This window comes from Pipra filicauda, unplaced genomic scaffold (assembly GCF_003945595.2).
Source record: "Pipra filicauda isolate LSUMZ 115617 unplaced genomic scaffold, ASM394559v2 scaffold43_size3849885_pilon, whole genome shotgun sequence".
NCBI classification, from domain to species: Eukaryota; Metazoa; Chordata; class Aves; order Passeriformes; family Pipridae; genus Pipra; species Pipra filicauda.
Window position 1 is genome coordinate 2,673,469 of NW_024104576.1, and position 288,358 is coordinate 2,961,826.

General features: G+C 39.2%; 3 protein-coding genes and 1 long non-coding RNA gene across 14 annotated transcripts; 3 read left to right on the forward strand and 1 right to left on the reverse strand.

The window, feature by feature from the left end:
* Window positions 1-9,952: 9,952 nt before the first annotated feature.
* PPP2R2C (protein phosphatase 2 regulatory subunit Bgamma) lies at window positions 9,953-204,132 on the reverse strand. 9 transcript variants are annotated; one of them, XM_027736236.2, is made up of 11 exons: window positions 204,093-204,132; window positions 203,446-203,526; window positions 128,305-128,391; window positions 66,604-66,701; window positions 65,835-66,000; window positions 61,552-61,664; window positions 60,115-60,292; window positions 39,924-40,088; window positions 26,883-27,052; window positions 22,127-22,218; window positions 9,953-12,832 (listed from the first exon to the last, which is right to left on the reverse strand). In XM_027736236.2, exons 3-11 carry the CDS (start codon window positions 128,369-128,371, stop codon window positions 12,541-12,543), a joined length of 1,341 nt encoding a protein of 446 aa, XP_027592037.2. In that variant the 5' UTR covers window positions 128,372-128,391; window positions 203,446-203,526; window positions 204,093-204,132; the 3' UTR covers window positions 9,953-12,540. The 9 variants fall into 9 exon arrangements, with proteins under 9 accessions (XP_027592037.2, XP_027592039.1, XP_027592040.1 ...); XM_027736238.2 differs by lacking the exon at window positions 204,093-204,132 and adding an exon at window positions 203,716-203,823; XM_039385827.1 differs by lacking the exons at window positions 9,953-12,832; window positions 204,093-204,132 and adding exons at window positions 19,454-20,952; window positions 203,716-203,829.
* On the forward strand, window positions 29,001-29,462 carry LOC120324151. The gene is made up of 2 exons (XR_005565197.1): window positions 29,001-29,100; window positions 29,389-29,462. It is a non-coding gene; the product is annotated as an uncharacterized LOC120324151 (long non-coding RNA).
* A 3,000-nt stretch (window positions 204,133-207,132) lies between the features above and the next one.
* On the forward strand, window positions 207,133-237,377 carry MAN2B2 (mannosidase alpha class 2B member 2). Of its 3 annotated transcripts, none has more exons than XM_039385831.1 (19): window positions 207,133-207,292; window positions 210,804-210,950; window positions 214,499-214,604; window positions 217,052-217,224; window positions 218,466-218,581; window positions 219,404-219,581; window positions 222,733-222,931; window positions 226,174-226,364; window positions 227,211-227,415; window positions 228,328-228,461; window positions 230,578-230,834; window positions 232,761-232,952; window positions 233,212-233,464; window positions 233,570-233,680; window positions 233,798-233,990; window positions 234,630-234,782; window positions 235,145-235,257; window positions 236,147-236,264; window positions 237,145-237,377. In XM_039385831.1, the coding sequence occupies exons 1-19, from the start codon at window positions 207,155-207,157 to the stop codon at window positions 237,237-237,239; spliced, it is 3,072 nt and encodes a 1,023-aa protein (XP_039241765.1). In that variant the 5' UTR covers window positions 207,133-207,154; the 3' UTR covers window positions 237,240-237,377. The 3 variants fall into 3 exon arrangements, with proteins under 3 accessions (XP_039241765.1, XP_039241766.1, XP_027592049.1); XM_039385832.1 differs by having other exon boundaries at window positions 234,633-234,782; XM_027736248.2 differs by having other exon boundaries at window positions 227,229-227,415.
* A 21,861-nt stretch (window positions 237,378-259,238) lies between these two features.
* LOC113995800 (S100 calcium binding protein P) lies at window positions 259,239-262,983 on the forward strand. Its single transcript, XM_027736260.2, has 2 exons — window positions 259,239-259,381; window positions 262,731-262,983. The coding sequence occupies exons 1-2, from the start codon at window positions 259,244-259,246 to the stop codon at window positions 262,878-262,880; spliced, it is 288 nt and encodes a 95-aa protein (XP_027592061.2). The 5' UTR covers window positions 259,239-259,243; the 3' UTR covers window positions 262,881-262,983.
* Window positions 262,984-288,358: the final 25,375 nt, after the last annotated feature.

Sequence of the window (288,358 nt, forward strand, 5' to 3'; positions counted from 1 at the left end):
ATTTCCTCTGTTAGCTGTCTATCCCCAGTCTCTGCCATCTGGTAGTCTCCTTTAGTCCTAATTCCCCTCTCCCCGTTTCCCAGGTGACCTGTTGGTTGGGATGAATTTCTCCTTCACTATCTCACACTGCAAAAGGAAAATAAAGCAGTGAAACTTCTGACACGTTCTCACTACTCCCGAAGGACAAGCAGGTTTTCCTACAGTTGTGTGCATACAGTGGGCCACTATCTTCAAACTCAAAAAAAATGAAGATCTGCTCCCAGGGCAGTGACAATACCAATAATTCATGACTTGGCAGCAAAGACATTGGTGGCCTGCCCTAGGTTGCAGGTGAGTGCAGACCTGGAGACTGGTGGCACTACCTGACTGAAGACGGCTCGCTTCACTTCACACAAGCTGCAGCAGAAACATGCCCTGTGCTGCATCTGGCTGGATCCTCTGCCCCAACACATCTACAGCCTGCTGCATCTTCCTCCCTTCTGCAGATCCCCATTACAGAGAGAAAAGAGTCCTACCTAAAGGTTTGTGGATGCTTCAGTGGGATGGGGATGGATTTATGAAGGGAGGCTGCATTCCATCAGTTTTGAACTTTCCTGTGTGTCACCAGTAACAGAAATCAGGCCAAGTCACGTGCAGAGGTGCCCACTCCAGTGCCACGGGGTGCTGATGTCTCTTATCCTGGGTCCATTGCCAACAGGAGCTCTTTGTTGTCTGGAGCAGAAGCTGTTGTCCCTTCGCTGTGGCTGTACACGATGCCTTTTCAGCACTGAGACTCAACTTCACAGCAGCAATCCCACTCCTTCCGTGCCATCAAAAGACATATCATGTCCCAGCAAAGTGCTTTAGTGGTGCTGGGTTTCCCGGGGGATCACCGACTCCCGGGCTGGGCTGTATTGTACCACCTGGAGATCTTTGACTCTAATTGTCCTGTGTGCAGAAGATGGGGATCTACATGGGCCATTTCTGGTCCCAGGCAGTGCAGGGGTCTCAATTCTGGCAAAACTTTTCTGTTACAACTTTTGTTCTAATCACATCATCTTTTTTAAGGTGCTGGTATCTTCCTGGTACTCTCTAGATAATGTGCATCAGGTTGTTTTTCTTTTCAGGGGCCATTTGGAGAGGAAACTCTGAGATGGCTTGAGTTTCCCCAACACAGCCTGGCTTGTTCCACATGCAGTATAGATGGAGTGTCAATTTAGGATTGTTCTGCAGTGTCTGAGGTTATACTCCCCTCAGTACTTACCTTTATTGCTTGAGCAGTATAAATGTTGTAGATTTGTGACATAGAAGCATCCATGCCTCCAAAACTGTTTAGTCCATGCACAACACAGAAAGAAGCTAGAAAGAGTGTGGCTGAAAAACAAACACACACTTTGCAATCGGAGAAATATAATATGAAAGCAGAGAGAATGATGTGGTGGGTTGCCCTTGGGAAGTTCCTATTTCGCAGTGACACTAGTGTCATGTAGGATTTTTTGCAGCTTTTAGGTGCATCTGCTTATGAGGTCAGACTGCAAAGTCCACTTGACTTGGACAGGTGGGGAACTTAAACGATTACACTTTACAAAGAATAACTGAAAGTAGATTTGCACATAAGTTGTGTGGGTATATGGTAGTCAGAATGTTGTCATCTTAAAATCTGGTATCCTGTGTCCTAATGTAAGTGTGAAGTAGAGATTTTAACCTTTGTGATGACATAATTCACCTATTTGTAAAATTTCTGTGTTGGCATTAGATTGCGCATCTATTGCTGTTCCAAGGATAAATATAAAGCAGCCTCTGCCTCTAGACCAGTTCTACCTCAGGCAGCATGAGGCTCACAGCACCACAGCCAGGGAGAAAGGCTTTTGTTTGAGTTCTGGCAAACAAAGGCTTTTGTTTGAGTTCTTTGCTCCACATGGAGATGTAGATCCCACTGTGAGCTCTTGCTGTGCCAGCTCTGGAGTCTGGGGGGTGTACTCTATCTTCCACCACAAAACACTTCCCTTGGATCCTGTGTAGCTCTGGCCAAAGCACAGGGCGGCAGCTCCACAGCTCATGCTACAGCTGCTGTATTTCCAGCTGAGTTCCTGTGATGTTGCCACTGCATCTGATTTTATTCCCACTCATATGACAGGTGATATTTCTCTTAACCCTGTTCTCGAATCCTGTAATTACATGTTAGTGTACATTCTAGAAAAAAAAAACAAATTAAGTTTTAAGAAAAAGTGCTCTTTATGGGCTAAAAACTAACCTTCACTTAAAATCCCTTCATTTCATAGCCAAGTTTGTAGCTTCATTTTGGTTGGCATTTTGTTTGTTATGAGACTGGATTAGTCAGTGTTGGTGACATCTGCCTTGGCTTTACAGAGACGTCAGTGAATGATGTACAAAGGTAATTAACAATTCATTAAGACATTTCCAGTCTTAATTATTGGCAGAGATTTTGTTCTTATCTGCAGTTTGTTGTTGGATGTCAAAAGCATTGCAGTACATCACCCAACTGTTGATGAGTTATACTTCTTCAATATGTTCTTTAAAAAGTCGGAAAATCCAGTGCTGGGGTGTCCAGCAGATCGTGTCCTCACACAGGGGCCCTGCCTGGCAATTAGACAGGGCTCGTTAACCTCCAGAGAGAGCACATTTGTGTCTGGAGCCTCTCTGTCCTTGTTTCCTTTATCTATTCAGTACTTTTTGCAAGAAAACCGTCCGTTCTCCATTTTGGCAGGGGGTAGGTGTCCCCTGTCTGGCAGAGACCTCACCTGCGCGCTTTGCTTCTGTGCCATGAGATGGCACTCCAGGCTCACTCTGCGCTTCCTTCCCTCTGCTGCTGTCTCCAGAGGGCATTGCCAAGGAACAAAAGAATCAGGGTCTGGTTTTACTCATTTTCGGAGAGGAAATGTAGATAGAAAAAAACCTTTTATGAAAAATAGATAACCATTTGTAAAGCCAATTCCCTGCCAGTTACAAGAAACGTTACACAAATGTCAAGAAAAGACATCACTGTGGAGTGTGTCTACAATCCAAGAATATGAAAAGGGAGGAGGGAAAAATCTATTTTTCCCTGTGATGAAATACTGCACAATGATAAATGAACAGCATATGAAACATGGGAAAGTTGTAAAAAGTGCAGTCCGGCTACTTTGCAACTCAGCAGATTTTAAGAGGGTTCCTGTCTCTAAGATCTTATACAATAAACCTGTCAGTGACAATCTGCATTGTCTGATTCTGTAGTAATGTGAGCGGTGACAACACACAGTCCGGATGGTCCTGATGGTGGAAACCCTATTTTCTCCTGTGTCTTCATCTCTTAGATGCAAAAAATAATAATAATAATAATCAGAGCTTAATATAGCTTTAACCTTTTTATTAACTCTCTGTTATCTGAACAATAAAAGAACAGAGAAAATAACAGAGAAAATCCATGGCAGAGTTTAATTAAAACTTAGGCAGAAGCCATACTGCTTTAAGGGAAATTCTAACTGCAACTCTTGCTTGAGATAACCATGCACTATGATTAACAAGTATTTGGAGAACGCAAAAAGGTTGTGGCAAGATCACGCACCAGGTAAAGGCCAATAAGGGAAACCCTGAAATACTGATTTTTCATCTTTTACAAATCAAATAGAAAAATGGCAGCCGGTTGTTAGAGAGTTTTTGTTCTACTTTTGAAGATGGCAGGATTTTTCTGCAATAATAGCAAGTTTGGCATCAGAAAGAGACCTGCAAATGTTGCTGTTAACCACGGGAGACAGCAGTGCTTGACAGCAGAAGCTGTGTCACACTAAATCAGAAAGGGCTTGAACCAAGCCCACAGACCCCATAATATCCCAGGAATCATTGTGTGTTAGTCTCAGCATGGCCTGTCTTTATCTGAAATAATTTCTTCACTTTAAAGAGTGAGGCATTTCAACAAAGCATCTCTTCTGTAGTTTCTCTCCTGTTCCTCCCTCCCTATTCATCGCTGGTGACAGCAGAGATGTTTCCACGACAACAAGCCATGCTGTTGCCTCAGGTGACAAACTATAACTTCAATAAATAATCACTGAAAATAGCTTCAAACAATTAATTAGGTAATGGAAATGTTATTTTAATAGGGCTTAGATGCTTTGGAAGTAGTCTACAAACCAAATTCTGATCAAGAATTTGTCTACAATCAAAGCCAAAGCTGCCATCTGAAGGTCAGGATGGATATCACTGTCTGAATACTCTAAGAACCCTCTTTTTTATGAGAAACCCTTCAAGATCAAAACATATTTAATCCAAACGATGCAATGCAAAACAAGTTGATGGTGTTTTGTTTTGGGGTTTTTTGTGCTAAATTTTGTTCAAAGCACATAGTGGCAGGAATTTACCAACTTCCTCACCAAAGGCAGCCCGTGGTGCAGACAGATGATGAGCCCCGCAAATGGATTTGCAATAAATGGATTTTGCAGTTTTCTCTTTAGAGAAGATGCTTTCCTAGAGTTATAAATGGATGATTCATAAATCTCTCCTAATGCTGCTTCTAGTTCAATTGATCTTTAATCGTTGTTTAAAAAGTGAATCTCCATGGAGTGTTTCAACCCTATAGCCTGAAGTTTCTCTAGCTCAGGGCAGTAATTCTGTCTTGCAGCTTAGACATACATAGTCTTTAAGTGAAGATGGATACACTGAGTACATGCATGTGCCTTATATCACAGTCCTCATACAGCATGGGCACTCTTTGGGACTGGTAGTTGTCCTGGCATGATTTCTTTCTGGTTTTATTTATCAAATTAAGTTTCTCCAGAATAGTGCATCTATGAAGCAAAAGCAAGAAAGACGAGGGCTGCCAGCTTTCCTGTCCCGTTAAGTTTGTGGGTTGTACAAACACCTGCCTTTGCAGTGCCAGATGTTCTCCTTCTCCCCTCAGAGGCTGGTTATGGATTGTGGTTATGGGTTATGTTGCCTGTGTATTTTGGTGCTGAAAAAAATCTCCGGAGCAGTTAATTAGGGGTGAGATAAGAACGGGTTTATTTGCCAAGGCAGTAGGTGATATACGACGCGCGCGCTGGGCCGTGCCTGAGAGGTTACATTTTATAACACTATCCATCCAATCCCAGATGTGTCCACCCTTTGGCCTTTCCTCTGGACCGCCCCGGGTCCACCCCCTGAGAAATGGGTCTGGGGGCTTTTACTTCATCATCTTCACCATCTTCAGAACACAAAGGGTACATAGTTACCTAATTTTTGACCGTATTCTGTGATTTAGGCCCTGATATGCTGTTCTGTCAACTGATTAGGCCTTTGCCTTGACAAAAGACTAAACACTCTGCTGTATTCAGAAGCAGGATTGATATGGAAAGCATAGAATGGGGTAAGAGGGTTAGGGAATATATAAACAAGGCTGCTGGAAAGTGGGAAATGAACAAGGGATAAAGAAAGAAGGGGTTTCTGCTTTTAAAACCTACCTATAAAACTTACAAGTCTTACAAATATTAGAAAAATAAAAAACCATTAGGGGCTTAAGGCATCAGTTAAGTCCTACCCTTCTGTGCAGAAAACTTCCAACCTCTGGATGAAGGACTCTGCACTGCTTCTACTGTGTGTTCCTCTCAGGCAGCTCCCTTTGGAGGGACTAACAACAGCCCTTGTAGCTCCATTTGCAGTACAATGGGGTTTGTCCTGCTGTTGCCAGGTGCAATCACACAACTTGGATCAGGTCATTGAGAACAATGTAGAATGGAATACAATGTGCACTAAATACTGGCAAGACACAAAGTTTTTGAGACAGAAAATGGTGATTTCTCTAAACTAACTTTTACAGAAGCCCTATTGTTTTTGTTGTAACTTTGTCAGGTCAAGGATGAAATCCAGGTTTGCTGCAGTCATGGTAAGAAAACCTCCCAACATCTGTTGTGTGTGGTGTCCACATAAAGCAGAGAGAGGCCTGGCTCCAGTCTGTACCTGGCACAAATCTTTGGAATAAGAGAACTAAGGGAAAGGTGTATCTGAAGATTGATAATTAAGGTGCTATGCTGTAAGGAAAAAGATGGGAATACTAAGCTGTACAAATCAGGGAATAGATACATAATGCCACCTCATGTCAAGTGATCACAGCCCTACTTCCTGATCACAGTGCCTATTTCACTCCGGGTTTTCATTGTGGAACCTCTTTATTTCCCTGGGAAACTCCTGAAGATCTCGCTTTGGTCCCATGGGGATGAGACCAATATACAAACCCTCAGGGTTTCTCTGCAAAAAGATGTCTTTTCTCCACTTCACTTCCCGCAAGAGAGTAAACAATATGGGTGTGGGCCATGACAGCACCCTCTTGTGTATGCTAGAACGGGAGAAAGTTAACTCTGGGTGCCTTTGGCAGGTGGATGTGCATAAGGCAGCCACGTCCCCGGAATCACGGGAAGGGCTTTGTGTCCTGTACATGACAGTTACCTCTTTGTACTGGATTTTATAATTGAAGGTTTAAACAGTTAAACTGCTTTCTTAATGCATTGGTGGTTGCTAAGAAACAATCTCTCCAATTCTGTGGATCTTCCACTTGAAATATAGTATATTGGCAAATAGAGCTTTCCTCTCTGACAGCTCAGGAGAGAGGGAGGTGACAGGGCCCTTAACCTTGTGCCGATGAGAAACTGCTCCTGTGGCCAGCTGAGGTGGCTGTGCTTGGCCCAGTGGTGGGAGTCACTGGGGGTTTTACCAGATTCTGGACACTGGGTGTGGCCCAAGAAAGAGTCTGAAGGGAAAACATGGAAAGTGATAGGATGTGGTGGAAGGAAAGGCAGAACAACAGGCTAGGGGTGGGGTGTGGAATAAGACTTTGTAGAGGAAGCAAGGGAAATCTTTCTGTCCCCTGCCTTGGATAGCTTCAGGCTTCAATTGTCCTTCCCAAGAAAGAATCATCTCTGCTCTTTTGTAATGAAGATTGGATCTCAGGAGAATCTAGTTTTGGGACAGGTTTGACAGCACCTTGGGTTTAAGCTGTGCAAGGAAGAGATTTCTTGCAGCTCTACAAAGTGATTAGGAGATACAGATTTAAAAGTAGCACTAGATTCCTCAACATTCATTAGCAATATTACAATAGCAGCTCAAAATAGCCAAATATTTTAAAAGGAAGCCTTACAAAATGTGTGGAGGAAGATGGTATAAAATAGCGCAGCTTATCTCTCATTTCATTCTAAAATAAGTCTTTACCTGCAAAGGTTGAAGAGAATATTTTGAACATGTTGACAGAGTGCAATTGATGCAGCAACATCTACCTGGGTTTGCAGATCAATAGCTGTGAGAAACAGAGAGTGCAGCTGTTCATCTCAGAGAGGTGTTAGCAGAGATGTCAGGGGACGATAACTGAACGAACAATGTTCTCCTCCCCATCTCTTCCACAAGACAGTCAAAGATGTGCATAAATTTACTGTGATCATTGTTTTCTGTATTGCAAACAGACTGCAATGCCAGCATCTCTCCTATCTGAGGGAAACCTCTGCTTCTTTCTGCATCTTCCCACTAAAGTGAGAAGGAGTCTGGTCTAGAGCACCTGGCAGGACTGTTGGGGGTGTTCAAGCCTTGCCAAGGAGAAATGAAAGCAAGAACCTGCTAAGGCTGAGGTGCTGGCTCAAGTTATCGACAGTTGGGTCTCACTCTGGTGTCTTGCTTGGGTAGCATTTATGTTACAGGTAAAGAATGAAGAAATATCAAACTCCTTTTCTCCCAATCTGACACCTTAATTCCAATTTCAATTACTTACTTTGTATAATTCGTAGTGAGTGTTTTTCCCCCAGGAGTTATTCTGTTCCTCCTATTCAATAAATGATGATGAAGCCACAGAAAGTGATGGGCTTTCTGGAGTTCTCTAAGTGCTCCTCTCCCTAGAGCACATTGCCATATTCATGTAACCTAGTGCCAGCTGAAGAACTTGGCCCTATATTTAATCTGCTTGAAAACCCGTTGAAACATCTTGGACCAGGCTTTTGCATGAGACACACATGTATGATTAGTACTAGTTTTAAACCAAGAAGTGGCTGTCCAGAAAACCACCCTGCATACTTTGATAGAGTCACTGTTGTAGAGTTTATTCATTTTAGCAGCCATGTCATAAAAAGAATGTATAGCTTCACTGTGATAATTAAAATAATTGCTTAATGGAATTGTTGGTTTAAGGATCTTGTCCTGCTCATTGAGGGTCTCCACTTGGCAAATAGCAAGAGAAGTAATAAGTGAACCTCGCCTGGCCGATCCATATTCACGGCAGCTTATATAGCTGAGGGAACTGAGCTAAAAGTTTACTCAGTAAACATGCTTTGTATCATGGGCCAGATTCAGGATCTACAACTGCCTAAAGAGTTGTGCTCACTTTTACATGAGTAAAAGTTTGATCCTCATCCAAAGACAGTGAGAAGGAAAAGAAAGTTTCATTTCTAAGAAATGCTTTTTTCATGGTGATCTCTGAGAGTAAACCTTTCCAGAATGCAGAGTGAACTGGCCTCTACAGAATATCCAGACTATTCCATGGCTTCACAAAGCCTAAGAAACACTCTCTGTCCCTACAAAATTAGGCCCACTCCAGTAATCCTGATTCTGCTACATGAGCAAGGTAAGCGAATTCATGCTCTAATTTTAAATGTAATACAATTTGCTGAGAAGACTGCAAATGCAAAAGAGTTCCTATTGGGAGTGGGAGAAAATTGATGATAATAAGGTTACTAAAAATTGGATATAAGGGCAAACAATCCTTATACTTGTCCTCTCATCAGGGTCAACCAAAGGCTCCAGCTGAAGGCTCCAAAGGACTTAACTCTGCCTGAAAGCAAGATGACGTGCTGGCTGCAAACCAGAGCAGGTGGCTCGTGCCAGTATCTCCCCCCAGACCACAGAGGGTTAAACTGCTGTATGCAGCTACTAAGTATGCGTGTGAAAATTTCAAAAGCATGAGAGTCAGCCATCTGGCTTCTGGTCCTACTGGGTATTTGGGGATGAAAAGGGAACCTGGAAAAGTAAATAGTGTATTGCTTGATGTGTTGATTTTCATCTCAGATTTCTCTTTTCAGTGCCTAGTCATATTTGTCCATCTAAATGAGTGGGATTGACTGTGTCTTCCCAAAAAAGGGCAAAAAAATTATCATCTAAGCTCTGGGAGAGCTGTGCAAAGCCACACACTTGCCTCATGTAACAGCTGAGGCAAATTTATTCTGGTCTGCATCCAGAAAATGGCCTCAGCCTCTCAGTGTCTAACTCATGTGTACTGATGGTGAGCGGGTTTACACTCCCAGAGCACCGTGCAGGACAGGCAGGCAGGGTCAGCTGCCTTGGACTGAGAGTCCAGAGAGCTGCCCCAGACCTGGGGCAAGCATCATGACCACCAGGGAGGCTCAGGCATCAGCTTGGGCCGGGAAGGGAATGCTTTCTTAGCTTTAGGTGTGTGTGCCAAGCCAGCATTTGTCTTTTAATTATTTTGTTTTATTTTACCCTGTGCAAAGAGTGGGGGGGGAAAGTGGGATGCTGCTCTGCTGGTAGTAGTCTGGTTTGTCACCTGGGCCAGTATCTGTCTCATCTGGGAGGCCAGGCCTCGACACACCCCAGACCTGCCCCCACAATCCGCTGTGCTGGAAGGTCTCCAATCTGGCCAGTGATGACATTAATGCCAATTTCTTACCCTGTGATTTTGTGTGTCAATCCACATTGCACACGTGTCTTATTCCATCTGTAGGAGACTGAGACTCAAGTCTCCTAAACTCTAGCTTGGGCTATGAGCAGAAGAAGCAGCTGGCCCAAGGACTGAGCCCAGAGTGTTATCTCCAGCTGTGCACACTCTCCATCGCGCTACACCCCTGATCCAACTCCTGGCACTGTGTTTACTTCTCTACCTGCCACAACATTTGAAGTTCCCATAGTAGCTTGTCCTCTAAGTGCCAATCCCCAACTCTTCCTTCTTCATAAAAGGAGCTAAACAACTCATTCTTGCCTAGCTTAAAAATAAGCTGTGCCTTGAAGTCATCTATTTATGCCTTTTTTTGGTTGTAGTTTTATTGAAAAAGCTGGTATTAACATATTTATATTTTTATTCAACAACAATTAGCTAATTTGTGCAACACAAAAAATGCAGCCATGAACAACAGCTTTCAAAACAATCAGATTTACCAACTTTACCATCACTTACTCTACGCCACTGAAAGCTCAAACTAAAAAGAGAAAGAAAGTTGGAAACGTTCACAATGACGATGTTAACTCTCCATACATTCAAGAAACCAGGAAACCGATCTGTAGCAGTGATGTCAAAGACAGGAACGGAATACTGGTCTTTGAAAGGTTTCTATTTATTTCCTCTATAATCACTTCATGGTATTTTGGTTGGGTATTTAATTAGTTTTATAAAGCTCCAAAGATATATTTCTTTATTTAATTTTAACATGTTCTTTTTGGTACCCAAAGCTGTAACAGAGTAAGGTACTTCAAATGAAAAACAAAAAATCGTTGCATTAAGATCTGCTTTATAATAAGTTATCTATAGACTCTTACTTCAGACTGTTAAAAGCTAAATATATGTTTTACAGTATCTCTAGCTGTAAATGCCAATATGAGCTGACAGCAATTTTTTTTCTTTTTGAGCTGCAAAGGTTAATGGAGGGGGCCAAAAGTCAAAGAAATTGTATGACACCCTTGAAGCAGTAGTTTGGCATTAACAAGTTTTCTATACAATTTACCACATTCTTAAACCTTTTTACAAGGAGAAAAAAAAAAAGGAAAAGGCAATTTTGTTAAATTTCATTAGAATAAGTATGTACATATACTGTCCATGCCCACTACAGCACACAGTATTTTATAAACAAACATTCTTTGTTCCCTTCAGAATTACCCTACACATTTCATACCATATGTGTTTAGTGTGGCTGGAAACTGGTGCACATGCGTTTGTGCTTCTACACACAAAATATACAGCATTGATGTAGAAAACTTCAAACAGACAGATTTCAGGTGTTGTGTTGAGATGTCATATAAAAGCTGTAGAGTTTGGTTTTTTATTTCTTGTAAGCGGATTTTCACCCACCCTTCCCCCCAAACTGAAATATAAAAGCATGCAGATCCCTTCATCAGTACATTCTCCACTTACCAAGAAATCAGTGCATAATGGCTTAAAGACTTTTTTTTTTTTCTGAGGAGTTTTAATATGGGCAGATTAACAGGCCATGTGAGTTGTGCTCTTTTATTCACGGTTTGAGTGGAAATCCTTTGGGATCCTGAATTTTCTGCCAGAGCTATTGGGGGTGCAGCAGAACTTTCTTTTCCTGTATTAGAAGGGCTTCCAGCCCACTGCACCATCCCTGTATCATTCATGCATGCACTACATTGTGTGTACTTTCCTTTTCCACTTACATCACTAATCATTTTATAACTGAGACAGATCTAACAGTATTTATGTGGGAGAAGGTTTTGTTTGGTTTGGATTTTTTGATTTTTCATGTTTCTCCAGGAATAATTTTGTCTCCCAACAATGGACTCATTTAAAAGCATTAAAATTCACCGAGCAGTGCTGCCTCTCACAGTATCATTCTTTTCACAGTTAACAGATACCAGGCACTGCCTGTAACCCCCAAAGGCCAGGATTAACATAACCATTCTGCAATCAACAAATAAGGGACTTTACCCAGTTACAGTGATGTAACTTTGTTCCCACTCAAGGTGGTTGTTGCCTTCATAGCACTTCTAGCCAAGGTTTCCAGAACTCCAACCCCCAAATGGTAGGATGGGTTTGTGTGTTAACTGCCAGGCTCTGTCTGACCAGACGGTCCCTCTGGAGTGGCAATGCCAAGTTTTTTAACAGTCCTCCACACAATTAAGACACTACTTACTGTTTTAAACAGAGCAAAGAGATCTATGGAGAATAAACTTCCTAACATAAACTGGCTGAGTAACTATACCAGTCTGTAACTTACTCACTTGGGAAGGTGAAGCACAAAGTAATGTGATAAATAAATAAATAAATAAGAGGGCATTGTAAAGAAGGGAATGGGATGGGTGAGATGGGGCAGCTTTTCACCAGCAGGGATTCTGCTTCCAGCTATAACTGTCATGAGGCCCCTCCAATGTGCCACATGCTCTAAAGGGATGTGGCTATTCATTCTCTCAAACAGGCTCAGCTTAGTTGACAGACAGGAAAACAGTACTGGAAAAAAAAAAACAATCAAGAGATCGAGGCAAAAAGCTCTAACAATGTGGTAAATGCTGTGGCTGCAAAAGCAGGCAGGGCACCAGAACAGCACAGTCCTGCAAACCACTGAGACCCTTGAAAGGATGGACGGGAGTTGAGGAGCCTCAGCTCTCCTCAGGAACGTTCCCAAAGTGAATAAATATCCCAGTTTGTTTAGAGGGATCGATACAGACCATAGTACTGGATTTGCAGCCGTGCCTTTTACTCATACTGTTGCAGTGATGGAAAATAGTTGGCTTGCCACCAATAATGATACAGGCTGAGGGATGAAAGGATGCAACCTACAAATCCCACCACAGAAGCCACAATTTTTGTGAAGATCACATCCTTCTACAACTCTCAAAAGGCTGGTTTGTAAATATAGAGGGATATTGATAAATCTAGTGCATTTCTGAGTTCACTTTATCCTGAAATATGTACAGATTGTTTGTCGCTGCTATAGCAATGATGTTCTCAGTTGGGTGCCATGCTGTGTGCAAGATCTTCTTAGTAAAGTCCAAACTATCAACACTGATGTCATCTTTCCTCCGTTTGCCTCCAACGCAGACTCTCCGGGGCTTAAGAATAGCTCGTGGTTTGCTGCTCTCTCGGGAAGCCTCCAAGGTAACATCCCGCTTTGTATTTCGGTCAAACATTCGAAAAAAGTTGTTATAAGCACCTGTCATTATCACACTGGAGAGAGAAAGAAACAGAGCGAAAACAAAGACAGTTAAACAGAAGCTGGTGGGAAGCCTGCTAACGTGACTGGATCAGGACAGTTGTCTTCTGGTTTCAGATGGGAAAGAATAATAAAAAAGGGAGGTTCCTCAGTATGTCCCAAAATGGTTTTCTTCTACCAATGTCTTCCCCTTTCAGTTTATTACAGTTACAGTTACCCCAAAACATGCATCCTGAAGCATGCACAAATGTAAGGACCCTGACGTCAAGAGACTGTCTTCACAAGATAATAAAAGCAATATGCTTTTACTTATGCTATTTTTAATTACCCTACAGCTTTTTATGAGCACTTAAGGATCATATACTTCAGGCTTTTTTCTTTCTCCAGAGCTATACCTTCAATGACAGCTGAGTTTTACTGTAATTCCAGAAACAGTCTAAAAAATTTTTCCAAGTATTTCAAACCTTTTCAAACAACAGTAAGATTTAGTACATAATTCTATACTCTAACAAATATTTTGAAGAAAGGTGTTTTGTAAGGTTCTGAAAAATCATACCAAATTCTTTCCGGAATAAACCCTTTTCCTTTCTGAAGCCACAGACCCTGCAAGTCCAGACACCATTAAAATTTGTATCTACAATGCTTCATAGAAATAAACACATTAATAAACAGGATTCTGTCATCTCTTGTATGAAGTTTGAATGAAACATCAAGTCAGGATATATTTCTGGGTCTGGGAAAAAGAGACAGAAAACATACCTCGATCTGTATAAAAATTACCCCATTAATCAGCTTGTAGTTTGAAATAATGGATTGCCAGTTGCTTCATTCCCCTAGTCCCTAGGGGAGGATATTTTGTCACTAACTTTAATGAATTCAGGATTTCATCCACGGCCCTCAGGTTATTGGATTAGCATAATCATGGGTTTCAGAGCCTTGTTCGAAAGCTCATCCCCTGTGAACTTTTTCCATATGAGAAGCCAGGGCCGTGCTCTACTCTTCTGTCTCAGCCCCAAATAGGATGTTTTTCTTCTGAATTTCCTTTCTGAAAGAGGGAATCCACTCCAAATGGTCAGGTCTCCACAGGAAAAGCTGTACAGTTTTAAGACTCAGGTAATCAGGAATTATTTGCCTTTCTAGTTGAGTCCAACAGAACATATTTCACATGCTTCGCTTTAATAAACTAACCTCCATCTCAAATGACAGCTGCTTTAGCACTTTGCTGTTGGAGGGAATCTGTATGGAGCAGCAGACTAGCCAGGGAACCATGGCACATGGGAGAATATGGAATTTAAAGGCATAAACCACACTCTCCACCACACAGACACTCATTGGCTGATTAGATTATACACTCCTGGATTCAGGAGCTGTCTTACTCTGTGAGCACAGCCTCAAGCCAGTGCTGCCTTGATCTCATTTGGGGCCATTAGGAGTGACTGTAATACAAATGAGTAATACACAGGGAAAGGCACAAATGTGAGCTGTGCATCTCACTGCTCCTGCACTGCAGCTGGTGACTGACAGCAGCTCAGAGCACTGCAGGGTAACAAGAGCAGGTGAGCTGGGTGTGGATGCTGTGAATCACTAGCAGAGCTGCCAGCTCCAGCCTGTTTCCACATTTGGTGATGGCACACTGGAGTTTGATGACAGCTGATACCACAATGAGCTTTGTGCAGCTGCTGAAGCGCCAAAGGAAACTGCTGCAAATTAGATGGGGTAGCAGAGACCCAGCACATGCTGCCCTCAACAACAGCTCACCTACGGCCTTGGTCCTGTGGAGAGGGGCTGTTCTCCTGAGGTCTGCAGGCAGCACAGTGTCAGCTGCTCTGCTGCTGAGACTGGGGATGCAGAGACACTTGTCCATACACAGCAGCATCCAGCCCTGGCAGAGAGCTCCTCACTACTCTCCCGGAGTAGTACCCACCCCAGGGTTGCCTGCAGAAAGGTTTCCCTTACCTTCCCCACCCACAATGGCCTGGCACAATCCTGCTTAGCAAGGCGCAAGTTAACCTCACAGGCTAAAAAACAAGAGTCAGCGTGACAGATTGATAAAATGTATCCCAGAAGCTGCAGAAAGCCTATTGATCAAGATTAGTGCCTATTTCAGAAATTGAATCAACAGCAGTAAATCAAATGTTTCACTCCTTCCAAATCACTGTGTCTTGTCATTACAGCTCCCACTGTAATGGTTATTTCATATCTCAGCACTCACATACACCATTTGTGATGCAAACAGCCCAGCTGTATATTTTCCCCTAGGCAAAATTTTGAAACAGGTTCATAGTGCTGGGGCACCCTTGTGCCACAGGCTGCAGAGCTGTGGCTCCCAGGGGGATGAGGAGCGCCCCTCCTGATGAATGCAGGAACTGTCAGGGAAACAGTTTTCATGCTGGCAGAGTACCAGTGCACCAAATGCAGAGAGAGGTGTTTGTTAAGGGGCTTATTTTTAGGAGGTTTAACTTGCAGTAAAACTGCTTTTACAGTCCATTTGCTTTTTAATTTCTTGAACTCTCGCATGTTTTTAAAAAGCTGTTTTTTTCAGTTGGATTTACTGCAGTTATTTTTTTAACATATGTAGATGACTACTTTTCATGCTGGCCCTGTTTTTCTGCAGTTTAATGGCTCAGTAAAAAACAGCATTATGTAAATGAGAAAGTGCCCATTCTTGTTCAAGGTCACAAACACAGATGGATTATAACCTTACCTGCTGCTTAAAATAACAATAAGAGAGTGAGAACTAGATGTAAGCCTGCAATTTATTCTCATTCAAGAAGATACAATGTACAATAATGCGGCATGGAGATTTTTTTTATAAATATTAGAATATAAATTGTAGCTCAATATAGGAAGAGTCTGTTCTGTATTTCCAGACTCTGCTCTGCACAGCAGTTTAATGACAAAGGTTTGCACAAAACCCTTGCAAGAGAGGCTGGTCCAAGAAACCAAAGCGAGCCCCTCACTCAAAAAACTCCATATCACTTCACAGGTGTGTAAGGGAGCAGCCCTGAAAAGCTCTGCCTAACTACTTTTAATCTTACTTAGAAAGCAGGCTTACAAGTTCTGCTATACCTGCTCAGAGTACCATCACCTCAGACACGCACAGACTTCAGACACAGATCATGCTCCAGTGCACCCTGAGTGTACTTATAACTCAGGTTGGAACAAAACTCCAGCCTGACTACTGCACCCTGCTCAAATCACCACAGCTACAGGCAGCACGATTACAAAAAAAAAAAGGGGGGGGGCAAAAAAAGCGCAAAAAAGCAGGGAAAAAACCCAGTGGTTGCAGTATGACTACCTACACTACCTACCACTACCTACCTTTCACCCACTGGCAGCCCAGCCAGTGATCTGGAAGGAGAGACAACACCCCATACCTGCAGAGCCTTGAATGCATCCACACTGCCTCACACTAACACTCCTGTGTTGCCCCATGAGGGGAACACGTCTTCCTCTCTACTTCTGGAAGTCTCACTGCTCACCCTTTCTTTCATGGTGATCTTCTGCTACCTCCAGTCTCACACACAACTTGCTCGGCTCTCAAGGTTTTTGGACTTGCATCCTTGCCTTCTTTGGGCTAAAGGCTGGAGAAATAGCTGGTGGGTGTGTCTCCTCTCTCATCACATACAAATGACTGGTTCTTGTGCCCCTGAATCCAGCAAGAATTTGGTAGTGCAGGTTGTGACACCACAGATGTCAGGATGCTGGGAGATCACAGGTCTAGGCTGGTCATCTACCAGCTTACCATGGGATGCAGGGAAAAAAGCATTGCTGGGTGTCTATTCTGCAGGAATTTTTATTCTTGACAAGAGCTGTAAGAAAGAGCTTTGCAAACAACCAGGTGTGCAATCTGCTTTTCAGCTGGGCAATAACAACACAGACTTTGATGAGCTTTCAGCAAATCCCCAGGAACTAAAGCCCATTTGGGCTGGAGAGGTAGTTTCAAAATTAGCAGAACATTAACTGTACAACTCCCATTCAGTTCAGGCTTCTTCACCCTGTGCCATGCTGATCTGGTAGCCAGCAAAAATTCAGGTAAGGTTGTTTCTTCTAAAAGTCAATTTTTAATCTGTAAAATTGTCTGGAGCAAAGGATTTGAGAAGAAAATTAGTATCATTTGTACTACACTACAATGAGATCTTCCACAGTATTTTTTAGGCAACAAGATTTCATCAAACATGCCAGTCACTAAGAACTGGCATAGCTCTGTCTTTCTCAGATCTGTTATTCTCATACTTCAAGCCAACCTCTTAAATGTCATCCATGTTGCAGCCATCCTTGCAAACAACAGTCTTTGTCAAAACTGCTCTATTCAGCTGGATTGTCAGCGTTTGTCCTGAAGCTCTGGGGACATCAGCTGGAATTAAGACTTGCTTAAACACCAAACCATTACTTGTTTCACCTTGTTTTGTGTTAGTTTTCTTATTTAGCTTTTTTTTTTTTTTTTTAAGACTCTTTGATAACAACTTTTGGGCTCCAGATTAGTCTTTCTAGATGCATAGAAATTTTTATTCTACACACATTTTTACTGGTTGGAGAAATTCAGCTCCTGTCATAGTTCCCCTTCTTCACCCTTGTTCAAGAGACCATGGACAGAGGGTGTGATAGGACTAAGGCTGGGCAGGGCTTCAAGGACCAGCACACACCAGGCTTAAGGATGACAGAAAAACTAAAAGAGTCCAGCTAACCTGCCCCTCACTGCAGATGTGGCAGCAGGACATCATTCCCTGAGGCAGGAGAGGCAAGGCTTGGACTTCAAGCAGGTGTGAGGGGAGGAGACTCAGAGCAGCAAGAGTCCCTCAAAGCATCCAGCATGAAAAGGGACCATTTCTTTGACCTGAAACTGTCTCCCAATTATATTTTTAGCCCCTAAATTTGCAAGATTTCACTACCATGTGTACCAGTGCAGAACAGCACATCTGCAACCTCCTAGGACTGACATGCAAGGTCCACCATATCTGGTTTCACAACAAGCTGACCTAACAAGAAAAACAGATTGGTTGCAGGAAAACTCTTCAAAAACATTCTTCACAGAAATAAAAAATAATATTTATTATAACAAAGGGAAAGGAGGAAGCACTGTTCTAAGCAATCAGGACCTGCTGACATATTGGGGAATTTTCCTTTATGCTGTGCTGTGTGAAGCCACTGACTCCCCATCACAAAGAAGGAACTTATTTAAACCTCCTGGGGAGTATGCAGACGGAAAAACTCGAGACACCAGATTCAGGGTTGTGGCACTCTGGTACAGCTGGCTAGCATAAGACTGGGAATAAGAATAAGGGATCCCCAAGTACTTCCAAGTTAATATTTGACATGTTGAGCCTTGAGAACAAAATGATGTCTTCTAGCTCTCCAGCATGGACTGTGCTGCCAGACAGGAATAGACTTTCAAAAACTCATCCAATGGGATCTGCCAATTCTGCCTGATTAGAGTGAAGGCTGACGGATATTCAGGGGAATGAATGACAGTTCAATAGGAAAGGACTGACTGAACAGTTGTATGTGACTTCACTCATTTGCTTACAGCATATCACTTATCATGACGGTATTCAGAAGTCTGCCTGGAAGGGTCCCATACACCCATTCATTTGAAATCTTAAAAAAAATATAATAGTAACTAAGGTATTTACTTACTACCACGTAGAATTACTATTTTTTTGCCTTTCCTGGTTTCTTTACCTCACAAACAGCTACAAAAGGGAGCTAATTTTTAAGGTAAAACTGAAAACTGTTGACAGTGGGAAGAAAACAGTGTCTTGGGGGTCGTTATTAAAAGACTTGGCTTTAGACGTGAATGGAAAACATAAATTAAATTGCTGTATAAATAGAGCTCACATATTCTAAATAATCATGTAATGGTATATACAACAAAGATAGCATGATTTTAATGTAATATACTCAACTACAGATAATATGTGCTCATCTGGTTGAATTAGTGTACGACCCCTGCTTGGCTCCCTCCCCTGACCACCATTGTAGCCAAAGTACACAGTGATTAATGTGCCCTTCAGCAAATGAGATCGGCTCTGTCTGATTGTATTAGTTCCTGTTCATTGGAGTAACTGAGCATCAATCACGTTCTAATCAGAGCTCACATATGTTGATTTTTTTTGAGAACGGCCTCACCACCAGGTTCTATCATAGCCCAGATTAACTCCTTAGTAATGACAAAAATGAATAAAAAGTATTTTCACCGAAATAATAAACACTCTTTCATTTTTACCTGAACAATCCTGTCACTTTAAGTTGTTGCTGTAGCTTTAAAGATAAAAATAACATGTTTATAAGAATAATAACTGCAGTTATTGCTGTTATGTAGATGGATTAATAATATAAATACTGCAGCATCTCTTAAAAGTACCACTGTTACTACATATTGCTTATCTTTAGCAGTAGCCCTTTTTAAAAAAATACATACCAAAAGGATCAAATTAAGTGACCTTAGTATTCAAATAAACTGTCCTTTAAGAGGTACTGGTACCTAAATTTTATTTAAATGATGATCCACCAAGAAGAAATTATCCTTGTAGCATGCAGTAATACAACACTTGTCATACACAGAAGCAAGGAGCTCAGAAGAGTGCATGTTCATCAAAAGATGGACATCAGTTCTGATACATTTGACTCTTAAAAAGAAACAACTAAATTAAAGGGAACCCTTATCTTTTGTCAAATGTTGCCAGCTTCTGTACTCAAGAGTTTCTTATAATCAAGGGCAGCACATTGTGTTTAGTGACGGATTTGGTAATTGTGCATGACTAATAATGCCTCAGTGTCCAGGCAGTAGAATAAATGAAGCCCTCACAATCTAATGTTCCCACTTAATAAATACTTTCTGCATTGATCTTTCTGATCTGTCAAGTAGGAATGAAAATATTAAGCTCACTTTAAATCCTGATATTGAATAAGAATTCTATTATTATCAGGCAACTATCCAGAGAGTGGTCTTACTGCAGTAATGAGGATGGCAGCACTTCATTTGACCAGAGGAGAAAGACTGGGCCTGGGAACCAGTGGCTGTCCATCCTATACAATGCACTCAGAATTCCCATCAAGGATAAGCAAAATGGTTTGAAAAGACCTGAAAAGTCCTGGATCTCTGTCAAAGTTTCACAGTATCTACATGATTTGATTGCACTGTTGTTCTGTGCCAGATTTAGGCAGGGATCAGCACTATCTGTATTTCCAAGAAATGCTTTAAATTTTGTATTTCTAGTAGGACCAAACTCATGCAGTAACCAGGCTACTGAAAAAACCCTCTGCTAAACATCCATTCATGCGTGGGTTTGGGAGTTTCAGAGAAAAGCCTCAAAACCTGGATCTTCCTCTAAAACTTCTGTGAATCATTCCCACTTCCTGACCATCCCAAAGCCATTTTCACAACAGCTGGTGCTGAAATTGTAGTGAGAGCAATTTGGGAAGTATTTTGCTCAGTGTGGTCCACCTTCGTAATTTTAAATGGCCAGCATTTTGTATCACAGGGGGAACTCAATGTCAGAAAACACATTAGTCTGGCATGCAGACAACAGAGATAATGGAATAATATTTTTTCATTTGCATAATAAATGATACAAGGTAAAAGTTTCATTTCTTAACAAAGACAGAATCTTTCCATTGGGCAGGCACAGGAACTGAGCAAAAGAGAGTAGTCTAAAGATGTCCCTTGTTCAGTGTATGGCATAACACTTTATCTGCATTCTTGGAACACAGGACTGGAAGAGACCTTGTTCTGTACTTCCAAGTTCAGACACTTGTAATTTTAACCAAAGTCACATATAACTGCTTTCACAAATTTCCTGAGCACCATCATCAAAACCATTGGCTTTCTCATATCTCCACCACTCAGGATGGGAAGACAGCTCCACACTGTCACTTTTTGGACAGGTATGAACTACCTCTAATTTCCAGGTTATAATTACCCTCTTGACACTCAAAACCTATTTGCTGTTCTGTCATTGTCATTCTCATTTTGCTTAGCTAGATCCTCCTTCCTCCCTATGTATACCTCCCTGATATACTTACTAGAAGCAAGTATAATCTTGGCTTCTCTTTTGCTAAGCTGATAAAAACCAAAGTCCTGGCCTCTCCTCTCTTTGGAGCAGCTGTCCATTTGCTCAATTATTTCATCCACCTTGGAGACAAGGGACAGGAAATGTGTAAATGGAGTCCAAAGGTCTTTGAATAAGAGCCCAACATAATGTTACCACTACTTCTTTCTCTGCTGGATATCCCAGTCTTGCCCATTCAAGGATCATATTTGCTTTTTTCACAGCTGCCCCACACTCTGTTTCACAGTCCTTGCCCAGTCCAGGGGGGGCAGGCCTGCTTCAATACAATGAGACAGACTGTTTTTCCCAAATGAGAGGCTAAGTGAGCTGAAGGAGCAGCTCCAGGCCCAGTGCCAAACTTCTGCCTCTTGGCTCCTAGCTCTGCTGAACCAGGAGCCACTGTGTGTCATTCAGCACTGGCTCCTGTGCTCTCTTTCACATGCATTTTGTAGACTGCTAATCCCTTCCACAGTCACCTAGCATATATGAATGTCCCTGGGAGTTGTTTCCAACTGATAAGATGAAGGCTTGTGTTCTTTTTTATACTCTTTTCATTTATACTCTTGGATTTTATCCATTTTTATTAACCCAGTCCTCTCAGCTAGCTATTCTTGCACAATATTCCTACTCCACAAACTACTGTTACCATTTGCTAATATTATGGCATTAGCCCATTCCACCCTCACTCACACTCGCTGACTTGTGACCATATTTCTCATTAAAATATTCAACAAGATATTATGTCCAAGATAAAAGCACAGTGCATAAGGAAAGAGGCTGCTCTGATGGAGGGAGGTATCAGAAGTGCCATTTGGCAGCAGTTTGCAGAGAATTAGTGGGTGCCTGTGACTGCCTTTCCTCACTCCCTGTTTCCAGTAAATGAACTCAATTCTGAGGCAGCTCATGTGCAAATACAGGATCACACAAGTTTCCTTAGTGTGTTGGTGGGGTTGTGAGAGTTGGCATAATTCTTTTTAACTTCTGCAGCCTACTTATGATTTTGGTGAAAATGGACATAATTTGAAGATTTTCTTCCCCTAAGGCATGAGCCAAGGGTATTAAGGCATACATCATGTCTAAGGAGGTCAGAACACAACTGCACAAATATCCAAACATCTTTTGTCAACCTGAACACTGGTGTGTGATTCTGTATACTGATGTGGAAAATAACCATGTGTAACTATTTTTGGTTTGTTCCCCATCATATGGGAGCTCTTTTGCTAAGTGAAGACAGTGATGGACAGAAAGATGCATTACCTGTCTGATCCATTCCATGCACATTCAAACTTGTCAAAGATGCAGTCATTTTCATAGAGGGAACATAACTTGCTTCTAAGGTAATCATGGACCTGTTTCAAAGAAAATAACTGTTATTCTTGAAATCAAAGAAAATACAAAACTTTACAACCAGCCCTCCACTTTCTGCTTTGTCTCTCACGTTCACTTTTAAAATATGCTGCACAAACTGGTAGCACTGCAGAAGATACTGTGTTTAAACTCTAAAGAAGCTATCTGTACTTTTCCACAGCCCAATTACCCAGGTGATGCAGAATTACTGTTGCAGGAAGGCACGAAGTCTGCTTCCCTCAGCAGGCTGCACACCACCCGTCTTCAACATATTTGTTTCCTGCTTGGGTGATTTTCTCAGTGGAACCTAATTCCCAGAGACATTTCACCAGCTGATACCCTCGATGTGCTAATTAATGTGCACGAAATCTAATTTAAATAGTAACAAAAAGGTCATATTCCAAGATAAGTGGACTCTCACTTGTGGCAGAAGGAACTTGGCTCTATTAAAAGAATCTGTAGTATATGGTATTACATATATTTGTGTAAAGTATTTCAAAAGCCAAATACAGCACAAGGCTGCAGTTGTACAGGCTGCAAATCAGAACACTAATTCAGCCCAAGGATACCTCCTCTTTGTCTGAGACTTAAAAACAACATTGTAAATTCTCACTTACTTGAAAAGTGGGACTAACCAGCAGAAGAACTTTCTCCTCTGGGCTCTGAGGAACAAGGGTTCTCATAGAGATCTCATGCAAACTGTTTCAGTCCTTTGCTGAACTGGATTAGTTTTCCCTCTGGATAATTGGTTTCATTCCACAAGGAAATAATAAGCTCAAAAATCCCTGCCTAGACGAATTTACTAATGCATTTCCACTCGTAATGTTTTCCTCTAGCTATTGCAGAAACTGTAAAACAAAGGTGCATGGGTGGCCTCTCTTGGAGTTGACACACCAACCCAATATCCCAGGGACATAATTTAGCTCTGGCGTACTAAAGTTACTGGTTCTTGCAAGTTCGGTGAAACTGTTCCTGCTTGTGGTTGCTCAGCATTCTTCCCTGTCCTGAGGGCACAAACATTTCTTCTGGTAAAATATTTTCTATCAAGACCAGCTGAAGAACAATGACCTTTCACTTATATTTTCTTTAAACTAACCCATTTTCAATCGTCAAATTATACAGTAGCCAAAGAATATTTGTAACATAAGGTTATTAGGGATGATAAATTTTAGTTATGGATCAATTTTCATTGATAAATTAATGAACACTGAACTGTGCATTAAAAGATAACACCTTATACAGCAAATAATTGCCAAATGTCAGATGCAGGTAGAGCATTTCACAATTAAATGCATTTATCTTCATGGTGAGCAATAGGTCAGAACAATTTTAGTATCGATGCAGTTTCCTGCACCTCCTGTAATTAAATCCTTTAATTTTCTCTTTACTTAAGCCTTTTTATGTTAGCACTGTAATGTTTTACAGAACTAGAGTTCTTTCCTTTATCATCTTTTTGAGCTCCCAGCACTTGGAAGAAATAGGCTAGGTAAGGCAGAAGGGAGGAGATCATTTGCCTCATTGACTGTCATTTCTAGGTCTTTCTCTTGTTACCATTTCCAGCAGCCATCTGTCATGACCACTGCCATGTACACACCCTTTGCAAAGTGTGCCCAACTCCACAGCTTGGAGCCGTGCCTTTCTATCAGCTCTGTCAAAAAGCATTTTGCAATTCCTCTCTCAGATGTCCTACCACTCCAAGGTCTCAGTTCCTTTTTGTTGACTGTCAAGTCAAGACTGTCAGACTTGCACTACTACCTTGTACAACCACCTTGCTCCTTATGTGGCCCTTTTGTTACCACATTTGAACACACTTGGACCCTTGAAGTGACTATGAAAAACTAACTGGAAGAAACACTTCATTTTAACCCTGTTTATATGTTCATCTGCCACTACCAACTGAAGGTAAAATCAGATTTGCCTTGTCTGTTACATATTGGTCTTATCACATAAGAATAGTATTTGAATCCAAACCAAATTAATTTCTAACTAATTACCAAAGACATTCACCTTTTCTTCACTGCAATGTTTTAGGTCAGACCCTCACAGAATTATCTTGCAATTCTGTGCTCCAGACTACATATCTGCACAGGGAGCTATTTTGCTGGGACTGAATAGACACAATCAGGAATCGCACTGGTGACACATTACTCCAAATCCCTATGCTACAGACCCTGCCAAAAGTGGATCAAGCCATTATGAGTGTTCACCTTGCTGCTGCTGAGGCTTCTGCTGGGTTAATTCACCTGGCAGCATCAGAAGAGTAAGCTATTAGGCAGGGCTGCCTTGCAACATTCAAGCATTGGCCACTCAGCTGTATGGCTCTCTTAGTGCTGTCCAGTGACCATACTCTGCCCCTTTTTCTATTGTGAAGCATGAACAGGAGAAAATCATGTTGGAACAGTCAGCAGATGTGTTCAGCAGGACTGCAACAGCTGCTCTATGCAACAGCATTCTTTGAGCCACAGCACTGATATGAAAAAGGACCAGCATGAGTCATTCATTTTTGTTTGCTGTTTTTTTTAATACTAAAATTGTAACCTGATAATGAAGCAGTACAGTTATAGACTTTGCTCTTTCTTACAGCTCTGTGTGAAGTCTCCTGTTGTGACCCTCTTCATGAGTCTCACACCTAGGTAATATCTAAGTGGCTACCATGCAGTGGATGAAATGAGAAATACAATCTTTTAATGAGCACCTTTTAATCTTTTAATGATATATTTGTCATCATAATTATGTGGGTACATAACTGAAAATGTTAGGTTTATTTGTTGCCTTCAGGTGATCTACCACAAAAAAACCTTTTGAGAGATTTCCAAGTTTATATATGAGATTTAGGTATGTGAGAGAGAGATATCTGTAAGACAAATTATTTAAGAGTGTCATTTAAACCACTTTTTCTTAGAACAGAATCTTTCTACTCTCTGCAGTTAAAAAACATGAAAGGTTGCTCAGAGCAGCTGAACTATGTGAATCCTCCGGAGTCCTGTGTTATTGGCTTCCCAAGGCTCCCCAGATTCCAGATTCTCTTTTAGTCCACTGCAACGCTCAGCAACACATCTGTATATTCTTTACAAGGCACTGGACAAATATTCGAAAACAAAAGGCAATCCAAAGGTTAAAGTAAGGCAGTAAGAACACTGTTATATTTATAGGGGTTTTGTTGTTGCGGGTCTTGTCTTTTTTTTCTATAAGCTTCTGACTGTAATTATCAGTACTGAAAATTTTACATTATACTAATTTTTCCCATCTCAGCATGAAGAAATATGACTTTTTAATTGGCCCTACTGTTGGGTGTCAGACTAATTTAAGGGTTGCCAGCTTGTTTCACAGCTACGTACACGAGGAAATAAAAGCAGGTGTCAAGACAAACAGGTTGGCTTGACCAGCTATTCCTCTCCAGGGACAAGGCTGCCTACTAAATTAGCATAGGTATAAAATAATGTTTTACCTAAGTTGCCAAAATCTGAGATATGATTCTGTTATATAAAACACAGTCTCGCCCTTACCCTCCCACTCCATTTTCACAGCATATCAACATTTCTAACACATTTAGCATTACAAGTACTGTCATTTTAAGTGCAAAACCAGTTCTGTAGCCTTAAAGGTACATAGGCTCAGACTTTCCAGTACTAATAGGAGACACACTGGAGAGTATCTGCTGAAATGTAATAGGTGCATTGAAAAACACCGGGGCCCACTCTGTCTACCAAACACTACCTAACAAATAGTGGAAAATTTTGGTTGTTTTGACAAGACACACTACCAAACTCTCATCACATGTTATTTTAAAACCAATCTTAATTATAGTTACTGTGAACTACTGTACCCCACCTGCCATTATACACACACAGAAAACAAGGGACTGGTCTAGGACTGTCACAGGACTGTCTCTCAGTAAGCAACACGAGCCAGATGAATGACATTTTTCCTACTTTGAATACTCTTCTGTAGGTAACTTGACAGTTTTTCCTTACTGCATTTTTGTAACAAGGAGTTTCTGTGTCACAGACATATTTTCTTTCTTCAAGCCAGAGTAAAAAAATGTAAGCTCAGCTCTCTATTGCCAAACACAACAGATGTCAGAGTACAAACTTAGCACTGGCTGAAGCCACTGGCATTTTGTCTGGATAATATCGCAATGAATTCAGGCAACCAGATGTATCTGTCTGGCATTTGTGAACTGCTGTGTCAGTGGTGATGCCAGGGTTTAACACTGATCACTTCTAGAACTAGGTACAAGGGAGAAATACAGAGATGAAGTTTTAAAAAGCAGTCCTGAAATGACAAAGGTGTAAATTCTAAGCAGTCCTCGCAGGAGCAGAGGGTTAAGCAACACACAAAATCTTCCCTCAGTAACTTTAAATGTTAATAGTGAGATGTATCATTTGAAAGCAGATGCCAGAGTGCAGAGATGATTTCCCTTGTTAGAAGAATAATTTCTTTCAAGAGTTCAACCCACAGGGAGTGTTATCTTGACTCCCCAGGTTCCTTACTAACGCTGAAATTGCTCTTTTCTACCTACAAGGACACAACTGTGAGGATTTCGGCCACCTTGATGAGTTCCCGAGCTTGCTGCTTCTCAGATGAGAACTTTACAAAAACATTCCGTTTTTGAATGGTGAGATGCTTTTATATTGTTGCATTTTAAGACACAGGAGATTCCTACCTGGTATGTTTCTACGGGCTTTGTTTCCATGTTCAGATCCCAAACCTTGACAGTGAGGTAATCTCTTGTTAGCATGTATCTACCGCTGTGACTGAATTTGACATCTGACACTGAAGATATAATTTCTGAAAAAAATGATCTGTTGCTGGGGTCTTCTGGTTCTTCGTAAACTGTTCAAAGAAACAGAAGCAAGAGACAAATTAGAATTATATGAAAAAATGCTCTGTTGTACAACCTGAAGTGTGCATTTCTTGTGAAACACGTAATTCAATCTACCAAGGAACACGATACAGAACTAATTATATGCCCAGCACTTAATTTATTCTTTTACTTTATATAAAAATACAAACTGTAAGCTTTAAATACTATATTAATTAATGTTATAGCTATGGACTCAAAGCATCACTTTGGGAAATTATGTAAATACACCAGTCAGTTGACTACAGATACCTATAGCAAGGCAGTTCATCTATGGTTATCCTTTCTAGGATCCGCACATCCTGTTTCTTGATATTACCAAAATTCAGGCATCCCTGTCACATGAGAGGTGTACTTATGGTCCCACAACAGTCCTGGCATCCCTGGTAAGGTTGGTTACTCAAAGCCTGCCCTAGTTGCCAGAACCAGCTGGCCAGGCTGCAAAATACTCATCGGTCATATCTGAAGGCGCCTGAGACTAAACATGAGAATTTTAGAAAGCAATTGCAAAGTGCAATTACCTCTTCCTGGGAGGTGAGCAGAAAATAGACAGAGATTTACCACACAGATGCAGGAACTGTGTAATTGATGTGCAATTGCTGACAGTTCTGGAAAGCACTAAACTCCCTGACTGTTTGTGGTTCTTTGTGATGCAACAAGGAAGGAGATCGTGGAACACTGCTTATAGTACTGCCATACATGAAAATCCAGCTCTTGTAAGCTAGGAGATTGGTCATCCCTGTTCAACTGCACATGAAAATGATACTGGATGACTCTAACCCTGCCTACCAGGTTCCCAGAGTTCTGTTGTCTTTCTGCAGGCATCTGTGGCCCTGTGATTCAAACGACCTTATATGGGGAACTTTAGTAGAAAGTCAGACCTTCAGGGCCTTAGTTCTCAACCAAATCAGTAGGTTTTTGGGACCTATGCCTAAAATATTCTTTGAAAACTGTGATGGGACACAAAGCCACCTGAAAGTAGAACACTTTTTTACTGTCAGTCAGAATAAAGTTTTTTGTATAGTCCACTGGAACATTCCTCTCTCAATTAATTTATCTCTGACTATGATTCAGACTGTTGGAAGCAATGAGGTTAGTTTCCATCAGGGGAAATAATGTTCTGCTGAAAGCTAAGGGTGAGTACGTGGGTGAAGTATGTGGGGTAATGCAAAAAATTATGGGCAATTTTCTTTGGGGGTGGGCAGTGGAATGCAGCCAGGCATGCACATGGGAAGAAAGTCTATATTTAAACATGCACCACACATCTCAACTGTAATTAACTACCTCAAAAAGAGGGGAAAAAACTTTTCTTTTCAGACAGATTGTAAACGAACAACTTTAAATAGCTCTTTAAAAATTTGCCTAGACATTCTGCAAAGGCAGGTATTTTGTAATTATCCTGTCAGATTTTCAATAGAAGTCTGATGAGCAGAAAGCAATTATCATTTCTCATACCTCTTCCCTTTAATCTGTCCAAACTATGTACTTGGCTGGCAGGAATTTCATCCTCCTAATTATGATGTGAAGCTGCTATTAAAATCAGGAAAGAAAAAAACAAAACCCACACTAACTGAACTACACCTTCATTTATAGCTTAGATATATTTTCTTGGCTCTATGTGGCTTATCCAACTCCCAGTGATAAGAAGAGGAGTAATATTTGTACCTGGATACTCTATATTTTGTTAATTAATGAGATTAAACCATTTATTTCATCCTTTATCTGCCCTGTTTACTGCTTTTCTATCCTTACCATATTAAGTATTAGAAAGACTTAGATTAATTAACTGTGGAAACTAACAGAGGCATGAAAGCCTCATATCACTACAGAAAGAAAGATAGCAGTAAAAATGTTAGTGGCAGTAATTCTTTGCAGATAGTTCCTATAAGTGAGCATAACCAACACAGGAAAATTGCTACAGGAAATTAAGGAGCAGCTCCCAGTAAAAGGAGAGAAAGATTAGCAACTACCAACATCTGCCTGAGCAACAAGAACAAGGCATTAACCTCAGGAAATGAAGGTGAGAGATAGTGTTCATGGGACTTGGCTATTTCTGGTTTAGCATCAACATAAAGTTATGCACACACTGCAAAACAGCAGTCTTCATTCAGTTTGGCTAATATGAGCTGAATAATTGGAGACAGAACAGCAGTGACAGCCATGTGACTTGGACTTCAGTTAAGGAAAGCAATTCAAATTCAACCTTGGCCTCTCCAAGCTGATAGGAATAAAACAGGGATCTATCCCACTGTTTGCAAAAACAGGTTTTGACAGCCTGCACTGAAAACATATTTTCCATTCATTACAGTTCAGACCTATCTTTTGGAGGCCGCTCTTATGCCAGGGAGCAATCAGTGCCCAAAACACGAGACTTCAAACCTAGCTTGTTTTTCTGTAGCAAAATAAATCTTGCTAGACCAGGACTTGGAATCTGAACTTTACTGAGATACAACTACAGATTTGATTATACTCTTTGATCAATTTCTTCATTAATTTTAAATAACTAAAATTTGTCATTAAAAAGGGTATTTAACTTTCGTTAATATTGTTCTTGATAATGGTCACAGTGCTAATTATGTGAAAGATAAAGTTACTTGTCTAGCTACCTAATGAACACAGAAACCACAAATGGTGCGATGCGCTGAGCTTTCACATGACACTTGCTCAGACTTACATGTGACCTTGATGACAGGCCTCTAGAACAGAGAAACATCATGGGATTACAGAGAGAAGTGGAACATATTTCTGAGTACAGCCAATGTTTAAAGAGGAACCTCCAAGGAAGACACTGTTCCTGCCCCTTACCCTACTAGCAGATACACGGGTAAACTGAGAAGTCTGCCTATGGAAGTAAAAATTTTCCTTTCTGCATGGCTTCCTGCTCACAAGTTGAAAACTCCAGTAGCTTTTCACAGAAGTCCAGATTTTGTAGAGAAGGATGGGTTGGTTGAAGGATACTTGCCAGAGCACTGTTTTCCTGAATCCTGAAGAAAATCTGCAGCATAAAAATATGTTGCGTCCTTCTCAAAAGAAACTGCCATCTGCTGAGAAGCAAACTCTTATCTCTCATAAAGAACACTGTTTCCTTGTGTGTTCCTGGAATTTCTCTGATCTAAGGTACGCATGGAGACTTTCCTTAGAATCAATGGATAGGAAAGACATCTCTAATGTGTGCATTTATCATGCAGAAATAGATGCAGATATCTGAAGTTAAAAAAAAAAAAAGGCCAGGAACAGCAAGAGTGGGTGGGAAGGTCCATCTCACTCAGCTTCACTGGCCAAAAGAATGGAGATGCCTTGGGCAGTAGCTAAAAGAAGTGTGGTGCACACACTACTAATACCCTTGTGGTTCTCATTGAGCTGCACTCTGGGGGTCACAGGTGCTGCCACTGCAATATCCTATTAATATTGGCCTGATTCCACACACTTAAAAGTGATACACTTTGGACAAGATACATCCAATAAAGAAAACAAAAAACCAACCCCAAGTAATTTTCAAGTTCAATTCTAAACAAGTAGCTGGGCAGAGCTTTAATCATTGCAGGGTGTAAATTCTGGCATATGTGAACTTTAAAAAATATTAAAAATAATGCTAAAAATGTCTTATATGGTGGGTGCAGTCTCACAATCTGATATAGCATACAAAATCCTGCATTCCTCCCAAAATCATCACAAGACGGAGTATGCACGATTTTCTACATTACAGTATATGACCTTGGGTAATGCATTGGCTGAATTTTGAATATTCCTTCTGCTTCTCCTTTTTCTCTTACCTTCACTCTTTTGCCTGGATGAAATAAAAACACAAGCACTCACAGCACTGTCACAACACAGATGGTTCCAAAATACTAATACAAATAAAGTTTTTAATAAAAACACAAAGAAGAATTATCTATTTAAAGGGAAAGCAATACAGTATCTGAAATAAATGGGGCAGGAGTTAGGAAACCTACCTTTCTAATGCAGTGAAAGTTTATTTAGAGCTGCTTCTTATTATTGATCTGAATTTATAAGTATATAATGGATTGATGGGATGGAGGACATGCCAACTGTGTGCAGATACACAAAACTCTCACTGATTTTAAAAGACAGAAACGTAGGGTCTAAGCTTTGGCAAATTTTTTTATCATGGCCTGAGCATCTGGTCATGCAGATAACTGTATTTACTATGAATTATCAGTAAAAACTAAGAGAAACAAAGAACTAGTGAGGGAGAAGACAATGATAATGTTGTGTACTCCTTAAGGCATAAAGATATGAACCTTGGAAATTTCTGCTACTGATGACTAAAAGCAGAACTACAGATCAAACCAACTTTTTGCTACTACAAAGCTGAATATATTTAAAAAGGAAAAATAAGTTATGTTTATACATATTGCACATGTGATTATCTGGGGGGAAAAAACAAAGCAAGGCAAAACTTGAAGATGAATGTTTAACAGCTCCACAGATCTGGTGAGAAATACCATCAGTCACAGGATAAAATTATAGACAGCCTTAAAAAGTCATTCCCTCTACCTGAAAAAACCCTCCTATTTTCTTTCTACTTATGAACAAGTAATAACTTATTAAAGCATTTTTTTTTCCTAAAGGACAATGTTCATATTTTGTATCCTGTCCTCAGAACTTCTGTTTTTATAGTATTTAAGTGTTGTTACTTAGATTTAAATCCTTGGCAATTCTGCACCATGAAATTACTCTCTCTCCCTCAAAAGATAGCTAATGAATATACAAAATCATCCAGTTCCTGTTCAAGGGTCACAGCTAAAAATGGGTGAAGACAGTTTTGGTAACAGTGGAACAAGAGGCAGTGGGGTTAGTGAGGAGGGAGAGGACCATAGAAGCCAGGGCCAACAAAGATGCTGGAACAAGAGGGGGAGAATAATTTTCATTTTTATTATATAAGCAAGCAAACAGTCTGCAGCTAGGCTGAATTAAGAACTTATTACAGATTACACAAGTATACAAACAACAGGTGGAAATACTGATGGTGGATCGGGTAATCCTTCAGTGGGCTTTAAGGTTCATAAACACAGAAAAGAGCTGCAGTCCCAGGCCAACCAATTTATGCTTTAAACTAAGTCCCTATTTAATTCCAGATCCCGAATGCAAATGGCTGCAATTCCCAATTAAAATGTACTGGAAAACAGTACTTTGAAATGGAATTGGACCCATCTTGACTAGCCACAGTTACTTGCAAAAGGAACAAGAACCAATATAAAAGAACTTGATACATAAAAAATTTTAACCATTCTTTTTTTTCTGGAATACATGGTTATTCTACTTCAATGTTTCACACAAAACATGATCCTAAGCTAAAACTCTTACAAATTATTTAACTATAATATTTTTAGATGGCAAATTAGTACCATTCTCAGATCAGCTGTGATTTGCTCCATCACATATATTTCATCAAATTTAGTATAAAAAAGCTGAACTAAATTTCACTTGAACGCATATAAAAATACTAATCTTATTCTTTTTTTTAAAGCATATGACACTTGTTGCTATCCTTCAACACAGAAAGCCTTTTTTTGGTGCCAATTAATTCAGGATATGCTTACATCTTGAGCTAAGCGTAGTTCTGGACTTATCTCTAATGTGACAGAGATCTCAAGAAGACACAAAAATGGGCAATAAAAACGACCAGAAGTACAAAATTCCTTCCTTGCAGGGAATGACTAAATAGACTGGGGTCTCTCAGCCTAGGAAAGACTGAGGGGTTTGCAATAAAGAGTGGCATGGAAAGGATGAATAGGGAATGACAGTTCACTTTGTACACTGTCTCTTCCAATCGACAAGTAGGGGTCACCACATGAAACCAGGAAAGGGTAAGGAGAGAGCAGATGGTTCTTCATACCACGCCTAATTAAGCTACTAAAGACTTTATTGAAAGATATTGTGAATGGTAAAAAATATACTCAGATTTAAAGGTAACTGTAGAAATTAAAAAAAAACCCAAACCTGAACATCCATTTCAGTATTGTTAAACTCAGTAAATTCATTCTCACTAAAGTCCATGAAGCTCAAGTTTCCAACTGCATATTGCAGAGGCTAAAGATTATATATACACTTGCTCTGTTCATGTATTTTCTGTTGATGTTGCTACTGCCCACTACCAGAGCCAGAACAACTGGGCCAGAAGGACCAGGTTTAGTCACTAACATGCACTGTTTAAAATCTATTTTAGGATTTCATGCAAAAGAGTTCCTGAGTTCATTCTAAGTGAATAAATCCCAACTGCAAGTTCCCTTTGAAATTCATGGTCTCTTTATGCCTTTTAGCTTCATTATTCATGATAATAATTTGATTTACCAGCATTATTTACTCTATCTTTCACTAACTCCAAATGTTTTATTGTTTTCTATTAAGCCAATGCACTCATATATTCATCTCCTTCAGAAATTCTCTTTCAATAACAGAATTATCTGCTAATATGACAATCTTGTCTTCTTGGTCTACACTGATTAATATGATTATACACATGTGGGAATTTTTGAATGCACTTTCATAAGCAATGTAAAACACAATTACTTTGTAAGACACCTTTATTTAAAAATTTATATTACTGTAGCCTGTGGTTGCTTATCCTGTTTTAAACTGAAAAAGCAGAACCTTTTTACATTTCAATTTTCTGTTTGTTTTTATATAATTCATAGGGCACCTCTCTGTGCCCCGGTCACTTACACATCATTTTTCTTCTTTTACTCAGAGCAAATTTCTGAAGCTACCTCCTCACCACAAGACTGAAATTCCACCTACCACAAAGCATTCCTTTATCCAGTGACCCAATATTAAAACTAGGCTTCTCATCAATACCTCTAGAGAGCATGGCTTTTAAAAGTGGAGCCTCAAATCAATATTTAAGAATCTGTTTTACCATCTGCAGTGAGTTGCTGCAGCTTGTCGCAAACCACAAGGGACAGTGCATTAGTGCTGAAAGGCAAAGCCAGATCAATAGCTAAAGATCAGTGGGTGGGAGCTTCACTACAGAGTTGCTTAGATTAATGTAACTTTGCCAGTGAGTTTGTTAATAAAGAGAAATGGTGCTAAAGAGAGCAAGAAAGTGAAAAAAACCACAAGCACAATCTAGAAGATCAAGGCTCTTTAAACCTCGGTCTCACAAAGACTTACGTGCATATTTAATGTCACGTATTGTGAGCAATCCCGTGGAATTAATGGGACATAAAACTACTACTCCTCTACAGCCAAATTCATGCGTAAGCCTTCCTGATCTTGATATGTAAGATTAATGGTGAGTTTTTTCTCCCCCAGTGAAACAAAATCTTGAACGTTGGTTTCATGAGACATTGAAAAGCAGTATTTGTTGCTATTAAAAAAATTAAGCAAACAAGACAGGAATTTTAATAGACTGAATAATTAAATCAATCTTGGAGTAGTTATTTGCTTTATCTGTGTGTAGCTGGGGGAGAGGGGTTAAAGAAACACCTTTTCAATCATAAATCATTTACCATTGCTTCAGGCTTTTCTCTTTCCTCCTTCTATTTGATAGCTAGAAGTATACAAATCAGCTTTTTTTCTTCCTCTGATTTAACATACTTTGCACAACTGAAGGAAATACTACATAGACATAACTGCATTTCTGTAGAAACATTTTTGAATTTACATTAGCCATGTTTTAAATGTCTTTATTATCCAAACATTCATCCAAACTGAGCAGAATGGAAGGTTTGGAGTCCATGCTAACGGCACAATGGATTCCTGCACAAGGAAGGATCTGTTCCAGGATCTAGTTTACCGTGCATGAAATTGTAGTAACAGATCTTTAGTGACACTCATAATTAAAGAATTATCAGGATACGGGCACATTTTTTCACTGGGGATACAAAATCAGCAATGAATATATGCCTTTGTAGTGCATATGTATGCCTTTAAAAATAAATCCAGAATTAGGATAGGAAGAACAAGACTTCATCAAAGCACAGGGTCAAATAATTTTGGAAGCTCGGGTAAATTTCACTCCTGTCACATGGAACCTTGCTGATTCTGCCTGAAGTGGACATCACTTGGACAGTGGCCTCTCAGTGTACAAAGGGAGAATGGTGATTGTCCCTCTCTCAGATGATAAGTCGACATGAGACCAGACGCAGAAATAAAAAGCGTATTTTAGATGTGAAGCTCACATAGAAGAAAAACAAGTTGTCCCTTTTTCAGTCAGACAATAAGCATCATTCATTTGGAAAGGTCAATATTAATTAGCAAATCCAGCAGGGATAGTCTGTCACAGACTTTTTTGTGCATCTGGTTGTTCTCTGTTGCAAACGAAAGATAATCCATATTCAGTCAGAGGTCTGAAAGTTGTCTTGTCCCTGAAATTCCAATCTGCTTTAAGCAACCAGTAAATATAATTAATTTGATTTTAAAAATTCAGGATGTTCAAGTAGATTATCCTTGATTTCTGTCTTGGCTGCTTCCACAGTTCTGAATTCTTTAAAATTAAAGGTAATCTCAAAAAAGCCTAGCAGCTAACCCAATTGAGTTACATGCCAGACTAACAGGACAGTGGCATTTATCCTTGGGGAAGGGCTGGCATTTATTTCATGCCTGGATTTCAAACAAAAATGTGGAAGAGGACTCTGAATGAAAAAACCACTACCATTATCTTCGGGTGGCATCTCTGAGTGACAAACCAACCCCAAAATTCACTCTGCATTGCTCCCAAGACCATTTTATACTTTCAAGATACTGGATCCCATGGAATTGGGATGCACCAGGTGGGATGCTTTGCTCCTTTCAGGGAGAGGCGAGAGAAGACAGCTGTTAGGACTGTCACCTATAAAATAAACACTTCTTTGGTCAAAGCGAGGGGGGCTCTAAATGGTTTCTCTTACAGACCCCAATTTCAGGAGCTTGTGAAGTCTGTCTGGAGGACAAAAAGCATGAATGGTGACAGAGGCTAATGCTGTATAACCCCAAAATCTGCATTTTAAAGGTCACCACGGCACACAGAGCAATCAACTTGAAACTGCAGCTCCTCTTTCCTTGAAGTATGTTGTTGTAAATTTTGCACATGGGTAATGGATAATTAGAAACAGGGTTTTAGTCTACAAATACATATTAAGAAATGAATAATAAAAAACCCTTAAAGCAACATATAGCATTTAAATAGATTACTACTTCTGAAGTATGCAATGACTTTAAGATACTAAGGCTATTACATGAAATATCAACAGGAGTTATACTCTTGAGTGACTTAAATTTCCATATCGCATAACTATACACTTCATATTTACCACTTAATAATGTTTTTAATAATTCTGATGAACTACTGAAAAAGCTCTTCATTGTTTTTCTGACTTCACATGTTCAAGCACAGTTTTCTTTAGCTGACTGCTTTATTATATGATTTGTTGAAACAGCCATATGTACCCATCTAGCCTACAAGCTGTTTGGAAGAATGATATTAACTCCGAACACATTTATAAGGGCATCTGAACATAATATTAGCAAGAAAAACTCAAAACCAAATTAGCAACTATTTCTTAATCGAACAATTGCATATTATATTGCTGTAATGCAACAGGATCCTTATGCTTGTCTTCTGTGTCATCTGAATCCCTTGCATGAGAATTTATGGAATTTGTGGTGGGTAATTCTTTTATTTTCGATGTTCCCAGCTGACTGCTCTAAAAATGATACTTTTGCTGCTGCCACAGATTTCCCTATACTGCCTTTTTTCTACACTGCATTACCATGAGTGTTGCCTGAACAATGTCTTAAAGGCAATCTCTGGGTTTTTGGGCAAGTACACATATTTAGGTGAAATGTTCCATATTATTTAAATTAATCCTTATTTCTTGCTGATTGAGTCTGACTTTTGTATCTGTTTTAAATCTTTACCTCTAATGCTGTAGACTGCTTCCTTATTCCCATCCCTCTAACATTCTAAATAAGCAGGGATATGCATCCCTCTTGGCACCTCCTCTCCTGAACATTTTTGATGGCATCCTCTCCCACTACTTGCCAAGTGTGATAATAACACAGAACAGTACTTACTATGTGTGTACCTGCCCTGTGGTTACAGGCTGGGCTTTCTCCAATATACATTTGCTATGGCCACACAAGACTTTCTTCTGATACTTGCTCAGCATTGCATGATCTATTACAGAGCTGTTATAAGAAGCAGTTTACGGTAGTCTATTAAAAACACAACACATTTCATCACACCTTATCAGTATCTCAATGACCATTTCAAATTCAACTACTGACCTGATATTTTTTCAATACTTTATGAATAATTTGGTGGTCTGAGATAATTTTTCTAAGGGACAGAGATCCCCACTACATCTCATCACACGAATTGGTTGCTTGCTAATAAATCTCAGCATAGGCATCAAGGATGAGTACATGCTTGTCTCATCCAGGTCAGAGCCAGGAGGATTTATAAGGGAAACCTTGCAAGGCTCCTGTCACTAATGCTGAAAAGAGAGATTTTGCCACTGAGTTCAGCAAACCAGAAATCTTCAAGACACTGCAATTTATTAACATCCCATGTCAGTTCACTTACACCACAGATATTAGTACATAATTTATTTTTACAGTATGGCACAGTAATTATTCATGGCACTCTGTAAGCTTGTACAAATGGAAGGGCCCTTTCCCCGAGGGCTGCAATGGGCTTTATCACAGCTATAGAGATCTGAATAAAACCTAGAAGTTCACAACATATGCTCATCATCCAGGTATTTTTCTAAGTTTTACACTGGATCTTTTATCCTTAAAAATACGTACATCTATTATGTTCTCAGAACAGTAACTGAAACGCAACACACAGTGATACCAAACAGAGCTGAGGAGGTAAGGATGCATGGCAGAACACAAGGGTTTACAGTGACTCCAGTTGTAGTGTTTTGGTTTAGAAGTGAAGTCAGTTATGGGGAAAGACTGAAAGACAAGCCGAGCTTGGAGAGCAGGGTACTCATCATGCATATGGACCATATGTAAATTTAGCTACTGTAAAGAAGAATCAGACACACAGTGAAGGTACTAGAGAGACAATCATGTAAATAACTTGATTTTGCAGACTGATTGGGTTTTATGGTATATCCTTCTGGGCTACTGTGGGCTTTAAAAAATTAGCTTTGCTTGCCTCTGAGAGCTACACTCAAAACTCCAATCAGCAGGACATGGGCCTACTCTTTTAACACTTTGGAAGTTCTACCATTGCTTATCAATTTTATGCTGTACACGCTCAGCTTCTCAATGAGCTTGACTTGAGTTCAGTGCAGCAATGCTACATTAAATGGCTATTTTCTAACTCATAGATCTGGAAAATGGGGTTTAATCAATGACCATTAGACCTTGCGCTCTCTTCTGGCATAAAACGCCTTCTTCCATCCAGGGTTACTGTATTGTGGCTTTAATAAGTTGTGATTGGCATTTGGCAATGAGTTACAGGGGCATGGAGGCCTTATTAACAGAAAGAAATGAAAGTAGTACAGAACAAAACAATTAAGTGGGACAGGATAACCCGCAGCATTGTGTCACTGTGTCACGCTTATATTTCACTTCATGGTATTGAAGTCCCCCTACAAGTACAACGAGATACAGCTAACAAAGGCAGAACACTTCTCTGCTTAGGAAATTGTCCTTGAAGGTTATTTTCTATAATTGGGGACCACATCCTAAGAGGTTCTGAGCATGCGCACTTTTCCTTACAGCCAAAAGGCCTAGTCATAGGCTCTTTACTACATTCACTTCAGTTTAAAAAATAGCTTCTGTGCTAAATCTGTGCCCCACTTCTGTCTCATTTAAATATTCAAAGCTTTTCCCTCCCTTTCTGCCCCTACTAATAAGATCTGCCTCTCTCATAAAGGTTCAAGTAGGCACTGAGTGACATTAAAACTCTTATGTGCTCTTGCACCAAGAGAATTTCTCCTGAATTTCCTTCCAGTGTTTCAAATCGGAGCCCCAGTCCTGAAGGTGACTAAAGCAGAGCCACCACAGTTGACTCCTTAAGTTCTCAGCTCCTCAAAGGAACCAGCCACACAATATGATGCCTTTGTCTCAGCATTTATCATTTGCAAAAAGTGAAGTGCCCAGGCTTCCAGATTACTGATGAACCATAGTCTGTCTTCCCTAGAACATAAAGAGCTGATAGTAAGACATTATGAACATGCATTTTCCTTCAAACTTTACTTTGAGAAAAAAATTTAACATTTCGCTTCCTTATTCTTATGTAGGTTTCAGATTTGAACTGTCATGAACTGGTGGTTCATATCAAAGTTTCACAGACTACATAAAATCACTTAGGACAGATGACACCTTCTATACCAAAACAGTAACTTTTTCTTCTCTTTTTTTCCCCTTCAATATTACTTACTGCATTTCCTCTGAATCTGTTCAGGCACACTATTGAAAAAATACATATTAGGGAATGCAGGACTACATTTTTAGGTAGGACACTAATATTTCTTAATCCATGAAAATGGATTCAAAATTTTGAAGGCAGTTTACCAATCAAAATTTACTTGCTGCAATACTCAGAACAGTAGTTGTGTATTCAAAACACTATGCTCACCTACTTAAATATTGCCCCCACCCTCTTTGATTTGTTAGGAATCCTCTCTCTTTTGCTAGAGAGTTCTGGGTTCTTCACTGATCCCTGCAATAAGAACTATAAAGACAACCAGTCACAGATATGACTCTTATCAAGTTCACAGCTAAGACCTGTACAGATAAAAAAAAAAATTCTTCCTTTCGCTGTTTTCCAATGTGCCTGCAAAGGAAAAACTAATACAGCGGGGTTTGCACATGTCTACATGCTGTCCGTGAATAATAAGACTTTAATGACATCTGGGGCTCAATGAAGCAAGGACTTACGCTTGGAATGTTTGTCACAGAGAGCCGATGCCCTCATGTCGCAGAGTCTCAGGGATCCTTTGCTGCTGCTGTAGACAAAGAGATTGCAGTGGTGGGGATGGAACTCAGAGGCTGTGATCACTTCTGTCAGGTCCTCCATATTGGCTGGCTTTATATCTACAATGTCTGAATGGAAGTTTCATCAAGGAAAATGCAGTTGTCTGCAGCTAAACCACAACTCTTACTGCCTCCTCAAAGGAAGCACTTAAATGTGCACACAAGAAACACTTTTAGGTAAAAATACACTCATTTGTTTGGCAGTGGTGCATTTTTAAATTTCCGTACCTGCCCCACTTACACCAAACTCAAAGACCAACATCAAACTCAAAGTCTGCATGGTTTTACAGCAGATGCCATTAGCAGGTCAACATTTGCCCATGCTGTGCAAGGACATCAAAGAAACAGTATTCCAGGGATACAGAATTCTCACCTTCATTGAAACTAACAGAGCATGTAGCTGTATCTGCTGCATTTGCTAATGAAATCACTGCTCTATCCCAGATAACACTGACTGATAGGGAACAATGCACAGCTCAGGCCTGTTCATTCCAGTGAAGGTTCACTGGCTATTATGATCAAGCAACTTAAGCTAAAAAAATCCATGTAGTTTAAGTTAAAAGCCTCAAAAAGGTACTTTTTTTGGAAAGGCTCGTGGAAAACACAGAAGCATTTATGGAAATGGTTTTGGGTGAATACATACTAATACAATTTGTTCAAAACCAAACTGCACAGTATTAGGTTTACCATTTATATACTTACAAAAGAAGTATATGAAATGGTCTTAGGTTTTTATGTAAATGATGCTCATTACTGAAATCAATACGAATTTCTGTGACTGAGAATTGTACATTTGAATCATTTAAGTGAACATTACTGGGACCAAAAATATATCAAAGATCAACTTTCTCAAGAACAAACCTGTCAGTTAGATCACCAAAGAACATCCACATGAAGTACAGCTCACATGGTGCTTCTCCAACACTTGTGTCTCTGTGGCAGGTATATATTACCTGCCTTGGTGAGCTTAAAAAGCAGGACCTGATTAGCATGTATTTGGAGGAGAAGGTCAGCCTGTGGAAGACTGCTTATAAAGAAAAGAATGAAAGAGTCCCATGAGGGGGCTGTAAGAGAGCAGTAGATACAGAAGCATAAAATGAAAGAATATATATGTAAAGTACTACATTTAAATAAGACTGTACATTTTCACATGGCCCTCAGCAATCTGCTGTAGATAAGCCATCCAAATGTTAACAAATCCTTCGAACAAGAAGAAGAGTAACATTACCCTATTTTACTGATGAGGCTGTGAGAGAAGCAATACAGGATTTGCATAAGATCACACGGGAAATGCATGACAGAACAAACCCAGATCTACTGAATCCCAGTTCAGTGCCCTAAACACAAATCATCTCAGTGCTTGGATTCCCTGAACATAAAATTTGAATCAGCTGACATTCAAAATTTAAGCACCTCAGAGGATAAGATAAATGAGAAAATCTGTTTTATTGATGGCAAGAGAAATCATATATTGTGGTATTAAGCCTGTTTCTGTTCCCACTGTGCCCACTTCTGAAATGGAAGACCTTTGATTGATTTCTGTGGGAATGGGGCACAGTCTATCACCACCTTTACACTCTATACTTTGATCTTTCTCAAAAATGCAGGTCCAAGACACTATACTGAAATAATATAAAATGTTCAGAGATAAATATCTTGATGACTTTGCATCACACTGTTGTGCCTTTTTTTTTTTTACACCAAGGAAAATATCAGCAAAACTATTAATATCTTATGACATTTAATAACAACTGGGAATGAATTAATGTTGCATTTTAACTGCATTCCTACTTGTACTATCATGCTTGCATTCATCTCCAAGAATCCATCATAATTTATATTAGTGCAATAAATGTTAAGATAGAAAAACATTGATTTACCACCTTTATAAAGCATCACTAAACATTCTTGAAAATCAACAGAAAAAAAAATGTTTATTCAGTTATTTGTATTTGGTGAATTTGTCTCAAGAAATATCTTTAAGTAAAAGCAATTGCTTTCAGAGACTGAATTGCTTTCTGGGGTTCAGAGAAATTACAGTAACTCAATAAAAGAATTTCACCTCTCAGTAGAGAGATGAATAACTGCTGAGTGATGAAAAAGATATAAAATATAAATAGAGTATGTGAAACAGTCATGGCAAGTATCATTTTTCTGGATGTTGAAGACACTATTGATGAATTTCCCTTCATTGCATAAAATGAATAAACCTATGTTGAATAATGAAATTAAATATTCCATTCTCCTGCCAGAAAAGCAGAAAATACTTGAAACAGACTGCATTTCCAGATGTGATTTAAATCTCCACTGAGAAAGAACCTCATTGCCTACTGAGGATCACAGCAAAAATGCACCACTGAAAATTCATCATTCCGTTAGATTTAGAAAAATTAAAACAGTAACACTGTATTGAAGCAAACAATCAAGGGAATGGAGAGTTGCAGAAGAGATTTACCCCAAATGCATTTGTAATAATAGATGGAAGAACAGCCTTTGTTTTGACAGCTACAGAACCCAATATATCAAAAGAATAATATGTCATACAAAGGAACATTTTCCTCCTCTCATGATTTTTGCCATCTATTTGAAAACAATCAAGTACATGTGATGTGTGGAAACTGTATTTAAACTAGCATGACATGGTAAGGGCAAGTATCTCCCATGAGACACTTCTCATTTCTACTTTTCTATCTTCCCTTTGTGTCTTTTTCTTCCTTTTAAGCACAATGTTGCATGGCAGGAAAAAAAAATAAATAATAAAAAAAATTGGATCAGACAGTGTGCTTCAGAAACAAGCCCTTTGGTGAACTTGAAAAGCTCAAAGCAGAGGGAATCTGGCAGAAACTGATTAAACTAAAATTCCATTGCTACAGAGAAAAGTATTCTAATGGCATAAATCTGTAGAGTTGTCTCCTACACTATTGTCTTCCTTTGCAATTGTATCTCATGGAAGGACGTCTTGAGTGGGGCACGGTCCCTCTCTCTCAGTTCACTCACCTCCAAAATACCAGTCACATCTGACTCCTGTTGTAAATCTGGTTAATTTTCAGAGTATGGACAAAACACCTAAGACCAAAGCTATCTAAGACAAAAAGAACAGAGAGTTCAGTTCACCATTGGCAGTGTACTAGGATATAATTCTGTTGTCCTGCAAAACTTGGTGTTCCTGTGCCTGAACAGGGTAGGAATTTCCCCTAAGAAAATGAAAAAGATTTTCATGCTGCTTTGACTCTCACACATGCTTGTCAAGAATGAGGCATATTAATCCTTGATAGATACTTGCACTAAGGGAAGGTTGAACTGACACCTTGCCAGTGATGGGCTGGCATGCACTGGAAGTTTTTTAATTCATTAACATTAAAACAGAGAACAGAAAATATCTTCTTGCTCACAAAAAACAGAACAGGTCTGTCCCCCCTCAGTATTTGCTGTCTGACATACCAGGTCTCTCCTCCATTGCTTGGCTCAGTGAAACAGGATAAAGCTATGAAGATTTTCTATAGGAAATCTACATAGAAGACTTGCTGTTCACAGCAAAATGGAAATGAAAGGACTAGTACACTTGGCGACCACAATGGTGAGAGATGATGGTCTTACAGATGGGTTAGTAAAGCTAAAAGACCAGGAAGTTAATTCTGGGAAAGGCAACAAAGCCACTCTAAGGCAATGTAACCTTAACTTGGCTGAGTGTCTATGTTGCTTTCCCCAAACTATTCAAGAACAGAGGTATAACATAGGAGAGAAAGGAGGCAGGACAAGGCCTGACTGCAAGGAGGCTTTAGGGAAAGATCTCAAAGAGGGGAGAGGGGGAAGAAAAACAGTGTCAGAGGAAGGAGGAAAGAGTGTAAGGAAAGGCACGATTAACGACCTGCAGTGATATGCAGTGTGAGGGATGTGATCCGAGTGCACGATTCAGTTATATGGTATGTTTAGTTCTAATCCAGTATTTTGTGCTGCTGTCGTGCAGCTGATAGCAAAATAAGGCTAACAGGAGGAAGAAAATTTGTTCCACTGCCTCTGGGCCACCGATTTAACACAAATATACCCCTCTGGGAGAAGTCACTCCAGAAAGTTCCTTTTATTGCAGGTTGCCAACTTGACCCTCACCGTGATCCAAAACTCACATTAATCAGACTTTTCCTCTTGATCAGCTAGAATTTAAATGAGCATGCCTGCTTTATGCTCATGCCAAAATATGTATAATGAGAATGTGGAAAATACACAGGATTCCTGCTGAGCGAAAAACGTCCCAGAATAAGTTTTCTTGTATGATAATGGAAACATAGCAGCCTCCTGAAAATAGATTAAATTCCCTTTGAAGTGAACAGTATGCATAAAGAAATAGCTGCTTCCTCTTCCCGAAACCATCAAGGAATTCTACAAGAAACCAAATTTTGTAGAGAACAAATTTGCAACTCACAAGCTATGGTATATAAAGGACTGAATCTTCTATCATTGTTTTGGAATAATTTTTATATGACTTGTGGGTTAACTGCAAGAAGGAAATAATTTTTATGGTCAGAAGAAGGCTACAAAAAAATATTACTTGTCCCCTCCCTCTTTTATTCAACTGCAATGGAGGAGGAGAAAAGCTTTCTTTAGAAAGCCAGACAAAATTTTCCATAGTAACTTCACAAGATAACCAAAATTCTCATCTTTCTTTTTTCAATATATGCTGATATGACACTTCATTTTTATCCCTGCGTGGGACTTAAGTTTTTGCAATTTTTAGGCATTTTCAAAAAATAACCTTCAGCATAACATATCTTACCGAACCTGGATGTTCCCTGTGTTTTCCACTGAGGTTTGTTCAGGCTCCTTATTTTGTCTGTATCTCACACCTACATTTCAGCCTAGTCCTAGAAAGACTCACTGACTAGTAGCTGAAATCAATAGCAATTCATAGAAGCTGCCAGGGCTTCAGTTTAGAGTAATTGATTACTGTGGCCCTGCTAAGGCTCTACACTTTTAATATAAGCATTTCTCTGAGTGGTTTCCTCTGTTAGTCATTTAGTGCAAACTATTTTCATTACAAGGAGGGAACTGTGATGCTTACAAATCAAGCTCTACCAGCTTTACACTTCCTACATGATGGTTATATCATTCCTATACCACGTGCTAGCTGAGAAAATTGATTCCAAATGGCTCCAGTTTTCTTCCAGGTTGTGTACATGAGGGGGACCAGGGACAGAATTAGGCCTCAGTGTGCCTGATAACATCATAATGTGATTACATCGATCTTATTATCACTGAAAGAAGCAAGTCCTAACCTTTAAATAACCATCAACTTATTTGTTTCTTCTCATTTCTTATAGTTACACTGTATGTTTTCACCGTTGAATGACAGTTCTACAACAGGCATATCTTGAGAGTAAGGAAAGCATTGGATAGGCTCCAGCTTCTGAATCTCTATTTCAGACCTGTTGTCCAAGAGTCAAGGGTTTCTGGAATGAATTGTCAATAGGTTAATGGATTTGGCCTTTTCTTCAAATTCCAGTGTTTTACCTTAGGCAAAGAGATGACCCAGTATTTATATTCTAAGTACTCCCAGTAACCAGTGTCAATGCCTTCCCTCGCACAGCATTTGCCCACTGCTCCACTAAAAGCATGTACTGTATGGGTTTTATTATAAGCTCAGAGAGTTGCAATTACATTTTCTGTACCACTTGACTCTTGTGAACCATAAAAGCAGAAACTGCTGCATAACTGTGTGCTCCTTCCAGCTGAACCTAGTATCTGTTAATACAAGGTATTGATCCATACCTGAAAATTACTTAGCAGGACAATGTCAGCCCAATTCCATTTTTAATTCCATGGTCATTATAACAATGACTCTACTGAGCAGTGGAAGAATTTTGATTCTTCAGACATCATACTGGAGTTGACAATTGGCAACAGCCTCATGCTGGTGGTGATTTGCTGAACATACCAATTTCAATGGCTTGATTTTGATTGGCAACAAAATGTCTTCATCAAAAAGGCATTTAAACAGTGCTATTATAACAATACAAAGGTTTCTGTATTTTTCCTCATATCAGGATTATAAGACACTGAAAAAGTAAAACCCATTATGGGGCCTGTTAGCTCTATGTGGAAGGCCAAACCATAGACAATTAGGTTAGGTGCTGTGCAAACAAAAAGTAAAGGGATTGCCCATGACAGAAAGAATACATATGGAGTGCATTCAAAGAAGAGAATAAGTAATGTTAACACAGTTCTGTGGACTTCTGAGGTTTCTTACGTCAAGGATTACAGCCTAAGTTGGATGAAAAAGAGCTGTTAGTGGAAGAAGAAAAGACATGGTCATAGTTAACAGGCTGCAGTAGCAATAAACTTTCCAGCTATTCAGGTAGGAATAGGTTACTGGTTTAACTGGCAGCTGAAAGAAACCACAGTCCCTCAAGACCAAGGCTGAACAGGAAGCCAGGAACAGAATCGAAATATCAAACTTCTGAACCAAAACTGCAACTCCCGGACTTCGCATCTGAAGTTTCATTTGGAATTGGAGATACTTGACAAGAAATTAAAAGTAGTATTAAAAACTTTTTCCATTCATTAAGTTTAAAGCAAAGGAGAGTTAGCATCAGTGTTAATGTTTTACAGAGAATGAAACTGAGGCATGAAGTGGTAAAGGTTTGGCAAAGGTCAGTTTAAGGGCCAGCAAGAGCAATAGCTCTGGATTCTAATCTATTGGTCTCTCTCTTACCTATCCATAGTAGTCCAGCTACGTGAGTATTCGCTCAGTTCTCTTCTTGGTTAGTTGGTTTTGAGAGGTTATTATTCTCACTATTACATTTGTCTTTTTGGAACTTCCTCCCCCGCAGGGGGGAGAATAGTCTAAAGACTCATTCTGAATTTGAGAGATCTCATTCTGATCTTTGCAATATCAGAACTACTTCACATTCCTATTATCTTAGGAGAATAAAAAGAGATAGCAGCAAGAAAGCCTCAAACCTTGATTACATAAATATTACTTTAAAAAAGAATCAACATATTTTAAATGTACTTTGTCAAATTTCAGGAAATTGCTTTTACTGCCATACATGCAGTAAACATCACAGACTTTGCTGTATGCAAGTTGAAGAAAAACATACCTCCTTATATCTCCTAATATATAAGGAGAAACTGTCTATGGACTAGGTGCAACATTTGAATAAGTGTTAAAAGTAAGAACTGTAGAGTAGCAATTGCTAGCAACTGCTAGGAAAAAGAGTATTTAAAATGGTGCAAAATGGTGCAAGTCACATCCAAATTTTGTCATAGATAGGCCTGTTTATACATACTGCAACCAGTGACTTACTTAGAGAATAATGAATTTAGAATTTGATACTGGAAAATTTTAATTTATTTAGGAATGGAATTTTTGGCTTTTTTTTTGAACAGAACGCCCGCATTTTCATCTGTAGACACAGTCATGTGCCTGCTTTAGCAACAACCACATGCAGATTCAAATTTTCAAGAGCAAAGAAATCATTATCTGCACACAGCTAAAAGGAAAATTAAGTGGATGAATCAACAGACGAAGCCCTGCCTTCATAAATGCACATCTGCATTTCTCTGTGTAAGGTACTCAATCACTGAAAGGTTCCAAAGTCATATTTAGTTAACACATTTGCATATGAATTGTCTGAAAAAATTGTCTGTTGTGGGACGTTGAATGTCCCACATTTGGAATATAAATACCAGAAGAATCTCAGGTACATATAAATTATTAATAGAAGAGCCCTACTAAGTCTCCCAGCTTAACTTCTCTTCAGCAGTTCTGTTCTACATAGGATAGTAAATGGCAACACGTACTACATGCTAGCAAGGGTTCCAAGAAAAGAGTGCAACTTTCAACATTAATAAGGCAAGGACAATTTATAAGCAACAGCAGTATAATCTCAGCATTCACAAACCTGCTTTTCTGAAATCCATTAGACATTTAACAGAAAACTTGGAGGGATCTACTTAGTTTGCTGAATAGAGTTCCTGGTACTACAGAGAAATACAATATATATATAACTTCCCAAATCCCATCTTAAAAATAGCCAGGGATTGTTTCCCACATAACTTGGAAATATGAGATAAAATGTCTCTTTTCTTCCTTTTTTTTTTTTTTTTTTTTTTTTAAAATGATTAACCCATGCACTAACAGGTAATCCCATCAAGAAACTTCTTCTTGATTATTATTAAAATGCCATGCAGGTCAGGAAGATCTGTCTCTTAAAAAGCAGACACAGAACTTCCAGCTGGCGGGTATAGACTCCTCAGAGCATTTTGGTGGGGATTTTTCTTTCCCAATAGGCAACTTATTTCTTCATATACCTTCCAGAAAACCCCAATACAGTAATATTTGCAACCTAAGAGAGCAGAATAATTCTGTATTTTAACTGATGTTGCAACTCAAGTCACAAAGGATGCAACTTTTGCTAAATTTAGCTAGCCAGAAGTGCTTTTTAGAACATAAAGCTCTTCCTCTTCCCTGTATGCTTGTTATGGCAGTAGTGAAATAAAACTATCTTCAAAAATAGGCAGACACTTCTAAAAAATAGCTGCTATAAAAATCCTAATAAAAGCTTACATTCAAATTGTTTATATTACATTACATAAGACGCCTGATCAAAACCTTGGGGCAGGACTTATATCCTAGTTGCTTAATTTATTTGAAAAGATTTACAAAAACACCCATCAGCTTGGTCTCAAGGCACTGCAGAGAAATTCCATTCTGGGAGTTTGAACCCCCACGATTATTTTCCAAAGCAAAGAAGGGTTAAATATTCACAGTTTTTTGTCTGTTTGCTTGATGTGCTTTCAGAACACTGATTCCAAACAAGTCAGGTAACTTCTAGTCAGTAGCAAAACAGTCGTTTTAGACTTGTTCTTAACTCTGCTGGTGTAACTTCATGAAAGTTAATATGGCCTTTATTTACAGAGCATTTCTGTTCCAAAGGCCCAAAAAGTGACCTACCTTAACTACTACAATTTCACATGCAGTCCTCACCAGTTTCTATTACAACAACAGAAAAGAAAGCAATGTCTGCATTAATGAGAAGTGCTCTGGCTACTTCAATAGTGAGAAAAGATTCCAAGACCTCAGGTTTTGATGACTCACGTAGAACACAGACTTCAAGTTCTATAATACCTAAGATGACCATGTGAGTGTTTTATGACATCTCTGCTCTTATATGGAACACTCTTCAAGATATTTTAGCTAATGAGCAAAGCAAGTTATATTTTCCTCTTCTTTATGGTAATACTCTGCAAAAGATTGTGCTTTGCAAGGTTAATTTCAAGTCCAAACTCACATGGGAACAAGAATAATTAGACTCATTTAAGAGAATTCTTCCCTCTGGCAGACATGATTAAATTATTTATACATTATCTTTTCGTATAATTGTACCTAGAACTGTGTAAATGGTTTTTTTGTCTAACTTTCAATAAATTCATAATACATGTTTTTCAAGTTGGATACACCACCTGCACCTGTGACAACAGAGAATGGCTCATTCTCAAAATGCTTCAGTGAGAAATTAATCCAGAGGGAAACAGAAGTAGGCAATTTAAAAGCTTCCACAACGACACCATACTGATTAAAACTCATCAACTGAAGAAATAAAATTAGTAAGACAATAAATCTTGGACTGAATCCTGTTACCCATTTCCAGAGGAATAACTTCATTGACTGCAGTCACATTACACTAAAAATGTGAGTGCTACTAAGATGAGTATCGGTTCCATGACATGACCCTTTATCTGTAATTTAATATGCCTTGTCATAGTTCCCAAGTCCCTCTCTGCTAAGGATTGCAGATTCTGGATAAAACCTGAAAATTCTATTTCATGCTAACATTCATTTCAGCTTTACTGTGCTCTTTCTCTCTTTGATAGCAATAAACTTGAGAAAGTTTGAGATAATGGCATTTTAAAAGGCATTCCTGCTACAAAAGAGTAACTTGTTTGCTACAGTCCCAATTAATCTCTGTGGAGATCTGTGAAAAGAAATGTTTGCACCTATTCTAAAATTTCTAAGTATCTCCAGTAGTTGCATTGCCTGGATCACTCTACAAACACATGAATTCAGTGCAATCCCAGTTGTGCTCTTTAATGTACTATTAAAGAATGCTGAAATGGTTTTTACAGGCTCATGATTTCACACTATTCTTTATCATTTGCAGTAACTCCAGTCCATTTTGTTTTTCCTTTTTGCAATTCACTATACATTTTTAAAAAGCAACAGTATTCTAATGCCTCTGGCTATGTTTTTCCTTACCTCTGCAGAAACTAAATAATAGATATAGGTCTCTATTTGGGGACAACTGCATTAGAGAAGACAGAGGACCAGATAAAGAAATCCATTAAAAGAATAACGTAATCACATATGTATTCATTCAAGTTGTGTATGGACAGGAGTGATAAGTAAGAAAATTATGTATTCTGATTCACAAATTAATTTTTTTATTAAACAATAAATCTGCAGTGCCGCAATTATCCCAAGGCTACAGCTACGCTCAAATCACCTTAAATTAACTTCTTTAAAAGCAACTCCAAAAAAAGGAAGAGACTGGTTGTTGCCAAGAACATAAAGGCCTCAGCTGTAATTATTTTTTCACAGCCAGACTCAAATCTTCCAATTTATTTATTTTAGAGGATGGCTAGATAGGGAATATTTCCATAGCACTATCCCATGTCCTGACGACATTGATACCATACGCTCCAGCCACGCACTGTTTGCTTTTGTTGCAATGTACATTTCAGCTGTATGGCAGGAAGGTCTCAGACAGGGATTCAGTGCTAAAATACTGCTTAACTAGCTCTGATACTGCTCCTTTGGCTGTGAGTCACACTCTGTCATCCAGTTCTCTCTGACTGGCTGACAGTCAAATTCCTGAGATAGGAGTCATTTTAAGGTGGCAAGAATAGTTAAAAGCAATTGTTTCTGACAAGGATAAAAGAGTGTCCTCTAGCAAAACCAAACAAAAGTCCTGAAAGTATTGAAGGACCACTTTTGCAAATTTATTCAGTTTTCAGAGCTCCCTAAATCTGGACTTAGAGATGCTTAGAGGTCTTCCTAACGGATGTTGAGACTTCTCTGTATTTCGTGAAAACAATCTGTAAGGTCCTTACAGACCCCACTCACACAGCCTTACTGCTATAATTATTATCTATTATTTGAATTACACAGCTAGTTGTAACGACTGCAATCTGCACAAGATTATATATAAACATACAACTGTTCCTACTCTGAAGAGTTTAAAAGCTGTACTCAATTAAGATATTCTACAACAGATGATGAACAGATCAGAAATAATACTGTAACTGAACTGGACGTACTCTTACCTTAACAGAAGCCGAAGAACCAAGTCAGTGCCTGTTGTAGAAGCTAACAAGCATCTATGTTAGTGTCTACAAGACAAAGCCATTTAAGTGATGCTAAAAATGCAGTTCTCTCTTGGCACTTTACACTTGGGATATGCAGAATTTTTCTTACAAATGAGTCTGTTGAGAGTTCATGAAAGGCTCCATTTACTATCAGGATTCTATGCAGTTCAGAGAAGATGACAACTTAGGTTAAAAGAGAGTAGGTTTAGATCAGATATTTGGAAAAAAATCTTTACTGTGAGTGTGGTGAGGCACTGGAACAAGTTGCCCAGAGAAGTTTGATGCTCCATCCCTGGAAGTGTTCAAGGCCAGGCCAGAAGGAGTTCTGAGCAACCTGGTCTAGTGGAAGGTGTCCCTGCCCATGGCAGGGGGATTGGAACTAGATGACCTTTAAGGTCCCTTCCAACCCAGGCCATTTTATGATTCTGTGATTCTATGAGTCTCCCAGCTACCACATTTCTAAAATCCTTATTCTGATGGTCGTAGAATCATAGGATGGTTTTGGTTAGAAGGGTCACAAGAGTTATTTTGTTTAAAACTGAAAATTCTTTACTTTAGGCCACATTTGACTACAGAGGTTACAAAGAACAAGTGCCTGATGCATTGTTTAATTACTCACAGAGCCAGTGTGGTCCCCTGTCTAGCAGTCAGAGAATTCTTTCCTCTTTTTATTCTCCTCTTAATTATTATTTATCAAGTACTATGTATCCAATTAGGATGGACAAGTACAGCATCTCTAACAGTTCAAAGAAAAATCAGGCTTTATGTGATCACTGATATACAGGAATGCTGCTTATCAGCTCTATTCAAATGATGATTGGGGTTTATTCTGTTAAGAGCTGTCTTTCTTCAATTTAATGTATAGTAAAATATGCTTTTCTAGTGCATATGCAATTTTAACATTGGAAGTCTGCCTAGCTTGCTTATACATGTGAGCAAGGTGGGGTATGAAGTTAGTATTTTAACTTACAGAAGTGGTTACTGTGCTTTGTTTAAGCCATCAGTTTAAGGCTTAATGTTACAAACATCATATAAAGTAAGTGCAAAGTGATGCATGAAAAAAATATAAAAGAGGCTAAAATGCATTTCAGTATACTTTTCTCTCCAAAAATATTGATTAAATTTACTTTAACTCTAATATTCACTAACAAAGATTCAGTACCCTCCCTAGTTCTTGGATCTCATCCTCGGATGATGTGTAAATGTGATATTTGGGAATTCAAATACCTGACTACAAATCTGTGTCTTGATTTTCAGTTGGGTTTATTTTGGGTACCACTATTTGTGACCTTCTCAGTACAATCAGGAAGTCCTTCCAAAAACTAAAGAAAACACAAAATGTTTTCTACTTTCATGCAATCAATGATTGCATGAAATAAGCCTACCAAGAGGAAAATAAAAGAAGACTATCAGAATTTTTGCAGGTCAGTACTTTAGACAAGAAATAATGTATATGTACCTCACTTTGGCAGTAGCAAAACATCTTTCTCTTCAATAACTACTATAGTTAGATCAAACGGTATAGTCATACTTGCTTTCTCAGGTCCACAATACTAACTGAAAAAGCCCAAAATACTGTATGGAAGAGCCTAAATTAGGTAACCATTTAAAAACTTGATGCATTAGTTAAGCTTTAAGTCAGTATGGATAACACATGAAAACTTTAGACAGATATGAAAGACATCTCAGGCCTCCCTACAAACTAGAACTTCATTCTCTAGTTTTCTGGGACATCTGAAAAAGACCACAGAAGAAGATTGTATGAATTGTTCATACTTTCTGCTTACTTAATGCAAAGAATCTTTCCAGAAATGAGGGGTTATTTTTTATGATTTCAATAATTCTCTTAAGTACCCAGAAGCACCATCACAACTATACAGGACAGCACTTTGTTTTGATCCCGTCAGCAGCACTTTATGAGCTTTATGCTGGAGTTTGTTCCTATCCTGAGCCTCGGTATATGACCTGTGATCTGCTGCCACTCATACACATCTTTGCTGACATAAAAATAATAAGCATTGGGAATAAAAACTATAGAAGAATATAGTACCTGCTGCCAACCTATTAATTATATCTTAGCAAAACTAATTACTGAAGTAAACCAGTGTAAATGATCCTCAAGTTACCAGGTGATTTCGTATCTCCAGTTGCATAGGTAATTCCTAAATAATTTATTTTCAATGCACAACTACTCTAAGCTGGAAGATCTGAAACCCAAAAGTTAAAAGACAAAGTCAACGAAAACTGCCATTTTGCAGAGCTTTGAGAGTCAGATCACTTTAAAACAACCTGAAATAAATCGCAAATTGTTGCTAAATAGATAACAATGAATTTCCATCTACTACAGTCATTTTTGAAATGAAGAAGCTTTCCTTTTCTTTTTTGCTTCAGATAAGAGTAACATAAATTGAAAATTCTTGGGAGAGACAAGGAGGCTTAGGGGCTACAACTCTTTTCCTAAATTCATCATCAAATGGCTAAATGCTAAGCATCGGCAAGGTAAAGATTCATCTCTCTAGACAACCAAGTTTTTGCTTCTTACTACCTTCTGCAAGCTTAGAATTGTCATGTATTTTTGAAAAACAGTAAATTATTTTTCTCTGTCCATTAAAACAAGTGATCCCTAACAGAAAACCTCTGTTGGTACTCAGTGAAATTCCATCTCATTACATTCTGGAAGTTAAGAAATCTCTATAGAGTATTGATTTGTATTTCTCAGAAAGAAAACCACTTTCCTAGCATTTCTTCACCTGTTACCATTTTTCCAGGATTTTTCTCTCCTGAAAAGTCTGTCACCTCACCTAATGCAGAATTAGAGTACGGATGGAAGTAATGGAAAGCGCGATCTCACTGGGCAACAGTCAGATTCTGAGTTAAAATCCAGCAAGCCTATTTGGCTCTCACAGTCTTTGTTTAACTGTGTATAAAGTGGTGCTAAGACTAACCTCAAAATTCTATTACAATTATTTTAAAATACTTTTATTTCAAAGCATTTAGTTGTGTGAAGTACGTCAAGCACTTCAGTAATACCGAGGATCTCTATCATGACCAGTTTACAATGTAAAGATAAGCAGATGAGAAATGGCAATGCAGCAAAGAATATAACAGTTAAGCATTGATATTTGGTGTGGACTTCATGTATTCACAAGTTTCATGCAGTAGAACTTAATCTTTTTTATTTTTTATTCTATTTCCTCTACATATTGCTCTTCCCCATGGCTTTGCAAGATGGGGCACTGGAGCCCTCAGACAGCATTTCCAGTAGTTTACCTCAGAGCACAATTCAAAATTTATCAAAATGTTTATCACATAAAACCTGCAGTTGACAGTACTCAGGTGTGAGCTACATGTCAAAATCTTTGTTACTGTCAATTCTAATTTGTAGTAGAAGGCCGCTATTCTCCTGCTGAAAAAAGTGTGCATCACATCAACCCTAAGTCCAATCAGCTTGTTGAAACAGTTTTCTCCCCTCAGTTGTTCCCCTAGGAGTGTTTTAATTAGAAGGGCAAGGCAATCATTTCTCAATAGTCAGACTAAAAGAGCTCACCAAACCATGAGATAGACCAGTATACCTAGTACCTCTGCAATCCCTTACTTCTAACTTACAGACCTGATTTTAGCTTTGCAGACATCTGCATTCTCCCTTAAAGGAGAGAGAGATAGACAGTGCATGTGGGAGAAGGAGAGACTCTAGAAAGTAAAGAATAAAAGAAAAACAAAAATTTGAGGAAAAGCTACTCAAATATTGCTAGTAGCAACTCAGCTGGAATATGACTCCGTGGTATAACATACACCTTTTAAATACATGATACAGATTGACAGACTTTTCTTGATAGAATAGGAAGTGCTAATATGTATTACACAGAGCTCTCAAAAGAGAAATGATGTCTGCCATCTCCCAAACAGAAAGTCTATTCTGCAGGAAAACAGTGCTGTGGGTGGGGGTGGCAGCAGGTTCTCACACAGTACAAACATTTTTTGAGAGCACAGAAAAAGCATCCTTGTGCACACAGCTTGTGCACAGTCATCCTGGCTGAGGCATTTTTATAGAAACAGCCTTATCTTACTCAAGGGTATAAATTTGCTCCACAAATGCCAAGAGAATACTGCAGATCTGCTTTCAGTTTAGCATTCAAATACCAAGCACTGAGGCAGGTAACAGGGATTTTGCAAGGCTGATTATCTTCCCCAGCCTAGGGGCTGCTCCCAGACCTCATATATGCCCTATATATGCACTACATTCAGGTGCACAGCGCCTGCCACAGATTTGGTCTCCATCAGTGTACCATGTTATCTTGTTTTTCCTAATTCTTTTCCTGTTGTTGTTTACTTCTTAAGTAAATTCATTTTCCCAAGATGTGGTGCCTAACAATCTGCCTATCCATGATATGCTTCAAATACCAGAATATATTAGACTATAAGAAGCCCTATGGTGATTTGCTAATTAGCTTAACCCTTTTGGGACATAAAAGAAGGAATTTTTTATTAAAACAGGATAACCCTGGACTATATTGATCTGACTGAGAAATGAGTATTTTAGTCAGGATGAGTCTCAAGATGAGCACATGCTGGAAACTGCGATGTTGTTTCCATAGCAATGCCATGACAGCCTCTAGAGTGAAATAGTGTGCTACCAGGAAATGAAGGGAGTTCAAGTGCTATGAGCTACATAGTTCTGTGAGCAATCCAAATACATTCTCATAAAGAATATTTAGTGCAGCTAGATAGTCCAAAGATTGCTGCTGATGGCAAGAAAGCCTTATCAGTATGCTCCCAGCAGTCCTTTTTTCTTGTTCACTACACCCAAGATGACTTATCTAACAGCTTAAGCTATGGGCAACACTGCTAAGCCATTTCAGACCAAACATTAACAAATACAGGAACCTGAACCTTACTTCTTTTCCAGTGCAGAATATCATCCATAATTAAGGACACTGACTCTCAGTCTCCATAACACAGCGAAATACATTAAAGTTTTTGATGAAGAAAATCCTAATACATGCAATTATTTACCAGTTGATCTTCCCCCTTCCTTTTCTCTCACCTCCTCCTCTCTCCTGCCTCCTCCTGCCCAAATGATACTGAGCAAATCTGCTTGCAAGTGGGAAGCAATGTACAGAAGTCTTGCATATTCCTCATTAAAATTTACCAGGTGTAGCATCAACTCAGTTGTCTGCTTTTTAACCCAGTTAGTGTTTATGCTAATACAAAAGCAAACCAGAAAAGCACTGTTTGTATTTTATTTGCCTAAGGCAAACATTCCGGTCAAATTCTGCAAAGCTGATCTAAAATATTTTCCAAAGACGATAGAAAGAGAATTCACTTAAGATCTCCATTGCTCTCTCTCTTTTCAAAGAAATGAACAACTCTGAGAGATTTGTAAAACTGCTAAAATAATGGTTAGAACCCAACTGTTCTCAAATAAAATTCTACAAGACAAAGTACTTTACTTTCTCCAGTGTTTCCCATGCAATTTGTAAAGGTGTTCAGACATGAGCTGAATGTCCAGAAACTCTACCACTGTATTTGTTGTTTGTGTCATTGTCACAAACAGCCTCTTGGGTAAACAGATTGTAGGTCATTATACGTAGCAGTGCTGCCTCTGAGGGAAAGTAGAAAGACAAACACACATCCCTGCCAGATCCCTTAATAACAAATGCCACTTCAAACCAAAATGTTTTCTATTTATTGTTTTGAACATGTATTTCAAGGAATCAAGCCTTGACTGTAAAACAGCAAGATGCTTCATTTCCCTTTTGCATCTAGTAAAAAGATGTGAAGCAAGCATTTTTAAAACTACCACAGCCTCCTCCTGCCTAAATGTGTAACAGAAGGCATCAAGCCCAGCAACATTCATTTATAATTTAAACTGTTTGCTTGGCAGAATTTTTTCACCTTAATATGTCTAGCCCTAATTGCAACTGGCACACCCAATGTTTTTACCAGAAACTCAACGACTTCCAGAAGATTTCTATGTAACTTGGTTTTCTATGGACAGAAACGCAGTTTCAGGGACAGATGTTCTTATCCAGGGGAAAACATGTCTCTGCAATTTTACAAGGACTTAGAGGACTCTATATGGACAGAATGATACCTGTGAAAAGACTGATGCAAGTTTAACTTACTCAACCCCTTCTTCAGGTTATCACGGTCTCCCAGTTAATTTCCCAGTATGAGTAATATTCTGTAACTATCTCACCCTCTTTGGAACATTTATGTCAACTTTTCTGTTTATCAAAAAATTCAGTAAAAGTAATCTGCCTGATGATCTGGTTTTGACAACTGAGTACAGAAACAGAACTGGATAGAGTCTATTTGACTCAGTCTGCTCTCTTGAATACACACTGGTATCCAGCTACAAAAGCCAATCTGCTACCACCATGGCCAGCTTAGCAAGAACATTTTGCCCCTAGCAAAATGTTACCTAGTGTTCTCTCCTATCACTGCCTAAACTCTCTCATCACAATCCTCATGTTCATTCAAGCGTATCTAAAAGAAGCAGCAATATCTGCATCCAAATCCAAGACAGAAATCCAGTTATCCCAAAGTCATCCACGTAAGTATCTCAAAGCCACTGTCTCAGATACAGCAAAAGTTTCCTATCCTAAAGTTCAGAAATACATTCTTAATTTCCCTCTCATCATCACTCTTAAGATCACACTCAGAAATGGAATCTATTACTATAAATTGTATCATGTTTTAAGAGTTAAATCAATGAATCAATCAGAAACCTTAAAACACATTTTATCAGTCAATATTCAACAACAGGAGTGTTAATGCTTGAAACAGAGTCCATGCAGCTGTCACCAAATGTGGCAGTTTGAACACACAGGAGTAGAAGCCATAAGATCCTAAACAGTTATTTAATCTCAAATAATTTTGCTATCCACACTCTTCCAGACTTAGCCTGTTTTCCAGCTCTTTCCCAGGATATTGCTAGAATTTGAAACATCATGGGAGGCCAAGTGCTTCTGAAGCCTGCATACAAGTGTTTTCACACAAAGGGCAAATGAGATGTTGTTAATCAGGGCTAGGAAATGTAGTTCTCATAAACAATTTCTTTTGTTTTTCTGCCTCAGTTTCCTCATCCACAAAATAGTAGACACATTTATCTATCTACTAGTCTGTTAATCTTTTGTAAGGATAAACTGATCAATGTATATAAAGGACATGAAGATAAAAAGCTTTGCAGAAATGCTAAGAATTATTTTACACTAGCATATTCACAAGCTTTTGTTCTGATTGTATCAATACTCCATAGCAAGCCTCTGATTTTCAAGGATTTACCCACATTTGGCACTTAAAAATTCATTTGGGGCTGATATTTCTGTCAGTAAGCTCTTACTGTGGGAAATGACAGAGAGGTTGCTGTGCTTGGTCTGACCCACTGCTCTGCCTTAGAAGAAAGAGGAGGATAAACAGGAGAGGAGAACACACAGTAAAAGCATCCAGGACAGAGACTGGAGCTACTGTGAAGACACTGTCAGGAGTCACACTGCTACTCCACACAGGCATGATGGCAAATAACTTTCCCACTCCGTTCTTACTAAAGAATGGAAGCACAGTTGCCTGTATATTGAGTCAGACACAGCTGGACTTTGAAGAATCACACATAAATTTTTCCTTTATGGACAGTCATATTAAAGAGGGTACCATTAAGCTTGCTTAATCTAGACAGGCGAAAGACAGAAAAACAATGTGAGTTTGGAAACAAATTGAGGAGGTATTCACTACAATCTCCAGGGTAAAGACGCCTGTCACTTGATCTGGCAAAGGTCATTTTTTAAGGACATTAAGAGCTGTTTGATTTAAAGAACATGTTTCCTGTGACATTCACAAAGCATGGGTTAAGTTTCACAGATGACTTGGCCCACAAAGGAAGAAATACAATCACTAGAGACAAGGAGAACACCCCATCACATTGGTGCTCTCTTTTAGGAAATCTCCCCTAGCAGGACAACTTCACTTTGACATCTAATAGTCCCTCAGATAAATCCATGGAGAAATATTCCTCTAACTCCTTTTGATCCACTCAAAAAGAAATCATCAAAGGAATACAATATTCTGAGCTGGCCCCATAACCTATTTCTCTTCTCACCAGTGTATTTATGTTCTGCAAAACACAGAGAATCACTTTTCTTGGCTACATTTCCTTTTGCTCCCACTCCAAGCCACCCTGTTGCAGTGTGAGGGGCAGCCTCACAGATGGCTGGAATGATTCCACAGCACAGCTTTCAGGATAACATCAGCACTTGATACAGCAATGACTGCATTAATCACAGACACAACTCACATAAAGCAGCTGAGCCTTACCCCCAAACTGAGCACATCTCTGGCATTAGAGTTCAGGGAAGCAGGATGATGGGGAATTGGGGGCAGGGGCAGGGTAAAGACTGACCTTGCGGCAAAACAAGGTGACGTAGCTCAGTGGGAAATGTCTACACTAGCACAGAGTATTCTAGTCAGGTGGACAGTTACCATTCAGCTGGCATTAGTTTCCTATTTGCTTGTCATTAACCAACTCCAAGACTGTTATTTTTCATATAAAATTCCCTGACTTTCGTAATCTCTTAGCTGTGTCTTACGATATCTGAGCATTTTCTGTTACAAATACTCCAGGGATTCTGGTAAGTAAAGGTATATTTTAAAAATTGCAGAAAAAATATTTTAAAACAGCTCTCTTAAGCCCTACTAATAACATCAACACTGAGCAAGGAATCACAATAAAGGATACTGAAGCTCCTATCTGTGATAGCTAAATGCCAGAGGTTAATCCTGAGATCATCCGCTGACATGTATGTCTCACAGTCACTGTTGACGGATATTGAGTTGACATGATAGGTGTGACCATTAGCAAAGATTCTCCGGGGAGTGACTTCTACCATCAAATCCATAGGTTTCAATACAGGCACCTGCCAAAAAAACCAAAACACAAACCAGAAAGGGAGTAAGATTTTAAATAATCTTTTGCTAAGATGATGAGAATTTCAGTGGAGAGAAAGCATTCAAAGACTATGGTATTATAAAACTTCTTGACAGTGTGCACAAGCTGAATTTCCCCATGAATGAATTGCTGGACAAAGCCTTCCTTGCCAAGGAGGAAAGGAGAGACATAAGAGCCATGGAGAGCCAGGCAGAACCTAGACTATGGGAAAGGAAGGACTGGCAGCTGCCACACAACAGGCCAGTCCCACAACAGAAGCTACTGTCTCACATATGTAGGAGGGTCTGGCAAGCAGTGAAGTACTAGTATTTTGCTAAAGAGTTTGCCATTAGTTGTAAATCACTTAACAGTATTTGCTTTGCTACTTGATGTCTCTCTTTCAAAAAAGTCAAGTGGTGAGAAGGTTATAATCTCAGAAAACATAATAAACAGAGTCTTGGAAAACAAACCCAACATGTGTATTGACATATTGTACATACTGACATATCCCTGAAAAGCCAATAGCACAGATTATCACTCATCAATGTGCCCTCTTTATTTCCCTGTGTCACTTCAATGTCATGCTTCAAAAAGCAGACACTCAATTTATTCCCTATCAATAAAGCATTAAACAATGTAAGGCTGTGGTCCATGACTGGGACTATTCAATGTTGTTGAACGTGCATTAGAAGTAATCTATCCTACATCAATCCACAAGGTAGTTTAAAGAGGAATATGGAGCAGTTAAATACTTGAGTTTAGCTTTCTACTAAAGGAACAAAACAAGGGTTCACCCAAACTTTGAATTCTCAGACTATAAGCAATCTGGAATGGTTTTGTTTGCCTAATCATACTGAATAGATAAATATCCCATTACCGTAGTCATTTTTACACTTTGGAGGCTTTTTTCACAATAGATAATACTGGCTTGTTTTGGAGATGGAGGTTGTTTTCAATAATAAAGAAATAGTATTGCTTATACAACATAACCTCCCAGTTCTAACCTTTAGCTACTTCCTTTGCCAAAGCCCCTGGAGTGAATTCAGCCAATAAAATTTGAGAGCAAAAATCTAGTATGTTAACGTCTGGATGTTGGTCTCCTCTCCCAAGAAACAAGTGACACGGCAAAAGAAAATGGGATCCAGTTGCACTGGGGAAGTTTAGACTGGATATTCAAATTTTTTACTGAGTTAGAACTCCCTTCTTCTTACAGAAACAACTGGATTGTGGACATGGACAGCAGCTTACCTGCAGTGATGTTACTGTAGAAAGATCTTTAAGTTTTCCTTCTTCATCTTTTAAGTTGTACCCCTCTGGTCTCTTATCTCTTTCAGTAATTTTCCATAACTTGATTGTTTTATCTTTAAAAGAAAAGACAAACAACTATCAGCATAGGAATGTGGTTACTCACCTTTCACAATATATTCCTTAAAGAAACTTTTACACCTTGGTTTAGACAAGTCCTGTGCTGAAACACTGTCACGGTCACTGGGTCACTTCATTCTGCACATCCAGAAAATGTTGCCAACAGAAAAAATACCTCCAAACCGAGACAGAGGTTCCTGGCAGCTGACAGACCATGTAGAGCATGTAGAGCACATGCTGCTCATGTATCCAGCCTGGCAGTTTGCAAGTGGAACAAACCCAAACCACTCAATGCTCACTGCCGAAGCTCAGTTTGACAACTTGACTCTGCAAGGAAATAATCTTGATGCTAAAACCAGTTTGATATTAAAGTCAGTTTGATAGGTTACTTATAAACAGCACAAGAAGAGCATAGAGTAGAGAGACAGGTCAAAGATTCCTGCCTGGTCCATTGTGGAAACAGGCAGTGGTGTACTGGTGTAACATCAGGAGCTCCAGCAAATGAAAGGCTGTGTGAAAAATGAGACATTTCTTCCTCCTAAGGGAAAGCAACTGAGGAAGAACTGAGGGAAAAAAAAAAACCCTAAGAGAACTGTGTTGTAATGCAAAGAGAGAAGTGGGGAGAAAAATATATTAATCTTGCATTGAATGGAATAAAACCTACTCTCCTTTTTTCATGATGGGAGAAGCATATGATGATAGAATAATGATGCCTCTCAAAGAGCCTCTGGAGCCAAAAAACATATTTTAAACATCTCACATCGCATAGTAGCTGAAGTTGAAGATTTCCTTGACACTGACTGTCCACTCCTACTCTGGCTGTGCTTCCAACCTGCCAACCCTAACAGTTCCTAGACTGAAAAATCAATGCCAATTCTTCTCCTGCAAAAAACATCTGTCCTTGAGATTCCAACAGTTGTTTCGCTCATCTGCTTGTGGAGCAGCCAAAGTCCTTCCAAAGTTTCTGTCCTTCAGCTGCCACTACAGCTTTTATTAACCTCAGTTCCTACACCATTTCTGATTTCAGCCCACTCTCTTCCTTTCCCCCTCTGTCCCCAAGTACACAGCAGAGCATAACTATTTCTGCAGTGTGGTGATCCAAATATTCTTTCAAATGCTAGTACAAATCATTTTAAAGGTGGAATATATGAATACGTGAATTGATTTGCATTTCTATAGCAACTACAACTTTGAACTTTTTTCTTTCCAAAATCAATCCCTCCATTACTCAGGTTTTTTTACTATTATGCATCTCCTAATAATATTGATATACTAATTTACAAGCAAAAAAGAAATTACAACTGATCAATCTACAGAACAAGAAGTTACTTCAATCTGCCACTAAAAAGGTTCATTTAAATATTCAATAAATTTCATTTGTATTGTATATCACATTAATTAATTACTAAAAATACATATAGGCCATGTCATCCACTTGGATTTTTATTACACATAAACAGTGCATTTCTGCTTATCTAGACAAAAATTTATAAATACAGCAATTGTAAAAGGAATTATAAGAAAAAATACAAAGGATTTTCCATTGTTGGACTTGACTGCTATTAATCTATCCCTTTCCAAATGAAAACTATTTTAGTAGCAGTTAAGGTTATCACATGTTGGTTTTCTTCTTCTTCATCCACCTCTGGACTTTAAATATTCCTTAGAAATTTTAAGTATGCTTATATTTTGCAAAATAGAAAAAATAGAAACATCTCTGTGAGGTTAAGCATTCAGTCTCAAGGGTGTTATGAAGTCAAAATTAATTAATGTCTGGTAAGTAGTCTGAAATCCTCAGATGAAAGGACCTGTATGGGCCAAATTCTGATCTACCCTATGTAGCTCACATTGAAAATGGCCCAAATTCATTCTGGTACAGAAGATACCAATGAATCATAATAATTTATTATTATAGTACAAAATCATTTCAGTTTACAGTGCAAACTACAAAACTGCCAACTGCAAGCACTGCAAATCCACAGAAAGATTTGAAAGCCTTGGTGGTTTCCTTCTGTCTCCATTAATTAAGATGCTGCAATCAAAGCTAAGCTGATAACCTGTTGATAACACGTGAACTGGAAAGGAACCAAGATCCCCTCTGAGAGAGGTGACCTGTGCAGGAACAGGTTCAGACAAAAGTCCTCCTTAGAATGACAGAAACAGATCTGAGCAGGTGCAGTCCTGCCAAGTCTCACATATTGAGGGTTAGATTTAGACCAGCTCTGCCCTCATGTTCCCAAACAGCAGGATGCTCCTTCCAGCAAATTCAATAGGCACTATCCACCTGTGCCCATGGAAAGCAAGGATGTTGTATCACAGTTCTCATTTTTCTGACCAAAACTGTGCTTTAGATCCTAAACTACAAGAGAGCAAAATATCAAAAATTGCATTCAAATATCAGGCTCAGAAATTAGGAAACAAAACCAGTATTGAAGATATTTCTACAACCTACCCAATATGAGCATGTATAACAGGTAATGCCTTGGTTCCCTACAAGTTAGGAAACATACTATTATCTCTTTTAAAAGGCATAGAATTGATATACGTTGTCAAAGACTCCTCACAGGTAATCTGTGAGAGAGTGAGTAATCCATCACGGGTCGTCTGTATCCTAAAGTTAAAACCATCTTTAAGGATATGCCAAGAGGTGAATCTTCAGACTTCAACCCTGGGTGCCAGGAAGCTAGGAATCCTCCTTGGCACACACATATGTTTTGCAATTCAAAGCCAAAATCCAAAGCCTATGCCAGTGGAACCATTTCTGTTCTCCTCACAACAAAGAAGTCTGCTGGTATGCTCCAGAATTAAGAAGGGGGAAAAACAGAGGCCAAAGTATTTTGCCAGGTCCTAGGCTTGCTCAGTGTTGGTTGAAACTGGATTGACCCACAGCAGCACTGATTATTTCTTCCTTTCTCCCCTCTCATCACGGTATGAACCAGAAGACTCATATAAAGGTCTACTAGGCCAAGTGTAAAAGAAGCATATCTGAGGACTTGGCTGTATTCCTCTGTGTTTCTAAAAACGAGCTTTAAAATGGAAAGGGAGAGATTTACTTTTAATAATCTGGTTTTGTATCATGGACTTGGAAGAAGCCGTTCTTAGTTATCTGAAGAAAGAAGGGATATTTTGATGATGGGAGAAGAGCAGAAGTAAACTCCCAAACTTCATAATAAGCTGACTAATCATTAAATTAGCACAAATCACCTATCTGTAACAGATACTTTTCATTCCAAATAAGCAACAGTGCCCCCAGAAAGTCAAAGACAACCTTAAGGAAAACAAACTACAAAACATTAAAAAACTGCTATCTGTGAATTATTGTAAATATTATTTAATGCTATAAACTTTAGTTAACAGTAATCACTTTGCACTAAAGTATCAATTCCCAGAGGTCAGATTACACTATATTTTTATCAGCAATTCCTAATTATGCTCAAACTTCTACAAGAAAAAATATTTTCTTATTACAATGAGATCTAAGATTTAAAATCAGGTATTTTGTCTCATGCATCATCTTCAGTAATAAAGGCTGAGGGTGTCCAAATGCTTCCTAAATGACACCTGTGTATGTTAGTTACATTCAGTTTCTTCCCCCTATTTCACATTCTCATACCCCCCCCTCTTAGGAATAATACTGCCTTTATAAATCAATAGTTAAACATTTTAGAAATATGAGTCAGTATTAATATCCTATTATTATTCCTCCTGCCTTCCAAAGATTTGTGTAACTCTTTAAAACTTAAATAAACCATTCTGATGATAATGAATGAAAAAAAAAAGAAATTCATCTCTCTCACCTACCTTCATTTACACATCTATAAATAATAAAGGTTATGACAAATACAGCAGACAAAATTCCAAATTCCCAGTGAAACACAAGCTGCTGAGTGTGGTGATGCCTTTGTCACAAGACCTATTTCAGGATAGCACTTCACAGAAAAATGGATAGCTCTCTAAATGTCAGTGGATAATCAATAGGAAAAAGGTTATGATTCTATGGGTAAAATACATAAATAACAGATATCAGAGTCAGCATGACAGTCTTGGTAAACTCTGAAAGAGGAAATTTCTAAAACAGTAGATTAACATGAACAAACATATACCACCAGCACTAAAACACAGTACAGCAAATACTGATATGTCCTGCACACTCTCATCTATCTTACCATTTGTTGATAGGAGTGAGTGAGCTGCATTTTGCTGTGGTAACCACTTGATCTTGTTTATTTTTTCTTCTATCTCCAAGCTCTTCAAATAATCAAATTCAGGTTCATGGCTCTGGAAAGTGCTGTAAACATTGTACTCCCCCTGATTGTAAGGCTCATTTTTACTCTATGGAGAATAAGAACAACAAAAAAATGCGGTTTATGAGAGTAATATTTCTTCATCTCTTAGGAAAGGTGTATAGGTAGTCTTATAAATATAAAAATATTGGAAGTTAATTTAATTTCTCATTTAAAACATGATATTGACAGACTTGTTTCAACAGGAATGAAATTTCCTGTAAGTATTGAAACAGCATTTAATAATAGACAGAATTTTTGAAGGAATGTCAATTATTCAGGAAAGATTTCTAAAAAAGACATTGCAGATGGATGGAATTTACAAGTGAAACATAAAGGTACCACAGAGAAGGTATTGTTTCAAATGGAATGGTTCCATCATCAGGCAAAAGCTATTAAAACAATGCAGAAGTAAAACAAAAATAACTTCCTTTTTTCTTATTTGGAATTTTGCAGCTTTGAAGCATTTTTGTTTGGGACAGCAAACTTACAAGGAAAAGATCCCTCTTTCACTTTGTTTCTAAACAGGTGATATTCTGTTTTACTTAATCTTGAGACTATAAACAAGTTTTTTAATTCAATTCAATTAAAGTATTAAAATTCAATTCAGGTTTTATCAAACTATTAAGGACTACATTGGTAACTCACATACCTCAGGTTCCCTTTGGAATATAACAACTCGACCCCCCTTGTCACCAGTAGCCAGTAGTTCTCCAGTGTGGTTGAACTCAACTGTAGAAATAATATCAGCTGGAGGAAGGAAAAGAAAAAAGGAAAACTTTAGACTGCTACTACAACACAAAGCCACTAAAAATATGAGGCACTTCACAAAAAATGCAACAAATGAGGGATTTGAAGGGATACAGATGAATTCAACAGCAAGTCACTGATGCAAACAGGCTGCATGCCATTAGAATCTGAGGGTGCTACACAATGAAACAAGTGCAAACATTAATGAGGCAAATTTGTGTTTCCAGCACATCTGCAGTTTGGGACTGGAGCAGCTCTCTGGAGAGGCTGTGCTTCAAGAATAGCCATCTCAGTACTGGCAATAGCAACAAAAGTGGCCTCCTGCTATTTCCTGTAACAAGGACAATGTAACATCTCACTCCCGTTGCACGTATTATTTATTCTGCAACCTTTATGAGGGTTTTAACATAAGCCCCTAGCACTGGTTTTCTCAAATATGTGTTTGAGTCAAGAGTGCAAAAGCAAAGTACATGTACACTGTCCTACCACTGAGGAATGAAGGCAAAACCAGAGCTGTTCACTGTGCAGTGCTGGCAAGAGCCCATTCAAATCACTGCTTTCAGAAAATCATTTCAGCACTGTAAAAATGTGTCATCAGACGACAAGGAAGTTCACTCTTTCTAGTTTTCAACAACTGCCTTTCTGCAAGCAACTGTATCAGCTTGAACAAGAAACCTCATCAAAACCGGAGGCCAGTCTTGAGCACAAATTACTACAAGTGAGGATGAGAGGGAGAGAGAGACTGGAGGAGCAAAAGAACTGGTGCTTGTGTTTGAATGACAGTACATGCTGGAATCATAATCCGCAGTTAATCCTACACTATTAGCATAATTTAAATTAAAATGCCTAGTGCAATAGTAAATTAAGAAACCATCATATATACAATCACAGGCAAATGCAGGGTATTGCTCAGAGATTGCATGTCTGAATCCTCTATAACGATCAGTATTCACTCATCAGAAACATGGGCCAGATTTCAGAAGCGTCAGTAGTTAGGAGCTCCCCTTTAGGCACAAAAAGCTACAGTTTCCAAACATGTTCATCATCCATCAGTTTATACTGAGAACAATGAAGTGACAGTGGCTAAGCTCTTTTGAAAACCTAGCCCCAAATGAGTTCACAAAAATTCAAAGGAATTGAAATAACAAGTGGATGTACCATTTACTTGATACATTTTATGAATTGAAAACATCTGTTCCCATTATTCTTTTAATAAACTAGCAGTTCAGTGTTAGAAAGCTTCTACTGCCAGTAGCTCTCATCAGCAACACAGCCACCCAAAAGCCAGATTCTTACTCAAATATTATAAACAATTTATCATTTAAAAAAGGAAAACTTTACTCCAATCACAGTAAAGAAAAATATCTTATTTTTTTAAGAAATCTTCACCATAAAGTCCTTCTAAATCAAACCAATCCTCCTCCCTTTTTCCTTCCCTACTACCTATATAAAGGAAGAAAGGGGAATCCTAAAGCATGTAATTTTCTTGTGTGTTGAATAAAATCTATGGATGTGTAGACTTTGAGAAAAATTGAACATGAAGACTTAAAATATTTTGGGCCTGAACCCAAAGCTTCCCAAAAGTAACAGCATTTGATTTTAATGTGCACTTCCACAGACTGCATAATTCATAGGTAATAACCACAATAGCTCTAAACTTACTAGAGTACAGAAGAGTAGAGAGACTCTAGTTATGGTTGGTGATGCTCTGGGGTTTGGGATGGGTTGAGTTTGAAAAAAAATTGCCTTTTTTATTTCATCTAAAAGTCTAATTAACTTTTCTGGTGTGTAAAGTTCATTCATACTGCTTCCAATGGAAGAACACTTCCTGGCTGTTTTGTTCTTATCCTGCAGAATTCACACCAATAATAGGTGCGGTCTCCTGCTTATAAAATGATACCTGCATGATTTTACTCATTTAAAGCTGTATCTTACCCAATCATACAGGCAGAACTGCAGCCACCCCGCTGGAGAGCCAAATGCAGACAGAAGAATGTAGAATCTATTAAAATACATGTGTGTGTGTGCATGAGTCATGCACATGAGATGTTCTCAACAGGTCACAGAAGAATCAGATAAAATAACTGTGCAAAAGGAATGAATGGCATTTGAACATATTTCATATTGAATACATTTGCTATCGGCCTGAAATACACCCACAACATCATGACATATTCCTCTCTGTGGTCACGATGGTCATAAAATATAACACCACACTTTACAGAGGGCATCAGTCAATGCCCAGTAAAGTCCACAGGAGTACTTGCACAGATTTCAATAGTAACTGAAACTGGATTGTAATAAGACAGCTCTGCATTTTATTATATTGCATTTGTCATTAAAACATCATACACAATTAAATCATTATTGTTTAAGGAGCCAATACATTAAGTATCTGTGGGCACCGTACAGGGATGTTGTTCTGAGGCAAAATTCTCATCCCCCCCCCCCCCAAGGTGTTTCTTCCAGATACATCTCTCCTTTCTATTAGAAAAACTAATTCCGAACTGGAAACTACCTATCATTTTTAAATTAACTTGTTCTGAAAAAGAGCAGATCCAATATTATGACCTTACAGACATGTAGCATGTTGGTAAAAAATTATCCTTGAATTGGAAAATCACTTTTATTGATCCTGTAAATAACAGCTGAAAACAACAGCTGAAATCAACAGGTGTCCCCCACCCCCCCAGAATAAAATTATCCAGCATATCTGTTCAGCACGTGAACATTAGTCATGCTGTTTTCATACAAAAGATTAGCCAGGCTGGCTCTTCCTAAGACAGAGGAGGTAGGAACAGAATCAATCAACAAAGCTCTTCATACCCTTCTGCAGAACACTCCCCTATGTATTTATTAATGCTGTAGCAACATCAGCCACTGTGGTCCCAATCCTACAGATTCTTCCATTGCAGAATGGTCCCCTGAGCAAACAGAGCAATTAACTACCAGATTTCACCCTCTCCAGGATATATAAATGCACCACAATGGAAAAGCTGATGAATTTGCATGTACAGTAAGCCCTTGGCAAGGGATGGCAGAGATGAAAGACTCCTTCCAGCCTTCTTCTGCACTACACTTTCCATATCTCTGCTGGCAGTGCCAAGCTTTGCACTAACAATTAGGATTATCAGAGACAGAGATAATTTACCTATTAAGAATAATTATGGGTAACCTCAATGCCAACAGCTGAGCATTTCCAATCAAATCATAAATCCCAACTTTTATCCAACATTAATCTTCCTCCTCCATTTTGCCTATGCAGAAATATATATAAACTTGGATTTGAAAGTCATAATGCTCAATATTTTCACTTAAAATACAGATGCTGACTGAAAAAAGCAAACACAAAACTTTCAGAAGATGAAAATACTCCAGGGGTCAAACTCCTGGTTATCTGGTCCACATCCAGCCACAGCAAACTGTTCCAGCAGGTACAATGCATTACAGACTTGAACTCACAGATTAATTTTACATGTTCACTGGAAGATGTCATATTACTCTACAGCTTAAACTGACAGGAAGCTTTTCCTGATCCAGTCTGAAGTATTTAATTCTCTGACTCCCAGTACCGCTGCCCTTTCACACGTCACTAATTCCTCTGCAGCTTCACAATTCACACTCCTTACATTTTCTTAATGGCTACGTTTTACCCGACAGCTGCTGCTTAGCTAGATACATTCTGGTTTTGTGATAGATCTAAGTCCATCAATGTACATCTGTGCACACCAAGGTGTATGTAGCTGCTCTTCCCTCAACTTAATGAGCATTGCTCCAGCACAACCTCAGGCAAATGAACTCAGCAGCAGCCACCCCACCCCTCAAGCTCAGCGGGGAGATGAAACAAAGGTTGGTACATGTAGCTCAAGTCAATTTTGGCCATTATATATTTCTTCAATATTCACTTTCTAGCCTCCTACAGGTTTGTTTTGAGGAATAAGCAATTAAAAACTGGTCTAAATACCTCTACAATAATTAGAAAAGCCTTATCTATATAATCAATCTTCCCATCATTTTGGGGTACTCACATAATTGCAGATTATTTTCCACCTAATATGGACTCAGGGAAGAAAAATCTGAACGTACTTACATATCTTCATACAGTCTTTTGGTCAGAAACCTCAAGTAAATCTAAGAAAAGCTCAACTATAATTTTCAGTATGTTATTTTTACTAAAAATTTCTACCTTTTTGGAACCTTTCATCTGAAGACCCTGGTATACTTTATTTTGCTTCAGAAGATCAGGAAAGCAAAGAAAATGACAGGACTATTTCACCCAGTATAGCAAGTTTTGAGGGTAAACATCACGCAACAGTAGAGGGAAAAGAAGATCAGAGAATATAATCTTCAGCTGAATTCCAGTGTAATCCTGATTGAGAATTAAAGGATTTGGAATGGGCCAGAACACAGGAATTAACATCAGTACTTTTCTCAAACAAAAGCTGGGAAATCCTACCAGCCAGAACAGGTCAGAACTACTTCTTAATATCACACCCACCGAAGTCAGCACAGCAACACTGTTGGCCTGAGCTGACTGAATCAGCAACTGGGTCAGGTTTTTGTTGTGTGTGTTCCCAGTGGTTAGCAGGCAATCTTGTAGTCTACGTTATTTCAACCAAGTTCTGACCTGGCCTAACCTTGGTTTGTGAAATCCAATAAGATCATAGCACAATCTGGCATGGCTGCAAGCAATGTTCAGTCATACTGATACAAAAGTCCCTGAGGGGCATAATCTGGAAGAAACAACAAAGAAGCTTGCAACAAAGAGAGCCATAAAACAAAAAGACAAATGGCAAATAAAAGAGGAGCAGTATTACAGCATCTTGAAGGGAAGGCCATTACAAAGAGCTGTGCTGTCAGAATTTAGTCTAGATTTGGACACAAAAAAAAAAAAGGGAAAGAAAAGAATGGAGGGAAAGAAAAAATTAATGGAAAGAAAAAGCCTGTTACCTTTTTTAAAGTGGAAGTTTCAAAGATTTCCTCAAACAGCAAGAAAACAAGGTATGCAAAATCTCAAAAGGTCAAATGAATCCTTCTTTTCTGAAATAGCTGGCAGAGAAATCCCTGACAACAGAAAAATTTCCTACTTGAAGTAGTGGTCTCGGTAACGCACATCTATTTTGGTTCACAGCAATGTTATTCACCATCTTGGATCCAGGGCTTGTATGACATCAGAAATCATTCCTCAAAATTCAAGTAAGCACAATGCAAACTCTCACATATCACACTGTCCACCTTGACTCAGTCAGATAATGCTAATAACCTGCACACCAGAAAGCCAGCTCCACTCTCTGGGCAGACAAGACGTGGAGTCATAGAATCAGAATCGCCAAGGTTGGAAAAGCCCTTTCAGATCATCAAGTCCAACTGTCAACCCAGCACTCCCACTGTAACCCCTAAACCACTAAACCATATCACCCAGACAGAAGTTCATTGACCTACACACAAACTGCCTGATCACCTCTCCAAGGCACCAAAACGACGTAGGATATGAGCAGACAGTTGGGTGGCCCGGTGAGGACAACACATGAGAGAAAATGAGAACACAAGGATGCATGAGATGGAAAGAGGAAGAGAGAGCATACAAACATGTTAAAAAGAGCAAAAGCATGATGAAGGGCACAAAAGAGGGACTATATGCACACATGAGAGCTTAAGAAAGCATGAAAGAGTACAAAGAAATGCTACAACAGAAAATAAGCAGTTTGAAATGAAGGATCTATCTGCCCCTTTGCTCCTGGGATTATCTGTCACCCTGGTAAAGCTTTCACTTTGCTTTTTTTCCTCCTTTATTATATCTTTTAAGTCTGGTGGAGTTAGGGCTGAAAAATGGCAAATGTTTGTTCCATGTTAGATGCAGGGGCAATGCAAAACACAACAGGAAACCAGTTTTGGTCAAAGCAAACTTTGAACATAGATGCTAACAGTGGAAGTGCTTCAGGGATCAGTGAAACAAGGTGATCAATCAGTAACAGAATGAAGTCCAGAGATGTGTCTCCACTACACTTCATGTAGTTGTTTTGCTAAGTGACACCTTCCCTGGCTTCATTGCTAGCAAGGGAAAATATATCAAGGGCAAAAACCAAGCAGTCCCATTTAATCTTGTCAAACAAGAACAAGGAGGTTTATCAGGCTAAATATCACGTTTCTTCCTGAGGACAACAATCTCTTCCTGATATGAAATCCAAAACCACAGGGTCAAACCCTGAACAGGGTCAAACCCTGAGTCTTGAAAGGCTCCTTGAAATATGACCACTTCAGCTAGGGATGGTAGTAAAAAAAGTAATAAATAAATAAATAATGGAAGCAACAAATTTCTGAACTTCAAATCCTTGCAGGCACTGAGATAATTTCCCCCTTTTTTTTTTTTATCTTTAAACTCCAACTTTTGGATTTTAGAAATGCTACACATGCACACCTTGGTGGCCTGCATCAGTCTAGGTGATCATGAGAACAGCATGACACTGCTGAGTTTCACAGATCCATGCATCCTTATATCCTCGGGGACCGAGGAAAACACCTTCCCATTCAGAACATCTGAACATATGTTCAGTGCTCATTCAAAGAAAGAATTTACTTGAATCAGAATCTAAAAAACCAAACCCAAAACTTGCACCCCCTCTATGAACACCTATGAACACTGTGATTTCCTCTTTCTAGCATGGAGCTTTAATAGAATTGGGTTTTTCCTCAACTATTTTTGTATGTATTTATTTTAAGAGTTTAGAAAAATTATTTCAACAGCTTTTTAATCATATGCTAATTTCTAGCTGTATTTCTCAAATTAGAAATGTCAGGAAATTACACCCAATTATTGGAGCACAGTCAATGTGGAAAAAAAATTGCTTATGGGACAAATATGTAAAATAGATTATCTGGGTTCAGTGTTCTGTGCTTAAAACAGCACTTTCTACTGAATGCAAGTTACTGAGATTCAGTTTTTCATAAACTGACCCCCCTACATATATGTATTCCTAATTTAAAAGCTAGAAGCCCTTATTTCAGGAGTTCTGGCACCCATCTCCCTCCTGCAGAGTACAAGGCCTCCAGGAAAAGAGGTTCAAGAGACATGACGTTCCGCCCACTGAGGCAAATGGAAAGTTTCCCACTGCTTCAGTAGGAAATAAGGTCAAGCAACATTTGTCAGACGTGGTGTAGCTGAAAATTAGGACATATTTCTCAGAAATTTGGCTACGGTTTACATGCACTTTAGTGTCTTCTTGTTCAAGGTGACCCGGTTGGATCAACTGCAAAGCTTCAGTGGTTGGTTCTGCAGAATGCTTAATTAACGTTACCATTATCCTTGCTGAAGTCTCTAAGAGCACTGCTTTATGTCTTCTTAATCTGAGACACTCAGTGGACTGATAAAAAGTTTGCTACCACTCCTTTTAATAGCTATTCAGGGGCTCCCCAATAGCGGCCCTGCATCCCCTGCAGTAACTGAGCAGCCTCTCTGTGCTGTGAGACTGGCACTGCTCCCTGGGCAGTAATAGGCAGTGCCGGGGATGACTCCAGCCCTGCTTCCCGCGGGTGCCTCCGCCACTGGGGATGTCCAAAGAGGTGAAGCCTGGGAAGTGCTGATCCCTCCATCCTGTTCATCCTGAACAAACTGAAAAAACTCACTAGAAAGCCTTTCGCCTTCACTAAAATCTAAGCTATTTGATAACAATGCTTGTATCTGTTCTTACAAACAATGTTTAAAATTAAGGAAACGCTGCAGATCAATCTCTATTTTAGCAAAGCTAAAAGGTTAGAAGGCTTCTAACCTTCACATTCCCTCAAATCTCCTTCACAACTTACACTGTGTAACACATGCTAGTCACTTACTCTTCTGAGATTTCGGGGAGGAGCAGAAAAAAGAAAAAGAAAAAATACAGCTGGATGTTTCTTTCTTTTTTCTTTCTTTCTTTGCTGACAGATGAGACCCTCATGCAAGCTAAGGACTCAGTAACAGGCTTGGAACACTCCACCTGATAAACATGAGCACATTTAGAAAATGTGCCAGTCCACTACTCTTACCAACCAATACTGAAGGACAAAAGAGAAAAAAATTGCTATGGATTTACAATTTCAAGCGGAGTTTAAACTGGTAACCACAGAAGGAAGCCTGCCTGAGCTGGGAGCTGCTGCTCAGCTCCATGTTACTTCCCACTGAGGAGCTGCACAGCCTGGCTGCCAGCTACAGACAGATTAGAAATGGTGCTGCCAAGTGTTAGAAATGCTAGGCAACCGGGTTTTATTGAGAGCAGAGAGACATTGAACCTCATGCCTCATTTTGGAGCAAATAAAAGCCAAATATGGAAAGCATACAAATTATTAAAATATACTAATTTTACTTTCATTGTCAGAAGTGATTATGCTTGTGCACAATAACTGCAATGATCTACAATAAGCAAACATCAAGTTTTGCTAAAAGCCTATTATAAAAAAAGGGAAAAAAATCCCATCCATATTTAGAATTTTAAAGGAAAATCATTAATTTAAAATATATCAAAGAATAATGAAAGGTCATTGAAAATTTAAAAAAAAAATCCTCAATAACCAGATTCAATATGAATGTTATTTCCATATATTACATATATTACAAATAAACTTCAATAGAATTTCACTGCCAGCTGGTTCTGAACTTTTTTTCCCCCCTCCTTAACTAAGCAATTAAATTCCAGAAGCAAAGCTCTCAGTAATTCTGTCACAGCAGTTCTCACGTTCAAAGCACTTTCCGGGCATTAAACTCCACAGCAATCCAAGGAAGTCAGTAAGGAAATGTCAGCATTCCCATTTCACACAAAGGAAAAAATGAAACAGATCCTCCAGAGTTTTTATCCAAGATCAGAGAAGCAGTTTTGATTATACACATACTAAGGGACAGATAATCCAGGATGTGGTTCAGAAAACACTTCTATTCAATAAAGCTCTTAATCACTTGTTTAGAGACTTAAATGTTCCTGTATTCAGCTCAAATGAGTATGCATGTTGTTAAATGAATATACTGATGGAGCCCCAACAAACAAAGCATCTCAATAGCATCCACCGAGGGAGGAAAAAGCCCAGTGAGCAGGCTTTTGGGTGAAGCGAGGGGGATATAATCTTAAAAGTCATGGAGCTAGAAGCTGGAATAGAGCCAGAGTCTTTAAGCACAGTGATGTCAAAGAAAGGCAGAGACACAACAGCCCTTTCTGCGGTGGCAAATGAGGAAGAGCTCCAGGACATTCTTGGGCTTTGTAGTGCTATGATTCATACTGTTAAATTGCTAAAGAGAGGACCTTGACAGGCTCTTGGCTATGATAAATGGCTTTCCTCCGAACACCACTTCAGCACAGCTCAGAGGCTGCTAGGCAGGGACACTTCCCAACAGGTAGCACGCACCTGGCCACCATGTTCTGGAAGCTGCGGAATGTCACCCTCACAGGCATGAGCCCCTCTGTGCCAGCTGGTCCCAGTGCACCCAAACATCCCGTTTACCCAGGCACAGGTACTTCTTGATCACAACTCAGAGGAACCCGTGTGGCACTGTGGCCTCAACCCATGACAGGCACACAGAAGAGTAACGCACTCTGCTACGTCAGGTTATTTTCTACTGCAACTGGCAGAGGCTGGGGGTTCCCAGCATACAGGGGGCTCTGGAGCCTGTAGAACCAGTGCAGGGAAAACAAACCGTGATAACTTTTCTCAGTTGTAACACATGAGGGTAGATAGCAGTGTTTAAATCTACTCATCAGACACTTTGAGTACAGGATGCAAATAAACTATATCCGAATACCGTGAGCAACATACAGCTCTAACTTGCACATCACTAGATATCTCCTCTGTGATTCCCAGTGGTGGACCAGCAAGATAAGGTCACGCACAGGGCTTGTTGCCTGTCATGGGAGCTCCATGCCAAGCCATGTAGCTACTCATCTAACATTAGCATCTGTTTGCTTGGCAGGCTCCAAAGGCAATTCAGCTGACAACTCTGAATTTGCCTCTGGGTCTGTCACAAGATCATAAAACTGTGGGACTTCTGGGAGTGCCTAATACTTCTTTGATGAAGATCATGCACATCATAATATATTAGATCCATTCTAAGCATCCTTTGAAATTCATGTTTGTGACCTCTAAGAATTATTCAGGTAGTATGGCTGGTTTAAGTGTGTAAACTAAAGCCAAGCTCAAAGATCATGCAATTAGCTCTTCTTGTTTGCAATCACGATCGCTTCAGCAAGTTTACATAATGATCCCATGAAGAGGAAAATCAGATTTTTTAGTGTTAACATGGGTTGCTGTTACTGATGGAACATTAGAGACTGCTCCCAAGCTTGTCTAGAAACGAACAGGATAACTGTATCAGCTTCATATCATCCTACTGCTTTAAGGTTTCATATGAGTGTGAAAGTGATATAAAAAAGATAATGGTTTACACAACTTTACATTGGTCTAAAAGCTCATTTCATAAGATTCAGTTCATGAAAGGCCAAAGTCTTCATTTTTTTACCTATATATATACACACACACACATATGTATCCAACTAAAAAATGTGAGGAAAGATGGGATTGTTCATGTGCTTAAAATTCAGAGCATGCTAAATTGTCCTATTATGTCAGGAAATAGAAGAACTCCTGGCTCTGAAACATTGAATTCTAGATAGCTGGAGTGTGCAAAACTCAACGTTAAATTTGCCCGCAAGTTTAAATGCATTGTATTTCTATAATTACTCATTAAAAAAATTACTTAAAGAGCAAAAGACATTAAAAATCAATGCACCTTTCCCCAGTCTGTGCCTGATAAAGAAACATCAAACAACTGTTAACGGCCTTGGGAAATAAACATCCCTGTTTTAGGATATTCCCAATGGACATCAATTACATAACAGGACTAGATCAGCATATATTACAAATGCTATGGACGATGCCTAAAACAGGAACTGCTTGCTGATCAGGCAGTTTCCAATTTTTTTCCTGCTTCAGAATGTAGCAGCATGCAGGGAACCCAATCATCCTGTAAACAGTCCCAAAAGCTCTTTCCAGTCTAATAACACAGTATTGCAAGTGGGAAATCAGACCATTTCCACTCTGTTTACAACTATGGAACATGGATTTTAAGGCTTCAAACCTATCATGTTTTAACACTAAGTACCATCAATCCTTCTTTATCAAAAAGTTAAATGCAAAATATAGCTTTTGCCAGCCTACTGCTAAAACTGAAAAGTTGAAAAAAAAAATAATCTGGAAAAACAAACATCAGTAGGTCAGATTTCTTTCTCCTCTACTAAGACAGAACTAAAGGAATTTTCTTAGGAGCCTCCCCAGATCAGGGGGGCTTCAAAGCATATGGTGATGGCTCACAAATCTGCAGGCACCTTCCCCAAGGCCATGCCTCCTGAAGCCATATAGTTTGAGAGCCGCTAATTTGCAGCCCACATAGATAACATTTAGACATCTAAACCCTTGATAGAAGCTCAAGGTTTCCAACCTCCCCCAACATCCTTGAAGCTGCGCCTCGCAATCATCGCTGGTTGTTAAAACGCAGTCCACAGTAATTACTGCTGTGCTCTCAAAGCAGAGCAGCCTTTGCTGCAGTACAGCAGCTCTGAGGCCAACTGAAGTCTATTTTAATCCCACTATAATTATAAATTATGGATATGTAGTTGAGATGCTTTTGAATTTTTGTTTGCATAAGGGTGTATTTATGCACTGCAGAAGAGCACTGCAGAGGAGTATCTGAGCTTGAACTGACTGAACTGGCATCAGATCCAATATAACAACAGCACGACACTGTGCCCAAGACATCGCTGCTGTCAGGACACACTGCCATGTTCAGAGCTAACAACAAAACATACCTTTTCACCATCCTCCATTAAGCAATGTTGACATATCCATTAAATACAGAGTGAAGAGAAAAGGTGTTGACAGGTTTCTCCCGGGCAAAACAGTGGAGAAACACACTGGTTAGTTGTTCAAAGGACCGTGATAAGGGAAAAGTATTACCCAAGCCAGAACCACAGAATAGATGCTGGAAAATTTGCCAAAGACTGGTTGAATGGAGAGAGGTATTGTGTTCTCCACGCCTGGACCAGCTTGCAGTTGCCATCAGGCCTCATGCTGCAGTGAAGAGGACAGCTGCAGTCTCTGGCACTATTTCCTAACCCTGGAAGAAGCTAGCTCTCTACAACAATATTTTTATTTTACATTGCTATCCCTTAGTGATGCAATATTTATCAGTAAAGTAACAAATAAACTCTTTTTACTTCAGAAAGCAATGCATCACTGTACTTTGCTTAGAACACCACCTCAGATCAAATATCTGCTGTTTTTAGTTTAATAGCCTCCTACGCATTTGTACAATCAGCAACTACTTCACTGGAGAAAGAGGTCTGCTTTGACACATGCTTTGCACTAACTGGAGGGTCCACTGTAAAGCAGTACCATAGTAAGTAGAATGTAGATACTAAGTATACTTTCCACTGCAACCAGTAAGGAGGATTTCTGTAATTGGCCTTGCAGAAGGACCTAGACAGACTGGAGCACCGGGCTATGATGAATGGGATGGAATTTAAAAAGTCAAAATGTCAGATTCCACACCTAGGACTGAGTAACACCAGGCACAAGTACAAATGGGGAGAAGAGTAGCTGGAGAGCAGCCCTGCAGAAAGGATCTGGGGGTGCTGGCCGACAGCAGCTCAGGGTGAGCCAGCAGCGGCCCCGGCAGCCCAACCCCATCCTAGAGTGCATCCAACAAAGCATCAGCAGTCAGTCAAAAAAGGTGACTGTGCTGCTGTGTTCAGTGCTGGTGTGGCCTCACCTGGAATGCTGTGTGCTGTGCTGGGCCCCATGAATTAAGAAGGATGTTCAGGTCTCTGAATGCATCCAGAGGAAGGCAACAAAGATGGTGTAAGGGATGGAAAGAATGCTCTAGAAGTTGCAGCTGAGGACTCCAGGTTTGTCTAGTTTGGAGAAAAGGAGGTTGAGGGGTGAGCTCATTGCTCTCTGCAGCTTTCTGAGGAGGGAAAGCAGAGTGGGAGGTGTCGATCACTTCTTCCTGGTATCCAGTGACAGGACATGCGGGAATGGATCAAAGCTGCATCAGGGCAGGTTCAGACTGGACAACAGGATTTCTTTAGCATTCCTTTACTGAGAGGGTGGTCAAACACTGGAACAGGCTTCCCAGAGAGGTGGTCAAATCCTGAAGCCTGTCACTGTTTAAGAGGCATTCTGACAACGCCCTTAACAATATTCTTTAACTTTTGGTCATCCTTGAACCGATCAGGCAGTTGGACTAGCTGGTCGTTGCAGGTCCCTTCCAACTGAAATAGTCTATTCTATTTTAATTATTTACACTATGCTCTTCTTCAGAATATAGCTGTCATGTATTATTTTCTTCCCAAACACTAAAAAGAACATAGACATGAAGGAAGAGATGTATAGCATTATCATTTCGCTTCAAGACAGAAACAAAGATGGGAGAAAGAACATTATTTCCTGGGGATGCTGTCATTCGGAGAGGATCAAATCAACCTCCCAAATCTCAGTCTGATGCTTTAGAATATACAACAAATTACTTCCTGTTAACTGTTCATGAGGGTGTTCTTAAACTTCCTTGATCTTCAAGCAAAATGTAGACCTTATATTATTAGAGTGACCTTCAACTGGAATCAACAGGAAATCATTTAAAGAATGCATCATGACAAATTTTTTATGTGCTTTCTGAATATTCAGACAAGGTGTTCATTGCATGCAAGGGAGAAATATAAATATTAAAAAAAAATCATCATGGGTCCTGCCTCAGAGTCTTATCACAAGAGAACTAGCTCTTCATGCTTAGAATGAAGGTCTGAAGAAAGTAGCCAGGGCCTGCAAATTCCGTACTTCCATCTATCTTCTACAGTCCTATAAACTCCCAGATTATTTAAGGCAAAAAGAACTTGCAGAAACATGAGGAAATACAGGGACACTACTTTGGGCTAAATTTACCTACAAGAGGGATGTACCTACCAGAGTTTTGAAGGCACAATCCAACCCTCATTAAGGACCACTGAACTTGACCTGTACCCCAGTACACTCACACAGGGAAGCTGAAACAGGCAGCAAATCTTCTTTTCCAAGTAATTTTGTACATAATTTTGAGCTCCTTTCAATAGAAGAAACTCTTCTATCTGCCCAGTTCCATCCCACTGTTGTTTTTTCTGAGTATACCCTGGCAAACTGTGTGCCATAAACGTTCAACTATCAAGCAGCCACTAAAACATTCCTTTTTCAGACAAAAGACAAATGAGAATCATTATCATACAGGCCCTTTTATGAGAAAAGAAATTTATTGTTGTACTAATGTTTCTCCTGCTGATGTGAGATAGAGTCTTTCAAAAGATGTCAGAGTAGTACCTGGCCCATGGAAGCTAAAAGCATATTGATAGCTTTAGAAAGTCAGAATCAAATCATACAAAAATATGTATTTTTTAGTAAAGGAAAGCAGGTCACCATGAACCACAGAGAAGAATTTCTAACTTTTCATCTGCTGTTTTTTTTTTTTTCAGTGACTGACAAGATTTACTAGCCAGTTGGTAAAATAATGAAGGAAAGAGGCCAGTAAAACTATACAAAGCCAAGAGAAACTGTCTAGTACTAATTAGAAACAATGTGCTGCCTGATGACACTTTATAGACTCCAATTACCATACTCGGCAGGAAGGAGCTTTCAAACATCTGTATGATGATTATTCTCCACTGGGATGTCATTTACAGTGCAAAGTATTAAAAACAGGGCCAAAAAATCAATTATAATCTTTGTAAATGAGCATATTCTTTATCTAAGGGATTTGAACATGTGTGTGGAAATTGGCTTTGAAAGGAGAGACATTTCATTTGACAATGAAAAACAGGCAAAAACCTCCCCTACCCCGCATATCTGATTTGCACAAGATTAAACTTAAGGATCATTAAGATAATGATTTGTATGTAAAGTGCAAGAACAAAGTATTAGTAGAAGTTAGGCCTAACAAAGCAATGACTAACCACATGTCAGATTCAAGGATTATTTAAGTTTTTAGGTGAATATCCAGAAGTACAGTCCATCCACCAAGACTACTTGGATGATTAAAGATATTTACACACCAAGCAGGAATAAAAAAAATCATACCTTTTATTGTACTAAGTTGTTCTAAACAATTATTTTCATATTTACATAGAAAACCACAAACATGGAAAAGTAATAGGAAGAGTAAGAAGCAATCAATAGCAATGCTATTTCAACTGGTCCCTATTTAATACATTAGAGTTGTGAATTAAGGATCTTAGCCTGTAATCAAAGGAAACCAAAATAATGTGGAAAAACACAAATTACCAGAGAAAAAATATATAATTATAAAAATGTAAAATTTACCACTGTAAAATAAAAAAAAAAAGCCAAACCCACAAACAAATAAAAAAGGTTATTTGAGTGCATTGAAGGATTTCTTCTCTCATCTACTGATTTTCAGACATGTCTGTTATCTCAGAAGCCCAAAGGTATATGAAAGTAATGCTGAGTTTTATTCAAGAGCAAATGGGAACAGCAATGGTTAACTGCAGAAAATGGATAGAAAATTTGCCAGTCATTGCCTTAATTACAGTAGAATATCTGGCAGCTTTAGCCTGACTTTGCAGATGACTTATATGACCAAGCACCGTGAGTATTTTGAACAGAAAGTGAGATGAATATAACTTTATTCTCTTGGAGGCAAAACTTACTTGCCTTTGTAAGAGCAGATTAATGACCTACTAATATACTGTTGTACTTCAAGACTATTTGAAATTATGAACTAATGGAGAGTGTAGACACTTGCTGAGTAATGCCAAAAGCATGCTATTCCTGTGTTATAAAGGTTGTCTCCTACTAATTAAGGAGGTACTAACCTAAGGTCTTCAGTTTGACCTTTAAAGTCCTAAGCAATCTGGTAATCTAGCCCAGAGACCAGGCTTTCTGTGCACTTTACCCCTCTTCCTTTTTTTCTCTAGTTTTTACAAAAATGATTAGAGAGAAGCTGTCAGTCCCCCTCAGGCATTGTGTCATTTGGTCAGACAGGACATGGACCTATTAAAACTCTCATTCAAACTTCACAGCTCATTTCTCCTGGTGGATACTTGAGAAGAAACTAAGAAGATATCCTGGCAGAGTTGTTTTATGAAGCTGCCACTCAGTTTTGTAGTAGGTTACTTGGCAGATGAGCAATTTTAAAATGATAGCGGGATTTTTATGGTTAAGGCAGCCCAGAACAGGATGTGATCCCAATCAGCTGTGTATAATAAAAGACAGAGGATGGAGGATGCTTTCAAAATGCCGTGGCCTCTTCATTGTCATGGAACATCATGGCTGTTACTGGTGTTCTGGAAAAAGGAACCGCACAATGTATTTAATATCATGTACTCTGCAGAATTAAAATAAATTCTGAATTTCACATGAAAATTCAATATAACTAGGTTAATGCAGGATGTCTGCAGCAGAATTTCAGCTGCACAGCAGTCTCAAGCTATTTTGAGCAGTAGCAACTACTTAAGTAGAATCAGCGAGAGACCACATTCCCCATTGTTTGGGAATAACAAAGCTGGAACACCTCTAACAGGCTACCTAGGGATTACTTCAACTAAATGCAGCTTTGTTATCAAAAGAGAAAAGGATTTTTTTCAGCCTGACAGCACCATAAAAACTCTTGTTCATAGTGAATGACACATGAACAGAGACTGGTGTTTATAATTTTCTGCTGGTTAAAGACTCATTCTTGCTCCCATTGAACTAAATGAGGTAAAACTGCCATTGATTTCAATCAGATTGTCAGTAGACCTTAAAGATACTAACCATCAGCACTTATTAATATGGAATTATCAGCAGAAAACATATTGACTACTTGATCTAAATACTTTATCTTCATTCATCAAAACACTTAATCCAAATGAACAAAGACAGAAAACTGAACCTAGACCAAAGGTCAGGCTGAACTTACAAATTGCAATGACTGCTGATACACGTTACCAGCAGCAGCAGTATAATGTGTATTGTACCCAATCAAACCAGTGAACAGAATATTAAATTGGAAACGCACAGCACGCACACACCCCCACACCCCTTGGTTCCGCAGCAGTTCAAATTCTGCTTCAACCACAATCCTCTACCTTTTCACATAAAACATGAAAAATCCATTTAAAAAATCATAAAACTCGCTACTTATTTGCTGAAGCTTTTAATAATAAAAGCCAAAATCAACTTTTCTTACCACAAATGCTACAACTCTCATAAAAAGTTCTTAAACTCCACTGGTATTATTTTTAACTTCAGAGAAGTAATTGATGTACTATAAACGAGAAAAAGAGTGGTAAAAATTTCTGAATTTAATTATATGAATGGTATTCTGTACACACTTAATTGCATAGCAGTAACACAACCACTTTCATTACTCTTTATAGCTTCAGATGCCCATTAGCACAATCCCCAAGGTTCCTTATGAATAATTAGATTAGAAAAGGGGGACTGTGATGAAATGCAATAGGATGTGATGCTTATGAAACAGCACATCTTGAATCCAGATGCTGACATGACAACATCATGAAGAGCTAATTTGCACATCCAAATTAATACCATCATGATGATAATACAAAAGAAAGATATGCATATAAAATGAGCTACAGAAAATAATGTCAAAAAGAATTGAGGTACTTATACTACAAAAATACATCTTTTTGACATTTTAACCCAGTTGAAAAGGTGTAAATAGACTAAATGTCATATTCATGAGCATAGAGATACTTAAGCAGACTTACTAGAATTTAATTCACTATCTGGCAACACATGGGCAAGCTGTTTAATAGTTATACCCATCAAACATGCACAGCACTCACATAAACAGGTGAATAAATTTCATTACATTCTATTATGCATCTGTTTCTATTTGAAACACTGAATATTTTTGTATTGTTTGGTGCTTCTTAGGCATACACCATCAACAAAATCTTCAGTAAGGTATTTTTGAAGGATCTCTACACGGGGCCAAAAAGAACAAACAATTAGGGTTTAAAATACTTTAAAGAGTCAGGTATTTCTGCAGCTGTCCTGAGTTGTCTGTCTGCATATTTTCATGTCTGAATAGTTAAGGAAGATCTTTCTCAAATACACTTAACAGAAAATAATGGCATTACCAAAGAAAGGCAGAAATAGTTTCCTTTCACTTCTGTGTCTCTCCTTCATGTAAAGCTTAAAACCCAAATACACACATTACAAGGCAGACTCTACCTTTGCTACTCAGACACTGATGTCAAAGAAGATGGCTCCTTTCTCCACATTTTACAGCTTGTAACGTACATGGATCCTTTTTGCCCTATGCATTTGAGAATGTGTTTTGTCAAGGCTAGAACACTAGTTGTGTTCTAGTGTGAACATGTAAAGGATGTTCAACTTTTAAAAAAAAAAATCTACATTCACATCAAGCTGATGGGATCCCTTTAGAGTGAAGAAACATACGTAAAGTCAGCTGAAATTATAACACTACTGAAAAGGATATGGCAGGAACAGAAGGATAAAAGTGAATTCATGGGACACAAGCAAGAGGCATAATACCGGAAATAAAGTATTATAGACATTTTGAAACGTAATGAGTGAAGATTTTTTTATCATGCAAGGGTAAGGAAAACCTCATTAAATTAAAAACCCCATACTTAAAGCTAATAGCAACAGTGTTCTTCACCAAGCATTTTGGAATCTACTACAAAATATCACTGAGACAAGGAGATCAGTAGGATTCAAGCAAGAAGTACAGCTATGCACCTATCCACATCACTAATTATGACAAAATTTTACTAACTGGAACAGAAAGATGTATTAAAAAAATAAAAAAAACTACAAAGCCAGAATAATTCCATACCTTCAAAACAATCACCTCAACACTGTGGAAAAGTAAACATATTTCTGGACAAACGATGCACACTTAGAAGCGGGACAGCAACAGGGGAAGAACATCAAATGTTCCCACTTTGTATTTGGCTAGTTATGAGGAAGCATGCAGCATTTTTGTACATAATATTACACCTACTACGTGAACAACAAAAATGCTTCATTATTCATTCTAACAAAACGCTTCCTTTTAGAAGAAGTTTCAAGTGCCAGCTTCTTCATTACCACATCCCAACAGTCTTTGCTTACTGAGATTGATCCCACACTGTTTAAATCACTAGGAGTTCCTTCCAGGGACTTCAAGGGAAACAGTATCAGGACCAAAGTCTATGAGTAGAATACGTTAACGAAACCAAAAATCAAATAACCAGCAAGACATACAGGCAACATGCAGTGAGGAAACATATGTGAGGCATAAGTGAAAGCTTTTATTGGTATATGAAAGCATTTTCATGAGCTTTTGCCACCGTAACCCTCATGCTTCCTGTACTTATCTGCCTTTTTTTTGTCACCTCTTGCTGTGCACTGTCTAAGTTATAAGATTCTGGTGGCATGTTCATTTTAATCACCTATGAGGCATCATACACTCTTGTGGCACTGAAGGGAATAAATAACACGACGTCTTTTATTTTGAGAAGTCACAACTAACTGCTCTTAGTCATGATGTACGTTCTACTCACCCAAATAACAGACAGCCTCAAATCAATGTAGTTCTTCACTTCAAAGGTGAAATATTAAAAAATACATTTATTTTTAAAGATCCTATGCATCATCCTAAAGCTTTTGACAATCTCCAAGTGCATAAATTCACAAAACACCATGCCTAAAACCTGGCATGCTGTTTTGTTCTCTAGCTGGCATGCAAGTTTGTCCTCCTCACAGTCAGCCTGCCACGCAGTTTGTGCTTTGCAGCAGCACTGAGACCCATTTCTGAACTTACATGGAGCAAATGGATGACATCTTAGTTCCCCTATTCCCTGCCTTCATTATCTGCACAAAGGCTGGAAGTTCTGCCTCAGAATATGCTGCTCCTGAAACACTGTCAGATGATTTAGGGTAGGTTTGGCAGACAATGGTTTCTGAAGTTACATCAGCCTAGGTCTGTGCAGTAATTTATATACTGCTAAGATCTAATTAAGTCCATGTATTATTTCATACATGTTTTATTGCTAGCTTTTCTTGTGGAATGATCTTACATGAAATGTATGATACAATACCAGAACTCACTAAAATCAGAAGATAGACATGATCTATCAAAAACCTAAAGAATACTTAGGATACTAATTTCGGATGTCATTTCAGAACACTAATTCCTGGCATGAGAAAATTTAGGCAGGAAGCTTCTGTGAAATATTTTAATATTTTCTTTACTAGATATCAAAAATTTATAAGAGGTAACAAAGGGTAAAACAGTTCTGGAACAGGCCCTAAGCTTTCCAGTGTTTTCAGACTACAGGCAGAGGACTGATGACAGATCACTATCACTCTGGCACCCGTCACTGTTTGGCAGAGCTGTGATGCCACATGGCATAGATATAACATGCACTGTATAGTAGTTCTAAACATAAATGTTTTAAAGATATTTAAAGATATTAGTAGGACAACAAGAGGACAACAGAAGGCTGGTCTTACTACTACCTCTGCTACATCCCTGCTGTATTCTCTTCTTACATCAGTCTAGCAAATTTGCACAAGAACAGTTATGCACGGGTTTTTAATATAAAGAAATTATGTACAGATAAGGTTTGCAATAAAGCTCATCATTCATTCCTCCTTGCTAGTCTCTTTATTACCCTCATTAATATTGCTTTTCTGTCTACAGACCTGTGCCTCCAAGTGCTTCCTCAATTTCTCTCACCTGAATAGGACCATGGGACTTATCTCAAGGGTAATATTAAGTATGTTCACATATTTCCTGGATTTTTATGTATGGATCTATTCTCTGACTTGCAGAGATCATAACTGGAGCTTTAACTGTCCTTCTCTGGGAATCAAAGAAACGCATCATTTGACTGGACCGGTGATAACACTTCAGCCTATTTAAGAGCATTCACAGTGCTTGGTAGCAGAAGTTTTATTAAAAGACGCTCTTGGGAATCCATACAGTTAAAATTCCACTGAAGCCACCATATCTGAACAGCCCCCTAGATCTTATAAACACCATGCACATTAAAGAGAGATGTGTATTAAAGACTGCATCTTTAGGGTGTCATAATATCCTGAAATAAGAACAAACGAACTCTTAGCTAAGAAACTACCCAGACAAAAAATGAACTACTAGCAGTGGGGAAAGATAATTATTGTTTCCATCTGTTTAAAGAAAAAAAAAAACAACAAGAGAAAAATCATACAAGAAGAGCCATTTCACAACTATTTAGCTAGATCTGGAATTTGAGAAATAAAAAAGTGTCAGTTGATGAATTACAAGCTTAATTACATCTGGGATAAGACATTTTAGAACCCATAGGAAAATGATTTTCTCAATGTCAGCATGCTCAGATGCCCACCAGCGAGCAGTCCCTCCTCTATTCCAGGGTTTCAGTGAAGACAACATACATGTCAACCACAGTAGAAGAAACACAAACTAATGAAACTGTGCGTAAGCTATAATTACACTGTCTCAGTGAATGGCACTTGGGGTATTGTGAACAGATTGTACACGTTACTTCACACAGGGCTTAATGAAGCATTCTCTGTTCTACAAACTTCACCTCTTGATTTAATTAACCTTCATACCTATACATGCACTACCTACCAGTCATAAACGCTGGAAAACCCTTAAATCAACTACAATGCTTTTGAACTACATTAGAAAAGTAAAAGAGGTTTGGTTTGTGTTCAGTTTGGCAGTTCATATGTGAACAGCAAGCAAACTGTAAGGTTCTTAGATGACAAAGACTCACATGGCGAATTTGGCCCTAAATCAGCTCTCCCAAATATAACATCTAATCCTTTAAATGAAATTGTAACAAAGCAGAATGGATTCATTCACAACAATAAAAACCGACTAAGATTTTACTAGAAGAGAAATAAACACGAAAATAATTTAGGAGGGCTACCTATTACAAGACTTATGGAAATTAAAACATTCTGTTTTGCAGAACAAATTAGATGTCTAGCTCAACATCTCAAGTTTGTAGGCATGGTTTTGCACAATACAAATATATAAAACTGCATCATTTTCACCGGCTCTTAAAAATGGAAAGGACACTTATCATTGTTGTCTCAAATGTAAAAATCATCATCTCACAGAGCACAGCCGTTAATCTTTTACAAGTTTAGGACAGAGCAGGCTGCTTACAGCCACTCTGTATATCTCCTGTTAGCCTGCATCTTCTTGTTCTCCTGTACCACTTCATAATTTCCTCCTGTATGAGTATGAATTTTTGCTCAGACTCTAGCACTCAACAACAAATGCAAAGGGAAACTGTCTACTGTCCTGCTGGAAGCAAACCGAAGAGGCAGGGAAACAGTAAACCCCCATTTCACAGTTCTCTGCTAATGAAGGCTGCCCCCGTACTTTGAAGGAACAAAGAAAAAGAACTGCACCGTAGAAAGGCACCTCAATGGCACAGGAGCTATGGGGGCTACTCCTGGCAGGTAGGGTTCAGCTGAATTTCTTTAATGAAGATTCAGTAGCTGTGTAAACGGCAAAGCAAAATTGACACACTTTCTATGCTTCCCTTCCCCCAAGATTAAAGTTTGCATAACATACTTAATATTTTATTTCATTAAAAAATCAAGTTGAAATTACTTAATGCTCAAATTAGAAAAACACTCAGGATTGATTTAGAGAATACAAGCTGCATTGGAGAAATATTAGTAAATTCCACACAACAACAAAGAGCAAGTGAAAGCTGCAGAGATAATTTATGTGAATCTCTGAAGTCATTTTAATAGTATCTCTCATAAAAAATTAATCTGTAAAAGTTAGCAAGCATGACACAGAGGAGGAGAACCGGTGGACTGGATAGAAGTTGGCTGAGGGATAAAAGGGAAAGTTTGCCAGGCACAGAAAATGAGGACTCTGTTTGCATTTTAAAATTTTTCATCCAGCTCTAAAGACTTACATTACAAGCAAAAAGAAGTACAAAGGCCTCCCTACAAGCCTATGAAGCAACACGATTGTTACTTTAAAAAGAACAAAACCAAACCCACATAGAATAAAGCAGAAAAAAAAAAATCAACAAAACGTAACATCATTTATGGTTACATTTGTCACTCCAGAAGAGAGATTTCAAGGAGGAAGCAGAAACCTGTGTAATAGAGGCCATAAAGCAGGATTTTAAATTAACTGAGAATTCAGCCAACCTTGACAACTTAAACAGAAGGTACCAGATCTGTCCTTTTCCTTCACTGGAGCTACGCTATTCAGTTTACATGAGAATCTCAACCAATGTCAATGTCATTTTGGCATAAAGGATAATAATAATTGCATTTATGATATATCCCTCCAAGGCAGCATGCGAGATCACTCAAGCAAGTTAAAATATGCCATAATACATGAAAACGTTTAATATATTTTTAATCTGTACTTAATATTTTTCACTTCAGTAGAAAATGTGCAGCTCCTGTAAAGCAATATAGTGTTTTGTCTCATACCACTCTATTGGATAGCTAAAAAAACCCAACTATGTTGCTCAATAACGTAACAAGAGGAGTAGCTAAGCATGTTTGCTTACCTCACTACACTGCTGTTAGCTACTGAAGGGCCAGGTTTCACCTTTGTTATTCTCTCCCTAACTTAGTTCTTGGGGTCTGGCTGCATGGTAGTAATTTGAACTTCAAGATACCAAGACAGAAAGAAATACTGTGATCCCACAAAGTGCCACACTCCAGTGAGACCAGGGACACAGAGCATGACAAATGACAGTTCAACTGGTGCTGAACAGTAGGGAGAGAATTTGGTATGGGATATGCTTAGAGCTGCTGTGTTGGTACCACAGATCCTATCGGCAGATTGTCCATCACTACCCAGGCTGGGGGCTCCGCCAACAGGGATGCTCACCTTCAGCAGGGATGCTGAAGGTCCCAGTTGAGCTTTTCCTCTCACCTGGTAGAAAGCAAAATCGGAACCAGTGCCTTCCAACTCCCCTGGGCTAAGCCTGAAACTAAAGTCTCTCAGTTTCCAAAGTGCCTCAACACAGGTAGGGTGCCCACCTGCCTCCTGCCATTTTCTCCTCCTCTTCTACAGCATTACCAAACAAGATGGACACACACAAGTCATCTCCACACAGAGCTCAGCATAAGCTCAGGGAATTCACTGAGAATCTGAAAAAATATAAAGCTCAGGATGTCCCATAGATACAGTCGGACTTTGAGTCCATTTCCACCAGAATTAAGTCAGAATTGGGTGACTTTAGGCCAAGGCACTTATGACTTGCATACTTAAGTGCTCTGGGATCTTGTGTTTCAAAACAGAAGCAGTACCACATTTTTTTTGAAACATCTACATGTTATGTGGTACAGGCATCCCGTTCTTTCAGATTTAGACAGCAGCACAGACCCATTAACTGGGTATGAACCGAAGAGGACTAAAAAGCGATACATTATTGAGAACTTAGCAATTCTGGAAGCCACATGGCATCAGCTGATCTTCTGGGGATGTGTCCTTGTACTCTCTTATCCTCCTTACACAATGACTCACAAACTCCCCTCACAATACTTCACATGAAGTTTGTGTGAAGGTCACTGCTACCCAAGGGAGAAGGCAAGGCTGCTGCTACCACCTTACACTCCAAGACTCTTCACCAGATATTCCCAACTCAAAGGGCAGTACGAGCAGCCAGGCTGCCATAGCAGGGACCTGGCTGTGTGGCACAGTTTGCCACAATATCCTTCAATGCTGTAGCCTGTACACTAACACAACTAAGAATAGTCCTGGAAGATCTAAAAAATCAAGGAAATGGTCAAAACATAGTGAAAAGCACTCTTCAAACTATTATTTACAGACTTGAGAAAGTAGCTATAGATTTTATAAACATGAGCATGAAGATGTAGTTTCCTTAGGGTGACCGCTATCTTGAGTGCCTGAAGTTCCTATATTGTCTGGAACAGTGATAGAATAATACAAAGGGTATAATCCTGGATTTATAAGAATTTTGAACTGAATAGGTAGAGAATTAGGTTCATGGCAATTTTAACATCCTCAGATACTGGTAGTGCAAGGAACTGTCCTGTGCAGCACACTGGGTTTGTTAATGTAAAGACAGTGTAAATTTTTAACAGTCAGGACAGTGGCCTCTCTTATTTCTTACAAAATAAAACTCTAGATGAACAGCATGCCAGAATTCACATACCCTAGAAAACACCATGGTCTTCTGGGTTTATAATCAGACTGCTCTTCAAAGTCCAAAGCTGTAAACTAATTGATGGCCCCAGTTCACTTGTACTTGCTACTATAGCAAACCTTAAAGCCAGTGAGGCTGATACCTGACTTCACAGTAAGGGCTTTCCACAGCCCTGACTAAAGCCTTTTTTCACCCTTACTGGTACTATTATAGATTTTATTCAGTAATTAAACCTAGGTTTCCCCTTCTTGCTGTTGTTGACAACAATGAGAGGTGACAGAAACACCAGGTGTTTTGTTTTTCCTGGGACTCTGAAAAATTAGAGGTTGGTGAATGAAAGAGTCCTCTATTTGCTTGTGTACCATAACAATAAATAAACCTCGATCTGCAAAAGCCAAATCTGTATTATATGCATTGTTTCAGAGTGCAACTGACTGGAAACATTTTTACTCTGGTCTGCAATTTGAGAATACAGCGCAGAGCGGAATAAAGCCATAGACTTGGAAAAGCTATTTATACTGCATATGCCCGAAGGAGATATAGCTAATAACTAATTCATTTCACATCACACATTTGAATGCAATATGAAAACTTCCCAGTTTCTTATCAGCACAGGAGAAAAGCCCCCACTGTGGCTTTCTTTAAAATAATTAAGGATTCTTTACCAAAATATTTTAATCAAACTAAGTCTCCACAGTAGTATTTTCTTTCCCTGCCTCATATCTATTTCCTGAAGAGGTCCATACCTATTACTTGATAAAAGCATTTCACAACATAGCAGTTTCCCAAGCTATTAAGAATGCTGCTCATTTTCCTAGATAACACATTTTTTATCAAATAGTTTTCTACAAGCTGGATTAAAATCCAATATATTATTGGTCGTATCAGTAGGGAAAAAATGGGAAAATCTGCTAAAAAATTCGGTGAGCAATGCAACTGTAATATCTGCATATGATAGGTTTTGAGTTCACTTAGTTTTTTGTTGTAGGAAAAACAGATCAGCTAAGTATTATTCCATGGAGTAAATTGCTGAATATTTTATTACAAATGATTAAGAATTAAATAGCAGATAAGAAAGATAAGGATTTGTAGTCCTTGAGAGACATCAATAAGCACATTGAGCTTCCATTCTGCTGCAGATACAAAGCAGCAAGCTGGCACAATGCTCAGTGCAGTGATAGACTTCTCGTTTGTCCACACCAACAATTTCTGTTTTCCTTCGCTTTTCTTCCACACGCTGACACCAGGTGTTATAACAGCTTGACTCAAGGAGAGTGTCCTAAGAACAGTGTGGTTTCAGCCAATACTGGTGCCAAGGCAGCATCATAAATAAGCTGGTAGGGGAGGCTGTGAGGAGCCCCAGCTGGTACTCCCCAGGAGCTACTATTGCCATGGGACTCTGTTAACTCTGACAGAAGAATAAGGGCCCTTGTGGACAAAAAAAAGAAGAAAAAAAGTCCAAAAAAACCCCCACCAATTACCCTATGGTTCAAAGACTTAGCAAACAATGACCCACTATTTAATCTGGGGCTTCTGTTACTTCTTAATTAAAAGGCAAGTTTTTGTTAACAGGTTTTATGCTTAAATTGGAATTAATTTCTATATGAAACAATGTGAATGAACTCCGCCAATTTGTAATTCATAGCCCCTAGGGCCCCTAGTTTTTACTGAGTAGCATGACAATATCCTAATTTTACTTCTACCACAGCAGAAGCAGCATGAAAATTATTTATAACACATGTTAAACATAAACTACAACTAGATATTGTGAGCGTACACCCAAATAAGCATAGTCTGAATCTCTAACTAAATTTAACGGAAAGAATGCAGATCTCCTTCAATAACTCTTTTAGGGTTTGGGGTTTTTCCCCTTTAGCAGAATATTCTGATAGCATTAGGAAGCACAGCTCAGTGACTGGTGAACATCCATTTCCAGAATCAGACCTTTTATAGAGTGTAAAAGGATACACTACTTTGTGTGTGTGCATTGATTTTGTTCAGGAAATGGAGAGAAGCTGACCTGAGGTTTGCTCAGTTTCAGGTTGACGGAAGGCTTCTGGTTTGTTGTGGGGTTTTTTTATTCTGTTCTCACTTTTGCTGTTTATTCATTTAATTTCATTATATTTACTTTATTCTGTGTTCATTAACCATGTGCTTTAGTTTGAATCACTGTATTATTCAGAAAAGAAATATGTCCCCATTGCAGAGTAATCGAGCAACAATATGTTAACTACTAAGATTACCAAAGTAAGCTATCCAAATTATAAAATAGCAGATAACAAAATGTTGCAAAGTGTAGTTATAAAAGGGTTTAAAAATAACTACTCTGCAAAATAGCATCAGCTGCTCACTTTTTCAGATTTTACTGTGAGCTAGAGCATGTCCAGACTACAGGCAACAAAAGAACATGCAAAGACTCTACACAACTTCTGAAGACAGAAATGAGTGTAGCTGTTTAGATTTCCAAATATATTAATACAAGGATACAACACCAGCTCTTGAAAGTCATTGCTGCTTTTTAATTTTTGCTCACACAGTATTTGAAACTTTGAAGAGCAAATGTGCTACCTCATCATAATATTAACTCTTCAATCATGACTTTTCCCATCAACTACGTGGAAGATAACTTTATGCTAATATTTAAAATAATCTTTATTAATTGCTGCCCCAATGTAAATGGCTTCATTACATACATAAGTAAAGAAATAAAACCCAAACAGAAAAGAGGAAAACACTAAAATGAAATAAGTAATACTATACTGGATATAAGCCTTTCTGTGTTTTGTTAAAAGGTCAGAATTATCTATTTCCCCAAGGAAACTCCAAGTATTTCACTTTTAACTTTTATAACAGAGACAGTGCAAAGTGTGTAAGTTACCAGAAATGTAAATTCACTAGTCCATTTTAATGGTAAATAACATAGCACTGCATAATCAAAGACATGTGACAGCACATCAGGTTTTTGGACTCTTTGAATATATACTATGACACTGCTTGAGTCAGCACCATCTCCATAACACGGAAAAGTGAAAATGCCTTTTACAAGAGCAAGAACAGAAGGCAAAGAAGTGATCTCCTTCTGAGGTTTATTTATAACCACTCCCTGCAAGGCAACACGGATACTGATCATCCTGTCTCTCGATGATGTACCAATACAGGATGCTGATGTACCAGTACATCAACTTGTCAGGAGCAGCCAGAGCAGCATTAAATAGCAGCAAGGGTTCAGTGATGTTACAGTGCTGAGTACACATAAAAGTTCCCATCAGTTTGCTGGTGCTGAAGAACGAGCGCTTCAGCTGCTATCCATGTTTGTTGTGTTTTCAGATGGGCATGCGGGGAGGTAACAAAAGCAAACACCATGGAACACTGAATCATATTCATTCCTTTTATAGAGCAGGGCAGAATAACACCAAAAAGCTTTTCTCTCCTCCACTCTTCCCTCGTTTTAAGGTCTGTCTCACTGTGTGTGTACTACATTGGTACAACCAGTCCACTCCCAAACCAACTTAGAGATTTCTTCTACTGAGCATTTGAAATCTGCATCCTCTCCTACTTGCTTTCCATGATATTCATCCTCAGCACTTTGTGCTGAAGAATTGGTGCTGATAGAATGGTCTGTATATCATCATGTTCTAAGTCTAGCTAGATTCTACCTGGAGCATCTGGAGCTTCATTTTAAAAGGTTTAGTTATATATGATGACCTTTCAAATAAAGCAAGAGCTTTTGGGTCAAGCTCTCAAAAACAATGATAGGAGAAACTCATTTGCTGTTACTATTTTTCAAGATACCTTTCTATACATTTAATTGATTCACTGAGTGACTACCAAGCTAAAGTAAAATCAGCTTGTGATTATACACCTGAATACAAAAACAGATTACAGATTCCAACTTTTCATTACTTGACTTCAGTAAACACATTTTTCATTTAACATTAGAAATGTCTCTGGGTCTGATACTTCTAAATTCTCTGATTATGAAATTCCTTTCATATATTATCTGGATTTTAAAACCATCTCTAGCATTTTACTACTGTTGTAATACTATCTATGCTAACAGAATTCTGTCATGCTCTAGTCTTGTTGCAATGAGGGGTTAAGGTGAGCATTTATCAGGGGTTGGAGGATACCCTGTCCACATCCTGCACTTCCACAGCAGGCATTAAACTCCAGAGCCTTATTCCAAAGCATATAGTTAGATTTAATTTTCTTTGCCAGCTCCCAGATATTTCCAATGTGGTGTCCACTTTTTCTCTTGAGAAGGAATCTTTCTCAAGGCCTTTTCTGTTCAGAAATTATTTTGTTGGCAGTCAGATCATAAAGACAGAAACACAATATTTTATAACCTAAAACTACCATTAAACACCATCAGAATTTTGTAGAACAAAAAGAATGCATTTATCTCACCCACCTTCTAGGGGGGTTGGAACTAGATGATCTTTATGGTTCCTTCCAACCCAAACCTTTCCATGATTCTATGATTCAAATGCTTTGACCTGCCCAGATGCAGACTAGACAGATATACAACAGATATAAAGACTAATCACAAAACCCTGGCAGTGGACAAGAAAGGGAAGCATTTGACACAGACCACTATAGTATCACCAGTATGTCATCATAGACAGCATCACAAAAAAGATCTACTCATCTTCCCGTTCCACTAATGATACACACAGAAAATTACCAATTATCTGTTTGCCAAAGGTATGACCTGTCAATTGAAAAGATAGACATACCTTAAATTATTTGCACAAATTAAACAGGAGCATTATGGGAACCTTTCATTAACCTCTTAGCAAGAACATATATTTTAAAACAACTACATTCAAAAGGAAAATCATCTAAAGACCAATTTTGCAAGGCTGAACATCAGTGGCATCTATTCTCTAAATCTAATATTCTTTTGCCAGACAACAGAAAACAGATGCTATGTAGATACTTCAAAGCCACATGTAACTCACAAATTGCACGTGACCTACAGAATTCTTTGTCGTGATCATCAGCTGATGGTTTAGACCATGGTTGGTACAGGATCTCCCTTAGCAAGACCTGGACATTCACTGGGGGCCAAATGTGCCAGCCAATATGAGCTTGCAACCATTCACTGCAGAACCCAGATGCTCTCCCAAGTCCTTAGTGCACTAGGGAGAAGCCACTGGAAGGGGTTGTCTCTGGGCACAACACCAAAGTAAGGATAAAGCTCAGCATCTGAAGGTGGAGGCAGCGAACAGCTGCAGCCCACCAGGTACCACGAAGGAACTGCATGCAGAAAGTATTCCCCCCATCTCTGGGCAAGACAAGACAGCTTCAGAAGACTTTCAACTCAATATCTAAATGATGTAAAAATCAAAATTGTAATAGTCTTTGTGCAATTGGATTAATATTCAACCACTGTCATGCTCATATAAGACAATTTAAAAATCCTGCCTAATCAGTCTTAATTTTTAGATGTTATGGATGATCCAAGCAGAGCAATATATCCTATTGGATATCAAAGTCTTTTAAAATGTGAACCAACAGCACCACTTCAAAAACATCTTGAAACTCGTAAAATTCTGTATTTTTAAAGTTATGTCCCTTATAGTTCAGAAAAGACACAGGCAGGAGACAGAAGATATTCCCATCTAAAACAAAAAAGCAAAGAGAAGTTCTGACCTCAAAAAGCAGCCAGTTGACACCGAGATTGCTTGCTCATTCCAACAGCTAGCTGAGATACCAGAGCAGATATAAAGAAACCTCATTATTAGCTATCATTTATTGATCCATTTTTTCTTTTGATAATAGAGTTATTTTATAGTCAAAATCTATGCTTTGTTAGAACACAGTCTATTTTCATTTTATGACTGCTGAGCATAAAAAGTAAAATGAAAGTATGTGTAAAAAAAGAAGTAGAGTTTTGGTTTAGGTTTTCACTTTTTTTTTCTTTTCCACAAGTAGTTAAACCAAATAAAGTTAAGCTGCCAACAGTCCCACTGTCTACCTGCCACTGAAGGCAAGTTTGTGAATCTCAGGAGAGGGTGAGTTTCCCACCAAGCTGCAGACTCGTAAGGAGATGTCAACATCAAATGCCAGAGTCAGGCCAGAAGTCTCTTTTCAATTAATTTTTTTTTGAGAGTACTGATGAAAAGATAGTCCACAAGAATGAGGACAAATCGTACTGTCACAACTACCCAAAAAGCAACAGAATCAAGAGTCAAATGAGATCAAAAATGGTTAGTATACATGACTGTACCTTGGTCTATCATTTGGAAGATATAATTTATCAGTGCAAGCAGTGCAGCTTGTCTACTATATATAGGGCTAAACCCAGATGGATTCAGTCAAGGAAATGTGAGGATTCTAGATGCCACCAGAGTCGCCTTGCGCACAAGCTTCCTTATAGCTTTCCCTAAAAAACAAAGAAATTCAAGACAAAAATGGTGAAAACTTTCCTCATCTAAGGATAATTTTTCAAGCAGGAACAAAACTGCTGACCCTGTAAGCAAGCAAGCACCTTGTTCTCCCAATCACTTTCAATAACAGAAAAATACTCCCTCAGTGGACATTCCCAGACTTACAGGAGTGTAAGTCACAAGCTGCAGCCCAGATATTTCCAGCTTCTATATTCACTTACATCAGTGTAATTAGTTGAGGCTCAGGAGAGTTTCCTCCCTCATACTGCTAACCCCAAAGAAGTAGATACTAACTTTAGAATTACCAGCCCTGATCTAAGTCACTGAAATAATTAAGTACCTTGAATATTCCTTAATGTGAAACCTATTGTATCACTGTTAAAGGGATTCAACTCAGATTAATCAATTTACCTTCCATCAACAACAGTTCAATCGAATGTTTGTTGAAGCAGAGTTTGAAGAAGTACTAACTTCTTCAGTTAATAAAATTTAAAATGGAGCCCAGAAAATCAGTCTACAGGATCTAGAGAACAGGTGCTCTTTCCCTTTAAAAGGTATGATCTTCCTAGTGAAAAAGGCAAAAATTATAGGAAAAAAAAATCACACAAGTATATTTATTTCAGAGAAATTAACTGTATTTCTGTCATCAGAACATAAGGAGATGAAATTCAGGAACCACATTTTATATTAATATTGGTATTCAAACCAAAGCAGCCCAAACTACCAGCCTCATTCTGTATAGCATCAAAGAGAAAAACCTCATGGATCCATGCAGAAATATATTCTTCATTTTAATTTACATCTTTCACTTTTCAAAAGCCTTTCTTTTCTAGGAGTTACATAGGAAAGCAAATACATGCAAGCACTGAATATGAAAAAAGGAAATCTATTATATGTTCCAGGGTGATTTCAATGCTTATTTACACATGCTTACATTTAAATTTGCAGAGCTTTGAAATTCAGAAAGATGAAGTGCTGTATCAAAGCAGTTCTTTTTATTAAGGCATTTGTCATTGTGTGAATCTAGTCCAGACAGCAGCAATCCATTCCAGTTAGTTACTCAGGTCTGTATTTGTGTGCATCATGCACTCTCATGAGAGAGTTTTCTTTCTACTTATGCTTGCACTATTTAAAGCAGTACTTTTAATAAACAGTGAATCTGAATCAAGCCCACGGTACTCTTTTGGTGGAAATGGGGCAAGTCCTCTGGGTATGTAGATCATCATATCTCTATTACATAATTTCCAAAAGCAGTGGAGGTACAATACTTACACCAGAAGAGGGACTGCTGCACATCACTACTTCAAAGATTCAGTATAAGCAATGAAGAACTATCAGTATGTGTATACAACATGTGAATGGTAAATAAAGTGACATGTAGCAAGCCATGCCTTTGAACAACCCATCAGTGCAGAGAATACTCTTTATATAACCAAATTTAAGTACACTTCCCATCCCTTACATTGCAATTTCCTTAAAAAGGCAGAGCCCTACGAAGTGAAATCCCATTCCTTACAACTTGCCTTGCAAGCTGGGTGGCAAGTAGACATCAGCAATCACCAGCCAAAGGCAATTTTTAGGTGAAGTAATATAGGAATAAACATGTACTTGAGATGTGACCCAAAAAATTACTAAAATTAATATCTTGTATAAACGTTCATAAAAATTATTAAAATGCAAGGGTCACTGCAGAACAATCTTTCGAGAGCTTGAATATTCTTGCCCGCTTTCTGCCTTAACAATTTTAGATGCTCAACACTTTTTAAATGATATGATCAATGACTCTTTGCTCAACAAAGAACAAATTAAGCTATCTCTAGATCATCTATGTCAGCACTGGAAGACCTCATCAAAGCATTTCTTTTCAGAGAACAACTATACAAGAGCTCTGACAAGTCTCATTTCCATCATTTCTCTACGAGCCATTTGTTGGGGTTTTCCTCTTTTACATTTCAAACCATCATCCCTTAATGAACTCTCCACATCCCCATCATCAAGTGAAACTCCACATCAGGGACAATAACTGTCACTTAAATACTGGCAATGTGTTTATGAACATTTTGATTTCGTAATCACTTTCAGGATGCCTTCCACGGTATTTTAATATCCACAATGGTCACAAATTAGCATTATTTTTCACAAGTGCCCTCCACACATTTTAAATGCATGCCATAAAAAGGCTATGTCCAAGAAGAACAAACTCTCATTCTTTGCTTTCCATCCTGTATTTATTTATAGTTGAAAAATCAATATAAAATATCCCATATTAATTATAATGCAAAACTATCTGCCATACTCTAATGCTATAATGCCATAATGACTGCTAGTCATTTGTATGTATCTTGCAACTTAGTATATAGTTCTCTTTTAAAATAAGTTAAAGAATACTAATAAACAATAAAAAGCTCATCTAATAATAAAATGCTCAACTGAAAACATCAGAAGATAAAACATCTGTGAACTGTGTTATTAAAATCGCACCTGTAAAAAGGGGGCACGCTTAAAAACCATCTCCTGGATATCTGTTTTTTATGTACTTACACATCAGTGGCAACAAACAAATGTGAAATACCACATGTATTAAATTTGGCAAACCAAACCCAGAAACTCTAAAAATATTTCTTGATTCATCCAGATTTTTCTAGGGTTTTCATTTCACTGAAAAATGTGGGAGATTGTCCCACGAGTGTATGTTTAAAGCATAGATTTGACATAAATAAAAATTAATAATTGACCTAAAAAGACTTTAGTCTGTTTAGCTAAATAGTCAATGGGGAACACTCCATGTACTACTTATTAGGGTACAGGAATCCCAGTGTAATAAATTAAGACTTGCTCTTTATTATAAGCAAGGAAGAGTTTTACGCTTCCTTTTAGTTTGCTATGACACGTATGGTTTTGCTCTGCTGGTTTTGGGTCTGGTTTTTTTTCTTGGTACTATCTTGGCAGGTGGATTTTTGATTCTCTTTGATGAGCTGATGCACATCTTCATCTTGATCTCTTGCAAACTCACGTACCACATGCGTTCAGGACCTGTATTTCCTGAACATCACAGCTGACTGCTCTACTAGCCTGGTGGCACATATGCAGCACACTGGATGTCCAGTAACAATGAGGAATTCAACCACTGAAACTGAGCTATTTCGGAGGGGGGAAAGCTCACCATCTCTACCAGCACCATTTAAAGCCTCTCCAGGATTCAACTTCATCACTTTGTTGCTATTCTTAGTCAAACCCCTGATAACTGGGAGGTGGTTTTGCTCATAGTGAGAGTAGAGATATCATTATTCACTGCCAGCATTTTTGTCCATGGTGGGACATTATTACCTGCATACAGAAAAAGAAGGGATAGCACATAAAGCTCTGGGACAGCAAACAAAAGCTCTCATGACACTTCTGGAAGCAATAAGTAAAGGCTTTTTCAGAAGATCCTGTTATCCATAGGGAAAGGACTGTGACACTGTATTGTATAGGGCATGTAGAAAAAAGCATTCCAAGCAGAAATCTTTACCTTTTTTGTCCAGTTATTTCCATATTCAAATATGTGTTTCTACATACTTATTGTTATCAGGTATACTGTCTAGATTTTGATGGACTTCTAGTATGTAGCACTGTCTTCTATAAGAGTAATTTCTAAATTGAAATTTAAAAGTTTTACTTTTGACATAGCCATGAGTTCAGCAGTAAGTTGCTTTCTGTAAAAGAAGCTATGTTTTTTATTTGTCCTGCTGATACAGTTGCAGGCTGGGTGGGTAGAAAAACCACCTTGCCTCAAAGCCAAGAAGCTCCATAAAACCTGCAGAAGACTCGCAAAAGTCTGTCCCTCCTTTCGTCCTCGCCTATCAGAATATACCTCTCTCTAACTATCTAATTTTTCTTTTATCCTTGTATCACTGCAGCTACATATCAGCACCATCAGAACTTCTAAATCCTTCTACATTATCTAGCAGTCTTCCAGAATTTTCTGATTAGTCAAACAGCAACACTAAAATTGGGCAGACAACCAGCAGTCCGTTGATTTTCTATGAGCAAATAATATCCTGTCAGAAACATTCTACCTTTTAGTAACACAATGAAAAACAATCAAAAGTGGATACAGAATAAGAACACCAGATAATGTTTTAGTTAGAAATTACTGATACCTTTTGGGTGATAAAACAATATAGAGAAATTAGTCCAGTTATTCAATTTTTAACATAATCCTGAAAAAGAACGAGTGCTGTTACCACCATTACTAGCATTTAGTTACACATTAGAATATATATCACAGGCATAGACTGTGATATTTTCTCGAAACTCAAATTCTGCCGTTCTCCCAACCTCCTTAGATTCTTCAAGTCAACAATACCTGCTCTTTTGATACAGCTCTAGCCTTTGTGACCAGTTTCTTATTCTGGGCTGAATCATCACAAAAGCCACTTGATTGGCTAAAAATAATAAAAAAACTGCTGAATACCATAGCAACTGCCTTGCAGCCTTGCTAACATGCAGGAAGGATTTTTTACTTGAACAAGAGCTACAAGTGAAAACAGCAGGCCGAAAGCAGATCTGGCATAATATCAACAACGCCACAAAAACACAAAAATTGCTTAACCCCTCCCCAATCTCTTCCCTGTAAAACCTTTTGGGCAGCAATGAATCTTCAGGTTCTTATTAAAATACAGTTCAGAGAACAAGGAAAAATGTGTCCTATAGTACTGATTCTATGTATATATCTAGTAAGGATTAAATTTTGAAAAATCAAGTCATGGAAGCAGAGCAGTAATAGAGCCTGACCTTCAGTTTTAATTAATAATCATATCACTTGATAAATAAAAGGATTAAAAGTTTCTAAAGAAACATTTCCAAATATACTTAACTCCACATTGCCCATTTTAGTGATCACTTTTAGGAACATACCAAAGCAGTCAAGATACTGATAATAAAAAACAATCACTTAACGACAAAACCCGCTAAGAATTGCATATGGCCTATAAGGAATACATTTGAAAGAGTATTGCTGTGGAATTACGGTAAGAGTCTGCGTTCAGTTTATAGGGCAACGTTTTGGCAGAGGGTGGGCTCTGTGACGAGCAACCAGAAGCTGCCCCATGTTGGACAGAGGCAGTTCCAAGACAAATCCACCGCTTGTCCAAGTCGAACCCACAAGTCATGCGGGTGGTACCTCCGTAATAACATATTTAATAAAGGCTAAAATACCTCTGCAGCAGCACCTGTGAGAGAGAAATGAGAAAACATGAGAGAAACTACCCTGCAGATGCCAAGGTCAGTGAAGGAGGATGAGGAGGAAGTTGTTCTGCAGGCACCAGAGCAGAAATTCCATTGCAGCCAATGGAGAAGACGATGGCAATGCAGATTGTCCTCCTGTACCTGATGGAGGACCACAGTGGAGCACAGATCCACCCTGCAGCACATGGAGAACCCCATATCAGAGCATGTGGAAATGCTCTGAAGGAAACTGCAGCCCATGGAGAGCCCAGGCTGGAGTAGGATCCTGACAGGAGCCGTGGCCCACACAGAGAAGCCCACCCAGGAGCAGGTCTTCTGGCAAGAACTGTAGCCTGTGGGGGACCCATGCTGGAGCAGCACATTCCTGATGACTGTACCCTGTGCAAAGCATCCATACTGCAGCAGTGGAGAAGGTCACACGTTGGAAAAGTTTATGAAGGACTATCAGAACTATCCCTGAGTGGGACCTCATGTTGGAGCATGGGAAGAGCAGGAGGAAAAGGAGCAGCAGAGATGAAGTGTTGTATACTGACAGTAACTCATTCCCCATTGCACCTGTGCTGCTCAGGGGTGGCAGGAAGTGGCAGAAAAGTTAGGAAGTTAGGAGTAAGTTGAGTCTGGGAGGAAAGGGGGTGACAGGAAGGTGGTTTGAGTTTTGAGGGGTTTTTTGTCACTAACCTGCTATATTTTTAATTAGCAATAAATTAATCTTTCTCAAGTCAAGCCTTTTTAGCTTGTGACAGTAACTGGTGAGTGATGTTTGTCCTCATTTTTCTTTCATCTTATTTTTTTCCCCTGTCCTGCTGAAGAGTGGGACAGAGCAGCTTGGTGGGCACCTGGGACCCGGCCAAGGTCACCCCACCATGGAGTACTTGTGTTTGAGGAAAGCATAAATTTCTCCTAGGCAACTGAAGCTATGTAGTCTTTGCTCTGAAGTAAAGGTACCCATCTGTTCTAGGTGAGCTATAATATGTCTTCACTGCACAGTAAAGAATCACAGTCCCCTCTCTTCTCCACCACATTTGGGGTGGCTTTAATCTGACGACTCTATTTGCCTGCATAAAAAGGACCAAGACTGAGCTTGGCTTTACAGGCCAGGAAAATTTCAGCTTTGCTCCTCCTTGTGCATCATTTAAGAGGAATTCAAAGGTCCTATGAAGTATTATCCAGTCAAGAAGGCAAGATACAATACCCACAGCACAGCCACTGAAACTGCTTTTCACATTAGGGCTAATTTTTAAACCAAAGAAGTCAAGAGTTAAGTCCATAACTGTACAGCATCAAATTAATTTACTTGATCTATCAGCATAATTTCTGAGCTTTTACTGACATTAAGGAGTGTTATAAACCACACACACCTATGAATATCCATGCACTTTCTTGCAATTAAAATGAGGGATAGAGCCTTACTCTGGGTCCCTAAAAATAGTGGCCTGGTTTTCCATTAAGGAAATAATTAACTATAAGGTGATATTTTTGGTAGTATGTTTTTTGTATCTGATAATAAATGGCCACAAAATTCTTAAGGTCTTGACCTTCAAACTTATGCAGTCTTACAGGGAGTTTATGGTCTCCAGAAACTCTTCCATCAGAGACCACAGACCCTGAATCAACGAAACATACTTTGGGTTTTGGAGGTGATTCCATCATATCAGTAAATTGTTTGACATGTTCTGTACATGTATGCTGGAAATGGGCACCTTTCTGTTTTGTCTCAGATCTCTGATATATCATAAAGACATGAAATCAGCCTAATTTTAACCATATGTCTGTGCTTGATATGTACATACCTCAAGGTATGTCTGTATTTATAATATATATATAGCATGTATACAGAATTTGTTAAACACTACTGAGAACTATGTACCTACTCAGAAAGCATGCATGCCATTTTTCTTCCAAGAGATACTTACTTTATTTCAACGTCACAAATTCATTTACTTCACATACCATAAAAGAGAGAAAAATTTACTAATCTGGCTCCACAAACAGTAGATATCAAAAGTATAAATAAAGGAAAATCAGGACAAAGAGAATCCAAGAAACTTAGCAAAGCTACATTCAAAGTTTTAGTTGCCCTTGATTTTAAAACATGTGAGTATCCAACACTTTTCTTCCTCATCAGGTAAGAATGCTTGATGGGCTGATCATCACAGAGTGCTCACTCTTACCCATTCCTCATACTTCAGACTTGGATTTTATGGTTAGCTTGTTTTGAAAAACCTTTGTTTTGTTTATAAAGGATGAAGCAAGGAATCTTTTTTTTTTCACTTGAACAGCTATCCAGGAAGAGCATACAATGTGAAATAGTACTCTGTGGTTAGTATTACTCAGGTAAGCACACTTTGTCCAAAAAAACACAATACATAATATGTATACTGGAGATGCTGACTGGAAGTACGACCCTATGATGTGCAAGACCAGATTTTGTTCTCATGATACTAATTCTACTCAACTTACGGCAATTACAATATATTCTGCTCCCCAAAATGTTAAATTTGCTCTGAAGAGCTTACAATCTTAAGTCAGAATCCAAAGAAAAGAGAGGAGGACAAGCCAGAAAAATGGTTACCCATTCTGCATACTTAAAAACACACTCACTCTTGCCTGTATAAATTAGAAAAATGTGGATCAAGGACAGAAACTTATTACAACAACAAAGGTCAGACCTCAGGGAGGGTTGGAATACAAAACTGTCATTGACCAGAGTTCTGAAACAATTTTTCCATACTCAAAGTGCCATGAAATAATTGACAAAGCTGCAGTACTGCAGGAGACATCCAGTGACTGAAGTTTTGGTAATGCCAAAACTAGTGCTTGAAAGTAACTGCCATAACCATGGTTCCAGCTGTTTCCAAAACTTTGGGAGAGGGCAACAGAACAACAGAATGTCCGAGAATCCTGTTATTCTATTATCCTTCATTCACCTAGCAGAAAGGCATTATCTGAGCACAAATACTTATATTGTTCTTATGACAAAATTTGCTATGACAAAATTATTATTATAACAAAATAATTATCTCATAAGACAGTATTATCAGGAATTTTAAAAGTAATTTGAACCATCATTTTTTTTGTCAAAAAAAATGAACTGTTTAAGAATATATATCTGCATGTTAGCCCAACTGATGAGTGTCTGGAAGCAACTTATCCATGAGAAGGAAACTCTGTGGCAAGACTGCTGGAACTGTTCCTCCTACTTAACAGTACTGTTGATACCTCTAGGGCCCAAGAAAAGAATTACAGAAATCTTAAACACAGAAGAGGGCATCTTAGCACAAGCACAGTACACTCAGACAAAAAACAATCTGCCTGATTACCGTCCAGTCACAGGAAAACATCTAAACCATTAAACAGATGTGCAGCACACCCAGTCTTATGTTATTACAACCTTTTACTGTAGAACTTCATTATTTCCCATAATATTCAGATTTCTGAGTTCAAACGAGAGTTGACCTAGGCAGTTCAAGGTGTTCTGCAAACTAAAGATGTTTGACTGGTTAGTCTCAGAAGAAGCTGTGTTAAACCACAAATTTAAAACAGACAGATCTATCCAAACACCCTGTCAAAGATCCCCTGCATTATACACAAAACCAGCAGGGGATATAATATTATTGTCTCTGAGAAGTTTTTCACCCCATTATGAAAATGATAAACCACTGCAATGATGTTATCTAACTCGCCAAAGGACACTTGTAGAATTAGTAGCTAAGTAAGAACAAAAATTCTTTATTTTAGGTCATTGAAAAGTCTCCATCTACACATGGGTCAGTAGCATAAAAGGGTCAGTACCATTTCATTCCATCATCTGCAGTCCAGTTAAAAAAATACAAACAAAACAGTGTGTGCAGTACAGTTACTTAGTGTGTGAGACATAGAAAAAGCAGAAACAAAGAAAGAGAAATTGCTTTACTTTTATTGTAAGTCTTTAGGGTTTGCATTATTTTTGGGACATCTCAGATTCTAAATAACAACATTCAGAACATGCACTGTCTAGGTGGGCCACTTCCTCTAGGACACAGTTGTTTTGAAAAATTTTTATTCCCTGTTTGTAAAGTAACAAAAATACAATCAGTGAACTGTAGATGCTTTTATCACATTTGCTTTTTGTCGGTTCCAAGGTCCATAGTCATAAGGAATCCCTGTAACCAGCATCTGGGATGGAAACAAAGTAAGTGACAGGCATCCCTACCTCCAAGTCCATCTCCAGAATCAACCTCATAGATGCTCTCCCCTTCCATGTTGTCTTAGGATGCAGCAGAAAGCAAGATCTTCATCAAATGATTTGCTCAGGCTCCAGAAGGAAGCTGAATCCACCCACTCTGCAGCCAGCAGGGAATATCTTTCAAACAAAAACATAAAAACAAAGCCATTGATCCACTTCTGCTATACAACAGAGAGGTCATTTAATTTCTCCCTCAAGTCCTCACCTTTTCAAGACTGTGTGTCAGTTAGATCTACATCCAATATTGCAGCTCTTTCTATCAATACAGTCTTTTCAGTAGGTATCTGAGCTCCTTTTCCCTTGTAAACTCAACTGTGATTCACAGTACAAACTCCCCACCCAATATGAAGAGGTTACATCAGTCCAAATTACAAGACTGTATTAAGGGGGAAGCCTCAGCACAAGCTCGGGCTCATTCATATGGCCTGACAGGACTAGGAATGGGCAATATGGGCAATATACTACTCATCCACAGGATTAGCTCTTCTCTGGCACACTGAGAGTACTGTGAAACCAAATTACATTCAGTTTGCAAACAACAAATACAGACTGAAAGCACACAGATTATGTGGGTTCACGTTCTTAAGACTACTCTTAGGGTTACTTTAAGTTTAGGTAGAGAAAGCATCTCAGTTTAGCAATGAAGTGTAAAGATGTGTGTGGACAAAAGAATAAAACCACCTCTTCGTTTATTTCAAAGAAGGACAGTAAAGGAGCAAAGTCTTTTCCTTAAATTGAGTCTGAATAGCTGGTTGTTTCTCTATTACTGTCCAGTGTAACTAGTTTTTACCAGCACCTTCTCTTTCTGAATAAAAGAGAAATAACTGTTATTGAATTAAAAAAAAAACTTACGAATGAGTCAGGAAACATGCACACAAAAAGCAATCAGAACAGTATGGAGTTAGTAGAGTAGTTTTGCAGCAAGCAGAGAACTGTCATGTCAGATGCTCATGATCCAGACAGCAGAGCAAGGATGAGCTCCAACACTCATCCCCCATGTAAGATTTGCAATATGATTGTTTTTAAAATAAAGGAAATCGGAAACCAAAAGGCATCCAAAAAGAGCACATAGGTTTCTGTCTGCCAGAAATGAACTCGGACAGGCCAAGAACAGAAAACATGATGAGAGAATGATGATCAAGTACATGAATGATGTGATACATAAAAACTGTTCAGGTACCATTAGTAACTCAGAGCTAGTCATGGAGCAATGTATTGGTTGATTCCTTGCCAGTTTCAAATGAGCAAATAACAATTTTTATTTTGCAAATCTGTGGCCTTCTCTTTTGTTTTTCCATGTCATTAGGAGAGCATCCAAATTGTCCCATGCCACTGCATTTTATTGAGAGGGTGGAAAAGGGGAAAAAAATTCTGTATTAACATGAACTGCCCTTTATGTTTTGATCAACTCCCTTTTTCAACTCCCTATCAACAAGAAAGCAATAAATATTATAAGCAAATCCGTATTCAGACATCAAGTAAAAGAAAATCAATAGTTCAAGCACTATGTCATTTTGTTGATAAAAAGAAGGGCATACCTAGAATTCTCACACCAGAGGACTCTACTTCTTCAGCTTCTCCAAGCATCTCTCTCAGCATCTGCATGCTTTTGTCGGTTTTCTGCTGGGTGAGCCAGTATAGGTGTATGCCACGTAACAGAGCATGCATGGCACTGCAAAACACTGAGCACGCTTCCAGTGGAGTGAAAACTGTAGTACAGCCATCTTATGCTGCTGATGCCTCTTCTTAAACTTCCATCAGCAATTCAAGGTGTTCTTCTAAATCCACATTCATGTTTTTCAGAAGGTATGGTACTACAGTTTGCAAAAGACTGAGAAAGGATCCACGATAATGCTGATTTTTAGTGATGAAGCATCCAATGCAAAAATTTTACTTTGGTAAAAAAGAAAATCCATTCATTTTATTTTAAAAATATGAAAATACTTACCAAACAAATAAATGGGACACAACAGCTATAGTATCAAGCTCTGGCTGTGTATTCACACCTGAAGTATGTATGCTCCAAATGCTGATTTAGGATTAATGTTCTCACAAGAACATTAACAAACAGAGTTATTGTTTAGAAAAGTAAATGCTCTCAAGCAATGAATACTGGATTCCCATGATCAAAGAAGTTCTACTGTGTCTATCACGGGATTTAGTAGTATTTTTTCTGAACAAATGGGACAGATGAGCAAATAACCATCATTTAAGAAAGTCAGCCACAACCCTTCAAATGTAAGAACTTTTATTGCAAGTTTTCTTTTGAAAAGGTCATCTTATTCTGCTCAGATGTGGGGTTTTATGATGAATGCTACAGTCCTCCTGCACAGCAATACAGAAACATGTTTGTATAATAAAGTAACTGCCGAAAAAAGGACACTGTACTCTGTCTAGAAACTAAACATTATATTTTTATCTGGGCCTTCTGCCTGCATTTGGGGAGAAAAAGTAACTTGTGCCCAGCATAAACACCAACTTCTACATCTACTTAGACACAGCTGTTGCACAGCTTAATGTGTTCATCTATCTGTAAACAAAAATGTGTGTCCTTATGAAAAATCCATCGTCTCATTTTGTCTTATAGTGATGCATTAAATTAAGTCTGCATGCCTTTATCAAAACCTCTAAGTGTAGAAAGTACTAAATTTCATGACAGTCAGTGCATAAGGGTTGATTGCTAAAATTAGGAATCAGTATTGAAAAATACTAGCATTTCAGTGCAAGGCTACTGAGACATTAAGTGGAACTGAAGTCTTTGCTGCCTAGTTAAAAATTATTATTACACTTCTTATGGAGAACTGAGATTAAAAGCAGAGAAACGGAAGAAAACCTGTTTTAAAATAGTTTATTATTTTACATACATTTCATTGTGAAACAAATGCATTGTTCTTTATTATATGCTTGCTGTCTCTTCCCATTTGGCATCTGTACCAATGTTGTTTTTAATGGCATTTCACTCACAGTTGAACCTTTTTAGGGGGAGGAGGGGCTGTTAATGGATAGAAAACCCCCTATTGTTCTGTTTTCTGGCTATGAAAACTTCTTAATTAAAAAATGAAAGCAAAATGATGCACCAGGTACTGAAATCTAGTGCTGCTCAAATGAAATCACAGCAATGGAGTAACCACAGAGATAGAATCCTTAGTGCAGAACTGCTTCATGCTTGGCTATGTGTTTACCCCTTACACAGGGGAGAGAAAAACCTGAAATGTTTCAAGTCAGCCCTATCAAGAAACAAAAATTCCACAGCAGAGCAGCAGTGAAGAATGAGGTATGATTAAAGCTGTTTTAAAACAGAATGAAGTAATAAGCTTGATCCTTCTTAAATTATAGAGCATTTGGAACCTACATTATAGGACTCCTTTGGTCCCACAGTTTCATTTTTTGGCAGCTTCTTGCTCATCCAGATCCTTCCCCCAGTTAACATCAAGGTCCCATTTTCCACCATCACAACAGAGAATAAAGCCACATGGGACCAAACACCATCATTTGGTGCTGGCATCTGGTCCTTGACAAAAATGCTATCATGAGGGGAAAAAAACCCAATGAACACGTCTACTTGAGTTTTGTAATCTTAACTCTTTGTCAGCTATTGGAAAGATGTTTCTGGTGTTTAGGCTACAGGACATAGAAGGAGGCTCAGAAGAGTCTCAGCAAGACCAGTTGTTCACACCTTCTGCCTGAGTGTAGTTCACAGAACCACCCATGTCAGAGCAAGGCAGCAGGTGGCAGAAAGATGAAGCTGGGAATGCATAACTAGGTACTACTTGCATGATTTGTATTTTTTCCCTCAGAGTGGTCAAAGAAGCCTCACTGCTGTTTTAACTCATGCCAAGGAGTTACGTTCCCAAGCAGATGTGCAGACAAAAGAGCAACAGATAATTCCTGTTATTAGTTGCCTTCTTCAGACCAGTGCCTGGCTCCAAGTGCTGTACAGTGGGGTGCACAGAAGTTGCATATGCATCCGAGTAAGCCCAATCAAATGTAAATGACTGCAGTCCCCTGAAATGATGTGGTTAGCCCTCTGCCTGCAGATATTGGATTCTGCAGCATTAATCCCCACTAATGTAACAGAATACTACCGGTGGAGTATACATACATTCTGATAGCAATATGGGAAAAAGCAAAAATTGTGTTACAAAAATGCCAGTATGATAAGAGTATTTACATTTACACACTTTAAACCTTCAGGGAACTTGACAGGTTTAATTTTCCAATTAAAGCCAGAAAGATCACAGAGTTTTCTAGATTTCACATCAAGTTCTGAGATAACAAACATGTCAGAATTAAAATGTAAAGGAAAGACTGAAGTCTTAGAATCATAGAATGGTTTGGACTGGAAGGGACCTTAAAGGTCATCTAGTTCCAACCCCCTGCCACGGGAAGGAACACCTTCCACTAGATCAGGCTGCTCAGGGCCCTATCCAATGTGTCCTTGAACACTTCCAGAGATGGGCCATCCACAGTTTCTAGGGGCAACCTGTTTCAGTGTCTCACCACTCCCACAGAAAATAATTTCTTCCTAATACTCAATCTACACCTGCCCTCTTTCAGTTTAAGGTCATTACCCCTTGTCCTGTCCCTATATGCCCATGTAAAAAGTCCCTTTCCAGCTCTCTTTCAGCCCCCCTTTAGATACTGAAAGACCACAACAAGGTCACTGTGGAGCCTTCTCTTCTCCAGGTTGAACAATCTCAATTTTCTCAACCTTTTCTCATAGGAGAAGTGCGCCAGCCTGCTGATCACCTTTGGGGCCCTAAGTCACCACAGCAGCACACTTCTCTGCTAACTCAAAAACCCCAGCAGTCCCAAATACATGTTGTAGGTGCACGTTTCCAAATAGCATTTTTCACAACACATTCCTACATAAAACCAAACTTCTAGGCTGTAGCTAGACAGACCTTCCTCAAATATACACTGTAGACTCCTTCCCGTAAATCTCAGAGGGTCTTTTTCAGGTAGTTTATACAACAGATGGTTCACCTCCCTTCACCTCCCTCCATTCTTTTCTCTCTGTGGGGCACATTGCAGAGGGCACAACAGGCAGGACTCCTTCCCTCTCCCTGCTCACCAGCCTTTTGTGTTCTGTTTGCTGGAAACACTGTTTTTTTAATGGTTTGCACTGTTACTAGAGAATGGATCTATGCTGAGAACATACTGGGCATGAGAATTAGGTGACTGGAGAGACTGGCTTTGTAGCTTCTAGGAAAACATCTAATGTCAAGAAGGACCCAAAGGTAGAGTACCAGATCTGTAGCACTACTATATACCAACCTCATCATAGGAGCAGAATAAAACTGATCAGCAGTTCTTCCAACTGGTTCCCCTGCCTTGGGGCAGGACAGGAGAAAAGAAAAAAATCTGAAAATCTGTACCACTACATCAATACAGAGGAGGCTGGTGCCATATCTGCTTCAGGAAAGGTTCTGTTTCTCAAAGTTTACCAGCAGGTGGATCTACAACGAATTATCAGTGATCTATCTGTACTAGTCCTGTGTGTCTGCAGGCAGCCAACCTCACATAAAGAGTCCCGCTCAACTATATATTTTTGCTTTCTCTTCATGTCCCTCATTTGTCACAGGAATTTATTCAAAGTTAATGAATCAGTCCAAAATTCTTCATACATATTTCAGTGTTTTTCAAAAAAAGAAATCTACATTTAGAAATGAGCATAAATCTTTTATTCAGTCAGGCATAACCATGCTTGAGTTGTCCTGCAGTAATACACTAACAACAAGCCTTCCTGACTACCAGACTTGATAATCGTAATTCCTTCCTAACAAGGCTTTCAGTGAGACTGTTTTATTATTCCGAGAAAGTCTGAGTTGAACAGATTCACCGCATTTCACCACAAAGCTGAATTTTTTTGAGATATCTCCATATGGAAATCTCAAGGAAGTCAAAAGGAATTTTGCTATGGACATGGGCATTTTCAATACTGAGAAAATCCTCAGTTTTCAAAACACCAAAATAAGCCTGCCACTCAAGATTTTGCAAAATAAGGTCAAGTGCTAACAAACTGGTTTGCTAGAAACACCCATGAAAGAAGGTCCATGTATTCTAATCCTGCAGAAATACAGTTCAGGGATGGGATAAGAATCACTACCAATAGATGAATTTCACAACTTCTCCAAAACATCCATCTGAATTGAGGAGTAATTTCTGTGTCTGAGGTACTTCATTTCCACACACATTTTTTCCTTAATGAAGTTTATATTTTAAATCCCTATCTGTTTTAGTCACCAAACTATTTCACCACTCTCATCACACAACACTTTGCTTTCCAACTGCTTTTCTTTACATACATAATGTGACTTCTGTAAAGAAAAGGGTTGGCAATTCAGCCTCTGATTTAGTAGAACAGAGTACCACAAAACATTTGACGCACTACTGTCTTCCTTACAGGCCAGTGCTATAAGGTACAGTGTGGACTGTGCCCTGCAAACCAAGAATTCCCATCAAGCCAAGACAATACTCTCTGTTACCTTAGAAAAATAATTTTACAATTTATTTCCTCTGCTAATAGCAGAAACACTAACTATGACATGTGCAGAACAGTAGTGTCCAAGCTAATACTTTTTAAAGCCACCTGATGATGTTGATTGTGATCTGAAAACGCACCACAAATTATGGTTTCCGCTCTAGGCATACTAATCCAAAACCAGAGGGCAAGATATTATACCAGAAATATTTTCTTTAAAGATGCATCTAAGAAGCCAATTTCCGCGACTTAAGATTTATCATGTAGTTACCAGGAATCTGTGTATTGTGGCAAAGATTCATCAGAGTGAATTTACGTTGAAACAAATTGATTGCTGCACACGGTTTAGCTCTACTACTGTGACCAACACAAAGCACACCTTAAAAGTAAAACCCAACATCAAAATGCACAAAGAACACTTTAAGAACATGTGCAGAACGTACTTCCTTGGTCCAGCGAATTTTCAGTTTGCAGTCTAAATACAGTTTAAAAGATGATGTGTTTCACATTATAGACAATGCTAACAAAACACTAGGATTTTCTATTTCTAGTAGGATTGTCTGTTTCCAAAAGAAAGAAACTATATTCCATTTTGAAAGCCCTGTTGTAATTAGAAATTACTCTGGGAGCATATAGCAGAAACAAAGGACTAAGCAAGATATCGATCAAAATATGATTTGACAGAAACTATCCAGAAAATCTGAATAAAAAAATAATAGTCATAACAAAAAAAACCCAAGTGAAATAAAAACCTTATTACTAGCACAGTTTTACTTAGTATTTTGCAGAATAAAATCAATTTGCTTTCCTTAAGTTTTAGCTGAAAATCTAAATGAAGCACACAACACACACAGAGTATTTTCTCATTTGCTTTAACATTCATTTTCAAGACAATGTTGAAAAGCGGAATTTATGCCCAGCTGTAGTTTTTATAACCAACCAAGAGAAATTTAGTTTGTATGCTAGAGCAACTGTGGAAATCAATTCTTAATCTATGACCTTGCTTACCACAGCTTGAAGCCTTGCAATAAATAAATGCCTTGAGCCACACATAAGAAACATTTTGTGAATCCGAGACAAATAACACAAATCTATATGTGTATATATAGTATTAGAAAGGTCATATAAAATACAATATTGGCTCTTTTCTTGATCTAACATAATAATGTTTGAAAAGCAGGACCCTGTAATTGCCTGCATTAATACCTAGGTGGTGAACAGTCACGAGTACCTATTTTCTTTTCAAATTACAATGTTCATCCTTTTAGGAGACTTCTTGTAGTCTGCCTTTTTTTTTTAGTGTGGAAAATGCTAGAATGCTTAGAAATAAAGAATTTCTGAAAAATACCTATTTTATTTGTCCTAGCATACGCAAAGTCTTTCTCTAAAGCACACTTAAGCTTCCTTGTGAAAATTGTGCGGTTTCATCACTAACAATCGAGAAAATAGATGTCAGAGCTCATGTGTTAACCTGCACTTAGTCACAATTACCCTCTTTTATATGCTGAATATCTCAAACCCTCATCCTATATGTTATTACTTATTTATCACTGGAGTATAAGCTAAAAGAAAGAAGAACATATAGTAATGTCTCCTTATTAATATTTTTCAATTGTAGTTCACAAAAAAAAGCCTGTAAACAAAACTTTACCTCCTTAAAACACACCTCCCATTCTTGATGTAATTGCTTGACTGTAGATTTTAAAATAATACAAAATAGCGCTAGTTCAGCTCATTTCCCTCTCTTGATTGTCTCCTTCCTGAAATACTGAAATTCAAATGTGACTGTGACTGACACTCCTTTGGAGATTAGCATGGCATTATTAGTTTGCACAGCAGGTCACCAAAGTAACTGCTGGAAAGGTTTCACTTATTTTAACCCCAAAGGACGTAATCTAATATGAAAAGAAAGAATTTGGAGATTCACAATTACACTTGAATTGGAATTGTACATAAAAATCAAATCAGAAAAGAGACTTGTTTTATTTATATAGAAGTTGTAGTCAAAGTAGATCACTAGGTCCTTTCTAATGCTACATTTTCACAGATCTTCTACCACTTGATCATCAGAGGAAAAGCTAGACTTACACTCAAATTACTAGGCTCATCCTACTTAGTTCTACCTATGAGCACAGGTATACCCAACTAATATCCAAAAACAGCTCAGGAGACTTCTGAACATCTGTTCTCCAAGGAAGCATCACCTTTTGTCCTCAATGTATGCATTTATTCCAGTCTAAGGGCAACTCTTAAAAAATGATGCCAAGTGCTTACTGGTCAGAACTGATGCATGGAAATACAGAAACTATCCCACTCCAGATGCACACAATATTTGCATACTGAAAAATAAGCTGTTTTTGAGCCTACCCCAGAACAGACTGACCTTACCAACAGCTAAAACAGAGCAGGAGGAAGTCTGATTTCGTGCATGCTTTTCCATGGCTCAAAACCAGGAATTTTAGCTTGGCAACGACCTGTGTTTTACACCTGGCTGGAGAGAACTCATATTCCAAAGTGAAGCCCCTCAGGTAACAACAGTTGGGGTTTTTTTGCAGATATAAAAGCATATGCAGTTCTCAAATTTCCAAAGATTTTGAGAATCACATTAGCCAGACCTCTCCACAGTGCTTTGTGGGAATGGGCAGCTCTAAGCACAGCTGCTGCAGAAGTGGGGCAGCCCGCACAGCCTTCCTGAGAGGTAGCCAGCTGCACACCCTGCAGCACCCCCACTAACCTTGAGACCTTCTCCTCAGCACTAAGAGTTACTACCAACTCCCTGCCTCACTCCACCTATGTCCTATCTGACACTGCAAATTAGTTTTTGTGTTAAAATCTTCAAGGCAGTTTGTTCTAACTGCAGGAGAGTTGCTTGGTTTACTAATTTGCATTGGTAGAAACTACTTCCCCACCAACAAAACAACAAATTTACATTACAATGTGCAGCTGCTTATAACCAATGACCCTTACAAAACAAGTTAAGATTCAATATTTGTGAAACAAAGCGAAGTATTCACTGTTGACTTTGTATCAGCATAAATGACTAATTACTTTAATCAGGAAGCTCAAAAGATAATGAACTTGATTTATTATAAACACAGGGGCTTGCCCTCTTATAAAAATTACCTGCTCTGCAGTTCAGGACACATTGATTTATGGAACCACTTGTAATTCTCTTATTTTTTATTTTAACATTTAATAATGGCTGAAAAATGAATGAAAAGTAAACTGGAGCAAGACATATTCCCAATACATTTTTACTCAATTTCACAGCAATACTTATACATTATCTATATCCTAGTACTTCACTAATAATAAAATTACAAAATTATTTTGAAAAACACACAGTGAACAAAAGATTCATTTGGTCAAGATTACACAAAGTGTGTAATATTCTTGCCTTTCTCTTGCATGACCCCCCATTATTCAGTGATATCTGACATCTGTTGCTGAGACCAGCTGAACACAATTCAAATCCGGTTTAGCTAGGAATATCTGAGGTCATAAAAAATCTCTGAGGATAGATTATGAATCAATCACAGCCTAGAATTCCATCAAAGAGAGAGAGAGAGAGAGACTGAATTTGCCTGGAGTCTGGTAGTAAACAAGAAAATATCTTAACATCTTTGAAGAAAAGCCACTTCGGAGAGCACTTGCTCTGTCCTGACCCCTGCCCCACCAGTCCTTTACCTCACTGAAGGGCCACTTGTGGGCACATAATGCACTTAAGGCATGTCAGGTCCCCATGAGAAGGCTTATAGATTTATTGCACCACATTCAAACTACACAATATGGTGACAAATTTTTACAGTACAGGTCTTTTAAATACACACAAAAACATCCATGTCACATCTACTTACACTGAGATTCCAGTGGCTCGGCACTGGAACAGGCTCCCCAGAGAAGGGTTCACAGCACCAAACCTGAGAGATCTCAAGAAGCATTTGACAACGCTCTCAGAGACATGGTGAGATTCTTGGGGTGTCCTGCACAGGGCCAAGAGTTGGACTCGATGATCCTGATGGGTCCCTTCCAACTCAGCATATTCTGTGATTCTATGGTTAAATTGCTTAAGACTCTCATCCACGTGAAGTCCTCTAGGTTTGTCCAACAACATGATGACTGCCATTGATTTTCTCTTTCTAATATTTAAGTTGTGGATTTTTGAGGAAACCTCAGGTACATTTCTATGTATTTTGCTGCATGGATTAAAGAAGAACCAGTATGTCAGAGACCAGAGGAAATGCTTCTCATAGTTCACTGGTAACCAGCAAAGTTCTCCGAGTTAGGTTTTTTGGAGTAACCACTGGAGTCCCTGGGTGTGCAAGAAGACTGTCACACAACTGAGTATAAGTACAGATGCCAAGTTAGTTATTATAGTGTTAATAATTATTACTGCATCGTGATTTGCAGAAAATAGTGATGAAGGGCAACGTGAGAATATTTTCAATGTGAAGAATGTTTTCAGAGACTGGATGATCAGCTTGATCTAACTTCAGCTCTGAGTTCAGCTAAAACAAACCATATTCCTCAGGGCACTGCAACAAACGGATTATCATAAAATAAAGACACTTGGCAGCCAGGTTCATATTACAGCTGCTTCTTGTGCTGATCTGTCACCATGACCCTGTGTTGCCCCATACACCCTCACATTGTCGCTTGCTTGTCTTATACTTAACACTAACATTCCTCTGGGCAGAGACCACCTCCTTCTTGTGTGTTTACAGAACGAGCTGTGCCCAGTGACTCAGTGCTATCACAGTATAAACAACAAGAAAGATACGCATCTGATCCTGATTTAGGGCAGAGTTGAACCATTCAATTAAATCTCTGCATTACTGAAGTCAATGGAAATTTTTATTCTGGAGACTAGGGTTTTTCATATTGTATCATCAGAGTTGGTATCTTCTTGCTACAAACCTTCTTTCACATAAGAAAATCATTTTTAGTCACCTGTCAATTCTGATACTTTGCAATTATTACCACAACCACATATAATGTGAGTAAGAGTAATATTTTCACCAGCACTTTTGTCAAATACTCTCATTCCATCCACCATTTCTTCCAAGCCCAGTGGCACACAGAGAATGTCTCAGGATGCAGACTGGAATTCTGCAGTTTGGAAGATATTCATCATAAGATTACTAAAAGACAGCTTTGGTCCATTAGGGGCACACATGGGATTGACCTCTCCTATATTCTATAACCACTCACTGACGACCAGACACCAAACCCCACTTCTGCACAGCTGCAGAAAACCACCTGCTATTACAGCAGATATCAGAAAGTATGGGATACCTACCAATAGAAGAGAGACTTCTAAGACATTCCATCAGACTCAGATAGCTCTCTGATAGCCTGTGAGAAGTCTGGGAGATATTTATTCAATGTCATACTACAACTCATGATTGTCTGAAACTGCATACACAATTTTTAAGGACCACTGCTTAAGACTGTTTACTTTCTTTGTTGGATTTTTAACTAGTGTAAATGCCTTTCAAATCAAGGTGCCCTCATTCTATGAAGTGAACCATCTGGAGTTCTGCTTTTTTTTTTTTTTTTAATCCACAGTATTAGAGGCCAAGCAGAGAACAAGTGTTCAGGGGAGGATTTGGAACAACTAAAAAAGAAAGAGAAACAGGAATTCAAACAGAATCTAATACAAAAAGAGGAATTCTCATCCACAAATGAAGTTCCACTATTTTACACAAAAAGAAACCATTAATTATTAAATACATATTCATTGATTAAATCTGGGTTAAGGTGCTGTTTTTGGCTGGGGTAGAGTTAATTTTCTTCACAGTAGCTAGTATGGGGCTGTGTTTTGGATCTGTGCTGAACACAGTGTTGATAATACAGAGACGTTTCTGTTATTGCTGAGCAGGGCTTACACAGAGCCAAGGCCTTTTCTGCTTTTCATATTGCCACACTGGCAAGGAAGTTGGGGGTACATGGGAAGCTGGGAGGGGACACAGCCAGGAGAGGTGACCCCAACTGACCAAAGGGATATTCCAGACCGTATGACATCATACTCAGTATATAAAGTGGGGGGAAGAAGGAGCAACGGGGGAATATTTGGAGTGATGGCATTTGTCTTCCCGAGTCACTGCCAGGATTATGGGGCCCTGCTCTCCTGGAGATGGCTGAACACCTGCCTGCACTTGGGAAACAGTGAATTAATTCCTTGCATTGCTTTGCTTGTGTGTGCAGCTTTTGCTTTCCCTATTAAAGTATCTTCACCTCAACACACGTTTTCTGACTTTTACCCTTCCGATTCTCTCCCTGATCCTGATGGTGGGGCAGTGAGTGAGCAGTTTCTGGGGCTTGTTTGCTGGCTGGGGTTAAACCACAACATTTATATACAGAACTATCATGGCAGTGAAAGTAGTGCTACAGAGCAGCATTTACTGGCATCCTGAAAATTATTCCAACATGTAAAACCCTCTTAACTGAGCTTATGTTTCAGAAGGAATACTTATTTTGAACAAAAAAAAAATATGTTAAAGCTTATATTTTAAAAGGTACCTCTGTTGTTGCAGCATTAAGACTGAAAGCTTACTCTTCCAGGCATTTATTTTGTAACAATCATTTAATTTCATATTTGGTTATGTTTGACAACTCTCATGGGGAGCTAAACACTCTGCTCTGCAACTACTGTGATTACTGAGAGAAAAAAATAAAATAACTTCGAAAATGATAGATCAGGCTCACTGGCAGGCTGGTTCCGCTGAGCTCAGCAAGAAGGAAAAGCTGCCTGATATCTGTAGCAGTGCAGTCAATCCTAGAGGCTATTCTGACTTGCACTTGCTGGCAAAAGTCCCTAAAGGACCTTCTGCCAGCAAGAACAGTGAGGGAAAAATATCATTCATGTGCACACTTAGGTAATGCCAAATCCTTCCCAATTCTCAAAAACTTCAAATAGTAGAAGCTACCACAAGCAAGATTTAGGATGTCAGTATGCCAGCTTTACCTTCTGTGGAGTCCTCAATATAGAAGCACTTCACTAGAAGAGACAAAGAGAGGCTACACAGAAAAAGGAGGAGGGGAAAACTGAACAGATAAAATAATTTATCTTTTACATTCAGAATATTATGGTTATGGTCACAGAACCATGGTCAACATTACCAAGCACTGCAGGCTAACTATACTGAAGATAGACCTTGAAAGGCTCATTGGAAAGGCGGGGAAGGAGAAGGGCAGGCGGGGAGGCATCGAATATACACAACAAATGTGTGCACTCTAAGCTTGTACCTTCAAAATTGCTGCTACAGGTCTATTTATTTAACTTATTACTACAGAAACACATAACAGTCCTAAAGCATTCAAAATAGAAAATGCATAGCAGAGCAGCTTATGTTTCAATAACAGAGCATGCTGTTTCCCTCAATCAGATTTGAAAGAGGCAGATCAAAGAGAAAACATTTAAATTACATGCAAGATTTTACTCTGATTTGAAAAAAGAAAACGAAGTCTATATATTGCAAAGTATATATATAGGTTAGATATTAGGAAGAAATTCTTTACAGAGAGGGTAATCAGGCATTGGAATGGGCTGCCCAGGGAAGTGGTGGATTCTCCATCCCTGGAGGTTTTTAAAATGAGACTGGACATGGCACTTAGTGCTACTGGTCCAGTAACCACGGCAGTGTTGGATCAAGGGTTGGACTTGATGATCTCGGAGGTCCCTTCCAACCCAGGTGATTCTATGATTCTATGAAATGCACAGAGATATATATATACACACACACACATACACGTATTGCAAAGTTAGAGATTCATTGGCTTAGCCTGTCCTGTTATGTGTACCCACTCCCACACTTACAGTTTCATTTTTCTGTAAATGAACCCTTGAAGGCATCAGCTTGTACAGGAGGGCAACAGCTGCTCAGCTCCCGGCATGATTAGGAGTTTCTGCCTCTGGTATTGGACGAGGAGCAAGGTGATCTTAAATGAGTGCACCCTACAGTTTTACAATTACACTCCCGTCTTCCTTCCCCTTCCCACTATACACCTCTGTCTCCATCTCACTATTCATCTCATATTTTTAAGAGACAAATAACATTTAGATTATACTCAGTCTTAGACACAGGCCATGGAAATCTTCGCTTTGCTGAAATTAGTAACGCTGACTTCAGTGAAATGTTTGGTTTCATACCACAGGGCTCTCCTCCCTCTAGCACAGCACTGGATCTTGTAAAGAGTGACCAACAACAGAGAATTTTCCCGATCATCAAACATTCAGTTTAGATTTTATGTTTACTTTGCTCACGGAAAGAAAGAAAAAGACATATTTTGTTGTCCAGATGAAGCACAGTGTAACTGGTGACACACTGTAGACGATGCAAAACAAGATCTCCTGCTGTACAAGGAAAATTCTAAGCTAAACTGTTAAGTCCAAGTCAGGTCAGAACTAGAACTGCTTGCTGGCCCTGTTTATAAATCTTTCCAGGATGGGAGAGGTTTTGTTTTTGTTTTACAGTGGCTTCTGTAAATTTGTTGATATCAACCACTCCTCCACTCCCATTTCCATGTAATTCTACAGCCAGGTGCCTGAAAGAAGCAGTTCAGCTGGGTTTTTTTGCACACTGATGCTACAAAACTGATCCTGTGAACAGAGAAGACTTTTTCTGTATCTAACATTAAAACCGCAGCATTTTCTTCATTCATGTCCTGTTCCTGTGAAGGGAAGTCAACAGCCAGGTCAATGAGTGGAACAGATCTCTACAACACAGACTCACCTCTAAGCAGAGCTTCAGCACACAGACTCTATGTAGACAAGCTAACAGCACAAGCAAAAGAGCATAAATATTTGGAAGAAAAATACCATCATGAGGAAAATACTAAAAAATAATTATCTCTATCAGTGTGAAACCAGAAGCACCATGGATTAAAAAGTTTTAGTACTTCCAGGCTCAACTCCATGTGTCTCCCAGCTTCCTTTACCTTGTGTTCCTCAGAAGTGCTCAGCTCAAAACAGCATGACGTCTGCTCAGAACTTGTGTCAGATTCCCGGTACAAGTTATAAGAAAACACACACTTGCAGCATTCCCAGCAATGGAGATTATTCCAAACAAGAAATCCCTATACATTTATGAGGAGGTTCAAGGGTACAGGCAGCAAATTCACAATGCACTTGGCACAGTCACTGCACTGTCAGCTGTTAAAACTAGGGCAGGCCAAGTTCACAGGCCACACCATCAGTTTTCTTCTGCATGAGCATTTAGCCAAGAGGACATTTCATGGGGAGGGGGATGCAACAGAAAGGAGGGAGGGAAAGGGAGGGAAGAAACCAGCAGCATCAGCATTAATCTAGCAGCACCATCCTACAGGGCCATAGAACAAAAAAAAGGCTATCCAAAATCCTACCAAAAACAGAATGAAAGAAATCTCTTTACATTTGAAGTGTCCTTTCTAATTACACATCTATTGTTTTGAGTATTTTTTTGTAGTTCTGGAGGTTGAAGAATACTGTACCATTGTGTTTTGCCTGAGTTAAATGGGCAGCCTTCACTCCAGCACTGCTATAGAATTAAGAAAGCTAGCACAGAGACTCTTTTCTCACAAAACAACAATGTTGGTGTAAAAACTATCTTGGAATAAAAAAAAAAGGCAACTCTTATCCAGAATAAATGTTGCAATTCTGAATTTATCTCTATTGCTTCCATCCCAGAGGACAAACAGGATGCTGCTCTCCCAACCTGGTCCCAAAACGCCAGAATACATTTTTTCATTCTTTTCTACTAATTAGCAAATTAAATTTTTTTTCTTTTGACAAACTACAGAGCAATATAAATCACACTAGGTCATTCAGCACTTAACACACATATCCACAGACAGGATCTGGTAAACAGTGTTACAACAAAACCACTGCACTCCAGCCACTTTTGCCCTAAGATTCCTAAAATTTGAGCTAACAACTCAACTTTTTTTTTCACCAAAAGTTCAGATCTATTTCCTGGAATTTTAGTCACTTTTTTTTTCATTACAGATTAATAAAAATTAAGGGATTGATTAAAATTTAAGTTCTTATTAAGATGCATCTGTCCTTTAGAACAAATTAAGTTTTCTTTTTCCTGAAGCATATTCTTAAGTATTTTTTTAAAAAGAACACATTTCCTAATTTGCTTCATCTCCCTAGAAGACCCTAAAGAATTGGATCAAGCAAAAGAAAATCTACCAAAATCCACAGCCCCCCGGCACAACAACTAAGCACAAGAGAAATTCTCTATCAACTCCAAATGTAGAACAGATCAGTCCAAGAAGAAAACGGCAAACAGTATTTAAGTGCAAACAAACCTTCCTTTTACCCCATAAAATCTAACAATTCTAGAGTCTCAGTATTTATTCTGCTAATTTTTCATTTGCTGCATACTAAAGTAGAAAAAACTTTCTGAAAATTCAGATTTCATCAACCTCAATACTCTTGAGCTGTTAGGTCTCACTAGCTGTCCTAGGAATAATATCAAAAACAAAAAAACACTTCACATGGGGTTTTGTAGTTGATCTGATAGTTTGACTTTATGAAAATTTAACTCATTTGTGAGTCAGGATTTTATGGAATGCAGAGGATGACGGTTACCTGTATTGTACTTGTCATGATGATAATCAGATGGCATTCTCATAAGGCCCCTGAAAGAAGATTTACATTCTGTATCACCTTTTCATTTTTGTCTGAATATCTCATCCTGGGTGTGCAATATTTTTTCTGTTAAACTGTTTTCAGTTGAAATACTCTCAAATACTCAAATGTCTGAGTTCAAATATTCTGCTACAAGATTAAAGGTGACATTCTCAAAAGCTATTTCAATGGGCCCAACTTTCTAGGCACTCAAAAGAAAATAATTAAATGAGTGAGGCTGTCATTGTGGGACTTGGGGGGCTATTTGCTTCTTTGTTCCTTGCACAGAGTCTGTGATAAGCTATAAATACATATTTCTCTATTATTTGCATTACAGGAATATCCAGAGTCTCAGGGAGGGTTGGTTTTATGCGTGCAAACAGAAAAACAAATTTCCTGCCCTGTAAGAGTTCAGCACTGGCAATGGTCCTGCAATGATTTCCATGTGTGGCAACACTTGAACCCTTACGGATGCCATAGTATTGCTATGCATATTGTTATATTCAGTAGACTACTAAATAAGTATAAAATCAACCATTTTTCATATACACTGTTTTACAGTTATTGATTGATAATGGTATCCTAGTCACAAACTGCTGGACTAAAACTGCCAACCCAAAGATTAATGGAGGGTAAAAACTTAAGTCCTTCATGAAACCCAGAGAGACAGGTGACAAATTCCTTTCTACAATCCCAATCATTCTAAACAGGGACATGTTAGAAGCCTATGATATCTACCTGGTAAATCTGTGAAATCAGTTGCACAGCCTGAGAGCTGAGCAATGAGTTTTCATTTCCAGTGGTTTTGGTGCTTTAGTCTCCCTTTTACTTCCAGATGCCAGTGGCATAAAGTTTCGATTAGAAGGAATTTCCTTCTGCTGCATCTCAGCAATTTATTTTTAGAAGTCCATCACTGACACATGAAATATTTCTAAGTGCATCAAATAAACGCTTCCTTTTGAACAATCTAACATTACACAGTTCCTTCCAGATCATCACACACAGACTGATGTACCCTGCCCTAGCTCCAAACCTGTGAGGGATCACCTACATATGAACACAGATCTCCATTGTCTTCACAGGCAGAAAGATGAAAAGCAAACAACGTTTCAGCATGGGGGTGTCCCAACTGTGACCATGCTAAGTCCACATATTATTCAATGTGAGCCCAAGGTATTTCTTATTCCTTGTCTGCAACCTCTGCTCTGACACCTGACCCAAAATTCTGACTATATTCCTTAAACCCTGTTATTCAGTGGTTGGTGAAAAAAAAATCAGTTTTTAAACTGAGCCTGAAGCCCTAAACCTGCAATTCAGGAAAGGTATTTATATACCCTCTCCAAAGACTGGTTTAACTTTCTTCTAGTCCCAGTCCCTGGACATAATGAGTGAGGCTACACAATCAAATGACAAGTTGATAAAATGGAAACTCTTAAGACAGGGATCTATAACTATGAATCTAATGGCAAAGCCTTTTCTCATGTGACCAGTCATAGCGTAAGAGACTTACACAAGCTAGGACTCCACGATGGAGGCTGTGAGGATTATCCTGCTCTGGGTCATACTCTGGTTTACAAGTATGTTCCTTTAGATCACAATTATTCAATGTAAATATGCAGAAAAATCAGACTCCGTATCAATTAGTATTCACAGAAAGCAGACACAGAGACAGAACGATGAATGTGTTATGAATAAAATACAGTGAGAAGAAAACAGTTTCTGTGGCCATTCTTTTGTGTTTGCACTGACAATGATTTAACTGTCTTTTTTTACTCAAACTTAAAACAAAGTGTACCATAAAAAAGGTTTAATTGTGACAAGGTATATAATTATCTTCAAAGGTTTACATGGCACAGAGGGAGGTGTGAGCTGAAATTCTGGAGTCAGTTCACACAGGTGTGTGGGAGAACAACTCTGCAACCCTCTGCAGCTTTGTCAATGTCAGTAAGGAGTTAGCAACCTGCACTGCATTCAAAAGAGCTGAAACCAAATCAAATCCACATGATTTATCGGCACCCTACAAATGTTAAGTGAGGTGATTTAATAACAAATATGCCCGATATTATACTTTCTAATGACATGTATTGTCATGACAAGGATCCTCAAACTGTTCTCCACTTGAAATGACCTCATGGATCAGTGACAAATGACTTCTCAACAGGACTTTATGACTAATTTTATCAGTAAACCAAACCTGTTATCCTTTGCTACCCTACAAAATAATAAAAAAAAATAGTCAGGAACTCTTTTAGCTATATATATGGAATGAATACTATTCTGATTCATATCCTTTAAAGTAAAAAAATTAGGAAATCTCTTCAGGAAGTCTATATTAGTTAGGAAAATCAACTCTTCTATGATCTTGGGGAAATGGACAGGAATAATCCTAAATTTATACAGTTATTTAATTTTACTGTGTTCTCTTGTTATCATACCTGTTTACAAACAGCCATAGAAACAGAGTTAAACAGACTTACAGGCCTCCGCTACAAGTAACAATCAGGGCATTGCAAACCTTTCACACAGCACTTGAAGCTACAAAAGTAATTCACCATGACCTAACAGCCTTACTAAGCCTTTGTTTCCATTTTCTCAAGCGTATTTCTATATTTAAGAGATGTAAATTTGGCTGAAAACAGAATACTCCTTACTGTATTTGAAGTATGTAGTATTTAAATAGCTCCAGAAATTTATATGAGAATTAATTTGCAAACTTGTAAGGACTCATTTTTGTTCTGAAAACTTGCATCAGTCATCAATGCCTCTCACATATCATATATTTCTGGTTTGGATGACAACTATCTATTGTAACTGCAATACATACTCATTATTTTCATATAGTGTAGAATGTTGCACGTCTAACTTCAGATAGGCAGATTTCATTAACTGTAAAATAATCTAAAAAGGAACATTAGTTTACCAGCTTAATTGGTGTTAATATCTAAATTACATAGTAATTACAAAAAGAGAAAATGTTGAGATATGGCTTTGCAACAGAAACCTAATAGTTCATTTAGATACTAAAAACCAACATACACTTTCTTATCAATGTTTGGTGCATTTCAAAGCATGCCTCCTGGTCTAGTGCTTTACAGCTCCTCTTGCACACATGGCTGCCACCAGTAAGTACTTTTCTCTACCACATTTACAACCAGGCTGCATTCAGGTTTTCACATGCCACTTTGTAGACGTGTACATAAAGCACTGACAAAGTTTCTGAAACAAGACAATGCAAAAAGAAAAAATGTGAAGGTGCCATCCAACCACAAAGAAATACCAAAATGTGAGAGCAGCCAAGCAGAATAATGCAACCTCAACGAATCCAGCCCACGCCGCTTTATGCTACATAAACTGATTATCTGTTAAAGACTGGTGGCTCACTCAAGACAAGGGGTCAGCCTCCATCCAACAGCCTGTCCTGCAGGAACCACCGCCTGGCAGCAGTCGCTGCACGGACAGACTCTTCCACCCACTCACCTCCAGAAGTGACCTCTTCAGAACTGGGTTGAGGAACATTGGCAGGACAATGTGGGGAAGCTTGCATTGCTGCCGCCCTGGCTATACCTGTCCTGTGGAGAAATAGAGGACTTAATTTCCAGGGCTTTCAGTCAGCACCTTCCACATTACAAGTGAAGGAAAAAGAAATGAATTTGACAATGCCCGCTCTGAGCCAGTATATTTTGGGGGTGTGGTGAAGAACCCCCACTTCCTACTGAAGTCTTCAGAGGACTTTCGTATCTTCTGTGAGCTCCACTGGTTTGCCCGGCCAGCAAGCTGGATTCTTTGGTTCATGAGCTGATGATGCTCTTGCCAGTTACCCATGTAGCAAGCTGAGACATGGCCAGGGAATCAACATAACTAGACAGCCTAAACAAAATAATTAAGGAAATGATGTTTAAAATAATCTCTGAACTCTGACATGGACAAGTAACCATTGAGTAGCTCTCCCTTCTACCTCTTTCAAAATGGCAATTTTCTTCTATTCACACATTTCCTTTACAGAAACCATTACTAGATGAATTATGTAACAGAGAAATAGGTATTTTGCTTCTCCTGTCCAACCAATTCCATAGAGGCATTTTATTTTACTTCCACATTAATTTAAATAGGGTTACCACAAGAATCCATTCAAACAAAGACCTTTCCCCTTAAAAAAGGAAAAAAGTAAACTTTCCACTCTTCCCATGATTTCCAGCTAGGACAACGGTTTTCAGCCCCCAGATTTTATTATGACACATATAAGTGATTTGTATATACCAAAGTGCAGTCCATTAGAGAGAGAAAGAGACAAAAATAACTGTCTGAAATGCATGAATAAACCATTCTTCTGAGCATGGTGACGAATGTAATATTTTACAATTTCAAAAACAATTCTCTAAAGCCCTACTAAAACAAGTGTTTGTCCCAAAAGTGATCTCTGTGTATCTTTCAGGAGTACCATGATGATTTTTGTTGGAGGAAATGTCAGGTTTAGACAATGAGGACCAAAGCTAATGACTATTTCATTGTGGTACGAGTGTGCACTGAATACTGATGTTCACAGGCAGGAACAATTTCCAACAATTAATTGGAAACATATCAGCCTTCCTTGCATTTGCTTAACTTTGGTCAACAGCAATGTTAACCATGCAAGTGAATTGAGAGACAAGGCAAAGCCTATGCATGTGAAGTTTATACAGAATTCAGAACTGCTTAAAAGTATGGAAAGCAAGCCAAGAAAATTATGATTATAATAATATGGCAAGGCAACTCTATTAAAGAAAAACACCCCAAACAAAAACCCCTGCACTAATTACTGAAGCTGGAGAGTTAATGTAGGAGTAAATAGCATTGTTAACTTCTTATTTGTGCAAAACAGATTTACGCATCACTCTCTTCCTTAACAAAGATGCCAGACGTTTTTATTTTTTAATTTGTCACTGTATGCTGGTTTTCCTCTTCCTAAAGTTCCAAAATATTAATCCCTTCAAAGCAACAAAATAATTTGTCTCTGAATATCTACCACCTTGGAGTATGATTATGGTTTATTATAAAGAGACTTTGGCCAAGATATTTGGATGAGGAATTTCCAAGAGAAATAATAAAAATTGGTCACATATATAATATCATACTTAATAAATCCAGAATTTAAATATGAAATAAGATACAGCAGGTTGGCTCACATAAATAGGACAAACATTAATTCTGTCCCAGGCACTACAGATCAATGTTCTGTTCACCTTCTAAGGCAGTGATTATTCTAAGCATTAACAGGAGTTTTAGTAAATCTGCTCCTTTTCTTCATGTGACAAATATTATGAGTATCAGAAAGAACCAAAATGAAAAGAACCTGACAACCTTAGGTTTTACATACTGCCTCAAGTGATACTTCCAGTATCACAAAAAGCTGCCCCCAAGACCATCACACATTGATAATCTAGATATTACAGAAACAATACAGAGATATCACTGAGACTTTTCTTCTCCAGAGATGAGAATTCAAATACTTCAAAATATTTTGGGGATATATTTGAATAATCACTGAAAGGACTAGGACTTCTAATGTGTTTATCCTCACTCAAATCCAAACTGGTAAAAGCTAAAACTGGTGAGAGAGGGGACCTTATAATTGAAAGCAAGAGCTGAAATGGTCACAATGCGGATTTCTGTCTGTTTGTTTTAGTACAAAAACATCAAATGACAAGGTTTTTGAGGGTAACATACATTTATTTAAAAAACAAGCCTAAAGTGTTCAAAAACAAGCACTGTATGCATTAAATACTTCAAAAAGCTTTTCCCTTGCTTACATCCTCCTGATTTGCTCCCAATAAATTATTGTTCTTAAACCTCCCCTACAGTCTACATTGACCTATACATCTCAAGCACTTCAAGAGGCACTTTAACCATATGGGATATTTCTAAAATGTAGGATCACTTTCTCTGTCTGGGAGAGTAATTCATGGAACAAAAAAAACAACTTTGCCTCAGGAGGAAGATACATGTTCCAGAGATTAGTCCAATGCAAACAGAAATCTATTCCATGAGAGAAAGCACATGCTATTTTTAGGATGAATTCACATCCTGTCACGATATCCAAGCTAGAATATCCCCTCTTCCTCCTTATTTAAAAATTGTGTAGAATCTATTGCGCACATAAGGACTCTACTCAGTTCTCAGATACACCAGAAGTTTTCCTGTGAGTCCTACGGAAATCATTGTTTTTTCTAAAGTTCATTTTCCATTTGAGAAATGAGGAAATCCCACCTTTCAGTCTCCCTAACTGGAAAAATAAATGGTGTACATTGTATGAGCCTTTAGATGAGTGAATCCATGCATCTATGACTACAGCAGTGGATTCCCCAGTGACAACATTCAGGTGGTGCTTCAACATAACCTTTCCCATTTCCTGTAGGTGTGAGATGACTGTAGTCCCACCTGGGTCTCTCCAACCAACATACAGCTGGTGAAATAAAATAAGACTGACAATTTGTACCTACAGTTGAAACATGTCAGATATCACTCTTAGGGGGCCCATACTTCCATTCCAGCATCCAGAAATGATGATGCCAGTATCTGAACTTTAATGGACAGACTCCACAGAAAAAAGGATAATGGCAGTTTCAATATACTACATGCTATGGCTTTGCTAAGAACCTATGAGGTTTTTTTATGCAAGCTAAAAAGGATATTGATTTCTTTCAAGTCCATTGTACACTAAATACAATTTCCACTGTTGCTATTCGAGGTATGTTTCTCACTAAGAAAAGAATCAGCAAATCTTTCTTGAAGCAGAAATGTCTAAGGCTCCTTCGTATATTTTCAAACAATCTTGGCAGCTAGAGGTAGCCAAAAACATACACTGATTCATGAAAAAAACATACAGAAAACTCACTTTGGTACCAGACAAGCTTAGAGTATTTTCACTGTGCACTGTGGACTGCAAGACATTGCCAATCTAAAACATCCATAGTGATACAGCTAACAGCTAAGTACAAACTCAGTGCTTCACCTCCGAGTTACAGACTGAGGAAAGACAAGAAATGACTGTAAGCTATCTAGATGGACCCTGAGTAACTTCAAAAAGAAGTGCAAAATTCTGCACTTGATGCAGAATTCCACACATTTGGCTGAAAAGCAACTGGCTGGAAAGGACCTGGGGTCAGTCTGGATGCTAGTGGCCAAATATGAGCCAACAGTGGCTTCACATCAGCAAACCACATGCTGGGGCAACACTAGGAAGAAAGTGGTCAGAAGAAAGAGGGAAATCACTCTCTGCTCATCACTGATGAAGCTACACTTGGAACATTGTGTCACAAGAGTTCAATATATTTCCACAAGTGAACAAACCAGATTATGATAAAGTTAACCACTATTTTTAAGACTAACTAATAAAGTGACTAATTCTGCACTTGGCACACAATTTTTCTTCGAAAAAATGCAACCATGCTAATTCTTCAGCCAGAGTCTATTCCTTGATAGTGGGTTAATCTTTCAGGTAATGCCTCTATCAAAGAACTCTGGGATGCTCTTAACATGAATCGCCAACTACAGAAGACTCCTCATCAGCTTAAGTATTTCCCTAAATGTTCTGCACATAGCTCAAAAAACCCACTGTGTTGTTATGATACTACCACAATATTAACTTTTGGAATCTGTGAAGGCATCATTAAGGAGGACAATATGAACCTAACAAATAAACACAAAACCAAAAATATGTGAACGGGCAGATGAAGGGGAAGAATTACTGTTTCCTTATGACATACATTTTCTAAGGTTCTGGTAGAGATAACCCTGAAAAGTATCTGTAACAAAGAAAAACTATTTAAGGGCTAAAACTATGTCACTGACATTCATGAAATATCCTGCAATTTTTTTCAAGGAGATTTAATTATACCTTTCATGCTACTCATGCATTAACAGATCTTCTGGTTAGCATTAATTTGAATTCTATTGCAACATAAATTAATACAACTTAGACATACTTATCAGCCCTTTAAATAACAAACTGATGTGTCCAGGCAGCATATTCTTGAAAAGAAGAAAAAGACATGCAATTAAAACCTGAACTGCAATTACTTTGCATTTCAGAAAGTTAAAAAGTAGCCTGAAGCAAAATACCTCAAAGAGAAAATCTGGAGAGCAGTTTTGCTTCAAGCAAAGACTTAACAGTATTTAAAAGAAAACAATGTGCAGCATAAGTAAGTCATACAGCAGGCAAAAGGGTCAGAGAAAAATAAATGGGTTGTACTCATGTTAGTATAAATCTGAATGCATTAAGCTGCTAAGGAAACCTGCAAAAACAGTATTAAGGTCACAGTATTCAACAGGATAATTTTAACCCTAATTTTAACCTTAAATTTAACAAATCATACTACGCATGAGAATTTCCAAGGAGATTTCCTAACTCATTATGCAAAGGAACAAAATGATAACTCTAAATAGTTATAGTAGCTACGGAAAATCTGTTCTTTTGTTTAAAGAATAGCATATGGCTTGCTGATGAACAGGATTGCAGTAAATCCTAAGAAAATTAACTAACAAATCCATATACTTTTATCTCCGAGGTATTTTTGAGTGAAACCACAGGAAGTACTTATATTTCCTGACACTATATAGAGAACTCTAAGCTTTGTAGATTCTAAGAATTTCTGAATACACTGAGACTCCCAGAAAGGTTTCTGGTAAGCAGTTACTTTGTCTATTCCTGCACTGAGTCCGATAAACTCTTCAAAAAAACGCTCCTCCTGTATCAGGGGTTATAAACTACATCTCCACACTGTATACAATGGAGTGCTGAAGACAAAAGTAACTAAGGTTACTGTACAAAGTAGTTAGAACAAACAGATGCAGAGAGTAGATATATTAATAGATGTATAGATGAAGAATACATGTAGAGGTGAAGCACTGAAACAGGCCGCTGAGAGAAGCTGTGGATGCCCCATCCTTGGAAGTGTTCAAGGCCAGGTTGGAGGGGGCTTTGAGCAATGTGGTCTAGTGGAAGGTGTCTTTAAGATCCCTTCCAACCCAAACCATTCTATGGTTCTATGAGATTAAAATCAAGACTTTGAAAGCACACACAAAGTCTGTGGTTTGTATATACATACATGTATTTTTATGGAATTATAATACGTACATAGACTACAGCCATGCAAAGCCATGTCCACTGACCCAACCCCACTCGAGCCAGTGAGAGGTTCTCAATAGACTCCACTGGATACTAAATCACAGTTACATACATAAAGGCTGTAACAACCTGTCAGGTTTGTAAGGATGACACTTGCTCTTTGATGGAAACAAGGAACTCAGTGTCCTAACAAAAAGAAGTAGCACATTTCAGATTTTTATAACCCACCAGAGCAGAAAAAATAAAACTGAATTAAAAAAACAAAACAAACCACAACCTATACAACTTCCGCTATTTAGTCACTTCCAGTTTTATAGTAGAATGGTAAACTTAAAAAGGAAATACTACTAGCTTTTCCATTATGATCACATGGTAAAATCCTGAGGCAATTCTTCAAACAAGCCTGTTGGTACTCACCTATTTAACTGGGACCTCACCCAGGAAACCTGTCAGGCCTCCCCACAAAGCCAGAAGTTCCTTTTCAGTAGAACGGTGCAGAAATAAGGACTCTTCAAATTTTAAAAACCCTTCCCCTAAACCTGAGAGTCATCTACAGATTAATCAATCAATTCATCAAGTCCAAGATGATTTTGAGTCATATCTGTGTCCTTTAATGACAGTAAAAGAATGGTATCAAGTGGCAATTCCAGGTCTCATATTCACAAGATTCAATGGTTATGAGTAGAGAGAGCAGAAAGACTTTGGTCAAATGAGTTATGGTTTTGGCTGGACTTCCTTTTTGTTTTCCCAATAAAGATTTCTGGAGCTTGAAGAGTAGCAAGTACTGCAGATAAGAGCCAAGTATCACTACAATGTCGTCAAGCAGCAAATGGAAAGAGAACAATTGTAATCAAGGAAGGAGTTCTGTCTCTTTGTTTCTTTCCCCAGAAGTGCTTGGATCTACACATTCCCAATGTCTCCAAAGTCTGAGCAGGGAGTATTACTTCCAGAGAGAGAAATGTTGAGAATTTAAAACTTTGGAGTCCTGCTTGGGCAGAGATGGAACAGTTGCCATCTGGCAGGAATTAAAGCTGGTATGGAAATTTCACAAAAGGAATTAAAAGATGGTCTGGGAAGTCGCCAAAAGGAGTTCAAAGGAACTGTAGCAGCATAAAGACACATACCAGAAGCACATGAAAAGGAACTTCAAGGCAAACCATTAGGTTTAAGAAAGTATCTGTTGCCTGGGTAGAAGGCTGTGTGAACCAGGGGGAAAATGTGAATTACTCTTGTCACATATTTAGTCCAAAAATATCTATGCTATCTTGTATAACTTCCGGTCTTGACCACATGTCAGCCATCTAGGAGAACAGATGTATTTTAGATTCAGCCCAAATTTTGAACTCCAACAACTGATCAACATATCCTTCTTTCTGTTCTTCCAAGTGTGGCATGTTATTGGATCTGAGGTTCAGACTGGGGAAAAAGTCAATCTGATAGCTATCTGTGAGTTAAAACATCTTAAACACAGATAAACTACAGTTCATGCCTTATATCACATTTATTGGGGTAAATATATAATGCAGGCATGAGTAATCAGCTATTTTACAGAAATAACATCAAAAGAGGACAGTTTTTAAAGCAGTTACCTTTGAAACCAGAAACGGACCATTCATGGATATGACCTGGGTAGCCTCAGAGTTGAAAAGAGGAACTCTGAGGATTTCGAGTTGGATAAATGTTAAAGGGAACTGTTGGGTTGCTGCTTTTAAGAGCTATTACGATGAACAGGTGTTTCACCTCATCTCTGTTTCTGCCCATGTGCAACTATTGAACTCTGCCAAAAAACTCTGTTCAGGTTTCCATCGAAAGAAGCAGTTTTTGAAAACTAAAATGAAAACAAAGGAAAATCTTACTGTGCTCCAGCAGAAGGTTTCTCAGTGGGCCAGAATAAGGAACAGAAAAAACAATTACTCTACATAAAGTCATGAGAACCACAAGCTAAAGCACAAGACTTAAACAAATTTCTTGTCCAGAATGAGCAAATTGGTGAAGGTATTATTTTGAGGTGAAAAAACTGTGCTCAAGTTTGCTAGAACTGTCCAGCAGCTTTTCTACTGTCAGGTTCCACCCATGATGGCAGTTCCCAGTTAAAATCATAGAATGTTTAGGTATCTCTTGTTGTCACATGTAGTCAAATCTCATCCAGCTATCTTTTATACTTTCAGGATGCAGGTATTAGCAGTATTTAACTAACATATCTTGCCTTGCAAACTCCTACAGGGTTTCACTTGTACAGGAAAACCTCAGATTCTGGAGTCACGATTTCTGGACTGCAGCGCAAAACTGCAAAAGGCAAAGAACAGGAGCACCTCCATTTTTCAGCTTTGAAAGCAGATTCTGGTGAGTTCCTTTATTCCTTTCCTTAAGCTCAACTATTTGGATTCTATTGTTGTTATAAAGCATATCTGTGCTCATATGCACAAACAAATTTCTGAATTGAGATTTCTAGATCAAGGGTGACTCAGCAAGAAGGACATTGAGAGCTTAGAAGGATTCGCAACATTTCAGGAAAGGAAACGGCCAAACTAAATATTTTTTTAAAGAAAACTGTGTAAATTCAACTGCTAAAAACAATATTACTGAATTCAGTCATTAAAATGTTAAATATAAGAATAGCTTCCTGTGCTAACCTCAGTATAACTATATCCATCAAGTCTCATCTGTAATAACCAGGGTGGTGTTTGCTCTGTGCAGTCCAAATTGCTAATTCCTCCCATTTACAACAACTTCCTGGCTTTCAGGAACAAAAATCATTTTCTGTCTAAATATACTTACACTCAACAATCAGAAATGAATCCTTCTGCAAACAACTCTCCACACTGGCAATCGTCTTAGTCAGTAATTATTTATAGCGCAGAAGCATCAAAGCTTTCTGCTTTCAGATTTAACATTACTACTCTTACTACCATTTCCCAGGTACATCCAGGATAGCTGTCAAACATTTTTCCAATAATACTTCTAGCTTGTACTTCCTCCTTTTCCCATTTATGCGCAGTAGGGCATAAATATTGCAAAAGCCTTATAACAAGGTGGTTTTGAAGGAGCATTACAGTAAAGCTTCACTACTCTGAGTTTTTAACCACAGTGATTGAACAGTTTAGAGAGAGCAGTGGTGGGACTCTGATGACAGATGGAAACTTTGCACCTGCAGAAGACAGCACTGCCCACAGTAACCTGTGCTCTCAGGAGCAGGCGGGTGTGGTGCTTCCCTCCCTGCTAGCAAGGGACAAACTTAATAAATACCAGGCCAAGTTTGCTGACATTTTCTGAAGAAGCTTAGGTTGGTGGGCTAACCAGTGCCTCTTTCACTCTGTTCTGATACTTCCTCTGAGATGAGACAGGCTCCAACAGCGGCAGAGAAAGAAAGATGGGCAACCAAGGCTACAGCTTCCTCTGGAGAACAGACCATTTGCTGACAATAATCACATCCATATCAGTTTCAAAACAAACTCCAAACTTTAAATACCATGAAATTATTTTAGGGTATAAAAAAGTAAAAGAAACATTGTCAGTGTTACAACCTAACCAAAAAACTGGAAAAGATCAATGCAACAAACAGCTGTTTGTTTGTACTCTGTACAAATCACATTCAGCAATTATTTCTGCAGGACAGTTCAAAGTTAAGGCAACTAAAACCCATCACTTGGACATAGTATAAATTCCTGCAGCTAATAAACGTTGACGTCTTAACATAATTGGCTGATTTGCAATATCATTACTGCTAACAGATGCAACTTACTTGTTTTACATCTAGCACCCTTCATAACATTTACATAGTAACATAAAAAGACCTCTACTATATGTGACTCATTTTTCTGAAACGCATGTGGAAGCACAGAAATGTCTAAGCTAGCAATTAAGGACACATCTAACCCTGGAAAATAAAATTCATGTCCAAGCAATGAGTTTTTCAGAAAGCTGCAGCTCATCACCACCTCAGAGGAAAACCAGAAATGTGAAGACACTGATTATCACACCAGGGCACAAGGAAGTCCCAGTCAACTCTCTCTCCCCTGAACAGCAAACACTGACAAACATAGAACAAAAGAGTCTGTGAATCATTTGGGACTTGAAAGACATACAGTGCCCTACATGCAAGCTCTTACTGTCCCATTTCCCAATGCTGAAACTTCTCCATAGCCATTATAATACTTTTAGACTCACATTTCAAGCACAGCAACTGGAAGGAATACAGATACACCAAAAAAAAATGTAGCAGCAGTCATCCACAAGACTTGTGTAGGTGGAAGATATACAAGAACACAAGTGCACACAACATGCACAAAATCATATTCACATTCCACTTGATCAATAAGAATAACCACCATCCATATGACCATTACTTGACTCTCAGCATCAGGCATTCCAGGAATTTCTGTACTGATTCACATCTACCTATTTCAAAGAGACTGCATATGTGAATTCTGCTTTGAGCTTCGCTGCTGATTAAAGAGAATACACTTGACCTAAATCTTCCATTCAAAAGGAGACTACAGAACACACATCTGACTTCATGTTGTACTGGTTATTCCCATATCACAGATATGCATGCAGAAACAAAAGGTCTCAAATCAAGCAGGGTGTCAAATTAAAACGTAGAATGACAAAAGTCTCATGTGCCATCTTAGCAGCCAATTGTGTCCTGCACTTACCAGTCCACTGTGCCTATTTGTTTAATTTTTCTAATTAATTATTACTACTTAATTTATTAAATCAATTTTTCTTTTTATCATAACACAAGGTAGAAATAAAGATGTTCTATCAGAAATTATTTATGAAATAATGACAGACAGATCCTAATTTACAGCTGTACATTTGAAAATGCTGAAAAGATTTATTAAAGACCTTGTGCCAGGTTCTATCATAAATTGAAACCTGTCAAATAATAGAACATGAGGTTATGTTGAATGGATAAAAGTTTAGAAATAAATTATTGAAAATTTGTGACCAGCTCATTGCTTAAAAAATATTTCTAGTTTCTATTTGAAATGCTCATTTAACATCTTCGATTGAGGAGAAATAATATGGAACCATTAAAAACTGAGAGAAGGAAATAACCAATAATTTAATTTTAATTCAACTTTGATGATCTTTATTTCTACTAGAAACTGGCTGAGCAGGCAGAACATGCTATGGCTGTCTTTAATGCAAACAGTACTATCACAGGCAGCATTAACCTCAGAATCTACACAAAAGGTGTTATTTTGTACAGTCACCAACTATTTGCAACACCTGAGTCACACAAACAACAAAAGCACTACGAAACAGGAAGAAGCAAGAGGACAATAATGAAGTTCTAGTCAGACTTGAGTTGAACTGGAACTAGAGGGTAATAAACCAACTCTCAGTCTTTTACTGTCTTCTGTACTCTGTTTCTAAGTAAAACATACAAATGCCATCATAACACAAATGTTTGCATCTTTTTCTTCTTTTTTTCAAACAGATGGACCAGTGAACATAAAAGAAAAAAACACTGCTATATATTTAACAATATAGATCCCAAATCCCTGTCATATTAATAATTCACAACAGTCACTGAACTGCATGACATGTTGTGCTGAGAGATTTTATTAGGAATTGAGTCTCTCAATGTACATTTTTATTACTTGTCTTTGCACTGGCAAAATACAGTCTGTTCTCATTTGCACTGAAGCAATAACAAAAACAGGTACAAGAGCATTTCAGTAAGGAAACATTCCTGAGAAAAGGAACTCTCATCATATATAAGGCTGCTTTGCTAGGTGGGGGTTTTGTTCTTGATAAAGAACTGGGGAACCTTCACCAGGAACTAGTAATATAGACCACATTCATAACTAAGGGCAAGCTCAGCATTAACCAAAGAACTACAGTTCATCGAGAAAATGCCTCAACATGGCTAGAAGTTAATTTAAAACCCTTTCTTCTTTAAAAAACAAAAATCCCCGTAATAACTTCATCTAATTTCCTGAGATTATTACCTACTCTACCATCCTTTCCCTGGCCAAAGCAATTACACTGAGATTACCCAGCAAATACCTTGTCTTCTCTTAGCACACACTCCTCAACAAAAAGCCTTACTATGGTGGATGAAACAAATTGTGGAAGGAAAGTCTCAAAGACACCGAAACCGGTAACGATGCAGTAACACAACGTAAGCAGTAATGATTGATTACCTTTTTATGGCTATAATAAAAGATAGTCAGCTCTTCTATTATAAAATATTCAGTGTTATTGTATTGTGTTTCACATTTTAAACTGATGCAAGAACCACATCTATTATTCGCTAAACTCACCATTTAAATATATGTTTTCTATGCGGAAAACAAAATACACTGCAAAGTATGGTTTTCTTTTCATCTTGATGCATATACTAAATAAAGTGTTCCAATGGCACTGACTCTACCTGCATAGTGTTGTTCAGTTCTTCAATACTTTTGAATTGTCACCTTCAAGTACGACAAAATCTGGCACAGGTGTCGAGCTTGCACGGATCACATTTTATGCCTGCATTTTATCTTACACGTACATCACAGTGTTGACCTCCTGAGTTTCCATTTTTAAGGTTTATATGTAGGTAAATCTATTACATCTAGCAGTTTTATAGCCAAATATACTATAATCACTTCTATTTATAATGTTTCTAGTCTGCTGGCACCTGAGGAAGCAGCTTCTTTACAGCTCTGCACTCTCACTGTCATGGAAGGAGCTTGGCTTGTTTGTCATATACCTAATATTCTAGATAGTTCTTGTCTTTTGTTAATACATCTTATTCACTTCTACAGGACCTCTAACACTACACAGCAACCAAACACATTTATTATTTAATTAGTGAGTGCAAGATCATCTGTTGATTATATATGCATGCAAAGAGAGCCAAGGTTGCCATCAGTCCCTAAGGGCAACCCACCAAGACCAGTGAGCCAGCATTAGAGATTTACTTGGTAACATTTTACGGGGTACATGTGACATTGGTGAATAACTGTCATGTGGAGAACATGACATTAAATGAAGATCCAGGCCAAGTTAACTGCATGCCTTTGAAGCATGTCCTGCAGCTCAGAGCAGGTTGAAGTGCTCTCAGGAGATCTAACAACCACTCCTTAAACTAACCTCATCCTTGAAGAGGTAGGTCTTTTGAAGAGGCAGTAGCAAGTTAACAGTAACATGTTCCTGCTCTCTGGGAATGCTGGGAAGAGCAAACTAAGAAACTAAAGCCCCAGTCTAGGATCAACCGTTCTAATCCCACTGCTGATTTATTATTTCCTCATAAAGTAGAATTGGCAAGTAAAATAGAGACAATGATATTATGAGTGTCTAACAGATGTAGTATGAAAATTATGTCAGTGGAGTACTTTGAATGTGTCGCTGGTACTGCATCATGACAAGTGTTTCTGATAGTGTAATTCACTTCAGCTAAATCTATTCTGCTTTTTCTGGGCTTGTCAGAATAAATTGCGGCCCCATGTTGCCCATACAGATGTTGCCTTAAATGTCATTGCCTTAAAATGTCTGTGCTATGCAGATACAAGCTTTGAGTAGTACCAGTGTTTGAATTTCCTGCATGCTGAACCACACACCCAGCTGCAGGTTTGAGTGAGTGAGCAAAGGGATTGGGCTTCAGTGCAAGCCAGTGTGACAGCAATGCTCCAGCCCTGCCTCCTCCCAACTAAGCTGCACAAATACAGATTACAGAGTCAGCAACATCACTTGGATGAAATAAACCTTATTAATCCAAATCTTCAAGCCTACCCACAACATTCATATGAATATCACTGTGAATAAAAGAACCAAATCCACGCACAAAAAGACACAACTACATCCTGTATTTAACAAGGGGCAAAGTTATGCTTTAACAAGGTTTACCCCTATTCGTTCTCTCCTTGAGGGAAGAAAAAATGCAAGTGACTAGATTAAGAATAAGCAATAATTTCTAGGGTCATTCTAAAACTGCTTCTGAACGAATTCTGTAAAAAGACAAAAATCATCAATATTCACAACATAAATCCTGAATTGCTGAAGGTTAAGAGAGGAAGAGTTACCTCTTGCACTTTTCTTAATAAGCAGAAATCAGTGAACTAGACTGACTGACAGTGAGCCTGAGCTAGTACAGTGGTACCTGTTCACTATATTCATCCAATACTCTCAGGTATTAAATTCTTATTCAAATTATATTTGAGATGCTTATGAAAGAAAAGCTCATAAATAAATTTCTTTCTGGCAGATGAAAATAGATTTCCCTTAACTTTGAATACCGAAGAAGAGAGATATTAACTTCTTTAGTTAAGGCGGAAAAAAGGCCCCAAAATTTTGTTTTATTATCTGCAGAGGATTTTCCTTTAAAATCATTAGGAAAAAAATTTTTTTTCTTCCTCTATAATAAATATTTCACATGGTTATGATTCAGTATGTTTTACACTACATTGATAATTCTCATTATTCTTCAAATATCATATTTGAGGAGGTTAATTCACCATTAACATGATTAACTTTTTCATAGGAGTTAAGCCATATGGAACCAACTGGCTCAATTTGGCCATATAAATGACTGGATAGTGCAGGTCAGCTTCTGCCCCACTGCACCAGTGCAACTCCACTGGCTTCACTTGTATTTGCAGGCCTAGACCAAGAGAAGAACCTGTGTCTCTCTAGAAACTGGAAGTATAAGCAACTTTTTATTCCTTCCCAAAACAGGGATCTTCCAGAAAAAGGCAGGGATCAATTCATATGCTAGATGTGCCTGCGTGCAACCTGCGACACGCCTTCGCCACCAGAGAAGCATTTCTCCAAGCAAATTTGGGATCATGGAGGTGAACCACATCCTTTAACACAGTTTTGGCAAGAATAGTGCATTTTGTTCATTATTTCTCTGTGAATCATTAAATCAGTAAAATACAGAGTAACTGAATTAACACGGCAGTTGAGCAAAAGAGTGGCACCATTGATTCCTATAGCTTTTTGCCCCTGCCAGGAATATAGGAACCATACCACACAATTCACTGTTCTGAGTCAGATCTGATTCTTGGCTTATCCCAAGGCCCGGAGACAGTAAAGCACATCAGCAGTCCTGTGAGTTTTACCATTAATCTTAAGCACAGGTAACATCAAGGGAACTCTAGGGCTGAAGGACATTCTCTGCCCTCTAAAGCACACAAGCCTCCTTTATCCCCCTTCCCCCAACTCACTGTCTACAATTTTCTTGCCCTCTCCCCTAACAGACTCTGTCTGTAAGTGAGGAAGGATCATGTTTCTCCCATCCAGCCCATCTTCTTTTCCTGTGCCTCTCCTCTCTCTTCAATGCTCCTACAGTTGCTGTAGAAATAACACACTGTACTGACCCAACACCTCCTGGGCAGCTGGTTCCCACAGCTGTAGTGGTGCAAAAGGCAATTAAGATAAAACACAGCTCAGCAATGAATCACAAGCCTGAACAGATCTCAGAGGTCATCTAGTCCATTCCTCTGCCCCACGGGAGGCTCAGCTATCCCCATGTCATTTCTTACAGACATCTATGTCACCTGCTTTTAAAAACTTCAGAGATAAAAATTACACAAGCTCCCCAGGCAATATATCCCAGCATTTCACCACTTTCACAAAGAAGTTCAATCTTTCCTCACAGGTCACATTTTCTAGGCCTCAGATCTTTATCCTCTCTTTCTTTACAAGTCTCATCAGGTCTTTTCTGTTTTCCCCCCACAAACAACTCCAATTAAAGCAGCTTGCTTCAAAAACCACTTTTGAAAGTGATCACTGAAAAACTTACTGTATATTGCTGCTGGAATTTCCATTGTGCAACTGTAACATAATTTTAAGACTTTAAATGACAAAATTATTCAAGTCCTGCATGTTTTAATTCCATTTGGTTTATTGCAGTTGTGCATATGAAACAGGAGAAACAGGTCCAAGTAGTCACTGTTCTCATATGTGTGTCTATAATGCCTATTACCAGAAACAGTATAACATCAACAGTGTAACATCAAATCAAAGAACTGCTGAGATTTAAAAACCAATTCCATTTTCCGTAGTCAAGGTAAAGCCACATTTCATACAGACAACCCCAATGTTACAAAATAATGACCTATCAAAGAGATGAAATTTGACTTTGCTCAAGCAAGCAGTTTTGTTAGAACACAGTCCTCTAGCAAGAGCAGAGCAAATCAGGCTTGGCTCACAGCTTTCCTATACCCTGAGTTCATGTGTCATCTGATTATTTAGGCTTTTTTAAATCACTGAAGAAGTAAAAGAGGAAGAGAGGTAAAGTAAGACTGTAGTTAACCTGCATCTTCCTGATTATTACTGGCTTTACTTTCCTCAGGGAACAGTTAGAGGAAGAACGTACATGTAAAGGCTAGAAATACCTTCTTTGTAAAAGAATTTAGTCTGCTGTGTGGAGCACCAAGGACAGAGGATACCACTTACCAAGATTTTAATACTCTGAAAACAAGATAAAACTGCAGTTATTCACAAACAACAATGAACTGGTAACTTCTCTAATATACTGAACACAACATAAAGTATTACTTAGTTTTAAATGGTGGATTACAAAGCCAAAGATCCCAAAAGAAAGACTTAGATTTGAGCCCAAAGAAGTATAACAAAGTAATACATTACTGCCTTTTATATGTATTTTGCTACATGCAGCACTTAACATGTCATGGGACCAAATACAAGGACTGTGGAAGGACTACAGGCCTTTACAGATGAGAAGTGTTTAAGATTGCTTCATCTTTAAGCCAAATCTTTAAACAAAAAATACCCAAAACCCCACAACAGAACAAGCAAAGCACATTTTAAGTATCAGTTCAACTCAGGTATTCATTATGCATTTTGAACAAAGAATATCAATGAGAAATTAAATTTGTGATGTTCCTCTTTGAGTTGAAGGTGTCCCTGGAAAAATTTCACAGATAAATCCATTCCCTCATGATTTCCAAGAGCTTTTAAAACGTGTGGCAATTTCAGATATAACAGATGTGAAGAATTTCAATACACCTGACCAAGTGAGCATTCTCAACAAGCATTAACTAGGCAGAGCTGAAGAACTGCCACTTTGCTACTGCAGGTTTCAAAAACAGATGCCAACATATTTCATGATGACTTCTGATCACAGGAAAAATATAATACAGGCCAATATGGATACTTAAGGTATATTTTGACCCATTTCAGACAAGCCACTCCACGTGCTATCCCAGAAGAATATCTAGTCCTTCTGATTCAAATATCAAGAGAAGATAAAACATGAGAAAAAACTAACACTTGCATCAGCAGTGTCACAAACAATATTAAAGATCTCCATCTAATTTTTAGAACACCCATAACATATAAAATAGAATATAGATTTGCAAAATCCACAAGGAACTCTTTTCCTCAGATTACAAAACTGAGACACTTGAAAATTCAATTTTTGACATAGCTGCACATGCACATTAAATATACATCTGAATTTCACCACGTAGCAGGTACACTGCAGTTATTATATTGTGCATTTTGCAGAAACTAAGGCATAAATTTACAAATTTAAGACAAAGTTTCCTCAAATGTTATTACAGGTGACTACATCTCAAAACATAAATCATCATCCTGACAAAAAGTATTAACCAAAACTTCAAAATGAATTTAAAAATTACTGAAACATGAACCAGAGTGCAAAGAATGTCCTTGAGGCAAGACTGGCAAGCAATTACACCAGTCACTGGTAACAATATACGGTATTTTTAATTTTTCTTCTAAAAATCTGCTTTGTGTTCCCAGTATGGCAAAATCGTCCTGCTGTTTTCTACATTCTAAATAATACTGATGTTTTCTACATTCTAAAAAAATTGAAATCATCAATAATCAAGAGAGCATCAGCTGATCACATTTTAGGATGCAGCATGGGAGTATTAAGTGACTGGGCATTGATCAAATGACGACAGAATCTGGAGACTGAGTCTCAAGTAGTATTGGTTGACCCTGATGTTAAGTATGTTCATATTATATAAGCCTACACTGAAGTACTGTTTCTGCTGCTGAAAAGTGCTATTAAAACTGCACATACAAATATATTTGCAAAGTCAAACACCTACAAGCACATTTCTCTTGTTCAATCAATCTTAAAATGGCCTACTCTTAAACCAACTTTCTGGCAGGAAAATACAGACCAGTACCTCACCCGACCATTTCACTATTCTCAAGGTAAATTCTCTCAGCATTTAATGTGTGTCACCTGCAGGAATATTCCTTTTTATGTAATAACCTACCAGCCATTGAATGGTTTAAAATGAAGGTGCCTTTTCTCATGTACCTTGCACATACACAGGGGATGGAAAGAAGGCAGAAGTATTTCAAAAGATGATGCTTACACATCCCTTCTAAATGTATACGGTTCTCTAGGGAACAATCAACTCAGCAATGTCTGTAACGCTCAGGCTATAATTACCAAAATGAGATGCATAACCTTTATTACACCAGCAAACAGTTAACTTTACAGATTATTTCTCTTACTTTGGTGCTCTCAAATCTTTCTTTTTTTTTTTTAAAGTAACCAACTGCTTCCAATCTTGCACACTGCAGCTACTGTGCATTCAATGCCAGGTGCTGCACACCTCACGAGCAGAAACTCAGCACAATGCAAGACCTTCTCCAGCCCATATAGTTTCAGATACTGCTGTAGCACGACAGAATGCCTTTGGGGTTTAGCAAATTCAAACACATTCTGTTGCTACATCCCACAGAAAAACGCCTTGAAATTCTCCCTGTTTAAAAGAGAAAAAAAGGAAGAGCCTACATCTCCAAACATGACAGTGCATTCCCGGCACAGAATACGCAGTGCAAGAAGAGAATAATGACAGTATTCATGTTACCTTCAGTCACATAGTTGTGGTCTCGCAGAAAGCTGTGGTTAATTTTCCGTGTGTCCGTGTCCTCGCCCATTTACAGCAGGATTACTCAGCATGCCTATCCGCAGTGGACTGATAGCATCAGCAGAGGTCGTCACAAGAGCACCATCCATGCTGCCACTGCCTAGCAGAGGCGGGGAACACACCGGGCCACTGAGCACAGCATAATGAGAGCTAGTGAGGCAGCACAGATTGGGGGGGCGAATAACGATCGGGTTAAAAAAAAAAAAGGGGGGGGGGGGGGGGGAGGAAAAAGAAGTAGCGGGAAAAAGCCGGAGGGAGAAGGGAAAGACGGCTCCGAGAAATTACGACTGCAGAAAGCCAGTAGGGAGCTTGCGTGAAGGCAGCACAGGCACTTCTCCCACAGTTAAAGAATAACCCCGTGGTTCAGCCAGGCAGGTACTCCTTAAACAAGTGCCCCCGCAGCGTGTCCTCCAGGCGGCTGCTGCCGGGCTGGCGGTGCCGCTGGCAGGTGGCGATGCGCGGACTGCAGCAGGACCCGCCCGGAGGGGCTCGGGCCGCGCCGCTGTCACACGCCGGTGCTGCATCAGCGCTGGCCCCTCCCCGCCCGCGGCCCGCCCGCGCCGCATCTGCATGGAGCGGGGTGAAAAATGGGACTGCAGGTAATCATCTCGGCTCCGCCGCCGGGAACGCGGGCGAGGAAAAAACACCGAGGGAAGAGAGGGAGGGAGGGAGGGGGGAGGATGAGGGAGAAGAAACTTCAAGGCGCCTAAAAGGGTTTGCATCGACACGTACCGCACACTAATACGCGGCCACGGTTTTGTGCTAGTCGTGCTGTCATCTGCAGCAGAAGCAACAGTCGTTCAATGTCAGCCTGGATAAATGCTACTGAAATTGCCAAATATCTGCCTATGCAAAAGGATTTGTTAGAGGCAAGGCAACCATTCAGAAAAAGTAAGATAAAATAACTGTTATTCATCTTTTTTTACCCCCAGTTTTGTAAATAAATTACAAACTACAAAGTATTAAAAAATGAGGGGCAGAAAACAACCTCTGTATCTTCCCTGTACAGGAAAGAAAAGCTGGACAAAGAGAATGTTTGCAGGTCATGAGGTTTTCTTAAACCTGCTACTCTCTTTCACTGCATTATCCTATCATCTTGAAAAAGCCATGTTGAAATATGTATACTCAGAAATAGGAACATAAGTAGAAGAGGAAAATTACTCACCTGTATTATAAAATAAAGCTTGCTCTTTAGTCCAGATGTTTAATGGCTTATATTACAGCAAAATTCTCTCCTTTAGCTTTCAGTATCTGTTCAAGAAACCACAAACCACCACTACAGCATGCTAAGGGAGTCCACAGTCACAAAACCAATTTAGGGGAGAGAAGGACAGTCCTGTGCTCTAAGCCCTGGAACTGCACACAAAAAATACAATCCAGCTGTCAGCATTACTACAGTATTTTGTGTAACTCTGAACGAATCTTGAATTTTTTTGCTGTTTCAGTTTTATTTCTTTTTAAAGAAGCTAGGACATACAGTTCTTGAAGGAAAATTCAACTACCCTGCTACTACTATAAACAGGCATGTGACATTGGAAAAAGTCGAGAACTATGTAAAAACCTACCCAGGGATAAATGTCTAATTTCAGGATGAAGTAAGGCTGGGAGGGAAAGAAGAATGACTTTCTTCTTTTTCTCATGAATAAATAACAGAACCATCTCCAACCTTACAAGTAAATATTATAAAATCTTCACATTTGAGCGGGTGGAAAAGTAAAGAAGTTATTCAATACTTGCACCTCTATAAAACACATTTTATTTATATGCAGGTTTTGTGGGTGACAATACTAGAAATGATATTTCTGCATTGAGAGTATCAGTCAATACTGTGCAGTACCAGCAGCTCTCCAGTGTCTGCCCTATCCTCTTCAGAAATGAGGAAGGAGGCCTTGCAAACACTGGCATTTATTTTGTATTAAATGGTTCTAACCTACGTGATGGTGCTGGTGTATTCTACCATTCCCTGACACATTATGTTATTATCTTGGATTTATTTTTCCAAAGGAAAGGGTCTATGAGCAATATGCACTGCACACGAAATCCCAGCTCCGCCCAAGTCCTTGGTAAAGAGCACAACAAACAGCCAGCTTACACTCAACTATTAACACCGTGGTTAGACCAGTCTGGGTCAAGAAGGCACTTCCCCTTCAGCATCTGTGCAGGAGACAGTCAAACTGCCTGGTAACCTAGGTGCTTCTGTTAGGAGCCTGAGCTCCTTATATACTCAGTGTCATTTAAACCTCTCATTCTCCATTTTGTATATTGGATGCTTACGTTTCTCACTAAAGCACCCACGTTAGATAACAGCATTAGAATCATAGAATCATATCAGATTGGAAAAGACCCTTAAGATCATCAAGTCCCACCATTAACACAGCACTGCCAAGACCAGCACCCATGTCCCCAAGTCCCACATCTACACGTCTTTTAAAAACCACCAGGGATAGAGACTCCATCACTTCCCTGGGCAGCCTGATCCAGTGCGTGACAACCCTCTCAGTGAACAAATTTTTCCTAATATCCAATCTAAATCTCCCCTGGTGAAAGTTGAGGCCATTTCCTCTCATCCTATTGCTAGTTGCCTGGGAGAAGAGACCAATCCTCACTGGGCTACAACATCCTTTCAGGTAGAGAGCAATAAGGTCTCCTCTGAGCCTCCTTCTCTCCAGGCTAAACACTCCCAGCTCCCTCAGCCACTCCTCATCAGACTTGTGCTCCAGACCCTTCACCAGCCAGCTCCCTCAGTACCCTCAGGTGGATCCCATCCAGCCCCATAGGCTTGTGTCTAAGTTGTATAGGAGATCAATGATCATTTCCCCTTAGATTATGAGAGTTTCATTCTGCTCCCTGTTGTCCAGCTCAGGGGGCTGGGTACCCGAGAACAACTGGTCTCACTATTAAAGACTGAGGCAAAGAAGGCATTAAGTACGTCAGCCTTTTCCTCATTCTTTGTCACTATGCTTCCCCTCGCATTCAGTAAAGGATGGAGATTCTCTTTAGCCCATCCTTTGTTGCTGATGTATTACAGAGTGTGGATTCCTCTGTGGAGGTAACACTGAGCAGCTTTCCTCCCATCACTGTGATGATGCTAAAACTGAAAGAAATGTCACCTTGCAGGGCATTTGATCCCAAAAATCAAGCAGCACATTTCAGTAAGAAGGCACAGGAACAATTTATATCTACAAATATACAGAAAATGAATATGCGTTCTGAGAAAAAGAATTATATAGAAAATTTATTACTGAAAATAAATTCATAATAAATTACGTGAATGCTGTGTAAAATCTCAAAAAAAGTCACACTGACAGTCTGTGAAAAAACACCAGGAATCATTTTCTTTGTAAATACCTCTAAATTTCTGTGACCAGCGTGTCTGCAATTTCTACAGTGCTTGAGAGAATTCTGCCCTTCCTGCTGTTCCTGCTCTTCCATGTAAGCTTGCCAATCACTGTCCTTTATTTGTCCTCAATCAGTTGAAGCTTTACAATTTCTGTGATCTATCATTTTGAGCCTCCTCCCATTATTTGTAAGGTGTAATTTAAGCAGTTCAAGATGTTTTCATTTTTTCTAGGAGCCAAGTAGACATTTTTTTCTCAAGTCCAAAATAATAACTCACATCCATAGATAATTTTCTCCACTCACCATTTGAATAAGAGAGGTTCACAGACAACTTTCTTAGGCATCACATAGGGGGCAAATCGCACTTACCTTTACCTTCCAATTTTTAAGTTAAAAAAAAATCTCATAAGGTGGAACGGAATGAGGAGGAAGCCTTTAGCAAAAACACTAGACAATATTCCCTGTGTGCATGCAAATGCTTTCCCCAAGATTATGAGCCAAATCCTTACTGTGTGGCAAATATTAGCACTCCACTGACTTAAGTAGGTCAGTTCACATGAGAAAGATTAGCAAAATTCTGCTCTAAATTTGTAGCACAACGGAAATTTGTGAGCCAGCATTTGCAGATAACTAGCTGTGCCATTTAAAAATGCTATTTTTTTATCAATCCCACTGATAACCTACATAATTTCATTCAGTCAAATACCCAGAGAGAAGGTGTGCAGGAGGGAGGAACCTTTAATCAAAAATATATTGGTCATTTGGACTTTCATAGTAGTTCATAGTCATACCCATAAAATAACACACTAACTGAGCTGAATACTGTAAAAAAGGGTTCCCTATCCTGAAGAATGTATAAGTAAACCATAAAATGGAAGAGCCATATACAGATCAGCAGAGACATTTAAGTAAACAGAGTCATTAATGAGGATGGAGTCCTGGTTTAGAGCTTTCTTCAAAAGAAGGTCATTAGAGACTGTGGAGAGCAGCAATACATTAAAACTGGATTCCAGAAGTTGAAAAACAACTGCATAACAAGAATAAAGCCAGCTTAGAGGTAAGAGGAGGAAGACTGGCTAGCAGACCAAGGAGGAAAGTAAAAGACAAGGGCAGGCATGACACAGATGCCAATGCAGACTGCAGGTGTCAATAAGAGAGCAAAGCAAAAAAAACCTGGATCTGTGCCAGGAAGAGAAAAATCTGATAGCACAGGGAGAGAAAAAAAATTGAGGAGAGGAATATACATGTATTTCCCTTTGTCACCAGTTTTGGGCAGAAGAACTGGAGAAAGGGGAAGGTAGAGGGCAAAACCAAAACAAAAATCAAGCAAACCAAGCTTTGTCAGACACTGAGAGCACAGCCTTTAATAATTAAAACTCGCAATATCCGAAATAAAGCATCATCAGGTATTCCAAGTCTCCTGCTTACTACCCCTGAATTCATCACTCTATCTGAATTAGAACAATTAAGCTTGAACTGCAATCAAAAGAAATAGCTATTGAATACTTACATATTTTCTTTGTCTAACTAAACTTCTCATATACAGATCATTCTGTACTTCATTTGGTAAAGTACAGTGGCTTTAAATGAAATGGAACTGAATTTTGAATTGGCAGAGAACTTTGAGTTACTTATTTTTGAAGAACAAGGGATTTAAAGAACTCTGATGGTAAAAAAACTCTTAGAAGTTACACAAATTGCACCAAACCCAGACTATCTTAAAATATTACCTTAATTTAATGTTGCTGAAGTCAGTGGCAGTTTTTAAGAGCTTTGACAGCATTTGCTTCTAACCATATACTAATATTTGCAAACTGTGTGAAATAGTGCAAAGTTTCTCTTCTCATCTTCAGATGGAATAAGACAACACATCAGTCAACTACAGAAAAAATACAACACAATATTTAGCTAACCCTTGACAATTATAGCTCATTGCAACTGAGTGTGCTCACCAAAAGAGAGCATTTATAACCCAGATGTTCTCTCCCTTTATGCATATCTAGTCTATGTACAGAGATGTGAAATGCTCAGCTACTGACTTCTCCAGTTAGGCCTTCAGCAAAACAGCCGTGCTGTTCATTTATTTTTTCATAATGTCCAGGAAAATAAGATTATGAAGTACAGTCATATTTCTGTTTGAAATAGTGGAGCTCATTGGCTGCCTTTCATTTAAAAGGATAAAGCAACAAGGAACGTGATAAAAAGCTACTCCCCTGGTCTTCCTCCAGCCCTACTCAGAGAAGGGACTCGGAGCTCTCAGCCAGGGATATGACAGCAAACCCACTCCCTCGAGTTTGAGTGGTTTTCCTTCTCACTATTTGAAAATGCTGACTTTAAAATTGTGGGTTTCCCTGCAATCTGTCCTTTCTTAGTACTTGTGTCCAGAAGGAACATTCATTCTGGATCATACCCTTCCCTATACTGAGACTAGATCTAAACTGCAAATTGCAACAGCTAATGTTAACCCACGCTTGCTTTAAACAAGTTAGAGCCTTAAAAACCAACCAACCCTGATGGCAAAGACCTGAGCACAAGCTCTGTGCCTTGGAGGGAAGTTACCCCACATGTGATTAAAGTAGCAGCAGCACAAACATCTTTCCACCATTGCTTATTTTGAAGACATTCAAGTACAGCTCATCACATGATGCCTACTTGCAAGGGAATTAAGCTAATGGCTTTATGATAGTAGTAAGTGTATCGTAAATTACTCTGATAAAAGTGTGCCTTAAAAATAAATATCTGCATTCCCATACACTTCTGAAGTCCTTTTTATATTTGTCTAATAGCCAAATATAACATAAAATACAGCACTACCATGCAGTTCCTTTATGATTTCTGGCAGCTGAACAAAAACAAATAGAAACTGCCAAAAGCTAACATAAAAAGGAATAGAAGAAAAATTATATCAATCATAGCTCTCAAGTAAAAATTAATTTTGTCTTATTCTAACACCTCAACAGTAACCATTTAGAATCTTTACATGTATAGCATTTAATTCATATTTCAATACACAGTCATCAGTTACATTTAATATTTTCTATTTAAAAGTATTACGTAGCTCAACAATTTTGAAAAAACTAATGGCTGCTATCATAATTGGAAAATATTTCATTATTCAAAAAGGGGAAGTTTCTACAACACACTACCTTTTGCTGTGTTAAACCTAAAAATAACACCTGCCCAGAAGAAGTAATTTATTTTTAGTCTACATACTCTAGACACAGAGTATGTAGAGTAAAACTAATGCCACCCAGCACCTGGTGATTTTAGAAAGCAAGCAATTAAAAGTCATCACTGAGCAATTTAAATTACAGAAGCCAACTTCCATCAGCAACTTTCACCCTGTCTGTTCCGGTGAACACGGACTGCATAAGGATCCTCAGCAGAGCCAGTGCCACTTCAAGGTCTGCAGAAAGCCAGAGCATGGCATGAAGTGAATACACACCATGCTCACAGTTTTTCACACAGGAACCAGCAGTTCTGCTCTTCTTTTTCTGTGATGTGCTGATGGTAGCGGTGAAACTAATCAATATGGAGAGCTCTGGGATGAATTTATTGATTTTTAAAAACTGAGAGAATGCAGCCAGCATATTTGGACATAAAGGTTCCTGCAAGAAGTCTCCCCGCAGCAGAGAAGATGCCCTGAGCTATGACATTCCTGTGCCCCCAGGATGCCTCTCTGTGATACAAGCTCCTCTCTAGGGCTACTGTATCACTCTGGCTGGAAAGGAGTACATTTCCCCATCCTACCACAGCAGCTGCACACCATAGCCCTCTCCTAACTCTGTAACGGCATGTTAATCCACAATCTCGCAACCTACACTGGCCACTGCTTTCAGGTTTTCCCTCTGGAGAAAGGAAGAATTTGGAAAGATAAAGCTTCCTATCTACTGACTTGGGGCTGGCCGGAGCAAGCTTGCAGCTGAAGAGCCAGAGCTGTATTAGAAACAACAACTGCATCTTTGCACTGTCCTTTTGTGGTTTAAAATCACATCTAAAACAAATCCTGCAACTTATCAGATAATGAGCCCAAAGAACCAGGTAACAAGAAGAAATTCCAGTTCTGCACACTCTAGGGGCAAGTTTTAGTTTGGCAACCTTCAGAATACTGTAATAGATTTCCGCAAGATCTAGGTTTAGCTAGAGATGGAAAGCAAGGCTGCAAAATCATAGGGGAAGGAAATGCAGAAAGAACAGACAAGATGCCAAAAAGGAGAAGCTGGAAGTTTTCCCAGAATTTACTAATTTGGAGATGAAGCCTATTCAGGGACTGCAGCAGGAATGGGAAGAGTGGTCCAAGGGAAAGAGCACAGGATGAGGAGTCAAAGACCAAGCACTAATGCTGTCTTTGAGGCTTTAGCCATGACATTTAACTTTCTTACTCTTCTTTTTCACTTTTCCACTGTGTTGCCTATTTAAACCAAAAATTACAAGGTCTTCCCTACTACATTTAGCAAATGGAGACTGATGCAGAACCCCTGAGCAATGTTGATACTAATGAGACACTGTTCCTAGCTAATAAAGCTCATCTGTTCCTAAAACAAGCTTCTGTGTCCTCTAAAACATGAAGCAGGTTATTTACTCCACTGCAAACAGCATCACAGAAAAAGACAACATATAAACTGCAGCCTTCTTGAAGAAGGGTTCAAGACAAGTCCCACACAGAAAACCTATCAGTGACAGTGCCTGTCACTGTGCCAAGCAAGCCAGGGGCCTTGGTGGACAAATTAAAATGCAGCCTGAGGAGGAAAGCAGGACTGGGGACAAGTGTTGAAACAAATGCTTCAAACCAAGCCTTAACTTTCAGCGGAGGTTACTCTGCTCCCAAGTTTCTCAAATTGAAATACCAATACAAATAAAAAAATATTCCAAACAAGAAATATTATGTTACGTTTGGTATCATTGCATTACATGCTGGAGAAAGCATACTACTAATTTTGCTAATTTAGTTTAGTTTTATAAATACTTTAAACAGATGTTAATTAACTCATACATACAGCATCACTTGCATGTTGCCTCATACCTCATGTATGACTTTCTCTCTAAAGGGAGAGTATGCTCCCTCTGAATTACCCTTTAACATCAGTAACTCACTACCATGTTCTCTGGTAGTGAATGTATGTCTCTACATGCAGGCCTATAAAATCCTGATGCACACAGCTTATTCAAACTAACACTGTTACGTTATGCCTTTTTATGCCCACAAACAAAGCAGAAAACGTATCCACACTACTAAAAAATTATGAACCTGTAAAGCAGCAATTGATCCTAAAAAGGATAGTTAAAATCCTGCTGGAAAGGTCTGGAAAGTATGAAGGGAAGATGTTTCAGTGGCTGTTCTTGATGGATGGATCAGAGGCATCAGAGCACGCAGCACCAGAGGCTGCTGATGGGGACTGTCACAACAGTGGAGCCTCAGGAGCTGAAGCGCAGCTGCCTCCCCAGCAAGTCACCCAGCACACTGTCACAAACGCTTTCCAGACAAGACCTATCACTGCACAGCCAGGAGAGCCTGCCATTACAAAACTAACTTCATACCCTAAGACAAGATGACCCACATCCCAAATAACTTTGTAGATGTCAGGCTCTGGAGTGGGACATGAAGCCTGCTGAGACTGAAAAGCCTGAAAAAAGACCAACAGAGAACCTATGACTATACACATGGTGTGAAATAATTATAAAACTGTCACTTGAAGGCACTGGACAATCCGAAGAAATATTGTCACAAAACACAGATCAGAAAGTGGCCTGAAAAAGGAATTTATAGCAGGGATACAGGCACTGTCAGAACTCCTTTAGACTGTGTAGATATGTTTGTGTGCATATTTGTCCAAGAAAGAAACTGGAAGACAGGAAGAAAAGCAAGTGTGAACAGTATTCAAACCCACGCTAAGGGTCATCTACATCTTTCCTGAAAAGCAATGGACCAAAACATTTCAGCAGTACCCTGGTGTGGCATCTGGGTGGTGAGTCAAAACATGAGGAAAGGAAAGCAGTTTGTAGAACAGGTTCCAAAACTCAGCATGCTGAAAAGATTAAGCCAATAAGATACAGAAATCTCAAGAGATGGAGCTTGAACGACCTAAACAGAGAAAAAAAAAAAATCAAGTAAAAGTCATCAAAGCAGGTACAAAGAAACAAACTTCCAATGTTGCACAAAAACAAGTGATAAAACAGGAAATTGTTTTAAATACCATGGCCTGTCATAAAATATCAGAAGCTGACTGAGAATTTGTAACACCTCTAAAATATTCATCAGAAACTGCAGTGATAGGACCAGGAGTAATGAGTGCAAATCGAAAGAGAGGAAATTTAGGTTAGATATTAGGAAGAAATTCTTTACTGTGAGGGTGACAAGGCACTGGAGCAGGTTGGCCAAGGAGGTTGTGGATACCCCAGTCCTTGAAGTGTTCAAGGCCAGGATGGACAAGGCCTTGAGCAACCTGGTCTAGTGGGAGGTGTCCCTGCCCATGGCAGGGGGCTTGGGACTAGATGATCTATAAAGTCTATTCCAACCCCTTAACATTCTGTGATTCTATGATTTGTGAGACTTAAAAAAATAATTAAAAATCAAATCAACATAGCAGGTTGTATTCACTCTTACATTAAAATGCAAACCATAGTCACTCTTCCTAACATTTTGCTAATTCAGACCTCAAAATATTTCAGGAGATAACAGTTCAGGAACAATTCCTGCTTGTGGCAAGTCTGTTAAACAAAATCAACATATAGGATCATTTATTACGGTTTTTGAATTCTAGACAGTGATAAAAAAATGACAGTTTTCAAGTGAACTTAGCCCAGAAGACTATGCTTTTCACAAGACCAGAGAGAAATGACACGGCATATGACAGGACATTCAGCCTGACTCCTTGCTTCCACCAAAGTAATTAATTAATTCAGATAAGCATAGTGCACACAGCTCTTTCTCCAGCATTACACCACAGTGAGTAGTTACATATTTCTCTGTTCTACAGTAACTAAGGTGACATGTGAATCCAGCCATTTGGAAGCACCTGCAGACCCCAGTCATCCTGGGCCAGGGAGAAGGCACTGCTGCAAAAACCAAAAAAGCTGTTCTAGAAAATGATACATTCCTAAATTTTTTCCTTGTACATAATATTTACTGCAATATTGTTGAAACATCCTCAAGAGAGAGGAAATCTCTCAAAAAACTAATTGTGTCAATATAAACAAGGATTTTGCTGTTAGCCTTTCCTCCTGATCATCCAAATATTTAAATTACTGTAGCATCTGAAGTACAGTAAAAAATGCTACACTCGCTCCAAGAACTGCAATTTCTGAAATAAAATTCACTTGATAAAACAAAAGCTAAAAATAAATTCAAGCTATTTTAAAAAGAAGAAAAAAAATAAACCACCACTCAACAGAAAACAAACACATAAGCTTTCAATGGTGTGAAGAAAAAAAAAAGTAATTTGTATGTAGAAATGTAGAAAGAAAGACAGTACTGAATGACAACAGAAGTTTGCAACACATATTAAGCCCCAAATTTTGAGGAGTATGAAACCCCATACTACATTGCAGTAAAGAGCAAATGCACCTAAATGTTGTGTTCCACTTCTGGCCGCCCTCACACCACCAGCAGCAATCAAAATTCAGAAAAACAGAATAAATCACAGAGGTGGAACATTGGAATCTGAGAATTCCAAGGTAAACAAAGACTGAAAAGACTCCTGTAGGAATAATTTGAAAGGCGTGGAAGCACAAATATCAAATGAAATCATTTTTATTGTGGCTCAAGACATAGTAAGTGCAAATTAAATTAAAGGAAAACACGTTGCTCATTTTGAGCTATACTTACAAGGGAACATACAAGTGGAAAGTTATTAATTGATTTTGCAACATAATAAAGGACTAAGCACCCACAAATGAAGTGTTACAATAAAAACAACAGAGGCACGGGGCCCCAAGGAGAATCTGGAAATGGGGGGTGGAAGTGCTCAGCCTGTCCAGTGCAGAAACTGCCCACTCAGGGGGAGCTCTCTAGAACCAGCACCTGAAAACACTGACCAGAAACACACATCCATTCCTTTCCAGAGCTCACAGGTCTCAAATAAGGTCACAAAGGAGACGTACTCACTGATATAAGATCTACAGCCTCAATATTAATACAGTCCTAATAGCTGGTGACACTGAATATTCCCTGAAAAAACTGGGAGACAGTCTTACCTTATTAGATAATTGTGTGCTGATAACTCATATGAGAAATCCAGTATAATTTCATTTTAGTTCAAGGGAAAACATCTGGGTATGGACATTTACCATATCTCCTGCTGAAGCTGCACCTGGTATTAACAAAAAATGCAGTATTTGTAGAACCAGAAATTATCTTAACTAAAAAGAACACAAATCTGTGTCTTTATGATGGAGATGCTCACCATAGCCAGGAAATCTGGGGCTTTTTGAGCCAAACTTGAGGTCAGCTCCAAGTTTTTGCACTGGCAATTACTTTACATAACAGAGAAACAATCATTCGAACAGTATCTGGAACCACAGCTACACTGCAACTGTGTGTACGAGGAAATTCAACTTGGCAAAGCTGGGGAACAGGAGCCCTCACCCAACAGAGGCCAAAATGCTCCAGTATAACTTACTGATAGAGAAGAAAGGTCTGCTAAGCAAAACCAAGCCCTACTGCACCAATAACCACTTTAGAAAAAAAGAAGGGAGCGGGGGGGGCATTTAATAGTACAATTTTTGCTAAACTCTGCAAAACTATATTTAGCCTTACTTGCAGCCAGACAGGGACTAACCCAGTTGCTGAGCAAGCATAAGTGTTAGGTCTTAACACATCTGCAGTCTGTAACAGAATGAACTCATTTCAACTAATGAACTGCCACACCAGTACAATGAAAAGACCAAAGCATGGGAAAAGTAATGCAATAATGGTATGCTTAAGACAATTATAAATCCAAGAAAAGAGGATGATATCTCTAAGCTTTAAAGAACAACTCCCTAGGGAAGGATGAGGAAGACTAACTATGAGACACCATGCCTAAGGGCACAGTGACCAGTGATCTGAGGACTGGAACTGAAGCAGTAAAAAAGTGAGCAGTGTGGGAAATCAGGGAAGTAAGCTATGGTTGTGGCAGTTTGAACAGAATAAAGGAAAATTCAAAAGTCAACAAGGTGGGCATAGCAAAAGAGGATCAACACTGCAAACCACTACAGCAGAGAACTGACTTTTGTAGAGGTGAGTACTTCCCTGAAAAACCTTGATGCATCAGAGGGATGTCCTTCTATCCCTCATGCCATGAGTGTGGTCTATACGGCCTAAAGAAGAGGGTTCCCGTATCTTAGGGGTTGGGAGGGCATAAGCATCTGGAAGTAAAGGTAACTACCATAATGGCAAAATTACAGACTCACAGAATGGTTAAGATTGGAAGGGAGCACTGGAGGTCATCTAGTCCAACCTCCCTGCTCCAGTAGGGTCTCCTAGAGCACATTACTCAGGATTGTGTCCAGACAGCTGTTGAGTATCTCCAGAGAAAGAAATGAAATTACATATGTTAATGACTATAGGCTGTTCCTCATACTTGCTGTCATTTATGTAATCTCTTTAGTTACAGAATTCCTCTGCCAACAACCCCACTGTCATTCTTATCATAACCTCCTTCACAGTCTGATTGCTGACTCTGCCTGTGATCCCGACTTGTTCTGATTATCCCATAGCTAAGTGCCACTGATTTTTAGCTGTCATTGCTCTGCTTTGTCCATAAACACTGTCAACCTGCATAAGCTTATAAAAATCCTATCTCCTTGTAAAATGAGTCTTCTTCCTTGCCAGATAATGCTGCTACACACCCTCCCTCCATCAACGCTAACCCACACTAACTCTGCATCAAAAATATAACAAAAATCAAATAAAGTTGCATTTTCTGTTGGGTTAAATGTATGCATGTAGGAAATACTCTAAACCGGGCTTGAGCTTTCAGGATAATTTCTTACTTCATTTCAGAAACTCAGTGGAGAACTGGGAACAACCTAGTAAGTTTAGCCACTTCCAAAAAATGGCATACTATGAGTTTGATTACATATATTAGCCTTTAAGCATATACCTAAGTCCTGTTTAGTATTTAACCATAAATCTCATCTTCAAATCAGTTAAGCACTTTTAAAGATTTTAACATGCAGTTAGATTATTAAAAAAATTTTTCAGATAAGATGTGACAGAAACCTCTGGTAGTATGTACTTTGTACAGTTCTATTTAAAGAAATATAATCTAAAGAATTCCTTGGTAACACTCTTAGAACTGTAATTTCTGTAACTCCTTGGGACAGTAATTAAGAGTGGCTTTTTAATTATGCAATTAATCTATAAAAAACCAGGAAGATTTATCTTTCATTTGTGCCAATGTAATTGATAGATGTGAGCATTTCAAGATTACCAGAAAAAATATGAATAAAAGAGGAATTTAATACAGTATCATTTCAGAGGAAGCACAGTAAACTATCTATTTATTCTGTAAGATCACATTGTTACAGGCAAAGCTCCACACTAAACAAGCAGATCAACATATGGTGGCAGTAGTTGAAATAGTAACAAAGTAATAAATAGAGAATCTAAAAATTGCAATTCTACATCACATTTAACAATCAAATTCTCCATCTGACACTCCAATACCTCACACAGAATTTGTGAAGATGGTAACTTTGTCCCAACCTCCACTCTGCAGCTGAGTTATCCTAGAGCTTGTCTGTGGGTAAGGATCAGCACCGCTGTGTCCTGTAAGACAGCTCTGGCCACCACAAGCAGCCAGGCTGGTTCTGGGCTTTCAGACCACCCATTCCAACTCCCAGTACTGACGATGCCCAGGAATGTTACATGAGTTATGAGAAGATGAACGGTCACTCTCTTGCCTTCCCTTCTCTTCCCCAGCTCTGGGTGTCCCTGAACTAAAACATTCAGCTTCAAGATCATTTTTCTTGGTTCTCTCTTTTAATATCATCAAAACTCTTGAAAACTTTTACAGTCACATATACAGTCACATATAATGAGAAATACTTGTTGCAACAGCCATTATTCTAAATTCTGTAGCTGCCATCAGTGGTGGAGGTTCTGCCATTAACAAGAGCCTAACTCACCTCTACTATATTTTATGGCCAAGAGCTGATGCTATTGCATTGCCTATATTCCGCTTGGAAAAAGCATCCAATTAGAATGGATTCAGGACAAGCTAGACTCTGACCTTTAGTTTTGACTTTGGCTGCCTTTCATTTGTTTGTGAAGCCCCGTAATTGTTTACACACATAAATTGAATCTGTGGCATGCGAAATTCGGGCTCTGCAGCCTCCATAGGTAACCTGGGGTTATAGGTTAAAAAACACTGACATCATGACAAATTGCTGTAATTTGAAGAATAATCTGAAATCCTGCTGGGACACAATTGAGTCTGTGAGCCTAGTTGTTAATGATAATAAAAGCTGACACGGTAAAAATGATAAAATTAAAGAGAACACCCAGTAATATAAGTACCTCCAACATATGACATTGACAATCCAGTTAAGGGGGCCAGTAAAAATCTCATTGGTGAGTAACTTAACGCTCCATTTCCAGTTACAGAACTCTCCACTCATTTGTGGAAATGCAACCACTAAGTGCTTTTGTCTTTCCTTGCTTACAAGTTATTTTTCATAATTTTTAGAACACGTAGTTTTCAAAATACCTTCAGTAACGCAAGGTCATAATTCCACTTTCTGATTAGTTTGTATCTGTGTAACAGTAGATAAAACCTGTATTTCGCATGTAGTACACCCATGATACCTTTCTCTGTCTCTCTGACATATCATAAGCCAGCTGGCAACATAAAATATAAATTGGCTAGCTATAAGAACAGATGAATCATTAATTACTTATTCTGTACCAAAATAAGAGAGACCAATTTTACAGTATCAAATGGCATGCTAATGCATAGCTGTTCATTAAAATTATATTTAAAAAAAAAAAACAAAACAACAAAATGCAATGAGCGTTATTTAAAACACTAATCACAGAATCACAGAATAGATTGGGTTGGAAAGGATCTTTAAAGGTCATCTAGTTCAACCCCACATATACATTGCTATTTTAAAATATTAATATTTCTCATGGGTATTGAATTTTACTCTGGCTTTGTTTCTTTATTTTGTTCTCCACCAATACTTAGACATTATGGATTAGTCCGTATCATTATAAGTAGTATAAGATTTTTATTCACGCTTTATACTAAATTGTATCTTTCACAGGCCTCACACTTCAGATCATCATTCTGAGCTTTGCAAGAGCAGGAGACAATGTCTCCTCACAAATACAATTTACAAGACATAAACTGTATGCTGCTAATGTGAAAAATCACATAAATCCTAAAACTAAAGCTAACAGGTTTCTGACATCTCTTCCTTCTGGTAATACAGTCAACCGGGAGTCCAGAGTTTTCCATCAAAAATTGTCTGTGTAATGAAAAAGAAGAGAAAATAATACAAGAAGGAACTAGGTAGATTGGCAAAGCTTAAGAAACCACTTGGATTTGCTTTAGAAGTGCAGGAAGACTTGAATCCATCCTTTGGACTGGATGCTGTGATAAAGTATAAAACAGTAACACCACTGACAGTTGGCTCGCTTCCAAACCTTTTCCAGCTTAATCCGTAAAATAAACACTCAAAATTGAAGACTGCAAGGTTAAAAAGATGCTATGTCTTTATTTGTAATTAGCAGCCAACCGCTACACTTTATCAACGTACAGAAAATGAATGCAATTGATCTGCCTTTGAATGGCAAAGTGCATTTGCAATCATTTCCAGGGTTTTTTTTTACATCACTGGAAGCTTAGCATGAGGATCCAAAGCTACACACACAGTAATCTTCATGCAGTGGATTCTGAAGGTAACAACTGTTACACAGAATATCCACTGTCTTTTGTCACACTTCATTGTTGCACGGTAGGTAGGTGTCCAAAGTTTTATACTGCTACTTATCAAAACATTAGGAAATTTCTACATTTTCATATGCTATTTATCTTATTCTATTATCTTATTTCTCATAAGATATTTGTATATATTGTATTGTATATATATTGTATTTCCTCTACTCCTCTCCATATCCAGCCAGCTACTCACTGACACCTACCAAAGCAAGCATCAGGGACAGGCCAATCAATTTTCTTCTTAGTAGGATTTTCTTTTGTTGGGGTGGGAGCCTGTCAAAGGAAATGGTTTCCAAGAGCCCATTCACAGAACAGAAAGGGGAAATACTGCCTGAGCGAAAATATGTGCAAATTAGGTTTTCATTCAGGGCACACAATTTAACCACTTCACAACTGATAAGGAAAAGCAGCATGAAGCCCTTCACTGGTGTGAAGCACATCGAAGAACCTGTTCTAAGACAGCTTCATTGAAAGCCACGGGTGCCCAGGATAAGCTGATTGATTTGGTCATTTCTTCACCTAAAGTGCTGTCACTGATCTCTGCGTTGCCCAGTAGGCTTCTGTCAAGTTCTGAAGACTCTTCATAAAGCTACTAAAGGTCTGCAGATCAAACAGTTTACAAGTTCCAAGTTCAAATTCTGACGTAATGTTCCAAGAGGAATACTTCCTATCTAACAAGACTGTCAGAAAAACTCCTATATATGAAGTGTTGTGAACTATAATCGAACACACAGCTAATTAGAATGAGATCAGACCTTGTTCTAAACACTATGATATATGCGAAATAGCCCTAATTATTTGGTTTATCAAAAAAAAAGGTGAATCACTTTACTTGGTTTTAATTTTCAGTAAGAATAAAATACTCTGAATATAAATCTATTTTAAAACTGTACCGTAACAAAGCAACTGTAATTATACAAAGTCGATGAGCTCCTTGTCCTACTTTTTATACCAGAGTTTTGCAGCACTCTGCTACCAGGCTTTTATTCATTTTTAGTAACAACAAAGCACCACTGTACAAACAAATCAAGGCTCCACACCATGGGCTGATCCCATTACTGATTTCATAAGGACCTTCACTGATTTCACAAAGGACTCCCTCTTGAAGCAGCCTGATTTTATAGGAACTTTTGCATAGATTATGCAAGATTGGGGCCCTTCTTATTTTGTTCTTGTACAAACAAGCATCTTCTTTGGCACACTTGGCACTAACCCCACATTTCTAAAATTCAAGTGCTTTTCTGGGCACATGCCCAGACCTAGAAGAGAACCAAGGATGGAATAAAACTGCAAGAGTTGCACAGCTTTTTATTTTGGCAGTATTGTTTTGAAAATTCTTATACATTATAAGATGTAAAATTTGCAATTTTAGTCCCTGTTAAAACAACAAACAAAAACTATAACAAACTCTGAAACACAAACTATGTACAATTCAACTATGTTACACATGTTAAAGTAGAATATCCAGTACAGTCCAGAACTTTTACCAGGATCTTTCAAGCACCAAATCACACTTTATGATGAAAGACAGAAAACAAATTCTAGTAGAGTTGCACTGTATTTCTACAGAAAATAATGACAAGTCTGAAAAATAATGCTAAACGTAGACATCACAAATGTGCAATAAAAGGTCTTATATGTATCTTTATATATCTGCTAGGAAGACATGAGGCTATCTAAAAAACCAGCTGCTGATCTTTATCACATAAAACAGATACTCTCAATCTAGCCTTCCCAGTTTTCAAATCCATTTCCAGATATTAGTGATTAGAGAGAGATCTATATTGAAGAAAACAAAATAATATAAATATATAATAATATAAATATATATACACTGTAATTACAAAATTACAAAATAAAATAGATTTTAAAGATTTTTTTATAAGTTGCAAAAGGAACAGCTGAATGTATCTAATAGTTTCCAAAGACAATTTAGAATGAGCAATGGAAACCTGACTCTTTCTTAAAAAGAGTGCTTAGGTATTGGCAAGGGTAAGGAACACCAGATAAATTTAGATTTTATAACCAACTCAATAACACATTTGAACTGGGATTTAGAGTTCCCACTGGGAACTTTAAGAATGAAAAAGAAGCCAAACCAAACCATGACATTGTTGCACAGCTCTAAAATGTTAACAGCTAAAGAGAAGAACTGAAAAATTATTTAAGTTATTTTCTCTTCTTAAACTATGGCAAGTGCCATAGTTTAAGAAAGTCTCTGTCTCTAGGTTTCTAAGTAAGCCTAAGGGGGCTAAGACTCATAGCCTAGGGGGCAGCCTCTGCAGTTATTAATCTCAGTAACACCCTTTGCATTAAGAAATTTTAAAGGGCAAAAGATGAAGAATTTAATATTAAATGAAGATGAAATACAAATTAACACTGCAAGGCTAGACAGGACACTGACTTTACTAATACTGTTTATGTATCATCTTTAAGAAACTTACTACATCTAAAACACACAATTGTATCTCTAGAGGTACTTGTTCAAAATCAGCTACATTTTCAAAAAGTTATGGAGAATTCATTTGAACATCATCAGTATTAAACATTATTTGGAATGTTATCTTGAAGTAGCATTTAAGCTAGATAGCTAAAATTGCACATATTACATAATTGAACATACTGTAGAAAAATCTGAGCTCTCTACTATATGCACAGATTTGGGAGCTGGCTTTTATGTCACATCAACTACATAACAGCTAGTAAAATTACTTGGAAATGCAGTTTTAGGGAGAAAGAAGAGACTTTCAATTAACTGTCATGACTTTAAAAATATTTTTAAGCAATTTGTGAACTGACAATGCAGTTACAGGTGATTTTCTCCCTTTCATATCATATTAGTGATGCTTTTGTCTCTCGTTTTTAAAAATACACTGAACTTCAAGTAAACTTTAGTCGGGATTTCAGGACATGACCCACTTTGAAGATGCACCTTACTTTCTACTGAAGATGTGTATTATCTAACACAATACAAATAGGTCAGTGCTTCTGTTCTAGTTCTTTTTGTTATAGCTAAAATCAGCACAGACTAAAATTAATACACACGGCAGATAAAGAAAATAGAAGTTATTACCATAGCAATACTCAAGAGATACAATCAGGTCACAAAAACTGGGGGGAGAAAAGCAGAAGCATCACTTCAAAATCAATAAGCACTACGAAAGGATGAGTTTAGCAACTGCAAAAACAACTCTCCATTAAGCAAATAACCACTACACAAAGAAAGGAAAAGGTGTTCAGCAAAGGTTCAAAAATACAAAATCAGTAATTCACATCACCACAGCATTACCAAAGCATAAGGTGGTATGCCTGCAAGCCCCAGACTTTTAAGTAGTAAATCATTTCAGCAGAAAATCAGTAACTTATAATCGTAAAATCTCAGTAACAGAAAGGTAAGGGGTTGCCAAAGCAGTTTATACTTAAGCCCACAAATGTAATTCAAATGCCATTTCCTTCTAGAGTCACAATATGCTCAATAAAGCACAAAGTGTTTTTCATCATATATATGATGCAGCACAAGTCAAAGAACAAAGTTTTGCCACAGCACAACTGATGGTCAAAAAAAAATAATCCAAAAGTATTGTGAAACTGATTAACAATTGCAATTAGAAGACAGAATTACTGTCCCTTTTATTGGTATCATGTAGAAAGCCAGTACGTGGATGGTGATAGCCACGGGATGTTTTTCCTGTTCTTGGCGGAAACAAACAATTTCTCCGGCTTCTTGTGCTGGTCCCTTCCTCCTCCCACCTCCTTCCTGGCTTACTCAGCTCTGGACACAAATCCTCTGCTTTGAATAGACAATATATCAAATGTATAAATTAACACTATAAGAATTCCTTACCTATAGTTTTATGTAAAAAACATGCAAAAAGAAGAAAATACCAATACCACCACTTGCATACAACCAATCTGTACTAATTATTTAATCTGCTTTTTTCCCTATATGTTACATTCTCACTCTACAGTCATCTTCTGTTTGTGTCTTTCAGAAGATCAGCCCTAAGGGACAAGGGTACAATATTTGTATGCTTTGCAGCAACATTTATACACCACCACTCCCTTACATAATACTGCTGTGGTTATGACAAAGTCTCCAGCTCTGTAAAGGACAATGTCAACAAGACACAGATTCAGAGTCTACTCTTCATTTACAGCAGTTTCTTTTTTATGAAAATGAAATTGAGTATGTTTTATCATGAAGAGAGTGAAAATCCAACACTTACAAAAGCAGGTGTTTTTAGGAATTGCAAATAAGAGCATAAAATCAGCAGTACGTGCTCAAAGATCCCTGTATCTCAATATCCTGGTAGGAACAGCAGTCTCAGGAGGAATATAAAGAACAGGGGCAGCATAGAGAGACCTCTCCTGGGCACCATCAATTTGTAGATTAGGGACTACCCCAGAATACAGCTTTTAGATTTCTGTCAGTCTCTCCCAGGTCTTTCTTCCATGAATGTATCCAATTGTTCTTCAGCATATGAAAACTATAGATGTCCTGCCCTGTGGCAAGAAGGTTCACAAAGTGTCCTCTGTCAGGGCACTTTTAATAGTGTATAGGGATACTTCTGCATGAGCAGCTATAGCCCAACTTATAATTGTATACATTTTAATCAGAAAATGGAAAATAGAAGATCGGGTGGGGGGTGTTGCATTCTTTTGAAATTAAATGCTTTTAATTAGAGTATCTCACAATTTAACGTAGTGTTTTTTAAGTGAAAGATCAGTTAGGGCTTTTAGGTCTAAATATTAGCATATTGCAACTTTTGGTAAGAAATGGCAATATTTGGGACAGCTGCTGGCTATTATCAAGAACAGCTTGCCTCATAAAGAAACATGATATGACCAGAAAAAGAGACAGGCTTGTGACCTACTCCAGTTAAAGCTGACTGGTTCACATCCACACTGCTTTGGACAAGCACCTTTCAGATCAGCTCAATTCGTGTCCACATTGTACAGCACCCAGCTTGGAACTCCTCTGAGCTACATATGGTGCCCTAATGCAACGATTGTTGTTCTGCTAGGTTTAGGTTTTTTTAGTTTAAAGTGCTTGAAATTATGAGAAAGTTGTGCTGCACAACCCCAGAATTAGAGCACGATGCCAAAGGCACAGAAGTAGATCGGGGTAGGGCATACAAAGATGCAAGTGCTGCTGGGGCAGTGCTGACTGAAGCAGTCAAACTTGGCATGGTTCATATCTGTACTGCCCAGAGCAATCTTGAACACACTACACTCTTGCCGTGCCTGAGTTTTGAAGGGATCTACTTCAAAAGAAAGAGCAGGAGCTAAATTATCACATCAAGTGAGCAAAAGGTGGGGTTGAGCCAAACTGGCACCATGGAGACACTGTGGCTTTGTCTACACTGTTAAACTAGAGACAGAGTATGGAGCTGGGTGCTGGCATGCAATTTCTGTCCCATTAAGCTGTCACAACAGCTCCCAGAATGGCTTTTGTCTGTGTTAGCTAATGCTCACCATGCCTGAGAATTGTTCAAGGACAGCACAAGCCAGGGATCGTACCAATGAGTAGTGCAGATGTATCATCCAATTTTGCTCCAGAGGGGAAAAGAGCTTAGCTATTAAGATGCAAATCTTTATATTTCTTGGCTTCAGAGCCAAGCTCCGTCTGCATTCTGAGCTCAGCGTGAGCTAGGAGCTCAAGGTAAGATCATACCCCTTCCCATACCTACCTTCCTTCCTTTCACAGAAATAAGGTTGAAGCACATTGGTAATAGCTCAGTTAGAAATAAAGAAACACAAGACCTCTATTATCTATACTAAATTAATGAATGAATTATACAAAAAAAAAAAATTATGCTTTAGCAAAGAGAGCACCATAAAATTCTTCTTTCTCTGGCTCTAAACTCTAGACGTTCTAAGACACCTTTCAAACTGAGAATACATTTTATTGTATATAAAATAGGCAGCAAGTAAAAAGCAAAAAGTTAATACTTGTAGTTAATACCTTTCCTTATACATAGATGGCAGAAAAACTAAGCTGTCAGTAGTTGCAAGGATCTTGTCAGCAGAAGCCCATTAAGAAAAATGCTGTACCTAATGGAAAGCAGGTTTTTTTCCCCAGGGAGTACAAAACAGTAGTAAAGGACAGATTCAACACTACTTGCAGGTAATCAGAAATATCCTATCTGCTTTAAACAAGACTGAATCAGTAAATCAGTGAATAAGTAATCTCTTGATATTAAAGGAAGTTTACTTTCCAGGCAAATCCATATAGAATTTGTTTTTAATTAAAAAAAAAAAACCTCACTGCTTTTAAATTCATCCCTAACCTCTGGTTGGTCTTTTTGCTCCTTTGACTGTTATTATTTTTCTCATTTTACCCTGGCACTGCCAAAAGGCTCACTCAGATTGATGTCTGAACTTATATTTTCTGAAGCATAAATAACATTAGAATTTACCAAAAACAAGTCATAATAAAAGATATAGAAAATGATAAAAATAGACAGACCACAGTACTAAAATTAACAGGCTCAGTATCCTGAAAAAAACTTCCCACTGGATAATGCTCACGGAGTTTGATCAATGCAATGTATCAAATAATACAGAAAATGTACTGGGTGATTAATCTTTGAAGATATACTATATTATTAAGAAATATTCTTCTAATACAGTGGGGAAATATAAGTACATTTTCAATTTTTGTATTTTAGCACATACAAATTAAAAAGCCCAACATGAAACCTCTTCTTCCAACAGAGAAATTACCTGCTGTGATATCTGAAACCAAATCCTAAACAGTTTCAGAAAACAACCATCAAATTAAAGTCCAAAAATGTAGACCTGTAAAACTTCAGATTAGAAAAATGTGGTAAGGAAGTATGTCCACTCTTGCTTTATTTTGAATTAATTAATAACAAAGGAGGCAGGGATACAAGTAAAAAAATGAAAAAGCTATAAATCAAAGAAAAGTAACACAAGGCATTCATAAAGGAATATGAAGACATTGAGATCTAAATCTGGACCTGACTGTTGAAAATCAGAGAGCTGACTATTACATAAACAGTAGAAAATGAATTCACAAACTCAGATCAGCTGTTGACTGAACCAGTTCGTACATCACACACAAACCATCACAAGAACGGGCATCTCTTAACCCATCAACAGCAGAAAAGCCAGAGACTAAAAGGGTGAGCAGACTGACTAGGCATGCAAAGTGTACAAACCTCCAGAGACACAGCCATGTACCTAGCCATGTCAGCTGAGGGACGCTACACTGTTTTAATCCATCGGCTCTAGCTGAAAAGATCTAATGGGATCATGCTGAAAATGCATTCACCCCAGCTCTGTTCTCCCAGTTCAGACACTTCTGTTTGTTTCTCACATCCATGTTAGTCTGTATTTTTTCATGTTACAGTAATTTGCCTTGCAGTATAGTGCTGTCTAGTACTCACTGTTATGCTTGTTTTCTTCTCTTCACCATCACATACAAGCTGACAATCAAACATGCTTGTTAAAGCTTGTCATGAATCCTAACAAGGAAATTCCTGAATTACTATCAGACAAGGAGACCCACGGTTGAAAATCATGATCCTTACAGCTATTAATGCAAATAGGATGGTAAGTCTTCAGAGCCACTTTGGAGCTGGCTTTGTACTTTATTATAATAGAGCCCTTTGCAGAAATTTGCTGCAATTCACAAAACAACCGGGAGATGTGGGAGAGTTGAGGAGTCCAAAAAACCTTCACATGGTCATTACCATGTTTTCTGATTCATAGAATGGTTTGGATTGTAAGAGGTCTTTAAAAATCACCTAGTTCCAACCCTCACCAAGGGCAGGGATATTTTCCACTAGACGAGGTTCTTAAAGCCCCATCCAACCTGGCCTTGAACACTTTCAGGGACTGGAGACCCAGAGCTTCTCCAGGCAAAATGTTAAACTCAATCTGTTCTCAGATTATACTCAGGACAAGTCATTTTCCAGAATTATTTCCCCCACTGTAGCCCATAGGTTGAGGTAGGCAGAATGGCAACAGACAGTTGCGATCTCCTGCAGGAAGCCTTAACTGAAGTACGTTATCTGAGGTGAACCCTCACAGACAAAAGAGACAATGGAGATGTAAAGGACATGAATTACAAACTACTAAAAAAAAATTTAAAAAGCTCAAACAGATAAAGAAAAATAAATACATTTGACCCAATGCAAACACTGCTGCTTGGTTCTACAAGTGTAAAAATGTCACAATTGGAAAAAAATTAATCACTTCTTAATTTGACTCCAGGACGCTGAAGCTAAAGTTGACTAAGTTCACTTAAAGATGAATAACAGCAGCAATAAAGTGTTTCTGCAGAAAAACCTCCAATTTCCTTTTAATGCTCTCTGCAAAGAACATCTCAAACACAGAGGCCTCCTGTTTTAGTTTGTCTGCAGGTGTTGGTAAAAGAAGTACAGAATTGGAAACTGTTTCACTTCTCATCAGCCTGGACTCACCATTAGATACAATTCATTGCACAGGCTGAATAACTAGCATTTATTTCCGATCAGTATTCTCAGCTCTTCAGGTTCAGCGTTGTCTTTCGCAATCTCACTCCTTACCTCCTCTCCCACCAGCCCTACTCGTTACAGCTGATGGCATAAATTGCTATGCTAATGCTTACTGTAAAAGCAGGAAACATGGCTTCTCTCCAAAACAGCAAGAGGGAAGATTATAAAGTCATAATTTCTGATCTTCTCATAAAAAAAACTGTCCAGGCATTCTGTGCTCCATCTGCTCTCTGGTTCTCAATCTGTGATACACCACCTCATAGCAAGGACTTGAGCTGCGAGGGAGGTGCCGTGTCAGATGAAAACAGAAAGACATCTTACCTGTGCAGGGTAGTAAGACTGAAACCATGTTGCTAATGGTTTGGTAAACTTCTTCAAACAGACAACTGCATTTGAAGCAAAAGGGTGAAAATAGGTGCAATTTCAGTTATTTAAAATAACTTCAGAATATTTAAGAGCTCTATTCCTTGCAAGCTTAATCTAATTACATAAGAATATTTCATTTTTCCGATTGTATCTCCATTCAACACAAGAGGTGAAGCCAGATGCTATCATATTAGTTAGCTCTCACTGTTTTATATTGCTGGCAGCTTCCAAACATTTTTGTTTTAAAAAGACTTTTTGTGACTCCGTTGCCTTGGTTAAATTCTTCATGCTTCTGTTTCAGCCAGCACAGTAAAGACATAGCTGCTGTTTGTTCCATTATACAGGCTGAAGCCTTGCAGTCTAGGCTTTTGTTTTGTAATCACCAAGACAGGAGAATGAGAGGACAGATTTCATTATAAATATTAGGAAAATACTTTAATTTGTGCTTTCAAAGCTAAATAGGCCATAAAAAATAAAGACCCCTGTTAGGCCCCACTTCCTCCAGAACCTTCTAATTAATTTTCCATAATAAAAGGAAGATTACAGATAGAGTAATTGGCAAAAACTTTACTGCTGTAAGAGAAAGTGGTCTATTATGCCCCCAGAAAATGCACCTTGCATGACCCCTTCTCAAGAAAAAAAAAAGATATCTATGAACAACTCTCAGTGATTTCCTTTTAATTGAAGCTTTCTATCCAACACTGCCTTGCTCATTTTAGTTTTGTACTGTCAAGCTTTTGAAAACACCAAGTTTTCTAATAAGCAATACAGTAGCCAGTCAGCATTCCTCTGAGCTCTGAATTCACTGTTTTCAGCCAGGTATTATAGCTCACTCACAGCAACGCTCACGTTTTGGTTTGGTTTGAATTTTTTTTCCCAGATATTTAAAACTAACTTCTCACACAAAAATAAAAAGTCTAATTATAGCTTTAAAAATCTTGAACAAAAGAACTCTGAAAACTAGATGGACTAGACATATCTAATATCTGTAACCAGCAGAAGGCATCCATCTCAGAAGTTTCCAAAAAGGCCACAAGACACGGGAAAATGTGGCTAATCAAGGTTAACTGTGCTGTGTCTACTTACCATAGTTATTCTTTTGATTCTATAAAGATCAGTGGAAGAAAAATACAGACTGATGAGTTTGAGAGATTCCAAGATTCATAACCAAGCCCCCAGATGACTTGGTCTGACCTCCTGAACACACCACACAATTTGTAGCTGAGTAAACCAGATTGGGCAGGGCAGCAGGTTAATGCGTCCCTTCAGCTTCCAGGGTCTTTACATCACTCTTACATTTAACCTTGCTAACAAGCTGCTTTTCCATCACCCAGTTACCTGAAGAAACAAACCATCCATCATCCGCTTCCCAACTACAAAATACTTTTGTTGTTGTTTTGCCATTAAAACTGACTCAGATTAGCTATGTTCAGATTCATTTTTATGATCTCTGTGTCAGCTCGGTCATCCAGTTCTACTGAAGCTACTTGCTGTAGATTCCCTCATTTTTTCTAATTTATGCCCTAAGATCACATTTAGCTCCATTTTCCAAAACCAAAACTCGTCCTCAGCAACACTAATTCAAAGACTTTTTTCTTTTTTTTTTTTCTCTTTTTAAGGAACTGTGGCTGACCCTATCTTCTTTAGTCATGCTATTTTTTGAAACCAAGTATGTCTGCTAAAATATCATCTCACATTTTTAAATTCCTATGTCAACTTCTTTTATCCATAAATTCTGCAAACCATTTTATTTTCATATTAATAAATAAAAAATCTGTTATTGTAAAATATCATTTTTCTATCTTCATCCTCAAGGTCATAAAGCTATTAGTTGGTAGTCCTATAAGTATTATGAATTAATATATTGCCTTGCAAGTAGTTTCAAAAAGCTTTTCATACAGACAATAATAGATTATGCAAGCAATCTTCAACAGAAGTTAAGAATTTATGATATTTTCCACCTGTGAGGGAACAGGTTTCAAGTAGATAAGGATAATTTGATCACCGTCTTATTGGTGCAGGTTTTCTCATCTTCATAACAGTGCAGGCTGAATCTACCACATTGCCAAGCTATCAAATAATTTTACTGGACTGTATGTTGTTATAAAATATTTAAAGCAGCCAGGCTGAACTTTCAATTCATAACCAGGAAAACATCTTTAGATCTCAACCCAAAAGCCATCCATCCTCTAATTCTAGAATCTGCACTGTCTTACACAGGGGAGGTTCTGAAAGGCTTCGAGAGGCCTCCAGGACACTACTGACCACTCCAGCGAGTAAAGTAAAAGCCAGAACACCTAAAATCCATCCTGTGTAATGGTGACTTTTAGCACTGGTACTTTACCAGTGCCTAGAGACTCCTGTGATAGATGAGAGCCTTATGTGCTAGGCACCACACAGAAGCAACGAGGTAAATTCTCCAGAAATTTATCCTCTGAACTCATTTGAATGATATTCCAGTCCAGTTACGATTGTTGAGTAAAGTGTTGAATGTAAACAGGGCTTTCCACTTCTGACAGAGAAACATGCAGTCTCTGCACGCTACAGCCTGGCAGCAGTCCTAAAAGAAAACCTGTAATTTCCCAGAAAACACAGCCAGATGATACTCATAACTGTGAAAGACACAGGAAGAGCCTGAGATTCAGTTCCACAGGCCAAACTCAGGAAAGGAAATCAGATAGAAGATGTATACAGATAATAAACTGGTCTCCTTTCTGCAGAAGATCTGACTAAAGGCATATTCTACTCACAGCACAATGCTCTGCAGAGACAAACAAACTAGTTTAGATACTACAAGCAGTGTCTCCTCAAAACAGCACAACTGAGGAAAATGAAAACAAACCCAAAGCAGGCTAAAATGACTCTCTTCTAGAGGACTCTGCTCTCCCTGCAGTTTCAGTCCAGCACCATGTACCCAAATCTCTGATGTCCCCGTGTTGTTTTACATTTAATGAGACACAAGGAGCAGCAAATACATCCATGGGCCACCTGCAGCGTTCAGAGCCAGTGTCACCAGCAAGGATTTGTTTCCTAAATCACAGCATCTTGTCTGATGAGAGGAACCACTGCTGGGGAGAGGCAGAACCCATCTGATCTGGACCAGGAAGAACATCTTTGCAAACAGGCTAAATCCAGTGAGGTGGCTTTAAACTGTTTTGGGGATTTTTTAGGAAATAGAGACCAAGGCCCTGAGGCAAGAGAGAAAAACCTTTTACTGCTGTGGGCAGGGGTGTCCTACAGACTTCCTGATCAAGGAACCTGGACATCTGCTGAGAGGACAGCACAGCACTAGACTGGCAATGCAAATTATGGCACTGCATTGGTGACCATTTCCTAACACAGCCACTGAAGGGGCTCACCAGCAGTAACACTGCTGCTGCTCACAAACAGGCATGAACTGGCTGGTGGTCCTTGTCCAGTGGCCTGGGTTGCAGTGACCTCAAGATGACTGAGCTGAGGACATGGAGAAAGGCTGAAAAGGTAATCAGCAGAGTGAGGAGGGATTTTGCAAGTGCAGATTTACGTTTATTAAAGAGAACAGCAGGGTAAAATCCCAGGGGAACAGGCATAAGGTCGAAGCGTTCCCAGGAGAGCTTCTTGATGTTTGAGAATTCAGGCAGGAAGAAGGCACTATGTAAAGACTAGGAGTTTCGGCAGGAGGCCCACTTGGCTTAGGAAGAAGCTTTTTGATGAGCTAAAATTTAGAAAGAAAAAGGGAGATGAAAACCAGGACAGGCAAAAAAAGACAGAGTACAAAAGAACTGTTCAGAAACTTCAGGACAAAATCAGAGAGGCCAGAACTCACCTGAAGACAGGCCTAGGGAGGGACATTTTGGGAATGTATGGAAGCCATGGGCATGACAGCTGTAAAAGGAAGTTCAGAAAATGTGTGGGTGACAGACAGGGGAGAGAACTCAGTGACAGACAGCAAGAAAAGACTCAACGTCTTTTTTGTCTCAATCTTTACACAAAAAGCTGCTGCACATACCAGCACGCTTCATGTGAGACGCTGACTATGTAATGTGAATATCCCTTCAAACTACCCTTCCTGAGAGTAAACCAGAAAGTCAAATAACCAAAGATACTGCAGAACTGAAGTACAATAAAGGATTTATCTCGTAATCCCAGTGTACTCCCTGTCTGTCTTATACTGACTCTCCATACTTGAAGCTAGACATACCCTTTAAAGAAATATTCTTGGGCTATTTGAAACATGCAATTTACTTGCTCCAATTACAGCTGTGTATCAGTGTGAGCAAGTCATTTTGAAACAGTTTCGAGTTTGTTATTCTCTGTAAATTACAACCAGAGATACCCAGACTGTCTCATCAATCACGGCAAGACTGAAGAAACATGTTTCCAGTAGACTTTAACTGCTCATAAACTGATAATTTTATCCTGTTGAATTGCTTAGTGCCCTGTGTTGGTGCTGTAAAGGACAAGCAAGCAAGCTAGAGCCACAGCCAGAAAGATCTGGGGAAATGAGGTGGAAAGCACTGTTCCTTTAATCTGTTGAGGTCACCTTGTACCCTCCCCATCAAAGCATCTGAAACACCTCTTTATAGTGTCTTTTCTAGATCCTTTGTCACATCAGGTGATATTTGCTCTCTTACTCTCTCCCCTGGTTTCAAGAGAAACTGTTTTCAAGACTTATGCAGTTGTCTGTGACTGGAAATGTAGGTATTCTTTATATAGGGAAAAACAAGCAAAAACTTTTTAAGAATAAAAGGCGTTTTTATTGTGTTTAGAGAGAAAAATAACAATTCTGCCTTTTTTCTTTTTTAAGTGAGAAATCATAAAATATTCTCATGCTACATGAAAACATGAGATTATCTGAAATTATCTTAACTTCCCATGGTTGCCAAGATATCACATGTATAAGAACTTATCTACAATATACTTACTTGTCTCTGTTCTTACCTAAACTGAACCCTGGAAGAGGCCTCATCCCTTCCCCCAAAATAGTCCTGCAACAGTTGTTTCACACATCTTGAACAGAATGGTGAGCACCACAGCTGACAACACTGTTCCTTTAGCTTGACAGTTACTTTCTAAAATTACCCTTTCATATTTAGTTACTTAATCTTCCTACAGTCCAATTATGAAGGCATTTCTTATTGAGCACAGTATTAATTTATAAATATTAATGAAATCATAACCCTTGTCTATTGAGCATGGTATTGACCTGGTATTCTCCTGATTATTATTTAAATCTATATAAAGATAATTTAAACTCTCAATTAAACAGTCAAAATCCTGCAAAAACTCCTATACTACTTCTATAAATTGGAGAACATAGGAGCAAGCAAATCAGTAATACTGGATTATATTAGGAAAACTTTCTTCGCTGAAAGGGTTATCAAGGACTGGAAAAGTCTGCCCAGGGAAGTGGTTGAGTCACCATCCCTGGAGGAATTTAAAAGACATGTAGATGTGGTGCTTTGGGACATGGTTTAACGGTGGACTTGGAAGTGTAAATGGTTAGACTCTATGATCTAAGGGGTCTTTTCTAATCTAAATGATTACATAATCTTCTTTTTACCTTCAAAGCAAGATATATATCTGCTATAGCTCAGAATTAAATTCTACAAAGAAGAAACTATTTTGGAGATGAAACTTATTTTCCATTTGGATTTAGAGTTTGATTTTATATTTCCCACTGCTTTGTATTTTTCTAATTTACTAAGCTGGATAAAGTTTTTAACACTGTTATATAGTTATTGCTATATTTTCAGTTTCCTAAAGAAACATTTGTTTTTAAAATCTCACACTGGACTAAATGAATAAAAGTAAACAAACACACATCACGATTTCTGTGAGGAAATAAAACACAGACAATAGTGAAAACATCTGCTTCCAAAAAGTCAAACTAACTCGACATTCCAAGTAAAGATGAGATTTCTGATTTTATGAACATCATACAAACTCTGAGGCAGCTGTGAAAAGCAGTCCTACAGAAACCTACATCCAAATCTGATTAAAAACAGACCTTTTCCCCCTCAAAGCAAAACAAAAAGGAATCAACCTTCTATCCTCTGACCCACAAACCAAGTCTTCATTGCAACCTTGTGCTAGTGAACCTCTGTGAACCTCAGCATTCATCAGGCCGACGGATTCTTAAGGTCCCAGGTTCCACTGGACTTTACCATGAAACACTACAAACACAGTGGTACAGTAAACACTGTAAACTGCCAAGGCATATTGTGGAATAATGAAAATCACTTCCTACAATCACACCAAAAGAACAGTAACTTCTGATGATTTAGTACTAAGAGATACCATTTTTAACAGTTTTGTTATGTTTTTGAACTTTGGTGCCAAAAAGACAGTGATAGGTCTTTCGAGTGGTTTAAAAAAAAAATTAAAATCTCATTACACTTTAATTCCCACTGAAATCAAAGAAATGCAAAACCCACCAGAAATATAGCTTGTAGGAATGCAACCATGGCTGCAGCAAAATACATTTCTGACCAAAGCATAGCAATAAATCAGAGGCAAAATGAGAGTACATGAGTCTCATCCTGTTATCCTAATCCTGCTCCCCAGTACGGCCAAATAGCTTTAGAGTACCTAAGTAACAGCTACAAGGTCCAATCCATATGACAGAGGCAAGAACTGATGCACCAACCTTCTTAGATGGTACCTCAGTTTAGAGTCCCTAGGTGGAACAAGGCCTCATAACCTCAAAGATCTAATTAGGGACCAATGCAGACACAGGGAGAAACTGTGGTATACTTTCAACAAGCTTCATTTTTCTCATCCATTGAACTATCCTTCACATGTTTTGATGTTTATAAGCCATGGGGCTCTCGGTACAGCAGCTCAATCAAACAAGGCTCAATCAAACAAAGTGGGCAAGAAGCAGCCAAGGGCCCCACGGTCACTGAAGGGCACAGAAACTGTCACCACTCCAAAGGACTGAAGCACAGCTACACAGCTATGCAAAACAACAGATTTTTTTCCCACAACTAACTAGAAAAAAATCTAGGACTTCCAGCAACAGGCACGTCTGTCCTTAATAACTACTTTACAGGCAGCCAGGATATGAGGGGACATTATTGTGTGCACAGTGTGAGATAGAACAGCAAAGGGAAGACCACATTCCGATCACCCTCCTCATCCACAGCGCAGCTGATAATGGCAGCTTCCCCAGCCCAGTGAACCAGGCGGAACACAGCGTTTGCAGCCAACAAAGCTGATTTTATGGTGCTACACTGCAAGTCCCAGACAGAATCTTACCAGCAGTGAAGTTCTTCGGGGGCTACGGACTCACAGGCCCAACATAGAAGTATCTTCTACAGGTATTCAGAGTGCAGTACCAACCCTCTGAAATGAACTACAGCTCCTCCCTTTGTTGATAAGGTGATACCTAATTGGGTATAAAGTTATTTAGGGCATCACTCATCAACAAATTGCTCGTGCTACCTGTTTGATTACCAGAAGCCACAGGAAATTTTAGGGCTTTCTCCCTCTTTCCTAGTTCTAAATCCTCACCTTTCAAAGGAATATTTCATTTTGATTACCTAAAGAGTTCCCACAGAATGACTACTGATTATATTTAAATGACATATACAATTGAACAGAGGAGTACCCAATAAACACATTAAAAAGAACATTTGTACTTCAGTAACATATTTGCTAACAAATAAGATTTTATTTATAGCTATCAGCCTTTCTTTGACTATTTAACAGAACTATAACTCTAATGCCACCAGCTGCCAAACTGAAACAGAAATCTCTCTAGTGTCCTAATATGTCAGGCCACTTCATCTCTGGGATAATGGATTTTTTCTCTACTTTGACTTAAGAAAAAATTTTTACTTTGCCATAATTGTTTCTAAATGTTCCAACACACAGAAGCATTTTATCTCTACCACGAAGAGTTGCTGATAGTTCCTTTAAAACCTTGAATGTACTACCAAAAAAAGCAGTATCTGTGAGAGGACACAGCTAGAAAGTGAGTTTTCATATGTAATTTACAACAAATTTCACTTGTGATAAATGAAATATCAAATAAAAATAACAGTAATATTTTAATTAAATTGTCATGGCTGGGCTTCGCGAACGAAGATTTGGGAAGGCTCTATCCACATTTGTTACAGGCACGTTGGTGACTTATGAGGCCAATATGTGACAGACATATCCGATTGCAAAAGGCACAGCAGAAAGACTCCTTAGATGGTGTATTCTGCAATACACGGTTCTTTCTGCATTGTCTTTTTTCCTCGAGAGTGATCCTGCGTGTGTTCTCGAAGGAGACAGCTGCGTTATAGATGGTGTGTCTCCAGGCCTTCCAATTTGAGGCCAGAGTAGACCAGTTATGGTGATCAATATGGCCAAGGCTGAGATGTTGTTTCAGGGAGTCCTTGTATCTTCTCTTCGGGGCTCCTCTCTTGCGGCAGCCAGTGGCAAGTTCACTGTAAAGCAAGATCTTAGGGAGGCGGTGGTCCTTCATCCTTGAGACGTGCCCTGCCCAGCGCAGCTGTGTTCTCATCAACATGGCCTCAATACTTGTGATAGCTGCTTGCTCTAGAACAGATTAAATAATCTGAATAAAACAGTAAGTACTTACCATATGTGGTATATATAGATTATTTCATTTTCTTCATAAACATCCATTAGCAGGGTCTCCATCTAAACCTTGAAACCAAAAAAACCTAGCCAGAACACCAAAATCTTTATGTGAAAGAAATTATCAACACAATTATTTTCTAATGCAAAGCAAGTGCTCTACTATCTAAACTTATCCATGACTTGTGGAGAATAACTTAATATCTATGAGGTCAATTCTTTAACAACTAGAGATTCACCCCAGTGAACAAAGGTCTTGAGAATTCAGTGAAGCCACACCCTTGGACTGGAGATCTTCACATAAACCACAGTTTAACATTTTTATTTAATACTTGTTCTGAGAGAGAAACTTACAGCTTCAACTTGACAATTTAAGTAGACTAGGCATTGCAAAAACATTTTAAGACATAAGCTCTCTCCAAAGGGATCATGGTACAAGTTAATTTTAAACTAGTTTAACAGATAGTTTCTGACATAAAATTAGGGCTTCAGAAAAAGCAAAGAGGCTTGATGTATTGTATCAATACACTTATTAGAAGTCTAAATCCTGCACTATATTTAAATAGACAGCATTTAAATACTTAGCTAAATGGAAAGCACTCAAATTATGAGCTACAGCTGTAAAAATAACAGCTGCTCTACTTATTCTTCCTTGAGGTTCTGGTTAGATTATCACATATGTAACATGTGATTTATTCATTGGTTTCTGAGTAGAAACGTAAAGTAGCTAGACTGAACTATAAAAAACAGGTTAGTATAATTTCTCCTTTTAACACAGTTAAGAAAGAGCAATATGAATCCTGTCAGATTGTACAAGGCTTTTTTTTCTTGTTTTAGAACAGCTAATTTAAGCACATGATTCAGTTATCTCAGCACTGATGGATTAGGCCAGGAAAATACAGTCAACGCTACTCTAGGAACATCTTGATTCTCAGATTCTAAAATTCAAATACAGAACTGTAAACTCTAAATACAAACAACCAAACAGTTACAGAAACACAACGGGAAGCTTTGGGCTTCTCTAAGCACACATCCTTTAAGCTGTTAATTTTGAAATAAATCATTTAGGAGTCTGATGATTAATACCTAATGCCTTGAAGTGGTTAGTATGAGGAAAACAGCACAGCTCTCTCCTAATGCCCGATTGGCCCACTACAGGCAAGTCTAAAATCATCATGTGGCTTTAATATCAGCTAGACTAGTAAGACTTTGATAAATCCTGACAGATGTTGCATTCATGTGGTATTTCTCAGATTTTTATGTTAATGCATGGAATTGGAACCAGAGGTGATAGGCTTCTGCAGTAGAGATGAGACTGGTTGGTAAAGGCATTTTCCATGAAATAAGAACCCTCCCATACCTTAGTAAGTTGCTCTAAGGCAAGTGCAAAGGGCTTCAGTGCACAGTAATTAAATCTCTCTTTCATTTAATGTCTGAAGTTCATTTATAAGAGAAAAAATAAATAAATCAGGACTAACAGGCTGTGGGCAAAAGCCTGAAAAAAAAAGAGTTCTATGACCTTCCTAGCAAAGACATGATGATTGCAGCTGATAATCAGAGATACCTGGCAGAGGCACCAGGGTTGTTTGGCCTTTTCTTGGAAAATGATGATTTGCAGCTTCATAATTCATTCATCAAGATCAGACATAATTTCCAAATAAACATGTACGATCTACAACCCAGGTTTTTACAAATTGGCCTCAAACATATTCAAAAACCACATGAAATTTTCCCCACAGTCTTCAACATGTGTTCCAAACTTCAACTCAATCCCTGTGGAACTAAAACCCATTTTTTTTTAGGTTTTACTAGAACAACATTTAAAATAAACTTCATGATCACAACACAGTTGTTTGAGTTACATATTTAACTTTTTAAGCACATAAGAAAAGAGCAGTGGGACAAAGAAGAGTAGGCAATCATAATGCAGCCAGGCTGTGTCCACAAAGATGTGGTGTGCAATAAGTAGAAACAGTGTGGCATATGGGGACTGTCCAGCACTAGTTACACACTATACCAGTTGGTACTACAGCAGAAGAAATTTTTAAGAAGGGATTTCAAAATGCCATGGTATCCTTAATTTACGAAGCACAGAACTGGATTTTTCCTTTTATGGATGAAAACTGTTCATTCAAATAAAGGCCATTGAATGTGAGCAACAGGTGTTTCATCGGGTTCAGTTAACCATATAGGATGTGCAATTACACTGAACAGATGTACACAGAATATAAAGAAAGGATAAAAGTCAAGTGAAATATCATAAAGCATCCTAATACAGTAAAATGTCTATACATCTAGGCATTTGAAAGTAAATGAGCCAAATCCTTTCCATTTTTACTCAAGCAAATTCCCAATAAAGCCAACAACAGTTTGCTCATTAGGGTACTTAAAACTTGCATTAGGACTACTGTTCCCCACAGAGGCCTCCTCAGAAAATTAAGATCCCTATTTCCTACTGAAAGTAGAATGAAAAAAGGCGTTTAGGGCCTAAAAGCCATCTTCATAGAAAGATAATTATTTCCTAGCTCTGTTGAAAATTGCTCATCTAATGCTGCAATCACTGTGAGGAAATCCACAGCTTGTGTTATGAAACAGGCCAGACTAAATTGTTAGTCACCTCCGTTTTCTGATCATCAGTGTCTATCTGAATGCTTAGTGCTGTGACATCAAAGCAACAAGAGACAACTTTTGACAACAAAAGCTTTCATACGTGAAATCACAAAACAAAAAGAATAAATATTTCAAATATTAAGTATTTTTAATTATCTTAATAGCATCTTAGTATTAGAGATCAAATAGATCAAAGGCACATCAACTTTCATGAAAATAGTCCAGCTATAGTTTATAATTTACCAAAGGTCACTCACTGCACATACCCTAAAAATGTCAGCAACACTTTATACAGAAGAACCAGAGTACTTCCTAACTGTGTACTTTCTCTGGCATAGAATGGCAACAACAGTGTGGGTTTGATTTTTTTTTATTTTCCTGAAAGTTATTCAATGCCTCCCTTCAAGAGAGAGTTACCATCAATTTCACGCTGTTTTTTCAAACTTGTCTAAAAAAACATTAACTTCCAAGTAGTGACAATGTGCAATTACACTCAGTACAATGTTTCCAACTCTTTAATTTTATACCCATCTCCCCTAGGTACTAAAGTGTATATACGAAATCTAAATTACACACAAAAAAACCTGTAACATCTGCATCTATGTTTCTCATATTCTACATTTGATCTACAATTACAACATATTTTCTAAATTTTACCCATGAGTATCCCTATGGAAAAACTGCAATCAATCCAGTAAAATACTGCATGTCTAGTCAAGCAACAAACGACAGAATAAGAGGAAAAAATCCCCAGACTGTACAATTAAATATATATTGTGACATGTTTATCCAAAGAAGATTACTATACTATATAAAAGGACCAGAAAAGAGCAACAAAAAACATTTTACAAATTAATCTAAGACTTGGATAATGCTTACAGAAAGAATTATAATTATTGCTATAAAGACTGTTAGCCCTGAGAGAGAAACTATTTTGCTTTTTATATGTCAACAAATGTACAGAACCACAAAGGGCTGGGGTTTTTGTTGACATTTTCATCTGCCTGATCTCTGATGATTCTGTCAGACATTTCAGCACCGAGGCAAGGCACAGTGAGCACAACAAATAAGCAGACCTAAAGGACTCTTCAGGATAGACATGGTTCAAGTTTTCCCTAAGGAACAAAGAGTTCACATTCTTCTTCTTCTTCTTACCAGCAAGAAAGGCAAACACTTCCTTTTATCCTGTGTAAAATCAAGAATGCCACTTGAAGGTGAATGCCACTTCTTTAAACAAACAAAACATAGTACAGGTGCAGAGGTGCAGAGTATATATGGAAAAAGTTGTAAAAATTTGTTATTTCAAAATAACAAAGGGCTGTGTTTGTCATTGTTGGGACAGACTACGACATAAAATATTCAGCAAGAAAGTTTATTGGAAAGAATAATGAAGCAGCAGCAGCCACGAGCTGCAATTTACAGCCTCTTAAATACAGCTCTTTTGGTACACGTACACCACACAGATAGGTCAACTTAGATACACAAACTACAATTCTCACAGCTAATAGGTAGATTTTAGTTGGACCTTCTCAGTTCTACTTTCTCACAACATTTCTGTGCACCTGTCCCTGTTTTCCTTTGATGTTTATATTTTTCTCAGTCACTCTGTTCAAAACAAGTCCTCGTTCTCATGAGACAGTGTTCCCCATTCCCACGGGACAGCTCTCTGCTGCTGCTCCTCTGCTCTCTCAGGATGCATCAGTACGTTGTCAGGACCAGGGCCTCCATTCTCAGCCACCCTCTCGCTCCACCTCAGGAGCTCGGTCCAGCCGAAATTCCCCACGTGTTATTTCTTTTTAAAACCAATTATTTTTTTTAATCTATTAAAGGTTGTTCCTGATATTTAAAATACTATAATAGTGAAAGAAGACAATTGCCCTTGAAATCCAGTGCACTCAGAAATGTTTGGAGACTTAAGCCCCGAGTCTTTGCATAAAATCTAGTCTGTGTATTTACACAGTATCGTGTTGAAAGAAAAATTTTAAATAATGTCAGAACAGTGCTCATTAAAGTTACAATTATACTAGACTTCTCTGCACATGATTCCATCAGGAATTTGAATCATACTGAGCCGCTGGAGGTGACTGGGGTGGTGGAAAAGCACAGCTGCTTTTCACCCCTGAAGGTCTATGTGCACAAAGCCCAGCTCAACTGGGAACAGCCATCATTGTTTGACAAGAACTAAGCTCTGTCTCTAACAGGATCCAAAGACTGACAGGATTTCACAGAGCTGGATGAATTTTCAACGTGTGCTACCTGCACTCTTTATACATGTTTCTAATCACTCTATCTTCATGCAAAAAATCATGAATTCAAGAAAAGTTTAAATATTTTTATATCCAGTGGAAATGTATAATAATTGCAGCCTTAGGTCAGCAGTTTCCATCTTGTGTACATATCACAAGACCTGTGATAGTCTGTACCATTGAAATTGTACTTCCACAGCTCTTCGAATAAAGAAAAGAAACCATGTTGACTGTTGAGCAGAATGAAGCACTCGAGAAAATGTAACATCCTCTACATGGAAAAAAGAAGGAGCTACAGGCACAGTTCTAGCCATCATAAAGAATGAAGAAGATTGAGAAAGAAAAGAAAAATAAAGCCTAAGATTCTAAACAAATATTTATACAATTCAGAAAAAAAATGCCCTGAGGAATACAAAAACTAAACAGCACATATGAACAAAATCCAAATGCAGTATCAAAAGATACATGTACAAGATCAAACTCTTTGCTGCTCAAGACTTTGTAAAAATGTCATTTTAATTATCTGTGTATATTTACAGCGCTGGGATAATAACCAGTTTAGATCCTGCACATCTTTTGCTGTATTTTCCAAGTATTTCAAGGACACACATCTTAAACTTTACCCCATACTCACCACCTATCAGTAAGATTTTCCCGCTATACAGGACATATTGTTTCTTTGCTAAAAGCCAGATCACTGCACCTGATCTGAGAAAAACAGACAGAGAAAAATCTCCCATTAGCTGAGCAACTGCATAAGAACAGGTTGGCAAAAGGACCCAGTGGGCCAGCACAACAGTTTGGTAAGAGCAAGCATGGCCTGCACTGAGAACTGGCTGTGCTGTGTTACATTTGTGCCACCCCAGCTCTTTTTCTATCAGCACATCTAATAATTAAACACATGACATGCCTGTCATGTTTTAAGTCATCTGAGCTGCAGCAATCAGAATTCCCGTTTGAATAACGTAAATCATCATAATGCAACCTCAGTCCCCTCTCTACAATCAGCAGCACAAACAGCCATTCCACAGTGTTCAGATGTTGACCTCTGAGACTTCAGGCAGTGCTGACTGTCCACTGACAAGTCTGAAAATATGATATGACAGACTCAACCATAAAAATACAACAATAACCTTTCTGATTTTATTACTTGTCATCTACTACATGTATTAAAAAAAAATCCTAACCAAATCTCCTCTGGGAGGATTTGAAAAGCTGTGATTTAACAGATATTTCAGTATTTTCAGAAAGGAGAGGTATCTATGTTCTATATCCCCAAATCCCACTCGATAGAGGGGTACAAAGACAGCAGTTACTACTTCACAATTTCAAGCAATACTTTACAACTGTTCCCTATAGAAAAACAGCCATCATCTGATCCACAAGAATTTATATGAAAAGCCAGATTTATGCTCCTACTGAAGTCTGCAGAAGTTCTACTGTACATTTTAATGTGCACTGCTTCTCACCTTGCACAGAAACCTCACTACAGGGAAAGAGATTCCAGCTCTCCAAAATGCTAATGGCATCTTCCAATTTTTGCAATAGATCAGACAGGGCTTCTACAGAACAGTCTTCTGCATTTCACTACTCTGATTCGTCTGCTCAAGAAGGTGAAAATTAAAACACCACTCATCACATAATTATTATACTACAATGCATACACGTCAGGCGTTTAAATTAGGCTGCACAGGCAATTGCACACTTGATATGGCAATTCTGAAGTGTTCTTTAGAAAGTATTCAAAGGCATAAAATTTCCAAGTTCTTAAAAGAGGAAACACATTCGATTAGATAACAGGAAACTTAATCCCTTCACAGATCACCTGCAACTTTGCAATCATAAGGTCTACTGGAAAATTCTCTGCCACTTGAACCAAGGAGGTCACTGTTAGTTATAAAACATACCAGTCTGTGCTCTTGAGGAAGAACTTGGCCAAAAGTACATACCAAGAACATACTTACTTACTTGAGTACTGCTTCACTTCTCATGTCAGCAACGATGCCATGCAGACTTCTAGCACCAGAGGGGATGCAGTACTCAAGTAAGTTGCGTTGCACTCTAGGCTCTGCAGGAGATTGATATCAGAGTTTCTCCTCCCCTTCCAGTAATGCCTCTTCCATTGCTTTCAACCCATTTCCAGTCTCTCTTCAGGAAGCTCCAGCACATAACCACAACGACCAGGTACTACAAATCTCCTCCATACAGAGTTTTGATTTCTTTCCACCTGAGCTCCACAGTGCCAGTCCATTCCTTCTCCCCCAGTATCCTTTTTCAAGGTACTCTTGACAGCCAGTTCCTGCTCTATGTCAAATCAAACAGTGACTCTTCCTTTACTCTGCCCCCTTCCAGCAGACAGCTCTGATCCCATTCAAAAGAGAGAATACCAAAAACATCTCTGATCTAAATCACACCAGAATTGCAATTAGAGAAAGTTCAATTTGGTTCTGCATCAGGAAATATTCCCTGTATGCCAAACTGACAGAAAAGGTATTAAAAAAAAAAAAAAGCCTATCTAGCCACTTCTACCAACACTTAAATGAGATTATTTGAAATGTCATTTTTCAGAGGTTTATAAATTGGTCAAAGCAGAGTGGGTATTCACAGGGATAGTGAAAGACACTCTTGAATATAGTCAAATTGATTATATTCACCTTGTCAAATTGAAGTTCCTCCTTCAAAGCATGCACGTACTACAGCTTTTTCAAAGAAAGGTTGATGGAATTTTTTCTTTTTTTAACACACAAAAGAATACCAGGCATTTTCTTGTGAGGTTTCTGGTCAAAGTTAAGTTGGTAGTTTTGACTATAATTTTCTGTGAAAAATCAGGCTGAGGCCAACCCAAGAAAAAAAAATATTGTTAGCCTCAATGGTTAGCAGCTGGTCAAAGTTGAAAACTGGAAATACAATCCTGCAAAACAAAGTGTATTGTCTTCAATAACAGAGCACTACCAACTCTACTACAAAACTTCTCTCACAGTTAAGAAATATAATTCAATCATCTTTGTGGTAATTTTGACTGGATGACAGAACAAATGATTGACAATAAACGTGAAATACTCTAAATTCTGAAAAACATTAACTGAAAAAATGGAAAAAAAAAATAAATCTTTCCCAGCTCATTGTAACTGACAGAAATACCTATGTTGAAATGAAGAGAAACAACAAAATCTTTAACAGATGTGACACTGTATTCTACATACCAACCCTCCATCTTCTAACAGTGACTAACAAATTGAAGTCAAATTCTATCTCATACCTAACAGCCCAAGACACAAGCAGATGGTTTTAATCCCACCAAGGAAATTTTCTTCTCCACTGAGAACTGTGAGGTGACATGGCCATCCACTTTCATCAAAGTCCTGTGTTCCATTAGGAAATCTGGATCTCGGGGGATGTAGAGAAAGATACATGCTTGAGGCAAAATACTTGCACTAGTGAGTTACACCAACTTTATCCTCCCATGGCAGTAAGTGTCAAAACTATGACCTTGTTCACAACACCAGGCACTTTTAACACTACATAGAAAGCAGTTTCCCATACAGCCATTTTCTCCCACAGGACCCCCATCACCTCAAAACAAAATGAGGTCTCCAAGATCACCGGCAATCCCTAGCACTATCAACTGTACATTTCTCTTCCCTGGGCCTATACACAGAGGGATTAATTGTATAAAATAACTGCATCAAATCATCCAGCAACGGTTATTAATAAACTCGTCATGAACATGAACGTAAACTTACTGTTTTCTAGACCCTGTGTCTTTTCATGTATTACTATTCACTAGCAACAGGACAATTCCAAGTGGAATGTTTTGCTGTTTTCCAGTTATCTCTAATCATCCCTATGCAGTAGTTACTTTCCACTGATGTTTGCCCTTCTTTATTTCAGTTCAAATAATACCATCACAACTATAACATGTAAGAGGATAGACAGAAGAAAACAAAAACACTCTTGTAACTATTCGCTTCAGGGAAGCCCCAAAATACTAGTTAGATACACTGAAAAAAGAAATGTTGTCAGGATATTGATGGAAGCTTTTGACCACAACACAGCTCTTACACAAAATCTATATCCTAAGTATTCACTTCCTTGTTTCAGCAGGACAGAGCCTTATGAATCAAGTTTTGTCCACGATTCTACTCAAACTCCAGCACACTACCTGCTCCTTGAAGAACTGCCATGACTCTCAATTCCCAGTCCCCTTCCTCATTTCATAGAATACAGACACAGTAAAATCCCGGTGGAAAGACCAGACCAACTCTTGTTCAGATGGCAGCCAGAATTTAACTAATTTTTTGAGCCACTGGGAATGTTTTAATTTTCAGATGGAGTTCAAACTTCATATTATAAATTTTTAGACAAGGAAACCTGCATTTCATATGAACTAACAACTTTATTTTAGACACATGTACAGCAATACGTGCGCAGTTCAGAACTAGCAATGAAACAGAATAACAAAGCTTTGGGAAGGCAGGGGGCTGCAGAGTGAATTCCCCCAACCCTGGCTTTGAGGTAGGCAGTGATGGTCCCTGTAGGACTCTGCCAAGCAGAGATAACAGGCACTGTCAAAACAGGTTTCCTAAAGCAGATTGCCTAACAATCTGGGAAGGGCAGGATCCAAAGATTTCCCAAGGAGAACATTTTCACATCCAATCAGCCTTCCAGCTCTGCCCAGACAGTCCATAAAGAGCTCATATAGCAGGCTAAGATGTGATGGAGGGCTAAGAAAAATCAGTCCGGTAGAAACTAGATGAAGTCTAAATTATTTTTCTAGTAGTTTACTGAGGAGAAACTTGTTATGAACCTTTCTTATCCTGTGTCATTTCCTTTTTTCTTTTATTTTAAATGACTGGTGAGATACAGTTACATTGTGATTTTTTTTTCCAAATAAATTATGAGGTATTAGCATATGCCTCAGTCAAAGGGAATTTTTTTTTTAAATAATCATGAATGCTCAATCCAGCCTACAGATATAATAATCACCCGTGGGAATGGGACTTAATATACCAATCTTCAAACATCATAGTCTCTCTCTCCACTGGCCATATCTGAAAGGCTAAGAAACATCACACAAATATTTCAGCCAACCAACTTCTGGAAATCCTGTAAATACTATTTAAAAAACATTTTCTGGACTGTAATTGAAATGTTTACATTTTTCTAAATAAAAAAATATAATTTCAAAATAAGGACACTTCCATCTCTGCACTCACTACGATAATAATTAAACACACCTAACATAACCAAATCAGCAGACTTAGCCAGCAAACAAAGAAACCAAAAGTATCTTATGAGATATTGAAAATAAATATATTCCATATGCTTTAGAATATTTTATAATGGAGCCTTAAGCTATGGATGCAGTTCAATAACAAGGTGCAAGACTATATGCAGATAAATATCTGGTTTATTTATCCTTGTAGGTAAACAAGTAGACCTCATAGCTGCAGTTCAGGAAGATGGGTAAACAAAGAGAAAATAGAGTCAGACAAGGAAGCAGGCCAGATTATATTTCACATTCAATATTACTCACTTAAAAATAAAGGAAAAGTCGACAGAAAGGCAGAGATAGTAGTATAATCAATTGTACATTACACGAAAGCAAAAAGGTACACTAATCCAAAATTGCATCTTTCCCTCAGTTTTTCATTACTGCATTGTTCAAATAAAATAAAATACAAATACTTAAAGATATAAAATGTGAATGTAAATACCTCTAGACATTAAAATTTATGGCTCTCCTAGCAACTGTGTCTCACACACTTACATATATGCAGTATTCTGCACGGTATTTGGTGCAGGCTTTTGTGCTTCCACAGCGACGAGGGTGAATTATGGTTGCTGTGGGAACTATATCTTTGAATTTCTTGACTTGTGCTATCATCTGAACTCAAATGTTACATTAACATAGGTAAGTACTTGCTGGTTTTCTCTACAAAAAGGAAAAAGGAACCTATGTGGATGGGTTACATATTTAACTATTCTTACCAAAGAAACAACACTTAGCTCCATGTCTGGAGAAGTACAGAGCTCTAATTACTGTCACCCTGTATACACAAAAAGTAAAACAGAGCCACATAAAACCTGGTAGTCAAATGTGGCAGGGTACCTATAGAAATAGTACATGACAAGGTCATTAGAAGTTTGGGGGTTGCAATCCTCCTTTATTTGTTCAGCTTTGCAACCACAGGGCTTGAACACATGCTTTCTTTCAGGCATTTGATAAGAGGAGATATATAAATATCTATATACACCTTTGTCAGATGCTTTGCAGCTTCTTTGTAGGTAAGTGATCTTTGCAAGTCTGACAGGGCTGTCAAAGTCAGTATTGCCCAGCCCCAGTCAGCACAGGCATTGCTCTGGGTACTTTATGAAATTGCAGTAAAATAAAGTGGTTTCTGCCATATGAGTATCGAGGTCTGACATTTAGGTCACAAGCTGCTACAGAGGACTCACCTCAGCATAGGAGAGAGAGAAAGCCTCTTACTGCTACTAGAGATGTCCTCTAGCAGAAGTGTTTTCTTTCACGGTAGAATCAAGAAGCTCAAACTTTGAAGTCAGTTTCCTTGACACAAAATATTCTAGTAACTGTTTCTCCACTGGTACATTTTATGTTTTGACACCATCGGGAAAAGCCAAGTCAAGTCCTTTAACTAACCTCTGTGTATTTTTGGAATTATTACTGAACAAATATGCCTCTAAAATCATCAGATAAGATATCGGAAATACCAAGTTAATATTGCCGTATTTTTAAATTTAAATAAATTTCAATGCACAATTGCTACTTCCAGAGGTCAACATAGGTATTGCATTTTAAGTGAGATTTTTAATTAATTAATTTAATTAGGAGCACGAGGAGAGGGAGAAATCAAAAAGCAACATAAAGTCAAAGTTCCTGAGGCATGGTGGCACCTTTCTGAAGAAACATCAATGCACAGCTACACACTAAACACGCTCAACAGACTCGCAAGGTCCCTTTAGCTTCCACTTAGGAAAGGTGGACATTCCACTAGGGCAAATGTTCTTGGGGAGAAAAAACTCTAAGAAATCCAGGAAAAGCAGTCAAAGGGAAACATGGCTGTAATGTCCTGGTTTAGAATAGAGGAAACAGCATGCACTGAAAGTAACAGTTTGCTAAGTTTAGGAACAAAAAACCTGCATGAAAAAAATCTCAAGGGAATAAAAGCCCACAATTTGAATTTTTTGTGTTGTAGTGCATAAAAAATAAGAATTATTCTTTTTTAAAATTTATTTTATCTACTTTGTATATCATTATGAAGGACTGCAAGTTAGTGCTTCCTGCAAATAAACAAAATCTGAAGCACAGGTTATTTCCAAAATAAACAATCAACTTCAAAGCAGAGTTTACAATGCTAACACAAGAGCTTATCAGAGAACCTTCAAAAATATGAGTTATCCAACAGACAAAACCATATATTGACGAAAACGGGTCTGTATTAAAAATCTGAAAGATCATGACGATTCATCAGTAAGACATATTTAACAAGAAACCACCAAGTCTTGCAAGAATAACACTTCTACTTTGCATCTTTAAGTCTAGTAATAACATAGAAGTTTATTCTGAGTATAAAGAAAAGGATTATTAATATAATTTGTATCTCCCAAAGAAATTGCGTGCTATTTTTGTCTCAGGATTTCAAGACTCTACTAAATATGGTATTTAGTTATAGTAGTTGCGTGAAGTGGAAAGCCACATCACTAACAATGCAACCATGCTAAACAGTTTTACAACTCACTTTTGAATGACACATGCCCCCTGTATGAACAGAATGCCAAATCAACAGCTCCCGTTAGTGTCCAGATGTAATTGTGTCTGAATTGAATACATCATCGTTAACTGCAACACCAAAATGGTTCCAACTAAAATAATGGAACTGTCTCTTGCACCATACTTCTGCATATTTTGTAAAAATTACATAATACAGTAGGTGGAGAAAGATTTATGAGGTTAACATTTTGCATATTCCTGCAATCAGCCCAACTGTCAACTCTATTCACTGTGACATGAGCCACTATAAAATGTGCTTGCAAATAAACACAGCCAGAACATCTGGGGAATGTATGCATTCTGGAAAGAATTGTATTTGATGGAAGACCTAAAAACATACAAACAGGTCATCAGTTTTAAGAACACACAAATATTTTTAAGTATTATATATTTGAACTATAATAGTCGTGTACAAAATACTAAGTATATAAAAAACCCAGTATTTATTTACGTACTTATTCTGAAAACTCCTGGAGGAAGAAAAAGTCACACATATCTACAAGTCCACCTCAGTCACTCTCCATAAGACTCGTGCTCCAGACCCTTCATTGCCCTTCTTTGGACAAGTTCCAGCACCTCAAAATTTGCACAAAACATGAAAAGTGATCCCCCACAAACATATAAGCAGCATAGCACAGTATTCCCTCTTCTCCTAATATTGAGAGTCCGCTTTAGCTTTTAATGACAAAAAAAGGGAATATATTATTCAGTTGAAAAGACTCACCTGCTTCTCACTATTGTAGTTCCTCAGGAAACAGTCACATCACTGCATCAGTTGTTAATATGAAACGACTGTAATGAGGTATGATAGCTTTGAAAGATTTACCATTACAGCAGGTAGCAATCTAGAGTTCCACCAACCAATACCAGGACCTAGGTAAATTATGCATTTTAAAACATGCCCAGAGAAGTCTGGTCTCCTTCCTCACTATCTGTACAAGTTTTAATAAGCACATGATTTAATGCCTTCTCCAAGTACCTCATGGTTCTCTACTTTTATAGCCCACAAATGATATATTGACTCACTATAAATTGCACTGCACTGCTAAGGAGACAAAAAAAAAAAAAAAGAGAGCACATTAAAAAGCACATGGGAGTGTGCACATTAGTTATGCCATTTTTTCATATATTTTGCTATTTTCAAAATATTTAGCTGTATGTGCTTACTGCAACAGAAGAACCACCCCTTACACAGAAAAAACACTACAATGGCCCAGAAGCCACCCCCATCTAACATGGACTTGCACTGAGGAAGGCCAGACACCACAAAGTCTTTCCTGCATGCTACCGAAAATATCTATTAAACATCTACAGCATGCTAGTCAAACATCTATGTTTAAAAAGACCCAACAGATTCAGTAAAAGGGACTGCACTCATCATACCAACCAAAGATTGTAGGGCAGTATTCAAACACAATGTTTAAAGATAAACACTGAACCAATACTGAAAACTGAGGGAAATTAAAGATCTAAGTCTCTAACGGTGTCCTTAGAAATCAGCAAACTATGAACTGAGTGACCAAAAAGGCATCACATGAAATCTCTGAAGTCAACCTTAAAACAAACCAAACAAACAAACAAACAAGTCCATGCAGGGTTTTAAAGGAGATTTTGTTAAGTTGAAGAAAACTTAATTTATGTGGCAGCTCCCTCTTCTGGATCACCAAACCCTGACAATTCAACTGAAATGGCAAAATGCAGAATCTGGCTAGTAAACAGCACCTTTCACCATTTGGGGGTTTTGTCACATACCTTTAGGCAATTACAGACTTACAGAGATGTGAGCTACTGCCCATTCTTTTGAATAAGGAGTATATATCCAAGTAGCATACTGTGAGAGAAAGGCAGTTGAAATATCTGAATACTTCTAAATCATTTTGGAATTTTTTCATCAAGCACTACCAAGACACAAAAGAAAAGATACTGACTTCTTCTTTGAATCTCTCCTCATTTTACGCAGAAAAAAAAGGCATTTTACTGCATTATACAGAAAATAACCGATTAATAAGAATATTAAAAACAGGTCACTTTCCCACTTATGTGGCCTGCAGTATGACTTCTGAATTCATATCTGCACAAGATAAGCTTCTTGGTTGCAATTCTTGAAACAGAAGCACCTTACCTGCTTGAAATTTCTTTCAGTCTTGAGAAGTTCATACAGAGAAAAATCTGCACAGTAGAAAAAACTTTTCTGTGCTTCAGCTGTTCAGACACTCTCCAAGACAGCTTGGGCAATTTGTGCAAACATTTATAAACTGGAAAGATCAGAAAATGAGTACTCTCTATCCCTATATAAAACTTAGCTCCTCAAAGGAACCCCGGCTTTCCGACTTGATCTATAAAGGAAGAGGAGGCTTTGTGAAGACCTGGTGATTTTGCTGTATCTTGGCTGGAACAACAGGCAATTCTATACTCTCTAAATTGTCCATCACTAATTGAGCTGAATGTTTGACTTCAATAAAAAAAATTTGTCTAAACAGCAAATTTGGGACCCAAACAAAATCCCTCTTTACTTCATCAGTGTAATTATTAACAAAATCATTACCTAAATTAAATTATTGCATATTTAATGAGAAAGAGGGCACATAAAAGATGTCCCTGTAAAATTCTGGACTATGTAACTTGAAAGCATGATTTTTGACTTGCTAATAATTGCATAATCAGACATGCAACAGAGTGATTTCACCTTTCATGGTAAGTATACCAAGTGTCTCTTTAAGGATGTGGCCAACTGAAACACCCAAGGAAATTCTGATAATTCAACAATAACCAAAATTGCCAGAAGTTTTTTGGATGGAATTGAAAGGATCATGTAAAATGGTAAGCCTTGTAGACATAGAAATAGTAAGATAGACAGAGAGAGAGCGCTAAGGTTTGCTGTGCAGGCACCTGCTGCAAATGGCAGACTTTCAATGACATAGAGGACAGACACCTTTGCCAAACTGTGCATCAGTCAGTGGACTGAGACCACCCACAACCCCCTTTGCAGAGAGAAAGGACAAAGGGAAACTAAAACCAACGCTGAGGAAACCAAGAGAAACTAGAAAACTGACTATGTAAGGGGCAGACTGGAAGGTGGTGCCCCACTAGACCTGCTGTTTAGGAGCAGAGCAGGGTTGGTAGGAGACGAGGTGGTCAGAGGCCATCTTGGGCATAATGACCAAGACATGACAGTTTTTGATTCTGTGAAGTAAGGGGGCCAACAAAACTTCTACCCTGGACTTCCAGAGGGCAGACTTTGGTCTGTCCAGAACACTGGTTCAGAGAGTCTCTTGGGAAACAGTCCTTAATAGCAAAGGGGTCCAGGAAGGCTGGCCATACTTTCAGAAGGAAATCTTAAAGGTGCAGGAGCAGGCTGTCCCTGTGTGCCAAAACACGAGCAGGTGGGGAAGAAGACCGGCCTGGCTGACATTTCAGCCTGATCTTTTGCTGAAACTCAGGGGGAAAAAAAAAAAGAGAGTTTATGACCTTTGGAAGGAGGGGTAGGCAACTCAGGAAGAGTACAAAGATGTCATTAGGTCACGTAGAGGGAAAATTAGGAAGACAAAAGCTCAGCTTGAACTCAATCTGGCCACTGCTGTGAAGGATAATAAAAAGTGGTTTTATAAATACATCGATAACAAAAGCAGTGCCAAGGAACATCCCCATCCTTTATTTGATGTGAGGCAGGGGGGAACACTGTCACCATGGATGAGGAAAAAGGCTGAGGTATTTAATGCTGTCTTTGTCTCAGTCTTCAACAGGAAGACCAGTTATCCTCAGAGCAACCACACCTCTGAGGTGGTTGACAGGAATAAGGAGCAGAACAGATACCCTGCAATCCAGGAGGAAGTAGCTATGGACCTGCTGTGCCACTCAGACGCTCATATGTCTATGGGACTGGATGTGATCCATGCAAGGGTACTGAGGGAGCTGGCTGAAGAGTTAGCCACGACACTCCATCATTTATCAGCATCCCTGGCTAAATGGAGGAGTCTCAGTTGACTGCAGGTTTGCCAATACGATGCCTACAAGAACAGTAGGAAGGAGAATTTGGAGAACTACAAGCCTGTCAGCCTGACCTCAGTGCCGGGGAAGGTAATGAACAGACTGTCTGGAGTGACATCATGCAGCATATACAAGACAACTGGGGGATCAGGCCCAGGTGGCATGGATTTAGGAAAGGCAGTTCCTTCTTTACCAACCTGACCTCCTTTTACAACCAGGTGACCCACCTAGTGGATGAGAAAAAAGCTGTGGATGTCTCTACCTGGACTTCAGCAAAGCACTTGACACCATTTCCCCCCACACTCTCCTGGAGAAACTGGCTGCTCATGGCTTGGACAGGTGGATTCTTCACTGGGTAAAAATGGTCAGATGTCCAGGCCCAGAGAGTGGTGGTGAATGGAGTTAAATCCAGCTGGTGGCCAGTCACCAGTGGTGTCCCCCAGGGCTCAGTACTGGGGCCAGTCCTGTTTAATGTCTTTATCAATGATGTGAACAAGGGGACTGAGTGCACCCTCTGTCAGTTCGCAGATGACAGCAAGGTGGGTGGGAGTGTCGATCTGCTGGAGGGCAGGAAGGCTCTGCAGAGGGATCTGGACAGGCTGGATTGATGGGCTGAGGCCAACTGTATGAGGTTCAACAAGGTCAAGTGCCAGGTCCTGTCCTTGGGTTACAACAACTCAAGGCACTGCTACAGGTTGGAGGCAGAGTGGTTGGAAAGCAAACCAGCAGAAAAAGGACCTGAGGGTGCTGGTTGACAGCACGTGAACATGAGCCAGCCTGTGCCCAGGTGGCTGAGGCAGCCAGTGGCATCCTGGCTTGTATCAGCAATAGCGTGGACAGCAGGACCTGGGAAGTGATGAGCACAGCTGAGGCTGCATCTCAAGTACTGTGTCCAGTTCTGGGCCCCCACAACAGGAAAGACATTGAGGTGTCAGAGCGTGTCCAGAAAAGGACAAGAGAGCTGGTGAAGGGTCTGGAGCACAAGTCATATGAGGAAAAGCTGAGGGAGCTGAGGGTGTTTAGTCTAAAGAAAAGGACGTTCAGGGGAGACCTTATCACTCTCTACAACTACTTGAACGGCTGTATCCAGGTGGGGGTTGGCCTCTTCTCCCAGGTAACAAGTGACAGGACAAGATGAAATGGCCTCAGCCTGTGCCAAGAGAGGCTCAGGTTGGACATCAGGAAGAATTTCTTCACTGAAAGGGTGATTAAGCATTGAAATAGGCTGTCCAGAAGTGGTGGAATCACCATCCCTGGAGGTGTTCAAGAAACGACTGGATATGGTACTCAGTGTTATGGTTTAGCTGACACGGTGGTGTTCCGTCAAAGGTTGGACTCAACCGATTCTGTGATTTTGTGATTCTGTGACTAGAAAGTAAAAAGGCAACTGGCTGAAGAGCACATCCTGGCAACTCAGATGATGAAGGCCACAACTTCTAGCATTAACGATCCAGAGTTAGTTAACTAAGTACAGCACATTAGAGGAGCGTGTGAAGTCCTTGAAAAGGGCAGGAAGATCTGAAAACTTTGTTAAAAAAAAAGTCTGTTTTTCAAGCACGAAGAAACAGCAACACCACTTTTCAGGTTATTGAAAAGGAGCTAATGTCTTCAGTTAGATATTTACAATACAAAATAATTAACATAGCATTAACAAGTACTTGTTTTATGATAAAATGACACTTAATGACTCATAGGAGAAAACACCCAAATTAAATTCCAACAGAAATACCATGTAAGCAAGGATTTTATTAATCATTGCAATTAAATCATCTCAATGTACTTAATTAAATTAATTCATTCCATAAATTCAAACCAACTCTTAATCAAAACACAAAATTAGGAAACAAATAATAAATGTAAATAAGCCACTCACCTTTTCCCTTTCATAACAAATACATATACTTTCCCATGTTTCATTGTCATTCCATAAGCCTTTTTTATAGTAATCTACAAAAATATTTGAACAAAAGATTCTTACAAAACCCATGCTATGTATAAACAAAGGCTCCATAAACAACAGATAAAAATACCACAAAATGGACTAATGTAGGTAAGTATCACTAGAAGTAAACCTATCCAAATAAATATAATTTCAATATACCTTAACCTTTCTTCTTTGTCTATCATGCTGAACTTTTCATATTGAAACAATGTCAAATTGTGCAGCAACAAACAGAAGTATAATCAAATACACACAATTTCTTGCAATGAGTCATTTACTGGATCTGGTCTTACACAGCCACAGACAATGTTATAAAGGAAGCAAAGCATGATGATAAGACCTTTCAGACAGAAGCCCTTTCCCTGTGCTGCAGCAGCTCTCAGGTGTCAGAGACAGTAAACCAAACAAACACCACTATAAGTAACTGCAAAATAAAGGAGGGATGAAATACAGGGAGTTTCTGAATGTATAAACAGGGATGTATGAAACAGGACTGGAATAATTGTATTATACACATACATCAGAGGGTGCATCAGCAAGCCCTGTGACACACCTTACAGTGCTGTATGCAAGCTGGCAGTGTCCTAAATGTATCCTGGGGTGACACAAGGGGTATATCAGCCCCTTCCAAGAATTTTGGTTTCTTTTCAACAAACACCGAATTGTGGTCTGCAGAAGAGATACTGTTCAATACACTACATCTCCAAATTGGACAGCTGGAAGCCCAGAACTGTAAAGCACACCATCCAACTAAGATGTCGCGGAAACACAACATCCATTCATGGTGATGATCCTTCAAAAGAAATGTTGGCAAACTGCAAAATGTTAAGAAAAGAGCTGCTACCATGCCTTTTTATGAAAGACCAAGGAAAAATCAATTGTTTGGTTCAGCCACAAAAACACTGGGATATGAAAGCATCTACAGATGGAGACTTCCTATTTAATTAGACCTTACTAATGAAGGCATGACTAACAAGGACATTACTTCAGTTGTAAGCTTGTGCAAGCACATTGCTTTCCATGGAATTCGTGAAATAATAGAAAAGGCAGTATTGAACCAAATCCAGACTTACTGTCTTTGATTGAAAATTACAGTAAACAAAAAGCAATTGGAGGTAAACCTGACAGTGATTAAATTTGTATTAATCAGCTCACAAGTCCTCTAGTTCCCTAAAATGCTACATTGTTCAAATGTATTTTTACAACAAAATAGTATATTACCAATTTCACAGTCTCAATAAATCTCTCTTCAAATTACTCAGAAATAAAAGAGAACATTAGAGCACCATAAGCTAAGTGAACAGGAACGTTCACATCACAATTCACAAGGCACTAATGCTAAAAGAGCTTTCAACCACTCGAGAGCATAAAGTTACAAAACAGATGAAAAGAAAATTTACACTGTAAACCAATCTCAAGTCTTTGATGAGGTAATTTTAATATGATTTTTGACTCGATCTTTTCATTAACCGTATAATCATTACTGAATGTAATGCTATCTAGAATAACATAATGCCAGCTTAGAGTTCACCTCATAAAATATTTCAAACATGCTTTAACTTACACGAAGTTTGAAAGAAGTTAATGTGATTTGGAACTTAAAGGAAAGGGTCTGGAATAAGCAGTCCTGTTAACAATCCACTAGATCATTTGGGCAAAGAGGAAAAGACCTGACTTTTCAGAAGTCCCAGGGTACTATCTGCTTAATAGTTGACATTCAGCTTCTATAAAAATCACATCCTTAACTTTTATATTTAATTCTTCTAGCCTGTAAATGGATACTCTAATACTGTTCTTCATACAGCTTTTGTGAGCCTGTACTTAATGTGAGCAAAGTGCTTTGAGATCTTTAGCACGAATAAAATATATTTTACACTTAGACGTTAATTATAGAAGTAGCAATATTTGAAATAGGATTTTGTTTCAAGGCAGCAAGACTAAATCAAACATGATTATCTTGGTTTTGATTGTGATATTTTACTTACTATGCTCTATTTTTCCTTGCATTTGAAATATGTAATTTCGCTTTTCTGTTATGTAAATGAATGTTTTTCATCTAACATATCTATTTTTGGAAAAAGAATAATTTTCTTTCCTAGGCTAAGACAGAAACGTTGCAGAACACAATTCTGAAGTCTAACTGACAGAGTACCGCAAGGTCATTGCAAGCATTCAATAGCAAAAGCAGCAAGGGATGCCCAGAAAACTCACTGAACTTAGAACATTAGTATGTAAAGGTTTAATCTACACAGATATCTATCTAGATATATAAACAACACAATAATATTTAATACAGATTAACTAGTCCTTCTGTCCTTCAGTTAGGTGATCCCAACCAATGCAGCTACAGTTACAAGTTGTGGCCTTTTTGAAAAGTAAAAAGAACTGGGATAAGGACAGGAAAAAACACTCGCATGCAAAAGAGGTCAAGTCACTGCCACCATGGACCTCTCTTTGAAATATTGTTTATTACTTCTGCAAAGTGTGTTGATTACACTGCTGTATGTGTTCTTAGATATTAGTGGCATTTAATGGACAACAATGTACTCGGGAAAATACATGTCATATTTATATATAATCCTACTAAAATAAACAGGGTTACTACCTGCAGATTACTTTGATTCTATAGTTTGTGTGATCAAATTACATTGCTTCAGTCTTCTTTTCTCTGAATTTCACATATTCCCATGCTGAGTAAAGAGAAAACATGTAATATTTACATTTAAGTCATGGAGAAAAATTAGGAATCCAAAAATTGCCAGCATTAAAGAGAACTGAAGTTAGGGCTAGCTAAGCAATTTAAAAAATTATGCCCCGTGATAAAAGATTATGCCCCAATAAATCAAAGGAATAAAGCATCTGTTGAGAAGAAAACATTATCATCTCAAAGCAGTGCTGAAACACTGGTATTTACCCAGACAAATGAGGTTAAGAAGCATATTCTACTCATTCAAATCTTTAAATGAAAGTAAATGCCAACCTAAAGCTTGTTTTCAGCATTCTGTGATGCCTAAGAAATGCTGTCACTCACTCATTACACTCCCTCACACGGATGTAATTTCCACCCCCACCTATCGTCATCACATCTGGTTTGGTATGCAATTTCACCAAAAAAACAGTCATGTAGGCACAAAATCACAACATCTTTTGAGAAATGCTTTAGTATGCAAGTTTGTGTAATCACACACACTATTAAGTACACCTTGAAATATAAACCACCATGGAATAATTGGGAGGAAAATCTTAGTCCAAAGCCTCAATAGAGCTATAGCTTATTATTAGTATGCTGGGGTTTAAATCACTTCTCCAAACAGCAAAGCACAAGACATAACAGAAGACTTCACATCCCAAAGAGTCACAGATAATAAAGTTGGAGGAGAATGCAAACAGGTAATCTTTCTACCTCCCCCAAGGCAAGGTCTGTAGCTTTATCACTTCAATCTGTGTTTGTGAAACAAACCTTAAATATCTGAAATGAGTGAGAGTTCACTGTCTACCTACTTCACGTATTCCAGTGTTGAAAAGTTTCCCCTAACACGGAACCTGAACCCAATCTATTACAGTGTGCCACCTTCCTCAGTACTGGAAAGTTTTTCAATCTAGCCGGACTTCCGATGCACTTAAAACAGTAAATACACTCTTCTCAGGAATACATAGCACCAGCAGAACAAAAGCATCGAGATGTGGTATTAGCTCCACTCAGCTCACTGAAAACAGACACTGAAAGAGGCTCACGGCACTGCACATTACACATCTGGCTTCATGGAAAATACATAGGTTCGCACCTAAGTCTCTGCATGTTCAAAACCATACACGGTTCGAAGACAGTGGGGAAACTTTCTTCCCTGGCACCCAAGGACTGTTCTTTCTCTGATCACAGAATATTAAAAAATATAACTTTCCAGCTTTCCTCTGTTTTGAAAGTTAAGGGGGTGAAAAAAGGCCAAAAGAACTTTACGGCAGGTACTATGCAGGCCATCTTGCACCAGCACCCACGGAGGCCAAGGCCAAGAGGGCTGATGCCACCTAGGCCACCAGATGCGAAACACTACTTTTCAAAACAAACAACAACAACAAAAAAATACAAAACAAAACAAAAAAAACCCCAACCACAAACACCAGCCAAGACACTTTCACAAGGCCCGGAACAAGCCAACCACCGGCGGGCATCCCGTGCCAGCCCACCTCCCCTCCTGTCCTGGGCACATTCGCCCCCTCCGCCGCCCCACAGCCCTGGGGCTGCCACGTGCTGCCAGTGTCTCTCTCCCACCAGGGATTCCCGTGTCTCCACACGCTGCCGGCCGGCACAGCGGGCGAGGGGCCGCGCCCCCCTCGGCACCTCTGTACTCACCTTCAGACACCTCGAACTCGGCTGCTCCATTGAGCTGGTAGAGGCACCAGTCAGCCGCGCTCTCGCCTGCGGGGCCGCCGGCTGGGCAGGAGGAAAGGCACAGTCAGTCGGGGCACCCAGAGCCAGCGGGGGGACTGGGCTTGAGGGAGGGAGAAGGGAAAGTGGGCGACGGGAGAGAGAGTGGGGAGGAGAGATGGAGGGAGCTGAGGAGGGAACAGAAGGATGAAAGGGGACAGAGCGTGCCGGGGGAAGGAGCGCGTTTCCAGATACCCTGCTTGTGGGACATGGGTGTTGCCCTCCGGAAGGCGCCCACTGCTCTGAACTGTTATTTGCTCTGCTCCCAACGCCCGTGGCTCGGGGCGCTTCCTCCTTCTCCCAGCGGAGCGGGCGCAGGCAGCCGCCGCTGCCTCGGGGCGCTCAGGGAGCCGGGGGAGGGAGAACGGGAAGGAGGGAAGGCTCCGCCCGGAGCTCCCGGCGGAGGCGGCGCAGCCTCGCCAGGACCCGCCGCGCCCGGCACCGCCGCGGCTCCGACAGGTGTGAGCGGCCCCGGCCCCGGGTGGGATGCGACGCCCCAGCCTGGCCTCGCCCCCGGCCAGGAGAATCCTCCCTACCCTCCGTCCAGGAGAACCCCTCCCTGCCCTCCGTACGGGAGAATTCCTTCGTGGCGTCCGTCCGGGACAACTCCTCCGTGCCGTCTGTCCGGCTGCCGTTGGGAGCTCCCACGGGTGCCGCACGTGCCCGCGCTGCGGGTAGCCTGGCGCGCGCGGGTGCGCGTCCCGGTGCGCCAGAAGCCTGGACACACATCCCTGGGGAAGACCACACACCAGGGCCTCGCCAGTGGCAGCCGTGCCAGCGGCCCTGCTGCTGCTCCCACCTCGCCACGCAAAGCACTGGTGGTTGAGTTGAATGTCCCACGACATTCACCTCAGTTCGCTTACCAGCCCTAGTCCCTGTCGGCTATCTTACGGATAAAGGCTTCAAATACCGTGTAAATTGTTGGGGTTTATATACACCGAAATCACTGCAAGGCAGGAGAGTGGTTTTCATCTGGCCCACGAGGCCCTGTGATTCTGCAAACTGTCTTTACAGCCTTCCTGAGAGGTTGGTAAGAAAGCAAACCTGTTACCAAGTAACCCCAAGTGCTCTGTGCGGTGACCTTTGCCTCCACTGGGAAATGGTTAGGGGAATGGCAAATTTTAAAACACTGAAATAGTCAGCTAGAGCTAAGTCATGTTAATAAACACCTTTATTCACATGTCCACCCTAAAAACATGACAGGAGGGAAATGTAAAGGTGCGTTAGTTGTTCTGTTAAGCAAGTGACTTTCTCGATACTTAAAACAATTGTGACTGCTTAGCTTGTAGTTGGCAGCATCCTGCCAACATCGTCTGTCTTTTCAAGGTCACAGTGTCAGAAGCCCACATAGCACGGCTCATTACAAAGAGAGCAAACACACTTTGTATGGGCAAATGAGAAAAGCTTAAGAAAGAATACAAGATGACTATATTCAAGCCAGACTATGAGATTAGGAGCCAACACGAGGATAAAGTATCAATGTAGGCAGCTGTCATGGCATAGTTGCACTGGCTCGTCCATCTACTTTTCGCTGTTTGTGAAGTGCTATGGAAATGGCAAGGAAGAATTACTTTCGGCATAAATTCTACTTTACATCCCTACATTTTCATCTGGCCCATCACCCATGTAGATCCACAAACCCTTTACAGCATTCCTGAGAGGTTAGTAAAAAAGCAAACCTGTTATCAAGTAAGCCTAACTGCTCCGTGCAGTGACATTTGCTACATTCATCCCTTTTTGCAGCAAATGGAGACCCTCCTGATACCTTTAGGTGTGTAAACTGTGGGCACTTTGGTTAATGTTTCCTCATAAAAGTATTCTGTTCAAATATTTATGTTCTTCTCCACTGCATCCAAGACAGTGTCACACTGTGGCCTTTGTGAAAGAGTAAGTAGGACAATTACAGTTTCTGAAGGAAATAGGCTTTAAATAGGTTTTAAATGGGAGTAACATTCTGAAAATATTTTCAGCTATTCTGGAAGCAAAGCAAAACACCAACACTGGGAACTTCACCTAAATTACAAAGACCATAAAGCCTTCTGAGGTAAAAGAACATCAGTTGATTTAGACAGTGTGTGTATATATATCCCCAAGCCATATGTTTGCTGGATGTGCACTAGCATTCTTGGAACTGAAACAGTTTAAGCCAATGATTCCAGGGAAAATAAAGTGTCATGGAGCTGTATGAAAGTAAAGCTTCATCCAGCTGCTTACAGTGATACTAACTGCCCCTAAAAATTACCTGTAGACCTTTATTACTTTTCATGACAAAGTATTATCACAAATAAAATTAATCTTAGCATTCCACTGTTAGCCTCTTCTTTTTGCAGAAAACTCTAGATTCTTATATTAATTAGCAATCAAGGGCCCTTTTCTGGGAGAATCCATTCATATTAAATTTTTATGAAATGTGGCAATTTTATGCTGTTCAGCTTAATATGACCGACTTACATGGCACTTTTCATTCAGACTTCAATAATTTACTGACTTTATATGTTCAAAAAATCACTGAAATTGGCATGTAATGCAGCACATGTGGTTTTTTCTTTGTAAAATGAGGGGATTGATACAAAATGCGTTTACAGTGTGTGATCAGTTTCTACAGGTATCTTGAATATTGAGAGGGGCTAATTTGCACCCAAGTGCCATCTAGTCCAGTAGGAATTAATCTTTTACTTTATAAGTCTGTAGGTGGACACAAGCTATTTGTGATTGTTTCCTTCAGTCACAGAGAGATGACTGATTTAACTAGAATTGGAATCTAGTAATGCTAAATCCACAGACAAATTGAATGCAGGAGCAGTTACCACCCTTCATCTGACGTCCTTTACTTTTGCACTATTGGAAATGAGCTAAGAGTTTGGTATGATATTTTTTGTCATTTCAGGATTGTAAGGTTGTTAAAAGCATATAATTTACTCAAATCAGAACTTAAGCAAGGTAGTTGATTTATACTATAGTGTGTTTTAAAGAATCAAAGTTTAAAAAATAGTTTAATCTATTTTGGCTTTCAATATCACAGTGATTTATTGGGCAGAAACAGGTGCAGCTGCAGAGAAAACTTCTGAGGAAACTGGACTACATTATACTATAACATTTTTTAATTTTGTGTTGGATTTGTTTTTCCTTTTCACTAGGACTTTATGCAGAGAGAAGGGTCTACTTGTTGCTAGCACCAACGAAACACATAATAATACCAATTTAAATGGGATCAGAAGGTCAACGACATAGCATTTAATTTTGCTACAACTTCAAAGAAGCAGACAGTAAACCGTAATGAACTTGAAATAAAGAATTTGCACTCAATTCAAAGGAATTTCCTAGATTTAAAAAAAAAAAATATGGATTTATAGATGTTCAAAATGCAGAACTTGGCCTCTCCCTGAGCCGTCCAGTGTTCCAAGAAAACCAGCTCCGGAATTTTCAGCGAGAGCCACCCGGGGGCTGCGGTTTCACCGACCCTCCACCCCTGCTGTGGGGATGTCACACGCCCGCAGCGGAGCCACCCCCTCGGGCCCCAAAATCCTCTCGTTTGACAGGAAACTCCTGCCGCCTACTTTATTTATTTATTTATTTCTAGGCGGGGAGGCGGTGCCGCGGGACGCGGAAGTGCGGCGGGAGCGCCGCGGCCGCCATGGCTCCCGAGCGCATCCCGCTCCTGCTCCCGCTCCTCATCCTCGCCCTCCTCCCGCGGGCCGGCGGCCGGAGCGACCTGCGGGCCTTCGTGGTCGCCCACAGCCACATGGACGTCGGCTGGATTTACACGGTGCAGGTCGGCGCGGGTTGAGAAGGCGGTGGGGTGGGTTTGCAGCGGCTGGGGCTGAGCGTCCCTGGGCGTCCTCGGGCAAGCAGAGCTGCCCGGACCGTGTAACGCGGGCCGCGGGCTCTGCCTGTTCCTGGAAAACACCCTGCGGAGAAACGCCTAAATCCCTGTAATGTGCAGCTCCCGCCCCGAGTGTGGCCTGGAGCGTGCTCCGTGCCTCGGTGTTTCGAGATCCTCGTTTGGAGGTTGTTCTAGGAGCCATGCCCTTGAATTCTGGGTTTGTCTGTGCCCGCGTTCTGCAGAATCCTGATGGATTTATTTTTTTCTTTTTTTAAGGGAAATCGTCAGTCTGTTTCATGGTACTTTGATTATTTGGTAGGTTTTCACGGTGCTTAGGTGGTAGAGTCACCATCCCTGGAGGTGTTTAAGAAGAGACCGAATGTGGCACTTAATGCCATGGTGTAGTAGACGAGGTGGTGTTGGGTCAAAGGTTGGATCCAATGATCTCAGAGGTCTTTTCCAACCTAACTGATTTTGTGATTCTGTGATCTTGTTATTAAGCCAAAACCCCGGGAAAACTTTGTCTTTTCTTGAGCAAGGAGAACAGGATGCCAGGTCCTCTATAGATGGTGTGGGTTGGAGCCTGGTGCCGCTGAAGTGTAGTAGCAAACTTAATTTTTGCTAAATACATGACATGCAGAGCAAAATAAAGCAGGTGGGGCATTGGTACCTTCGATATTTGTTAGTCAAAATCCTAAATCCTGAATCCTTTTTCATTAGTAGAATTTCTTTCATTTATGTGTGGAAGATGGAATACTTCACTCACTAGAGGGAAATGGCAAGAGGCCTGACTAATAAAAAAGAGGTGATGGCTCACCCAGGAATCTCTGCTGTGCATATATTCTGTCTCCCCTTTTTAGGAAAGATTAGTGAATTTCTCCTTTAATATTTCAAACTCCTACTCAGAAATTGCATCAGAGAATACAAAACTAATTTTTATTTTGGATTGGTTAGTGGTCAAAGATCTCCAAAAGAAATGAAGCACATATAATTTTTACTTTACTTCTTTTTTACAAGATGCATTTGCTTGAAGGCTCAGTTCCTCTCCTGTTAAATCTAAAGCATCAGCAATTCCTATAGTGAAAAACCACAGAGGTTACCTGTAGATCATTTCAAATCCTTCTGAAGTAAATTGAAACTTGAAGGTAACTCTGTAATACGAATGTGATCCCAGCCTATTTAGTGGTTTTGGTTTGCATATTGTTAATTGTCACTCATGACTGACAGCATACTGTTTTTTTTAGTGTTTTATTTTTCCATTTATAATGTGAAATATAAGCATTTTATTTATGATATCAGAACAGGAATCTTCACTGTGTGCTGGAAGTTATAGTACTGATGGAGAATTCCGGCATTGGATGTATAATAAAACTATTTATTTTCCTCTCAAAGAAAGCTATCTGTTGCAATCAAGTAGTAACAGTGGTACCATAATTTATGTGAGATGTGGCAACTCATTGATGGGTCTTAACCATATGGGTGAAAGACACCTCACCATTGTCTAGAATGCAGTACAAAACAATTTTTGCCTCTTGGTATAAGTTTAAAATCTGTATTTAAATAAGCAAAATCTGGGTCACAGCAAGTATCTGATGAGTATCTCATTAGCTGATAGAGGATATAAATTGGAAAGAAAATTTTTATTGTTGCTTGCAAGTATCCTGGTTTGTGAGAACAATTATTTTCAGTTACCACCCAGGCAACTGGAGTTTGTGAACTTTGTAGGATTGGGTAATATCTTACTGCTTAGTTCCAGTGTAGTTTGAGTCATAGTAAAGACTGACTAGCTTTAATCTCCAAAATACCTCAAGAAAATATTTTCAGGAGGTTACCACACAGAATATTTTAGTATTGTATTCAATTTGAAAAGTCTTTGTTCAGTCCTTAAAATATCATGTACTCCACTCAACTATTAAGAACTAAAATTGAGCCTGATGTTGTAATCCTTGTACGTATGCTTGCATTTTAGGATATGTTGTTTGTAGCCAATTGCCAGTGAAAAATGAAAATTCATTATCAATCACTTGCGTGTGTTGTGTTTGAATATTGCTAAAACTTGAAATCCTTAATTAAAATTTCACATTGTATTAAGCATCTAATCATAATCTTGAGTTTAAAAAACCCTTATAAGCCAATGGAGAAATCATTGAGGGAGTAATTATTTAGATAAGCACAGCAATATTTTAAGCCATTCCTCCTACACTCAAATGTTTTCCTTTTTCTAATGACATGAGCATTTTTACAAAGGTGGCTGAATTTCTGTTGTGGAAAGCAAGGGATTAGGAAGAGTTCATTTCTGATTTGGATTAGCTCATCTCCTTCTTATTTCAAAGGGTGATTTTCGTGTAGGAAATTTGCCTAAATATAAACTATGGATTCATGTTTTACATATCATGGCCATTAGTTTTTAGAGGGGTCAGAGGTCTGTGTGTCAGTCACTTTAAGATGTAAGTATTGTGCTGTGTGTTCTTAAGTACCAGCAGTTTAAGTAGAAAAGTGTTTTGGTTAGTGTAAAATAAGTGTGCTATAACGTGCAGATTACTTATTACAAGAAAAGACAGACATTTCAGGAAATCCTGGGATCTCGGCTGTTGTCTTTAGACATTCTGTATCACTTTGAAATTAAGTAAAAGGCATAAGACTGCATCTGGTCAGCAGAAGTTGTTCTGGCCAAGGTAAGTGTACATAAAATATCTCAAAAATTAATGTGATGTTGTTAATTTGATACCGTATCATAGAATATAGCAGTGTGATGGTTATTTGATGAATAAAAGTCCGTAGGCCTTGTTCTGGAATAGAGATGTCTTTAGGAGAGACATAGATGGGGTAGATGCACAAAATCTCACACTAGGTGTTTCTGCGTCAACAGTCAAACTCATTCTAAGATTCCTTTACCAGCTTGATTTTACTCTATCCTTAAACATCAAGCACATTACAGTTATTTTTCATAATAGTGTAATTTACAGTGTATGTATCACTGTATTGTACTGGCAACGCACACCCACAGCACAGAGTCATACTCGCTCTGAAGAAGCAATTCTGGTAATTCAGGCCGTCAAAAGAAGAGCGGGAATGGGAGAATAAAGTGTGCATGAGGGGTTTTTAAACTCTGTTGGTGCAAAGTCTTACCATTCATGACATTGATTTAAGGTGAGCAATGAGGAACTGGGTAACCTGTTCCCAGTATGTCAAAAAGAAAGCCTGTATTAGTGTCCGGTGATCTTGGGAGAAGCGACACCATGATCTAGTCAGGTCCCCAGTCATGGGGATGTATTCTGGAACAGAAGGGCCAAAGGGCTGAACATAGTCAGAACTCGGTCTTTCTGAGGGTACAAAGGAAGTGTGCGGTAAATGTGAAGTTTTCAATCTCTCTGTTTTCAAACCCAATGAGTGTTTAAAACAGCCCTTTTATTATAGGCAAAACAGGGCTTATTTACTTCTTTTTCTTCTTTTTTTTCAGGAAAGTATGCATGCTTATGCAGCAAATGTCTATACAACGGTTGTAGAAGAGCTAATGAAAGGAGAAGAGCGCAAATTTATTGCAGTGGAGCAGGAATTCTTTCGACTCTGGTGGGACTTGGTAGCCACAGATACACAGAAGCAGCAGGTAAACTGCACTAGAGCCATGCTTCCTGCTAACAAGGAATCCACACTCTTTTCAGGGGATAAATAGGAGCAAAGTACTTCACCATTTGCTTTTTGCCCAGGTCTTGTGCAAGCTGTCTCTGAATCTGGTACTTCATATGAAAGGACCTTAATTCTAAAGGCAGTTGCAAGAGGTTAAGCCCCAGCTATAGATTAGAGCAGTAGGAGGTATTAACCTTTGCACTGAAGACTTTTTAAACTTTACAGTTCTTGTTTCATTGGCAACTTACTTATCTGGGGGCATGCTAGTATAAGATGTGGGTGATTCTGAAAGAGGCTGCATCAATATCTGTTAAAACATCTGAAGCCTAACACTGCTGACAAGAAGGAACTTTTTTTTCTTTTCAGTTAAGTACTGCTCAAAAACCTGCCATTTGTAAACAAGGATACTGCAGCAAAGAGGTGACTGTGGATTCAATGGCACTGTGTTTTTTTTCTAGTGAAGACGTCATGAGGTTTTATTTGTCGCTTTTTCTTTCTTCTGGCCTGGAACAAACATATTGAAATCAAAGACTGGGCTGGTAACCTACAAGCTGGTTATGTCTTGCATTGCAGATGTTTGTTTTGGATCGTAAAACTGAAGGGCATACAGGTGCAGCTTCCCGTAGGAACTTACTCAGAACTCCATGGTGTGTTTTGTTACCAGGGTCCAGCCAAGCATGTTACTTGTAGTACTTCACATTTTAGTTCATTTGAAGTTCTAGATGTTTAAAGCATTGTGTAAAAAAATCACGTCTTGTCTGGTTTTGGAGTGTTTTTTACATAGTCCTTCACTAAATTCTGAATCTTCTGTAATATTCAGTATTTCAGTAACAGCTTACAGCCTGCATGCAGCTGATCTTTGCATGAGAGATTTTGCTGGGTTTAGGCAGTTTGCTGGTTTTGTGTGGGCACTTGGCCCATACTTGCCTGTTGCAGAATGATTTTCTTAATTTTTTTTTTAAATTGATAAACTATACTGTAAGTCTGGGGTGGGGAAGAAAATAGCATAGGAAGTGCTTTCTACAGGGAATATGTCATGCTGCTATAACTAAAATAAAAAGTCAGAGCCCATATTTCTAATATCTATTCTTGCTATTATGTGGAATCCACAAGAATAAATTAGTGTCACATTTGACCTCAGTAGTGCAAAACTAGTACTTATGATTCAGCCCTTAATTTCTTAGCCTAATTATTTATAATTGTTGCTTTTACGCATTTTATAGTCAGTTCTCGAGTTATTTTATGGTTGCTTCTCTGAAAAATAAAATGGTTAAAAACAAATTCCTCTGGAACCTGTGTGTCTAACATTGAATCTCTAATTTAAATTAGAGCTGTGATGCTTGCACATAAATGACATGTTTTTAACATTAGCAAGTTGCAAATATTGGTCCCTGAAATTAGGTCACTCTGGTTACTGTCCTGCTTTTTCCACTTGAACTCTAGCATTAATGATTTTCTATAGTACAAGCACTCTCTGGTTTTAATTTTCCCTCTTTTTTTTTTTTTTTTTTTAACTTAGTGGTTTGCTTGGAATACAGGATTTAATTCTAGTTTCTTTTGAAGTTTCTGCTTTGGATTGGAACAATAGCATTAAAAACTAAGAAAAGGTACAGCTTGGGTACAGAAGCTGGTTTTGCAATTCAGACAAGAGAGTATGTAGGAGTGAAATGTACTGCAGCAGTATTCAGCCAGATATGGATGTTGTAGTTCTCAGTACATGTTATTTCCACAGTATTTTCTTGTATAAACTATTCTTACCTCCTTACCCTTGTTTGATGTCTGGCTGCTTTAACTAGGGAAAAAAAAGATGTGTAGCTACTTCTGTGTGGTTTGTAGACATGAATTGATGTAAGAACTGTAGTATTGTCCCAAGGGTCACAGATATGTTCTAACCTGCTGCTTAAAGTACCACTGTATCTGTTTTTTCCATTCCTCCTTCCTTTTGCCCTGTTCTGGTCAGAAAAAGTGCTCGTCCTTACGGATACTGTTTTCTTACCCCACCCCCTTTTTTTTTTTTTTTGATGGAGTGTTAGATATTATTCAATTCCTTGAAGTATTTTTCTTGTGTTTTCACCCTCTCAGTGGTTCCACAAAGTTTACATTAAAGAAATGTTTCCGTGGCCCAAAATTTGGATCAGAGGTATATTTTGGACATCCATCCAAATGGGGAATAATAATCACAGATTCTTTTCATGTAGGTCAGGGCCAGTTCTGTGCTGACACCAGATATCAGTTATCTGGTCTCCCAGCATGCTAATCAGTCACCACAGTCAGCTGGAACTAATTTAGGAATGCTGAGCCCTGAAGCATTTTCACAACATTGTGAAGGAGAGAAATGATTATAATCAAAATTGACAATCTGGCATCCTATCTTAGCAGACACTGAATGTTCCTGGGGAAATAAACATAATAGCTCTGGAACTGGCATCCTATGACAGATTTAAAAAAAAAAGATGGGGATTAAAATCCATATTTATATAAACTTAATTTTTAGAAGTCCGGGATATCTCTCAATTTGTAGTGAAGTAACTATAATAAAACCAGAAGACTCCATAAGACTTTTAGAAAGGGACAGAAACTACTCCTTCCTCCCTCCAAACACCACCCCCTACTTCATCCAGCATTTGCTGAAAGTTATACTTGTCAGCATACCTGTTGTTTCTAGTAGTTGAAATTTAAGAACAAACAAACAACCCCCAAACAAAACCAAACAAAATGAAACCCAAACAAAAAAACAAACAAAAAGAATAAACCCCCAAAACAACCCAGGAAGAAAAACCACCCAAAGTTGGCGGTTTTAAAACTTGGAAAAAGAGACCAGAAACGCAGGTCAGCAATGGGTTTATGAGGCAGGCAAACCCGTGGAATTACTATTTCTTCATAAAGCATTCTGTCTGTCACAAGTTGAGCAACTTGTCTGTGCTCCAAAGGCAAGATAGATGCATACAGAGTAGAAGAGGTATGTATGTGATGACACACTGTCTCTCTCCTGGATCCCACAGATCTCAGTCTCCAACTGAAGGAAACCTTGGAAGCCTGAATATTGTTGCATGCCTGGGATTCTGTTGCTGCTTGCAGGGGGTTGCATGTTGTTCCCTCATCCAGCCACCCAATACCTTCCCTAAGCTAAGAAGGACGCAGCAGACAAGACTGTAGGCTGCTGCCAGTGCGGTGCATGGGGACGAGTCTGGTGTTTAGACAGTATAAAAAGGCACAGTGAGAGCCCTACTGAGAAACATGAAAAGGTCAGTGTGTATCTGGCAGTGCATCCTTTGTGTCTGCTACCTAGTTTCAGTGCAAGCTGGGTAAATCAGTGCACTGTGCAACACACAGTGCTTTTTTCCTCCTCCTTGTTCTCCTTTTGATAGCACTCAGTACAGACAGCCTTTTATCCCGCTTTTGGTCCTCGATGCAGTCTTGACAAGTGTTGTGTCTGGGTAATGTGCTGTGATCTGAAATGAATTTGCAGCCTTTCTGGATAAGACTGAAATGATGTTTATGTTCTGTGTCTTAATTTCAATATTATAGGTCCATCAGTTGCTTCAGGAGGGACGACTGGAATTTGTCATTGGAGGACAAGTGATGCATGATGAAGCTGTGACACTAATTGATGATCAAATTTTACAGTTGACAGGTATCATATTTGCATTTAACTTTTATTTTTCATTGTTATGACCTTGGAGGTTTTGGTTTTCATTTTTTCCACCTCAGAAATTGCTATTATTTTCTTACTCTTTAAGAACTGATGAAAGATCTCATATTTTTTGCTTGCTGGTGGGTTATTTGTATAAAAATCTTGGCTTTAAAAAAAATAAAAACCATGACACTTCTGCAGCAGGCAGAAGGGTTACCAAAAGCTGTTTTGTCAGTTATAAACTCATTTGGAGCAGAGGCATTTTGTGTGTGTGTGTGTGTGTGTGTGTGTGTGTGTGTGTGTGTGTGTGTGTGTGTGTGTGTGTGTGTGTGTGTGTGTGTGTGTGTGTGTGTGTGTTTGAGAGCTTAAGCTCCTGGGAAGATAGCTGTGGTGAAATTGAGGGTATGAAACACTCTGCATGAAAATATTTGGTAGCAATTCAGAGTGTGAGCAGGTTGTATTGTTCAGGCAAAGTTTTCTGCATAATGGGAGCCATGGAATGTCATTGAGGTCATCTGAAATCTTCATCATTGCTTGATGAAGAAACCCCCATTTGTAATTATGGTCATCAGCTTCTGTTAGAAGGTGCATATTTCCAAGAGATGCACTATTTCCCATTTTAGTCTCCCAGCTTCTGCATCCAGTCATTTGTGTTACACCTGGCCATCTGATGGTTTAGGAAGTCTTTTAGCACATAGGTTTATCTGGTTAATGAAAAAAGAAACAAGATAAATCATGCCACCACTGTGCTATAGATGTCTATAACATGCCGTGAGGGAGTAGCAGGGAGGGGATGTATTAGCACCAACTGCCATGGCTGATATAAACCCTGCCCATTTCAGGGCTACACTCTGTGCAGCTTTCTGCATGGAAGAGTAAAGGGCCAGGAAACACTTCTGTTATTTTCTGAATCTGCACAGCACCACTGGCCTTGTTCCTTGCTTTATCAAGAGCACGAGATTAGCAGCTGCTTCTGCATCTCAGTGAGTTACCACATCACACTCTGGCCAAGAGGAAAGGAGGAGATGAACTACTGCAAACACAACTTTCTTTCATTGGAGTTAGCTGAAAAAGACATTATTTCTAATTTAATATTTCATTCTGTGTATAAACATATTAAAAAAAAAAAAAGAAAATTTGAGTTTGGTAACTTATTCATCAGGAACAGAAGTATTAATATATTTTAAAATTCTCATTTTTTTTCCCCTGAAAGCACTCTGCTCAGTTTGAGCACACATGAAAAAAAAGTATCCTTGCATTGTGTGGAGTTCAGGTTGAGAAGACAGAGCCAGTGCAGATATTTAGGGTCTACATTTCATGTCTTCTCCTGTCTGTCCAGCCAACTGTGTTTTGGAAGAGCCTGGCAAACTCTGCTTCAGATGTGCTTCCATTATGAGAGTTAAAATAAACACATTGTGAATATTTTCCCTACAGAAGACGTTAACCATTGGAAAGATGAAGTGAAAAGAGGCCTTGCAACCTCACTTGTTCAAATGCGATATTAAAGTTTGAACAGGAGTTAGTCCAAAATGGGGAAAGATATGATTGTGTTTTCAAATAGTTCTGAGCATAATTCTGTAACTATGAAATTAGGATCTGCAGGGGGGATTTTTTGTGTGTTTGCTTGGCTGCTTGGTTTGTTTTGGGTTGGGTTTTGTTTGTCCATTTGTTTGTTTTGGGGGGAGTTGTTGTTTGTTTGTTGGGAGGGTTGGTTTGGTTTTGTGGCGGTTTTTTTGGGTGGATGGGGTGTTTTATGGTGAGGATTTTAGTCCAAAATATTGGAGTTCCAAATAAAACCTACTGCTTTGCTGTTTGTTTTACTTTCATTTGAGTGATTTTTTTTCTCAGTTTATTGTATTATCTGGTCTTTCTAGTTTGGGGGTTTCTTTTTTCAAAACTCATTTCTATACAGAATTAAATAACATTAGTTGTAAATAACATCTTGTATCAAGATTGCTGTTAACCTTTGGCTTTTTTCTTTTTATATGACTGAGGATTGTATTCATTCTAGTTTTGTTTGCTGGATGGCTTGCTTCCTTCTCCCTTTGTCACTGATATGACACTGAAATTTTCTGAGAATGGGTTTTATGATTTGAGCAAACATAAATTAACCCCCAGTTTGTTGTTTTCATGCAGACTCCAACCTCGCTATCAGCCTTAACTTAATCTGTATCTAAGCACTTTTTCCCAGACCTGTCTCTAATCATAATTCCTTTTTGTTATTCATCGTTTATAATGTTGATGAGTTATACTAGGCATAGCAAAACAAGTATTGTCAGTGTGACACTTTTTCCTGTGAATCATTAAATTCCTGAAACTTTGAATGCTTTGGAAAACAGCAACAAAGAGCTATTCTTTAAGTGCTTATCTGTGACATTAAATGCCTATTAAATTTATAAAATTAACTTTGAAAAGTATTCCTAACCTAAACAAATTTTGCTTTGCAGAAGGCCATGGATTTTTGTATGAAACTTTTGGATTCAGGCCTCAGTTTTCTTGGCATGTTGATCCTTTTGGAGCTTCAGCTACAACACCAACTCTTTTTGCTCTGGCTGGTTTTAATGCTCATCTTGTTTCTCGGATTGATTATGATCTGAAGGCTGACATGCAGAAAAACAAGGTAAAAAATAGCCGTAGGACTGAAACCATTGCCAGACTCTCCTTCCAGTAATCTAAACCATGACATTAAGATAAACATCTCTGAGATCTGTGCAAGAAAATGCAGGTATTTCTTCTCTAAAAGTGACATGCTGACCGCCTGTGGTTATGGTGAAACATACTGAATCTGCGTTATATGGTCAAGTAATATCTTTGTGACTTCTGATCTGCAATGAAATGTAGTCTAACCTGAAGAAGACACAGAATGTGGGCAGTTGGGCAAGTCTAAGTGGGCATTGAATTAGGAGTGTTGGAACCAGAGGTATCTAAAATAAGTTTGATTTCCCTGAGAAAATCTTGGATCTGTCAGTTTTTACGTGGACTGTCTTAAAGTGTAGTGTGTTTGTTTGGACATGGTGTTGTCAGGCTTGGAACATTTATTTGTACCTGTAAAATTAGTAATACTGGGTCAGTTAGAGTTGCAGCTATTCATGATTTTGCTGAATTCAGTTTTTGTTTCATGTTCTGCCTTTTCATATCACAAGTGCTTCTCTTTTCATATCACAACGTTGAACCCTGATCTGTCTTCAGTTTTACTCGCTACGTTATGTGAAAATAAGGGGCTTTCACTACTGTGATCTGGGCATTAGGCTGTTTTTATGAATCTTGGGTAAAACTCAAGTGTCTCTGAAGAAGACAATAGAATTTCTGTTGAATTTGGTGAAGCAGGGACCTGTCACCTTATGTTTGCAGTGAAGTGCAATACTTCCTTTCTGCTAAAATCTTTTATGAGCTTTTGACAATCTTTGCCCAACTAATTTTTTTCTGACACTTTACAGTCTGAAGGCTTCCAAAACCGTAAAAACTCTATTTCAGTTGATTAAACACTGATTTCCAGTGACTACAGTGCAATCAGACTACATCTGGATCTCTCTCCTAGCCTATGGGTGTCTACCTTCTGCTGTAAAAAGTGAGCTGTGATGGCTGTGATAAGTCAGGCTTACATCTGGATTTTAGAGTGCTGGCAGTGTACTGCTTCCTCTCCTTTTCCATCAATTATAATAGAACAAGGCAGTGCTGTAGCCTCCTATATATAATGTGTGACCTTGCCTGAGGCACCATTGGCTGTTCTTCAGAAAAAGCACTTAAAAGTATTACAAGTGGTGGAAGAGAAGATGGGAATTCTGAAGTCTTGAGTTGTTAATGATGTATTTCTGTGCTTGTCATCAAGGGTAATGGTTTCTTACCTTTTTTGTTTTCCAGAAGCTTCAGTTTGTGTGGCAGGGTTCTCCTTCCTTATCTGAAAGCCAGGAGATCTTCACGCATGTTATGGATCAGTACAGCTACTGTACTCCATCACATCTGCCTTTTTCAAACAGGTCGGAAGATTTCCCAAATAAGCAGAAATGTTCACTTCTGAGAGTTTATATTGTTGGAGTTTAAGCATTTTCTTTGACTGTTTTCTTTCAACAGCGTTCTATTGCTTTCTTCTGACCTGTGGTAGGTCAAGGAGATGTCTAGACTGTAGATCTGAGTAAGGATTATTAAGCACCTCCAGCTACCCACCATAATAAATGAAGTTTTCTCACTACCTAACAATTAAATTCTAAAAAGTGACACTACTGACAGGTATTAAAGTACTTCAAAATATTGACAGACTTGGAAAATAATGTTTTCTAGCACCAGGAAGCTTGGAACACAGGTACGGCTTTCATACCTGTATATATATATACACATGTAAATGTGTATGAGTGTGTATATATATAAAAATATATGTATGTATATATATATGTATAAAATGTCAGTCCTTTTCCATATACTTTTTGAAGAAATCCAAAAGCTTTTGAAAACTTTATTTTGCTCACTGGATTATCCAGTAAAATACTCTGTAAATTAAGTCTACATGGGGGAACATCCTCTTTGTTACAAAGCTTTCTGGTTTGTCCTATGATTTTTTTGTTCTATGCCAGCAAGCAGCAGGGACTTGAAAAGTTACACAGTGTTGAAAGAAAACTGGGCAATCTTCCCCCTACCTCCACTCTCATATAAATACTAAAACCAAAATACTAGCAATGATTAATAAACTGATTTTTTTGCCTCTAATTCCATGTCTGTCTACATTTTATACCAGCACCGTTTGATGTGTTTTTCCCACTCGTATAAATCCTGTTTATAACCTGCTGCTTTCTGCTTCTACTTAGGTCAGCATTTTATTGGAATGGATTTGCAACTTTTCCAGATCCCCCAAAAGATGGTGTTTATCCAAACATGAGTCTCCCTGTTACAGACACTAACCTCCATCAGTATGCACAAACCATGGTGGCAAACATTAAGGAGAGAGCAGCCTGGTTCCGAACAAGTGATGTGTTGTGGCCCTGGGTAAGTGCCTCATCAGCATTTGCTTTAGAAGTGGCAAGTACACTGTGGACAGTAGGATAATGTTACTTTGCTGCAGAATGTACTGCAGAAATGCACATACAAACCACGTGACATAAAGTGTTTTTTCTAATAAGTGTGGTCCAAATGTCTACTAGTAATGATTTTTAAAACTTTTTGTACAGTCTGTCAACTGTCTAGCAAGTCTTCCACACTACTTAACATAGAAAGAAATGTGACAAAACTGTAAAGATAATCTCTTGCAAAACTGTATATTGCAATATTGCTTCCTTTTGTCTCTCTGGTTTGTCTATTTAAATCATGTCTTTATGTAACTGCTTAGCACAACATAACCCTGTGTGAACAAAAATTATAGCTTTACAATAAAACGTATGACACATTAGGTAGAAAAGGTCTTTTCTAACAGAAAATATGTAATCATTTTCTTATACCATCTTTGTATTTTAGTTAGAAACATAAGCATATACCAGCTTGGTCATCCAAACACTTTTTTTCAGCAGCGTGCTGTGTTAATTGTATCCTACATGTACATGTAGCACTGATATGCTCTTGCTGTTTTTGAGTCCTTAGGAAAGAGTAACTTTCCCTGAACTGAATGTACAGTCTGTTTTTTAATTTTGATGGATGCTGCAGGTCTCACAATATTAAAGGATGATGTATCTTCTTAAGGTGGCTATTCTACCACCATATCTCTTGTTGCAAAGAAAACAAATCAGTTTTCTGGCTGATGCAGCTTTGAGTCACTGATTTGTTTTTCTCCTGTGTTTGTGACGCTGTTGCTTAAATTGAATTTATTATTTTTTATAGAGAGTAAGAAGATAAGGTAGGATATAACACTCTGTAGTAGTGCTATAATGAAAGTTATGCTGGAATGGAGAGGAAGTTTTGAATAGTACAAATAAATCCCAAACATCTAGATCCAAACCTGCAGTTTCGCAGTAATGTAAGAAAACTTCAGTCTCTGACTTCTATATTTGTGTGCTTGTGATAATGAGTTTTAAACAAAGTAATAGAAGTTTGTTGCTCATTCATGGTACTATGTATAGAAGTAGAGAGAAATAGATATGCTATGATTTTATACTATTTTTTCAAGATTATAAATACTTTTAAGTATTTGGATTTCTTTTTTTCCTTTAATTAAAAGAAGAAGAAATATATACCTTCCCATTTAACCTCAGACCTCACATCTAGACTGTTGTAACTTTTGTGATGAGTTACATGGACAAACAAGTGTTCATTCATGACCAGAAACACCTAGTTGTACTAGGCTGCAGGGCAATGTAAAAGTTCAGACTTGCCTCTTTAGAGGCCATAGGAGCAGATGTATTGTCTTCAGGGCTGGTACTGATCAGATGTATTGTCTTGAGGTGTTTTTTGGCCAGTGTGGTTGAACTAATTGTATAGTAATGTATAGTGTTCCTTTTCAAAGTTTTGTTAACCTAGTAAGTGGATGTGGTGGCTAACTAAAGCAGGTTCTCCTGGATATCCTTGTTCTACAGAGCTACACTGCTCCTCAGCTACTGTGTTCTGTGTGAGTGGTGTCTATCAGCCCAGCACATCCCCTTCTGTAGTGCAAAGTGTCTGCATTTTATGAGGAGGTCTTCTTGAATCATGGGTTGAAAAAAGTGCTGTATAAATGTGAAGTAGTTTTAACTGGTAAACCTATTACTTCCTCACAATTTTAACTGGAGTCAGCAGTAGGAAGTCTGGTTTGCACTGACTGCTGGCCTTTCAATTTTGTGGGGGTTTTTTATATGTCTTAGTAGCTCATTCCATTTTGGAATTGTTTTCCAGTTTGTGCTTTATGCATGCAGAAGATCTTTAGATATCTGTGAAGAACTTTTCTGGTTTGGAAGTAGAATTTCTGCTTTTGTCATCAGTGGCTTAACCTGTTAGGTCTGAAGGACAGGCATGTGCACTAGGATTCATAAGGAATGTGACAGTAACCTTACTTGAAAAATGTAGTAAATGGGGAAGGGGCGGGGTTGGCCTTCTCATCTGGGAAGAGAATGGGGAGAGTATTTGCCTCTTAAGGTCAGTTGAACTCATCGAATTCAACTTGTGCATGAGTTGAATGTGTTCGACTTGTGAGGTTAAACCCATGGAGCACAGCAGGTAAAGCATTGGGGTGGAAGATGGGATTGCAAAGAAAATAGAGCCTCCTGGACTATTTCTGCAAAAAACATAAGTTTTGGAAGCAAATTGCTGAAAGCATCTTTATTTTGCAAACAAGATCAGGATTTTATGTGGCTTTCACAGAAACAAAGTGTTGACTTCTTGTGCAGTGTTTTCTATCTCAAGCACAGAGACACAAAGATAAGGCTGCATTAAGCTGCTGTCAGCGTGGGCCTTCTTATATGAAGGAGGTATCGTAGCAAGTTACTGTGCTTCAGGCAAATGTCTGTACTGTAATACTGATAGTTGAAGGATACATGCAGTACCATGGCTCAGTAACTATTTTCCTGTTCAGCTATTGTAGTTGAACAAAGTTGTGCTTAGTTATGCTTTTTTGAGTGTTTGTACATGCAAGCAGTCTGTCTTGAGACACCTTCAACAGAAGGCAGAAGTTGTGCAAGCGTGCTCAAAAAGAGAGGGGCTTTAATGCACAGTATATCACCTCTCTTAACTGCTTGGATGAGTATCAGAAGTACTGTAGCCTACTCTTGTGAGGGGGGATCAGCAACACATTGTGTGACATTTATACTGCAGTGATCTCCGTCCAGATTGTTTGTTTTCACATCATGTCCTCAGCACTTCCTAAAGCTGTAAGAACTCTTAGCAGAACATAGTAACTTCGTTATTTTCTGTTGAGTGGGAGAAATACAGTCTGAAAAGAAACAAAGGTCATCTTTCCAGGCATGTGTGTATGCATTTTTCAATTGGTACCATGAAATTTCATGCTTTTGCATAATATGGTGTGTCAACACACTTCTCCCTGTTTGTAATTCTGGTTGGTTATCAGCTGATCTGTGCAAGTAACCCTACCCACTCTTGACAGTTTTGTAAAAAATATCTTGTTTACGGGCAGTCAAGAGCAAAGGAAATACCGCTTTAATATAGACTGGTATTAAAAAGGATCCTTCTAAATTATGTGACCCACAGTCATTTGGCTGTTCTGTTTTTGGTATTTCAGGGCTGTGACAAACAGTTCTTTAATGCATCTGTTCAGTACTCTAACATGGACTTGTTGTTGGATTATATTAACAAGCATTCTGGTGAGTTTGGAGTGACTGTCCAGTATGCCACTGTTGGTGATTACTTCCAAGCGGTTTATAGCAGGAATCTTACGTGGGAAATTCGGAACTCTCAAGACTTTCTCCCGTATTCAACAGGTAATTAAGTTCACAGCTGCCTAATGTCTGCCTTGAATGTATATATGTAAAATTTTAAGAAGGAAAAATGAGAAATAGAGAGGAAAAACACATTCTCCTTATAAGATTTGTTTTCCCTACCAGGTGTCATCAATAGACAGTTTGATCCCAACTTAGTTGTTTAAAAAAGATTATAGGACCACCGTTGCAATATTTCTTTGGGAACGTTGGAAGCAATGGGTAAAGGAAGAGATAAAGAAAGAATGAGTCTGAAAATAGATTTCTTGTCAAGTTTGCCTAACTTGAGGTTTTTGTTTTGCTGTCTATGAGTAACAACAGAGTGCAAAAGAAAGCTAAGCATAAGGTATCTCCATAAGCATGTGATATCATCCAATATTTTTTTTTAGTGTGCTGAAGAAATGCATAAATACTGCACTAATCAGATTCTGTTCCAGTGAAAACAGTGAGCAATGAGCTAAACCTGTAGGCTTAGGCCACCTGGCTGAAATTCAGTAGGGTATTTCAGGTATTTCAGTGGATGGAGAAAGGTAAAAAAGACTGCAAAGTGTGTAACACATTTCAAACTGGTTAGCGGATGGCAAAGTCATTGCAGAGGTGTATCAACACAACTAACACAAAAAGTCTCTTGTGATGTTGGAGGGGTCTTGTCTGAACTCCATAAAGCAGGGATCCTAGGACCCATTCTCCTTCAAATATAGATTTTGACTATTTGTTTCATGTTTGGGTGTTCAACTTGGAATTCTTTCTTTTTTCTGCTTTCTACACTATAGCATGCACAAATAACCAGTAGCCTCCTAGGCATTCTGCAATATTAGATATGTATCTTATAACTCTCGTCCTCTTCCCCAAAATTAAGCCATAGTAAGGACACAGTGCTGTAGGATCCAGGGAACTGAAAGGAAACTGATAAATGGAAAGATGCCTAAGAACAAGTGGATGTGTGACCAATTAGAACAATGTCCCACTGGTACTGTTTAAAGGAACTGGATTATGCATAGCTTAAAGCAAAGGTGGAAAATGTGACATGGACTGATCTGTGAATGTCTGAAGGAGAAGCGACAGGTAACCAAGGCAGTCTGCAAGCTCTTAGGGTACTTCTGTGTTAGTACAGTGGAACAGGAGTTGGCAAAGTGAAGCAGTCACTGTTGAGGATTTGATGTCCATACTCTAAGTAATTCCAGGAAAATTGGATATAATCTGGTCGTATGGATTTGAATGCCCATTAATGCTTGTTGCATCTCATCAGGAATCTGGTTTGTGAGCTCCATACCCAATGTTTTACTGTAAGCAAAGCATCCTAGGTAAGGATGGCCTGATCGAAAGAAAATACTAATGTAGATGAACCCCTAAAGTTTCCTGTAGGAGAGAGTCTTGTCTTTTTCACTAAAGAAAACAGTCTTAAATTCTGAAGGGGGGTGAGAAAATTCTGTCATAACACAAGTCTCAAAAAGTAAAAATACCACCAGTATTTTTGAAATTCCATAATACGATGTGGCACAAATTCATTGCAGCTGCTTGTTGCTTGCTTGCATCTTACACGCTGCATTAACTCAGCTTTTCAAGAAGAGCTGAAAAGTACTAAGAAGATAGGAAAGAAGTCATGCCATACCCAACATCCCTTTAATTCTTTTCCCCAATAAATTTATCCTTGTAGGCCTCATCGAAGTATGCAGAGAGAAGACACAGCTAACTTCTCTGTCTCATTGATTTGTTTCATTACCTGGTTTATTATAAAATGTCACGGATATCAATAGAATACCTGTCTGTATAATTGTAGCTGCTTCATCACATTTTTTGTCACTGTGGATGTATATTTCAGACTGTTCTGTAATGTGTCTGTTAACTTTTCAGTGAGTAAAAATAACCATTGCTTCCTGTGAATCATTGCATGGACTGATCCTTGGCTCCCTCACCTCCCTCTAGGGATCATGTCATATCTAACAACTTGCTGATAAATGCATTGCCAGCTCTAACTGCTAATATCCTTTTGCAATTGGGTTCTTACTTATATCTTTTGGCATAATATGCCAGCAGGAATCAGTTGCTATTAACTTGCATAATAGCAGCCCCTTCAGTGTTCCAGGTGGGTGCCCACACATGGATGCAGTTTTTTCCCCAAATGGCTTTCTGTGCTTTGCAATTGCAGTATGGATTTGAGTGCACTTTTCTCCCACATACTGTTTTGCTTCTTGATGATTAATCCCCTCTCATTCTTGCTACGCCGTTTTTTCTGTGAGTCACTTGTTGGGCTCAGTGTCACTTCTCTCACATGGAAACTCAAGTTTTAAGTCCCAGGTAAGTATTTCCTTCTACTCTACATTCATTGTACTGTGCTGCTATGTATGTGTGACTCTTCTGCTTGTAACCTTGAACACTGAAATGGAGTTCATTCTGCTGAAACTTACAGCCTCTTTAAGGCCAAAAAGAATTTGTCCTGGAGTGTTTTGAGCAAAAGATCCTATTTTCTAATTGTTCCCTTTGATCTTAGGCTGGTAGATTACTATTGTTGCATATGTGCACTTTAGAAGGCACTTTCTGCAACTTCTTTCTGGAAAAGCTGTTTATCACTGGTTTATTTAAGAAAAAAATCCTCCCAAAACGAACAGAAAACCCACAGACACTCAGTAGAGATTTGAAGGTTTTAAAAACAAGTATTTGTTTTCCTTGTTCACTCTGTGGGGTTCTGAAACATTAGCACAAATGGACTACTGAAATACTTTCCAGTGACCACTTGGGGGCATCTTTTGATGTAGTTTGAAGTGCTGGATTAGTTTGGAGTCATCACATCACTACTTCTACTCCATTTTGAGGAAATAAAATTTAAGATAAATCCTTTATATTAAAAGGCTGAAATGTAGTGAGCTTGTATCAAGCAGTAACCAAGGACTGTAATCTACTTTATTAACGACTAATAATTATACGTGCTTCAGTGAAACTTTGGAAGTTCTCTTGTGCAGATCCACAAGGAGGAAATTCCTACAAACACAGGTTACCTTAGTCAATGCTGACTTTTTATCAGCTTGCACATAACTAGGCCTGTAGGAAAGGTGATAGTTTTCCAAAGAGCATGTTTATGGCTGGGTTTCTTCGTAGGCTTTGTGACTATTCTACTTGATGGCTGATGTGCAACCCCCCAGTAGGATTCATATAAGAAACTGTACAGTAAGAGCCTAATAAGTAACAAGTAAATGATAACTGAAGTGGTGTTTTGACATGTATTGGATCTGTTCAACTCTTAACAGAGCCATTTCAAGCATGGACTGGGTTTTATACTTCTCGGAGCACATTAAAAGGAATTGCAAGGAGAGCAAGTTCACTGCTTTATGCTGGAGAGTCCTTTTTCACACAGTACATCCTGAAACACCCAGCAGGTTCTGTTTGCAAATGTAAAGCCTTAAAGCAACTTCAGAGTCTTAGATGGGCAGTGTCAGAGGTAAACATTGATTTATTTTTAAATTCAAATGAAAATGTTTATTGTCCAAACATAAAGCTTTGCATAAGCATTTCAGCTGTACTGTCTCAAAGTTGCTTTTGTGTTTTTAGAAATAACTTTCCTCTTTTGCAAGTCAATAGTAAAAATGAAACAATTTTTCAAAAATCTGTCTTGAAACATGACTTCAGCCCTTTGACCATGCATTCAAGACATGGTTACTGGCAAATGTTTTCTTTAACCACGGAAAGAGTATGTGGTTTCAAACTTTGCATATGAAATTCCTTTTATTAATTTTAGTTTTATTATTTACAAAATTGTTCTTAAAAATAAAAAAACAAACTGGACTAACTGAAAATTACTGATAATCTCTACTTCTGAAAGTTAGAAGAGGAAGGACAGATTTCTTTCTTCAAAGTTCAGCAGCTAAGTGATCAGCCTCATATCACTAACCATTTACAGTCATCACTAACCATTTACAGTGCTTTTCCTGGTAATAATTGTTTTGTCAGCTAAGTTAATGACCAGATCTTAGTAGGAAATTAAAAACCTGTAAACCTGTCTTGTTATGATATTTTTGCTGCATTCTTGGTTTTGGTAACTTGTATTTTTTCCCTCTAAGTGTGTAACTTCAGTCATTTCTAAATATTAAAAGAGAAATATATATGGAGGGAAATCTGCATGCATCTTGTCTTTGACCGTTTCATGCAATATATAGAAATTTGGAGTAGGCAAAATGTGAATCTGTGAATACAGCTGCAGTAGCTTATTAAGTTACGTGTCTGAAGTTCAGTTGGCCATGTTAGTACAAATGCAAACCTGAAGTTGTCTTCTTGTTACCCCTTTCAAACTATTCTTAAATGTAAGGTCCAGCACCATGATGGCATAACAGGCACAGAATCTCCCAAGGTGAGGGACATGTACATGACTAACTTGATGTATGGAGTGTTCAACGTAAAGAAGCTGATGGCGTCCATAATCTTTGACATGAACAATGCGAAGAAGAACGGAGAGGTCTATTCTTCTGTTTACCCTAAAGACTCAGGAATATCAGGTACTTTTTACACAGCTTTTCCAATTTTCAAGCTACCTTATGAAAGCTATGATGTTTTCCCCCAAAGCAATCAACATGCTATGTACACCTTAGGGCTAGAACCAGGGCTAGAAAATCCTGCTAGACCTGAGGCATGCTCAGGTAAACTCATGAGCTCTCAGATCTCAAGCATCTGAAACCAGGACCCCTAGACTGATGTTAGGCAGAATGAACCACTACATACCCCAGTGCATATATTCTGTCTGGCTCCCAGATTCAGACCTCAACTCTAAAACAGAGGGGAGGATGAGGTGCTGATTGGGGTGATTACTAAACTAACCTTACCCTGCAACATAATATTACATGATAAGAAGCACAGTCAGAGTTAAGAAGTGTTCTTGCTATAATGTACTGCCAGCTTGTGTAAAAAATGTAAAAGGATTTTTAAGGAGTCTGTTCTAAAGACTGTACATTCCCTTTTATCTTTACTTTGGAAACTTTTTAAACTGTCAAATGTAAGCAGTGCCGTGGGCTGCGCAACAGCCCGATTTGGATTTTTACGGGGCTGTTTTTAGATCAGGCTTCTCATTTAATCTTCTGTATAACTGTGATAAAGTTAATACCGCATGACAATGAGTTGTGGTAAGCAGCTTATTTTCACTAAATGCATTTACATTCAACTCAGGTGTCATTTTCTGAATACATAGTCTCTTACGATTGGGTAAAGAATAGAAGAATAAAGCAGAAGAGGTTTTTCCCAAGTTCTAGAAAATATTTTCCTTTTTTCAATCATGAAGTCTTACTGCAGGCTTTTACATTAAAATTTTGTAAGATGGTTTTACCTAGACAGATTTCTCAAATGCTTATTAATAGCACATTTTTAAAATACGTAATATTAGTGACTGATAGTTCTGTTTGTTTGCATGGACAAAGGGGCTGCAGACCTTGACCAATATGTTGTTGTTTACAATCCACTGGCATGGAACATCACTACCTTTGTCACAGTTTCTGTGGGCAACTTGGCAATGAGTGTATATGATGAGCTGGGGCATCCTGTACCTGCACAGGTACTTTAACTTTGTTTCTTTATGTTACTTTTCTCTCACTTATCAGTTTTCATTGACCTGATCCTGCCTCCTGTCAAAGTGGGATTTTCCTAGTCATTCTTCAAGGGTTTTTTTGTTTGCTTGTTTGGTTTTTTTGGTTTTTTTTTACTTGTCTGTTCTCTCAGCAGAGAGACTTTTTTTACTATACAAAAAGACTTGCTGCTCTTGTAGTGTGTTTGGTTTGTCCTTTGCATGCCTGCTGTGTGGGACATGGCACTTTTTATCTTGTCTTTCTATAAAAAACACTGTTTCCAATAAAGCCATTTCCATTGAAGCCCTGACTTACAATTGACAGCTCTGTTTGTGCAATTGACAGATTGCCTTGGGGAGGGAGAAGAAGAGATTTAAGAAATGTAGGTCTTAGTTACAAGCCCAAAAGACACTGGTGTCATTCAACTGCCATTTGACAGCTCATTCTGTCGTAGCCAAACTCCAAGACACATCCAGCTGTTCCCTGGGTGGGAAGAAAGTGGCCTCAAGTGAAAGCTAGCACTGGCCTTCCTCAGGAGCATCTATTGCAGAGAGTGCATTGTCATCAATGGCTTGATAAACCTCTAGGAATGCTTCCTGCATATAAGGCCTGAAGAAGCCTGATGCAATTCCAGATGCTCCCCTCTGTCCCTGAGATGTGATAGCTCGGCAAGTTGTGCCAGGGGACAGAGTTTCTGTTGCCTGTGGCTTATGACTGTCACCGTGCATGAAGGCACATTGTGGTCAGGTAGTGATAACAACAGCTATCTCCTGTTCCTCTCTATGTGACGATGGCGTAAGACCATGCTGCCTTTTCCTGGAAACCATCCGTCTCTTGGGTTAGCACATGGTCATGCTTATCTGTCAGTCACCTCCCGGAAGTCCTTCTGTCTGAGTTACTTCAGGCTTGTAAGATACAAGGAAGAGATTGACGTGTGTTTAAAGCATTTGTTCAGGATTTAGGATGCCCTTAAGTAAAGCTGTCATTCTGTATTTGAGAAAGATGAAGTTCTGTGTTCTGGAGTTGCTCTGTACTCTTTTGCTAGAAGTTACTCATATATGATTGTGGATAGTCACTTGAGGCTAAATGAAATCTCTTTAGCAGTAATGACAAGGTGGTTTAGGGTCTTTTTTTGTTTCCGATATGTGCTGTTCAAAAGTGCATTCATATCACACACTCCTTCCTTTTGAGAGAGAGAAAGCTTTAGCTCAGAACATTGATGTGAGTATGTGGCTGAGAGGAACTAAAGCTTGGCAAGTGCTCTGCTGCCTTCTGCACCAGATGCATGAGTTGTATTATGTATGGAGGGATTGGGAGTAGACCCTGTTGATGCCACTGCAGTAGGTTTTCTGTGCTGTGAGTAACTGGATATATGCCAGTCCACAGTGTGAAGTACAGACAACTTGCTTTAATTTCTCATTAGTCATAACTAACCTTTTTGTCCATATAATCTGCTCAGTATTTATCTAGTCCTGTTTTCTTGCCTCAAACCAGAAGTAGTACTAAATTATATAACTATACCAGGCAGGATACATGTCATGGAAAGATGATTAAAAACTGTTGCTTAAGGTATTTTAGTATTAAGTAAAACTGGTGTTCTGTTTACTGTTCAAAAGTCTGTTACATGCTTCTACTTCATTTCCATGTGCCTTCCTTAAAGGTGAGGATGCATCTGGGTGCTTCCTCCTCTTTCCGTGAGTTTTCTCTTTCTTGCACTAGTCATGTCCCTTATGTGTCAGTCTCTTTTTTGTCATTTGACTGATTACTTTAATTTGTGATTGTTTCTGCTCATATAGACATTTTGCAATGCAGTCTTAAATCAGGATCTACAATTCCATATTCACATTAAAAAAAGCTCAAACCTTTTAATTTGCTTAATGACCTTCTTTCTTTCACTAGAAAGGCTCAGCTTAATCCAAGTTCAACATATTCCCAATTAAAAAGCAGCATGAATTTATAATTTAGAATTATAGGAATGGCAGGTTTAGAGACTTATTATTAAAGTAGTAGCTATGTTTTGTAATTTAGGGCTTATGGCACATGAAGGTAGTTGCCTTGCTAATTGATTTTCTGTAATGAAGCATTGTTGTGTATGTTAATGTACAGGTTCAGACCTCAGTGGAGTCCCCATCTACCTATGATCTGTATATCCTAGTTGCAATAAGTGGTCTGAGCTACAGAAAATACAGTGTTAAACCCTTGGATGGTAAGCAGTCTGCATTTATTGGGAGATCAATCAAGTACAAACGAAGAGACGTAGCTCGTGCAGGTCAACAAAGTCGACAGTTGTTTCCTGTGGTTAACAGCTGCTACCAGGTGCTGTTTGACCAAAGCACAAATCTAATGCACAGCATTACAGAGAGGTGAGATTGCCTGCTTGGTTGGAGTAATGTTTCAGATTCTGTAAAACACTTTGTAAAAATAAGTCCAAGTACTGTATTACGTGTCTTAATTCCGAGACTCAACTAACAGAGTGTCCTTTACAGTCTTACGATTCTTTTTTATCTTCAGTTCACATGTCCTTCTTTTTACAGGAAACTGCAGCACTGGTATAGATCTGATTCCATACTATTTCTGTGGTGATGCCCTGTTTAACTATGTAATTGGTCTAAGATGACATACCACAGTAGTAACTAGTAGATCAGCAGAATCTTAGTGTACTTTAGAATGAAAGAGAGTTCTGAATTTGGGTTTGTGTTAAAAATTACTAAGTAAGCACATACGGTATGGCTTCACAATGAGCCGTAAGTGATAAAGCAAGAGCTTGCTTACACTAATGAGTAGTGTTTTGCAAGTCCCATATCACTCTTTTTGTGGTAGAAAGCTACAAAACTGTTTGAAAGGAAACAATTAACTCTAGAATTTCCATTTAATCAGGCAGATAAAGTGGCAGAATAATCAAGATTTAGGTGAGATCTGAAATTTGCAGGTGGTCTTTCTCAGCTGATGCAAACTGGCCTAATTTCTTCAGCTTCAGTGGAGTGCTATTCTTTTTGCCTGTTCAGGCTTCAGATTGTCAGCTATTAAATACTGATGGAAGATTTGACCCCTTTGACATTGCCTGGTGACAACTAAACCTCTCTCACCTTTGTGGTTTTGTTCATAATTCTGCCTCCTAGAGCAAGAACTCGTTGTCCAGTGTAGTTAAAATCAGCTTTAAAAGTATAGATGGGTCTTAACTAAGAGCCCTGGAGTAAGAATTTCCTCAAAGTGCCTCCAGATCATAACTGTCTCCAGATTCTATGAGAAATATACTGAGGAAGAGCAAAAATCTAGATTCAGATTCCATTTTTCTCCATCCTGTTCTGGTAGGCAGCAAGAGCTGAAATTCAGCACATAGGAGAAATGAGATGTTCACTTTTCTTCACAAGCCTTCAGGCAAGCTCAAAATGTTTGAGTTTCAGCAAGTTTGCTGTGGGGTAATTGGAAAGAGTGAGGTGTCAGGTCACAGTGGGAGGCAAGGTTAAAAAAAAATTGGGATCTTAAACTATGAAGCCTTTTAACTTCAGCCGTGACAGTTAGAACCTCTAGATCTTACCCCTGCACTGGAAGTGCCTCATAACATGAATAGTAGAAGACACTTGGATATGTTTTCTCCTCAGTCATTACAAATTGTGAGTAACTGTATTAGCATGAGTTAAAATGTTTGACAGTTTATATGCCAGATGAAGTGATTTTCCCTGTTTTCACAGCAAGATGCCAAAGGCAGAGCAGGTAGCTGAGGGCAGAATCTTAAGTTACCTTCATATGACTTTCCAGAAGTTGTGATAATAAGTCATGAGTAGCTAAACTGTAAGCTTCAGGGGAGAGAGGAGAAGGCAAAGTAGATAGTGAATGAGCATGAATGTCATTACCAGTGTTAAACATGGGAACCTTCATCATGCTGATTTACCTAGCTACAAAGTTAAATGAACCTGATTATTCATTAATATAGTGCAATGTACCTAATTTTTGTGAGACGGGTAGTTTTGATCCTGTAGCAACTCTCACGTCAAAACAATGAGCTTATGTAGATGATGGTTGGTCTTAAGATGTTTCTTTTTCATGAAAGCATAAAAGGACATAGAAACTCCATTTATTTACACACCGACATATCTTAATGGAAAGCACTTTAATTCCCAGCTGTCCTCATTTCCTTGATACAAAATAAATTATCCACTGTGAGGAAACAGATTTATTTTTTTTCCTTACGTTTCCAGCCTCATTCCTGTTGCAGTTCAAGTTTGCATCTATTATGTACAAAATGTGTTTGCAAGTAATACAATTTTTCCTCTTCTGTGGCTTCAAAGGGAGACTAACCAGACTGTCCAGTTGACCCAGGAGTTCCTTGAGTACCATGTGAATGGAGACACGACAAAAGGGCCAATTTCAGATAACTACTTATTTGGGCCAAATGCTTCAGCTGTTCCAGTATCCAAAGCAGTGGGGTTGGAAGTGGTTTCTGGAGCCTTGATGACAGAGATACGGCAGTTTTTCTACAGGTACGATACCATTACAGCTTCACTTCACTGAATGTTTAATTTTCTAGATATGTATATGGTTAGTTCTGTATAGTTACTCCTAAACAGTGAGCTCTTTAGGATTTAGACAAAAGAACTGGCATGCACCTGCTAAATGTAGTGCTAAGAAAGCACCTTGTTTAAATCATAGAACCATAGATTTGTTTGGGTTAAAAGGGACCATAAAGGTAATCTAGTGCTCCACTTTATGAACTCTTCATCTTTCCTCTTATTTTTATAGTAATGTTACTTCTCAGGATTACCTATATGCAGTGTACACCAGGATTTATACAGTACCAGAAGGCTATGATGGGAAGCTGCTTTGCCATAGGATAGAGCAAGAATACAGTGTTGGGCCTTTGGAATTAAATCGTGAAGCAGTTCTGAGAACAAGCACAAATTTGAACACTAAGCAGCTTCTCTACACTGACAACAATGGATATCAGATGCAGAAAAGACCGTTCAAGGCGTACGTGAATAACACAGTGGCTCGGGTAGGCACAAAGGTGTAATCCAAAGTCAGTTGTGTCTTGTCTTTGTTCTCCATCACTGATGTGTGGGTTAATTTTATCTCTGCATGATTTGCTGTGTGTTTACAGAACTATTATCCTATGGTCCAGACCGCCTACATTGAAGATGATACCACAAGGCTGATGCTGGTTGCAGAAAGAGCTCATGGTGTATCAAGTCAAGGGAATGGACAAGTGGAGGTAACAAATAAATTTTTTCTTTTTCTAGGAGAGCATAATTTCATGGCTGCTGATAATATAAGTAAAGCCTTTGCTTATAGGCTGATTACTGTTGTGACATTTACCTTCCCGATACAGGTGATGCTACACAGGAGACTATGGAACAACCTTGAGTGGAACGTGAATAACAATCTCACTTTAAATGACTCTTCAGTGGTTCGCCCTGTAATTTGGCTTATTTTAGGAACCAAGGCTGTCACCAATATTTTGTATCAGACAAGTGCACTGGCATTAGAACATAGGCCAGTAGTAATATTTGGAGCATTATCAGGTAACTCATTCCATTTCCTGTGCTGTCTTTAGCATCTGAATGGCTTATTTATGTTGCTTTGATTTATGCTGTCAGGTTTGTAAATGCAGACTTGAAGCCTCCTGTGTGGCAAAGTTAGTATACAGTGAGTTAGGAGGCAGATTTAGAGCCTGCTAATTACTTTGTTGTTCAAGTGTATGAAATGTTTCTCTTGTTATGTAATTATCTCTATTTTCAGAGGAGAATAAATTTTAAAGGATCTAACGAGAACAAAATGTTCACACAGGGAATTAGTGGAAAGTAGCTAGTGCACCATATATCAGCTTCCTGGATGCTGAGTCCTTAATGACCATTTTTGAGTCTTTCTTTTAAAAATATTTGTTTGGCTTATTAACTAAAACTGAAGCCTGGTAGTGAAATAGCAATTTCAAACTGCATTAAATTTGTTTTATGGAAAGCTCTGATACACTTCTCCAGCAGTTAATATCATGCTACCCTCTGTTTTGTATCTTGGAAGGCCTTGGAGGAGAAAGCATAGCATCTGCCTTTCCTCTGCCTTGGCAGAATAAGCAAAAATCCCTTGACCCTTCCACAGTACCCTAGCCAGGCTTGTGTGTGCGATGGATGTTTAGTGTTTGCTTTGTTTCACTTTGCATGGAGGAGATAAACCAAAGCTACCTGGACAACTTCAGCAGAATTCAGTCCGTGGATCACCTGTAACTGTGCCACCTAATCTTCATCTCCAGACCCTGAGCATTCCAGGGTGGAGATACAGCTCTAATCATGCAGAGCAGATCCGCAGCATCCGCATGGGTAAGTGCCTTCAAAAGGGGTTGCTGGATGTTACACTTAAATGAGCTGGGTTTTTTCTATCTTTTGTGGCTAGAACTTTTATTTATTGAAACTCTTAAATTCCTCAGTCTTGAAAGTTAATTCTGATATACGATTTCTCTACTCAAATAGTAAAATATTTCTCCTGCATGAGTTCTTCATGCCTGTTAGTGACGTTCCTGTCGACAGTGGGAGCTGGGTATTTCTTGATGTTAGTCCTCTTGCTAACTTTAAAAAATGGGAATTAAGTTCAAATGATGAGAGTGTAAAGTTAAAAAGAAAAGTTTAAAAGTTGTGTTTATTTTTAAAGCAAGAAAATATTTGCATTTTGATTTCTCTTGAAGGTAAACAGAAGGAAGGTGATCCAGATTTCAGTCGTGTCCTCCTAAGACTTAGACACTTGTATGAAGTTGGAGAGGATCCTGTGCTGTCTCAACCTGTGATGGTAGATCTGAAGGTAAATCTAACACTTCAAGACAGAACACCAACTGAGGTGTTTTTATTCCAGAGAGAACTGTTTCTGGAATGACAAATCCTGTGTGCTAGAAACTCCACAAAAGACAGATACAAAAATATTAGTATAACTTTAACCTCAGAGGGAAGTGGGCCTTTTTCACTTTACTCATCTTTGCAGCACTGAAGCCATTACTTCAGATGAGGTTGCCATAGGCACAGCATGAAGATCTGCTTAAATATGGGTAGGACTAGTTCTGCTGAGCTCTTGGTTGTGGAGCACTTCCTGCCATACCTTAACCAGTGTAGAGAGTAGGATTCTGTTTTGTTGTTTCTTTGGCTATTGCAAGTTGTACCTATAATTAATGAAACGTGGACAGGATTAAAGGAAACAAACATTTTTTTTCTCTCTAGTTTATTTCTGCAAGTTGTTGAAACTTTGGTCACTTCCATTGTGTACTTGCATTTTCAGTTTCTTGTTTATTTGATCTTTCATGTGGAATTATTTTATAATCCATGGAAGGCGGTTATTATTTTAAAATACGAAATTGTAATTGTCATGACACAAAGAAGGGGGAGCAAGGTGTAGGACTCTCTGTTTTGTTTAAAAAAGTGCAGTGTGAGTTTTAGCCCTTTAATGGAGAGATTGATAGGCTCTTTGTCACAACACAGAGGAAGCTTTCAGCACCTCAGCTTCTTAGTTTGAAGCCTGGTGAACCTCTGTTTGCCCTTGTGCTGCATGACCTTGCAGATTTTCGGAGTTTCTCTGCTCTGCTTAACAGGGCAACGCTAGAGTTGAAAATTCTACTGTGGTCTAACTGTGTACTAGGCTGGTGAGTGTGATACTATTCTCAGTAAACTCCGTTTTGATTCCTGGTGTTTTCTTTACTCAGTCTTTGCTTAAGGGATTAGGATCAGTGACAGTAGTGGAAGAGCGATCACTGACAGGCACCTGGGATGTGAACACTTTGAAGCGGTGGAAATGGAAGACGGCACAATATCCAGGCAAAGGTAGGTGGAATAAGATGGTTGGTGCCCATATTGTTGTTGACTGTTGAAGCTTGATGAACAGTCTAATTAAAAATATAAAAAAATTTGCAAGATTAGAAATGTATTATTGTTTTGTATGACAGACCTGGTACCTGTCACAACCTGCTGGTAGTAAAATTTAGCTAAGATTCTCTGCAAGTACCAGACTGTTGTATTTCTCTGATGGCTTGTTTTGCTTACAAGTGTTAAAAATCATAAACCTTCCTGGAGTGGTCTTTGTCCAGATAGAAGTGGCTACTTTATGAATTCACACTTTTGGCACAGATTGATTTTTTTAGATGCTGATGAGTGTTTGTCTAAGCTTAAGCCTGTGCTGCAGAAAAACACAGGCTGCAGTTAAAAATCTCCACTGTAATCAGCTTAAAGGACTCTGTGGATATGATTCAAGTTAGGGCTGACACTCAAGTCAAATGCTGTGGGTGACCTCATTTCATTTCTCATTCCAGTTAGTTGCTTGGACATTGTCCTTACTGTCACTTAGATCCATATATGTGCCTTGTAAAAAGCTTGCAGAGCTTTTGGGACAGTCTGGGTGAGAGTTTAGAGCTCTACTTGACTTGCAGCTAGGAACTTCCTTGCTGTTTATTCATGATGAAGAAAAGGTGCATAACTTTTCACATTTTCTGTGTAAGTCAACATGTGAAAGGAAGATAAATTTTTATGTGTTTGAATATTATGAATGGGTGCATCTTAGGCTCCATATTACTTGTAGTTTTAAGGGGGAGAATATGCTGAAGCATTAGCTTTTAGGGAAGGGATGGGTTAAAACTGTTGTGATAGAATAATGTGTCCATTTGAGTAAAGCTGCTTTAATAATTACCAGCGGTTTTGTGTTTTACAGGATTCTTCAACAGCAAAAAGACCTCAGAAAACTTTACAGTAACTGTTCACCCAAAGGAAATAAGGACTTTCTTTGTATACTTTCAGAGTCAGTAAAGTTTGGGAATGTATTTCAGGAATGAATATGTAATAGTTTCCGATTTTTATTTCAAGATATGAGTGATGATCTTGAAAAACATTCTACTGTTAATGAAAGAAAACATAATTTTTGAATAAATTCTAAATTTAATTAAACTGTTGGCCTGAGTTGTGGGTATTTTTGTTGGTTAATTATTTACAACTCTTTTTTTTCCCTAAAACTTTTTCAATGCAAAAATGACCTTGGTGTTGCAGAGTGAGCATACTGGACATTTTTGTGCTTGCTGTGGATGGTTTTAAAGTGATTGATTCTGTAATGCTTCACTGTGGAGCACTAACAAAGTCATATTAGTCCTACAATTTTGAATTGCTTTTATGATTAGTGGTGACATCAAGAGTCTTCTCTTAAGATTTTAATCGTTAGAGGAGATGACTTCCACATCACAGAATAGTGATTTGCCAAATGGTGTTCTGTTCCTACATGCAAGGAAATGCCTGTTGTGTTTCAGCTCCTTTGTCTTTCGGGCAACAACTGCAAAGTTTTTGCTCTGCTGTAAACTGAAATGGAATGTACTGTTTGTATTCCTTTGCCTTAAGCTCATTTAAACTGTGTCTCTTAAGGGTCAGAATTGATGGACTTTGCCTGACAGAATCCTGGTCCTGGATGTTCACTCTTGTGTTCTGGGTAAACTGAAGCTGGTTTGTTGACAGAAGGTCTCTTGCCCTATGGCCAGTAACTTACTCATCATGTAACCTGAAGGAGGAACGTTATTCTTAGGATACTGTGAACGTTCTTCCTTCTCAGCTCAGAGAATGTGCACGGTGGTAGCAGGAAATGTTTCATTAACAACAAATGGAGGTTAATTATGGAGTGCTGTGTGGAGAGGTTAAACTGACAGTAAGTGCAAATTCTAAGCGGATCTGATTGAGCAGCAGCAAAAGGAAACTTGGAGAGCAACTAGATTTCCTAATAGCTGGTATGCATTTACGTCCAAAATAAAACCTGTATTTCTCTATTTTTCTTCTTAGCTCTAAACAATGTGGAGCTGTAGAATCTTATGCTTTTCGCATCCTGTGGGGCATCTCTACTTATTTTACTTATTCACCATGAAAATGCCCATAGCTGAGATGAGAATCAAGTCAGTCACTTCACTGAAGTGATAGTGATGAATTATGCTTGGTGCAACACTGTACAAAACTGTGTTTCTGATGAGTGAAACATAAAACTGAAGAGGAAATAGAGAGGAAAATAGGTGCCTTTTCAGCCAGTTAATAATCCCAGATCTAGAATCTTGTTAAAATGACATTTTGCTGTGGCAATTGTTCTAATTTACTTCAGCTGTTCAGCAGTAATTTCCTCCACATGGAGAGACTGTTCAAGAACAAAGAAAAAGAGTGGAAAGGGCTCTTCCAGAATAGCTATTGGGAAACAGTTTTGCTGAAGAACTGTGCTGGTGGTCAGTTTTTCATGAAGACAGCCTGTGTATACTCATTGGTTGCATCTCATTAAAATCACTGCAGAAACTGCCACATTCAGTTACTGGATGAAGAAAAGTTGTTTCGTATTTCTATTGGTTGTTTTTCATACTTGGCTATAAATACTTGGTGATGTGCCAATCTAACCTGCTCTGCTGCAGTGAAAGCCATTTCCCTGCAACATTAAGCCCAAAGGGGAAGCACATAGCCCTGTAAGCAGGATGCAGTAAAGGATGATGGCAGATATTTTTCATTTTATTTTGTGTATGTATTTGGGAAATGAAATGTCTTCAGCTGAGTCTTTTTCTTTGCTTGTACCTCTTCTCTCATTCCCTGCTTGTTTCTGCCATGTACAATAATGGTTATAATGTGTAGATTATACAGGGGTATGATTACAATTCTTGCTTTTGTGACTGAATCACTAATATATGTGATGGTAACAGCAAGTCATGTGGGTAGATTATAAAAATTGAATTGTATCTTCAGTGACCAATTGCATGGTCAGTCCTGGCCAAGCAGCAAAGGATCCCACAGCTGCTAACTCTGGGTCCTGCTTTGCCAGATGGCAGGTTGATAAGTTTCTAGTAGGATGTGTTAGAACAAATCCTACAAAACCCTTCTAATACGGGATAATATAAACAGGAATACCTCAATACTGCCTGATTTATCTGTTTGGAGGGTTTCTACTTTGATTTGTGGAGACTTTCCGATTTAAAAGAAAAAAATAAAAAAGAATATTTTATCTGGAGTTGCAATTGGTCATCAGGGGATAATTTGCCAGAGTCAAATCTTATATCGCACCGGAGACATCCAAGACTCCGGTCTGTAAAAAGCATGGCATTCCTGCTAGAAGATGTTGTTGCATATTTTGTATGTTATTTTTCCTGAGAAATCTCAGCCCAAGCAAAAGGAAGCCTGCAGGCACTCAAATTTCTGTAGAGGGACCCATTTACTAATCATCCTTTTTCTTCCCTCACATATGGGAAGATAGTGAGGAGAAATATTGTGGTGTTACATGAAGACTCGAGAGAAATCAAGCCACTCTACTTAAATACTACTTCAAACCTTACATCACACAGGATATACAAGAGAAAAGAGTGTTGATGTAATGTTATAATCAGAGGACAAAGTCATACATGCATGCAGCATATTTGTGCTATGGTACATAAACCTTGGTGCTAATTTCGATTTCATACACACTCTTCTTAGTGCTGTCACCAACAGCTCAAAAATGCTGTGTTGCAAGCTCTCGAGCAAGTCTGACATAAGGGTAAGGAGAAGGAAGAGGGTTTAGATCCTCTTTGTTTTTTCAAATGTATTTTTCAGTAGGCCTCAACTGATACTCTTTGAATGTGACAGAAAAGTTTTGGGAAGACAGATTTGTGGAAAGCATCCAGAAGAGACTGGCTATAACTGCACTGAGCAGCTGCTCTGCAATCCCCTCTAGCACGCAGGTGAATAAATATACGCATTTACAGAATCCAAAGTCATCAGTGCAGTTTCCAAGGTTAACTATGATTAAGTTGCAGAAAGAAAAGAAAAACTAATAGGATCTTTCTGTTGTTGGCGCTTCCCTGACCCACGTGGTCATTTTGTGTGCTGCACTTACTCTGGCAGCAAAGGTCACTTAAATTCTGTCACCACATTTTTCCACCCACTCAGTAGTGCTATGATGAGAGTTTGTGAGGTTGTGTTGTAAAGCAGTACAATGAAGTAACTAGGGCTAAAAATAAACCTCTTAGCCAATCCCTTTTGCTCTGTGCCAGTTCATTTCATCTCTGACAGTAGATGCTTTGGATTAGAACTAAAGCATTGCTCAGAGTAAATATAAGCTGCTATCAGCACTATGGGAAAAGCTTCAGCTAGTTTCTAGACAAATTTTTATTATTTTTTTAAGTTCTGTCATTGCAATTTTGATGTTACCCAACTGAACATGTTTGTGGGACAATTTTGTCTAGCCTGGTGACTTTGCATTTGAAACATCTTTCCAGGGAATAAATAAGGTGAGAAAATGAAAGCAATGTTTTGTCTTCCAGTTAATGTCTCTGGCCAGGGAATCTAAGTGATTCTGAATTGGAGCCCAAACTCAGTGCTAGAGAATATTAAGCAGCATAGAGTTATCTACATTTGTAGAAAATTTTTTAATAATTTAAGGCAAATAAATTTCTACATGACCCTTAACCTGACAATGTAACTGTAGCTCATTTTATTTTAACTCATGCTTAAAATCCTCCTGAAATAAGCCTTAGTTAATGTACATGGCACTGGTATTGCATTAATGCAGCTGCAGCTGTAGAGGTAATTATGAGATCATTTGCATACACAATGTAGGGTCCTGGATTGTTTCCCACTGATGTCGCGGGACGTTGGGGCCGCTGCGAGTGGTGATTTTGGAACTCAGCCTTCCTCAATTGCTCCTGCCAGCAGAGCTGTGCTGCTATTAAGGCAAAAGTGCTAAAGTACTTTTCACAGTAGGGAAGAATTTAGGCAAGATCTCAGCAAGATGACAATGAAATGTGTGATAAGGAAAGATAGGAGCCATGCTTGGCTTCAGCGTAACCCATGTACAGTCGTTGTCTCTGGCTTTGGATAAGATTCATCGGGTTGGCTGGAAGAGGCTGTATGGTAGCTAAAGAAATTTTGTCTTCATAAAGTGCATCTAAATGAAGGATTTCAGAAGGACAATGGCAAATGCTCCCATGAAACCACTCCAAGTGTGGAAAAGCAGTTCTTTATGTCATACCAGAAGAAAGGCTAACCTAGTGTTGAAAGGCAATCAATTAGGACACAGTTTAAAATTTAAAGAAGAAATGTCTTGGTTTCACACAGGATGGCTGAGCTATAAAACTGACATAGCTGTGACAACAGTTTCACAGAGTGTAGGGAAAATCTGAGTTGCATTTAGGTTGTACCATCCTCACCACAAGGGAAGAGGAAGTTAAGCTACGATTTTGACGATTTTATTTGATGTTTTGCTGATCTTTAAACAAGACGCCCTGATGCAAGCACTAATAATCCTGCGTGATGATCATAATTTCACTGAAACTTCTTTTAACAATGTGTTTTGGCTGCTTAGGTAAGCACTGCTTATTTTCTTTGTTTTGTTTATAGTTAGTCACCAGTAATTCTTGAGTTGGATTTAAAAATCTTATGGTCTATTCACATCAAATACACTTGTGTGTGAGACAAGGAGAATGTTAACTATATTTTCATAATGCTGAAAGCACGATTAAAATGCATGGGGAGTCAAAAAGCATTTTCACAAAGATATTGTTATAAAAAAAGTGCAGAGGAACACATCGATGACTTCAACACCCAAAATTATGTTAATTTAATGCAAGCACCATATTTCTTAGGCCTTCTGACTTGAATATTTTTTATGACAGACACTGAATGTAGAATTTTAAGATGTTAATGATGTTTTGGTTTAGATAGGTACTGAAATGCAAAGCAGGTAAGGTTTCATGATTCTTATTCAATACAAATTGCACTGTATAACACTGAAGGTGTTCAGTATAAATTAAACAATTTAATGGAAGAAAGGGAGAGATTAAGAGATTAAACAAGGGCAGAAGGATTTTTTCAGTGAGATTTTTCAGAAAAAGCAGTAAAGTCACAATATGGAAATGTGGATAGCACAACTGTATTTTAAATGACAATCCAAATGAACAGGAAAACTGAAATTACTGATCATTTCTTTAACACTTGAACAGCTTCCAAGTTGTCATTTGCACTTAATCAATTCTTTCCCTTATTTTTTCTGCTGTTCATATTACTCCTACACTGTCTATATTGTTCTCTGCAAGTGGTTGAGCATTGTGTTGCGGAGAAGATAGAGATGCCTAACTCCTTTAAATATGATGAATGTGTGGCTTTTTCTATGGACAAAGGAGAAAAGTTTCTCTGCATATTTCTGATAAAACTTATCAAATGCCATTGTAGGATGAGATATGAGAAGAATCATGTCATTAGTTATATGTTGGCATGAAATGTGCCTGAGTCACAAACAGGATAAAATTTGGAAGAAAATCATGCTGTTTACTCTCATTATGAGTAATTCTTCACTTTAATAGTATAAATGTTAGAAAAAAGGAAATTATTGTTCTTCATGCAGCGTATGAAACTAATGATCTCGGCAGTCATGGGGATAGATTTGATAGGATTAGCACTTTTGTGATGAGCATCAATGCCATTAGAATGTAAATAAAGTGATCTGATATCCCTACAGTGGTTTCACTGGAAGAAAATATTTTACGCAGTATTGCACAGTATCTCACGTATCACTCACTTTGCATGTAGACAGTGAGTGAGAGATTCAAAGCAGTAAAGAGTAAAAAGTTTGATTTCTTGTGATACTGTCCAAGTCAGCCTTAGCTAAAAGCTAGACAACATACTTGATGAGAACAACTGGGGTCTGCATAGCATATTGTACACTTGATAAATGAAGGAGGTGAATCTGATGCTATAAACTACTTTTCAGCAAAAACTTAATGGAAGAAGTTAAAACTAAATAAAAGAACCCACCCGTAAAATACCGTACACTTGTCACTAATTAGAAGCAGTGCAGGATAGGAACACCTACATGGTGACAAAAATTGTAGTGGATTTTTCTTTAATCTCGATGAGTTTTTTGCTATTAACTAATTAATCATTTTGAGTGACTCCTTTTGGTCATTCTTTATCTGGCAGATAGGGTTTAATATCCTTCAGACTCAATCTCTTTTTATAAAGCTTTTTGTTGAAAGTAAAAAATATGTTTATTATCAAGTACACATAAAATCTTCATTTATTGCACACAAACAATGATGGAGGACTTTAACACACCAGATTAAAAGTTTACTTCAGCCAGAAAGTAAGTGCCATCATTGAAGGGAGAAATGGATAGTAACTAATCTTAAAAACTAAGGTCATATTGATTTTACAGCATTAAAATTATTTTAAATACAGTTGTAATGACATCTATTTGCTGCTTTAACCTTTAAATCTATATGTATTTCTCCACTAGCTACAGGTCCCAGTAATTTAACAGTCATCCAAACACCAACAAAAATAAATATATCAACTGGAGACTACACTGAAATCACCTGTTTTTGGGAAAAAGATATTATTATGAGATATAGAGTAAGTTGGTATCTTGTTAGTAAAACAAACATCACTGAAAGTGTATCATCAAAAGTTGTCTATGTGTCCAACATCACCCATGAAAACAAGGATGTGCTAGTCATAAAGTCTGCCAAAGTAAATGACACTGGATTTTACTACTGTGAGATGATTATTGAAATACCTTTCTATAAGAAACTATGTGGAAATGGGACAACAGTGATTGCTGAAGAGAAAGGTAAGCTAGCACGAAGATATGTGTGCCATTTTACTTATCAGAAAGGTTCTTTAGTTTGAACTGTGTTATGCATTTCCTGCTTCTCCCACATCCCTCCCTGAACACTGATGACCTCAGGATGAATGAGACAATTATTATTCTTAATAAAAAGTGATAAATATATCAATATGGAACATAGAGCACTATGTAAGGATTTGTGTCCATAAAGTTGTTATCACAAACTTGTTTCTATAGGCTGTGTCTCCGTGTTTTACAACAGTCATATGCTAACATTTACAGGGGAGCAATGTGAGGTCTGAATTCCAAATTAAGCTAGTAAAGCATTGATACAATTAGTATTCACCCACAATTAAAATCTTCAGCAACAGGAGTGAGATCTGTTTCACCTTAAATTATTAAAAGAGTGTGACATACCCAGAAAACAATTTATCTCACTTCGGTTGCACAACTGTCTCAAGACACCATGCATTACTTTTGGAAGATGCTGATCTCTACCTCTGTTTATATCTCTGAACAGTAAAGATTAGGGGACTAGGTACAACTAGGCCTTTGACGTTGTCAAGCATCACTTGTATGGTCAAGTCACAGGAAGTAGCCTTTCCAATCATCCAACACAGTTCAGTTTTCAACAGTATTTTATACTGTGAGTAACTGGTAGTCCAAAGGGAGGCACAAAAATTATCAAAGATTTAGAAAACATCAGTGATCGAGAATCAACAAAGTAGTGTTCAAAATGGCGGGAAATTAATGTAAAAGGCTGTTATAGAGCTAAAATAATCTAATCTCCTAAAATGAGGTAAGAGATCTTATCTCTTACTTAGTCAAGTACAAGCAGAAAAGACTCGTGTTAAACACTTGGGAGGAGCTATAGGAGGGACTGACATTACTGTTCATGAGGCATGCATCCCTCAGGAATGATCAACTGACCTTGCATCTGGGTGGGGAGATGTACGATTGACTCCTGAAGTAATTTTTAATTTTAGTTGTTTTGTGGGTTTTTTGCTATGATGATGTGCTTTTATTTTACCTTTAAACAGTACATAACTTTATTTAAAATGTATACTCGCAGAAGCTGACTCACCGAAAAAAACAGATTTGGTAATATGGGCCATAGTTCCTTTCTTAGTGGCAGTGGGAGGTTTGTATCTTTGCTACAAAAAGAAACAGTTCTCCACACTCTCTGGTGAGTGATAATATTTCCATTAACACATATTCTCTAAGTTAGATGTTTGTTTTGAGGCGGCTGGAGAGGTGCACTCAAAAGGTATTTCTAAGAGGAATTTCAGTGTATAACTTTTGCTCACCTGGTCCTGGTCTGCTGGGGTGCCTTGAGCTGAGGGGAGGAATCAGAGGCACAGCTTGTAGTTCAAGTGAGTGTTCTTACAGCCACTTGCCTCCCTTATTTATCTTTCTAAGGAGAGAGTGATCACTTAGACTGGAGATCTTGACCTGGCCAGGGTATTGGAGGATATCAATTCTAAAACTTTCTTACTGATTTCTGACTGAAAAAGTGAGAAGCCAGAACTTAACTCTGCATCCTAGTCTTACCTCTTGGTGGTGACAACAGGAAGTGACATCTGAAAGACTCAGCCTTGGAGACTTTGTTCTAAGTTATGTTTTTTTAAACTGTGATTTATTTTTTTTTAATTATTAATTGGAGGAAAGTGGAGGTTGCAAAATCCTGACATTAAGGGTGGAAGAAGTCACAAGAAAATATAGTGAATGACAAGGGTACAGGACAAGTATAAATGTAGGGCATCTGTGGACAGAGGGGACAGATCGGTGACATAAGTTAAGGCAGCCTTAAGTAAGCTTACCTAAGTAAGTAACTGTATCGTGAATATTATGGTTGCAGTGTGAGGTTTACTCAGCACGTGAGCTGTCGGGGATACAGGTGGAATATCTATGACTTGAGATGCAATTCAACCTGCAGATTAAAAAAGCAGAGGGAGGGGATTTAGACAAGTGAAGTCCCTGAACTCCTATTACAGTCACTGGAGTTGACACAGGCAGCTGTGTAAATTGACCCTGTGTAGGTGTCTGCTTAAGGGTGAGCTGATCAGCCCTCTTGTTTCATGGCACAAACTCTGCTGAGCAGCTCTCCATCACATAAGGGGTGTTCAGGAGGGAGGGAGGGAAGGAAGGAAAGAAAGAATGAATTTAGGTTGCTCATTGTCATTGCTGTAAAGGATGTAGGATAAAGTAATCAAGTGAAATCCATTGTCTGCTATGTATTGTCTTAGGCAATAAAGGCTTTGCAAGTCACATTAACTTGGTGATCAACTACACAGACCTGTGTCCTCCTGCTATTTTCAAATTACATTTTAAAAGATCCTTGCCTATTTTAAAGGGGTATACTGAGGTCATTTTTACATGGCTTCATATTCTGAGAGAATTTTTTTCTGAACTTTAATTTGACCCTTCTAATATATCGGAGGGGAGGGAAAATAGTAAATAACAGAATCAAACATATAAGGGAACTAGAAGGGATCTCGGGAGGTCATCTAGTACAATACCTTGATTAAAGCAGGACTACAACAACAGTAAATCAGACCGGCTGAGGCCAAGTTTAGCTGAATCTTGAAACCCTCCAAGGACAGGCCTTCCACCTGGGTGCACGTTCCAGTGTTGCACTACTCTCCTATTGAAGAGAGTAGTAAGCTACCTAAATGTAGCTTATTTAATTTGCAGCCTGAATACCACTTCAGCGCCTGTCATCAAGACTGGCTATGCAAGATCTCTGCACTCTTCATTTCAGTGCTTTGTAGAGCTCTGGTAGAGTACTGGTGTCACTCTGGAAAGGGACAGTAAGCAAGCACTGACTATAACTTGGTTTGCTAAGGTGCTGCACAACCTCTTGTGCTGACAGAAAGGCGTGAGGAGGAACAGATGCTTGAGGTTGCAGAGCTTCATGGGAGAAATGAATCTACCAGAGAAGCAGCTGAGGAAAACTCGTCATGTAATTCTGCTGAATGGGTAAGTGGTTTATAAAAAGACTCTCGCTATGAGAGGACTTTCAAGGTGAGGCACTGAACAGAAAGCACATGACAACCTACTGTTCCTAGAACAGCATCTTCCTACACACTGAAAAGGTTTAAAGAAAAAAAAAAGGTTTTCTTGCAAGAGACAACTCTCAGAAATAAGAAAAGAGAAATTCACGTAGTTAGCAAAGTACTGAATTCTGTTGTTATATTTAATGACATCCTAAAATTTCTTGGAGAAGAGAGCACCAAAAAGCAGAGAATATCAATATAGAGACTGAGTGAAAGAAAGAAGTGTAGAAGTAAAAAATGACAATAAAGTCCCTTTATGTATAATTGTATATGAAGCTCAAGGGGCCTTGGACCAGCTTCAGCTCGTAGGGCCATTAGAGCAGGGAGCGCTTGCTGAGAGCAGGTAGCAGATTTCTGCCAAGCTCCTTTTTCCAGTCAATTATTCATTTTTCAATTACATTAAAACATAAAGTAAGCAAGGGAAAGAAGCCCTGATTTAACCCTCGCATAGGCAAATGCAGCTTCCATTGCAGTCAGCTGGACGGGCTTGGGCAAGCCACACAGAAGTGATGTAAAATGCTCAAACCTGTGGTCACAACTGCAGTTACTGAGCTTACAGATTCCTGAATTCTCCTGTTTGAGAACCTGTCTGCAGCCTTGATTTGGTCACATTGGTACCGAAGTCATGGCGAGAGAGAGTATCAAGACACAGGTAGTGAAATAGTAATATCTGTCTTTTACTGAGCAATAGTAATCATTCTAAAAAAAGAAAATGTATAATTGGGAAAATTCATGCTCTATAATAACTAGATTCCCACTGAAGCCAAGAGACTTGCTTTTACTGGAAACATCATAGTAGAAAATTTTAGGAATATGAGGCATGAGATGGTCTGGTCATAGTAATAAAATATTTTAATTACTTGTTAATATTTAATGAAAATATAAGAAAATAAGGTTGAGAATAAGAAAGCAAGCATCCTAGGGGGTGTAGAGTGAAAAGTTAATTAGTAACCATTAATTGCTCAGGGTTTGTATGGGCAAGATTCTTCCAGAGGCTATGTGAAGGCAATTATAAACTATCTTTTGTAGTTGCTTTGCAGTTTAGCAGCTACCAGCCACGGCAACATGTCATGATATGGATTCAGTGTCTTCTTTCATGTAACAGACCTTTTTGCTATTTTAGTGAAAGCAGAAAGAGTGGTTTCATAGTGGTACAATTTTAAATGTTAAAGCACAATTGGATCTTATAAATCGTTCAAGAGATCCAGTACGTTAGTAAAGCCAGTGCATAAAAAGTGTGTGGACACTGTATTTCAAATAAATTAACCCAGCAGTGGTTAGCAAATATTATGGTGTCTCTGGAAATGCACTCGTTGCCTTTCAATTGTTTGCAGAATATGGTCAGCTTAATTTTAACTTTTTTTCTGATTGTGAAAAAGAAAGTCTCTAAAATGTTTGCACTAATTTTTACATTGCTTACCCTTTTGTTTCCTTTTAAAGTTTGGAAATTTGCCGAACGTTCTGGGTAGGTTTGGGCATCATTTCTAGAACAGCAAACATGAGGGTTCTATCCGCCCCTGCAAGGCTATTTACAGTCTCATGCTTTTTTTCCAGTTCCTGGGGTTGTGAAGGCAATCTTGTATCACAGCGATTGAACCAAGGCATGGATTTTATTCTCACCTGCATTGTGTGTCACAACAACACTGAGCAATTCGGTCAGGTGACAATACATAGCTCTAAGTACCTAACCTAACCTGAGAGGGAACATCTTCATGGCAAAGCTGCCTCCTGTAGCTGTGCTTTCCCTATACAGCATTTGTCTCTGCCTCTCGAGAATCATCCCGTATTTCCTCATCTGAGATGTTTAGGGAGTGTTTCCCAGACTGTTCTGCCAGCTGCAGGGGAATTTGGCCCTTGAGGGAATTCCTGTAGCAGTTGATGACTTTTTCATCAAGTTCTGCAGGTTCCAGCCCAAATCTAAGCACTGTTGTAGCATTAATGCAAACTTCCAGCTCATGGAAGCACACATAAAGCTCATTGTTGAGAGTGGCTCTGGTTGTGCAAAATGCATAGAATCACAGTCCAGATTAGTTGGCTGTCCCTACCATGCCTCCTCCTGTTTGGCATTCAGCTGGCAGGTACCTCTCTGTGCTCAACATGGTTCATCCAAACATGTGAAGAGAAGAAGCTACCCCTTCATGACTCCCACCTTTTTATTGGTTTATGCCATGTCAGCTTGAGAATTTGATTTCCTATGTCTGTGAGCACAGATCTTTGTGCACATTTCAGGCAGATCTTTAGTTCTCAGGTTTTGCTGAAGGACTTACCTACATGTTTTTAGGAAATGAAAACAGGGTGATATCTGCACAGTCCAGAATAGCATCTGAATACCCCAGCAGTGTGCTAGTTTACTGCCTGAAGAGAGCATCTGTCCAGAGGGAAGAGTAGGATAAAGCTTTTGGGAAATAGCAGAGTTAAAAGATTAAGGGGATTAAAAAGCTTTCCATTTCAGATTTCTTAGAATCTGGTCTACACTGGAACTTGACATCTTTGGTATTCTAAATAAGTATTTTGTGCCCGGTACCTAATTAACTAAGAGAATTGAATCCAAACATATAGGAAGGCTTTGCCTTTCAATGTTAGTACTGAGACGCTCTTTCCATCTGAAATTATAGCTCCATGGCCCATGTTTCTTTCTGTTCCCTGCTGTATCTTGGATAAAAGTTCATTTTACATGTACTTTATGGGTAAAAGTTTTGACTGGAGTTTTCTGTGCTTTTTAAGGCTGTGTCTACGCTTTATGAATCACTTGAATTTTTTTGCAATGAATCAGGAGGAGAAGATGACAAATCCACTGCGACTATTGTATCCAATGCAGCATGTGAGCAAATCCCACAAACTAGGGCAGCTGAAAACTCTAGAACGAGACAAGGATCTGCCATCTACTTTGACATTCAGAACTAAATCATAAACAAAATATGGCTAAGTAACTATGAAACTGAAAAATATGATAATTTGCTGCTGCAAGATGGATTATGAGTTTCCTGTCAGAAGCTTGTCAGTGGGACAATGTAGAAGAAAAAAGGTTGTTTCTGAGCAGTTTTTGAATGTTTTGTCACTAACAAAACATTCTAAGGAGTCTATGAATTTGGAGGGTATGTCATTTAGAAGACTGTCTTCAGCTCTTCCTCTGGTGTCCAAAAATAATGACATGTGCGTTACCATATTTTGAAAAATCTTCTGGACTGAACAACATTCTCCAACAAAAGCATTTCTTCAGGAAGCTTGTGTATGAGCAGCAGAAGGTAGAGAAAAATATATATGATGGTAATCATTTGACCAAACAGACACTGCTACGCATAGGATAGAGTCTGGTCACTGAAACTGTCATCACTGCTGACCACATCACCACCAGAGTGGTATGCCAGGAGGCATTATATTCCTGTGGAAAGAGACTGTTAGTGTTAATTCATTCACACACTTGGAAAAGTCTTCCAGAGAAAGAAGTCTCCTACGCACAATGAAATACTAGGTTTAAATGAAGGTATAGATATATTATTATTATGTATAATTATAATAACTGATGGAGGAGGGCTGCTTGAAGGAGATGGGGGTGTTAACACTTGTTCCACTTTTGCCAGCTCTAAAACTTTTTTAAAAATCACCAGAGAAAGATCAAAGTTGGAAAAGTTAAGGAGAACCTGGCTTGCAGGTCTGAACAGAGGTGAAGAGTATTGACAGCAAATCTAATGGCAGTTGTCCAAGGGCTGCTGAATACCAAGAGTGGACATCTGAAATGTGAATGTGTTTATGTACCAGGGTTATGTCATCTTCTGTTAATGTTTTTTTAGAGCTTAGCTGGAGGTTAGAGTATCTTGCCGGCAGTTCAGGGAGAAATGACTTCACTGCTTAAGAGATTTTTACAGCTTGTACCTGGGCAGTGCAGTAGATACAAACTAGCTTTCCCATAACCCTTAAAAAACAGTTTGTGTAGTCTCAATGTGGGGCTGACTTGCTACTAAATATTTGGCAATAAAATCTTAGTGGCCATACAGCATGGCTCATGGTCTGGCTCTGCCTATGCTGGAGTGACTGCAGTTCACAAAGCTACCTCTCAAATTACTGTAGCTTGGCTACGGCTCACTCTGTGGTGTGGATCCTCTTTCCTGGCTTGTTCTGTAATCTGCCCTGAATCCCCTTCTGCAGTAAATATCCTGCTGTCATAACTAGACTGTAATCACTGCACTGTGAATATATCTGAGAGAAACTGTTTGCTACAGTACATCTCATGATATTTATGTATAAATTGAATAAAGCAAGAGGTTATTCTTTTCTTTCTTTTGAAGTTCAGTTACTTTAAAATCTTGCTGGTTTTTGTCCTGAAACTCATTATTACAGATGAAACACCATCATGTACTATATTCCTTTGAGGCTCACAAACGGGACTCTGGATTTCCACAAACGCTGTAACTTTGTCCCTTACACAGGAAAGTCATAATCAGTAAAAGGATGGTGACCTTCAGCCCAGGTCTCTGTTCAAGGAAGCTCTCAGTTATGCACCAGAGCTGTAAGCGGGTGTGGTGAATTTTGGTCTTTCTCTATATTGCTGTTTATTTCTCTATTTAATCACAATGAGATGTACAGTGTTCAAGAAATTGTTAAAGGAAACCACTAAATTAAGAAATTGCCACTAAACCACAGTTTAATAGTCTCCAAGTCATATTTTCATTGCATTGTTGATTACATGTGGTTCCTAACAGCAAAGAATGCTGCCTTTTTAACAGCTGTTCACAGTTTGTGTGTTAACATGGTCATTTCCCACATCTGGCAGTCGAAGACTACACCCAATTTATCATGACCTATTTTTATCTGTGGCTGACGGTGGCTATGAGCCAGCAGAGTATTTTTAGTGCTCCCACTTTTGACACCTATGCATCAAATATATTATCTTCTCTGCTTCTGTACCACTTGGGAAGCAATAAACCCTTCTGTTCTTTTCTTCTTCATGGTTGCTTTGTTATCTTTAAAGCAAAAGAGAGTTCTGTAATTAACCTCAGTGTCATATTCTAGCATCCAGTATGATCTCAGTTTTAACTGTCTGTTTAACTGATGAGTATATAATGAACACATCTGTCTAATAATAGAACTTGAAGAGAGCCCTGGGCTTTTGCTTTTAGCCAGTTTTGTTGGTTATTCCCTTTTGAACAGGCTGATGCAAAATGATGGTTCGATTCTGGTTTAATCTGAGGTTCAAAGTCCTGTGTTAAGCAGAGACTAAAACACACTAGTTTAGGAGCAGGACTGGCACAATTGATTCTACATCCTTGTATGTGTTCTGTGCTTTTATTGTCTCATCAATGTACTTGGCTTAGTCATATTTCTACAAAAGGAGGCTCCCTCTCTGTCACACTCACAACCCTGGTTTGGAAAGCCAGTATAGTCAACTTGAACCTACAGCCCTGAACTCTCTATTCCTAATCCATTGCAAAAACAGCCAAGGAGTTGCAGCTTGGGTAATCTAGCTAGCACTTAGGCAGTTAGTCTTAGCAACTGGGTACAGTCTGACTTGAACCACATTTTTGTTCCAAGCCCTGGGTTGGGGTTCCTTCCTCTCCTAGTATCTGCGGAAGAAGAGTACGGAGCAGGTATTCCTGGCCCCATTACACCAAGGATCCGCAGTAGCAGGCAGGACGATGGGCTGCCCCAACCAATGTATTGTCAAAATAGCCCTGTTTGTGTGTGGCACTGTGACTGATGTTCCTGTGCCTGATAACGGTGCTGCAGAACAGCAGAGACGTGGTTGTGGTTTAACTGCTGCTGGCAATGGAGCACCACAGAGACACTCACTCACTCCTGCCTCTCCTGGGCAGTTACAACGAGGGCGGCTGCAAAGGACATTTTATTATCATTGCTTTTAGTAAGTGATCTTCTGTCAGTACTTTGTAAACAGGCAGCTGCAAATACAACTGACAAACAAATTGCAGATCAAAAGAGCATTAACTAAGTTCTATAACCAAGAGAAAGGACAGGTGATCATGTGTAAATGCTTCTTGTTTTCTACATAATGTAGTGGAGTCACTGTCTCTGGAGGTATTGAAGAAGAGACTGGTTGTGGCACTTAGTGCCATGATCTAGTAGACAAAGTGGTGTTGGGTCAAAGGTTGGACTAGATGAGCTCAGAGGTCTTTTCCAACCTACTTGATTCTGTGATTCTGTGAAATCCTGAGATGGGATAAAGGATTTTAATGAACTGCTAGATTTTAGTAACAGGGCTTTGGCTGAATTGCGCTGGTCTGGTGTGGGTGCTGGTGGATATTGTTGGCTGATAAAATGTGACGACAATTAATTCCTTGTGCTTTTTCCAGAGCAGAGCCTGTTGGCAAGGCTTGGCAGCATCTTATTACAGCCCAAGCTGCTCTTATTAAAGTTAGTTCATAACTGTCTCGGGAAGTATTCAACTCCACAAAGGTGGAGTATGAAAAGGGTAAGGCAGATGGGGAGCAAGTGCAGCATCTAAATGTTATTAATAAACTTAAACCAGCCTGAGATTCGAGCTATAACTAAATAATTTAGGGGTTCAAAATCATAACAAGGAACTGGGCCTGTCAGGTAACTCTGCTCTGAAATGCTGTATGTTCCTGCTGGTGTGCTTGTCTTGTCATAAATGTGAGTGCCCAGCACCACAAACCAGGAAAGCCAAATTTGTGTGTTGCCTGGCCTTTCACAATTGTGGTCCATGGTCAGGACTTCTGATACTGCTGTGGAAATAAATCATGAAAGCAAGTAATAGGTCTTGCTCCCTTTTTTACTTTATGGCTTATAATGCTAAAGAGTGGAAAAAAGCCATAAGCTTCTCTAAGGAAGATGGCAGAAAAAGGTCACGTAGTAGCATGACAGACACTCCAAAAATACTAAAATTATTTCATTTGCTCAGATAGGAAAACTCTGCTTTGCCAGTTTAGCAGCTGTACAACATTATAATTTGTCATTTCAAGTTTCTTTTTAAATACATACTAACCTTAACCTAATGACTCTAGATCTAATCTCAGATGGGGGCTGTTATCAAGCAATAATGAAATGGAAAGAGTAGTTACCATTTCATTCAAACCAGTTGCCTCTGGGCAGAAAAAATTGCAACTGCTTTCTCACCTTGCCTTCAGATCTTCTGTGGTGGCAAAATTGTGTGAGCAGTGGGCCTGGGCACTGAGCATGAGGAACTCAGACAGATGCAGGTTATTTCTGAGACACCATAACCGGTGTCCTGTCACACCAATGGCTCCTCTATTAAATACACATAGTAGGCAGTCCATCTAGGTAGATATAACCACATTTTGGCCAAAGTAATCCAACTCCTATATTTGTATTCATGACCACATTTCCTCAACACAGTCACGCATCCTCTCTCCTAGGTGGGAGTCCATTCATGATTGGGTTCCTCTCCCCAGGGTGAGGACTCTCCCAGATCTCTGCATATAATTTTTTATTTCTCTGTTTGTTGAAGGCCTTCTCTTTTTCTGGTAAGTGAAGTCTGAAGTTAAATGGTCTGTTACAAAAGCATGCTCTTATTCCCATTTCCCACCCCCCTTTCAGTATTTCTGAGCCCAGCATTAGAGCAGCGTTGCTGCCCCACTAACAGCGACAGAACGATGTCATCGTTTGCCTGCTGAAAAATCCCCACTGCTTAGCAGTTGCACTACACCCTGTGACTGCTTTCTGGAAGCCAAAAGCAGCCAGTTCTGAAAAATATGTGTGCCTGGGGAACTTCCACTCCATAAAATTGCCTTGTAAATCTTCCTGGTGGCATACATGGATATCAGCGCACTTCACACACAGTTCTGCAATAGCAGGCCAACCCTATCCATATCCTCAATGTATACATAAATTAATATTTGAAAATGAAAAAAAAAGTTTTTTAATGGGGAATGCAGAGGGTTTCTTCTTGATGTGTTGCTTGTGTGGACACTCAACACAAGACAACTTTCTCTTAGGGATTCCTTCCCTCTGAGAAAATGTTTTTTACACTAAAAGAAAAAGAGTATTGCTTAGTTTATGACAGGTTAACATGACCAAAATATTCCTCTCTGTGTACAGAAGTCTCTTGAAAGCTTCCTTGAAATTGGCTTAGTCATTTTTACATGTCCTTACCTCTCTCTAGCAAATAGGATCTTCCTTTAAAGGGTTCATGCAGTCTGTTTTAAAGGTTGCAAAACAACCATTCTCCCTCACAGCTCTTCCTGATCCTTTCTCATTTTTTGTCTCTTTTTTCTTTTTCTTTTCTTTTTCTTTTCTTTTTTTCCCTATTCCTTCTGACCATGCCATAGACCAACTTTTTACTATACTCACCACAGCTCAACGTGGTTGGCTGACAGCTGAGTGGGGTTTTATGTGAGTGTTAAAGTACAGCAAATGACGGGCTGCTTGTGTGAGACTGGATGAGGAAACACACACTTAGAAATCATGACTACAGCACTTGTGTGGACAACATTCAGTTACCTTAGAGTGTGACCTCTTTTTATGTCATTACATTTTTTTAAAAAAGGTAGTCTTAGAAGCCTTAATATCAAGAACCTTAAAACTGAAGTATAAAAAAACCTGTAAAGAATAGCATCCAGGAAATTATTCAATCGAGGATTGAAAACTAGACAGAGGTATTTACACTGCAAATATTAATTGACTGGCTGTAAAATATTCATTGATTTTACAGTCTAATATGGCTATGTCTCATGCACTAATAAATGTGTTTGATTAGAGTCAATATGCAATGATGAAAGTGTGTCTCCCGTGGCACAGTTTTGCCAGAGCACAGTGTCATTACCTCAACTCAGAAAGTAACACAGCCAGTTAGCTGACCTTGGTCTTCTCCATTCTACCTGCCTTTAAACTTCATTTAAATAGTATGTGAGCTTATTAACTGAATTTTTAAAATATATTTTAAGGATATTTTGGGAAGTAAATGATAATAAAACAATGGCAACCTGTATGTCTATAATTAACAGAACGTATCCAGGGTGTCACTGAACATCACACTGTGTTTGTATGAGCTCCTCTTCTGCCTGTGCCTCACCACCACCTGTTTAGTTGGATCTTTCTTACTGTTTTGCAAAGGAATGTAGTAATTGCCTTATTTGCTCACTAGACATAAATACATTCATCGTGTATTGCAGAAATGAAATAACCTTTAAAAACCGTTAACCAGACTTGGAGCAAGTTTTCAGAAGGAGTGCAAAGTAAATAAAGTGTGTTGATACTCTAAGTTCAACAAGCTATCCAGGACACTGGAAAATATGAGGGTTTTGATAACTTTTTCTCAATATGGAACATGCAGGGATTTTTTATGGTTCGGATGTTACCCTCTTGCTAAGAGAAAAATAAAGTGTTTTCATTCTGCTGCCAACAAACAAGAAAAATAATGAGTTTATCATTTCAGGTTGTGTTTTCTTCTTCATGTACTTCTTCCATCCAAATATGTAACAGATTTGTGGAAATTGTCAAAAAGTCCCTCTTTGACAATTGCAGCTATCCCATTTCACCTATTCAGCTGGCTGTGACACAAATGGCTCTTTACAGTAGAGCTGATAAATCTATTTATTCAGACTTTTCCAAAACAGTCACTGCTGCAAAGAGCATGGGATAAAATCTATTCTCTAAGAGAACATCAGCACAAAATCACACAAATCTCATGTAAGCCTGAATATCTGACCAAATGCCATATCTGAATGGGTTTTGTAAATTATGTGTGTGACAGTCCACATTTGTATCACATAAATAATCTAAACTTTTGGTCCAAATTAGGAATAACAAGACCTAATTCTGTATAAACCCTTAGTAAATACTCATCCAAGTTGTTGCCTATACCATTCTTCAAAGAAAGGAACCTGAAAGAAACAAATAATGAGTATTGTTTACATTAAAACAATAATATAAAATTTAAACAAGCCCACAGAAAATGTTTTATCTCACTGGGGAGCTGGACAGATGGGTTGGCATCAAAACACTGCCTGCTTTCCTGTGTGGGCCTCATATTTGTATTCTTTGGCTTTGCAAACAGTTGTAATAGTCTGTATTGTGTGCACAGAGCTGCTATTTTTAATAACAAATCATAAGAAAATATTTAAACAATACAGAAAGTGTGAACTGAAAACTCTGAGCAGCGCTGATGTGTGTGCATGGGCATGAATACAAATATGACACATTAAAAATAAAGTCAACCAGGCAGTGCTACCATGGTGACCTCTCAGTTTGTAGAAATTCAAGCCCAGTGGCTTATTTTGTGTTTTAGCACTTTTGCAGCCATATTCTCAAAACTTGTGAGTCACCTGTGTTTGCAGAGGAAAATGGGTCAAGGATGAGGACACCTTTTCTCCCAGGTTATGTGGCAAAGGTGTGGACATAGTGACATATCCTGCTGACTGAAGCTGTTCTCCCTCTCTGCATTTCAGGGCACTTTTCCTCCCTTACAACTTATGCTGATGTTCATGATTCAAAGTCATGAGAAACTGTGAAGTAAACATTTTATTTTGTTAGTTTTTCCTTTAGAGGGAGGAATTGATTTTTCTTTACTGTCTTGTTTAATATTCATTTTACAGATACGTGTCATAAAAGGACAAAGAAAAGTTTCTGGCACTTGACACCTGGTGCAAACACCAGGTGATGTTCATAGCTAACAAGTTTGCTCTCTCCTTCTTCCTTCTAAAGAAACCCCACAGGTTTAAAGATGAACTTAAATGTAAAAACTTCAAAGTTTACTTAAGACCCTTACCCCTGTAATGCAAATCAGTTGCAACTCTGTCATGAGGTTGAAGTCACAGGAACAAATAGTTCTCATGAATGGTTTAAATAAAGCACACAGCTTAAGATGCTGCTTTGATTTTTTTGAAAATGCAAAATCTCTTGTTGGAAAATGTAAGACAGAAAATCATGGGGGTTTTGTTTCAGAAAGGTTCTAGGTTTCCATGTACAAGTGATACACAGTCTTGCTCTGAGATGTTGTTGATATTACAGGACAGATTTTGCCTGGGAAACAGGTGGCTATAGGCATTTGGGAGAAAAGAGGTTAATTTTAAAAATTTTTCTTAATTAAAAACCAATTTTCACTAACTTGTCTATAGCATATCATGAGTGGAAAGTTATCTTCAGGCATGCAGAGGTATGTCCAAAGACATCCAAACTCAGGTTTAATCAGCTGATCAGCTCCCACCACCTGAGCTCGCACTGTGGGGGTTCTGCCCAGCTCCCAGGACAGCCCCTCAAACTGCTCTGGTCTGAGTAGATGTGGGGCCAGTGTGTTTGGTGTGTAATGATGGGGGACCATGATTTACAAGCAAATCACAAAGTTCATCAGTCACAGAGGACCACAGCACTTGAGAGTGACCTTTTTTTTTCACTACAAAAATTTGATGCTGCATAGGCTAAATAACAGGTTATTTTACTGCAGATGAAAATGGATTTTAATACTGGTTGTTTGCTCATGTATCAGATTTATTGCTTCAGCTATCTCCACCTGGGCAAGTTGTTTGTGAAGGGGTTCTGCAAAACTCCCTTTGCTGGCCCTGGAGAGATGCTGGTTCATGAGACCTTTTTGAGATATGCACTGTAGACTGAGTGCAAGCTCAGGGGGACTATGTTAGCTGTCTGCAGGGCAGACCTCTACTTTGATCCAGAGAATCTCATCCCAAGTGTGTGCTGGTGAGCCATCTAGTCTGTAACAAGCTCCTCTGCATGGCAGAGGAGGCAATCTGTGTCTGCAGCCCCTCACAGAGCCCCGAATTATGGTAGTGAAGGAGAGGTGAGATCTCCTCCTCCTGCTGAGCAGGCCGGCACATACTGTGCCAAAGCTGGGCTACCAACCTGCTGCTCCCATGGGCATATCAGAAAGAACAAATCTTGAGCAAACAGCCAATAACAAAATCTGATTTTCGTTTGTTAGTCATACTGTGTATCTTGAAGGAGAGGCTGGTTTCTACTGGTGAGCAACTGGTTGTGCCAGTCACACCAGGGCGATAAAACTTGAGTTTTGCATAGCTGTGAGCACTGAGGTGTGTACTCCAGGCGGTGCTCAGACACGGATGTTTGCCAAGGGATAACTGTCCCTCTGGTGTGTGACTGTTCATTGGATGGGACAGTTGCTTAAAGAACCCCAAACTCAGACCAGTCTCCATCCTCTGAGAGAGCCCCGATTGTGCCTGTTTAGGAGAAAGCCGCACTCTGGCAACAACATGTCTCAGCTGGAAACTGCAATGGGAATGATCATAGCTGTCTTTGACAACTATGCAAGGACTGATGGCAACAGGCAAACCCTCAGCAAAGCAGAACTAAAGAGCCTCCTGGAAAAGGAGTTCCCAAACTTCCTTGCGGTAAGAGAACAGCATCGTTTCTGTGTAGCAGGTGTAAGAGCTGCCTGCAGGCACAATTTTCAGTACATTATCAGGGAAATTGCATCCAAAAATATGCAATGGTTTGTAGGAAAATGTAAAATAAAAAAGATGCCTTGCACATACTGTGTAAAACTGATTCTAATATTTAGGTCCATTCTCTGTTTGCTAAATTCATCACTTGAGCTATCAGGACAATGGCTTTGAAATAGATTGAATTTTAACTTCAGAATTCACCTACTACTTCTGTGGTTCTGGATTTATCAGCTCACATCATGTCACAACTGCTGTGAAGGTGGTTGTGTTGTCAGCAGTTGAAGATCTTGATTACAGGTGGGGAATCTCTCTAAATATTTATAGACTTACCTTCTCCAGGTATTTATACTACATACAGAGTATGCTCACCAAAATGATGCATAAACCAGAACAACAGATGAACTCAGAGCAGAGTGTTTGGCATTTGTCTTTAACAGCAAAAGAAAGACCTGAAAATATATTTTACAACATAGATTTGTATGTAATGATCAGGTGCATTTAAGGAGGTATTCAAGATACTTAATATGTTATAGTAAAAGTTTTAGCTGCCAGGGAGACAAAATGCTTTCCATTTTTAATTGTTTTGTATTTGCTTCCCTTCACTAAAAATCCAGAACATACTTTTAATGGTCTTGTTCTTTCCACATCAGAGTAATGTTTCTCTGTCTGTACATTTATTGTTCTTAATGACAGAAGTCTAGAACCAAGTGGTCCATGTGTGGCTCCCACTTTTTATATCCAGAATAATTCAGGTTTTTAATAACTATTTCAGGGCACTGCAGCCAGGGTGCTTGGCATAATTTAGTGTCTTTCCATGCAAGCTATATGAATTCACTGCATGAAATCCATGCCTGCTGGATTTATATCTCACAAACAAAACAGAGGTGCAATATTCAGAATAAGGACCTGGGTGGCTCAGGGGAAATAGATTAAAATGTTCTGAAAAAGCTGTATAAAACAGATCAGTGCTTGTGACCCAACAGCATCATAGAAGTGTCCAGCTCCTGAGCACAGAGCTGTGTGTTACCTATAGCACTACTGGGTAAAGAGAAACAAAACCAACAACAAAACCACAGTTCTAAGAGGGCATGGAAATCCCCCAGACACTCAATACTTGGTCTAAATAAAGCTGGGAAGCCACTGCACTAGATACCTACCAAATGGAGCAATGCTCAAAGGTCTCTCCTGACTGTGTTTACTGGCCAGGCACCACTTTTTCCAGCCTACAGATGCTTTTACTGGCTCTATTTATTTCCTGCAACTGCTGGAAAAACTGGAATTCTCAAGGAAGATAATTAGCTAGAGGTCCTCTTATGTTCTAGTCTCCATCTTCCTTTCCTGCTTTACCTATTCTAGAAAAAAAAAGCACTTTTATGCCCGTACTTCAAATAAATTTAAACCAACAATGTCCTGCTGTCCTGCCAGACAGGTAACTGCAACAAAAAAACATAAATCATAAGTCTGACTTCAGAAAAAAAAACTTTTATCTGCATTTTCCTGAAATTTATATCCATATTTTTTATTTGCAAGAAATTCTGGGGAACAGTGTTTTTAAAATGCTTGTATACTTTTGACCTTAGAACTGGTTATAGCTGACACAGCTCACAACTGTCTGGAAAGGTCTTGAATCAATCAGAGGCAGAAATACCACAAGACTGAAGGAAGTTATAAAGAGTTTCCAAAAAACAATTCCCACTTGTGCATTTCAGAAGTAACTCAGAGGCTAAAACTAGTTCATATATTTCACTTATAAAATTAAAACTCATTTTAATTTACAAAATGAAAAGGAATAAAAACTTCCAGACACACTCATCAGTCAAATCTAGAGAACTGGTTCAATTTTTAGTGATTTTAAAAGCACTTGTATTTAAAGTGAAACATGAAATTACAGAATGAGAAATTTAATTAATTAGAACATGACCAAGAATTGCCTTCAGATTTAAATTAAGGTAGTAAATATTTTAAACTTGCAGAAATTTTCCAAAATGTTATATAATTTCTTTCTAGTATAATGTCAGATTTATTTTTTGTTTATCTTCAACAAAGTCCTCACGGTTGTTTCCTAGGTTAGATAGGTCTGTACTGCCATCCCCTGCTTATTTTTAAAACTGCGCTTTTGAAAATCCCTGGAGATAACCCCTGCTAGGACTCAGGCTGAAAAGCACTCCTGTTAGCTACTTTAGCAAATATCGTGGGTTTTTTCAGTAAATTTTGGCAAAATAAAAAATAAAAACAAAAAAACCCAAAACTTAGAAAAAGATTATTCTGCTATTTTTTGCTGCGGTAGCTGAAGCTCAGCATCCCCCTGGCTTCAGGAGGCACCTTCCCAGCCACCAGCTCCTGCGGCAGGATTTGAAGCACTTTTGAGGCTGTTTGTACCTTTTCTGGGGTGGAGGTATTCAGTGAAGCTTAAATTTGACATTTGCCCCAGGAAAGCATCATTTCACAAAGCCACAAACTGCCTGAGCTCCAGCTGAGCCTCTCCAGGGGGGCGGATGGGGAACGCACAGCATTTAATTCATCTGGGTAATGTCCTCAGGGCTTTGTGTCACACAGCTTTAATCATGATGAATGTGGTTTTAAATGTAGAAAACATGTCTCTCCATGACTGCAGCTCTCAGGTGTAACAAACCCAGGGAGCACGTGCTTCCCCGTGCAGAGGATGGGAACACTTGAGACTGCACCTGTGCCCCGAAGATGGTGGGACTCATGTCTGATCCTCCTGTCACCCAAAACACCCAATCTGGGCCTGAAGCCATCAGTGCCTTGAGTTCCTATGGGAAGGATGTGTGTTTCAGGCAGCCGGAGGAGGAGATGTGCAGCTCCCACCAAGATGGGCAGGTGGAGGTAGAGCAGTCCCACATGGTCCCACGTCCTGTGCTGGGTGCTGAGCAGTTGCCTCAGCCAAGCACAGTGTGAAGGAACTCATGGCTCTATACCCGGAAATATAATGCACAAAACAAGCAAAGAGAAGGAAAAAAGGCCTCACTAGCAGAAAACATGATAACCTGATGTTCTGGGCAGGCTGATGGCAGGGCTGCAGGCAGGAGCCTTTACACCTCCAGCACACCTCCAGCACACATCCACCTCCCAGGCAACTCTATCATGATGCCCAACAGAAAGGTACCAAATGTACCAAGTTTCTGAGCTGGTACCAGTCTCATGCTCCATGGGTGCCCCCCCGCTCAGCAAGGGCCCAGAGCCCCACCAGGGACCTTGTTTGGGGTGTGGGTAGAGATACTGCTTCATTAGGGTTGTGCCTCCTCTCACCTCAACGTGCTCTTTTCTTTTGCAGTCAGGGAAGGACAAGGATGCTATTGATAGAGTCTTCAAGAACTTGGATGAAAATGGAGATTCCCAAGTGGACTTCAAAGAATTTGTCCTCTTTGTGGCAGCTCTGACTTGCTGCTGTCATAAATATTTCGAGCAGAATGCAGCCAAATAGTTGTCAAACTGCTCACAGAAGCTGTCTTTGCCTGTGCTCCATATGCTAGTGGTATGGATCCCTTCACTCCTTCCATGTACTGCCATGAAGTTTGCAAGCATGCTAGGCTGTAAAAATAAACTCTACTGTGCTTACTTCCCTGTCCTGAATGTTAATTCCTCCTCATTTGTGGAACAGCTTGGGTTTAGTGGCTCCCACTAACTCACATGGCTCCCACTAACTCACTTTCTCTGCTTTTTAAAATTCTATTCTTAGCCAAAAGGCTCAGTATTCATCCCAGTGCAGAGGCTGCACAAGGGTGAAGGCTGCTGGAGCCTTGGATTAGCTGGAGGCTGCTTTTATACATCAGCATCTCCGGAATGCAGCCACCAGGCTTCCACTGACAGACTGCAGCCCAAATCCACGCCTGTGCCACCACAGCTGTACAGAATGGGTCTCACTGGTGCTGCCTCAGGCCTGTTTGGTACCCTCAGCTGCGTGGTGGTTCCACGGCTGCCTCGTAGGCTCCTTCTCGGTTCAAACAACAAAACGAACCCAAACACCTTTTTTTTTTTTTCAGCACAAAGGATTCTGTGCAGTTTTGTGTGCTGGTGAACCATCTCACCCAGCTCATATAGTTACTTCCTATGACGCCATAAGATTTTTATACCAATATATTGACATTACTTTAGTATTGGCAATATAGGTAGGGTTGTACACTACAACCATTTTATTTTAAATAAATTTAAATATCCTCCCAAATAGTGTGCCATATTGTTTTTGCCTGAAGCAAGACTAATGTCAGCAATTATCGCTTCTTTACCTGAAAAATGTCTGTGTGGAGAACTGTAAGAGTTTGCTTTCAGAGGAGCAGGCAACAGGCATCAGCTGGAACAAGACTGACTCAATCTATAGTTTGAAGCAGGTGAGCATCCCACTGCAAACTGCAAAAACATCAAACTTAGTGTCTTCATCTCCTGTTTGGTGCTATTCCTATCCTATACCAAAAGCCAAGTCTTTGCCTGTCTTACTGCACATGCTGTGCAGGTAGAGCTATAACCAGCTCTGGCTGGAGGCCCTGTGAGATCATGCAGTACAGCAAAGGCAGGAAGAACAGTTTTGTAAGTGTAAAGCACTGCTTTAACTGCAAAAACATTTTCCTCTTCCTGCTGGAGCCTGGTACAATGTGCTGACTGACAAAATTGCATGCCTGGAACAAGAGCTCAGTTTCACTGTGCTTCCTGAATCTGAAGGTAAGCCAGAGGTTTGACCCTTTCATAACCCTATATAAACATACATATGTTTATAGCTGGGAAAAATTTGGGCTTATTAACTTATTTCAGCCTGTTTTAATCACTACAGGTGCCATTTCACCTAGCTTACTCTGGTTCCTCAGTTTGGCTCTACCAACTAAACACCACTTAAAGCTTTATTCCTAATACCAAGGGCACAGTGTCCCAACACATGATGTGATTGCTGGCTGCTTTGGGAAAGGCTCTGCTCTTGCTGTTGGGAGAGATCAAGCATCCATGATACACAGGCCGGGCTTCCCTTGGTGAACACCCTTGTTCCCACCAGAGTTGTCCAACTCTGGTAAGACCCCAGGGTCCCCCATCCCCCTCATGCTTTGTGTGGCTGGTGTACACATCTGCAGTGTACCTGCCACAAACACCTGCAGAGGAGTTCCCCCACCCAAAAAGCATCAGATCCATGACATCTCTGAGTGGGAGCAGCTGTGGGTGCAGCTGCAAACAGTGCTGCAATGGGTGCTGTTTGCCTGTGGCCACAGTTGAATCAGACAAAGGCCATACTTAATGTGCAATGAAACTCAGTGAGCGCTGCACACATTCACAGCTTCTCCCTGTCACCTTGCTGGGGACAGATTCCCAGCTTAGCATGGGCATACAACAAAAGCCCAACGATCAGTTATGCGTCATTTTGAAGTAGACTGGTGTAAGTTCATAAATTAATATCTGTGTATGCAAGAAATTTCTCAAGAAAGGAGACCTGTATGTGTGTGTCTGCCTCCTGTGTGTGTCTGTCCCCTGCTGAAAGGGACAGCAGGGCTTTGCCCCCATTCCAGTGCTGCTACAGACTCAGCTCTTGCAATCAACCATTTTGAGCAGGGGTCTGCCTTCTAATCCCCAAATCCTTGTGGCACACAGTCATTCTGGACAACACTCAGAGGGTTGCTAAAGGTCCTGGATGGATGGAGATTAATTGCATCACATACATTACAGAATGCATCACACTTGAAGAAGTACCATTACTTGTGTAATTAACAACAGTAATATTTCTCTGCACTACATAAGCAAGAAAACTACTCATCACCAAAATGTGCAAAATTCTTCCCAATCCAGGGATCTCAAATTAGCCTTTTTTTTTCAGAGACTACTCCATATTGTTTGAGATATTTTACAGCTCTACTCCAGCGTGGCTGTGCCCAATGGCTTCTGTGCAGCTCACCACCTGCAAGGACTGGCAGATTCCAGTGTCACATCCCTCACTATTTTGTCAAGGCTATAAATGAGCAAAGCGCTCTGCTTATTGCAGAGCAAGTTGATTATAAATTCCAGAGTTAAATTTCCTATATTGCACATCTAGCTGACTAGTGGTATAAACCATCCTCAAGTGAGGAAATCTCAGTGATACCTATCACTAGTTGATTGGTGTGTCCTAATTTTTTTAAATGTATGGTTCCTTTTTTAAGTTTAGCATTAATATCTAATGTTCTGCATTGCTTCAGAATATCCATCCTCACTGAAATTATTTTTTTTACCACTGTGTGGCACTAAATGCAGCCTTTTTATTACTCACTGAGCCCAAAATTACATATCTCAGTATTGAGACAGAATGTAAAGAATCTGTGTTAAGATTAAAAAAATCAGAAGTGTTCTTAACATTGTGGCAATATTATGTCTGGACAAATACTTGTCATGTCCCATTGAGAGCATTTCACTGATTGCAGTGGAAACAGCAGGAGCTGAGGGCCAGGCAGAGGCTGAGTTTCTTGAGCTTTTGGAAGGGCTGCATCAGCCCAGTCCCACTCTTGAGAAAGAGTTTCCCCTTATTTGTAAATTGCAACCCCATGTGCAATTTATTGCAGTGTTGTTCTCCATGCCATTGAAATCACTTTTAAAACATATCCCTTAAAGAGAAGTTTGGTGAAAAGCTCCTCCTGTCTTGTCAGCCAAGGGATTCACCTTGTCCCTCCTTTTTATGTATTGGATTTTTAAAACTATACTATTGAGCAGTGAGAGCTGTGACGTTTCACTCTTATTTCCTGAAGTTCCAGCCCCCGGTGTTCAATATCCACACTATTTGACTCACTCTTTAATGCCATTTTGACCACTTTCCTTATATTCCACAGGGTTTTTTTCTGTGCTTGAGGACTTGGCTTACCCTGCTTATCTGCAGTTCTGCTCACAGAAGCCTGAAGCTGCTTTGTGACCGCTCCACCTCCCAAAAGGGTTCAGACCTACCATGATGAGCTCAAGCACCTTCACTTCCCTGAGAGAGTACCTGAGCTACCCCTCTTGCCACCAGCTCAAGTGTGCTCTAAAATGCGTGGGATCTTATTTCTCATTGTTCCTACAGACCCCAACCCTGCAAGCTCTTACTCCTGTGTTGAACTCTCGTTAGGCTCCCTGGTCCCACCATACATGTGGGGTCAACTGAGAGCTCAGAGCCAGTGCCTGGGAGCACACGGATGCTATGAGCTGCTTTGCTAACCTGAAGGAGCTGTGCATGTTCAGTGCTGCAGAAAGAGGCAAAAGAAAAGGGGTTTAGGGTTTTTTTTTTTCCTTTTTCCCTGCAGATTTTTCAAAAGCTTAACTCTGTAATGAATATTCATTTCAATGTAGTACTGAAAATTCAACTGATGACACCTCAGGGAGAAAATGATCCAGGAATAAAAGAAATTAACATATAGCTCCCACCTTACCATAGAACAAAAGTGACTTTTCAGAATATATTATTTAACCTAAAAGCATCTGAACAGAGTAACTTTAGTATCTTTCCATCTATTAATTTTCTTTCACAGTATTATTAATTTTCACTATGAACCCACAGTTTACCCTGAATATACCGTGTATTTCCTTCTTTCAGAAAACTTTTGTCATTCAAGGTTCAAGTTACAGAGATGCTAGACCTGGTTTTATACCTGCCATTTAATCTCAGCTCTTAGACCTCAATGCATTATGTAGGATGAGATAGTTTAAGGAACAGTATAGGAAGCTCTAAGATAGAGGAAAAGACAACTTCAAGAGCAGCTTGGCATATACAAGCTAACAGTTGTGGCTTGTGCATATTTGACTTAATTATCTTAACAGAAAATAAAATATATGGGAAAATATATTACCTGCAAATGATGATATGGGAAATCATCATCTGTGTTGAGCTCCAAATAAAGCAAGGCTTAAAGGCAGAAGTCAACGAAAGTCAGCAAACCAGCCAACAAGTATTTTTATTATCTTGTACTGAAAAAAATATAAATTCACATTAACACTAAATCAATTCTATGAATCAAGATACTCCAGTATCTATAGTTGCCATTTTGAAATCTGGTGACTCTTCGGTTTTTAAAATGACAGATTGAAATCTGATTTCTGAGTGTATATACAGGAGAAAACAGGATAATGTTACCTAACCCTGCAGCCGCTCGTGGTCACTTATGCTGTGGTTTTGCCTGGGAACATTCCTCATTATTTTACCTTCAAGTTCATCGAGGCTCATGGAAAAAAATAATTTACCCAGTCAACCATCCCATTTATCTCCCCAGTAAATGCATTTTGGGGATGGAAACTGGAGATTTCTTTCCCAAAGCCCTCTGAGCATCCTACACTAGCAACGTGCACTTCCACCACTTGACCTAGAGTGCCAAAATCAAGCCCTTCACAAAATACATTTTAGCTGCTGGTTTCCTTACAAAAGGTGGGCAGAGAAGGAGGAGGAGATGTTACCTGTCTTTTATGTAACTCTGTGAAACGCTCCTGTAAGAGCTGGGGAATTGTGTTCAAACCTTTCCTTGCCTGAAACCCACACACGCCAGCTGCATGCACGAAAGAGCAGGAGGCCCAGGGCACCTGACTCTGGTTCCCTCCATTGTGGCAGAGGCCAGTGAGGCTGAGGAGGTCTGAAAAAGGGTACATGAGAAGCATTATGTCTCTGTAGCCTGGTAGATGGAGTACATAGCTGGCTGCACAGATGTCTGTGTCCCAAATACATGATAAGGGTAGATTCTGTATTTTAGTAACTGTTTAATACAAAATACACAGCTGGTATAATTGAAAAGACATTCCTTGCCAGGTGAGTTCCCAACCCACTGAACAGTAGAACTGTGGTCGCTGCTCTGGTTCTCTCTCTTCGACCATGTTCTCTGCAACAGGCTGAAAAGGTGTCAGCAGAGGAGGACGGGGAGCACCTTCTTCATGTCCTCCTCCTTCTCCTCCTGCTCCTCCTCCTCCTCACCCTCATCTTCTTCCCTGAGGGAGCATCTCCTCCTCCTGCCCTGTAAAACAGCGGGTGATGCTCAGCCCACCACCAGCAGAGTCAAAGTCCTGCTGGCACATTTCCCCCCCCCAGCCACTCAGCAGAGCTCAGCAAAGCTCTTACATGAAAAAAAATGAAGCTGACTCCTGCTCAAGTACCTGGAAGGAAGGATTTATGTCTCTATTTTGCTAAAGAGGGTTCATGACTGCAGCCCAAGTGGGTTCTGAGCTTGCCTGGCTTCCTCTGGGCCATCCCCTTTTGACTGTGTCATGAAACTCCCCAGCAGATGTGCTCATGCTTTTGGGTCCCTTTCTGAGATACCTCTCGCACGTGCTGGGAGCTGAGCCTTGGGGTTTTACACAGGTTTCTGCAGGCTGCTCAGATCCACCCACCTGGAAATTAGTCATTCCAGCAGCTAATTGACTATGCTTTTGTGCAGCTTTTTCAGGCCATTTTCCTCACCAGACTCATTCCTTTCTTTTTTCTACCTAGTCAATAATTTTTTCTTAAACTTGTACCAACCTACAAATCTCTGGGTCACAGCTCCATTCTGGAAGCTGCATATTATCTGAAGGGAGAGAAAACTTCATTTATTAAGGGCACATCTCTGCTGCTCTCCAGCAAGTGATCAATAGATGCATACACCATACTATGCTGCAGGACTAGGCACCAGAATATTCTATAAATGGATTTGAGTTTGCCTTTTAAACCTTTCTATTATATCCAAAAAAAGTGCTGGGGTTTTTTTCCTCATGATTTTATAACTTTCTATTTAGATGCAATTGCCAATAATATTTTCTTTTTTTTTATGACAAGAAGAAGTAGGTCTCTGCAGCATTAGGTACCTATTGACTTGCCTTCAGAAGGAACAAAAGGTTCCTGAAAAGAAATGGGTAAGAAAGCTGAGCAGAGGTCTGCTGTGAGAGCCAGGAACTTCCTCTCCAGGAAGTAAGTACAAGAAGCAACCTGCAGGTCACTTATGTAGTTTTAGCCTTGCTACCTAAAAGGGCTTAAACCTGATGAAGGCTTGAAATCTTGGGATTGTGGGTTTGCTTTGGAAGCATTTTAATGTTCAAGTATTTATTTTCCTTAGGGCTGTAAAATCCCTGTTATAGTGATTATAATGCATTTTTTCTCCTCCATTCCAAACCCTACTCTGTAATTTAAGTCTGTGGCTTAACTTTGACTAAGCAGTTTCAGATGGAGATGTTGTGGAAGTCACCAATACATCATAAAAGTCAATTTTGTGTTTCTGAATCAACTTCCTCACCTATGCTGACCTCAGTCTCCCCATCCTCTCTGTGAGATTTCCTATCTGTCAGTGCCAAGTTAATAGGTTTAAAAGACTGAGCAGTAAAATCTGCAGAAAAGATAAAAGGCCAAAGACCCAGTGCCCTCTGCTGTTCTTTCTGCAAGTACTAAGAGGGTTGTCTGAAACGAATATTTAATCTCCCATGACAAAACCAACTTCTTTCCCATCACTGACTTCCCAAATGAAACAGGTGAGAGAAAATAAAAACACAGAGTTGCAGCTGTAGAGGAACTGGAAAGGATCTAAAGTAAATGAAAAATCCAAAGTAAAGCAGGGGTGGTGCTAGGTTTGTCTTGGAGGGCTCTGTAGTTAGAGGCAAAGGCAAGTGCCTTGCCTAGGGCTCAACCTGGGACTCACCCTGTGGCTGGGGCTGGGAGAAAAGGAAAGCCCAAGCTGCGGTTTTAGGGTGCTGGGAAACATCTTCCAGAGCTAACTTGGGGCTGCTGCTTGAATATGTGGTCTGAACATGGAGCTGAGTGCCTGCCCATGTGCCATCTTACATTCCAAATTCACAAGGATGCTGAAAGCCACACGCTCCTTAGGTTGGTATTGTTCCCAGGCATTATCTCAGGGGCAGGAGGATTTTAATCTGGTTTGGGCAGGATAAAGGCAATTCCTGCAAAACCAGCTACTGTTCTACCAGAGACTTCTGATAGGGACTGTCAGCTTTCCCATGTAATGAGGCAGCAGCAGATCCTTGCTGACAGCCTGCCCCTGCTAACAGACTCTGTAGGCACATTGCCTCACCTCCTTGAGCTGGAGAGGCAGGGAAGATAACAAAGGGCAGGATAAAGCCAAGACAGCAGAGTGGGGTGAGGCAGACCTGCAGGACAGGATACTTTCCCCATATCCTTGTTTTCCTCTGCTTTCCACACTTTTCTCCTTCTTTTCCTTCCTATTTTCTTGCAGCCCAAATATGAAGGAGCCTTTCAGCAGAAAAGCCACTCTGTGGTTTATTCTGTAAATAACAAACCACAGCATTTCTGTCCTGCAAAGTCCCACAAACACAAGCAAATGAACTGTCCTCTTCTCGACAGAGGCGGCTGCTATTTTGGCTCACAGTCCAGCCTGCACAACGTAGTCCTTTCTGGAGAGTCTCACCCTGCTGCATCGAGGCTCAGTCTTTCAGCCCTCAGAGAATGAGCACATTAGGAGCTGAATATAAGCAATGTTTGATTCCAATTTGCTCAGGCTATGCCCAATTACTTTATTAATGGACTGGTTTGAAGCAGAGTTCAGATAAAACAAAGCAGTGCTTTAGGTTGGGTTTTGCAGCCCTCTCAGTTTTAGAGCAATAAAAGCAAAGCAATGTTAACCTCCTTTCTGGGGGATATTGTCTATGGAAGCATGAGCTTAAGATCTCTCCATGGGCAGCCTGTCCTCTGAAGAGCTCAGTGCTAATGACAGCAGAAGGACAAATAATTTCATTTTCCTGATACCTTTGATTCTGAAAGGACGGCTTTTCAAGAAACAGTTCACAGTTCTAAATAACTGTTTAATCATTCTTTTGGGATAATAAGCATGGTGCTTCCCCCCACCAAGCAAGTCCAGGGTCCATTTGGGTCTCCTACAATCCCAGTCTTGGATTAAGTTCTCCTCTACAGGAGTGTTTCAGGTACTCAGGAAAGCAGAGGGAAGGGTTTTTAGAGAGATCCAGGGAACCTCTGGACCAGTTCCCTGGGGTATCAGGAACAGGTTGCTCACAGCAGCATGCAGGTGGTGATAACTGGGTGCTTCAGAGAAAACTGAGCAAGGCTGCTGACCCCTGGATGGGAAGGGGAGACAAGTGTCACCCCCACCACTCACCCCAGAGTTGAGGCCTTGAGACTGGACAAGGTGATAGTAAGAGGAGGTAGCTTTACATAGATTTCTGCTATTGTAAAGCACGATTTTGCCCGCTTTAATACTCTGCCTCTCAGAGATTAAAACACCCAATACATGGGCTTGGAAATGCTTTCTGTAGAAGGAATCAGCACAGGCAGAGCCATCTCACATGGAGCAGCACAAGGCACAGAACCATAGACATGATGGAAGGCTGATGTCCTGTGAGATGATGTCTGGAGCCTGCTGTGAACTGGCTCCAAGCCTGGACTGAGGTTCAGCAGTGCTGACCACTGTCCCATCCACAGACTTCTGTGTAACTCAGGGAGGTCATCTTTGAAACAAAGGGTTTAATGGTGGCTACTCCTGCTGCGCTCTGTCACTGCAGGTGTGACCCCTGCCTCTTTTCTATATCTGCCTGTTCTTTGAAAGAATCATCTTCAAAGAAATAGAAATCAATTATTAGTGTATTTACCATCCTGCAGAGTCAATTATTGTATTTTTTTAAAGATTTTCTTTAGATTTCAGATTTTTAAAAATTAAAAAAATAAAAGTTTTTTTAAAAATCTTGGGCTTCACATAGTGTAGTAAGTAAATAAAAACCTAAAAATTTTAATAAGTAAAACAGAAGTTTGGGGGGTTCTTCTACTGCCTGAGAGAACTTATCAGTCTAACTGTTTTGTAAAAGATACCCGTGTCCTCCTGAAACTTTTTTTATCTTTGAAAATGTACAGAGTAAAACAGCTAGAAAATGAATGGCAGCTAGAAAAGAACACAAGAAGAAAAAAAGAAGTACAGGCCTGCTAAGTGTGTCACAATTTATAACCACATGATCTTTCCAGATAGCATCAAAAGTCAACTATAGTTGGACAAGAAGTGGTGGCCTTCCTCCTGTCTGGCTATAGGAATGCTGATACAGAGCCACTAAGCCCTGTCCCTTGGCGTAAAAGATGTGGGGATTAAGATTTTTGCTTGGGAAAAACTCTCAAAGTGATTTGAAAAAAGTGCTGGGTCCTCAAATCCAGTGGATAGCAGAGAGTACTAAGTTTCACAATTAGTCAACAATATGGGGTGATAGAAGACAATTCATTATAACACACAAAAGAGCCTTAAATGCTTTGTTATAGGACATTGTTTGTTTTCTGTTTGCATAGTGCCTTTGTTTCAAAGTACAAGTGAAGGGTAACAGCGGTGAAACAGAAAGCAATACTTGACAATGAAAGCAAACAAGTCATCAGCTCTGGATCTCCAGCGAGAAAAATAGATTGGGCTTAGGAAAAGAAAAAATCAAGACAGTGGGAGAAGCAGCATAAAATAAAGAAAATAGATTCCTGTGGCTATATTTAGAGCTGAAATCGTGAATGATAAGGAAGTATTTTTTTGCTGCATCACCTTGGGGTAAGCTGCAGAGACCATGTCTACCTCTACTTTAGACCTTTTCTAGCGTTCTCCTTTGCTCATGACGGTGCCCAAGTCTGCAATACCCCATTGCAACGGATGCTACAATTTTTGAATCATCTACAGACACTACTGATGAGTCTGACCTTATGAGAAACATTGCAGTACTTAGCAAAGTCATTTTAGCTTTGTTTTTGTCCCTCAAATAGCTGCCTTGCCAATGCCCTTTGCCCCCTCCTTCCACGAAGAGATTCTGCCTCACCCTTGTCATTATCTACCCTCCACCAGGAGTACTGTTACCCCTGTTCTCCCCTCCATGCTGTCCTACGTGCCACCTGGTGCCTGTCTGCCTCTGCCCCAGGAACTGTCTGCAGCCGGGCTGGGAATCATGGCAGCCCCCAGGAAGAGAGCGGAAAATAATGTGGAAAAAAAAAAAAAGAACTCTTCTTGAGAGTGTGGGGATGTTGTCCAAATAAAAGCAGATGTAATCATTTCCGTAGACCACAGGTGAAGAAGTGCTGTGCACGACCAGCAGCTGAGGGACTGACAGCAGTGACCATGTTGCCCTGCAATCAGTTCTGGCTTGATGCACTGGACAGAAGCAGACTCTACCTTCCCAGTCCACCCTGGAAAACCTTGAAAGCAAACATTTGGGACATATGGAGTAATTTGGGGCCTGGAAATAAGTGAAGATTCTGGAAAAGACAGGCAATGTTAGCAGACATGTCTCTGGCTTTGACCTTCTAAAAACCCAGGAATTAAAACTATAATTAATGGCTGTGCCATCAGGTTTTGGCTCCACTTAACGTGACCCTTCCAACAAAGTCTTGAGCCTTCTTTTTCTTTCCAGGCTGACTTCTGCAAGATCAAGGACTATTTGCTCCAACAAACTGGCCACTGACCTACATAGAGCAGCAAAGCTCAATGCAATAAAAGGCAAAGATAAACTTCCTTTTTAAAAATAATCTAAGTTTAGAAACAATTTAGATTCTAGTGTAGCTGTGTGACTCCAGAAGCTGCAGAGCCTAAAGACAGTGTTTTAATCTCTACCTGGCTCTTGGCAGATCCTGTTCTAGTGCTGATTTTGCAGCTAAAAAATCCCTATTTAAGATGTTAGTAGTTCTTAATGGCAGATATATAGATGGAGGCACAAAGAAACCATATTTCTCAATATTTAACAGTTTCTAAACATAGTACTTTGTATTAATTTGAAGAGATCTACTCTAATTTATGCATGCTGCCCAGCTCAAAGGAGGTCCAAATTCCTGACCTAAGCCTCCAAGCAGTAAGGCAAGATAAGTAAGAAATGTTAATAATATCTCTCATTATGTCTCTAGTTACTTACAAGTCTTTCAACAGTTTTCCGGGCTGGGATTTTCCAAGCTGCTCAGTGTTGGTCTAGTTCCAACTTTGTTGCTTCAAGTGATTGAGGCATTCAGTCAAAATAGATCCCAATATGAATATATAATTTGGGATATGGAAGTGATTTTTTTTCCTACTCTCATGAAGTAATATTTTGATCATTAAATCACATTAACTGAGTCTTCTGTCAGCCCTGATACCATTTATCCTGGTAGATCCTATGTTCATCTTGCTGCTGTTGAAAGTGGCTGATGTTTGACGACCCAAGCACATAGTCAATTATATAATTTCTTAATTTGTATCAGGAGATTTTAAAAGTGCAACTCATAACATATCTAAGCAAAAAAGCCCTTACATGTGAGAAATTACTGGCCATCCATTTTGTGATCGAACGCATACAGCAAGATTAGTGATCATCTGTAGCTCAGCTGTTATTTTTACTGGGTTATCAAAGCCCTGGGGAGGATTTTGTAAAGCTATTTAGCCTGAAGGAAGGGATTAAAGAGGTTTCTCCCCATGAAACATCTGTTGCAAATGTACTTTCTAATATTCAGAGCAGAATGTTAAAATTAATCAGAAAGGGGAAGAGCTGGACTCTCTGCTCAGCCATCCCACTTCTTTCCCAGCCCAAAACAGAAACTTTCCCAACACTAGAGACCAGAGGACTTCTTTGGATGCTGTGCCGCTCACTGCCTTGACAGGATGTTTCCAACTTTTTCCTCCAGCTCTCTTCCTTTTTGTCAATTAATGAGAAAATGGGACTTGAAGGGACTGTTAAAGCCAGAAAATCCAACCATCCATGACTCCTTCCCTTCTTGCCCTAATTCCCAGACTCTACACTGATGTGTTTGTGGTATATGCACTTGCACACACATTTTTTTTGCCAAACAGGTAGCTGCTGGAATAGCGCATAATCATGCCTACTTTGAGCAATAGCTGATTTTTTTCTCAAATGGAGCCCATCATCTACAATCCCCCTATCTGTGTGAACAACCACTAGAAAGAAAAGAATAGATAATTAAACAAACTTGAGCACTAACAGTTCTGATATCGATATGGTCCAAGAGCTGTTCTCTGTACCTTTCTTCTCCTCATACAGGGCTCTCTCAAGCCCCCTTATCTCAGCCCTAAGATAAAGCCTGTACTGCAGGGGCAAGGATAACTTTTTCTCCAGCAGCAGATAGGACTAGATTATGCTGTGCTTTTACTGCTCATAGTATTGCTTTCTATAATATGTAGGGAGAAAGGAAATATCCAGAAATAAGCAAGCCCTTTCACTACACAGCAATATACACTGAACAAACTTCAGTGCTAAGAGAAGTTGGATAAAAACAAGTTCCCAGTTTATTCTCCTGGCTCATGCAGAGGAGATTACCAGAGAAACTGAGGAGACTCAACTTAGACTTAATATTCTTTTTCATTATTGAGTTTAAGAAAACAGTCTATTTTGGTTTGTTTTTTTTTAAATATAAGTGGGGAAAGAATTACATACTCATGCTTACAGATGCTCAGCTTTGTAAACTGAAGCTTCAGGATGAGGGAGGGAATGGCTTACTGGTAGCATCACAATAGTATCCTAATGAAAGCTACAAGTGACACTGATGACACTGCATTTCTGTCCTCAGTTCATCTAGACAAGGGACAGACCTCTCAAAAACACATCTTTGCTGCTGCTGCTGCTACCTCACCAAGCACAAGAACAGGAGCAGCACAGCTATAGTGGCTCCTAAATGCTTAGCAGGACATACCTGTCCCTGTCACTCCATGCTCCCAGCTCAGAGGAAAGGGACAGAAGTGTCTCGTTCCCCTACGCCAAGTTCACCTGTTCCAGGTGAGCTGCTGCCAGCAGATGTGAGTGCAGAAACAGTGGTGAAGTAATGATAACATACCTACTACGCATGTGCAAAGAAATAACAAAGCAACAATACTAAGGCAAAAAACTCCTAAAGCTGGATACTTGGGGAGCTCCCAGGAGGGCCCAGGACATACAAGGGCCCTCTTGTATATGGAGCATATGAGGCTATGGAGCATATGAGGCTGAATGACCGTAGTCATCCAGGAATGGAAGAGGTCTCTTCTTGCAAAGGCGGCTTGTGGCAACAGAAAGTACAACAAACATTTTTAAGACTTGTTTTAGGGTGATATATGGAAGACTCAGAGAGAATTTCTAGTGCTGAGTATGAGGACAAGGTCATAAATAAGAAGGCAAACAGTAAAGCTCCTGCAAATGCCTGTACCTACTGCTAGAAATTGCAAAGATTAACTGGTATAGGTACACCAGCCAAGCTTCTCTGCGATGGCATGGGCTTTAAATAAAGTCCTTAAGCATATCCTTGTTTGAGGTTGTACCAGAAATCCTGGCGAATACATCCCAAAATCTGAGAGGATACATTGACCAGTTGACTGGAATTTCTTTCCGAGTTAATGAGGAAGGGATGAGCAGCCTTTTCCCATCACCAGTAAGCACAGGCTGTGCTGCAGTAATTTAAGAATCCACCTTCAATGTCTTTTCAGACCTTTTGGTTGAGAATTACAAAACAGTGAAACATGTGAGTTCTTGTCTACTAAAACCTGGAGTAAATCCAGAGTAATGTCACAGGGGGTCATAAACCAGCCTGTAAATAATGACTGAAAGGCTGGGCTGTTTTAAAACTGGTGATATGTGATTAAAAAAAGCTCTCTTTCCCCTCAGCCTCTGTGCCTACATCCAGGTGACATGCTGCCCTCTCTATGGGGATGGCTGGAACACAGCAGTTGACTTGGCAACTACTGCTGTAATAAAATATTTTCCCTCTGGATCAGAAAGTAATAAAACCATAGTGACAAAATGCACCCTGCATTTTTCTCGTGTAATAAATCTGCTTTTATATTTAAAGAACATACTTTTTCTCCTGGGAGGACACATATTTCTTTCCTCAGAATACACTGTACCAGCCCAATTTCTGTGTGAAGGAGTGATGCAGAAGTGTAAAAGAGGAGTTTTGTGCAGATTGCTGCTGGTGGAGGCACAGGAGATGTTTAAGGGACATCCATGGGCTTTGCTGAAGATGCTGCAAGGAGCAAGCCATTATACAGATTGCAGACATCTGGCTAACGCAAGATAGAGGTCTGCCTAAGCCTTTCCTACCTTGGGAGAAGGATTGTCAAAGTCTCCCACTCTAACATGCTTCTGAGCACAGCCCAAGACCATTTACTCAAGCTGTGAGACTCCTACAGAATCTGTACAGGCTGTTGTGACCTGCCCTTAAAGCCATTTTGACTTAAGATATTGAGATAATACCTTCTGTTGAAGGGTGGGTGAGAAAGGAGATAAGGCAATTTCCAGGTACACCCTACCTTAGGTGGGCTGCTGCCTGGCTTTAGAGGACATGGAGCTGTTCCCTGAAAGGAGTAATCAGAAATAACTGCACTCTTACACGGCATCTGCAGCCAAGTCTCAAACACAGATTACAAATAACTTGCCTTGAATATAATCTTGGTTTTTCTGTTTAATACAGACATCTATTAACCAATTATCAGCCAGCAGTTATACAGCATTCCCAAGTACAGCAGAATCAGGATTCATGGTGTGAATGGTAGCTGCTTCTTTTCCCTACATTTTTTGCAAAATAACTCTGGGAAGGCACACAGTGAGGCAAAGCCTCTGAAACACATTTAATTAGATAAGCTGAATCTGCAATGTAGAATTTGGAAACTGTCCATGTTCAGGATGGATAAATCAGTAATCTGGCTGGGTGATAGCAGACTCTGCTGATTTGTGTGTGAATCAGACACTGCTCTTCTGGGTTTCCCTTTCCCCTCCCCTCCAACCCAGTAATTCATTTGACCACCTCTTCTCCCATCCAAAGGTGGTGGGGTTTTTCACATAGCATACCTCTGCCCTGAAACACAGACACACGCAGACACACAGACACAGACACACACGCAGACTTGCTTTTTCAACACTAGCTTCTTACAGGGGTAGAGAAGTGGAGGTGAACAGATGAGCTTGCACAATATTATAATCCAAAATTTAGGGTGCCTGTGGTTGGTCCTTGCTCAGGTAACTGCACCCAGAATGTAGACTGCTCACAGTTGAAGTTAATTCACTGGGATCTCAGCCACCATCTTTTAACATTGTCTAAGAAGTGCTGGAAGTGTGCCACATCCCCTGCATGCTCATATCAGGAGTCCAGAGACAAAACTCCACAGGGCTGAGGGCAGCAGGGAAGGGGCAGAACTCTCAGTGAGCACAGTGATGCTTTCTGCAGCTGGAGGGAAGAGGAAGATCGGGAGCTGGGGGGAATGTCTTCAGTGGAGGACAGAAAGCAAAGAGTCTTCAATGCCTGAAGCTGCAAAGCAGATTAAAAAGAGGAGTCACTCTCTGGCATTTTCTCTCTCAACAGCAAACCGCTGGCCAGCTGCTGTGAAAGGAAATCCATCAGATTGCTTACAGTGTCACCTGGAGATGAAAAATAATTTTTCTGTAGCTAGAAAATATTTGGGCTTAACTGACACTGGTAGTGCTGCAACCCCAGGGAAAAATACAGTGAGGGAGGGGGAGACAGGGCTGAAAATGCAGGAGACGTGCTGTGTTTGCACAGCAGGCTGCTGGTCCCCGGGCAGCCTGTCATCACTCCTGCCTGCCCGCAAAGCAGGTACTTGACATGTGCCTGCAGAACATGACTGAGTAACACATCTGTGCTCCAGAGGATGCTTCAGCTGCACTGGCCTATGAGCAGGAATCGAGGCATGTCTCACAAATAAATAATTTTTGAATGACAGATCATGTGAAGGTTGATTTCAGAGGGCTTTGTGTGCTGGGCTGGGTTATTATGTGTGTAATTACATGCAGGCAGTGACTGAAACATTTCCTGCAGCTCTCTCCTCCCTCGTGTGAGTTCCCTGGTACTCACACATTTGCTTTCACAGTGTAATCTGGCTTTCTGAGGGGAATGCTCATTTTCACCTGCCTCCCTGGTGAAGTTTGGCAAGGCTGTGAAATCAGACTGTCTTTGAGACATCTAACACTAGATTCCTTTTGGTTGAAAAGTTTGGTATTCCATTTTGGGAAAATAGTTATGCTGTAGCTCCACTGAAGAACTTTTTAAAAAGACTGATTCCTGATGTCCCTTCAATTAATCATGCTTTCAAAAAAAGTTTATTTAATATATCAGAGCTAAACATATGTCATGCACATGTAAATAAATGCCCTATTCACCTGTGATAGCATTCAAGCCTCATGAAATCCTCTGCTGGTACCTAGACCGATCAGCTGAGAACATTCTGCACAAGTATAGTCTCTTCAAATTAGAACTAAGCCCATTTTTTAGGTGGCAGGGCAGGGAAGGAAGCCTGGGCTTTACCACTTTTAATAAAAGAACAAGAAGTAACACCACTGTCTTTTTCCAAGGTTCTTCAGTGAGTATTTTTCACAACCAATATATTTTCTTCTTTCAAGGCAAATATATTGCTCTTTTGCTGGTTGAAATATGAAGCCAAGGAATCTATATTGATCTCATGATTTTAAGCTGAAAAAAAGCCACCTGTGCTCTAAGAAGCTAACAAGAATAGATAGCTGACCAGTATCAAGGTTTCCACTGTGGTTTGACTCTTGCTGCAAGCGTGCTGTCCACACAATTCTTGAACTACAAAGACCAGAGTCAAAGTGCTGGCTTTATACAGCATATGTGCATTTCAGCTCAAGCAGGTTTAGCTGTGGGCACACACTGACTCCATTTCTTCTAACAAATGTCTCGCTGTTTGTCTCAACAGCACAGACCAGCATCTTTTCAGCAGAACAGTCACTACCATTGCTGGTCCTGCCTGCCATGTGCACATCTGTGCCAGACAAAGCAAGAAACTGATGAAGGATCAAGCCAAACTAAATGGCATAAAACCCAGGTACTGTAGGAATACAGTGAAACTGCAATAATCTAATTTACAGTTAACGACCCAATTCTGGCTAATTTCAATCAAATCTGATAAACAGCTTCAGAAGTCACTGGTGGAATTGAGAGCGAGATGAGCAAACAGACAGAAGAATCTCTGCAAAACCAGAACAAAAAATAAATTCATACAGGGACTGTTTTGTCCTGTTAGGACTCAGCTTAAAAAACCTATAACCACACATATGCAAATTTGGAAAAGGGCAGGAAAAACTTCTCTAACAGGTGGAAAGTCATGCTGTCATACTGCCCTACATCTTATTGCATGCCTAAATTTTTTCCAAAACACACCTTCCGGCTGTGTTCCTATTTCTATCACAGAGCCATTAAGGTTGGAAAAGACCTCCAAGATCATTAAGTCCAACCTTTGACCAATCACCACCTTGTTAACTAGATCAGAGCACTGAGTACCACGTCCAGTCATTCCTTGAACATCTTAAGGAATGGTGACTCCCTGGGCAGCCCCTTCCAATACCTGGCAACCCTTTCCATGAAGAAATTCCTCCTGATGTCCAACCTGAACCTCCCCTGGCACAACTTGAGGCTGTTTCCTCTTGTCCTGTCACTTGTCACCTGGAAGAAGAGGTCAACCCCCACCTGGCTCCACCCTCCTGTCAGGGAGTTGTAGAGAGCAAGAAGGTCCCCCTCGAGTCTCCTTTTCTCCAGGCTGAGCCCCTCCAGCTCCCTCAGCCACTCCTTGTGCTCCAGACCCTTCTCCAGCTCTGTTCCCTCCTCTAGACACACTTCAGCCCCGCCCACATGCACAGCCCCAGGTGGGTGTGGGGTCCCTTTCACCTCCCTGGGCACAGGCAGGTGGATGTGACCCCAAGACCCGCTGCCTGATCCAAGCTTCTCCCAATTTTGCCACAGTAGGTGTTAGTGCCGGTATTGGTGCAATGGGGCATCATGATCCCAGCTGGCTCCCATCACTCCCACCTCTACAGATGTCACCCAGGTGTCAAGGGTCATACCTTGATGCACCTTGAGATGATCTCACTAAAGCCTAGTGAGGGTGATGGGAGCCCAGGAGGAGAATGCAAGGAGGTTGTGGCCACTGCTCCTGGGAAGGGACACTGGGATGGGGATCACTCACGGCGGGATGGATTCAGGCACAAAGATGCAGCTACAAAGAAAAAAGATGAGGGAATGAGAGGAGAAAAATTTGGAAAACAACCCCAAATTTATCAGTATGGGTGCAACAGGGAAACATCCAATGTTGAGTTTGTTTCAGCATGAGCACGCCAGAGAGGGTATGGCTGCCTCATCCCTGGAAGTGTTCAAGGCCAGGTCAGACGGGGCCTGGAGCAACCCTGTCCAGGGGAAGATGACTCTGCCCATGGCAGAGGGGTGGAACCAGATGATCTCCAAAGTCCCTTCCAATCCAAATGTGGGACAGATGCTTTGTCAAAGCATCTTTTGCATAAAAGTCCTGTTTTCACCCCACTGAACTTACCAAGGCTTAGAGTTTCAAAAGTGTAGGGATAAAGGCTGCCCAAGACTGTGCTGTGGTCATTTCCCTCCTTTGGGACTCCTTTGGATACAGCCAGCTGTATAGACAGAATGGTCAGAAATATAAAGTGCATGGGATGAGCTACAGATGTTTTTTGCCTCCTACACAGAGAGTGTGACTTATGTAGCAAACATTTAGCAAACATTTAGGATTTTTACAGGTCATAAAAGGTAAGTATTAAACACAAATAAAATATTATTGAACAGATTTTTACATTTCTTAAATCCTTCCCACAGTCTCTTCTGCACCAAGACCAGTCTAATTGTATAAGGCCCAAAATATATTTCCCCTGAAGTCCAAAGGAAAACCCTTTCATCACATACAATGTAAATGTGTAAATCAGAGCAACATGTTGTCCTAGACATTTTCAGGCACAATTTACACTAAGATTCTGCCCAGTGTCTCAAGGCTACACCTCTAGCAGTGGCATACTCACTGTGTTTGAATAGTTTAGCATGACTTTAGAGAAACCCTAAAGCTTTTCAGGAATATCAGTAAACCCATATAATGGCAAAGATTGTGTGGCACAAAGAGGCAACAGTGGAATTCAGCCTTCAGAGGATCATTCAGGCCATGGATGCAATCCTGATTCAAAGGACAATCTATGAGAGACCCAAGAACCATCAGAGTGAAATTCAAAGAGAGATGTACTTCAGAGGAGTGAAGACCTTAGTTAATAAAAAAGTAATGCAAATTCTAGCCTGTTACCGTGAAAAAAAGGATACTAAGAAGTTCAGAAGTTCTCTATTAAGAAGTACAAAGTTGCCTTAGTCAGAGGAACCCCAAACTAATGTGTTTGGATGGTTGCCATGTGCTTCCACGACAGGATAAAATGATACTGAAAAGTTTGCAACACTGTTTACTGATGCATTAGGATATGGTTTAGAAGGGATGATTTATTTTCAAAAGCTTCCAATGAAGAGACAGACCTGCAAATCAAGGTGACAACCAGCCCCAACTCTGTGACAGTTCCTTTGGGTACCCTACCAAGATAACCTTAACATTACAGCTTTATCCTCTCAGATTGAAGCCCATCAGGCATGGACTGTCAGATTAGCCCTACCCCCGAGCAGATTTGCCTTCTCCCTTCATTTCCCGGTTTCACCACTTTCTGCCTTTCTCCACCTGATCAGATGAATTATCAAAGCATATTTTTGTGCTGAGCAGAAAACGCCGTCCCAGTGCCGCATGGATACATTTTCCAAAGAGCCCAGTCTTGGTTTTGATGAACAGAGAAGACGAGGCCTGCTAGTCCATACAGAGTCCACCAGGTACCCCTGGGGGTTAACTGATGGGTTAACTGATTGCTCCGAAAGGCCTCTAAGATTTTACTTTTTAAACTCAGGCTCCATGAGACTGTTGTCTCTCTGTTTTCACACCCTTCTCTGCACCCACCTGCTGCCTCTTTGCTCTGAGCCTCTCCCTGACATCTGCCACCACCACCTTGCCCCACACCTCTCCTGCTCCTGCCTGGATCTCCTTCAGGCAGGGCTGGAGCCAAGGCAAGCAGCCTTGGTGGAGTTTATCAGCTCAGGACCTGCCAGCAGCAGGCCTTGGCCCCCTCTGGGACTGGCTTACCTTGCCACCAAGGTGTGCCTCTCCTGTCTGAGACAATTCAGGAGCCTCAGTGTCACCCAAAGCCAAGAGGGATCCACAGCACCATTCCCTCCAGTCATGCCACGCTGCATCAGGAGCCTCTGCACAAATTACTACATCTATGTATCACAGAGATCTGCCTGTCAAAAATAGTGCCTTCGGTCTTGCAGTGTGTATGAGGATGCTGCTGCACCCAGGTTAATGAACACACTCACCCTCAGCACAGCCAATTAGTCTGGGTAGGCTGGTGGGTTAATTCAGTTCCAGAGCTGGCTTGTTTTCTAGCTATGACCTTGTTTGCCTCTAATTTGGGTACCTTTGCATGCTGTCACACTACATCTTCAGGCCTGGCAGCATCTTTACTACTTCTGAAACGCCGCTTAGTCCTTCAGTTTGTATAAGCCTTGACGTGCTGGGCAGAGATATACATAAATATGTTTTAAATATCAGGCACCAGCACACTTCTCAGGTGTTTCAGGAATCCAGCCCACACAGCCATTTAATGCCAACCTGAGAGTGGCTGATTGCTGCTTCATGCAAAACCTGGACTGACACGTTTTTTGATATATCTATCACAAAAGGAAATGAAACTGCAGTATAAAATACAATAATCAAATTCAAATACTAGTAAGCACCATACTTCTAGTTCACATGAAGAGGGGACAGCTAGAACGGGCACCTACAAGGCTGAAAATCTACAGGAAATTTTAAGTTTAGTGACAACCCCTGAGAACTGATTAAATTTATTTCAAGATTAAAATCCTGTTCTGTTTCCCTCATTTTCTCTTGAGGGAGGAAACTAACATTTAAAAGTTGTACATAAAATCTTCAAGAAAACAGTTTAAATGAGGTGACTGTCTTCAGGTTTACTTTCAAAATAAATTTTCTTACACTGAGCTCACAGTCACAAGGCTCAAAGCAGTGGTAGCAAAAAAATTTAGTAGGCCTTTACCATAAAGACATAACTTTAGACAAAAAAGAGTCAGAATTTTACAAAATCATGAGAAAATTGCTCATTATACCTGCAACAACCTGAATTATTGTACCATATCCATATTTTAACATTACCTAGTCATCAAGGTTGAAATATCTTGTTATTGCCACAATTCTCTGAGAAGCAATTGTATTACTAAAGACATTATGAAAAAATATACAGTTCCTGATTAGTAGAAGCAATGTAGCAGGACCAAAAAAAAAAAGGTTTTATTCAGTATCTTCGAGGCATAGACAGAGCCAAACTCCTCGAAAATTATCTCTTTCATCTCTCAGAAAATTGAGCCTGTAATTATGTTTTAGATCTTGATAGAGACTTAGTATTTATATAATTGTTATGCAGTTCTTCTTTAGATGTATGTTAATGTGCCATTTTTTGAGTTTTCATAATTTTCATGTATAGATGATTCATTTTCAGCAGCAGTAAAGGAATCCTGAAAATTTTCATCTTTTTTTTCCACACGTTTTTGCAAATCCAGGCTCAGCTCTGCATAGATGGGAGTTTGTAACCAAGTATTTTCAGGCTGCATATTTACAGAAGCAGCTCGGATTAAACGCGAAGTAACCACGGAAAGCTGTGACAGCCCTCATACTCCAGCAACGCTGTAAGGAGACATTGGAAACAAGCTGCTGTTCAGAACAACTAACTCTGTTAAATAGCAAATACAGATGTCGTGGTTGTGCAGGGGGGGTTGTGCAGGCGGCTTTGGGAAGGGGGGGAGGCCGGCAGGGTGGGGAGGCGAGATTAGCCGGGGCCCCCGGCAGGGACGGGGTTATCGCCGGCGGGGACTCCTGCCAGGTCACGGGGCAATATTTCCCTGAAGCGGACAATCTGCAGGAGTTTAGTCATAATAAAACAGGATAAAGCGTGTTTTCGTAAACACGGAAAGGACGCAGGCTCGCGCTGCAAAAACAGCTGCGAAAACTGTCGGTGTTTCGGAGTACGACTTTCCCAGCTTCAACGTTTTAGATATTTAATTCTTTATAGAACATTTGAACAGGAATCAGTGACCATGAGTAGAAATTTGAGGTCTGATGGGGGGGGGGGAATATTTTCAAGGGTATATAGTGTTTGGGATTTTGCTTTTGCAAAACCTGGTAGAAACAGAGGGAATTGAGGGCGGGGAAAAAAGGAAGTAAACTTTTTTATCGGACACGCTTTCCCACGGAATGATCAGTGAAGGACAGACATTCACACGTTTCAATTTGTGCAATCTCCAGTTTAGGGAAGTGAGTGAATATCACAGAGGGAGTTTCAGAATTAAACGTCTGGATCACCCAGACCCAGATTCTGCACAGAGAAACCAAAAGGAAAACCTCGGGCACTGCTGGCATTTCCAAGATTGCATCAATAACTGTGTTGCTTCACTCATATCTTACTTGCTGTAGGGTGGTATTTTTGTCTGCAGTTGTAATGCTGCAGCACAGCGATAACTCACTATGAAAGCGTGTGGGGGCTTCACTGTGTAGTTTCATCTGTACTTGGGCTGATCTTTCAGCCTGAGCCCCACCAGCTGCCTTGGCAGGGCTCTGGGTAGCAGTGGGGCACGGTCGCTTTCAAAGGTCTGTTTCAGACCATGTCAATGCCTTCTTTTTTTGCCTATAAAAGAGTTTCCACTTTTAATGCCTTAATTCCTGTTCAAATTTTAGAGATTTGTCAACGGATAAAAAAGTTGCATGTGGGCACCCAAATGTTTAATCCAGCTCAGCGTCTACTGCTGGATGACTTGGGCGTTACTCATATGCTCTTGTACGGCTCAGAAAGATTGCACTCACAGTCCTCGCAGGACTAGGGCCATACTTCATGAGTTAAGAAAGAACAGCTCTCCATGCTCAGCCATGTTTGGCCTTGGCATGTTGCAGATGACAAAGCCAGCTGTACTGGTCAGGGTCTGGATGTCTAATCAACCAGAAAGAACAAGCAGCTATCTCTGGCGTCCTCCCCCGTTCCCCAGCAGAACACATTTTTCCAGAGCCACTGATATTCTTGCAGCACAGACCTGATTTATGACTAGTGCCCTCTGGAGCTACTGCACTGCTCATACTTAATTTGATAGTAAGTTACAGTAGCCCAAACTGATAACATTGACAGAGGATCTTTCTGTAAATTACTCGTATTTACAGAAAAAAATCCATTATTATTTCCTATTTTCCCAACATCCAATTCCATCAATACAAATGCTCCTGCAATTGTATAAAAATGTCCTCAAGATGCTTATGCTCAAACATCATTGAAATGTGCACAAATATACGTATAGATATGAGAGAAATACAGTGTGAGAATTAAAGAAAAGAAATACACTCAATATGCTCTATTAGAGAAATATACTAAATAAATACCTGTTTTAAAATGCCCATTCAGCCCACATACAGTCCAACAACTATATTGTGCAGAGGGAAGGTCCCCTTTGCTACTCTGAGTTGAGGTACATAAAGCTGAATTTAGCAATTAGATAAAAAGGTTGAGCTACTTTCTAATTTCCACACATTGAAGCACATGACGCAATTAGCAGAAACATTTTGTGGATTAGCTTTTCCAAGCCCTGCTAGAGGGGCCTCATGTTCTCAGCCTTGCTGGAACTGCCCACGGATGAGCTAATACACAGGTGAAACCTGCATGGCCCCACTGCCGTTCACTGAAAACACTCTGCCTGTGGTACCGAGGTCTCTTCTGTTAACTCCAAATGTTTTTAACACCTATAAGGTATTTGTTCGATAGAGGGCAATAAAGAAAGGTGAAAAGGGCTGTCCCTTTGACCCACAGTGTAGTGCTCTGCAGCAGCACGCAGTAGCCTGGGGTGGTTTTTATGCCCAGGATTAACAGGGATTGGGAACGATGCCGAAGCAGCATGCTGAATCAAGGGTCGGAAATCGTTTGCGTGGCAATTTCTCTGTTAAGATACAAAAACAATGATGATTTTCAAGTGCAAACAAACACCCTAATGCCCTATTTTCAGAATTTGTTTATTTAATCTCAATTTTCATACAGTGAATGGTGCAGCTCAGAGATTGTTTGAATGAGCTGACAACGTCACACTTCAAGGCACAGAGGTTCGGCTGCAAGTGACAAAATTATCAGAAAGTTCAGGAGAAGTGAATGCAAATAAGTTTGTTAAACTTTGACAGCAAATGAGAGGAAAAAGAGAACTAGTTTTCAATCAGAGACATCATGTTATGCCTTTCTTTCCCCTATTAGGGAAAGCAATGAAGCATTTCTGTTTATGCTGAACTTGCTCCTGGTAGCTGTGGATACGATCAGTTTTGAATATGCATTATTTTTAAAAATCTTTATCTCCCAACTATATATTGAACTTTGACCAAAAAAAATTATCTCTTGGATCCATTCTCAGTGAGATGGATTTGTACCTCTGGCTTTATTTTTCCCTCACGCTCATTTTGGCCTTATGAAGGATTCAGTATTAGGGAAGGTGAAACATTTATTTTGCTGCAAAGTCCCCCCCTCATAAAAGCATCATTCCTCTTTTTATCCTCATCCTTGCTTCTCTGTTCCTTTGGTCCATTTCTTCTCTGCAGCCTTCTTGCATCATAAAAGCCACAATTCTCTTTTCTCTAGGTTTCTGATAATTATCTCTCACTTGTTTCTACCATTTTTCTCCTATTCCCTCTAAGAAAATTGCCAACACTCTATAAAATGCATAATGAATAATAAAGAACTGTTTTATTGCAACTTAGCTGTAAGCGCACTCCTGAATCACCTGAGTTTGATTGCAAACGCAGATTTACACTTAACCTTGCCTCAGATATATACATGCAGTGAGAATATCAGTAATATTTGTGACAGACAGAAATGTCTCCAAGTTTTCTGTGACAAGGGAGAAAATCGTGTCTTGATTTGCACTTCAGAAGTCTCAAGAATGTGACTGTGGAATAAAAGTACTTTTTTATTCCCCTTAGCTGAAGGACAGAGCCACATAGTTCATCACACCAAGCTGATGTATTTATGGTCCTAAGAGTTCTCCTCACCCCCAGACTTCAGGCTTATAGTGGAATCCAAGGTATGTAATGATGATATGAACATGATATACTTTACTGTAACCTGTGCTTCAGGCAGCTGTTAATGCCAGTCTAT

Bases quoted from the DNA above. Each gene is read 5' to 3' on its own strand.
- LOC113995800 (XM_027736260.2), top strand. From the start codon at position 259,244: ATGTCTCAGCTGGAAACTGCAATGGGAATGATCATAGCTGTCTTTGAC. The intron at 259,382-262,730 runs GTAAGAGAACAG...TTTCTTTTGCAG, and splicing joins AGTTCCCAAACTTCCTTGCG to TCAGGGAAGGACAAGGATGC.
- PPP2R2C (XM_027736238.2), bottom strand. The intron at 66,001-66,603 runs GTATGTGAGTTA...TATTCTCCATAG, and splicing joins TATTCCAAAGGGAACCTGAG to AGTAAAAATGAGCCTTACAA. The intron at 60,293-61,551 runs GTAAGCTGCTGT...TTTTTTTGGCAG, and splicing joins CTACAGTAACATCACTGCAG to GTGCCTGTATTGAAACCTAT.
- MAN2B2 (XM_039385831.1), top strand. From the start codon at position 207,155: ATGGCTCCCGAGCGCATCCCGCTCCTGCTCCCGCTCCTCATCCTCGCC. The intron at 227,416-228,327 runs GTACTTTTTACA...GCATGGACAAAG, and splicing joins TAAAGACTCAGGAATATCAG to GGGCTGCAGACCTTGACCAA. The intron at 235,258-236,146 runs GTAAATCTAACA...TTCTTTACTCAG, and splicing joins CTGTGATGGTAGATCTGAAG to TCTTTGCTTAAGGGATTAGG.